Here is a 288,358-nt window from a genome sequence, read left to right as displayed (position 1 = left end):
GGAAGAGGAAAGCAAATGGCAGGGAGATATAAATAGTGATTTTTTAACTCTCTCAATGAAGGAGAGTTTCAGCAACTTTCTCTGACAGTCTGGTCTCATGTCATTCCTGAGAGGGACCACACAGAGCCCAAACCAGGAGAGAACCATCCCATGCAATTGTAGCAGCTGGAGATTAAGATATCACTGTGGCTGAAGAATGGACCAGGATTCTTGTCAAGGTTAGTCACTGGGCTCGGTGTTCTCTGAAGATACACAGTGCTGGATTGTGACTTCACATATAAAAAAGAAAGAAGCCACCAAAAATGCTTCGACAGGAGGTATTTTCCATAGGCAGAACTAAAACAAACAAACAAACAAACATGGAAATTCTCTTTTCTTGGATGAAAGTCTATAACCCAGGATTTCTATGTAAATAAGATGCTTGTTGTTTTTTTTTTTAAGACAGTGCAAAATGTTTATTCTTTTCCTTATCTTTCCTTTCTTCCTGTCCACTTTTCTCCTTTGCCATCACAGAAAAAGAGGGCAAAAGGAAAGCTGACAATAAAGCCTGTATCCTCCAGGTCTCTGAAGTGAGTACAATCCTCTTTGTAGGAAATTTTTTGAACAAAGGGCTGTGAGCAGCTCCACATCTTGTGTTGAACTCTCTCCCTCTGTGGTTCTGGTGTTTTCAGGGAAATACATTTGCCCCTCAAGTGCCTCAATTATTAATCCAGGTATATAATCAGAGCTGAATAGAGCCGCTGTGTGAAGCGTGACTGTTCTCTTATATGACGGGGAATATTCACAAAGAATATAGAGAAAGCATGACCTTCATGTTCCTGTCCTGATTCAGTTCACTGAAGGTGAATTGATCAGCACGAGACCTTTGCCGTGACAGGTGAGTTGTTACAGAAGGTTTTTATTCCCCCTGCTTTCCCATTTTATTTCATGAAAAATACATCAGTTATAAAATGTCTGGAATAGATTCTGAGCTACATATGGGAGTGGATTGCTTGCCAGTGCCGGATGCTACCGTAACATGTACGTCACCATGCCTTTCTCAGTTGGTGATTAGTAGTTTGCAAAGTTTGGGTGAGCATGGAGTGATTTTACCAGACATGAGTGAGATGCTCTGTAAAAGCAGTCGTATGGTGTTTGAGGTTTGTCTTTCTATCTGGCTCTACATTCAAATACACCTCCTCCCAAGCTGTTGTTTCCTACTCTGCACATAAAACTTCCATCCACTTAGCTTGAATTTTGGTTTTTGCTAGGAAGGGCCTTACAGACATGAGATGTGTTTGCCCAGAGAGGGCAGGCAGATAACCTCAGTCGTAGAGTTACATTTTTCAGTGTTAGCTTTCTGGGTTTGCCCTTTTAAGATATGACAGTTGTACATAAGTGGAAGTAATTTAGCCCTGGAGGGGTGAAATTCTTTTTTAAGCTCTTCATGTAATCTTAGTTTGTTATTGCAAAACGATCTCTAACCAGGAGCAACTGGGTCGAATCTGATGCTGAATTATAAATAACCAGAAATCCTGGGGCAGAATTCTGCAGTGCTGGAGTGGTTGCCAGATGCAATTGGTGTCAGATGTATGTCTAACTTGAATTTTGCCTGTATTTCACCTACAGGTATCACAGACAGGAGGGCAGCTGGGGAGGTGTTCTGCAGACTGTCCTGCAAGGGGAGGGTCACGTATACCAGGATATCGGTGTAGATGATCAGATGTGGTGGTACCCTACAAAACTAGTGACTGTAAAAGTAGAAAGCAGAAAACAGCCTCTGACTAGAAGAGGTAAAAGACTGGAACTGGAAAGAGAGAAGTGCAGTGATTGCCTCTGGCTGTTCAGCAGCTCGAAAACCCTGAGAATTGATTCAGCTCTGCAGACACTTTAAATACAAACTTACTCCCTCTCCAGTAAATCCTTCTGTTTTATGGCTTGCATGAGGAGCTGAGACCATCTTTCTGCATACCAGCATGAGGTCACTACAGACAGCTAAATACTGCAGTATGTGCACAGTTCAATGGGAGCATCATGACTGCAAAATGATGCAAGAGAACTTTTATACCAGGGAAGTGGTGAGATCTGTTCAGTTATCCAGAGCTAGGTCATCAGAAGCTATTGAAAGGCAGGACTGGGAATACCAACCCACCTGTCTTCTTCCACTCCATCTGGGGGATGGACTGGGTTGTGTGAGGGTACAGAATGTGTGGACAGGTGCTATAGACCAGATCTTCATCATATATGCATACATATCTCTTATCAACCATCATAGAAAGAACAGTTTTTCCTGTAAAGGTGAAGCTGGAGCCTATGTTGTAAGAGTTGGTGGAAAAAAAGGAAGTTGCAATGTTCTGGTTCCTTTGGATAGGGCAACTTCTGATGAAAACATGATTCAGCCTAGTTTTGTTTTGTGGGCAGCTGAAGCAGATTTTATCTATCTAGCAATGTGAAGAAATATCTTGTTCTTTGTCAGGAAAGGCATATTTCCAGCCAGATAGCTGGAGCTACCTTTAAATTATTTGATTGAGTAGTTTAGCAGCATCGAAGAGTTTAACATGGGCTAAAAAGTGACAAATCAAACAAGATCAACAAATTCCTTAAAACAGGCCATGTAAGAGTAATTCTTTTGTGCTAATCTTATTGACCAAATGGAATGCCTCCCCTGCACAGGAGACTCTGTCTTCACAGCTGAGTATGTTAGAGGACAAGGCCAGGTGGCCAGTGCGTATGAAACAGAGAGAGGGAAGACAGTCATTTTCCAGAGATTGTGCAGAGGTCACTTTAGTCACAAAGACCATACTCTTTGTGCATCATCACAACTTTTAAATTGAATGTCTTTAGGTAAAATGAGTCTAGAAAGACTACAGCAGATGAAGAAAGTTTTGGGGAACCAGCTAGAGACGGTTATGTGTCTATGGGTTCAAACAGATTTCTACATGGGCCTTGCTGCACCTCATTTCTAGCACTCGTTCCTTTTTTTTTTTTTTTAAGTATTAATCTCATGTCTAGCTCAAACCTGAGCTAAACAGAAGTGAATGGAACACCAGCATGCTTTTTTTTTCTGCTATGCCATCAGATGTAAGCGACTGACTGATTTCAGTGGCACAAGGATAGGAAAAGGAGAGATGATGCATTCAGTGCTTGCAGCAGTGCAGCCCCAGGGCCTTGTGAGCCCAAGGGTCTTACACTAGGCAGCCATCAAGTGACACACCACTGCAAATGCATGTCCCTCTCCTCCTTCCCACCCCTCCACCCCATACAATTACCCAGAGTGTAACCAGATATGGGCAGACACACATCATGTAGCCAGGTACAGCTCATAAGCAGTTCGCTAAAGAGCCGGCTGGAATCAGGGAGGGAACTGCTGTGGGTGTATTGTTCCAATCCCATCATTTCCCAAAACACTGAATGAAATAACTTGTTTATAATGATGCGTGACATCACAGAAATGCTACACTGCAGAACTTGAGAAACAGCTTTGAACCCTACGACCTTCTTTCAAGTGAGAAAGTCTCTAGGGAGGCATTCAGGAAGCCCTATCCTTCTTCTAGTTCTCCAGAAGAAAATAACTTTTTTCCAGAATTAAAAAATAGGTGGACCACTTCCACTTGCCACATTGGAATGTGGTGGATTTCTTTTTCCAGAGAGCTGCCTACTCTAGCTTAAAGCTGAAGTAACCTCTCTTGCCACAAAGTGACAGGAGTTAGAAACCAACCAAACAGATTTTTGGCACAAAAGGCACGCACCTGTCCAGCACCTGTCCAGGCACTTGAACTTCTCCTACAATAAGCCACAGGAAGAAAAGAATCCATCAGTGTCACACATCTTCATGCTGCATACTTATTTTCTCCATTCACCTTTACATATCCTGCTTAAAAGCAACTGATTCACAGCTGTGCTTTTGATACACTCTTTCTCTGCCACAATACCACAGCACAAATTCCTTTGTGCTAAATTGCAACCAATCCCATCTTAATCTGATGATGCCCTAGCATCAAATAGGTATAGCATATATAGCATAGGTATGCTACCTATTTGAATGTCATGTGTTTCTAAGCAGTAGGAAGTGTTTACTAACTAGTTATATCTTGTGTTTTCCCATTTTACAAGGTACAAAAGCAATCTGAAGTTGAGAAGAAAAAAAAAAGCCAAAACAGATGAGAAGCTCTACTTAAGAGAAGTAATGCAGTGTACCTTTTACCCCATCTTCCCCTTTGGCAGCCTCTTCTTCCAAAGAAAGGAATAAAGTTTCCAGCATCAGTGTGGATGACATGTCTGCAGGACTAACAAGTCTCAGGACTGGGCCCTGCTGATGACTTAAGCTGCTCTGCATACAAAACACCATGCCTGGAAATTAAAAGCCTTGCTCTGCTGGCCCAAAAAGGGAAGATTTTTTAGAGGCTTGCTAAAAACAACCTTCAATCAGCTGTACAAACGTAGACAATGTTGTCTTTAGTATCCCAGATGGTCCCAGATGTTGGCATAAGCAATTACAATGACATTCATTTCTTTGCGTGCGACTTACCACACATAACCCGTGTGAGACCAATTTTTCAGCTGCCTGCTGATGAGAAGCGAAATGCACTCAGAGAAAAGCTGTTGTTGAGGCCCATAGGATCCCAAATTCTGTGGTAAAAGTCACAGTAGGGAGGATTAGCCGTATGATCACTTCCGGCTACTATCTAATTTTATCTGTGTATTACTGATACCAAACGTCATTCTTTATATCATGACAACCTTTCAACAAATAGGTCTAAAAATAAAAAGCAAGAGCTTGGAGTTGGCACGAACTGTGCGACATGGACTCTAATTTGTATAGCAGGAACTATAATCACTCTGAGACGTGCCCAAGCCCTCGGGCATCCCACGGGATTTCAGTCACTTGTTTACAAGGTGTTTTGATTTGCAGCTGTTTGGCTACTGTGGCATTTCAAGAGGGGGCGGTTTGAAAGGATGTTGTTGCTCTGGAGGTCGGGATTGGGAAACGGGTATTGAAAAATCACACAAGAAAACAGGCGAGCGCCGTCTTTGTTCTTCCCCCTTCACATGTGAATGACGTCAGTGCTGGAGAAAGGAGCTCCAGGAACAGATTCACCAGTGCACTGATGAGAACAAGCAGGGAACAGGTACAGCTCTGAACACGGAGCCATGCCCTGACCTACCACGTACCAGTGCCCCATATCTGACTTGGGGGAACTGAGCTCTCAGGGTGAGAAGGGAAACATGCAAGCCCATTGTTTTTTTAGCTTTTCAGTTTGCAAGTTTGCCAGCAAATACTGTGATACTGTGACACGGACACCTCTAAGAACTGGGCTAAAAGCCATTGCCAGCTCACTTCAAACCAGCCACAAACAGGTCAGCAGCTGAAATGGATTTGGTCGCTGGCTTAAAGTGATTTAGCAATCAGACAGCTCTTTCCACCATTCCTGCTCTCCTGACCCGGACAGTTCCTCTTTCAGAGCTGCATTAAGCTAATGCCCACTTTCTTCTGGGCCTTCTTAGGATAATGGATTCACATATGCAGAAAGAATGTAAAAATCCATTTGTTGTCTGGGATGAGTGATTTGCCTGTGTTTGTTTAGCAGCACGGACAGCAAGATGCCTGCTAGGTTGTAACTAGCTGAGGAAAAGAAAGCAAGGAGGAGGAGAAAATAGCTTGGCTGTTTTACAACTATGCTCGCCGAGCTGTACGCATTTTTTGGCTTAGTTAGCTGTTTGCCTGTTTTTTGTGGGTAACCAGGAAGGACTGGTGGAGCTTTTCCCAGGCTCTACAGTGTTGTTCTCGTTTCCAGCATTTGGTTTTTACGTGCATTAGTTGACGGTAACTCATATAAAAATACAGTACCAATATAGGACATTTACTTTGCAAACATTCAGCCTGCTGCCCCTCTCTCCTCTGCTCTGACATTTTCCTGTGATGACTTACTTGAAGTGCCACGCACACAAGAGAAGCATCACTCCTGCTGGCCCTGGATATCAGTCCTTGCCTGTCCTATGTGTGACAGCAACCTGACTATACTTTCTTGGCAAAGAGCAGCAACCTCTTCAGCTCCTGATAGTAGCAGAGGATTTGCCCTAGAATGTAAAGCATAAAAATGGGAAAGAAAATCAGTTAGCCTATAACACAACCAACTGTTGTTCTAGCTGGGGAAAAAAAAAAATAAATAAATAAAAAAATGCTGTGTTTGATTCTGAGTGACACTGATCGGTTTGGCACCAGCAGCTTCTCCACTGGAGACATGAGTGACTTCTCTTTAAGCAAGCGTCAAAATGATCTAGGCTGGCATTACAGTTCATCACACTTCTTGCTTTCTGTAGGCAAAGTTGAAGGAAAGATTTGCATTTTCCTTGCACATGCCATCAAAGATCCTCACATACATGACTTAACCTAGCCAAAACAGGAAATTTGTAACAGAGCTGGGGTCAGAAATCCTGACTCTCTCCTTTCCTCCAGCCAGCACACCTCTTCCCCAGGGTTAGCAAAGACTGCTGCCATCAGGGATGTGCTACTCTGTCACCCTCTCCCATACGTACCCACCTTAGGCTCCCTGTTTTTCACCCATAGCTATGGGAAAGTGCAGAAGCGGCTGCTAGAAAGGAAGATGGAGATTGCTGAAGTCTATTCTAATCCACGGTGTCTATATTTATGCAGCCCTTGTCACAGCAGAGCAGGGAAAATGTCACTGGAACAGTTTTATTTTTGCCAGCAGGCAAGAGGTTTAGAGAGAGGCGGTGCAACCTCTATTTGATGATGTGTTTGTACAAATGTTTAACTTGCTATTTCTCTTAAAAATCATCTTTAATGTTGATTTACATTCCTGGCAGAGAAGTCAGGAGGTTGGCAATTCCGCTGCACTTCAGTCTGTGCTACCAGAGGCACTCACGCACAGAGCAGTGCCTCACAGCACTCACGTTTTACCATCGAACGTCTGCAAGTTCTCACTCTGATATTCACGGGCAGATGAGCTGACTACTCCATTTCTATTTGGAAGGCCAGGCAGTAAGGATCGAAATGTTGCACCATTAAGAGATGCACGTGGAACTGCTCGATTGGAAACAATGGACGTGGGTGACACCGCTTTCCTTGCTATGCCACCCCGCTCCACGGGCCGAGCCGCTCGTTCTCCTGCCACGCAGCGTCAAGTTAACCACACGCCATCGTACCTTCCACGCCGTTTTCCACCTGAGCACGTCAGGCTGACATTTTTACCGCCCTGCTCATTGCTGCGTGTCCGAGGACTCGAATTCTCTGTCAGCAGCCCGAGCGGCGGGAAGAGGAGAAGGAGCGGCCAGCCCCACGCGCCCCGCACCAGGGAACAACTCCTTCGTCGGCAGCCCGTCCTCGCGCCACTCATAAGGGCGCGACCACCCTCCTCACTGCCCCTCCGGCCTCCCCGCCCGGCACTTTCGTGCAGCGTCATTCCGGTGCCCACGGGGCAGCCCCCACCCGCCGGGCCGCGCTCGCACGCCCGCCCCGCCGGCACACAACGGCCGCGCCCCCTCCCCCGCGGCCCGGAAGCACTTCCGCCAGCCCGGCCGGAAGTGGTGGGGGCAGGGCTCGGCGGCGGCCGCGCGGCGGCGACGTTATGTTCCTCACGGCGGCGGCTCGTGAGTGGCGCGCGGCGGGGAGTGGTGGAGGGCGAGGGCTGGGGCGGGCCGCGCCGCGGCGCGCGCCGGCAAGGCGCAGCTCGGATCCGAGCACAGGCTGTCAGCGTCGCGACCTTCCCTTCGGTCCCGGACCCGAGCCGCTCGGCCGGTCCCGCAGCGGGACTGCGGCTCCCAGCGGGCCGTTGTGCCGCCCACTCCCAGCGTGCCCCGCGCGGCCGCCTGCCGGGCCGCGATGGAGGCGCGAGGCCGGGCGTGCCGTCTGGCGGAAGGCCGTAAGGCTGGATGCCGCGTCACGCGGTGGTACGGTGGTGAAAGAGAGCGGGCGGCTGGAAGTAGGCAGCTCGTGTACTCGTTTTACTCCTGCGACAGTAAATCTCTTGGCACGCTCTCTCTGGGGCTATCAGGGCACCAGGCAGTGGACAGCTCTGATCTCTGTGTGTTGCATTTAAAGGAGATGAGATTAAATGATATGTGGTTTCTTTTTCTTCCCCCTGCTCCTTCGTGCTGCAAAATAACAGTGGCCAAGAGCAAATCTAAGTAAGTGACATTTTATTTACCATCCGATATTTCCTGCTACCACTCTCTATCAAGTGACTTAGCAAAATATTGCACCCGTTTATAATCTTCTAATGCATGTGAGAGAATTGCAGACCCCGACTCTAGCTGTGCCCTTTCTGCCCTTCAGCATGTGTGCCTTTCTCACAGGTGAGTACAGAGTGCTGTGAAAAAAGCCACTTAGTTTCCAAAATTGCAGCAGAGGTAGGTTTTGTTCTATGGGCCATCCCTGAGCTGAGCACCCAGAGTGCCCTGTGCAGGGGATCCTCACCTCCATAATGCTTTATGGAGAAGCTATAAATCATCACATAGCCTTCCCCTTTTTGACCTTTCACGCTTTTTCAGCTGAGGACAAGCTGAAGTGCAGCGCAGATCTTCATGTTTGTATGCTAGACTCGAGGCGGTGCTTTGAGCCTCTCCCAGGCTGGATGCGGAAGGTTTCCCCACTGTACTGCATTCGTATGTTGGCTTGTGAGCAGTGGACAGGGCAGTCAGCGCTGTGGGCAGCCTGGTCTAGTAGTAGGCGACCCTGCACATAGCAGGGGGGTTGAAACTAGATGATCATTGTGGTCCTTTTCAACCCAGGCCATTCTATAATTTGCTCTGTAGTTCTGCTGAGGGGAGATGTTGGTGGGTTCTGGGAGAGCTTTAACCGCAGCCCTCTGGCTTGTACAGAAAGCTGATGTGTTAGAGGGGAAGGAATATATACTTCTCTGCACACGGCTGGTTTACACTGTAGGTGTAAGGAGACAGGAGCACATGGAGAAAATGACTTGCATTCCTACTTACCAGGAATTTAGCTCAACAAACCAAGGGTTTAAACAGAACCAATTTGTAGCAATACGTTCTTGCCTTAATCTCTGAAGCTGCATTCTGTACAAGTATTCAGTATTGCACAGACTGAAAAATTATAACGTTAATTTTTTTTTTTAAGGATCAGCCTCAAAAAGATCCACTTGTTATGTTCAGAGAGATTCTTCTGTTACAGAATTTCTGTGCACTTGTCCATCTTTGAAACTAAGGATTTCTACATATGCATGTGATAGGAAAGATTGCAGTTTGACACCTTTCTACACAGAAATGAACACAGCAAAGCAGAGTGTTTCCTTGAGATGAAAAATAATATCAGTAGTGTAGTGATTTGTTTGCCTCATTCTTTGTGTGGTCTTGCATACACATAAGGAACATCTTGTCTCCTTACAGTACTTCTACATCCATGCTCCCTGTTTTTATCTGTGCATCCTGGTGGCATTCCGCTGTTCTTTTCTCCTGTGCTCCTGGTCACATTTCTTCTTTGGGCAGTAAGTCTTATGAAATGAGGTGTATTGTTCAGAAAGGACTTGGCCTCAACTGTGTGGTGCAAAAGAGTTTCAACACGTGGTCATCCTGATACCACTGATTCTCCCAGAAAGGGGAAACTCTGCACACAGGCTTTGAGGAAGTGGGTGAAGAAGAAGGGAAGGAGGCTGTGTGGTTATTGGGGTACACATCATAGCTTTGGTGGTGTGCAGGAGAGGGCATTCACTGGGGATAGTCCCTAGGCGATGCTCAGTCAGTTGATGTAAGGGAATCCACAGTTTTCTGTTTGTTTTTAAATCCCAGTAAATTAGATTGCAAACATGGAAAGAGGTAGCTGAGGAGAGGACAGCGGTCAGAGCTGTGCAAGTGAGGAAGGATGGGTGTCTCTCCAGAGTTAATTTTGACAAAACATTTGGTACTGGAAGCAGAAAGATCCAGAAAAGTGAACTGAGTGCCCGTGCACAGAGCTGTATTCATCCCTTTACTGCAGTGGAAGATGAAGACATAATTTACAGACAGGTTAAAGGCTTTGGCCTTCCTTTTGAAATGCAGAAGATGCCCTCTGTTTCTGGGAAGTCTTGGAAGGCTGCCAGGGTGAGGGCCTGGGGCTGCTTTCTCAGCCCCCTTTGCCCTGCTGCCAGGGGCTGCCAGCCCACTCCGTGCACACAGAGACTTTCTGTAGGGAAAAGGGCTCCTGGTGGCTGAGCTGACGTCAAGTCCTGCTCCTTGGGAGAGAGATGCAGGGTGCCAGGGGGCTCTGCTTCTCCTTTTTGTGTGCCTCTTGTTCCATTCTATCTCCTTGGTTCCTCTCTGCATGTGGAAGTGATAGTTTGAGGTACTGTGTTATCCACAATTTATCATCATCCTTCCTTTCTTGCCATTATCATTTAAGATGCAGTGACTCAACTGTATGTTTATTATTATTTTTTTTTCTTTTCTGTTTTTTTCTTCTCTTCTTTCCCCTCACTCCTTACCCTGTTTGATGGAAGAGCTACTTCACTCTGATCAGAACTACCCAGGAGTTCTATAATTAAACTTGATGGTTGAATTTCAGGTTTGTGGGCTGGTGGATTTTTTTTTTCTGTTACAATAAGGTTAGCATATGGTTTTAAAGCTCCCATCCAAAATATCCATGAAGTTGGAATGAAATATCTTAATGTGCCAGGTTGCTTATCCAAAGAGTATTGTCATGACAGTGCCGTGAGAGACCGTGGGGGGACCCCTGCTGTGTGCTGTGTATTGACATAGAGATACCCCTGTGACTTCAGGTACATCCTGGTGAGGATGAAAAGTGCAGCAGAGACTGGCTACTGTTTCAACGTCAGGAGGCTCCGATTGCAGGAGAAGCTGGTGCTGCTGAGATACGATCCCATTGGTAAGGACCTGGGGTAGCGGTCAGCCTGCTTTCTATTAACGGCTCTGGCTGTCTGGGGTGAAAGGTTTGACTGTAGCAGGATTTTTCCAATCTAAGCAGAATGTGTCATAACACGTTTGATGTTCACATGACTGTACAGTTGCTGTTCTTCGTGACATTCCAGTGGGCAGTAAACGTTATTCTCATTTTACAGACTGTGGCACTGAAACAAAGTCATGACTTGTCCAGCACATCAGAGTCTTTGACAGCCATGCCACATGTCAGTGGCAAAACCGAGTGACGCAGGAGTTGTTTCATTTTGTTTCTTTGTGTGGTTTGCTAGGCAGTTACCTCTAGCATGCAGCATGCTTCAATAGAAATGTTCTGTTCAGCTGCCCTGGGTACTCCAGACAATAAATGTTGGCCATCACTTCCAAATTAGACTTTTTCTTTTAAAGAGATAAGCGCAAGTTCTTCCTCCTCCACGAATGATACCACTCTCCAGATGATGATTTGTGGGTTCTTTTATGTTGCTCTGGTCCTTGTAGATTCTTCCAGTTTAAGTAGCTGATTTGGCAGGGCTTAGAACACTCCCAAGAAGCCTTTCACTCACCAGGTTTTTGAAAGGTGGCAGAGCTCAAGCTTCTAGGGGAGCAAGCGGTCTGCAGCTAACGTTAAAATGATTAATTTGGGCAAACGCAGAAAGTAAACCAGACAGGGCTACAAATGGCATGGGAAAGTTGATGCAAAAAAGTCTGGAATAAACAACGTATTGAGCTTTTCTAAGTAAATGACGTAATTATGGCTGGTAGTTATGTGGTTCAGGCTTATTATTATTATTTTTTTTACATAATTTTACATTTCTGTTGGACGATGGACCTTGTCATGCCCAGATCTAACAGTCCAGGAGCTTAATGGCGAGTGAGAGAAACTAAGGGGGAAGCAGTATGCACTCATCCAAGTACCTGTGCTGATGGAGTTTGTGGCTTTCCTGAATTTCATACCCAGGGAGGATAAGAGATTGCAGGGGCTATTCCTTGAATAAGAAAACTTCAAATTAGCATTCTCTTTCCTACTTCTGAACTATGTGCAAAATGAACCTCCAGAAACTTTGCAACTTGCAGAACTGTGGGAAGATTGGAGAGCTCAGGCAAAGTAGTGCTTGTTTAGCAGAACGTGTAGTACGTTGCTGAAGGAAGAAATTGGAAGTAATTAAGAAAAAAAGCTCTGCTCTTTGTAGTCTGTAGTAGAGAACAAGTGAGAAATTGATGTGAGAAAGTGCTTGCATGTGTGAAGGGAAGCAAATTGGAGTCTAGATAGCAACTCACATCAGGAATATGTTAGGAAGCATTTTCACTTGGCATGCATTATCACCTTATGTTTTGTTCTTCTCAGGAACCCGGGACCTCCACAGAACGAAGCTTTTAGTGAAGTAGTGGCGGTAGTGCCCAAGTTTCACTACCTCATAAGTGCAACAACAGAATGCGTTGCTAAGTTGGAGTATTTCTTAAAGCGAAACTTTTAGGCGGAAGAAGTGATTCTGTTACTGGGTGGATTGTCCTTGCATTGCTTTCAAAGGCATGAATAGAATGAAGTGTAATCAGAGCAGCGGTGCTTTTCAAATGGCATTGAAGAGCTTTGTTTGGATTCTCTTTTAGTCGTGCATCCACTGTGCTTAATGTGTAGCCGAACGGACTTTGCTAAGGTCCACATCAGGTGTTGGAGGCAGGCTCCCATTCGCTTGTCAGTCGATGTGTGAGCATGACTAAATGCTGCTTGTCAGCTGTAGTTATTTGGGCTCTGAAGCCGGAGAGTAGTAGAAAGCAGTAAAGAACCTATTTTTGTCCCTGCATCAAACAGCTGTGACTCAGAATAGTCACACAGAGCAGCTGCTGAATGTTTTCACCCGCTGAAATCCCAATACTTATTTTCACAGAGGTAGAACCGACCTCTTGGGAGCTAAAAATGACACGCAGTAAAGCAAAAGCACTACTAAACCTCATCAAGAGTTGATTAACAGCAGCACTGTGCCAGTGACAGTTCATTTAAGCAGGGAAGCCGGCCAGGAGAAAGGGATGTAGGCCTGTTGAGTTGGATCTTAACACTTCAGTGTTCTTAATAGATTCTTTTTTTCTCTGTAGCAAAACAACGTGTCCTCTTCACAGAGAAGAGAAAGATCCGCTCTCTCTGAACAATGACTGGACTTGATTTATGCAGGAGGAGAGGATGGTTCGGGGGGAGGACAGGGTGAATGCTGATTCAGAAATCCTGCAGCATGGGCTGAAAAGAGAGGAAATGAACTGGGATCACCGTCTCCTGTGATTTGAAGGCCATTGTGAAGAAAACAATGTAGAGAGAGAAAATTATTAATGTCTGAACATAGATCATCACAGTAACATTTATTTATCTTTTGAGTTATTTTTACAGTACTCAATTAAAAAAAAATAAATGGCAGATCCCATTGTCTGTGTTTTCCATTGTGAAAGAGGCTGTAGTCTTCAAAGGAACTATTGTTTTTAAAGGCAATAAAAATTAACATTTTCCACAGCGGGAATTCAATGGTAGGATTGCAAGTTTTTCTAACCTACCAGCCACAGATTGAACAGTAGTGACCACGAAGTGGCATTCCTAGGAGGAGCAGCATTGCAGCGGCTTCTTCCTAGGTTAGGAAGCAGCAGTGGGCAGCAGGTGGGATAAGATGCTTTTGGATAAGCTGTGACCACGGCTCATAGGGCAGTATTATTCCAAGTCAGGTAAGTAGGCTAGGGCTTTAACTTGGGGCTTTTGTCAAGCATGAAGAAAGTAGCTTATCACATCAGTCCTCTGGTTTGTTCTCTGGCAGATTTTGTTGGGAGGGTTTCCTCCTTTAGCTGTCTCATGCAGGCTTTACAGCAGTATGGCTACAGATGTGTATCAGAGTTGGGCTCGGTAGCATTGTCAGCCCCCCTCCACTGTGAGGGACCCAATACATGCTGCAGCTCCCATCCAAGGCACGTAGGAAGGCGTGTAAGAGCTCAGTACCCAGAGCTGTGCAATGAGCTGCAGGATGGGGAGGAGCTGACCCCTGGGTGAGCCGAGTGCTGATGAACACTGACCTCAGTGCTTGCAACTGAGAACTGAAGTCACAATTTCAAAGCTTCATTTCCTGGCATCACATATCAGAAGGCCTGATTAAAATCAAGTCAAAATGTAGCAGGAGCGCAGAACCCTCCTGATGCATTGCTGTGAGCTTTGTATGCATTCCACGTAGCACAGTAGGTTGGATGGGATGGCAGTAGCCCAGGGGTGATGTGTGGGGCTGGACAGACCGCCTGTGCTGTGTTGGGAAGATAACCATCCCAGCCCCATCTTTACTATTGCAGAACAGGAACTAATAGGATTTCTCAAATAAGCAAAGAGACTTTCCTGGTCTTTCCAGTCAGCGGAGGGGAACGTCTGTGCAGTCAGGAGAATAATGCTGTCTGGGATAAGATAAAATCAGTACACTGAGCTAGACAATATCAATTAGAAAAGGTCCTGAGGCAAGTCCTTCCTGTAAGGATATGAAGATTGTGTCCCTGATGCCTGGACACTCACTGATGCAATGTAGTTAGACTTCCTGACCATTTCCTCCATGGGCAGCTCAGGATAGTAAGCCAGATAGAAGGCCAGTGCTCCCACAAAACTGTCTCCAGCTCCCTAGAATAAAACAATAAACAACTTTAAGTGTGCTCACACAGGGAAACAATTCATACACATTTACTGGAAAGACAACAGTTGTAACACTGACTGCAGGAGTCAGGAAATCATACAAGAGTTGAGTTCAATTCACTTTTCTATGCATAGGAAATGCTGCAATTCTAAACTAATACCACACTCCAAACCCAACGCTTTTATTGAGGTACGTGCTCTGATACGGTTTAGAGAAAAGAAAGGCAAGTGTGCTACAGCTCAGCAAAAGTGCTGCTATAAACACTGCTTTTGAAACTTCCTGTTGTTGGAATGTTGATTCTGATTTCTCAACCTGAATGTTTCATTAAAGCTATTTTTTTCTTATTTAACTTCTGTTCTTCATAAAGCGCAGTGGTAGAAGAGACAGAAAAAAGGGAAAAAAAAAAACAACCACGTGGCTTGTGGTGTCTGTAAATTTCCTAGCTGCAGAACGATACAGTTTGATGCCTCCAGACTTTAGCTGCTTTTCATTAAGAAGCTCCCACTGGCAAAGGTCTGTGCTGTGTCTTATTGTGTAAACCAATCTTATTCCTGGGGTGCGCTTTGCCACCTGTGCTGAGTCACCTTGGGCTCTGGCAGCTCTTCAGCTGCCTGTCCCCAGGCCTTTGTTGGGAGCTGCTGCTAGTTCTGCTCTGACCAACGGGGAATGACAACTGTTTGCCTCCCCAATGCTTTTTAACAATAATTCTTGTTTTGTTCTGTAGTGTTTTGAACAACTGGCAAGATGAATCACTTCTAACTTCATTTGCACATGTCGTTGAGTGTCCCTCCCTCCTCCTAAAGCACACCCTTCCATCCCCCAAAACTGGCCTGATTTCTGAGGCCACATTGATAACAGCTCTTGGTGGCGTGAAGCTGCTCTCAGGTGTCTTTGCTTAAATCATACTGTTATCTCAGCAAAGCGTTGTTGCACTGTACACGCTGGTGCTATCATCTTATTTGAGGACCAGCATAAGGATTGTCTCCCCTGGGGGTTTGCTGCTGCAGTTCTAATAAATCCTTCTAAGGACACAGAGGGCTGCCAGAGTCATGGGATGAGAGCAGAGGGCCTGGAAAAAGGCAGTTAAGACAGCTGAGCAAAACTTCTAACTGGAAATTACAGATAGGAAGTAATTTTCCAATTTTCATTTCTAGTGGTTCTCACTATTAAGCTCATACTTACCATAGAATCGGCTGCACGTAATATGGTTCTCCACAAACAACACCATTTCCACAGCAATCTGTTAGAAGCAGCTGATGGGGCAGAGCAGCACGGCAGTTGCAGGGGAGCCCTGACGTAGGTGAGCACAGGTACGGGTTGCCCACGCCTGTGCCATGCCGCTCTCTGCTTGCCCGTGCCTGTGCACCAGTTGTTTGTGCTGTTCCAGCCAGGAAACTCCCTGCTTAACGCCCTCCCGGCCTGAATTCTGCCCTCGCCTTTGCAGTGGGGCACAAAGCAGGGTGTCTCCTGGCAAACGGCACCTTGGTAACTGCAGCGTGCAGCTGTGGCAGCAGCTGTTTCAACAGTTCTGTATTGCTGAACAGACCGGGGGCCAGGGAGGGTTTTTATCAAGGTCTGCGAGGCCTTTGTCTCAGCCCTGCTTCCCACAGCGCTCCCACAATGCCAGGTGGAGCAGTAACAGGTGACTGCTAGTTAAGCATTGCCAGTATCTTTTGTCTGATACATAATACAGAAATCTCTGGCCCATCCCAGAATTTATAATCTAATCAGCACATGATTAATTATTAAAGCTATTTTGGCACCTCTGTTGCAGACAGAAGTAATATTTCTACAAGCAGATCTGTTGTGCTGCAGTGCTCGCAGGAAGCCCTTGTCATTGTTACGTGAAATATTTCTCATACAGTCGATCACTTCGTAATGTAAGTGGCCAGGTATTATTTTAATGAGGAGCACTCAGTGTATCTGGTATCAAATGGCATAAACTCTACGTGGCAGTGGCACAGGATGGAGCATTGTCTTTCTGATCATTATTATTAGTGGAGGTAACAAAATACCAGCCTCAAAAAAAGAATAATTGCAAGAATAATGATTTTGAAAATGACCAGTAAGATGCATTTATTCTGCCCACCGACAAAATACAAACACGGGATCTGTAATGTTTTACATTCCTCAGTATTTGTATTCCAGGATCCCTAATACATTGCAGACTTTGAGATAATCCTCATATCCTTGAGTGCCCGGAGTCAGTTCATTCCATTATTATAAAAATATAACTGACTTGACCTTTTTGTAAAGCAGGGGATGCCAGTTTGCATGTAATAAAATAAATAACTAGATCATAAAATCAGGCTGATACTGTGTGCCCTGTTCTAAAATGCAAATGCTATGGTCTCCACTAAGTGCTACGGTTTTGCAGCAGTGTTTAAAACCTATTTATATTCTAAGCCACACGTCTGGAAGGCCCTTGTTTTCCTGTGTGTCTGGAAAAGGGCATTTTTGTTTATCACAATCCGGCACTGACTGAGATTCTGTGCCTCTAGAGAAGAGAAAACCCACGAGAATACTTCTATTTATACCTTAGCTTTTGTTAGCCCTGATTTGTCAGAAGCTGGTTCACAACTTTAGTGTAACTATTTTTATACGATGCTGCCCTGAGAAGCTTTTTATAAAAATTGCTTTGTAAGTGGAAACTATATTGTTCAACAGTATTTCCAGCAAGTAAAGCATTTTTCAATCAGTCGTGCCCAGAATAATAGGATGCATTTCACTTCTACAATAAGATGACTCGTTCACCAGAAATATTTGGAGGCCGAGGTGCAATAGCTGCAGTTCCCAGTGTTGCCACAGTTGCACTGCCTTTGTGCAGGATGACCTTGTGATCACCCCTCGCCCTCCTGCCCTGTCCTCTTGGGGAAGAGTAATGGCAGCAATGCAGGAATCGTCACGACTGTTGGCTCCTGAAGCCCTGACCTTGTTCCTGAGCCTCAGAAAACCTTCCTCGGATGGTTTTCAAGAAGTCACAGTCAGGTACGCCCTGCATATATGCCATCACTTCACTGAATTTAAGACATTGTAAGAATACACTGCCAAATCCTAAAAGGGACAGTGTGTTGTACGGCAAAACAACAGATCCGTTAGGCTTGCCTGTAACTCAAAACTCTTCATTCAGTGAATAAATCAACAGCAAAGGCTATAAAAAACTGCACTCTAACATAGGATCAACTATCTGGCTTGTAACGAAGCTTATGGTTTCCTAGGAGCATTCACAGCAGTGCACAAACCAATGCAGCCCAAGCATTACACCGATTTAGTGCAGCCTAACTACACAACCATACAGAGATGCCCAGCTCTGTTGAAGGCCTTGGAGAATTCCTGTCTTATTTATATCACTCTGCAACACCGCAACACTGGATTATGCTGTGAGTGTTACCCTTCTGTGTCACATTTGCTCAGCACTCCTTAAGGGGTGCACCACTGCCTGCCCTGCAGCCGAATGACAGACGTAACACAAAGATACCATCAGGAAAGGCTCACACGTCTCTAAAACTTAAAGAATTTGAAAATTGCAAAGAGCTTTTCCACTAACACAGTTATTCCTCTATCTATGCATGGAGTTTTGAGCTGGAACAAAAAGATAAAAAGTCCTTAAAATGGAACGACTACATTTTGCAATTAAAAAACAACAACAACAAATGAGCTTGAAACAAACAGCAGGGCTCCCCTTTTTAGATCTTCTGCTGTAGTGGTGCAGATTGAGCTCAGCAAAGCTGCATGTGTTGAAGTGAAAGGAGAAGTATGAGGAGAAGCAGACTGTGCCTCAGACTTGTAGGGTCTGGATCCACGACCGTGTTACTGTGCTTAATCTGTGTGCTGGTAACTGAGCATTTCTGCAGTCTTGTCAGGAAGACGAGATTGAATGTTACGCTGAGCCAAAGAAAAAGACAGCAAGCCAATCCCTGGCAGAGCTGCTGGCCCCTTCCTCTCTTCCTGCCCTCCCAAATGTACACTGACACCAGCTGATGTGGCCTGTGCCCTCTCCCGACCATGTCATGGGGAATGGCTGTGCCACCCCTCACTGTACCGCACTTCCCATTAGCTGTGTGCAGAACGGCTGCGATCAGCCACTGCTTCGAAGTCACAGGAGGTGTGAGCTAACACATTTTAACTGGCATTCATTGTAGGTTGACAGTGCACTCTTAATTCCAGTGATTCAGCCTGCAGTTTCAAAGCAGGCCTAAAAGCCAAGCCACATTTTTGCTGTTGCTGAAAGTCTCTGTCTCCGCTCATGTTTTTATCCTTGCCTACATCAGACGTAGCCTCGGTGCAGCCAGGCAGTGAGGCAGGCCATTCCCCCCTACTTTGTTGTGAACTGGGCCAGCCAGCGCTGACAGGGAAGCATTAGTTTGCACCCAGCCCCACAAGCCGCCACACTACCACATTACAGCCAATGCAAAGGAGAAAGAGGTGAGAAACACTCTCAGCAGCCGCCTGATCTTGGATCAGCTCACGCCAACTGTGAAACCTCACCCTCGGTCAACACAAAGCAATTCATTAACTCAGTTGTGTATCCAAGTCCCAGAGCTCCAGCTCCCCGTCTAAGCAGGGAAAGCTTTCTGGCCCACTCCCTGCTGTACCCTGTGGGCTCAGACTGAGCAGTGAGGAACGACCCTTCTGTATCATTTCCAGACTCTGTTCTGGGAAGCTGTGGGAAGGAGCAATTTCTGCCTTTCTTGCATTTATATTGCATTGTACTTGCATGGCCATTGCACAGAGAAAATTTCTCCCTCACTTACTCAAGCTGAGCAGTGGCAGCAGGCCATCCAGTCCTTCACATGCCTTCAGACCTTTGAGGTGACTGAACGGCACCCACTGGAGGCTATCAGTTGGGAAATATCAAAACCAAAGCACGCCACACAGTGCTCCACATCAGCTGTCAGGAATTTTTACCCACTTCCTGACAGATTTCCTGATGGTTCATTAACAGTGATTAATCAGCCTGACCGTTAACCCCCTGCATTCCTGAGAGATTAATCTTGATGCAAGGCCTCCTGCATATATTTTCTTTCCTTTCTGTTACATCCTACATTTACTTACTCGCTGTTGCTAAAAAGATCAGAGACAAGCATTACAGATGCATGAATTCCTCTGGAAATTTATCTGGTCTGTGGTGAGTGTTGGATATAAAACATCCAACGTTCACAACTCTGCGGTTTTTAATTTATTTGTCATCTAAAAAGCAGAGCTGAAAGTATCTAGAGATCTAGTAGTATCAGACAGTCCTGCTCAGCATGTTCAGAGGCCTTGTACAGCATCTGTTCTGAAGGTCAGCTCAATGGCTTGCATTTCTCATGACAGAAAATGAACTGAAGTTAAGATCAAGATTTTAGGGACACCCGCCTGGACACACCTGTGGGCTGAACTCTAAGGTCTGGATCTTGTATGGGCTGCAATGGGAGTCTCATGATCCTTAGAAAATGAGTCACGGTTTGGGAACCCCAAAACTGAGGTGTATAGAATTACTAAGCAGACCTGCTCAAGTTGCCCAAAGCTCTGCTAGGTGCTCAGACAGGATCGGAACAGAGCAGCTCCTGCCTCACAGAGAAGTACTGCAAGGTATCCCAGCACATCACTTAGCACTGGGAAGAAAATTATTCTGTGTCACACGCTACCTCCAGAAAGCCAACAAAGTATTCGCCCGCAGGGAGCACTCTGTTTTCTGAATGATCAAAACAATTCAGTGTGATGATGCTCATATAAACTCCTTTCAGCTCCGGATAGCATTAATGGGAGGTGACAAATTCCATTGCAACCAAATGGAGTAAGCACACCGAGGCAGGAACCCACGCACTCTCATGACAACAACAGCTCTGTGTTGCAGACCCTGTGAGATTCCCATCAACCAAACAACTCACCACTACTATCATTCCAGCACCTGAGTGATACAGATATTTTGGTAAGGAATGTTTTCAATTTAGAATACGTTTCGGTGTAAATTTTCATTTTAAACTTCCATTAGCTTTTTGCCTTGGTACCTGGTTCTTCCTTGTTCTCACAGTTGAGCAACGATCTGTGACCTCCTTTCATTTGAACTAAAAGTTTATACCTAACAGAGAAACTCAAAAACAGCAGAGGAAATACTCCAGAAGTGTGTTTTTTTTCTTTTTCTCGAGTACATATAGGAAACTTATGACATATAAAACACACTATTGGAAAACTCTTATTACACTTCAGCTCAATCCAAATCTCTCCAGCGGCACTGTTGCAGAGAACAGCTTATATACCAAGATGTGTCAACACCAGGGATGCACGCAGACATTGCTGCTAACGGAGACAAACCATTACTTTCAGCTGAACATGCTACAGGAGCTGCAGATACTTTTCCCAGAGTTTGAGCTTGGATGGAATCAAAAAGTTGTGGTAGAAGCTCAGCACTAAATATAGCAGCTTCTCAGGATGAAGGTTGACTTGTACTCCTCAGACTGGTTTATCAAGCCCCAACAACACACAGCTACTCTCCTACCCTAATCACAAGCTCCACGTTTATCACTTCCTTGAGAAGTACTTCACTCCCTTCGTTATTCATGTCACACTCGGGCCAACTTGCAATTTGTCCCTAACAAAGCACAAACTTGGGTGTTAATTCACAAATTTAATGTAATGAACAAATGAAATTAGAGCCCGAGCCCTGCCCAGAATACATTCTGATAGTACGCTGCAAATACTGGCAGTGGGTTTCCCCACTGAGCTCCCCAGCCAGGAGAGAATTGGCCAAATTGTGTGCAGCTGTGTTACCCAGTGTCACGTCAGGGGCTGACCTAGCTCCAGGACCCCACCATCTAGCAGCCAGGTCAGAGGGGGAAACCTTGCAGGGCAATTTCACTAGCCACATGAGCTTTTTCTTCTCTCAAACTGTGAGAAATGCCAAAATACTCTTAGTGATCCCATGTAATCTGATGAGATGTAGTCAGAATGACAAAACTGCCATCTCGCCTGGAATTGATCAAAAAAACATTCTTTTTTTGCACGAAAGCTCCATATGCTCGAATGCCTCTTTCAAAACCACAGTATCTAGCCTTTGTTGGCTGGCCACTGCTCCCGCCTACCTCTGAACTACATATCCTGGAAAAAAAACCAAACCCAAAACTTGAGGAGTTTTTTTGTCTGAGCTCACTCTAGCATTGTCCTCTTGCCAGCTCCCCGCATTTTTTTCTGACTGCGCTTGCCTCAGCTTTTTGAAGAGTGCTGTAGTTGCACCTCCTCTATGGAAGTTAGCAAGATGTGACCTACAAGCCAGAACTGCTTGCTCCAGAACTTTGTTCCCTTTACAGACCCACTCCACTGTCCTTCACATATGGGGCAAACGTATAGAGAAAAAGAGCTCCCTGCTCACTCACGGCCTTCAGCACTGTGTTCCCTGTAAAATGTTGTGGGTTTTTTTTTTTCCCCCAGGAAACACTAACTGCTTAATGAATTTGGCAATGGGATTGTAGGTACCAGTAATGTGGCACAAACTTCCAGAGACCTTCTTATCTTTTTCCCTGTATTTTGTATCTATTTATACTTTCAAACTAATAGAAATGATAAACCTTAAAGCCTCTTGGGCAGCTGGCAAACACTGTTGCCAGACCTTGAGAATATGCTTTTTTACAGCTGAGTTTGTTCTAGAAGAGCTTATTTTATATCTAGATGTCTACCTGCACACGTAGAAGTACAAAACAAAGCCCCGGAGAAAGTGACAAAAACATGCTCAACTGAAAACTGCTGATTAAACACACTGCCATAGATTATCGCCATCGCTCACCAAAGCTTTATGTTTTTAGCTCCCTTCCATTTGTCTGGTTGAAGCTATAAAAGAATTCTGTCCATGGGACGGGCTACAAAGGATTGATTCCTTTACTCCTGATAAGAAGTAAGCGCGGCATTTTCTGTGGTTAGAATGAGCAAAAGCAAGAAGCATGATTTCCCCATTACTCTCATTTCTCTGTTCTTGTTCTTTTGAAAACCTAATTATGCAATATCACCAATCCAACGCAAACCTTTCTGGTTTGTGTAGTGACCAAAATTACCAGAGAAAACTCTGTTGGGGAAATCAGGTCTTAGTTCAGTATCGCCATTACTGCAATTGGCATTTCTTGGTAATTAAGTAGAACCAAGTGGAGCAGGGTTTGCCTTCCCTTTCACCACACTCAGAACCGATTTGAACACATTGAGAAGACAAGGAGGTTATTTTCTACAACAGCCAGGGTGACACCTGGTTCTGCAGAGACCAGCTTTAGAGAAGAAAAGGAGACGTGACATTTGTAAGCTAACCATAAATGCAAAAGGTAAAAAATGACAAGTAGTTTAGCTAAGAATATGCAGCACTGTTACACAGTGGATCACATTTTCAACTTCCTACGGCACAGGCCAGAAAAAGATACTTGGGAAGGTGACACTCTGGATGTGCCAGAAGCGCCAGCTTCCAGTGGCTATTTTTAACTGTGGGAATTTAATTAGAAAGGATGGCTGCTCACAGTTGGTCTTCCTTCCTCTCAGTTCTTTACGCAAATCAGACATCCCAGTTAAGTGCCATTACAAGTAACTCTATCTTGTATGTTGGTGTTGGTGGCATAAAATCTCAACTCAAGGGTGAGCTATGTGTCTAGGACCAAATTTTCCTGAGGACATCCTCTTGGTGGAGAGGCTGTGTTGGTTTCACCGTAAAGACAAGAGGAATGGTGCAAATCAAGAAAAGGGATGTGGCACATTCTGCTGCAATGATTCTGATTTGTGTTGCAAGCCATAGTTAGCCCAAGAGAAGAAATAAAAGAGTCATTTCCTAATTTATTCTCAACCTGTATAAATTATACCATCGTTTCAATTTACAAAAGCAGCCAAGAAGTGAGATGGCAAAAAAAAAAAATATTCAGAAGATATTCTGAAAATATTCAGAAATATCAAGATATTTCTGAACTCAGCTTCCCCAAACCTCATCAGCATGTAATCTCAGGCCCAAAGGTCTATGCTGTACGTTTCTTGCATTCTGGCTCCATAATAAAACACTTGGCTTGATGCATAACAGCTGTCAGTATCTCTCCCTCTTTCTGTCCAGACTTGGGTTAACCTCCCAACTAGAGTATTTCTCAGTATGACAATAGTGCAGCCTCAGCACCTGTCATCGTAGCACATTGCTACAATCCTCTTGCAGCCCCTTCAAGAAGCATCCAATGCAAAGCAACTATCGCATACTTTCTCATTCATGTGGATGTCTATGATGATAACCCAGTTCTAAAAGAGCATCAGTTGACACCCTGACAACATTCTGTCTCCAGTACTAATTTCCTTTAAAGAGAAGCACAGACGGTTTTATCAAGGGAAGCAGGTTTGCCTGCCACAGACAAACAGTCCCTGTCTGCTTTTGTTCCTCATCTGCAAAACAGAGGACAGAATTGTACTTGGCCTGATGCTGCATGTACAGAAGTAGTAAGCAATGTAAAGTGTTTAGCAACTTTATGTATATGTAGACACGTATACTGAACAAATCAGTAGGATGCAATGGTACAAAATGTGATGACATTATACTGATGGTGTGTTCCTTGGCTGCAAAACCAAATAATTTTTAGTGTCACTACAGTAACTGAGACAGAAATTCAGTTTTATATGAAGTTTTTGCTGCCTGGCACTCTGCAATCTTAGAAAACTTAATATTGGTTTTAATCTTCTCTTCTAGTCTACATTTTCATTAAGTAATCCCCTTGTAATTCAAAGCAATTTTGTGGCAAATGCTAATACTGCTTTGGGCCCACTTCTCCCTGTCAGCTGTATCTCTGTTAAATTATGCATTTCCATCTGGAAAGAAACTGCACAGGACTGTAGGCTCTCATCCACTTAGAGTCAGGAATGGAGAGGGATTTAATTAGATGCTCCGTGGTTGAGAAAAGGACTAGAGCAAAGCCTGGGTGGTCTGTGGAATCTTCCACTGGAAAACAAGGCTGCAAATTGTTAAGGTACAAGCCTGCTTCTGTTTGCTCGTTATGTTTACAATGTTTGTACTTACCGATTAACATAAACAGTTACTAAGCAGATAAACAGTGTTTCCTCCCATGACAATGTTGTGTAGAAGTTCAGAGAGTAGCAATACATGCCTGTGCTTCATTTTTGGCCACGTAACCCCAACCCTCTACCTAACTTGAAGCAGAACAATTTTAGCCAGCGCTTCAAATCTGACATTGGTAACATTTTCATCTCTATTCTTCCTATCTGTAAAGTGAAGATAATAGAGCCTTCTTTTCTCAAAAGGGAAAGAGGGAGCATCCAACTTGCAAAAGCAATAGCTCTCCACCTCTCATTTGGCAGCCAATGCAAATGGAGGCATCAGTGCAATCTCTCTTGTCCCCCATTGCCTACACACACACACACCACTGACCAAGTCTGCAAAAACTGAAGTGTGTTGAGAAGGCCTGAATCAGGAGCAGAAAATTGTGATGAGCCAAGCAACTCCCATCTACACTTAACTGTGAGTCAACTCAAATGTAGTGATTTCAGTCATGTGCCCTTTCACAGTTCAGCTGAACTTTACAACATAATAGATGCAGCTTTAAATAGATTTACAGTGCAGATTGCTGATTGGAGTGTCTGGCAAATTAATTTATTCTTCATGGTTTTTCTGGTTCAAAATTCAATGGATTCCATATTTGTAAAAGAGAGAATGCAGAAAGTGGGCTATGACTGAAACTAAACTTATTTATTAACCTATTTTGGTTGCACGTTAGAGAAAGGAAGCTATTGTGCTGTTGGTTTGCGGGATGCTAATGGGCACTCTGGGTATAATTACTCTGTGTTGGTGTGTGAATAAACCCCACTGATATATGAGTTGTCTGCCCAATAGTAACTTTTTCACTTTCCTTGAAAGAGAAGATAGAGAGGGAAAAAAAAAAAAAAAAAAAAAAAAGGAAAGAGAAAAAGAAAAAGAAAGAAAAATACAAAGGAAATGGAGAATGCAGAGGAAAGGGGTGAAAAAGAAGAAAAAACTAGGCAAAGAGAAAAGAAAAAGGGATAAGAAAAAGAAGAAAAAAGAGAAAAAGAAGAAAGAAAAAAAAGGGAAAAGGAAAAACAGAGAAAAGGAAAAAAAAGAGTTAAAGAAAAAAGAAAAAGGAAAAAGAAGGAAAGAGCTTGCCCTTGGTAGCCATTTTACTCCTTTGTACTGTATCTTTGGATAGGAAGAGGTTAAACACCAACAACATTTTTCTCTTCTTAGCAAGTTACAGAACTGTGCATCAGACACATCGTCTGCCAAATGCTTCACTTACTACCAGCTGCATTTTTACTTTGTTGAGAGATAACTGAAATAAAATCACTGTTCTCTGTGCAAACGGCATGCTAAATAATGTATGGCTACAAGATTATTAAATAGCAAAGGCATTTGATAATATTAGAGTCAACCACAAGTCCCACTTCTGCTGATGCACAGAATTTTGAGTAATTAGTCATTGCACGGAGTGTTGTATTTATATCCCCTTGAGCCTCAGACGTTAGGCCACAAAGTCAGGAGACAAAGAATTGCTGTTATTAGGAGGACTGTTTTGGATTTATTTATATTCTAAGGCTTTACTTCAGTGTCCACTTCACTCCCTGGGCTCAGGCTTCCTCCAAACCAGAAGATACAGTTAAGTCAGAGAATTTTAGTGTAAACCATATTTTGACAGACAAGACCTCTCAACTTCAAGCAAAAGAACTTCAATGAGTTTGTAATGCCCCCAGAGCAGCACAACTGGCCTGAGGTTATATGACAAGCCTGGGAAAAGGCCTCCTAGATTCTGTCCTGATCTCAAACAGACTTCTCATGGTTTATATGCAACACATTAATAGAAGCTCCAATTTATGGATAGATAAATCGGGATACAAAGAGGACAAGTAACTCTTCCAAGGATTTACAGCAAGTCTTTGGCAGAGACCCGCAAATCTTACTCAGTCCTTTGTTTAAATCAGTAAACCACACTGCCTTCTTTAGACCGCAATTACTGCACAGGCCTGAATACTGTGACATATCTAAAATTATATAGCTATGCACTTGGACGAGGCTTTTTTAAAATAAAGATTGTATGACACCCTCAGAGCTGAACACAAAGCTGCTCAGTGAGCGCTCTGCTGCCTAAAGACAGCCTTCTAAATCCCCTCCCATCATAAAAGAGCTAGATTTAATATACTGTAAGAGAGAAACTTAATAGGATTTGAACATAAAACTTCTGACAAATTCATATGGTAGCAACGAGCCTTCCTTTTGGAGAACTGACATGAAAAAATAATAGTAACTTTTATGATTATGACAAATAGTGTGTATCATCCAACTCTGAGAACGCCGCGCAGACTACGCAGAATGAATTATACACTGTCAAATTTCAGGCATAACTGAGTCGATTAAATTTGAATTTTAGCATGTCTCAGAACTGTGCTGCTTCTTTATAAGCATGTCATCACAACCGGTGGTGACACGCTTATCGTATGGTGACACACAAGAAAGGCATACTTATTGTACGGTGACTTACATTTCCTCAGCTTTCTGCAGTAGGTTGTGCACTCTCTTTACCTGGAAGGCACAGCTAGACAGGGTAGATGCTAGTAGTACAAGAAATCTAATGATTGTGCCTAGAAAAACCTTGAAATTAAACCACTCAAGTTCTTAATGAGATTTAAAAGAGGTAGCAGGGACTTGTGATTACTGGGGCACCACAGAGATTCCAAATTTTCGTCTAAATATTGTGTGCTCAAGTGTCTCCATCTGCCTTTGCAGAGAACACATCCATCCCCAAGCCAGACATACAGATTCATTATCTTCTGATTCTAAGCTTGCAGATGCAGGACCTTTGTGCACACACCTGCCCGTGGAAACCTAAAGGTCAAGCAGAAGCTGAACATCTTATGCACATCAGCTACACTGTGTTTTTAAAATACTGGATGGGGTGGAAATTATGTTACCCAAACTGATGCAAGCGTGTATGGATGTTATTCAGCATCTTGATTCAAACTGGGGTCTGGAGCAAACCACAGGTTACAAAAAGTAGCCCTGGAGTGCTCCCCTCCCCAGAGTGACCTCAGGGCTGCAGCCTGGAAATCGGGATTTGTGGTAGGGCAGCTCTTACTTGCACAGAGAGTGCTCCATTTTCCACTAAAGCCTCACACAGGAGAGATTCAGCCTGCCCAGAGAATTGCCCTAGGCCTCTGGGCTGCCTTGCCTGTGGAGGAGACCTGGCATGGCCAACCCTCCCAAGGCACCAGAGCCCAGGGCTCCAACGTAACCCAAATGACCCTCTCAAGCTCAGACTCCAAAGCCTGGGGTTCCTAGGAGTCCTGATGGCCTCCACCATGCCCACTTGCAGATGCCAGGCCTCTGCTCCTCCAGTGAGTGGTGGCAGCAACCACTGAGGCTCGGCTCTGTCCCTGGCTGCTGCTTGATGCTGTCGGCTCGGTGAGATCCCATAATGCTTTTTGAAAATGGAACTAATCTGACTGCTGGCCAAATTCCAGCTTTGGGTAATTACATTCTTCTGACAAATTTTTCTTGGCAGTTTCAACAGAATATAATTAGTAAATGTAAATAGATGTAAACAGTGCTGTAAATTACGCTTTGTGTGATTGTCAGAAGCTGAGGGGGATAGCAGGGGTGAAGGTGCAGAAAGAGCAGAGCACCGTTCTCCAGCATGCACGATGTGGCGGCCATCCCTGTCAGCAGGTGGGCATGCCTCTGCCACGACAGTGCGTGCGTGGCAGCAGCAGATGTCACAACCCGGGTTCACTGTGTGGCTCATCATACAGATCACCGGCTTTACCTCAAGTACCATTTTGACCTGACAGTGTTCGGTCATGTCCCACAGCTGTGCTCACAAGCAGCTGCTGTGCTCCACCTCAGCTGCGCTTCTGCTCCAGCAGCAGGCGAATGGCTTCCAAAGACACACACACGCAACTGCAGAACACGTGTACATCAAAGTATCGATTGCTATGAAATGCTTATCAAATGTGTCAGTGGCTTGTGCAACCTTCTGCCACTGAGGAACTGTCATATGAATGGAATTACATAACTAACTCTCAAACCTATTTCAATGCACCTAATTTCAGGTAAAGTAGAAATAGCTTCTACCAAAAATAAAGGCATATTTTTAACTACATGTAGCTAAGTAGCTATAACAGCAGCTATATAGAGTAATGAAAAGAGATTACAACGTGTATTTTAGTTTTCTTCTGTTATCTATATATTATTACGTATTGTGTATCAAATGTCAAAATAGCTAGCAGAAGCCAGCAAAGTGAAGGGAAAGTTTATTTTTTTAACAAAACCTTATTGCATTATTTAGCTATAATAGGAGAAACAGATGTTACAGCTTTACAATACTGTGTCTTGCAAAACTTCCTTCTAAATGACTATTCGTGCTCTACATGTTTTGGACTGTGCATGGAGAGCTCTGCTAACAGTTATGGGAAGCATCGCATACATTAGTAAAACCCACATTAAGATAATTAGTGCTAAAAAGAATCAACAAGCTTTTTTTTTTTCTTTTTCTTTATAGTATTGATTTAGTGTGGGTGAGAAATGCCAGATTTTCAGTCTTGAAGATTCATGTTCCACCACAGAGCAGGAGATGGAGCCAGCTTTTCTCAGTGTTCTGCCAATAAACTCTCTGATTAACCATCTCACGAGCTAGGCAGGAGATTCAGGCTTTACCGTCTTTGACCCTTAGTCTCTCTAACACACCTAGAGAATAGGGGACACACTGCCTGGGACAAGGAACTCTAATCTTATATCTCTGTGGCTGTACCTACCCTAACATTTTCTCAGCAGCAATTTTCAATATTGTTGACAGTGAAAATGATCAGGAGGCAGTACTGAAGCTGCACTGTTGCAGAGGTGACTCGGGCAGAGATCTATGGGGAAACTTTTTACAGCAGAGGAGGGCTTTGTGCCTCATTTTGTAACTTATGTATATCCTCTAAACTGCAAACTCCATTCTAATACATAAGGGCTCTGTAACCTTTAAAAATCCAATGAAGGGTATCACTGAAATCTTTGTCTGATGGCAACTTTACCTTCTGCAGATCCAAGCAATGCCAATACACAGACGTTATCAAATGTGATTGGATTACAGCAGCTTAAAAAAATTACAGCCCAGTCCCTCAAAACTTTGCTTACTGCTAAATTGTAGGCTTAGAGCATGTGCATGAACAGCTCTGACTACACTGTGGATGGGCATTTCTTGCTAAACCACCACAACTTGAGTTTATTCTCTTGGGAAAGGAGCCACTGTAGCTATGCATATGAGAAGAGTAACATGTCTTATTAGAACTTTCAGTATTTCTTTTAGTTGCAGAGGTAGGCAGGTTAGTTGAGGATGATATTATTTTGTTTGAGGTTTAGAAGGGTTGCTTTAAAACCACTTGCTTTCAGGCAAAGTGATAATCAGTCTAAGCAGTATAAGACTGTTATAGTGGAAGGCCAACACATCTTTTTTTCATTCAATCTGCAAGAATAAACTGAGCACAGCTGTTTTACTGAAAACAACCCACTGGTATTTAAGCAGATTAACAAAATTAACTGTGAAAATCCTCTGCTATAGGAAAGCCAATAACCTGTTGGCCACAAGGAGGCAGGGCAAGGATTCAGTAAACTCAAGTAATTGCTTTTATGTAAAAGAAAGAAAAAAGAAAAAAGAAAAAAAAAAAAGAGTGTTAAATTAGTTCAGTCATGAAACTCTGAACTGCTAGGGAAGATAAAAAGCACTTTCCAGTCAGTGTGTGGTTTCAGGATTGCTGTTTTAGACCAACAGCAGCAAATATCTTAAGATATTAAACAATAGCTTATGTGGCAGCAATTTTCTGCTTCTTTTGAAGGAGCACATCACACATGTTTTTTCTTCATCACTTCTGTGTGATGTGCACTAGAAAAGAAGGCTCACATGCTGAGCTTTGATAGCAAGGGTGGATTTACCAAAAGAGAGCAAGAAGCCATACAGTCAAGTTCTCAACATTTTGTTCCAAAGCTAATAAATCCTGCTTCTTAGCAAGCATCGAGGCAGGCCTGGGAGCTCTATCTTTCATTCCAGCACTTCTAATTCTGGACTAAAAGTAGGCAGGTAGGCGTCTGTGTACCTTATCAGGTACCTTACACACAGTACAGTACAGGGACATTTCCTCTATTTAGAACTGTAGGGCATTCCAAAATGAACACTAACTCAAGTTCAAACTTCTAAATGACAAAAGGGGCAAAAGGCGACACAGCATTCATGTATCGAAAAGAATTAAATTTAACAGTGAAACAAAACCTTCCGCAGTATTAACATATAACACTCCAGATCTATCAGCGATGTTCAGTTTCATATGTGACTGTACTGCAAGCTCTGCCACTGTGTGCTACTGAGCTAGGTAATTTCAGCCCCTGTGCCTCTGTTCTCTCATCTTTTAAACAGTTGCTTTTCTTCTTTGTGAAGCAGTATGAGGTCCACGGATAAAAAACATGCTAAGAGAACTAGTTATTATTAATGCAATTCAGATATGGAATGCACCAGATGGTAAAATCTCCAGGATTTTAATGAACTATTGTAACAGAACATATGTAATATGACGTTATTGTAAGAGGCATTTAAATGTATAGTTAGTACATACAACGTGACCTGCTCTGCTCTCTGTAACTCCACTGGAATTATTTTGGATTTATGTCAGATAATACTAGGAACACAAAATAGCCCCATATGTGCAATGTGGTAAGGTTTTCATAGCAATGCAATCTTAACTATTGCCTTTCCTGTTTTTAGTTTTTGCCTAATGGCAAAGAATAAGCTATTATTCATTAGCTAGCATCATAAAACAGTTAATTGTGAAGCAGCAAGAACTTTTCCTTCTTATTAACTATATTCTGTAAAGATTATGTCTTTGATACACCTTATGCTACATTTGGACAGCAACTCATGCTTGTGTCAAAAGAGCCAAACATTCAGTTTCAGGTTGTTAGGGCAGTAATATCTCCTTTTTCCCGCAGCACTGGAGTTCTGGACGTTATGGATAACACACGTAGGGAAGTGTGAACTGCAGCTCAAGCCACTGGCATGGCACATTATAGTCAGAGGCAGGTACTGACTTCAGTACAGGGAAACATGGAGATACTCTCATGCATAATAATTCTAGCATATCTACAATACAGACTATAAAACTGAAGTGAACTGACATTTAATATACGAGAGTCTGGAAGCAAGCTATCAATTTCACATCATAAATTAACCTTTGTACTCGTGCCCGAAGATTTGGCTGATTACTCATTGCCATCCCTTAGTGCTTAAGCAGTCTTTTCCAAAGCAAGACAGTTAAACCACAAAAACGTACCGTAGTGTCCACAGCCCTGACCTTCTCAGCAGGAACGTGCTTTGGAATGGGTTCTTCTACTGATATCATCATGCAGCCTTCTGCTCCAAGAGTAACAATTACGAGCTTACACCCTCTTTCTAACAGCATGCGTCCCACCTTTTCAGCATCTTCAAGGTTGCCAACTGGGATGCCCGTTAAAATTTCCGCCTGGAAAATAACCCACGCAAATGAAAATCATAATCTGATAGCATTCAGTTTTGGACAGCAGTTGCTTTTGAAAACAGTACTTAATATCATTTTAGAAATGTGTCTTATGAGATGATCATGAAACCACTTCCTACGCTGATATTCAGCTATGTCATGCTCCTTGTTTGAAATCAGCATGTACTTCAGGCACAGAAGATTAGTAGAGAGCAGCCTAGGCAGAGACACAGGAAGCATGGGTTCTGTTCCAGCTTCTACAATTTGCCTCCCATGCAACCTTTACCAAAATCACATTTCTCCTGCATGCCCTGGTTTCTTCATTCTGAAACGGACACAATGACACAGTCTTGGTAAAAGCATTTTGCTGTCTAATGTGAAAATGCTACACGGCAGCTCAGTCACTACTCTTGGGGGATATTTATCACTATACAAGAAACCTTTTACAGTTCTCAGGGTTCAGCTAGTGAGAAATTTCTTCAAGGAAAAAAAACCAAAAACACAAAAGTGCTCAACTGGTAAACTTGACCACTGCGTTTACTTTAATGTGTATTTTTAGATAAGAATACCTAAAAGTCATCTGAAGCTCACTTTGGGCAAAGGCCCATCACAAGATGATTATATATTTGAGTTATGGACATGTCCATAGTCCTCTGCCAGGGAGAGACTCTTTTGTGTTGGCTCTGTACAAACAGAGATAAACTTCTCTTCTAACAGATGGTGACCCTAAGTCAACTTCTCCCGGTTGGCTCTTAAAATTAATCTCTTCTAGTTCCATGCACCTAAAAGCAAAATTCCCCAAAAATCTGCAGTGAAGACTTCAGAACTAAACATCCTTTTCTTCACTTCATACATTTTCCTGATGGCATCTCATTTGCCATGTACTTTTTTTGGCAAATGATCCGTGACAAGAGTTGGACAGGAAGAAAAGGAAAATACAGTATGTTTTAACTGAAACAGTCTAGCAAGCAGTATTCCTCCTGCCTACTAGAGTATGACTTATTTGTAGATAAACTGGCACACTGTATACTGTTGTCTTTACTATATATTGTCTCGCTTGTCTGAGAAGAGGGAAGTCGTACTTTATCTTGAACTACAAGACTGCTGCTTCCTGAATAACGCAGTCTGAAGCAGTTTCAAATAACCATCTATTAACTGGACATAACTTTCATGGTCTTGGGGCTTGTTTTCAGTAGAAAACTTACTTTGGAACCTTTTCACCAGCTATGAATCCTAACTTCTACCACATGGACAACTCAGCTTCCTGGGAAACAGCTGCTGAAATATTTCAAACTACCTTTCTCTGCATTACAGAAACTTGAAATCAGCACGCATATTTCTTGCCGAAACAGAATATACAACACAGTGGTTGAACAACTGCTCCAGAAGTACAGGCATGCTTGTCCTGCAGAGGGAGGCAGGGCAGACAGCTGGGGACAGGAACTACTACAGCCATCCCCAAGCAAGCCGCCCCCAGTTGTGACTCAGAGGCCTCACAGCTTGCCACTGTCATTTCCTGTGTTTCAGCCTGACCCAGAACAGAGAAGTCACCCTTAGGCTCCGAAGGGCCAGTATATGCCAACGCACTGCCTTAGGGTTTGTATTATCATGAACAGAGTACCTACTGGTTTTAATTTTGGAACTGACAGGATCTAGTCCTGCAGTCCCTACTGAGACAAACGCACAGATGTTTTCAGGAGCTGTTAACTTGATAACTACAAGGCAGGAGTCAGTGTGGCAAGACTCGGTGGGTATAACATGTATACACAATTTAAAACTTTTTTTTTTTTAAGCCACATTGATCCCAGACAAAAATAAAGTAAGGTTTAGATTATAAGGTAGCAAATAATTCTACTCAGTTTTTCTTTGGCAAGTCACCACACTGATGAAAATTTTCTTGCAGCAGAAACTATTTAGACAAATTAGATGTATTTAAGTTTTTTAAAGGGTATAAAAGTATTTTCAAATACGAGAATTTGTTTCAAAAATACCCAACCAAGTATTTTGAATACATTGTCATGCAAGGTTTGCAAGGAATCAGTACACCAATAATGGCTTTGGAGTGACTAGGGACATATAATAAATAGTATTAAAATACATATAGTCTATTCTGATAACCAAGAGACTGAATTGTCTGTGTCTCTTACTGAACTTGGAGATCTCAGGAGCAGGAACTGTGTGTTCCCATATTCATAATACTTAACACAAGAACAAAAATGGATTACCAAAATGCACACACTACTCCTTGAATTAAACTGACTAAAGGAATTTATAACGTACTTCAATGATGTGCAGTAATTCCAAACGTTCAACATGTTGTAAAGTCTCAAGGAAGAAAATGGATGTGGTTATGGAAAAGAAACAGTGTAACTTTGGCTTGTTTACCTGGAGTTTACACTTCTTTAAGCTTATGAGAAAGATAAATATTTAAATATAATATTCTTCCTAGTGAGACATATATTGTGTAACGTACCCCTTTTTGTGATAGCTGTGCCCCAAGCCAACAGGATTTTTTTGTATGGGTTGTGAAAAGTTATTTGGGGACTGATAATGTGACAGGTTTTGCAGAAACCTTTCTTCTTGCCTTCATACTGCTTACACCAATAAACACATTTATTTTGAACCAAAGTCTGTATAAAAGTAGATCTTCAGTTGCTTGCAACCATTATCATCTAACTCATCTATAGCAGGATTGTAAAACTAAAACACTCTGGAACAAGCTGGAAGAACCATAAAAGCAGCAGAAGCCAGACAGATTTTGTGCCAATAATTAGAGATTGCTGTAAATGTCAACTGATGTTAAATACTATGGTTAGATTTTAAGTTCCTCCCTTCAGTAGAATCTTATTTAAAAAAAAAAGAAGAAAAAAAAAAAAGGCAAAACAAAACAAACTACAGTGCAACTGAAGGAAAAAACTAATATTTAGGTAAAGGAAAAAATTAAATAACAATACTAAATGTCCACTTCACAGTGGACATTTGCCATAGTACTGTACAGAAGAGCAGCAAATAAATAAATTTATTTTCCTGTGCTGGTCTCATGAAGCTCCTCACTTAGATGGCCTAACTAAAGCTAGAGGACATTCCACAAACCTGCTGTCAGGAAGAAAAAAAAAGACATATAATTAAACTACAGAGAATTTTCTATATTTTGTTTACAAAAGTAGAAGAAAAATTTATCTGAAGCTTTTAACTGATACAAAGGTTCTTGGCAATACTCCTCATTATTCTCTGTTAATTATTCTTGTCTCTTTAGACTGTGGAGTCTAGTTGCAGTACGCTGACACAAATCAGCACTGATACAGAAAAAAATGGTCCTGCTTTGCTTTTCACTCCTGTCCACATGGCCCATTCTTTTGTGCAAGCACAGCTATTTGTGTGGCCAGGAAATAAGCTGGATTGAAAAGCAGATCTGTGCTAAAATTAAGCCCAAACTAAAATAAGATAAAGTGAAACAATTAACTCCTTTCAACATCAGTACTAGTTTGCACTGGCTAAAAGTGATAAAGAAACCATGATGTAGATCTTTGCCAAGCGTTTCTAGCAGTGGTGCATGCGGGGCACTCCATGGCTTACACAGCCTCTTTCAGGGAAAAGTGCTGGATCCTCTTGCCTGGCATTTGTGAGACCAAATCTTCAGGACAATCTAGTCTTGAGATCCCTGGCAGAAGTAAGACACTGACATACTACACAAGCCCAGTGGGAGGCCAGCAAAACAGGTAGGGACCAGAGCGTAGGACATACAAGCAGTGGCTGGGAGAAGCAGCTCTGTTCAGCCTCAAAAACCTAAGGCTAGGAAGAGATCTAATTGCTGGCTACAACGATTTAATGTGTGTATAATAGAGAAGAGAGAACCACTGTTCTTGGAGCTGCACAAGAATAGGGCTAGACTCAACTGGCACAAGCTGGAACATGGAAAATTCCAGCATTAGGAAAAACTTTTTCACTACCAGAGTGATGCAGCGCTTGAGCAGGTATCCGAAACAGGGCACAAGCTCCCCATCCTCAGAGATTCAAAACTCGAAAGGAGAAACCCTGAGTGATCTGACCGAAGCTAGCACTTCTTCACCAGGACTGAGATCTCCAGTTGTTCCTACTGAGTCTCCAGCTTGTTCCTACTCAACAAATGGAAACTGATTAGATGACAAAAAATGTGAACTCTTCAGTGAGAAGTCCATCTTTTGCTTTAGTATCCACGAAACACCTAGCACAAGGCAACAAATCTTTTGCCAGGAACAGAAATCATCATAATAAGCAAACTACTAGGCTTAAGGCTAACTTATCTAAAATTACATATGACAATTTAAAATACTTTTAATGTTAAGTATTTGTATACAGTAAGCCAGTTGGCTACAAACTTGGCTGTATCTTTGATTTCTAAGATTTCTTTGAGAATGACAGAAAAAGAACTTGATCTTGTTAATTCTAACACATGATGAGTCCCAAAGAAGTAGTGAGAGACATTTTTGGTATATATACAATTGCAAGATCAGGCCATAAGCCAAGCTAATTCCAGTTGTTTCAAATTATAAAACTTTTATATACATACATGAAGAAATACTTATGCTAGAATAATTAAAAACTGATTGAAATGAATTGGCTTGAAGCTATTCTCTCCTCTCCCAAAAGTAACATCTTTCATTTTAGACTAAATATGGGAAATTTCATAGTTTCCAGCAACAGATAAAATAGACAAAGTTGGAATTTAAATTAAAATATACTGTGAATTTCCAGCAACTTCTATGTAAGAAGAAATAGTAGCTCTCCTTTACTTACAACAGGAAAGGCAAATTCCTGAGACTATCTCTATTATTAACCAGTCTATATTAATAAGCAAGATCTCAGATGTCCTGCTCTAAGACTTCAGATACAGTTGTATAAGCTTGATATTCTCTGAATCTTGTAAAAGCCATTGCTGTCTACTGATTTTGGACATACTAACAAGAATTCCCATTATTAATATTTCCTTCAAAAATATTTCAACCTCAACTAATAGACAATAGCTCAAAGGAAGCAAAATGATAGTATCTATTATTTTGTAATATTTTTATACATCTTGCAGCTTTCTTTAAGAAAATTAGCAATGAATTTATATTTAGATGTACTTTTTCTACCATCAAAACCCTTAAGTATGCTGTCAGCATTTAATTAAACATTTGCTAGGCCCTTCTTACTTAGATCAGGAGTCTGATATCCATTTTACATTAGGAAGAAAGCAGTTCCCAGTGTTGCATTAAAAATAGCCTGACATGCTAAATCATTTGCTGCAACCATTTAGGAGTTTTCCTTCTCCTGAAGGGCTCTTCAGTATTCTCTGAGCAGAGAAGCAGCTGTTCTTCAAAATGTTTAGGACCAAATTCAAATTGCTGACATGCAATATATTTTGGTTCCTAACCTGCAGGGCTCTGTAATTGCACGCACACACTAAACAAGAAAAACAACACATGAACTCTATTGACATTGTGGTTGTGCCTAGGGCCATACTACAGTAAGGAAAAAAAAATGGAAAGAAAAAAAAAAAGGTAAGCATTCCAAAGAACTCTTCTTGTATAGGGTTGTTTCTTTTTCAACATTTATAGCAGACTGAGAAGAACAACCATTGGTTTTCACTTAGATGACATTGGATACATTTATTTTTCATTAGAAGAATTAAGGGAATGGAGAACTAGCACATTCCTGCACAAACCTCAGGGATTAGGCTGTGCTGCATCTGGGAATTAACAAACTAGTCTCAACAAGCTTGATCTTTCTGGGAAAAGATAAAACTGAACTACAGGCTAAGCAAAGAAAGAACTGATAACCTTGCAAGATTTGTTCTGAGTTTTTTTCTTCATGAACCACATAAAAAGAAAGCAATGTCAGACATTAAAAAAATATTATTGCAACAAGCAAGAGTGAAAAGAACAGCTTGTGAAGAGCCTTCTAGACAAACTAATGGTAGATAATTCACTGATAGTATAATTTTGTTTGCTTCCCTGTAGCACATAAATCCATAAGAACAAGCTGTGCTGTTATATCAGATACTGCATGTGATTTCATTAAATCCTAAAGCAGTTAATGAAGAATAGAGTACAAAGTGTGATGCATTTGATACTTACACATTTGGGACTCAAAACCCCAAGATTGTATAAAACTGTAGCTGACATTTTAAAATTTTTATTCTGTGACAAAGGTATCACAGATCAAAGCTGCTGACCAGTGTGGAAGTAAACAATAGAGATTTCTGACTCAGTAATAATTCAGCTAATCACAAGGACTATTCCCTTTTACTCATCTCTAGCAAAACAAACGCTCCACACCATCTGTGAAATGTCTTAGGCTCGATGGCTAGCTCTCTGCTCCACAGCTAGCACAGTTCTGTTACAAATATATTCACATGACATCCACAAAGTACAGGACTTAATAACATAAAGCTGTTTTTTGATGAAGAATAAAGATTAAAATGTTTAGGTAAAATTATATAATAAATACCTGTAAATTTAAATTCATAAGAAAGCCAAACCAAGTAACAATTAAAATCAGTGAAAATTTAATCCTGTCTTAGCATATGTGTCTGTGTTAAAAAGAATGTTTTAGAACCAGCTGACCTGCATAGCTCTAAAGAGTTCATCTTTAAACCTGAGACAGTTTGTTGAGAGCTATTAAAGGGCTTACTAATGATAAGGCAGAAATAAAATACTAGTTTTCAAGTAGTACTTAGAAATGCTGAATAACAAAAGATCTGCAAAAGAGGTAAGCCTGGAACATACATGGGGTTTTGGTTAGAAGAAAATTATTTGAGGCTCAGAAATACCAAAGAGGAGCGGCAACGGAGCTGGAACCAAACATCTCAAGAAAGCAGATCTAAGCAGCACATTCAATAAATGTGGCCACAGAGGATTCAAAACAAAACAACCACCAAACCTATAAAATAAGAATGGACACAGCGGGTTAGAGCAAAGATCCATCTCATTCGATTCCTTTTTTCTGGCTATGAGGACTACCTGATACTGAGGGAAAGAAGAAAAGAAAGCTGTGAAACCTTTCCCCAGTATGTATTCTGGACCATCAAAGTGGAAGGTAATTCCCAATTTAAGAAGTTAAAGGAAATGCAGATGGATGAACGGAGAAAACCATCATTATTTTTAAGATTAGCAGATTTAACTCATTGCTTTTAAATGGCATGTAGAGATGTGACCGGTAACCTTTATTTGGATATGTGAACATTTATTTCTATATTAAACTTCTCAAATGCATACATTACAGTGATCTGAAATCAAAGAAAGTAATGAAATAAACAGAAAACAGATGGCACATGAATATATAACAATTACTAAAAGAAAAAAAAGATCTTTCGATTTTGGGATATAAGAAAAACAAGTGCTTCATTGCTTCATTTTTCCTTTTTTCTCAGCAAAAAGAAAGGAAAAATGGCAATAATTCATCCTTGAACATCAACTCAATAACAAACCAGACATGGAGAGGATGAAGTAAAATATAATTGATTATTAAAAAGATGGTAACGTAATTCATTTCATTGCAAAATATGAGGAGGTTATTGCTAAAAGCAATTATTTATATGCAGTTCTGTGTTCTCAGAATATGCTGTAGGAGTCCCACAACTCAATCTGTTCTCCCATGATACGGCTGGCAGGAACTTTCATAGGTCTACCATACCCATAAATTCAGAAGAGAGAAGCCTTTCAAACAGCACTGAATTCATTTACCTGACTGCATGAAGTGATCCCAGCCATCTTCAAACGGTAATCACTTTTTAAAAGAAAATAGCAGAAAAGAATGCAAACTGTACCCCCAGCTCCATGGGTGGGTACAAAGGTGGATGAGTGAGCAGGGATCTATTGTAATTATGCACCTGTATTTCTAGTTCTCCCAATAGAGTAATTTTCTTTTCTCCATGTGGTGGTAATAATAATATGCTCTAGCTCCAGCAAGTAAAACTTCTCAAAGAATGTTTCTTTCAAGACTGTCCTCTAGCAATAATAAAGGGAAAACTTTAACATGTGTGCTGCAAAGAGCAACAAGAGAAAAGTCAGGAACAGACAAGTAATGAAAACCAAAGTTTTTGTGTCTAACACATGGGGGATAAGTTTTCTCAAGGGGGAAAAAAAAAAAAAGTTAGCTAGTGACATGATGAAAAAAAAGCAAACAGTGAATGACATGTATTAAATTGATGGGAGAATATGGATGTTCTCAGCCCAAAATGCATGCTGTAGCCCATTTAACCAGTCCAGGGGCATGGTTCAGGCATAAAAGAGTTTCCTGAAAGCATGAAGAAAACAATATGGGTGTCCCAAATGAAAACAAATACTCTGTCTTATCATTCTCACTGTCACATATAACTGAATGCTGATGGCTCTGATAACCACAAATTATACTGCTTCCAACTATACTGGAAGCTTTGCCTACCAGAATCTGGAGGGGCCACAGCATCTCCCACCTTGAAAGAAATGTTTGGCTCATTCCTGAGTACTGTGGTGTATCCGAAATGGAGACGTGTATTGGAACATTTCAGAATAAAATTCCAATGTCAGCTTGGATTAATTAGAACCTTGAATGCTTGAAGACTCATGAACTGAGGACTTCTGATAAAGTTTGTAAAAGGTCTTCACAGAAATTTCAAAAGAGGGTAACTGAGCCTTATTTTGGCAGACACAGTCATCAGACAAAAAAAAAATCATATAGAAAACAGGGCAATGCTTTTAGCCCTCCCCTCTCCTCTGTACCCACAGGTACCATGTTCGTTGCAGAAATCCTGTTTGCTGCAGATCACTATAACTATGATCAGGGCATGGTTTCTATCTGCTATGTTGCTTCTCACACATTCCTGTTTATATAAAGAGAGAGTGAAGAGAAGGAACACAGAATGCTTTATGTTAATAAATAAGAAATTAAAACCAAGGCTTTGTGAGATGCGCTTAATTTGTCTCTTGTGACAAAAATAATTTGCTTGGGGAGAAATAAAATGCTTGAATTAGAAAAGAGCGGGAAAGATGGAAAGAAAAAGAGAAAACGCACAGTTGAAGGGCCAGAGAAACAGACTCACTGCAAACAGATCTGACAGGAAGAGGCATATGAAGCTGCTATTTACCATCAAGTGCAGCATGCATGCATCACCTCCTGGCAAGCGAGTTTAAAACTGTCAGAACGCTACGGCTAGCGCATTGCTGCTAATCATATCAAGGGACCGCAGAACGAGGACAAGGATCTATTTTAATATTTACCACTCAGTACTAGCATCTTAGTGTCCTTTTATGGATTTGTTTTACTCATCTACTTGTAAGGGAGGCTGGATACAACTTTCCTGCTGGAAACAATTAATTTAATTTTGAATGTAATTGAAATGAATTCTAGAATATTCCTCTTTACTCATTAAGTCAGGGATTAAACCTGTTACCTCCAGAAATCCTATGGAGGAGGAACACAGCTTAGTTTTTCTGCTCCCCATGCTGCATTTCTGAGAACAGAATCCCCCTTAAGCTTTACTGGTGAAGACTTCTTTAGCATCCTATACGATCATTACCTCAGTTTCATTGCAGCAGAAGATGTCAGAATGGGTATAAAATTCTGGATCTAGGTCAGCAAGGGCTGGAGCAGGGTTAAACAAGGTTTTTACTGAAAAAAAAAATGGAAAAAAGTCTAAACCTCTAGTATTTTAGATTAACACAACACCTGGAATATCATTGTGGTTAATACCTTCCAAGATTGCATTCACAGCCCCCAGTGTTTAGCATTAAATGCAAATGACTCTCATTTTCTATGTCTTCATTTTATAGAACTGCTAGAAGTTTTATTATATTAAAATTCCCATCTAATTAATGTTCAGTCACATAATAGGAACATGACAGACAAGTAACAGGAAAAAAAAGCAACAAATTATTAATTAAAAAAAAAAACAGCACAGGAAAAGTCTTAAGCAAATACAAATTGTTTAACTGATGGTTCTTCTTAGAGGATTTTAACAGGTTTTACAAGAACCTATTTAGTTCTAGATTTTTTTCTATGTTGTTATCTGCATTCTATACATGAAGAGACAGGGATATAGACTAATGAAGGACGTGTCCAGACAGGGATTTAAATGTGGTTTTGAATGTGTTACCTAACTTGTTCAAACTGCCACACTGTAAAACTCTAGTGTAGACAAAGCACTGTATATTTTTAATATGTTATCTGGCAGAGCTAAAACCTTAGCTAAGGTATGGTAGAATATGTTAGTTAACCTAATCCGAAACTGTAGCCTAAGGCTCTGTGTAACAGTAGAAAAGGTTTGTCATGAGGACAGAGTGTAAGTGACTTCACTGTTAATACAGGAAGTCCTCAGAGTTAGTTTCTCATTTTGCCAATGTTATGTTGAATGCTGCTGTCTTTTAACTACACGGCCATCGCTTTTATGTAAAGTGCACTCTCTTACTTGAGAAATATTGCAAGTGATCAAATCTTCCAATTTAGATGCCTGTATTTTCAGCCCTATATGTTTATTTAGACTCTAAGCTATAGTACACGGACACCCAGAACACTTCTGAATCCCACTTAGCTCCCTAAAGAGAAAGATCCTCAAAGCTTTCCGAAATCTCAGCTCCAACAAGTTTAGAGGATACTCATTTTGATTAATACTTCAGAAAGTTGCCTGTGACTTTATCATGTCTATTTGTCTCGTTAAAAATAATCTTATTAAAAGCACAAAGGCATTTACTCAGAAGTCAGAAAACGTCAGAATTAGGATTTCCAGTAAAATCTTCATTTGGCTCCCTTACATTATTACAATACAGTATGTATTATAATAAACTCTTTAATTATATGATCACATACCACTGAAAAACAGCATGTGAACACTTAATTAAAGACTGCAACCTAATATATATGCAGAAAAGAGACAAATTAAGCTTTCATAGGCAAACTTAACTCTTACACTTCCTATTTTCTGAATTGCCACCCTAATTAAGTTTTTTTTATTTAAAAAAAATAAATATTTAAGGTATACATTCATAACCAAAACAAACAAACAAAAAACTCCAACAAACAGTACATACTGAAAAACAAACTCAGTCCTATAGTATTATAATGACATATACAATGGTCATGAACAGCACTAGAAGTGTTCCAGCTTGGGCTTTAAGTAATGCAGACTCATCATGAACAGGTTGGAATATGTTGGTATTATGTAGTTCACTCCCATGTTTAATATTTGCTGAGCACTGGGGAGATGGAAGAACCTTAAGATTGTCTTTCAATCTGTGAAAAACAGGACTTGTGTTCCCCTTAGGAACACCAGATTATTTTCTGCCCAATCTCTGCCTTTCCATTTGCCAAGACCCATTCTCCTAACATACTCTCCATTCTTAATAGTATGAATATAGAAGAGACAAAGCTGGGTTGGAATGGCGGGGGGGGAAGCATAGATTTCAGACATGGGAAGCATAAAAGGAATTAATTTTTTGAGATGTCAGAGGAAGAAGGAAGAGAACTGAAAGGAGAACCTCTATTTCCTTGGCCTCCAAGAAATCAATATCAGTGTAAAAGAAGCTGCTTAGGATCAGAGTCAGGAATGACTCTGAAAGTCTGTGTTGAAGGTAGTTACCTTCCAAAAGCAGGTAACACAGTAAAAATTAGGCAGATTTTCATACTGTAAAGTCTTATCTTTAAATGAAATCTCCCTTGGTATCAAGTCTTTACTAAGTTTTGAGGTAGCCAGTCTACACCTTTTAAAGGCACGTAGACTGGATGGCAGTTTTCCATGGCCTAGTTTCTGAAGCCACTGTCTTGGCAGAATTCTACAAATAATTTAACCACGAATAAACAGCTTGTATGAAAAACTGCAACCCATGATTAAAAAGTTGAAGCACTTGATCTACTTGAAAGTGACATACAACCTTAATAGCTGAAGCTGCTTCCAGACCTGGCTAATGCCATTCTTCCTTACAGTGTTAACAGGCTGGAGTTATCTGTCTTTATATAGAGTTATCTGTCATTTATAGAGCTTGGCATTACAGGAGCCTGAAAACCGCTTTACAGACTTTGGTGCACGATAATATTTTGCCCATAAATGAAGTGGTTCTCCTCTTGGAAGCAGCATGTGGCCATTACAACCTAACATTTTCCAATCAGATTTCCACTGCAATTTATACCCACTTAGGTTATTCACAACCCCTCCCTTCCTTCCTTCTTGACTTTCCTTCACCCTGAGATTGTCTTCAACAATCAGTGCTACAATTACAGGATGTCAGAACACAAGATGTCTCCTTCTCTAACAAATCTGTGTCATGTGCACTCAACAGAAGCAAAGGGGTTTTCCATGAGCATCCATATTCTTTTTCCATCTTAATGGTTATTTCGTTTCAGTAAGAATGAAGAAAAACAGGCAAAAAAAAACAACCTTGAAGCTGTGGTTTGAGACATCTGGATATGCATCTGTTCAACAAAAATACTGCACATCCTAACACACATTACTGCATTATACATGAGCGTATAGCAGGCTAAAAAAAAAAAAAGAAAATTGCATTAACAATTTAGAATTGGCTAAGGATGGATTTTTACAATGCTACAAACTCAGCTGTTTATTTAAATTTGACTGCATCACGACACGTGAACATGTGTAGCCAGTTGCTTTATAGCAGAAGCAACCCAAACTCTGCTGACACAAGACCTGCACAATGACAGCAGACTGACAGCACAGAACTAGTGCTGGCCCACAGTTACCACAATCTCTCCTCAATATGTTGTGTTCTCTGCAGTTGCTAAATGCCTGCATGCCTGTTGTGTGTATCAGGTTTGGATTTTCTGACATGGGCTGGTATCCTGCCATAAGGAAGTGACAAAAAAATAAAGCAACTTTACTAGAACTATGTGCAGACTTAGAAGAAGACAAAATAAGTCATTGATATTGGTTCATGAACCAATTATATTCCATTAGCCACTAGATTAACAATGTTATCAATTTTCATAAAAATTTAAAACTAAAACATAGCAAGTTCTGTTGCCCCCTCCTTATGCAGACTGTAAGCATCCCAGGTGCTAGTTACTCAGTTAAGTGAAGTTTAAATTTTTTTTTTTAATTTGCATTTCAAATAGAAGCAAAAAAAAATTCTTCTGTGTGCACAGAGTATAGTTCGTACAGTTTAGGACTATTACCGATATTACTACCAAAGAAAATCTCTCTCGGGCTTGCATGTAACATAGCCACTTGAATCAGCACAAAATATGTGAAAAGGATGCATGAAGTTCTCCTACATCTGAAGAAGAACTTCTCCAAAAGAGTGGTCAGGTGCTGGAGTGCCCAGGGAGGTGGTGGAGTCACTTGTGGTGGTGTTCAGGAAATGTTTAGATGTTGTACTAAGGGACATAGCTTAATGGAAAATAGTGGTGATAGGTGGATGGTTGGACTGGTTGGTCTTGGAGGTCTTTTCCAACCTATGGTTCTGACTCTATGATGCCTTCACTAGTGCATGAACAACAGAAATGACAACAGCTGCACAGCAGTGCTCAGTGCTGCAGGGTGACTGAGGAGCAAAGAAGCCCAAGGTGCTATGATCTACTGGAGCAAGTCTGGACCCAGCTGCAGGGATCCAGTTAGTTCTGATCCCAGTTCCTTCTGCGACCAGCTGCACAGCTGACCATTTGAGCTGATCCCTCATAGTCTATCCACAGTCTTGATAAATGAGAACAACATAAGTTTAATACAATATAGATGCTTCACTTGCATAATTATTTACTTAGCGTTGTACAAATACTGTGGTAATTGTGCTTGAGTAACTGAAGGAATTACAGACACTTAAAGAACAAAAGCATCATGTTGGTAGTGAAACCCCATCTTGTTCAAGCAAAATGCCAGCTTTTATCCAGGTATATTTTACACTGAAGGAACAAGGGCCTACATTTAAAAGAACAGCACAGTAACAATTACTAATAATTTCACAGACCATAGACCATGACTATCTATCCAACGGCAGCATGCCAACTCACACTCTAAGAATCTTTGTTAAAAAGAAAAAGCTCTTTTTTTAAAATTTTAAAATTAGGGATATTAACTTCCATGCAGAAAAACCACAGTCATACTTATTGCTTTGCTACAAGAACAAGGGCATAAGTCTGTTTTTGAGGTTATTTCATTCACTTTGTTGTGTGCAGAACTCAACTGACTTGCATTCTTTATGCTTGTTCTGCACTGGCACAAGACCAGAGTCAGGCCCATAGTTCCTGACCTAATGACATTACAGTGTCTTTAGTCACAGCATGAAAATCAGAGAAAAAGCAGTACCAGCCATATATGGGATTAGAAGGGTAGAGACTGATTTGCCATTCAAGTTAAATGTAGCAAAATTTAAAAACTGAATTCGGTTTTCACTAGCGTAGCATGAATTTGTTGGTCATTGTTTCAGTTCTAAATAATACTGGTATGACAGAAAAGACCACATGATCTTCACTTTGAAAGCACAATAAAGAATAGTTTTCATGCAACACGAGCGAAGGACACAGAAAGGCTTATGCTAAATTACCTCCACTAGCACGTGCCATTTTCAGCGCTTCAAGAGAAACAGCAGGGGTTATTTCTAGCTGGCAGACAACCACTTTGGCTTTACAGATGATATCAGAAGCTCTCTTCAGGTCTTCAGAATTTAAAAGCAGATTGGCTCCTGGAACTATGACAATAACATTCTGTCCTAAAGAGAAGATATAATATTTTTTGCGTTAACTTTTTGCAATAAAGTATGTAAAACAGTCCTTTGCTTTTCTACAATACCTTTTAGATGATGATTTCAGTTTTCTTTCAAAAAACCCTAGAAACAATTTAATACTTGTGGCATTTTCAAATATCCAATTATATCAGAAGATAATCAAAACAATTGAAGGATTAACAAATACAATACAATGCAACAAATGCAGCATATATCTCTTCAGGAAAGTCATGAATGAACTTTCCCCACTCTAATTTCAGTATTTCTAATGAACCGTAAAGAAGCACTATACTAGTCACACTGAAGATATGGAACATACACCAAGACTGATATGTGTCTTTTCCTAAATTACTGCAATAGTATTTGAAGACAAAAGCATCACGATCAATCTTCCCGTGAGCAGGTAACAGGATATTTCACAAAGCAATGAAAATTATGTGCGTCCAAATTATGTGTTTCAGAAATGCAGACTTTCTCTGTCTATTCGTGAAGCTTCAAGTTAGAGCCCCTAAACAATATGAAAACCAGAATCAGCATGTTACAAAAAAACTGAGATAATGCTTGTGGCTGAAGAAACCCTTAGAAGTAAGTAAGAAAAGTGGATAACAGACCTTTCTGAACTTGAAGCTGGCTGGTTGAATGCTCTAAGCAAAGCTTTACACACAGCAGTATCTCAAAGCACTCTAAGATCCTTTTCAGTCTTGTCGTTTGTTTTACAGTTAGGTGAAGAGGTTCATTTACGTAGGTTCCAAATAGGTTTTTGTTTTTCTCCAGACGTGCAAGTTGCCCTCTTTTATTGCAGTTTCTTTGTTTCTTTTTTAATCTCTGTTACAACACCTAGAGACCTTCAGGCATGGGTGCCTTCAAATTAAAATTTATTATTAATCACTCAGGTATTAAATTCAATAAGTCAGTTGCTCCTTGATTTACAGGCTCAGCCCGCCCCCGCTGAAGGTTCCTTTAAGGACTGCCAATCATTAAAGGATACCAATTCTGTGATGAACTGAATTACTCTGTAAATAAATATTTATGTTTTTAAGTACATTATTTTTCTTGAATAAGACTTCAAAGTCCTTTGAATAAGAAACGTGCAAAGCTTGTCTCCCTAAATGTGCTCTGAAAAGAAAGCAGGACAATGGAAAGAATAATATAATGATCTCAGAGGGAGGGGCCCAAGCTTTCCAAAGCAATTCTGCTGTCAATGGTTTGGTACAGAACAGCTGCATTTGAAAAGCAAAACCTCAGCATTTAAAGCCAACGCCCTGCTTTTCAACAGACAATGATGGGCATCTCCGATTAAAAAACAGAAAGAAAAAAATCTTCTGCAACAAGCAAATGCTATCAAAGATATCTGAAACCTGCAAAGGAGACTTTCAAAGGCAAAAAGCAACTATTTTGCCAAGCATATATGCTGAAAGTTTATGTAATAAAGCAGTAAATAGATAAATAAATAAACCACAACGAATTGGTAGAACAAAATATATTTCATTTCTGCCTTGACTCCATGCTACATAGAATCTGAGACTCTATCTACATGTCTTGCTGCATTATCTTGCTAAACTATTTAGCTGTACTGACATGTATATTATTATTAGTCTTTAGAGCTAATGGCCCAAGGCGATAAGGAAGGCTGTTTGCTTAAACTTATATGTGCAAATTCAAGATAGACCATGCTGCATTGGATTACATTCAGAAGCTTTTCTTTGTAACAACAAAAGGCCAGAGACTCAAAGTCTGCTTTAAAGCAAGCAAACCATACCTGCCAGAGAAATGAAGTACCTACTGCGCTGTAACAGACTTGACTGGCTTAAACTCAAGCTGTAAATAAAAAGCCACATTCTGTTCTTAGCTATGCATACCACACTGACTGTGAATGACAACAGTCACCAGAAATTTATACCAGTGTGCATGAAAGCAGAATCTCGACCCGTGTATTAACAACTAATACCAGAATTCTGTATTACCAGCACCCATCTTGTTGGAAGCAACTATTTCTTGCCAGGGAAATCAGATGGGAAATCAGCACCAGGGACAACAGAGTTAAAGACAGATGGTAAACAGGGGACGGATTCATCTTGTCCAACATTAACAAATTTCAAGTTTTCCAAAACATTCTACATTCTAGAGAATTCTAAGAAAACTAATTTCTAAGGATTAGTTTTCTAGGTTCCTTCAACAAGGAGGTAAGTATTTTCAGATGTTTTTCAGTCTTCCGTTTCTTAGATAGCCTTTTGAGGTGAACATAAACTATCTGAAAAATGTCTGTGTTCAACTGTAGATGAAGCTTTAAAACATTCACATAACTTAGAAACAACTCCAGTGAGGTGAAAATGTTGCCCATACTAAGAATGACAGAAAGATATTCACTGTGTTAAAGCTAATTCTAAAATATTAGTGCATAAACTAAAAGTTCATCGTTTTTTTGTAGGGAGCATCTATAGAATTGTAAGTTTTGCAGATGTCAGCTAAAATAAAGGCCACATTCACAGCTCTTGAAAACTAGAATAGCTAAATAAAGCTGATAAACTTACGGAAGCTTACACCAGATGGGGATTAAGTCCAATCAATACTTTAAACAGCACATGTATGTATATGTAAATACTGTTCTTGGCTGGCCTTCTAACCCTGCTGCTGTTCCTTCTTAGAAGGCTAGATAACTCCAACTATATTTTTCTTCCAAGTATCCTTTTATACATGCCACCAGATGAGAACTCTCAGTGGAGAGCAGTAAACACCACAGTGCAATAATCCTCACTTTACTGTTAATACAGGATGAAGAGGCTAAAAGTCATCAGTAGTGCTTAGAACTCATTCAAGATCTCAAAGAATACAGTTTAAACAATAGGTACAGAACTTCTGAATATTAGTTAATTGGGAAAAAAGAACATGTTTGTGACCAGAAAATAATGTTACAAGGAAAATATTTGCTGCTAAATCACACAATTCATGACTACAAGGGCATGTTTTGGGTGTGTCATAGTACAATAATTTCTGTGGAGTGACTTGGTAGAAGCACTGAACAGTTTTCTATGTAGAACATTCACGTTTATGATGAATGTCAATACATAGAAATTCGATAAAAATTCAGTGACATTTATTTACAATCCTGAAGGTTCAAAACAAAGTTTTCTCTTTGGAAAGTACAATTCAATCAAGTTGGCATATGTATTCTAAGTTTGCTGTGTTTATTGAGCCCAATTGAAACGTATATTTTGAATGTTTTTATACAACCAGTGCTTCAGTATTGAAAGTACATTTACTTACAAATATTGCATATTCACTGTTGATGAATGATTAATATCCTCATCAAGTCAGTGTAAAGCCTATCTCAAGTGAGGGTTATCTCACAGTATTCTCTATAGGTGAATTTAGTTTTAGCTTGCAATAATCAAGAGCACTTAAATCATGACCTGCCAATCTCTGTTGTCCCCTCAAGTGAATATTTGCCATGAATATGAAAGTTGTCAGATTGGTTCAAGCTACTGGTCCAGTCAGAGCAGCTTAATGGCAGCATCAAGTCAGTACCAGATATGGATAAAGCTGCAATAAGCTTTAGACATAATTAAGTAAAAGAAATTATTCATAGAGTTTTTTTCCTTCTCTACATGTATACATAATGGTCCAGTACATCTCATAATTTTATGGAGTTCTTACGACTCAGTAAAACACCATTAGCAGAAGGTGTGGTTAAGTGATAGCTAGTGGAAAGAAAGCAAGCTGAAAGAAGAAGCTGCAGTTCAGTGGTACAACGCACCTCAAAGAAAACATGTTAAGAAAAGTGGCTTGAGGTACCAATTTTTCTCCTTGAGAGTGGAAGTACAGATTAGAAGTACACAGAGTCCCAGAGTTGAAGATTGTGTTTGATCTAAACCTATCTGAAAAGGAAGTCATATAAAAGAAAGAACTTGACAGGAACACCAGGTTCCAGAAAAAAAGTGCTGTACAGATTTTTGAGACCAGCCCAGAGTGAATCTTTTACAGCATCTCTGGGTTGTACATTATCCAGCACTACCATAAACTTGTTAAACATCTCCCCGCCATTTTGAATTAAAGCAGGATTTAACCTTTCTTTCACTGAAATGACACTGTATTGTCTCCAAATATAATGCATTTTTGAGAATATAAAATGCACTTGATAATTTTCCATTTTTTAATTATTTTGCCAATTAAAATAATGGTTGAGTTATATCTGTGTAACTCAGCAAAAATCTTCCCAGAAATTCAGCAGCAGCGCTGGACAGACAGACACAAGTAATACAAGGGAATCTCTACTTCAGAACCTCCTCTGATTCTGGTTTCATTGGTTTTCTTTTCCTCCATCATAGTATGCTCTCTCTATTTGAGAATCTCTCCCACTTCCTCCTGTGATATTACACTGTTGATTGCAGTTGGTATTTTCTGTGTCACTACTTTGTAAAGAACTGGTAAGATGCAGGTGAGGCACACAAAAATACAGCAATTAAAACATCATGATTTAAAGCAGTATCTATGTTTTCTATTTGCTTCTCATTATCTTAACACAAACCAAGGCCCCCTGTCCCCCCTACACACCACCAAATGCTTCCCATTTACATATAATTTGAGCTTGCAGAAACTTTCACATGGGTCTGCACTGACTGCTGTGATGTCTCAGCTACGCCAGCTCAACTACTGTGGTAAAGCATGCATGTGTAGACAAGCCCTTTAAAAAGTGCGGTAAAACCTGTTTAGGTCAAATCAGCCAGGTTTCTACAAGAAAAGAAGTGTCTCTTGCAACAGCAAGCACATAAGTACTGCTATTTTATTACAATTTACTCAATTCAGGCGCCAGATGGTTTTAGACAGAAGCAACAACCAGAACCATTACCAATTCTGTGCATCTGTTTGCTTTACAGCACAGTTTTGACCAGGTTTGTAACTAGATTTTAAATTAAATCTGAGGCCAGTGGTAACTTAATTTAGGATTTTTTGTAGTTTCTGAAAGAAACAAACTACATCACATTATGCATTATTCTGTTCACTGTGAGAACCACAAGACTATCAGAGATCGTTCACACTAACACTTAAGGTTAACCATGTGACACTGAACAATCAGTTTCCCTTTCCTAATGCTTGTACAGGTTTTAAATCCACAAGGTGCTTTTGTTTCTTATCCTTCAGAAATTAATTTCTACTTTTTCCAATCTCAGCCATGGTTACCTTAGCTGGCCATACATATTTAAGAAATACTTAGATTGCTTCTTATGCAGTCATTCTGGATAACAGACCTAGAGCCAATTATGCACAAAGCTGTGAGGCCTGGGAATATGCCCTACTGGATTCTCACTGTCTCACCCATTTACAGTGCTTGCAGTAGTGACTGCATGCAGCAAAAGAAAGAATGCTTAAGATCTGTGACAATTTACCTGCTAATCCAAATCAAGAGAAGGTAGGTATCCAGTTTATTCAGTGTATTAGAGCTACCTTATTCCTGAATTAGAGCTGTCATGCATTTGATTAATCTTTCTTAGGCAAAATTAAACTCACATCTCCAACGAGTTTGCTTAATTTTCCTGAATGTTCCTGTGTAGACTTGCCTTTAGTCCCCATTCCTTCCCAGGTTTGCTCCTGGAGCAAATAGCCACGTTTCCTTCACCCTCTTGAGCTGTAGCCCAGTGTACCATCAAGCTACATAGGAACTTGTTAAGTTGATGTGTCAGCTAAGCTGCGGTACCTGTTCAAGTGAAGGCTATTAGTGCACCAAAAGTGAATTAATTCAGTCACACTTAATCTGTTATGTTTGCATAAACATTATTTATCCTGTGCTCTAAAGTTTTATCTAGACTCAAGTGCTTTTCCTAAGAGTTCTCAGTCACAGTTTGCTTGAAGAAAAAATAAAGTTTTCAGAAGATAGTTTAGCAGACTTGAAGAGGAATATGAAAACATAACCCTTCTCTCCTTCTTCCCCTGCAACATGAGAGCAAAGGAAAACTAACATGGGGAAAAACAGATTTGCTATTTAATCGTGTATTCAACACTGCAGATGCAGCCTGGGATCAAGAATTGCAGTAATATTACAAGAATAGCGTAAATATTTCTACTAATACTAAGGACAATTATATTTTCTGATTCAGAGCATAATGATTCATTCAGTGTACTCAGGAGGCAAACTTCTCTCACGGCAGAAGTGCTAAGCAAGTCATAGAGGAAAAGGAAAGCTTTAACCTCATTCTGATGCACTTTCTCCTGTGAACAATGTGAAAATGGATAGATCAGCTGGCTGGTTGAATTATGGCCATCGCATTGAAAGTATAGGAGTCTGATTCTGATGCTGTTAGGCATCTCATTCTACAAATTTGCAATAATGTATGAATAAGACCATGAAAAAGATGAAAGATGTAAAAAACTAATTCCACAGTTAAAAATGACAAGTCAAAGATGGTATTTTTTGAGGCAGTAGAGACATAATGAAGAAGACAACTCTGAGTAGAAATAATGTACCTTCACTGTTGACAATTATTGAAGCAGTTCCAGTAACAGCATCTGCAGTCTGACCTACAAATGCTAAGAAAGGGAAAAGTTACAGCATGCATTAGTTCAATACATCACTTTCAACCAATAGCATGTGATTCAGTTTAATTGAATTAAATCTAAAACGAACTCATAACCTCCAGCAATTTAAAAATGCTAATTACTCTTTCATGTGCAACAATGCCAGAGAAGCTAACAAAAACAAAAAGTGTTAATTTACACCCACAAAACAGAAATGTGAGTCCAACATTCTTTAATTTGGCTACATCCCGGCTTTAAAGAAAGCATGTTATTTATACAGCTTTCTCAGGCACTCTCTACTCCTACATGGAAGTATTTATTTTATCCAGTAGAACAATAGTCAAGGCTGGAGAAACCAAAGATATTAAAATAACACAGCATTTAATTCCCCATACATTTGCATTTTCAAGAGAAACATTAACACGTAGTATGAAGGCAGCATGAGGCTATATGTTTCCTCTTGGCATTATTATTCAGATATCTAGAAGTTAAGCTGGCAGCACTGTCTGTTATAAAGATTGTTCAATATTTACTACTGTAAGAGCAGGTTTTCAGACGTCAGATAATTTGTCAAATATTAACCAGTGAGCCGAAAGTTTCAACGATAATGGATTGTGTTAGGTAAAACCCAACACCTAACATCTGGTGTGGATGCCCCATTCCTGGAGGCGTTCAAGGCCAGGTTGGACAGGGCTCTGGGCAGCCCAGTCTACTATTAAATAATGAGGTTGCTGGCCTTGCCTCCTTGGTGGCAGGGGGTTGGAGATTCATGATCCTTGAGGTCTCTTCCAACCCTGCTCATTTTGTGATTCTGTGATTCTGTGAACACTATAGTAAAACACCTGTCAAAGAAGTTCATTTTCTTTCCCTAAAAAGTGTATGTATGAAAAATACACTATTGTATTTGAGGTAAATTCTGATGACCTTTTGTTTAAGAAGCTCCGTTGTTTTAACATTTTAGAACATGGACCTGAGGCTGCTCAAGGGCTGGATTCTTTCTCAAGCAGTGCTCTTTCTGGAAAATTTAAATACCTGTTCAAATTTGAACAAGGCCGAAAAAAAAACCCATAACATCATGCTTATGCAGATCTGCTAAAGTACTGGAATTACTCGCCTTGAGGGATCCCTTATCTAGCTCAGTTACATGGGTCAGAGCAGAACTTTTCTTGCAATTATAGTTTCTTTTACCATGAGCTAGGTTTGCACATTAGAATTAAAAAGCAAAGACCTTGTGTCTTCTGTGCTCCTTGTGCAGAAAGTATGCTGCATGAGGAAGCAGTTAACTGGTCAGTTCAAATGCAGAAGAGCTAGCATTGGAGGGAGAGAGCCACACATCAGTAAAGATCTAAATGGTCTGAGCAGTACTGGTAGCTGGTTGGTTGTGCAGACAGAAAGAGTGGGGAAGTTGGGAAACAGACTGGAACTGAAAAGAAAAGGGGTAAGGTGGTATATTAAGAAGTAGAAGAGCGTTAAAAAAAAAAGTCATATGACAAGGATCTAAGATATGAAGTGGACAGAAGCAGAGTTGCAGCAAGGGTCCAGTAGCCATTATCCTTACGTATATAATTACAGGGATGGGCTAGATGTGGATTAAACTGGGATGAAAAGCAAGTCATGGGACTGACATACGATAGTCCTGTGTGAAAACGTCTGTGTACGCTGAATCATCCTTGCCTCCAAATCTTGGAATGCAAGCTGGGATCCAAGACTCAATCATTTAAATCAGAAAAGAAGAGATGTAAGGTTGGCTGTGGAATATACATTTTGATTAAGTGTTATGCATTATAATAGGGTATTTTTACGTGATCAAAGACTTTATTCATAAGGTAGGCTTGCTTTGGATTGATTTATAACTAACAGACATTGGTTTTATGGTATCTTTGCCTGGTTGCTTGTGTAAGTTGGAAGATATGCAAAGAATAAACTTCTGTATATATTTGTGAAATATTTAGATGCTATACTGATAAGCATAATAAAGGAGCCCACAAAATACTAATAATTCTCCCTTTAAAGTGAGACTTGAATAATGCAATAAATGAAACTTGATGCTGCATATTAAACAGAATAAACAGAATACTGAATTGCCACTCGGTGACTTAATCTGTCCACTCTGTCCACACTGAAAGAGACGAGGGGCTTTAAACAAACTGTGATCATGTAGTTAAGCAGCACACAGTAATACATTTACACAAGAGAGAGAATTAAAGTTCCAAAGGTGCAAAGATAATAGTATATTGTGAATGCTCAACTCTCCCTTTTACTGAAAGTCTTTCACTGTTGCTTTTTGTGTACAGATGTATTAATAAACAGCGGCCCATTTTAAAGAAATGAAATGCACTGAGTTGACAAATGCATTTCTATTTTTTTTCCTTCTCTCCCAACATGAAATAGAGAAAGGATAATCAAACTGGATTTTTCCGTTTCTCATCAGGCGTTATCGCTATCAATGCCAGCCTAAACATATGCATAACAGTAAGTTATCTTCAAGTGACTTTTACTGATGCAATCATCTGAGACTTAGAGGTAATAACATTACATTTTATTTTTAGTGGAACAGCTGACATCAGAAGTCCACCCATAATCATTCATTCCTCCCATTTGTGTCAAAATAACTATTTGGCGTTCTGAATGGTAAGACATACCCAATAAGGCAATTAAATTTGAAAAACAACAACAACAAAAAAAAACAAACAAAAAAACACACACATTTGATATTAATTTTTAAAGCTTAGAAATAATTAAAAAGGCTTCTTTAAAGTAAAAGTTTACCTGTAGAAACACCGTTCTTCTTCAAATTTGCAACATAATCATTGCCAAAGGAATCTTTCCCAACCTGTACAAAACAAAAAAAGATTGGTTATCACATAGGCAGCAGAATGCTCTAATGCAATTTGAATAGAATATTTTCTATTTTGCAGCACTTTGTCTTATTTTTGGAATAGCATCCTGCAGATCTGTCCTTCTCTATTACACCCCTCCTCTACCCATGTCTCTGTTTTCAAGTTTCATTCTCATACAACCACTGTGTTCCCTTGAAAATGATACTGTCTGGAAGTGTTCTGAATCTTGTAGTCCTGGACCATTAGTTGGTTTTTAATTGACAACATTAGTAGCAACTTCAGTGTTCTTCTTAAGTGCAGTTCATATTTGAATTTTCTACGTAGAGTTTTCTTAGTGGAAAAATATCAGTGATTATGATCTAGAAAGTGACTATAAACATGGCATTTCTGATTTCTATAATTTCTCAGTACTGGATGAATTGTTTATGAATTCAACATGTTTGTTTTATCCAGCACCGCCAGACCCAGATGAGATGAGTTAGAGAATCAAGCTATACTCTGATGTTTTTCTAAAAGCAAGTTAAAAACCTTGTAATTTCAGTTGCACTAATCCTTTGAGATGAACAGATTTCTGCTTTCTGTTTAGTCGGAGTAATAAACATTTGTTTTGGTTACATTACACAAGCTGAAAAAAAGAAGATGAGGTATATGGAGGAAAAAATAGTCTAACTTAATGTCAAAAATAGTGTTTAGAATATAAAGCCAACATGGTTTTTAGTTCACCAATTTTAGCCTGTATGTCTTCAGCACTCACAGTTCATGCTCCTACTTCCAAGAGCAAGTTGTATATCTGAGCAGTATCAATGACTGACCAATGATATCAGAAGTATTGTTTCCAGAGAAAGAAAGTCATATTTCAGATAAGAAACCAAATGAATATCCTGGTCATCGTCCATAGATGAAGAGTCCCTGACTAATGATCCGTCTTCCCATAGAACAGCACTAATAGCTAAAGCTGTCTCTGAGTTACTACAAAGTACAAAGCAGCTGCCTCTGATGCCTGCTTAGAAATTTGTCTAAATAGATAAAAATATGAATTCTGTCTATTAATAAGCTCTGAGAAGGCTTGAGTACTAACAGTGATCAAATCCTACAAAAATCAAATCCTGCAATTTGGAATTCTAAAATTTGTAGAGTCACGGATGAGTGATTCTTCCCCTCACTTATTCTCTTGCATAACCATGTTTTGAAACACACTTTCATTTCTGACATCTTCTATAAGGGATTTTTATAAAGCATGATTAGAGTAGGTCCCAGTCTTTTACTAAAAGAGGACAGCAATGTAGATCAGAACAGTGTAATCAGATGAAATGCTTCTCTAGGAAAGGGGAAAAAAACAGTAACAATGAAAAGAACAAAACCAACATTTTCTTTAGTCACTGTGTTATTCATTGTTTGCATATTAGAATATTTCTGACTAGAATAATTCTGCATATTAGAATATCTCTGACTACTCCCAGTTTGCCAGACAGGCATGCATCTTCTGACTGCTTTTGCTGGATGACTGTGGCCACCTGCAATTCAAGCATAAGTTGTGCTCACCTTTGTAGCCTAATGGCTGGACTATGGAAATGCATTCCACCTGATGGATCTTTTCCCTCCCTATCTGCCACAGAGCTTCTACAACAAATCTCAGGATTTGCTCAGTTATTTCAGCAATGAAGTATTTCGTAACTATTTCCCGAAAGCTCAACTGAAACCAACTTCCTTCAGCTCTGGGACCTACATAACTGAAAGGCAGGCACCCCTTATTGTTCAACTGTCACAACAACTGAGATCAGCCATGGCACTTTTGCTCACAGCAACAGATCTCAGAACTAGAGGGAAGCCCTTGGAGAAGTTCTTTTAACGTCCTTTTCCTCTGGAAACTTTTTTCCATGTTAGTTCATCAGCATCCAACCCTGTTAATCCCTATGCGTTTGAAGGGCTTATCTTTCCATTCAGACTTTACCTCCGAGGAAGATAGAGTACTGGGAATCAGACTCATTTTAGATTAAAGGCATTCTTACTGACCATGTCAAATTATGTAACATTGTTTTCAACATTTTTTGTTTTTGCTCTAACTCTGCCAGACAGACTACTGGATAAACAGAAAACTAAATGTCTTACTCTGTTGACCACAGAACGTTATATGTGCTGAAGCAGCATTTCTTCTTTCTTGAGTTCTTAGCAATAGCAGTTAGACATGCATTATGGTCTCATGGTTTGCACATTAGCATGAGTGGAATTACATCAGTATTTTTCAACCTGGGTTCTCCTTGCTTACTATGTTTCCCATATGCAGCTAGGAGAGCTGGCTGGCATCATAATAGCTGAAAGAATCAAACTCATCTGTACCTGAAAATTAATTCCAACAAAAACGTATACTTCTCGACCATTTTTTCAATCTATTCTACATAAACATTTTTAGAGAGTGCTTACTCTCTCTGTTGCTTTGAGAATGGTTTTAAAGAAAAGTATGGTGTTAACAGAAAACACAAAAACAATTGAGATAACCATCATAATCTGGTCTGTGTCTTTCATATATCTAAGTTCTTACAATTAAGTGAGCATTCAAGCACTTTCTCCTCAGTTTGGCTTACAGATCACCTAAAGAGATCACTACATAATGTGGTAGTCCAGCACTTTCTGAGTAAGAACGAAATGCAGCTGAGGATTAAGAAGAATTTAGCATATGCGTTATCAGGCTATGATACAAATGTCCAGTGACAACCACCCCAAATTGTTTGTCAGAAGTAAAACAGGACTTTTTTCAGCACATACAATGTCTTTCAGATAAACCTTCTTCCATGTTCTTAATCTAGGCTGCTTTGGCAGATTTTTTGGTAATGACTGCCATGATGGTGACTTTGGACCCTCTCAAGACTGTCGTGCATTTTCCAGTACTGCAAAGGCGTTCTTATATGAACACAAGCAATTCACTTATTCTCTTAGATCCTCTAGTTCCCTGATAGCAATCTTGTATGCTTCTCTGAACCATTGTCTTTCTTGTCTTTCGAAGCTGCATCTGTTCCATCAATATGTTGTTTTACTGTACCAAGCAAACTGAAGAAGGCAGTTTAAAGATCAATACTATGATAGATATTGATAACCCAGAGTAACAGCACTCAGTTCCACTGATTCTTAGGCAGGAGGTGGAATAATGTTTGCATTTCCACTAGTCAAACTTGGTATTTGGATTTAAAACTAAAATCAACAGCATTCTGTGCTACATATACCTCCGAAAGAAAGAAAGAAAGAAAGAAAGAAAGAAAGGAAGGAAGGAAGGAAGGAAGGAAGGAAGGAAGGAAGGAAGGAAGGAAGGAAGGAAGGAAGGAAGGAAGGAAGGAAGGAAGGAAGGAAGGAAGGAAGGAAGGAAGGAAGGAAGGAAGGAAGGAAGGAAGGAAGAGAGAAAGAGAGAAAGAGAGAAAGAGAGAAAGAGAGAAAAAGAGAGAAAGAGAGGAAAGAGAGAAAGAGAGGAAAGAGAGAAAGAGAGAAAGAGAGAAAGAGAGAAAAGAGAGAAAGAGAGAAAGAAAGAAAGAAAGAAAGAAAGAAAGAAAGGAAGAAAGGAAGAAAGAAAGAAAGAAAAGAAAGAAAGAAAGAAAGAAAGAAAGAAAGAAAGAAAGAAAGAAAGAAAGAAAGAAAGAAAGAAAGAAAGAAAGAAAGAAAGAAAGAAAGAAAGAAAGAAAGAAAGAAAGAAAGAAAGAAAGAAAGAAAGAAAGAAAGAAAGAAAGAAAGAAAGAAAGAAAAATAGGTTTTACTGAAATGGCATAAATATGATTTTGGAAAGTAACTAGAAATTACTAAATTTTATTAGGAATGCAAATGGTTCCAGGAACACGTATTCACTGAACATAGCTTAGACCATTAAAAAATAAAACAAAATTCACACTTTCAGTGAAAAAAAAACCTCTTTAACATTTAGCAGGAAATGTTAGCAGAGAATCATTGCCAATTCATCTTGTGCTAGAATCTGATCACTGCTGAATGCAAAGATGATCAAATACTTTAAATATTAAAAAAGTACAAACATTCTCAGTATAAATTTAAAAACAACAACAACAACAAAAAAAACCAACAAAACAAACCCAACCAACAAATCAAACGAAAAACAGTACTACAGAACAACTAGAGATAATGACCCACAGAAGTGCTTGAAGGTATAATTCAGATTTATAGTTATCAATCTTTCACCTAAATATAAGGTTGATAAGTAGTGAGAAAGGTTTCCCCGAGATGTCTTTGGTACTCCATAAAAAACCCCTAGCAGCTGATGATCCAACAAACTCAGCATCCTCTCCCCACTATGGCAATAACAAAGTGCATCCAGGCCATCTGAAGCTTCATCTGCAGATAGTATGGGTTAGACAATAAGGCTACAAAGAGACAAAATTCAATATTATTCTTAATAACGACCACTCAAAACCAATAACATTTAATGGCAAAAATAAAAGGACTGCAAAATATAGTGTCTGCCAGGCAGAATCAGTCCAATGGTCTATTTATATTCCTTCCTGAATTTGTTACTATTTTACCAGTGTTTGTTTTTTATAATCAACTACAAAGTAGCTGGTTGACTGCAGTATCTAGCACCTGAATGTCATCATTGAAGCCCTGACAGTTCTAACAACAGGGAGCATAAGGACCAAGTTTACTTGAATTTTGAACATCTCTAATTTTCCTTAATTCTTCCTTTTGTGGTACATCAATTTAAATTTTGCAATCTTTATTTATGTGCAATTTCTGCCAGATCTCTAGCCAACTACTCTTTGGTTCTGGCAGCATTTTTAGAACAGCCTCCTGATCATATTTCATACTTAAATTTATAGCTGAAATAAGGAGAAGAAGAGAGAATTAGAGAGGGATTAAAAAAAGAAAAAAAAGAAAATAGCAACAACAACAAAAAAGCTCTTTTTTGTTAGACAACCAAAGGTTTTCTGGAATTTGCATGAACATTTTGTTCAGTTGCAATCCAAGAGCAAGTCAGCGCTTACCTTGCAGATCAGAGAGGTCCTGGCCCCAAGTCGAGCAGACTGGACACATTGATTGGCCCCTTTCCCACCAAAACCAATGAAAAACTTCTGTCCAAGGATAGTTTCTCCAGCTCTTGGCAATCTCGTGGTAAAGCTATTCCAATTTAAAGCAATATTTACATACATTAATGACTGAAAATAGCAACCATCTTCAAAATAAGAGTTACATTCTTACAATTTTAAACGGTCCAACAGCCACTCAATATGAACATCAAAGACTAGAAAGTCCTTTTAGGGTCTCTATTCCACAAACCGCCAGTTTATGTTTATTCCTTATATGCCACTCAGTCAAGCTGCTCATTTATTACTTTTACTTTACTTAGTTTATTACTTAAACTTAAACTTAATTTATTACTTAGGATTGCATTTCTGTTGTTTCTGTTTCATGTTTCGACCAGAAAAAGAAGCAGTTGATGCCTGACTGGGATTCCCCAGTCTTAATTCAATACAGATACATAATAAATCTATAGGTCTTACTGTTCATGTTGTTTTACTGCAACATTCAGCTCACCTTTACACACTGTTCATTTAACTTCATTACATCTAATTATATACTCTTGAACCACCCTAAGTAATTTTTCACTTTGTTGATGTTCACACCCCTGAAAATTGTAGATCATTATCAAAGCTTTCCTCCCTTCTGCTGTCACTCAGCAGTGACTACTCTCCCTTTTAAATCAAACCCTACAACTCCTCAACATTTTGTTGCTTTTGAACTGACTCCAATTACACTGACATCTTTCTGAGGATGGGTGCCCAGACAGAGGAGCACTAATACAAGTGGAGACCCATTGGGGATGTATTCAAGACAGTTCAGTTTAGTTTCCATTTTGAACAAAAAAACAACAAAGTAGAATCGCAATGTTGTTAATGCCACCAGACATTTTGCTACCTCCAGAAAAAGTTGAAAGAAAGAAAACACTCCCCCAAGACAACGGGGGAGAAGTTCTCTGAATGCAAAGCTACACTTGCCGCTTACTTTTCCCACTTCAATTAGAAATACAGAACTCAAAGCTGTGTTTACGACACTCAGATTACCCAAATTTCTGCCTACTCAAGCCATGCATCCCAGGGATACATTTTAAAAATGTAATTCCTACTATCTCCTAAGCTACAAACAAGCTCACAACAAGTGTAGAACAAAGGCCTTCTGCAAGGTAATTCAACCTGTTCAGCCCACATGCAGGTAGCCTGAACCGGCTGCCAAAAGTCTGAAGGAAAGAAAGAGTCCATGGGCAAAGGGGAGTTTGCAGGAATGCAGAGGAATCTGTCCTAATAAGCAAGATTCACTTCACCTCTGTTTGTCATTTTCTAACATTTTGCCAGTAAATCTTACAACAGCTTTAAAATTGCCAGCTCTCCAATTCAGAAAAAGGTGACATACTTCTACGCTAGTAAGTCACTACTGATTGCTGCCTGAAAAGGACATGAGGGATGCATTCATGTTACTCTCAACTTTATACAGCAAATTTTAGGGCACCTTAGTGTTTACAAAACCTTAGTGAAGTTAATGCCAGAACACAGCCATACCAAATGAAAGTTTTCAAGAAAAAGCAAGCACTTTCTTCTTATTAACTTTCAGTTTTCAACATCCATAGGTCCAATGTTAAGGATCACAATGAAAATGAAATCTAAACTAGTGAAGCTACGTAAGTCTTTAACTCCCACAAGATTTCTGCTCTGAGGCAGCTGTTATGGGTCTGTCCCTCAGCAGTAGTTACAGTTTCTGAAGATATGCAGTTGGGATGCAAACACCAATTAGGGATGTTTGCTAACACAGCACCCCAAGTTTCTGTGTGAGGGTAAGGTACCCATTCAGCAGGTTTTCTTGTATGGAGGACCAGAAAGAAACCCCAGAAAGACTCACAAGTACAGCTACTGGCACTTACTTTGTTTCCAGGCACGTAAAACCGGGGTAGCATTCTGTTCGGAAACGTTTAAGGCATTTTAACTAAAAATGTAATGGTGATTTACAATTATAAGTACCTTGTATATATGGAAGGGGTTGGTAAATTAAAGCAGTTTCCCACAGCAGCCTCTGGCAGGCTGTTTACAACAAAGAGTAACTAACATTTGAGGGAACAAAGTGTAATGATAGTAGTAATGAGCAAGGTATATTAATAGTAACATCTATAATTTATTGCTATTTTCTCTATTTTATGTGTCACTGGAAGCCAAAATAGTGATGTGGACTGGAGAATGAAGGTCACAAAACTCAGACAAGGAAGCTCCTGTTTGGTCACTGTCGGGCTTCTGCATGCATACTTCCAGAATTATGTGTCACTCAGCAAAGAATAGATGTTATGCTCAGCCTTGGTAAGCAATAGTAATAGCAGCTCTTGTACAGCTCATTTCTTTGACAGATCTCACTACACTTTAAAAAGCAGAACAACATTGTTATTCCTGTTTTGTGGGTGTGAAACTTAGGCAAGTCATTTTGCCTTTTTGTTCCTTGGGTCAGTCAAGAAGCCACTAGCAAAACCAAAAGCAGAGATGAACTCAATCCTCTAGCACACACAGTCTCCTGATTTCAATTCTACACTGAGAAATCGGTATCAGGTCTCAGTTCATGTTCCTTCCTTAGGGTGTTTTAGGAGATTACAGCTCGTTCTAAACAGAATTTGTTTCTTCAAAAACCTCATGTATTTTTAGAGAAAGATGAACAATTGTGACATCCCAGCAGGCATCTGCTAACGCTGCTGCTTTGAGATCACATGTATTTGTGAGAAGCACGTTCACCCATACATATTCTAGTCAACAGTGGCTAGACCACGACTTGATTCTTCTCGCAGTTATGTTGGCATCAGCATGCAACTCCAATGAAAGCAGCATAATTACACTGGTGAAAAAACAGGCTCGGTGAGGTGAGGATCTGTGCATCAGTGTTTCAAGTAGGACAGCAAAACAACTGCCTGTGGGAATCAAACAGCTTGTTGAAGACGGGAAGATGACCTTTTTTATTGCTTTGATGAAAAGGCACAAGGCAAAGGGCAAAGGATCAAGTTGGAACAGTGATTTGTAATTAGCCAATTTTAAAAATAGGCTAACAGCCTAGGTAAGAACATGCAGCGAGTTCCTGTAGCTCGCTGTAAACAAAAAAAGCCACCCTCATTGCATTTCAGGCACAATCACCAGTCGTTTCAGAACAGTTCTACACTCCAGAAGCCTATTTTTATCTTCTATATTAAAACAAATTCAAAGTACTGATCTATATACATAGCCTGAAAGTTTCACTTTCACTGACATAGGTATTTAAGATTTTTTTTCCCCCAAATGCAACACTTTCCTCTTATCATTTAATTCTGCAACTGCACTAACTTTCAGTTCAGATCAGACTACTTTAATAAGCATTTCAGGCTTCTGTTATGAGCAGGCAGTGATGACTAATTTGTATAAGGAACCCTATAAATTCTTGGCTTATTGATGGTGCCACAAAGAATACTCAGAATGGCCTAAAAATGATGAAACAGTCAATGTTACTCCAAAACTAGGCTACATAAGTTAATTAGAAAAACTGTCACACTGGTTTTCAGAATTGTTACATAAAGTGTTTTGTAAAGCTATTTACAACTTTGGCATAATTTGAAAACACTGACATGAAAAAAGTAGTTTAAGTTGCTAACTAACAGACTGCTCTTAGCTTACGTGTCAAATTCTCCACAGCTTTGAGAGGATAAATGGTGTAAAGGATATTGATCTCACGTCTTATGAGCAACCAGAAACTGAACGCGAAATCCCCCAAGACCTATTAGATGGGGAAAAAAAAAACTATAGAATATATTTTGCAAATCGTGCACAGTAATATAGATCATGGAGGAACTTTCAGACTAAAACATCCTGAAATGCTTTGGGCTACAAATAAAGGGATATAATCACTCAAAATGTCAACAGTTTTAACAAAACAATATTTAAACATAAGAAACACACAGCAGCATTACCCACAGTTTTTTGTGGGAAATGAAGATTCTTACATCCAGCTATGCTTCAGAGGTTTGGCGTAAACAGAAGTACACAAATAACAATTTCACCACTGCATTAACTTTGATCCTTTATCTAGTGTGTGCCACAAGTTCTGTTAAAGGCTAGAGCTGGTTAGCACTTGTGTTTTTAGACAGATATCCCTTAGGACTGGTGGCACTGGGAAAAGAACAGAACCTTCCACTACCTCAGTAATGCACTGAACCAGAGGTGAAATGCAACTAACTGAGTTATGAATGCCACTTTCCACAGTAGTCTGGTTTTCTTGAACAGTTCCCATCTAGCAGCGACTAGATCACAATCAGAAATATCGTGTCTGAAGGAAGGAGGAAGGGAAAGGGAACAATGCACATAAGCAGCATTTGCATAAACTAATCTTGAAATTAATCATGGTTTGCTTCCGATTCCTGATGCCTAACCGGTGTCTGTTTGGTGCTTTCAACATGCAAAAATATTACAAAGGTACACTACTACTGTCAGCTTCACCTGATACAGAAGCATTTTCCCAAAGTTCACTGTGCATTCATTGTGCCGGGCTGGATGTGGCTCTGGGCAGCCTGGCCTACTGGTTGGCGACCCTGCACATAGCAGGGGGGTTGAAACTAGATGATCATTGCAGTCCTTTCCAAAACAGGCCATTCTATGATTCTCTGATTCTCTGATTACCCTTATTGCTTACAGAGTTCACTAACGCCAAATGTTTTGTGTTTTTTCCACAGGTCGTTTTAATTAGCATCAGCAAACTGACCCATGCTGGTGTCCAGCAGGCAGGGTGGGCCAGATCATGTTGCCAGGACTGAGGAGGGGGTGAGTGAGGGAGCAGCTCTCTGTGAGCCTTCCCTGTGGCCATACATGCATGCTGCCCTGTGCCACTGATACTGCCCTGTCTGCTGAAGACGTGGGATGCTTCGCAACCAGGGCTTTGGTCATAGTACAACATACTTGGTTCTGTACGAACGTTGAAGAAAATCATAAAGTCTCAGATTATTTCTGGGAAACAACGTGGTTTTAGCATGCATGAGAAAAAGAAAAGAAAAAAAAAACCAAGATGTATGTCAATGTTTTTCTTTTGAAGAAAGAGAAAAGAAAAACAATATTCTCATCAGGCAGTTCAGAGGGGAAGAGAATTTGTATGTTAGATTAGATATCACGTTATCTAAGAGGACTGTCATTTACATAGTATCTAAAGAATATTTAAACACCTTTTTTTTCTCCTGAAGAACAGTGAAGATAATCAAGGGTATGAAAAAAGTAGCAGAAATGATGCATTTAAAGGTATTTTAATGAACAGGAATATAATGTAAAGGCTTAGAATTTAGCTTTGATTCTGCTCTCTTTGAATCCCTGAATAAAACTGGCTCTTTTTCCCCTCCTGGGAATTCCCTGAAATGGGGAAAATCCCTGGGAGATTAGAGTAGGTGTAGCTAGCCACTGTCTAGTACATACAATTTACTGGGCTTTCATGCTCCTCAGAGCCGAACAAATACAAAGGAAAGAACAGCTCTTGCCTCTAACTAGGAATATTAGTACATCATTGTGGTGAAAAAGTCTCAGACCTCTTTTGGATCTGGCGTAACATTTTGGTTTAGCCTCAGTCTCTTTTGTCTCACTTAATTTTTAAAGATTTGAACATGTACTATGGGAAAGTATCCATAATATGGAGACAAAAAGACCACAATTCTTTTCAAAATCTGATGTTCTTGACTCCTTCTTGCTTTCATCCCTTTTAATAATCCACTAAAGCATCTTATTGGAAGGTAGAAAACTTTCAGAATTATGAAGAGATTACCTCAGGAATGCAGTTAACTACAGCTTGGTTTAAATATTGGGCTATTCAGTTCTAGGTTTTAGTCTCACTTCAGATCTCTAAACTGAAAAAAATTAGAGACAATTGGAAATAATAGAAAATACTCCATGTATTCTTCCAACTATTTCCCTGAATATGACAAGTCTTTCTTTAAAAAAGTTCACTTTTCATACTACTCATAAAATTGGCTACCATTTCTTGGATGGTCTGGGTTCTCTCACTAGGACACATAACAGTGTAATAACAGTATCCAAACTGGTACCTGGCAAAATAATTGATGGCTAAAGAACAATCATTTCACAGGACAGTGCTGCAGTACAGTGGCAGTGTGAGATATAAAAACTTTACCCCATCTTACATTCTGAAGATCTTGCTAAAACTTGCTTGATTTTACATAATCTACAATCTGTCACCATGACACAAATGATGAGTTAGTGCAGAGCAGCAGGAATCTTTCCATCCAGTTTTGTGATCAAAGAAACACATGCATTTTATCAAATACATACATATATATTTTCTAAAGGCAGATTATTTCGTAGATCTCATTACTGAATGGGTCAACAGTTGAACTGACACAATGGTGAACATCTCTGGCAAGTGAAAAATTTAAAGGAATGGCTGAGACTACAGGAGGGCCACAAAAGTGGTACCTTCTTATATGAGCTTTACTTCTTCCAAAATAATATTGTGCAATCACAAACTCAGCTTAAAAAGACCAAAACAAACAACATATAGAAGGAGAATGGATGTACATAGCCCTCCAATCTCCTCCAGGATTTTAATGAATGTTTCTGCTGACCCTCTGTACAGGGGTAAATTTTGCCCTACTAGATCTTAAAAGATGGAACAAAGAAGGCACTCAGATGAATATCCTGCAGCTGTTACAGTAGCACGCTGTAGTGCACGTCACTGAAATGACATCATCAAGAGATCAGAGTTCCTAAATTATACTGGAGAGCTGAAAGTTTCAGAACAAAGGAAAAAGCTTTTCCTGGAACAGTAAGCCTTTCCTCACATCTCTAGCAGTTAACTTTCAGGGAAAAGGTGGGCACAACACCGGCGATGTAATTCCGAACTGGACGCTCAAAAGAGATTAAAAAATTGCATGAATCTAACCTGAGATATTTAAGCCTCAGCAAACGTTCCATCACTTTTACAAAACATCTGTTTTGTATTTTAAAAAGATTGTGGAAATTTTCAAAATTACTACTCTCTAACTATTATTTCCCTCCCACGTTGTTCTTCATTGATACCTCTCTATTACTTTATTTTTGGAACTGCAGTTACATAATTATTTTCAAGGCAATATGATGATGATGTTAGAATAGACTGTTTCCAAAACGTGCTGTTCTTACCTAGCACTGCAGAAGCCTTCCTGCAGTTCCTGTGCTGAACAGAACACTGTAACTTCATAAAATACCAGGCTTAAAGCAGAAACCAAACAGAAAAAAATCCCACAAAACAAAATAACCTTTGCAACCCAAGCAAAGAGTGATCTTTACATGTCTCTGAATGATAAAGAAGACATATGTGGCCTAGATAGGTCACAGGGTCCTAGTTCTTGTCAGCATAATTTCTTATACAATGGTAAATCAACAAAGTAATCCATGCTTCTGTTTCACTCTCATGCAGAAAAAAATATCAGCTGCTGATCTCCCTAAAGTCCTCTCCTCTGTTTATTCTCCTTCCTCCTGTGCCACCCTCCACATTATTTATGGGCATTTTGTACACAAGCACATTTGCTTTATGAACTACAATACTAAAAGCAGCATCATAGATGTGTTTTCACTACATAGTTATCAAGATGAAGTGGTGCAGTCTAAATACTATTTGTGCTCCCCAGTAAAAAGTTGCTCTAAAAGCTTGTGGCCAAGACAATAATTTTGATAAAGTTTTTCAATAAATTTTTAAATACAGTGTTTCCTTCAGAATCCACATGGGTCACAATGAAAAATGTAAGCAAAAATTTAGTTTACATACACTTAGGCAATTTATCAATAAATGTAGCCAACATATTTAAATACACCAAAATCCTTCAGTAGCTAAGTTTCTGCTTTGAAGCTAGCTTACCCTTGATTCACCAATAAACAAAGCTATACTTTAAATTCCTTCTCATCATAAAGGTGTCTACTAGAGTCTTCTATTACAGCAACATTAAAGCTTGTGTGGCAAAGACAAGAATTGGCAGTGTACAGAGGGTGCTTGCCTTTGTCATGGTTAACTCAGTCACGGCAGGTAGGAATCTCCTCTGCATTTACCTTTTTCACAATTTAAGTTTTCTGAGGAAAAGTAAATCTCTAAATATCAGAAAGATGTGAATATCAGAAAGTGAGGCACTGAAATAGATTGCCCAGAAAGAGGTGGCGGATGTTCCATCTGTGGAGACATTCAAGGTCAGACAGCACAGGACTCTGAGCGCCCTGAAGTAGCTGTAGGTGTCCTTGATCACTGCAGGGAATTGGATTAGATGACCCTTAAAGGTCCCTTCCAACTCAAACTATTCTATGATTCCATGTAAATCTGCATAACCCTGGCTTGCAATACCTGCCAACAGACAACTCTCATGTCTCCAGTAATGCCCACGATTTAACGAGCAACAAGGAATGAAAACTGACAGATTATCTGCTCATTTTCACTGCCTCTATATGGTGTGCTGCTGAGCCCCAGCAAAACCACCAACTGCTTTTCCCAGCAGGTCATTCTTTACTTAGTTCTATCTGGCTAAAAACCCAACAGATTGAATAATAGTAGGATGTTCCCAATAAATAATACTAACGGGATCAGGGAATTAGAAGGAAGGAGGTATGCTCATTCTCATTACAGATGAGAACATGAGAAATGCTTGTTTTTCCAAACAAGTAATGAATTTGATTTGTCTTTCATATTCCTTCCCATCTTTTATTTTCAGCAATGACCAACGCACTTTCTTTTTGCTGTGTATACTATCAAGTTTTACACATTTTAAATAAACAGGGAACTGAGAAGATAGGAAGTATGGGAAATGATGGAGGCAGTAAATTAGCAAAAGGGAATTCTGATTCTTTGGAAGCAAAAGTTATTTATGGAAAGATGAGGGGCAGAAAAAAGAGCAGTACAGCAAACAAGTGCATTGCAGAGAGATAGCAACAAGAGGTGGAGATAAGCAAGGGAAAATCATAATGGTTCAGGGATGACATGCTACTGATCTAGTAGAGGGAAATAAAAGGAGAGAAAACGGAGTGAAGTCAGAAATGGAAAGAAGAAATAATAAAACCCATAAAGGAGTGCAGAACTGATATATTTGGGGACATTACCACCTTCTTATTTTATAATTACGTGTCGGAAGGATCACCATGTTCTGCACCTACTTAGGCACCACACTGGTAAAAAACCTTTATGTATTTTCTTCAGGCTCAATGTATACGTTGCTAGGCTTGGAGGGAACCAGGAATGTCAGCATCAAATAATTTACTGGAGCTTGATATAAGAGCTAACAACTGGAGCCTTATAAAACAAGCACCGAAACCTTACTAGTGAACTCCTATGGAAAGAACAGCTCAGACAGCTCCTCTAGGCAACATCATATATATGCCTGCCTAGAGTGTTTTTACACAAATTTGTTACCATCGACTGTACGATCTTTATTGCAGCTTTTGATTTGTGCCAGCAGCTCTTTACTGTCAGGAGTACTAAAATTTACCCAAAGATATTTATGTCTAGAAATACATCTAGGAAAACAGTTATTTCCATTAATGGTACAGCCAGAAAGTAATTCATTAACAAGACAGAACATAACTATTCATCATATCACTCTGAGGCTCATTGTGGGGCGGAGGGATGGGGGGAAAAGAAAATACAAGAGTATCAGTGTTGAGTGTTAAAATGTAATGCTTAACAGTTGTATGTATTGTGACAAATATTTTCTAAGGAATTTCTTTAGAAAATTTCCTTTTTGATTCAGTATTCTTGTATGGCAAAGATCTCCAAGCTAGAAGGACAAGATAGGTTATTTTAAATTGTCAAAAATAATTTCCAATAAGAACAGGGAAAGTAACAACAACAACAACAAAACCTGTGGAATTTATATGGTAAAAGTATTCAGTGGGGCAAGAAAATTTAGATACATTAATAATCCAATGTAATATTCTATCTCCATCACTAGCATAGAGCAGGAGCCATAGGAATACCCTGAAGTACTGATGACAGCAATGCCCAGTGGATCACTGGTTTGGATTCTAATTATTTGCAACTGTACAGTACCCAGGAATTCTACAAAAAGCAAAAGATGACAGTTGTGAAATCTGTGAAGGGGGGTGTTATAATGTGAAGCAATGGCCATATGCTATTGTGAATTGCTGAGGCAAAATTACATCTTTCTGTAGCAGAAATTAACACAAATGCTTCACTCCCGATGTTCTTATTGGAAAAATGGTAACTAAGCTTTTATTCCAACAGCCTCCTTCCCTGATCATAATGTTATTAGTTTTTGACTTCTCACTTTCTTCAGAGATATCACTCTGGGTTTTCCAGTGGCAGATGAAGACACTCAGGTGGCTGCTCTAACATCAGCTGGCTGTATGCTCACTAAAAGCTGAGGCATATCAGTCTCAAAAAGACTGCACACAAGAGTTGTGTCTTTTTTTATTCCATTCCAGCCTGGCATTGCCTGGTTCTGTCTCCACGAACTTCAGTGAGAGAAGAAGCTCTTTTGTATTGCAGCAACTAAGGTGGGAATAATTTCAGGAAGAACTTTTTCAAATACTAGACACTCAGTGAAAATGGACACACGCAAGTCTTTTATGTAATTGGGCTCAGCATTTTGAGATTTTCTTCTAACGCTCTGTCCCAGACTACTTAAGTAGAGATTTTAAGAGAGTTCAGTTCTCTTATGTGGGAAAGCAGGCGGGATGAAAAGTGCACAGGAGTCACATATTTCTGTAATTAAAATACATAACCATAACATGGCCACAAATTTTGGCTCATGTTGCAATATCTAGGCTGATGACCTCCGTTCTCTGTCAACCTTTTTCCTCTCTCTCTATTCTTGCTTAGAAAATTCTACCTTCTTGACTTAAAAATTCTGAAGTATTTAAGTGATGAAACGAGTAAAGCTATTAACCTACCACGTGCATCTTCTAGCGTAAGCAGCTGTTATAACAGTGGACACTACACTGTAAATGATTGAACTTTCCTTCGCCATCAGTGTTGAAACTGGCCTCGGCTGTCACCAGACAATGAGAAACCACATACATACTCAGGAAGGTTCAACAAAGAGATTCAGCTACCGATAGCTGGCAAAGAAGGCACCCATTAAAAAGATGAGAAGACTGATAGGCACACTGCTTTACTTTTGTGGGTAGTGTCTAATAGTTTACTGACCTCGAAAGGGAAAAAATGCCAGTCTCGTGAGACTGTAAACTTGTGGTGCTGTGAATCAAAGCAGGGAGTAGCGCTGAACAACACAGAACAAGGAGCACCGTGGTGCTTCAGATGAGTGCTCTTTGCACGGCAAGAACACAAGATGGAGTAGCTGACTTTCTTCTCCCACTTGGAAAATACACCCCAAAAACTTATCACCTGCTAGGATCAAAATGTTTCTGGATTCATTTACTCCATTACCCAAGTGAACTCTCTAGAGAATTAAGCAATAGTTTCCTTGCCTCATATGGACTAAACCTAAAAGCTTGGTAAACACTAGTTTTATCTCACAAACCATAATTTTTAATTGCTAACACACATAGGAAGGGCATAATCCTCCACTGATGATATCATAGTCTACTGCCATGGAAATGACTGCAGTACCATAAACACAGGTTTAAGATGACCTCATTTTAGTAGGAAAGAGGGAAATTTCAGTGGAATGTGAATGACATTGGGAGTAAGCACACAAAGATACTTTATAGTAAAAAACCTCTCTTGCTTGTCATTTGAAATATGGAAGATGAAGGCAACAGCTAAAAGAGTGGCTGAACAGTGCAGGAGTTCTGCTGTCCAAGCTGTATTACTGCCTCTGAATTGCTGAATACAGAGAGCCCTCTGAACTCACGTCAGGGTTCCTCTCCATAAACTCACTGCTCCAGACAGGAGTGAAATCCCTGCCCTGACAGGCTCACAGTTTAACCACATGAGCATGAACAAAGTAGGGCTATGAGAATACAGGGCAGGATCACAGAACAACATTGTAGCTGGAACGCTTCCTAGAATGAGTAAGTGCTTCAGAAGTGGGAGGAAGAGAACCATACAGTCTCTTGAAGCACACAAAATAACATGAAGTCAGAGGCAAATTCAGAAGTACAATCTCAATGTGGCAAGTGCTAAGCATCTTGGCATCGGCTCAGGAAAATACATATATTTAACCTTCAGCTCTGAAGTAATCTGAGAGGCGTCAAACAACTTAAAGATTGGAAGTTGAATTTTGTGTGTAAGCTTTGTGTTGCTGAGAGCTAGGAATGCTGAGAGCAGTGTAGGACCCTAAGATGAAATGAGAAAAGTTTGGGCTGAGAACAGGGAGTGGAGAAATGCAACAGGCGATAATGATCTCACTTAAGTAGAACCTTTCATCTTAAAGGATCTCAAAGCAATTTACAAACTTAAACAGACCAGACACTGCAGCTGGTAGGAACAGAAGCAGACATCTGGGAACTCATTCATGGGAAGGAGGAGGTAATAGAGGACTTACTGGGTGCTGTATCTTCCAAAGTGCTGTTGCTGGGAGAAGACAGCAAGACTAGAACAGAGCTTTTTCCTAAGCCTCGCCAAGCAGCCATGTGAGAAAACTGCAGAAAACAAGCAGGCAGCTCTGCCTGAGCTGGCAGAAAGAGAAGCAGAAAAACAGGGGCTCTCTGGACAGCTGGGGAGCTGTAGCTGTTAGGATTGTAGTTCCCCTGCCTTTTTTCTCAGCCTCAGCTCTACAGCTTCTTCACACTTTCTGCTATAAAACCTCATGCCTATCATTTTGCCCTTTCAAAACCTTCCTCCAGTTTCTCTCCACCTTTTCTCTATCTTTCTACAAAGCCAAATCCCTTCACTTTTGGTCCCAGAACTCCAAAATCTTTTCCAAGTGCACAGTAGGGCAAGCAATGCTACTTTTTGATTCTGGGAAGACAAAGAAGTTACTTCAAATATGGCATTTATGTAGTACAGGCCTGACTATAGTACTGTAACAAGCATTCTTTAGCTCAAAAGCACTACTAAATACATATTATTAAACTGAGCTAGGTAAATCTAAAAATTAAGAATCATATTAGATATTGTTGAAATGAAGTTACTTCTGGAAGGAAAGACATCACCTAATTACAGTACACAGTAGATTAGTATAAAAAATAAAGACACCAAATCAAAGGGCAGAAGATTTCAATTAAATGGAATCCAGAAAGCAACTCTTTTATTCCATTAAGATTAAAAAAAAAACTTTAATTTAAACAATGTAGTTTAACATCTGTATTTCCCAAGACTTTTGAAACTTACATGTTTCCAATAAAGAAGGGAGAAAAAGAGTTTTCATGGATAAGAACCAAAGACAAGTGTATAGCAGGTGTTCTAAGATGTCCAGCTCAAGCAGGACCCACAGCATCCTCTGCTACACAAACAACAGTTTGTTTCAGAAAGTGCCAGCTGGGATCAATGGTACCCTGTCTCCTCCTCATGTTTTATAAACTTGGTTGCAAATGCAGCTCTTGTAATACATTAAAAGGAGTCATTGGTGGCCTCAGCTTAGATATCCTGTGTTTTTAAGTAAAATCCAGCCAGCCATTTCCCCACCTTCTCTTCTTCAATATTTTATACTTTTTTTTTTTTTTTCTTTTTTTCTTTTTTTTTCTAGAAGAGCTTTGATGGAAGCTCTTCAGGAGTGGAATGTAATTCCCAATAGTTCTAATACAGTAAAACATTAAACTGTGATGCATCCTGAAATAAACACTCCTATCTCAGGGGGCAGAGACAATTTCACATCAGTTTGCAGCATTGGAAAGCCTCCTCTGATTTGAATGAGCTTTGCGTCAGTCAGGTCTTACATCAAATAAGCAGAGTCTGAGCTATTTTGGATACTCGAAACTATATTTGTATAGAACAACTTTATTCCTTTAGTCTGTTATTGAGAATTTCACCAACCTGATTTTTACTGTCAATTTTTTTTTTTTTTTCCCCCCAGGATGCAGCTTTCTTCTTGTAAGGCAAGAGAAGTCAGAGGGGATTTGTTCTAAACCATATTTGAGGTCTTCTATAATCAGGGCAGAACAACAAAGCACAGAGCCTGCAGATCTTACATTTACTATATATCCAAAACTTTGCTAGGTCAGAGAAGAAGACGAGGCTCTGAAATCAAGCCCAGATTTTTCACTATTACATAAAGCAAACAATTCACAGATGACACATTCTCTCATGCCTCGATGCCTTTCTCTGGATCCAAAAGATTAATTTCCTCAACTGGACTAAGCTTGTATTCCTTCACAGTTGTGCTTTCCCATGCTGCTGGCAACAGCAGATTGACTAGAATGAGGAGTGGCTGCTGCAGGGGAAGCATTACAGATAAAAACAAAAACACAAACGGAATGGGTTTGAGGGATTCTAGAACACTTTTCTCTGCTGCTAGGAGAAGCTGAAGAGCAGAAAAAAATATAATGAAAGAACAGTAACTCTGAAACTTGGTGACTGCATGCATGAGAAATGGTGGCAATGAGAACACGTGAAAGACCTGGAAACAAAGCAAAGTTTTATGTGAGACTTTCCCTGCTACCTCAAAAGAAACATAAGAAAATTCCTTTTCATATCCCTGCAAAAAAGAAAAAGGCTGAAATTAGCGATCCAAGTATTGCACTTTAAAAAAGTGCATACACTGCTTAAGATTATGGATTTCCAACGAGACAGTGAGTCATTTACTGCAGCACTTCAGCAGACAGTAGCCACCAGGAAAAGCTTAAGAGAGAGAGAAGGAATCTCATTCACCAACGGAGGTAACTTTGCCATTATGCAAAAGCAGGGACTGTGCTCTGTTAATGAAGGTGATTTGACACACCCATCAGACTCCTCTGGATGTTGATTCCAGATATGCATTTGTCACTACTGTCCATTCTGGCAACACACTACTTTGTAGGTCAGTGCTTCCTCCACCAAGTCTTCTTTTAGTGAATGCCTTTAATTGGTTTGCTTGTTGCAATGACAATGGTTACAAGAGGGGGCCTGAAGCCCTACTTTCTAGTTCTGTTCCCTAGAGGAAATAAGCAATCTGAGAGAAGGATTAAGATCCACTGAAAAACTAAGACTTCAAATTTTGAACATCCTAAAAAACATCATTTTCCAGCATTTGGGCTGTCGTCTCATTCTCTTGAATTCAAGCGAAAAACTGTTGCTATTGTGACTATCTAAAGACTTTTTCCATCTTACATTTTGTTCCTTGCTTTTGCTGTTTTCAATTCCCATGCCAAAGTTTCTCCTGTTTATTCTAATTGTTTTAGTGTGTCTGACTCTCATTGGTTTATATGTTTAGTCTTGTCCTGATTTAGTATGAATTAAAACACTGCCACGATCAGACTGCAAATATGAGTCAGAACAGAAACTATTTAAATAATACTATGGATGGTACCCATCTGGCTTGATATCTAGATCATATAGAATAATGCTGTTTTTGTTTTCTGCTACTGTTGCCTGGAATTGCCGATGAAGTGTTGATTGTGATTGTGACCACAAGTATGTTTTGTTCCTGGTCCTGTTAAGCCAAAAGAGTGTGGTTTACTGCATGTATGTACGTGAGGTTGTTTTGATTATACTAAATTCACTTTAAAAAACCCACATTTTGCCACTGCAGCGCTACAGGACAATAAGAAAAGAATTTCCAATGAGAACAGTATTTTAAAAGCAAACCACTGGGCTCCTTCTCTTTAAAAGAATCTTAAGGGACGCTACCCTTTCTTCTGAATTTGATTATTTCTCAAAATTACATGTGAATACTGTTTTCAACTGAAGGCCTCCTTTCCTTCTCTTCTCATTCATTATGTAAGACTTAGCAAATTTCACATTGCATATTTCACACAGAGGTTATGCTTCTTTAAATCACTTGTTTACTGTGTTGAATAAAAACATTATATGGCAACTTCTTTTATTTGGTGAATCTGGTTACCATATGTTCAATGGTAGCTTCAGGCATATCATTTGGATTTTCAGTACCTTGTCTCTGAAGACCTAGGAATGCTTACCACTAAATACTTGCCACCCTCATTTTCTAGTTTTCCAGAAAGAGGGTGAAGACTGTATTCTGGAGGGCCAATGTTGCACCCTGTCAGTGCCTCTGGCAAAGCCTCAATGAGTACGCCTCTATTCTAGGAAAGACAGGCTTCAGTTCTAAGCAGTGAATAAGACTATCGACCACAATGTGCCCAAAGACGTGCCTGACCTCATAGTGCACGACCCTCATAGTTTATTCAGACTCTTCAAATGGGTGATAGACAGGCATGTAACACGTGAGCACTGCTCTCCGTGTCTTTTCCAAACTAAAACAGCAGCATAAATGACAGACAAGTGGATGAAAACCTGACGTTCTTCTGTTCCTGCTGAAATGAACCCATACTATATATGGCTCCCCCTACATTGCAGACATAAAGACAGTTAAGAGAGACTCCTAGCATGAATTCCAACCTGGTAGTTTTTTAATAAAGTTTGCTTATCGTTCCCTGTTTCGCAGCTTTGCTCCTCACTTAGAGGCATCCCAGCCCACAGTCCCATGCTTTCAGGTAATCTGACCAGGATTTTTAACGCTGGCTACATCCAGACTCTGTCTACCCAGAGATTTCAGTCTGATTAAACATTTGCCAGCTAAATTTAAACCCATTCTTTTTCCTGGTTTGTGAAGTGCCTGAAATCCTATGCTAATAACAAAGAATGAAGCTATCCATTCTTTTTCAGTTGAGTCAAATCAGCTTATCACTAATAAAAAGCCCTTCACTGCTCCTTAAAGCAGAGGCTAATAATGGTGAGTCAGATACATTCTTGTGATAGCAGTTGTTCAGTTAAGAAACCCTCTCAGCTGACTGAAAAGCGAAATAGCTTTTTTACAACGACTTAATCTCACTGTAACAGCATCTATGGCTGTAACCAATGGTTTAATGGTTCAGTGCCCTGTTAATAAGGTTTCAAACAAGTGACTGTATTTTCATCACACCAAACTTGAAGCCAAAAAGCATGGGAGCTTTCTGGGTGTTGCTTTTTTGTTTGTTTGTTTGTTTGTTTGCTTTGCTTTGTTTTTGTTTAACTGTCAAGAAAGCACCCAAACCCATGGCTGGCAGTAGTGCTTAAGCTGGCAAAGTTTTGATTATTTTTGTTTCCACATTTTAGAGAGACAGAAGAAGAACTTTCTGAGAATAAAGGGCCATGTTTTGTGTTTCAATATAATGTCACAAGCTCAGATCCACATAATGTCAAGATCAGTTCTACAATATCTTACTCTGACCTCCAAGATAACTATTCTTCCTGGTAAACTGCAGTGTATTCTGCAAATCATATAAAGCATTAATTTTTTTCTGATACAAGTTCTATGATTATTTAAGAGTTTTTGCAAGGCAGGCCTATGCTTACACTGCACTTAATCCTCAGCATAATCTTCTATTCATGTATTCTGCTCTTTCTTGCCCCACAGGCGTCAATGTAGCTGCCTCTTGATTCAGATTGAGGAACTGTGTTTTTAACTGCAGAATTCCCAGCAGGATGTGTTGATGCAGTCCAGACACACACACTTTCAAATCCTATTTTAACCAACTCTGCATACATAGTTTAAAGCCAGATGTGTTTAATATAGTGCAAATAAAGGACTGATTTGCAAGTGTACTGGGGCCAACAAGGTCAGGCAGTTTGAATTAGTATTTTCATCATCATCAACTCCTGCAATTTCATTTGAATTCTCCTGATATTTAGTATTTGTTATAAAGTCGGGCTGTGGGAACCAAGAGCTTTCATGAATCTGTCTGCTTTAACTTTTATTAGAAGCTTGGAAACCTTACCTATGTACAAAAAGAAAGAAGGAAAAACACAATGAAGCCCAAGCACCTAATTCCAAACCCCAAATGCCCAAAGGATGAATCAAAAAGAAGGAAGACATTCCTTTAAAAAAGGATTTCATAGTTTGAAAACCCACTCTGTGGTGCAGAGGAGATAGATTTTGTCAGGGCTCCTTACTTCCACTTCCCGACCTCTATGGATACGCATAGCTCAGGGCCTTCTCTCTCTGTCAGATAACAGTGGGCCGCAGCAGTGGGCTTCGTTCTACTTTTTCACAGGCCTAATTTCAGTTTCTTTACAACATCAAGCTCTCATTCTTGCTTTTCCGGCAGAAATGAGCTGCTTTGAGCTGAGAACGCGTTTCCAGCCGATCGGATTTATTTACCTTTCTCAAATCGTTTCTGTGCTGATAACGAGTATCGGAGCACACGATTTCCCGGGCATATCGCTCCAGCCAGGGCGCCGCCGGGCACCCGAGCACAGCCGAAACCGCAAGCCCAAGTCTCCCTTCCCCCTCACGGCGGAGGCGGCTGACCGAGGCCCGTCTCCCCGCTCCTTGAGGCTCCCAGCAAAGGGGCTGACCCTGACGGGCCCGGCAGCTCGGCGCGGCGGCCCGAGCTCCCTCTGCGCCACGGGCTCCGTGCCGCCGCGCCAGGTACTAACCTGACCAGGTCGGTCATACACGATCCCACCACCGCCACCTCGGCGGCCATGGCGCTGGGGACGGGGCGGACAAACCGGCTCCGAGGCCCGGACCCTGGACCCTGAACCCAGCCTCCGAGCCGGGCCGCGCCGCGGCTTCGCCCGTTGCCACGGCGACGGGCGGGTGAGAGGGGGGGCCTCGGCCGGTAGGGGCGCCCCTGGCGAACGCCTGTCGGGACGCAGCTCTCTTCGCTCCTGCCCGCCCCCGTCCCGCCAGCTAATTCCGCGCCGCTCCGGCTGCGGCCTCCCCGCGGCCCCTCACCTCCCCGGCTCTACCCCCACGCTGCGCGGAGACAAAATCCGCCCAGGCGCTGCGGCCGCCGCCAGCTCTCAGGCCCGCGAAGCCCCCTGCGGCCCTGGGAGCCGCGGCGGCGGCGGGGCGCGGAGGCGCGCACGTCGCGCGGCGGGGCGGGAGCGCGCACGCCGGGCGCGGGCGGACGGGACGGGCGCGTGGCCGCGGCCGTTGCTAAGGGGCCGCGCTTCGGCCGCCGTAGGTATGGCGGGGCCGGGGCCGGGGCTCGAGCGAAGGCCCGGGAGGGGCGGGCGGGAGGGCGCCAGCGCCCCTGCTGGCTCCGGTGGGGGGCGGTGGGAGGCCTGGGTTCTGTTCCCGCCTCCTCCTCCTCCGGCCCCGGGAGGCGGCGCGGGGCCGGGATCGGCACCAGCACATCCCGGGGCGGAGGGCCGGGCTCTTCGGTCGGCCCCGCCCGCCGCCCCGGGGCCGGCACGTGGCTGCTGGAGCCCCGGGAACGGCGCCGAGGGCCCGACTCCGGCAGGGGGGGAGCGGGACGGGGCCGAGGAGCGACGCCGAGGAGCGACGCCGGGCGTCCCCGCCCAGTGCGGGCAGAGCTGGGCGGCGGGGCGGGCGCAGGAGGCTCCCGTGCGCTTTGGTCTCATCCGCAGCGCCTCTGTGCGTCGCTGAACCCGTGCTGAATGTTTGGCTCGGTGGTGGGGACGCTCGTTTCCGTGTGCTCGTTGCGGAGCTTGCCTTCGACTGACCTGAACTCGTGGCTGCTGAGTCTGAAAGGGTCCCGCTGCTCGTTTTGTACTTCTCCCAGATAGGGAGGGAAACTGCCTCTTGGGTTATTTATTTGTTGGTGTTTAATTCCCATGGGTTAATTTGGTTTGTGCTCTGTTCCCAGCATTGCCGGGCCACTAAGCTGGGGAAAAGATGATGTCTGTGGGAACTGAAAGTTATGGAAATGGTATGGTTGTGTTACTGTTTGTAAATCCCTTTGTTTACGGATCCCTTTGTTTACAAAATAAATCAGTGAGTGTAACCAATAGGAGCCTTTAAGTGTTGTGCGATAGCTGGCTTGAGATGTAGAAGGTATTGTGGGTCTTAAAGAAGCGATGCAATAAAGCCAGGAGCAGTGCCTTGTGCTGACACTACCTGCGTACTCCACTAGTGGAAAGGTAAAGAACACCCTGTCATTCGCTTTAGAAAGCGTCTGTTTCACCTTTGGTCACCACATGCATCTCCACGCGTCACAGTTCTACCCTCATACCTGAGTTCCCTGGAAGGATGTCATATAATCAGAACTAATGTTGAGGTCTCTGTATATGAAGTGATAGGATGGCCTCTATTTCAGCATGCTTTTCGTGCTTCAAGAAGGCCTTACCATCATCAGCCCTGCTGCCTGAAGTTACTCTCCCTGCAGTAGAATAAAACATGATGGAATAAAACGTGCCCAGAGTTAGCCACTCTTGTGCAATATCTGTCATTCTAGTTTAAACTAATTTTTTTTAGCTGTTCAAGCTCAGTCGTTGGTCTTTGCATTGATGTAGGCTAACTCTGAGTTTGTTTTCTCAGTGTTTCTGGGTGAGTTGGCAAGGGGTTTTAAGAGAGCTCCAACCAAAGGGAGGGAGTGTCCTGAGTGGCCATAAATGTCTGCCAGGCAAGTGTAAGTGGCTGCCCATCATCAGTTATGCTATATTGTGTGTGTAAGGAGAGCAAGTTATATATTAGTGTATGGATATTCAGTCTCGAGCTTCTATAGCTGCCGTGAAGTGCAGGAAACTGTATTAATTACAATTTGTAGGAAATCCCTGGGTATTTTTGATCACCCAAAAATGCCTGGCCTTTGTTTTACCCCAAGTTGCTATGATAAGTTCTCTTGAAGACTCATTCACACTGCTTCCATGTGAATGGCTTTCCTAAGAACAAAACACGTAGCTCAAATGATTAATGATGCTACCTTCTGGAAGGAATTATCAGTTTGCAGAAGATCCGTTAGTTGCCAACTGAAGGTTGTAAGCTGAGTGCTAGGAAAAACAGAGAAATGTTGTGAATACAGCAGTCCGTGTGTGTTGTTATTTGTGAATGTAGATGAATAATAAAGAGTCTGTAATGGCCAGAGTTAAGTTATGGGGCCTTCTGCCCAAATTTGCAGTGGTGATTTTATATTACTCTGAGTCACTTGTGGCCCTATTTTGTAAAACTCTGAAATTCAGTTAATTTTCAGGTAGAACTGTAAACATACCAAGAATATGAGTAAATATATATTTAGCATTTAGATAGGTCGCTTGCCTTTCTTTCTTCCACTTCTGCCACAGCCTGGTTTTGCCCACAGTATAGGCTTTCAGCATGAGACTATTTTAAATTACAAACAAGATCAGCTCCTGCATTTAGTCTAGAAAGCAGCAAGTGTGCTTATAGTGGCCTCACTGTTGTAGCGTAAGGTTGTGCAATTGCAAGTGCTTCTGAAGAAGCTGTGCTTGAAGTTTGTGTATAACAGTTTCACAACGTGTTTTGTGCCTTTCAGAGCATGGCACTGATAGGAAAGTCTTTGAAGGAAGCACAAAATGCTCTGTCTAGCTCTTAGTGAAGTGTTGTGAATGTAATACTGATGATGGTTATGCTTGTAGTTGTATTACAAATTACAAACGAAAATATGTAGAGAGAGCAATCCCATTGCAATCAGTACTGTAAGTCTAGTTGATGTCAATAGAAGCAGAACAAATGTGGCTTGTCAATTACAGCCTCTAGGGGAATGCTTACAAGAACAGCTAGGCTGTGAATGGTCAGAAGGACCTTCCGTTTGATTTATCTTTCTCATAGGGATAGGATCTTAATTAAAGGAGCCTAGGATTAAAGATTCTTTGTATTGAGTTTGAATTGAATAAACGGGTTTCTTTGATCATTGCAGAGGTAGGAGAAAAAAGTTAACTTTGTACTCTTCAATTCCTGATCGCTAGAGCGCTAAGCTTATTTTTCCTTTGATGTTGGCATAGTATATGTGAATTTACACCAAATAAGTAGGATATTTTAAAATTGTTTTTCTCCCTTACTGTTCCTGTACAGCTAAAGACAGAAGGAAGAGAGAACGCTACGATGTCTCCTGAAGTTGCCTTGAACAGAATTTCTCCTGCTCTTTCACCGTTCATTTCGAGTGTGGTGAGAAATGGAAAAGTAGGCCTGGATGCTACTAATTGTTTACGAATTACAGACCTGAAATCTGGGTAAGTGTTTGAGTTCCTTGTTTAGAAAGAATGCCCAACCCCTCAATGACAGTTCAGATGTCTTTTCAGAACTGATCTTTTACTATGTCAGTGTGTACTTAAGCATTTTCAGTATATCTGAAACTGAAATGCTGTCTAGATTGTTTTTCTGTCTTATTAGCATTTTGTACTTTGCGGGATTTAATTTGTCACGTTGTTGGCGATAATATTCTTGCTGACACACTTTCATTGGTGCCACTGGTTTTCAGCAGTTAGATTGTTTTAAACACATTTTCCAGCTGTTTATCACTTGCTTACTTAATCTTTTCTATAATTTCAAAAGTGGAAGATAAATGTACAAGACCTTACTGTAGTAACAAATATGCTAAATAAGAAAGAAAAGCACTTCTTCTTTATCTAACCTTCTTCAAGATTAGTACATTAAATAGCTGTAGGCTGCAGTGTTTGAAATAGGCCAAGCTACTATTTCTGTTTTTAACTCTACAAGGATGCGTGGTGGTTTTCAGCTGCTGGTAAAGTTTGGGATCCACATGTACAAAGGGAACTCTGATGTGTAACCTCTGTGAATAATACGTGGGGGGTGTGAACTGCTAAAAGTAGAGTTTACTTTGGATGTTGCCAGATGGGAAACTCTCAGAGTAGCTGATAAAGAATTCTGAAGATGAGAGGATATCAGAATAGTTGTACATCTAACCACATTCCTGACTCAGGTACTTCTTTGAGACTGGAGTAGAGACTCTGAAATTATTTTGGCGTAGGGTGCTGAAATCAGTTTGCATCACTTTGATGCAGACTCTGCTGGTTTGATTTGAATGATAGTGTAGCCCAATAAGTTTTGAGAACTACCACGAAAATTCTTTAAAATTTAGTTCTCCTGAAAACTGTTTCATGTCCTTCTGTAGTCTGCTTTGTTATGACTTCTTGGACAGTTTAGGAGTTGCTTTTCCTGTAGATACAATGCCTTTTCATCAAAGTCTGATTTCTATGGTTAGCTTGAAAAGAGTCATCCTCTGTGACACTGCCGTCTTTCTTGGAGGTCTAAGAAGCTGTAACTTTGTGGTGTTTGCCTTAGTGTTTAGGATTGCAGATTAAATGATGCAGGCTGAGCAGTTACTTACCTGCAACTGTTGCTTCATTGTAGCCCTTTCTTTTTCTTGAACTAGTCTCCTAGGAAGGCTAAGGTAGTATCTGTCTTGCCTTCGCTTTTCTGAAAAGGGATAGAAAAAAAAAGAGAAAACACAGGTGTGGTCTGGTGATGAAGGTGTCAGCTTATTGGGAGGTTGATAAGAATTTTGCTCAGTGCCCACAGTGCTTATGCTGCTTGCCTTTAGAATAGATCAAAATAATTCAACACAATGTTTTTTTAGCTAACTCTTTTCAGAGGTATTTTAGTATCTGTTTTTAGCCTGTAGTCTTACTGAGATTATCTTGAGTTTACTGTGATATGTCTTAAATGTTTTCCAAGAGTTTATTCTTTAACTTAAAAAATGGAAAACTTACTCCTAACTGTGCCTGTTTTCCAACCTAGTGATTCAAATTCTATACTGTTTGCATTGAATGTAGAGTACAGAACATAAATGCAGTGACCAAGAGAGATTGAAATTTGCCTCTGGGTGCTGCCTCTTAAGGAAAAGTTTGTAGGGCTCTGAGAATCCAAAAAATAGATTGGAAGGCATTGGTCTACTCTGTACTCCTGTCCTGACTTAATGCTCTTATTCAACCCTTCTACTTTCTTTAAACTTTGAAATAAAAGCAAAATGACAGTGCTCAGGAAGTAGAAGTCAGGGACGGATCTAGGTAATAACTGTATGAAATACAAGGACATAGAGATTGAACAGGGAGAAGGAAAACAAGGATAGCAGTTAAGTTAATAAGTTAATAATGGGGATGAGGTACAGGATATTAATTGCAGAACTCCCTTCAGTTTCAGTATTGCTGAATCAGGCTTTAAATTTAAAAAGCAGAAATGTATCTGAGGAAGAGGTACTAGATTAAGTGTCTGAAATCAAATAAAAAGCTATTTTTTATTTGAAATGAATGTGACCATGAGCAGAAACTTTTGAATGAGTTCATTGACATATGGAAGGAACTCAAAACATGTCTTGCCATAGGCTAGCTTGAATTTGTTACAGAACATGTTTTATGTCTTATGAATTAACTGTTGTGTTGTGTGAAAGATTTTTGAGACAAAAAAATGATTTTTTTTTTTTTAACCTTTAAGGTGTTAAAATCTGTAACGTAATCTTTTCAGTAGATATTAACTTAGAAGACAAAGACTTCTGGAAGCTTGTGAGTGCCTTGATGCTGACAAGGGGATCAAGGCAAGGAACTGCATGGCTGCTTCACTGTCACACACCACAGTGTTACTCTGGTAGAAAAATAGTGGTTAATGCAGTATTCTGGTTGCCTAACCAACCAGTGCTTTGTGTTATGTAACAAAATTTACAGATGCAAGATGCATCCATTCTCAATTCATAGGTTTTAGAAACTGGAGCAGCAGATCATAGGGAATTATAGAAATGTGTTGGATGTGGTAGCATCTCCAACACCTTGCCTGTTCATAACTTCGGTTTCTTAGTTCTCAATTTGAATATGGAAGGAATTGCACTTTTCTTTAACTAGTGCAAGATCAAGTACCAGGTTTGTAGCCTGTTGTGTCATTTGATTTTGGTTTGTATATGTCAAGTATTATATAAGTCTTTAACTGTTTGAAAAATCAATCCACATGTCAGATGTTTTTAGTGAAGAGCTTATTTTGCGCTTGCTCTATCTTATTGCTAAGACTACCTAATTTTGTTATAAAACTGTATTAAAGTGCTGATGTTGGTTTAAAAGTATGAAGTATGATATGTTTATTTGCTTTACTTGCAAGTGTGGAAGGGAAATAGATCACAGAAAGGAATCCTATTGTTTTGCAGTCTTTGAGTATGTAAATGTTTTATAATAACATGTTACAGTTCGACGTCTGTGTGTTTTACAAACTTAATAGGCAGTACTAGTCTCATCAGACACATACATTTACATCTATGAGTAGGGCCTTCAGGTCAAGATCTATTCATAGGAATTATACGGCTGCTGCTGATGCAGAGTGAGTGAAGAGTTGTGAGAACTATTTAACTGTGCTCAGCAGAACGACTTGGTAGGACAGAAAGGAACTTTTTAGTGGAAACAGTAATGAGAACTTAAGTGATGCACAGTTACCCAAAGTCGAATTTTATCAAGTCTACAGAATGTTATCATCTTGGTAAAGGAGCTCCCTAGTTAACTAAAATAGAAGCTTAGTGTTAGATCACATCTGAAATACGGCACCTTTAGCAGCATTGATTCTGATGATAAGGAAACCCTGGCAGGCATCTCTGTTGCATCAATAAAAGATATTCCTGGGGATGTCAGAATGGATCAAAGCATTTAACTCTTGCATAGGATATTACCTTGTTCTAGACTCAAAGAAAATAATGCTGCCAGTTGAGTCAATGCCATATACTACATCATTCAGTTAATCTACAATGGTGTCTCTTTGAAATAATGACCCATCTTAATTAGATATTAAAATCTCTTCATAACCATCTTAAATTATGGCTAAGACATTTTTCTTTGTGTTTATACATACATACATTAACCATGGGAAATATGTTGAATAGGGAAAAGCGATTATTAAGTAATTTAGAAACAGAAGAAATTTTCCTATATAAAGGCTGTGTAATTATTGTGTATGTAGAATCCAGTTATTTAAGAGCCAACTGCTTTTCCTATGGCTTGTTAGAATGGTGTGAGACACATGTGTGTTGGTCATAGTCTTTGAGAACATGTTTCCATACAGCAGTTCGTGGGGGTGTCTGTGATAGAGCCTCAAATTATGTTGCAAGCTTATTCTTACTCAGGACTTTATTTTTTAAATTACTTCGTGTTGCACCAGTTGGAATTTTAAAATGAATACAATAACTGAAAGTTCTAGATACTAAGAGTCTATTTTTGTAGATACGTGTTCACAACAAAGTTATGTAACTTTGTAACTTTCATACTTGTTTGGTTATACTTAATTGTTCCATATTTATGATGAAATTAATTGTGGAATTTTTACGTAACTGAATTGTAGTAAACCATGTTGGTAGTTTGTTCCTTGCATCTGTCTGAAACTGTATGAGGAGCGATTAAAAAGACATAGTACTACTAGGAGCAGATTTCAACTTGCAGGTTCACTATCAAGCCGTAATAAAGACATTTGTAATTTCCTAGTGAATAATGATTATTTAATTTTTGTGTTATCAAGTGGACTGCAATAAGCTTTTGGCATTTCCGTTTCTTTTGGGCATTTCCCTTTTCAAAGTAAATATGCATTTTATGTGAGTATTTTATGAAATGTTAACTGTGAAATACTGTAGCAGTTATTTTAAGTTTTCTCTTTATCTTTGCCTTTGATTATTCTAAACCGAAAGATTGTACTTCCATTAAAGGAAGGAAATTTTTATTCCGTCATTCCCATTTATTTCTGTAGCTTGTTTTTTTCTTTTCTTTTTTTTTTTTTTTTTTTTTTACATGACTCTTGAATGCAATTACTATGAAACACTGTTAGTGTACATAGTTTCTACTTGTTGTGAGTAAAACATATACTTGAAGGAATTTGGTGGTTTGACAGACTTGAGTGGTGGGTCCATGCAAACAACTTGTGGTTCAACAAAGTCCTGCTCTTGAGTTGGAGCAATCCCAAGCACAAATACAGACTGGGCAGCAGTGGATTGAGAGCAGCCTTGTAGGACTTGGGGGGCACTGGTGGATGAAGAGCTCAACCAGTGCTGGTATTGTGCGCTTGCAGCCTTGAAAGCCAACTGTACCCTGAGCTTATCAGAAGAGAGGTAGCCAGCAGGGTGAGGTGGGTGGTTGTTCCCTCTGCTCTGCCCTTCTGCGTCCTTACTGGGAATACTGTGTCTAGACCAGGAGCCCCCAGCACAAGAGAGCTGTTGGAGCAGGTCCAGAGGAGGGCCACAAAGGTGATCAGAAGGCTGGAGCACCTCTTTTATGGACAAAGGTTGAGGGAGTTGAGCTTGTTTAGTTTGGAGAAGGTTCCAGGGAGTCCTCTTTGCAACCATCCAGTACTTGAGGAGAGCTTATAAACAGGAGGAGGACCAACTTTTTACGTGGTTTGATGGTGATAGGACAAGGGGGTATGATTTTAATCTGAAAAAAAAAAGGAGATTTAGGTCAGATTTTAGGTTTTAAGTAGAAATTCTTCATTCAGAAAGTGATGATGTGCTGGAACAGGCTGCCCAGAGAAGTTGTGTGAGTACCCCATGGTACCATGAGGTGTTTGAAGCCAGGTTGAATGGGGTTTTGGGCAACCTGATGTAGAGGAAGGTGACTTTATCCATGACAGGGTGTTGGAACAATGATCTTTAAGGTCCCTTCCAACCCAAACTATTTTGTGCTTCTGGGAAAGGTATGCCCTTTGCATCCTTTACTGTTACATTGGTTAAGTCATAAACTATTACCTTTTCCATGGAGTATGTTGTTTCATTTTCATTTCTGATAACAAATGCATTTTTTTCACTGCAGGAAATTTTATTACTAGTAGTTTGTTGTCACTCTCAAGCTAAATTGAATGGGCTGAAGCTCTGAAGTACAAGGCAAGGGATCTGTGAATTTTTCTGCACTGGTTCAAAAGATTGATTGTTTCCAGGATTGCTTTCTTCTGGATGTTGAAAGAAAAAAGGAAAACATCTTAGTTTAATTTTCAGTTTAGTGCATACGTTTCCTGATGGTTTGGCAAATAATCTCCAAATATGCTAGCATTTTAAACACTGATTTTAAATAGAGTGCTTGAAGTTGTTCAGGGAAAAGAAAGCATTTGCCAATTTTGAGCATGTATTTTTTCTAAGGGCTGTTCAGTTCAGATACTGCACAGTATGTATTCGCTTGGTATTAGGCTGGGGCAGTGAGTGATTTCCTTATCTGACCGCGTGAAAACTGGATGTTGTTTCTGCCAGTTTTGTGCTTCAGTAACAGTGAGAAGAAACTCTTTGGAACAAGTGCCAACTATGGAACAAATGGCTTTTAATTTCTTTTTGCTTCTGCTGAGTGGAGAAGAATATATTCTTGCATAGCTGGTTGGTAAATTCTTCCAGCCTTACATATGGAGTTATGCTTTGTATGTGCCTGACTCTTATATGCATAGACTTACACGTGACATAACATTAAAAAAACAGACAAACATTTCTAATAAAGCTGAAGGTTATGGCTTTGTTTTTATTCCACTTGCTGCCATCTTTCTGGTAAGATGAGGGGCTTCAATAGCATAGAAGATCATCAGAGACTCCCAATGGACCAAAGCGCAGCAGTGTTTAAAATTTGATTCCGCCACATTCATATTACAGCAAACAGAAATTAATGGAAATCCATCTGTAAACTATTTCTATGGGTCAGTAGAAGTAAATAAAGCAAACCACTAATTTTTGTAAACATAATCTACGCGCTATTCTATGATTATACAGTTGTTCTCTTTCTATGTGGGAAATCAAATCCTTTAGAGACCTTTTCTTGTAACGCATTGATCATTATGTAAGCCAGCATAAAATTTTTCTAAGAGAAGCTTCATTGTGATAGGAGTCTCTCTTATTGGCACTTTGGCTGACATCTCCCTGTTGCTTCACTTTTAAGTGCAGCCTTATAAGCGCCTTGGGATCTGTGAAGTGTCAGTCATGGTGCTTTTTTTCCTGACAGAACTCTTGACAGTTCAGGTAACTCTGTCCAGCACTGAATTGGCAGTGTTGGTACAATCTCTCAGATTCAACTTGAAAGAGAATAATCACACCAATGCAAATTTTGCTTATTTTACTCTTCTTCTTGAGATATTTAGCTAGGGCGTTTACCTGACACTACGTTGCGTGGTGTAGATGTACCCTAAAGCAGCTAGTGTCTAACTGGAAGTGAGCATCTTAAAAGAATACTTAGAGCTATAATATCAGTGAACAGTTTCTTTTTTGCTCTTGAAATTGTTATGTTTATTAACATTATTAAATTCAGTCTAAGGTAACAGTTAACCTTCTCTGTAATCCATACAAAAGAAAAAATATATAAAAAGGGAGCCTTTCCTGTGAGAAGGGAATTGATATGAGTGACTGAAACCACTCAGGTCACATTATTTCTTCTTTGTAATATGTAGCTTATGGGTGAAAGAACAAAATTAGATCATTAGGATTGGGTGTTTTTGTCATCGTAAAATAAAAGAATCCCAGTGAAATTGAATTAATTAAGGGTATTGCAGAATTTCTTTACAGAGAGGATGTAAGAAAAAAAAAATCTTCATTTATATGAACTTCTAGAACAAGTATATTTTCTTTTTTTTAAAAAAAAGTGTGTTCCTATGAATCCATGCAATAATATGAATAATATGAAAAATATGATAATACCAATTCATATTGGATTCTGTATATGCAATTTGAAGTTACCCTGCTGAATGTTGGTGCTGCTGAAAGTAATGGAGTTATGAACAAGAAATGATCTTTCGTGTCTGAAGAACTGAATTCTTGATTGCTATATTAACATAAATTTCTTTCTTCTCAGAGTTTGTAAGATAAGCAAATTAAATTGTTAGAGATCTGTGACCAGAAAGCTATAATATGCAATTAGATGAAAGCTTTGGAAGAAAATGTGAGAAGAAAGGATATAGGACCATGGAACCCTATTAATGGTTGGTTGGGTCATGAAAGGGGGAAACATATAGACATGAACAATACTCTTAGTCTTGTTGCCATTTTGTTACAGCTTCCAATAACTAAGCTGTCCTGTGATGTGATTAGGTTTATAATAGCTTACCTTTTGAGACTTGCTGAATGAATATGCTTTCTGTGAACACTCAGGATCTGAAACTCCAGGTGGTAGATGATAATTTCATACTTGGCAAAGAATCATTTTCTGTGAGTAACCTAAATGTTAAAACGTACCTTGTATTTTTTTTTTTTTTTTTAAATTTTTAATTTTGTTGCTTTCTTCAGAAATTTACGTTAGTGAGCAGTAGAAATTTTTAGGTTCTAACTGATTGGATAGTAACATGTAATCAAATGACTATTGTGGAAATACCAAAGAAGAGTTTGTGTTTCACGAGAGGGAAGGAAGATGAAGTAAAAAGGTGCATCTTCAACACTTTCATACTCTTCTTTAGAACTTTCTTTGTGAATTCCAAGAATTTGGGATTCAGCTGGTCTTACAGAACAGTATGGTAAAGTACTTTAAATTAGTGTCTTTTTCTTTCCTGAATTTGTGACAGAAGTGTAGTTCACAATGCTTGTGATTTCAGTGGTTTATTACAAAGTATAGGCCACTGTCTTATGCACTGCTAGTGTTTTCCTATTGCAATTTACTCGAGTCTCTTAGTTTTTCAATGGCTCCTTCATTAAGTTTTCTGTTTTCTGTTTCTGTTTAATTCTTCTATGTGTAGCTTTTGAGGGGAATTATAGGCAATTACTGGAGTATAAATGATCTTGCTTACAAAAGTCATCCGTTTGGCTATAAAAGCTGTTTCTAAAGCATGTTTCTAAAGAACGTTTTGTTGGCAACATTCCTTTGTCGCTTTTTAATTATTTTTCTCAATTTGTACCATAATTGGCTCCTGACAATAATGAGCTCCAACCCTAAACTGCAGGGATTTTATGAACGCAGATTCTGAGATAGTCTGCTCTTTGGAGCTTTTCTCTCAGGAGCCTACTTTACACATAGATTACACATGATGCTGGTTATCGACTCTGTCTTCATATTATTATTATTTTTGTTGTTGTTATTTTTGGGGTGGCGCTTTTCTACCTATACTGTGACTGAAACAAAAGCTCTTCTAAAACAGCTTTCTGAGGCAAAATGAGTGGGGAATTTGTCACCCTAGAGGAGTCGCAATCACGTGGGATTTCTGCAAACCCTCATTTAATGCAGACGTTCTCTGAGATGATTTCAAAGTCTACGTAGGTGCACTTATTTATCTTCCTTCCCTCTCTATGGCTTCCTTGTAGAGGATGGGTTATGTGTGTGCAGAGATGGCTGTATTTTAGGAGATTGCAGGGTATCTACAACAAGACTGTGGCAGATGTGAAAGGTTTGAAGTTCTAGAAGCAGGCTCAAAGCTTTCCGCACCTTGCAACATCTGTTTTGGCAAACTCCTACTTGTGTTAAATAAATCTACGTTTACTTTTGAGCTATAGCTGCTGTAATTTGTTTTAATAATTACAATAGTCATTAGATACTTTTCTGCACTGTTTCTACTGAAAATAGGTTGCTGGCAGCTGATTTAGTTTTAAATAGTTCTTTGAAACTTAGTTGTTAAGAAATAGGCTTCTGCCCATGGGTACAGTGTGTTTTCTAGGTATGTTTTCTGCCTAGTGTCCTTCTCTTTTCTAAAAGTTCTAATTAGTATGGTCCTGTTTATACAAAAAAATACGAATATATGCATGTTTGTGTGTATATAAATAAATATATATATATGAATATGTGAAAATCAGCAGTTAGAATAGACGAAAGAAGTTCCCAGTTGATAACTACTTGGATTGAAATGCCATTCCAGTTACAGCACATCACCCATACTAGTAAGATTTAAAATAAACATTGTAACTTACATTGTAGTACCAAGAGTAGGCTTTGTGCACAGTTTAATTTTATACTAAAATTAAAGCAAACCAGGTAGGGTAGAGATGAGTCTTAAAAAAACAGTAGGTCTAACTACTAGAAAGCCTCTTGAAATAATTAAGATTTAGCTGATTTAAATATTTTTAAGTGCAGTAGCAATCACTGTAAACGTAACTGAGTTTTTGTTTCTCAAAAGCAGAGGTGCGTACTTTGTCTTTTAAGCAGAAGTCCCTCTGTATCATACTGTGTAATATGCTTGTCTGTATAAAAAAGGGAGATTGAAGATGAACATCGGTGGATTAGAATTCAAATTTCACGTAATGAATCTGTTCGTTTTTAGCAGCAGCTGCTCTGTACTCTTCTTGCAGGACCCTGGGAACCTGCAAAGCTTTGTGGGCTGTGTGTGGCAGGGAGTCGCAGTACAATTCAGGTTTTCTCTGTCCGTGTCAGCTTTCTAAAAGATGATTTTCACCGGTTTTCTGTTTCTTCAGCCCTTCTGAAAAAACAACCCTGTCACCCGCTGCTGGCCTTTCTTTCACTCTCCTCCTCCCATCTAATTATTCTTCATGGCTCTGTAGATGACTTATCCATCTGTTGTGAATTCTGCAATTAATTCTTAATTAAATGGGATGAAATATTGTCTTCAAGAAGCACTTGAGCAGATTCCCATCTACAAAGATAGAGAAGAAAAAAAAAAAAAAAAAAAAAAGAATCTTAAGGCTTCCACAAAGGGTATTCTGTATAAATTTGAGTGTTTTTTCTTAGCAAATGCCAGATTAAAAGCTTTAGGTAGACTTCAGTGTTCACTGCCTCTGGGAAAAAAATGAAAAAAAAAACCAATTCTTTCTGCATTTACAGGAGACACGTGTGGCCACGCTCCAGAATTCCTTTGCTCCCGCTGTAGCCCTTGTTAGTTCACATGTTATCAGGAACTCTGGAGCTCACAAAATTGTCAGAAAATTTCTGTTGATGGTAGTTGGCTTGTATATCAGAGTGCTAGTTTTCTGTTCACACTGCTGGCTCCGTACTGAAGGTGGCTGATTCTTGATACTGCAGCCAGAAACTATAGTTTTATTAGGAACAATGAGTATGGATTGCCCATCTTTATCTCTGAGCTAAATTTGACTCTTGCTGATGAAATTTTTGGCCTCTGAACCCCCTAACTAAATTGTATTTATTACTGATGTCAAACTCATTTTCTAATTTAGTCTCTTGTATCGTGGGAGGGTCTTGGCCCCCTTTTCCCCTAAGAGTGTCTTTCTTTGCCATATACTGAAACAATTAGAATCTTATAGTAGATATGTTAGAGTCAGGAATGTTTGGAAATACAGCCAGTGCTCAGAACCTCCTTAGTTATGTTGAGCATGTGTGTGTTTTTTACCAATGTTTGCCATCATCGTATCTACAATGCCTGTGAAGCACTAATACCAAAAGCCCTGTGAACAACAGGAGCTATTTGTTAACCAAAAAGTTCTGATCTTCAAGGACGGCATCTGTAGCAACCTCAGCATCACTGAGATTAAATTTTTTGCATCTCTGACAATTCCATTTAGGCAGACTCAACATCAAGTTCCCCTTCCAAGTCGCTTACATTTTAAAATTTTTGTTTGCTATTGCACAGTGAAATTAATTGATGATTTGTCTTCAGATAGCAAAAGCATAAAAGCTGTAGAGAAAGAAGACTTGAGTCATTTAGCACTTTGCATAACTTTTTGTCAGGAAATTTGATAGTTATCCAATGAGTGTGAGTATTGGTTCGTACATCTTTTTACCATTAAAAGAAAAAAAGGGTATTTCTTTGGTAGACCTATTGTACTCACGCAGGTTTTCTGAGTGCTATGGAATTACATGATTCTAAGAAGCAGATTTCTAGGAATTGTTTAAGAAGTGAGTTTCAGACTGGAGTATAATATTTTGGTGTAAAAAGAGATGTTTATTTTCTTTTATTTTTTTTAACAGAATAACTGCTTATCTCCGGACTTTAAGGGCTAAAGTGTGAACAGCTGAGCTTTCGTTTAGCTGTGACATAGCACAGAACATACCTTTGGAGAAGATTTTACTAGGGCCGAGGAAGGCTTTTAAATGATAGTTGTAGAAGAGTACTAATACCTGGGGCTGTCAGAATTGTACTTATCATCATGGCTTTGAACCTGTGAAGTATCAGAGTGGCCTAGATAGAAAGGGATCAATTGCTTTTAGCTTGAAAAAAAAAAAAAGCAGGAGTTGTAAGTAGTCATTACAAATGTATTCGTGTAAGATAAAATCTTGATATTAAGCTCAACTAGAAGTGCCTTTCTACATGTTTTTGAAGTACTCTGTGAAGAAGACGTTTGTATCACAACTCTGAGCATCAGAACATTAATTACTGCTGTGCTTCAAAGCTTTCCTTTGTAAAACATTGAGTATTTAGATGAAGTTATGCAAATGAGTGTAATGTTTTCCATGAATAGGTAGCACATCTGTTCATCATGAGATGAAGTCAGCTTCTGAGATTAGTTTTTAATACTAGATATTATTATTCTACCTGTCAGTTCCCTGTGATGACGAGAAAAGTAATCTTTAAAAGACCTTGTCACACATCATTCTCCTTCAGCTTCACTTTGGTGTGTGGACGATGCTAAATAAAAGGATTGAAAGACATAAAATCTTGCATTTCAGAAAGAGTGGATACCACAATTCTGGGTCAGGTAATCACATGAGATTCTGTGTTTTAAGAAAATTCGAGTAAGAGAAGATGCCCATAACCTAGGTGTTATTTGTGCCTTTCTACAGAAAAATAACACATAGGCTGCTAGTCGTACCAAAATTTTGATTTGCCTTGGGAGTTTTGTTCTTTTACTGTTTCTGTTAAAAAGTTGCTGCCTCTTTTCATATGGAGGTATTTACCATTTTTACTTGATTGCTTGGCCTGTTGTAGTTTCTGAAGTCTCTTGTGCAGCCTAGCCAAAGAGTGTAATTTGGAAACAACAACTGAAAAAATTGTGAATACTGTCATTTTCCATCAATTGCAGACCAGTAAAATTTAAAACATCTCTGCTGGAATATGATAATCTAGGAAAAAGACTTAGTATTGCTTTTAGGGACATTTGCCATTAAATCAAGCTTTTATTTTAATGTTTAAGAATATTGCACTTTCTGTAAGTATTTCCAAATGGCCGTTTGTGCTAAAAGAAAGGATTGTAGGGTATTTATAGGATCAGAAATTTTTGTGTCTGTTGAAAACCTAATGACAGTGTTATTGTGATGGTATTTTGAAAAACGTGCCTGAAACTGTGACCTGTGGTACTTTGACAGCAACTTCCATTAAATATTAACTGGTGTTGCAGATGTATTTTAGAACTTGCAAGTTATGTTTTTTCCTTTGTGTTACTTTTTTTTAATGCTTCCTAGAACTGACCTTATGAGATGTGAGCCTTAGGAATGACTTGAAAGTCGATAATAATCCTGTCGTTGTAGCTGTTAAATCCATTGCAGCCATTCAAATACTTAAACAGTGGGCACTCTTGTTTTTCTATTCTAATAAAATGCATCTTTGAAAGAGCGATGTTTTCTTATTTGTATTGCGCTGCATCTCCAGTCTTACATGTTCTCAGACAGACACTGATGTTGTTCCCAGTGAGGGCAGTGGTGCGTACTGTTCTTGCTAAGCCCTACTTAATACTTAAAAAGCAGTAGCATAAAATGTGAAGTCAATATTTTTCAGCTCTGGTGCTGTTATTCAGCATACTGTTATATTTCACATTGGCATCATTTGCAAGTTTAATAAAAACCACCTCTTTTCCATCAACCAAGTTTTTCACTGAGAGGCTAAATAATATTATACTAAAAGAAAATCCACTCATTGCATTTGTGAAGCAAGATGTGCACTGTCTTTTATGAAACATGCCTTCCAGTCAGCTCTGCACAGATCTGATAGTAGCTGTATCTGAATTACGTTCTGTAGATTGTTTTGCAGAGTGCTCTCACATGACACTACAAAAACCTTTCTAAAGTGAAGACAGAACAACTGTTGCTTTGCCAAGGCTGCTATCTACTTTCTATGATGATGCTAAAATAACACCATGTATTTTGCCAAATCAATGTAGGCAGTGAATTGTACCATGTTAGATGCTGAGTGCACACAAATTTTGATTTCTTTTTTCCTGATATTTTTACGTAAACTTAAGTGAAGTTGATTGATCTGTAGTTCTGTGGCTGCCTCTTTGATGAAGGTGTATGTGAGGACAAATTTATTAACTTATAAATGTAGCTCCTTGAACAGAATCAAACTGAGGCCACTGCACATGTTTTCCTGAATTTGGAAGGGTAAAGAGGGAAAATACTGCACAGATGGAGTCTGGTGGACCTGACTCTCTAAAGCATGGTATCGGTGAGAGGAGAGAATACTCTGTTCACCCTTAGGCCATTGCCATAGTAAGCACAGCTGCAGGAGTTATTATGTTGTATTGTGAGACCAGAACTGTTGTGCTTTCTGGCCTGCTCACTTATTTTTGCTTTGACTGTGTTTATGGCCCAGTAAACATTTCTTTCGTTTCTTTACATTGTCAGTGGTTTGTATTACAGCATTGGATCACTGATGATGTTTCTTTTCACTGCTTAGTCCGGTTCAGCTTTGATCTTCGTGTGGCTTGCAACATGCATAGCTTTTGTGCTAGCACTATGAAAAATTCTCAGTGATCTTAGACTGTGAAGAAGATTGCTGGGCAATCATAATGCCTAAATCTAGAGAGCAATGGGCTGCTAACAGCTTCCAACATTCATGCTTCTGAGGCCTGTCCTGTGGCCGTAGGCCTACAGTGGTGAGAACTCCAGGGACCATTGCCATTCCTGCCTGTGAAATGATTCATGATGCTGTTTCTCCTGGTGCAGACAGGTATTTTGGTTCTTTGTTATGCAAAGATTTTAATACATGACTTACGAGTTACGAAAAGGTTGGTTGTGTCTCACCTAGACAGTAAATAGTTTTTCATTCTTATTATATTCATAAAATGCTCACTCGCTGTGAGACCCAATGGCCATTGCAGTGTTCCAGATTCTCAGGAGATATAAAATGGTGATAGATTGATGAACTGATGTGCTTTACTGTCATAGCCTAGGATACCTGATTCTGAAACCTGCTTACCTGGAGACTTACAAATAACCGTGACATATGTAAAGAATTGTCACCTGGAAAATTTATATGTAATAAATAAATATATAATAATATATATATATAAAGAGAATTTGATGGCTTTGACTGATCAGTGGTTACTATTCTATTAGCATCCTGAAACCAGGACTTTTTAACGTGTATTTTGTGTTTGAATGGAAAGACGGTTGCTGGCACAGATCCTAAATTTTCTCATGATATTGAGAATTACTGCTATGGAGAGAATGGGCCTTCCGTATCCTTCCCACCTTTTTCTTTTTCCCCGGTTTGTAAGGATGAATATTGTATTCAGAAAATCATTATTATGTCAGCCATTGGAATAGTGATGTTAGCATTTGCTGCCATCTGTAACAGCTTAGAACATTCTTCTCTTATCTTCACTTTTAGCTGTACGTCCTTGACACCTGGACCTAGCTGTGATCGGTTTAAGCTGCATATTCCTTATGCTGGAGAAACACTCAAATGTAAGTTCAAAACTATTGTTATTGCATCTTGACCTTTCTTTCAGCAGTGTTTTCTCTATCACATTAAGTTTTTAACTGTCGCTAATTTCACAAATTTCACAATACCTGTTTTTTGTTTTCGTAGAGCTGAAGCTTTAAAAACAATCAACTGTTTTTGAGATCAGTTTACAGCCTTCCGTAATAGACTGACAGATTTGAAAACAAGAATTCTGAAAGCCATGGTTCTAATAAAACATTATGACCAAGACAATCTCATGATTTTAGTCTCATTTGTACGTGCTTTATGCTTTGGCTTTTCTGATTTAGTGTTTTGTTTATATCTGTCATTCTCTTGGAGGATCTGCATATGCTGGCTTATTTGCCCACTTTCCAATTCACCTGTGTTCAAAGTATTAGTTTAAATTTTCATTGTGTTTTTGTTTGATTTTCTTTGTTGTTGATGTTGTTTTAGAAAGTAGGGAATTGTTTTCTGAATGCCTGAGTTGCTGATTATCTGCATAAGAGAAGTCATAAAATTGTGTTGTTTTTCATCTCTAATAACTAAAATATAAGAGAGACAACAAAATACAAGTAAAGTAAAATTTAAAGCTTGACAACTTTAGATTTAGGGCAGCACCAGTGAAACCACTCCACAAGCACTGTGACCAGTTCTGGTCTCACTAGTACTGGAGAGATATGTGCAAATTGGAGTGGGTCCAGCAAAAAATGGTGAGGATGATTGAGGGACTCTTCTATCCATTGTGCAAGGAGAGGGCAAAAGAGCTGGAACTGTGTAGTCTCAAGAAGAGAAGGTTCAGGGCAGATACTATCAATATGATTCTGTGTAATGTTGGTAAGAACCTGATTGGAAGAGGTGAAGAGAAAATAGGGAAGGGGGAACCGTGATTTCCTCAGTGGTGACCACTGAAGGTATCAGAGGAAACGGTCAGAAATTGAAATACAGGAATTTCTATCTGAATGTTAGGAAAAAGCTACTTGTGAGCATGGTTATCAGAAGAACTTGAGCTGGGAGCTTGTGTTGTATATGTGTCTCCATCCTTGGAAATACTCACAACCCAACTGGACCTTAGAAATCCACTGTAGTGGATCTATCTCTGAACAGAGGAGACTGGATAAGACAGTCTCCAGAGGTACGTTCCAACCTGAAGTACTCTTCAGTTCTGTGAAAACATGCTATCTGGAGGGGTAACAGAAAGGTTAAACATTTAAAACACTTATTCCTTTGGTAACATGCATTTGGACTGTTATCACACGTGTGCTGTAGTCATTTTAAATATTAATGTTGTTGAATTCCTTCTCTAGTAGTTTTTCTTCTTGTTGCATAGTGTGCTGGAAGCCCTACTTCTTTATGAATGGAAGTCAATGCGGTTAAATTTTTTGTTTTTAGAAGCACTTTAAAACTTCCATGTGGCACTCACAAAGTTGTATTTCTCAAAAGCTGGTCTGAACATTTGTGTGTGTGTTTTCGAGAGAGCTGGGCTAAGCTCCTAAGTCAGTCTGCCATGAGTATTTCTTCTATTCTTAAAGTATAGTTGTGGTTCTAGAGATGTACTAATTTTTTTCCTAAAAGCAGCATAGTAATTCCTACCTAGCAGGTTTTCTTTAAATGAAAAAGGGGGACTATTTCACCAAATAACAGCCATATTATTTGAAGATACAACTCTACCAAGTGGGATTTTTGTCTATACTTACACAAATAAAAAATATTGGTGTTGGATTGCAGACTTAATCTAATGAATCTTGATGTGTATCACAATGTGTAGTAGATTCTACTTGAGACTTGTTTCAGGACTGCAGTAAAGATACACTAAAAAGCTTCATTGGTTGACACTGCTAAAGAAAATGCTTTCATGTTTTCTGTAGTACTGTAGTAACTTTCTCATGTACAGGGCCCTACTGTTATATTCTGTCAGCCTTAGCTCTTTACTTGGCACTAAGAACAGGCTAAAATTGATCTTGATTCATAATAGAAAATTAGTAGATAAAAATGCACACATGTAAGAACATGAATATATGCACTATACTAATATAGTAAAGGAGTGCAGTTACATGAAATATGATTATGGACTATGCATCAAGTGTCAGTATTTACAAATCAACTTGTTCCCCCAGTTCTTATATTCTGAAAACATGTAAACAATTAAGGAAAACCATAATGCTATTGCATTATAGTTCTCCACCTTCCCTGAAACCAAGCAGCACAATTAGACCATGCTTCGTATTTTAACATCATGACAAACTGAAAGCAGAAAATGGTTTTAACAATTAGTGAGTTCAAGAGATAATCATTCTCCTTGCTTCAGCACTACATGTTTGAAAATGCAATGCGTTGTTCAGTCCCATAGCACGTGGAATAAATAGTGATGCCAGCAAATTCAAGAAAGTTTTAGTAATTCGGAGTTTAGATCAGTAGTGACGGTAGAGGAAGATTGTCATGGTGTGCTACCAAAGATTTGTAGATACTCTGTTGTAGGCTGTTGTGAGATATGTTATCTTTTAAGGGCAGAATATTTTTGTAAAGGAAAGTTGCGAAATCTGCTAGAATAAAAAGATTGACTGAAAATATTCAGAAGCTACAGTGTATGGTCTTCATTATATGGTGCCAAATAAAGACTGAAGTGTGTAGTTCCTCTGTGGTTTCTCTTACATCCTCTTTGCAACAGATCAGTTCTTTGCATATCATCAGTCATAACCGCTGCCACTGTACAAATACGCAAGTATTAATTCCAGTGTGCTGAAAACTGTTGGTAGGCTACTTTAGGGAAGTATAATTGCATAGTCACAGTCCTGGTTTCTAAAACACCAGAAAATGTACATTCAGACAATGCAGTAGCTCTTTCATGCTTGTAGTGTAAAATATTTTTTTTTTTTTGTAGTCCATAACAGCTTTTTTTTTTTTTTTTTTTTTTTAAAGTTTGATAACGTTGAACATCATGTGACTTAAGAATAGCTTGCTGGTAATTTTAATACATTTTCTTGAGATTCATAGAGTCTTGGAATATCCTGAGTTGGAATGGACCCATGAGGATCACCGAGTTCGGCTGCTGAGTTTGCATAGGGCAACTGTTAGCTAATAAATCATTTTTTTCAGATGTCACTTTCACCTTACTTCTGCATTTATCCTGAACTGCTGGAATGTTTTACTGAGCAGTTACTAAGCTCCAGTCAGGAGTAAGAGTTTGGGGACAGTTATATCCTGGAGAGAATATGTCAGTGATGGAGATAAATTAGGTTGTTAAATTAGTCTTCCGTCACACTTCAAAAATTTTCAAATTATACTTTCAGAGAAACATTGTTGCTTCATTTTCTTCTGTAAGGGACACAGTAAGTTTTATTTTCGTGGCCAGAGTGGTTGGAAAATTGAGCTTATTTTTGCTAGATTGTCAATTAAAATTGAAGACAGCCGTATTAATTTTTTAATGAAGTCATCTAAGACTCAATGAACTTAAGGCAGCAGCACCGCTTTTCTTCTATATTTGAATTTTTTCAATGTTCTTAATAGGATTTTTATTTCCAAGAAGGCAAAGTATCCATGATGCTCTATAATGAGTACAAGACCTAATATGAAATTGAATCTGTATTCCAAAATGCACTCTGAATGGTATGCAGGCATATCCTTTATTGCTAACTGTACGGTAGTATCTGATGAATAAAGAGGAATATTTGCATATTTTGAGGTGGAGTGTTTTGTAATTCTTGCAGATGGATTGATCTTCCTGTGGTTAAAAATCAAGGCAGATGTCATAGCAGAGATTCTCAAGCAAACTTACAAGCTCTAATAATCTTTACCTATTCTTAATTAAAATGCATCATTAAGAGTGACTCGCTTGGTCACTGTGATTTTGTTCCAAAGAACCTTGGCATCTCTTGGTCATGGTTTTAATTTTGCACTCAAGCTTCCTCTGTTTTCCCCCACCCCCCTCCTCTTATGCACTTCATATTTTCTTTTTCAGGCACTGATCCTCCTTCTCTCTCTCTGTCCTTGAGTGCTGTCATCTGGAATTTAACGGTGATTAAACAATGTGTTGCCCTTGTGATGCTACTGCTCTCTGTGGCCTCTTGAACTATAGTATTTTCATCTTTCATTTGATTTTCACTCTTTTTATATGAGTGGATCGCGGCTTTGGGTTCTGCTGCCCCCACTTTGTTTGGTTTCCTTCATCCTGAGGAGTATTTCTTTTGTGTCATTTGAAGCTTAGCTTTTCTTTCTCTTTCCTTTTTTTTTTTTTTCACATCTGATTTCTGTTTCTCCAATTCTTATTCATTTTAGTTATGGGCCTTAGATTGCGAAGTCACCATTCTGTTGCCTCACTCGCTAGTCCAAAGTACCCCTCATAATATGCTGTATAGAATTTTACCTGGTTTTCTTCCTTAGATAGAAGTACTTCAGGAAGTTTATCTAGTCTTCCTGTGGCTTTCTGCTTTAAAGAAGTAATAAGAGGCAAAGGAAATAAAAAACAGAGAGAAATACCTAACCTTCTCATTGCCCTTTTAAAAACTGCTTTGCTAATTTATTTGCTAAGTACTGTTTATCATGCCAGTAAAAACAAACAAACAAAGATAAAAATTATCTTACAATTAATTTTAAGATTCATGATTTGCATAGCCAGGTTGCTGCAGTTTGTCAGTCTTCTGTGCAGCATCAGCTCATTTTACACAGGTTGTGGTTTAGCTGGAGCTCTTACAGGAAAAACTTTTTGGTTCCTGTAATTCAGATTATGCTTTGGTGATATCATTATTTCCATAGTAAGTATCTTTTTGTTGGGTCATCTGAAGTACCTCCCCTGAAGTACCTCCCAAAGATTCTTACTGGCAATATGTTTGGCAGGAATAATGAATATTGTTCTTTTGGTAATCTGCTAATGTTACTAATAGGAAGCATGGATAGATAATGTAATCTTTTTTTTTCTTTTCATATTTATTTTCTCTTAGACTACAAAGTTTTAAATATTTTCTCCTTTTAAGCAATCACTTTCAGGTCTAGCTTTTTCTTTACTATTATTGAAACTTTTCCTTATGTATTGGACTTCGACCGAGCAGGTAATTGACAACATTTTTTTTGCAGGTGAAATCTTTGAAGTGTGTTTCTCATCATGAAAAGTGACCTTACAAGTATAGATGTATAAATGTGCACCTCCAGGGGTTTTGAAGGCTTGGGTTTGTCCCTCATATTTGTGTTAATGTAGTGCCTACCTACTTTACTCCTTTCTCCTGTTTGAGTTCCAGTTATTGATAATTTCTGCAGTCCTTTTTGTTTGAATGTATTTGTTCTTCATTTCCACTTTTCCTTTTTTTCAGCTTCTCAGTATCTCTGTTTCTTACAATTTCTCCAGTGTTGTCTTTAATTTCTACCAGTATTTAATCTCTTTGTGTATTATTCGTTGTTCTTTTTTGTCCTCTTCATTTCTTGTACCAGCGTTTTGAGGAGAGTGGTTGCCCAGCTACATAAATGCAAGTAGCTAAGATTGTTCTGCTGTCTTGTTGTTCAGCCTGGGATCCTGTTCCTTTATGTCATATTGACAGATTTGCCCATGCTCAGGTCTTTATGGCACAGCAGTGTTTCCCTTTCTGTATGTTGACCTACACTTTTTTTTTTGTTAGCTGAAGTTAAAGAAATAAACACACCAACAACCCTCTGCCAACTCCCACCACCTGAAGAACCAAATAACTATCTTGTAAATCCTTCCTGTATCTTTTTTCTTGCAGTGTCTTTATTGAACAAGCAAGATGTGATTCAGTTGCCTAACTAGAGGTGTTCTAAAGCTGCCTGAGTTGCCCTAGGGTATCTTGCTTGGCCTTTTCAGCTGCTGCCCCAAAGGGCACTGATCTCTCTGAAAAACATTGTCATATCTGCCATGTCTTAGGTGCCCTAAGGCACCTCAGATGGCATTAAACACTTGAATCATGCTATTGGATCGCTCCTTAGCAACTTAGCATGTGTGGAGTAGCTACAGTTTTCTTCTAGAGTGTCAGAGATACAGGGAAATAAGTTTTTTTGTTTGTTTTCATATGATCAAATACTTTGAAGAGATGTTACTGAATTTTTAACACTGATTCCTGTGTCTTTCTTCATTTTGTACCTTGATTCACATGTGAATTCAGAAATTAATTTTAAAAGCATCACGGCTTCTTGCTGTCAGATGTTGTCTCTAAGCTTCAGGAATATTTCTGACTTTTCACTAAACAGCCTGTAAGAAATTTAAGCTAAACTTGGTTTTCTGTAATAGGATTATACTTTCAGGGTCAAGTGTGCAGGAGTCCCACAGTACTCCCAAACACCATTTGAGGTAGCTGCCCTCTCATCTGGGCAGAACTGTTTCAACAAATCATTTTAAGAGGAGCTGCTGAGGTAAAATTATCTTGCTGTACTTGACAGTAGAATAGCTTGGCAGCGTCAGCACCACAGCAGAAATAGAATTACTCCTGTATGTTCTTGCAGTAGTAGTTCTGTGTTTACTGAAGTTGAATTGTCATTTCAGGAGCTATTTCTCTTTCTGTCAAACAATAAGTGGTTCTAGAGGTGATGTGTTGCTATATTTGACTTAAAGAGCAAAAAATATTTAGAGTGGAATCCAGTGATGAGTCAGCAGGTCTGCCTTTGTTCATTTAAATCCTTTCAAACTGCCGATTGCACTGTCTTGGTCACTGATGGCAATGAAATAACCTGTTCCTCTTCTACCTAAAGACAATTGCCAAGGGTCTGCTTTAGGGAAGGATTTGCTTGTAGAAGGGACTGATCAGTGTTCCTGTGTGATATTTGTGTAGACACTGAAGGAGCTAGGTTAGCATTCTGTATACATGTATGATGACATTTTTCTTGCTGTCTTTTTGATGTTTCATAAAAGACAGTTTCTTTATTTTCCCCAAACTGTATGTAGGCTTGGTCTCATGTTTCAGCATTGTTCTGTATTCCATATGAATGCATTCTGCGGTGAAGTTGAACTTGCATTTGTTCTTTTTTGTTGTTGTTGATTGCATTTTTTTTTGTTGTTGTTGAAAGCCAAATGGATTGAGGGTATGGATTACATTCAGATCAGTCTTATTCCAGGCTGCAGTGAACACACACTTGTTTTACATGTTTTGTGCTCAGATTTTTCGAAACCCAAGAATTTCTGAAGGATATAGATAACATTTCAGAAGTAAAGCTTATGAGGTTTTGGGTCAGTAACTGGTAGGTTGTTCCTACTTTTGTTGTCTTGAGGTGAATTTGGATGTTAATGCTGTGGCACTCTGTATAACATCTTTCAGTACTACTAAATTTATAGTACAGTTAGAAAAAAAGATCACAAGAGGTGAAGTTGTCAGAAGAAAACTGTACATAAGGCCAGTGGAGAGCAACTATATAAGCACCTAAAACATCTCTTAATTTCTAACCCCTTTTTTAGACTTACTATGCATTTTGGCTGAATAGATAAGAGAAGAAGAACAGTATGTGTGTATGTACAAGAAAAGAAATGATAGATTTAAGTATTAATATTTCCATCTTTTCATCTGTTAGGAGCATATTAGCTTTTCCTTTGAAATCCTGTGAAGTATTTCAAAATTGAATGCTTCTTGCCTAGGGAGAAAAAAAAAAAATGAAGTGATATTTTTTGATAGTGAGAAGCAAAAGGATATATAAAGCACCCTTTTTCTTGTAATTTATCTTTGGCTTCATGGCTTTAACTATATTGAATTAATGTTAAGTTCTGTAGCACTATTTAATTGGAAATATAATTTTATTATAGTTATCTTTGCCCAGTGTATCTATAAAAATATGATAACTTGTCTGAGTATGAAGGTTTTGCCTACACTGTTCTTAAACTGGAGTGGTCATGGACACGTTTTGTCTATTAATGGCAAATAGAATTGAAACTTATGAGGAAGTACATACATAAGTTGGGGATGTAAGGAAGGGGTATTTATTTAATTAGGCGAGGTGGGGGGACGATGCAGGGGTATATTGGTTTCTGGTGTTCTTATTTTCAAAACTGTAGTGGTAGCCATTCTCAAACCGAGTGCAGTAATTTTGCAAATGACTTTATTGGCCTGGAAGTAGTTGCTTAGAAGGGAATGTTTTTATTAAGCCGACTGGGAGATAGTGTTCAATATTTTGATTCGCTTCACATTTTGTGAACTCACTACACAGTATAGTGTTAACATTTATGTAAAGTAACATCAGATTTGCTGTTGAGTTGGCCATTGTGATTGCAGCTTATATTCAATCTCGCTTTTCAGACCAATCACAATATAAAGTTCTTTAAAAATTTTTCTCTAATCAAATATGGAGACGTTATATAAAAATTAAGTTAATATAAAATAAAGTTAATATATAAAATAAGTTAATTTGGTTATTTTTTATCTTAAGCTTTTTGTAATATTTAGATAGTTGGAGTTCAGCTCTTGGCAAGATGAACTGTAGCTTTGTGTACTCAGTTTAAAATAACACATTTATGTTGTTATGAAAATGAAAATGAAATGAAAATGAATGACCAATGAAAAACCAAACAACTAGCAAGTCAACATGGAAAGAATGTGTTAAATGAGTTACTTAGCATCACATAAGTATGTCAAGACAAAAACAGAGATACACTCCTTTCCTTCAGAGTAGCATTAGGATAAGTAAAAGGACAACTTTTTTCTTTATGGTGAGTTCTGAGTTATTTGCACTACAGCTCTTAATCTGTGAAGATTGAGAGGTGTTAAGATTCTGTCTCCTTCAACATATGGCTCCAAGTATTGTCCGTTCTGTATGTGGAGATTGATTGTAAGGAGCTATGCAGGTTTGTTTTGGTTTTTTTTCCATTACGGTGAATATGAAGGGTTGACTTAAGGTGGCGTACGAAAATCCAGTGTAGTCAGTAATTTTTCAGAATTATATATTGTTGTCTTACAATTTAGGCAGTCTAGCAATTATTTTCTCTTCATACACACGTATTTCCTGTTACTATTTTATGTTGTTTCCTCTAGGATTAGTGCGTATTTTGTTCTTTCTTAAAATGAAATAATACTTTTATGTTAATTGTATTTGGTATATTAACTGGGGAACCTCTACTCTTTCCTGCACCTTGTACTTATATGTGATTCTGATGTTTGTGAATGTAGGAGCGCATACAGGAGAAACACACACCACACTATACCGGATCACATGATCAGCAAGTTCATATTTTGGAGTGATGCTGTGAAGCATACCTAGACAGGATTGGCCACTGGCTTCTTGATCATGAGCTCTCACTCTGCAGATTAACCTCTATACTTCCAGCATAGATTAACCTTGCTTCCAGCTAGAGCCAAGATATATTTACAAGAATATTAGCAGTTAAAGCTGTCATATTGAGTGTCTTGAGGTGGTAATATTGCTTATCAGGCAATATGTCTGTAAGCCTCGTTAATCCAATGCTTTTCTCTAGTTCTGTATTCCTAATTGTTGGGAAAAAATAGCAAAACAATGGCTTAACTTTCTATGGACAGAACTGTTTGTAAGACGTACCACACTGTTTTTACCTTGCTGTGTAGGTTTTGAAGAAGTTACCACGTAGTGGGTATTGACTTTCTTTTAGTGCCTGCTCACTATGATACCTCGTGAATCTTCTTTATGCAATAGCTTGGTGGTTTTGTTTCATGTCGTCTTCAACAGGAAAGAGTGATTCAGAGGTAGAGAAGTAAAGCTAGATACAGCTTTTCTTGGATTGTCAGATTTTTCATAAGCTCACATGCAGATGACTTCACTTCCTCTTGACCTATTGGAACTCTGAAGCATGCTTACTAATGAAATAATACAACCTACTTTCTTTTTCAATTATGATGTCAGTAATTAATTGTATATTTTGTGACACCAGCAAGATGGGAACTCAGTGGCAAGCTGTGATGATTTAGATTTTTAGTTAATTTTAGTCTCTCAGTTTAAATCACAGAATCACAGAATGGATAATACATTTTTCTTGGCAAGAATTTTGATAATGTTAGTGATCTCTATTGGCCTGCTTATTCTTCTTCCAAAGAGTTGGGATGGAGAGGAAAAGAAGGAATAGGAGCTACTATGCTTTAAAGGCTCCAGTATTTTCAAAATAATAATCTTGATAGTTTGCATCTAAGCTTTGCTTAACGTGCAAAACACAGCAATCTAAATGTGGTACTTCTAAAAAAAAAAAACTTCTATAACGTTGTGTTTTTAGGCTACCTCAGTAGTCCTTGAATTACGGTTTGAGATATGAAGCAATAATATATTGCGTGTTTCACTGCTTGCAGAGAAGGAAGAAGCAATGCTTCAGGAATTTGATTTAATTCCCCAAAGCATCTGATGCTTGTCTTGTCATGTAAATTTTTGTTAAAATCACGAAGATCAGTACATAAAATATTCAGTATAGCTATCAAATCTTATGTAATGTGTATCCTATGTACAATATCTTATTTTTAAACACATACGTAAAGATGTAAACCATGTTTTCATTTTCTGCTTTTCAGGGGATATAATATTCAATGCTCACTATCCTGACCTGCCACCAGATTTTATCTTTGGAGAGGATGCTGAATTTTTGCCAGATCCTTCTGCCTTGCATGTAAGTACTTTAGTATGAGGCCCTCATACCATACAAATAAATTTGGCTTTTTTAGAATAGCTTCAGCAACGAGAATTTGCTAACAATGCAGAATAAAGGAAAAAAAACCTTTTTATCTCATTGTCAAAAGAGTATAAAGAAGTTGTCTTCTAATGTGATTTAAAGTTGAGTCCATAAATGTGATTTTATTTTTTTAAATATTTTAGTCAAGACAAGATGAATAGTTGAGTAGCTATTGGCAATAATTTGGAATAGTTATTTGTAGTTATTTGCATAACTATTCAAGGTTTCTTTAAAAAGATACATATTTAATATCTGACCATCTTAAAAGATCTCTTTCAGCAAGAAGGATTGTATCTTTTAAAAGCATTTACTTGCAGAAAAAGTAGCATAATGTATAGTGTTGTCAATTATTTTATTTTTTTCCCCTCAAGTAAGGTAAAACCAGGTTAATAATTGTTGCAACCACAGTATCAAGGAAAGAGCTTATCTTCACACACAGAATAGGTAGGGCTACCATTTTGACCCCACTTGGGTCAAAAATCAACTCAATTAGAAAGTATTTCTATAGTCTTGTTACTACAGAAGAAAAAGCATCACGATATGAAACCAAATGGTACTGTTCAATATTCAAAAATAGCCTAAACTGGTAAAGCTTTATTTGAAGGAGCCAGCATTGATTATGCATATAAAATACTTCTGCTCAGAGGTTAGTAGTAGTTGTTAAAGGGATGTTAAGGTATTTTTGGTTCCTGAGGTATGTTTCATCCTTACTCTGCTGCCTTTACAGTCCTGCAGCCCTGTGTTTTGGCTCAGCAATGTTCTTTGTCAATAGGGTTTGGGTATATTTTTTTCCTGTAGATGTCCAATATCTCTTGTTGGTGGAAATGGTGGAAAGTTAGTGGTTCCATCAGAGAAGTATGCCTCTGCTGTGGAGCTCCATTGTAATTCCTGTTCAGTGACCAACGCAGCAGGTTATCATCTCATTTCTCTTTTTTTCTTAATTTTCATCTTTTACTGGAAATTTGACCCAAAAAAAGCAACAGTTGGAACTTCAAATATATTTGGTGTGATTTTGTTCAACAGTTGGAAAAAGCAGGCTGTATATGTGGGATACATGGCATCATATGATGCAGACATACACCTGGGAAGCACCTTTCTCCTAGTGTAGAGCCATGCCAGCGTAGAGGCTTTTTGAATAGTACTCTGCTGTACCTCTCTTGTGCTTACCTCCAGCACAGCAAGGCAGTTGTATCAGGTATGGGAGCTCCCCAAAGCAAGTTTCCTGAGGCTCTTCTGTACTGTTCAGTGCTGGGGGACAAGGTATCCGGGTGGAGCAGCCCCACTGTAGTGGTTGCACAGCTGAACATTGTCCTTTATGTGTGACATAACAGTTGCATTTTTTGTTTTTGTCTTTATTCATTTCACATTAAATTATGCTGGGAAATTATATAATCTTAAAAGAATTAGCATTAATAATTGTTTTTAGCATACCTAGCTGAAATTTTGTAAGGTGAATGTCAAGGTGAATGTCTTATTTCTTTGCTTCACCTGGTCATTTCCCTGTGAAACTTGCAAACTCTTTTGGGAAGGAACCGTGACACTGTTGAATAGCTATTCTGTTAGGCTTCTTTTAGGAAAGCTTTTACTTCGTATGCCAATTCTAGAATTGTTTTCACAATCTTTAATTTACTAGTTCTCTTATTTTTCCCTTTTTGTTTTACTGTTTCACAGTACTATAGTGTCTTGGGAAGTATTCATAGCAACAGCAGTTTCTGCAGTTGTTGTTAGTGGAGGAGGAGCATTTTTTTTAATGTGCTGGAAAAACTGAAATGAACAACAAAGAACAAATGAGATCTTAAATGCTGAAAGAGAATTTGGGGCATCTAACAGAAGTATTGTTTGGAGGGAAAAGTTTGCCAAGTGTGATGTGGTGTCTTATTTCTCATGTGAAGAGAAGTTGCTTGTAATACTCATCCACTGAGAAGCCCATAAGAATAAAAACATCCTTCGTTTTCTTTCTTTCTTACACGGTTGGTTAATGGGGCATCATTTGGGTGCATTGCTTTTCTTCTGCCTAAACATGGAACATACTTCCCACTCCCTGCATTCCAAAACAGCTTGAAGAGCCATTTGCTCCTTGATGCAAAAGATATTAATTAGCCTATTTTAAAATTAAAAAGAAAAGAAAAATAAATTGGCAGCCCAGCAGTTTTTCTGTGGTCATTATGCCTTGCTGTAACATTCACTATGTTAATGTAATCTTTTTTTGATAAGATACTTGGTCATTCTCCTCCAGTCCCTCCTGATGCTATCAGAGCAAGTTGTCCCCACTTTGCAGCTATGGTGTACCTTTGCTTTGGCATTTGCCTTTTAATGTTCAACATAGTTTGCAGACTTGTTTTCTCCAGAATGTTACGTTAACAGTAACTTGTTCATTATGCTAGGCATTTTAATAACTCCCTTTTCTCCACATGTCTCAGACCTATTTAATGAAGATGATTTTAATTGGATTCTAATGTATTAGGGGAATTTTTTGTAGTTAGTGGAAAGGTATGTTAACATGTTAAGCAAAAACAGATTAGCATGTTGATCATAATTCAATATCTAAATCTTAAGCAACCTACAAATCCTTTTGATGCAACTGTTCCTGGATATCAAAACAGAATCTACAATTCACAAAGGCATGTAGATAGTATTAAATGAGGGATAAGTCCACAGTCTGTAAGTAAAGAGTGCATGCAGTGGAATATGTGGGAATTCTGACGTTGTGCCTTCCTGCAGTGCTCTCATCTGCCTGAATGTCTTGTTTGTCAAGCAAAAGTCATCACATGTTCCATGGCTTGAGTCAGGCTTTATGTTCAACTTGAAACAAGAACCAGGTACTCTAGATTCCTCAAGCTTATGTGGCTATGTTAGAGGTTGTCAGGAGGCTTCCCTAATGAAACCTGAATCACATCAGTCTCTCCTGCAGTTTCCATAGCCGTAGGCAGACCTTCAAGTTACATTTTCATCTATATGCTGTAACAGGTGTTCAGTTAAGCAGCTGTTAGTCAGACAGCTAACGAGATTCAAGAAGTCCTGCATTTTAAAAGGTAGATGCTGTATGTGAAGATGTCTTTTTTTTTTTTTTTTTTTTTTTTTTTCTTTCAGGAAATACCTAAATAGTTGGGCTTGTATTTTAGCAATGAAATGATGTATTGAGTACTTGTTATATACAGATCTAATCAGTTCCTTTGTTAAATTGGTATTAAAATCAAGTCAACGTGCCTTTTGAAACTCTGCTTTCTTTCTGTATTTCACAGAAATAATAAAATCACTTCATTTTGAAACTCAGGCTGAGTCTCAGAAGTTATCCTATGGTTGTAGGCTATAATTTGTGTATATTCTGGGTTCCTAGAATGATGCAGAGATTGGTATTATAGTCAAGGGATTACTATTCCTTTGATTTTGGTTTGTCATACTGTTTCAATTATAATAAGAGCTAAATTGTTTAGGTTGATGATGCTATGCACAATTTAGGCATTATTAGAAATAAACATTTATTTTTCCTTTTTATTAAAAATATCCTCAGCTATAGCATGTGCTTGATACTTGTGTGTATAGTATGCATAAATAAAATCAGCTTCTCAGAATGTAAATAGAAAAGTTCTTCCCTGCTCTAGTGTTTATGCATTTTGGATGACAAGTATTAAAAATGTATTTTAAAAACAACCTATGATTCACTCTGTTCTGATTAAAAATTCAGTTGGCACAAAACAAGATTAGTGATTGTGTACGGATGAGATTAATTTGGAGCTCATTACAATGACGCCAGTTTGAGTAACAAGAATTGTTTGTTATGTTAGCCTAGTTGATTGTTAATGTGAGCCAGTTAATAACTGAAGTGCGTATGCAAAATGTTAACCCCATTTTTCCAATAATTTTTAAGTATATTCTGTTTGGCAAAGAGGATACAATAGCAGTGTGTGCAAGCTAGTGGTTTGTTTAAGGGCTTGTAGTTTTTTTTTGTTTGTTTGTTTGTTTTAGCATCCTACTTCAGCCAATCACCCCAGAAAGATTCTGCCCACTCAGTGCTATTGAAAAGACTTCTTTAGCTGGTGATGGAGGCAAGAGGACATGAGTATTTCCTGAAGCCCAGCAAGTGCTCAGTGTGTCCTTGCAGTCTACTATATGTGGGAATACGTATGTTGCATTCACGTGGGAGAGTGTTGCCATCACAGTAATGCAGAGAATGGACCACTGCTGTTCTGATCCCAGAACAAAGAGCTAGAAATAGTTTGCCCTTGTCAAATTGCTAATACTAGGTACAGATTTCATTCATGCAGCTAATTTTGCTGCTAGATCATATTAAATGTTACGTGATGTGTCTTGTATAGAGCAATTTTTATTTTAAGCACTTGTATTTGGATTATTAGCCTCTGTAGTATTTATCGTATGACTGTATGACAAATGTCATAAAGGCTGTATTGCTTCTGTGACTGTGTTCAAAATGTTAATCATTGTTACTGTCATCATCTTGAGAGAGCATGTAATAGGTAGTGAAATAGTTCCTTTAAATATCCCCCCTTTCTTTAATTGTTCTTCATCCACCATCAGGTGCATAAGGCAGATGTTTAACAGCATCAGTTGTCCCTATGCTCACAGCTGTTAAAAAAACCCAATGCTTGTATTAGCTCATGCCATCTAAACTACTTTGTTCTAAAAAGCCTTGCTGTTGTGTTGTTGGCAGAGGAGCAGATGCTTATTACATGTTTAATATTGTAAGTCCCCTCTGTAAGGGCAAATGAGCACTGGTAGTTTCAGGATATGGCTGTACAATTAGGTCTGGGAGGTTATTGGATTTGTCAGGGAGATGTGTCAGTAAGTTTGAACTTTTCCAGTATTACCACCTCTTTTGTTGCTTGTATTTGGGATGTTAGCAGAGGATTCCGTTCTTGGATCACTAACCTACCACTCTTGCACTAAAAGCCTTAAATTAGCTTGTTTTGAATTTGATTGTAGAGAATTTAAGTGTAACAGAATGCAGGATTGCATGTTCTGTATTTTAAAATAAACTGTAAATATTTATGGTGCTGCGAGGACTTAGTAACCTTGTATAATTCTCTGTCATTTTCTACTTGTGTAAAATCACTGTATCTATTTACCTTACTTTTTCTGAAATTACAGCATTTCTTTGCACAGCTTATGAAAATTCAGTCCAAAAGCGTAAGCAGAAGAGAATATGCTATTTCCAGAAGTTCTGCTTGAGTTATTTGTAACATCTTAGCTGTTTTTTGCTTTTTTTTCCTCCTAGTCAAAACCTCCATAGATTGAACAAATTCATATGTTTGGATCCTATGTATTTAACTTTTGGAAGGAAAATATTTGATAAGTCAGGTAGTTTTTCCTCCCTTTCTTAAAACTTGCCAATATACTCTTGCAAAATTAATTCCATTACTTCTCACTGAAGGACTTGGTAAGGTAAGGAAACATTTCCTTTTTTTTTTTTTTTCTTTTTTCTTTTTTTTTGGCACATTCTTCTTTGCTTGATAATGCCACTTGTCCCTAGAATGAGGAAAATCTAGAATATTAGCTCTTAAAAAAAATAGTGCTTTTCTGTCTGGGAAATACTAGTTTAAGAGAATACTAGGAGTGTGCATGGCTCGTTTGACTGAGGGATGGCAAACTGGGAGAAAATGTTTTTCTGCCAAGTTAGCTTTTATACGTATGGTGAGAAATATAATTGTTCTCCATCAGCAAAATGGGGAGAAACACTTAATGGCTTTCTAGTCATACTGTTTTTCAGAAAGAATAGTGATTTTTCTTCTATCATATAAGTTTGACCGTCTTTTCCACAACTGTTCAGTTACATGAGGAGGAAGCTTGGACCAGAATAATAAAGCATTTAAATTTTAATTTAAATAAATGATATATTTAAATAAATGCTTGTATTTATTTTAAAGATATGTAGATTTGGCTTAGACTTGAACTCAGAATATTGGCCTCTTTTGTCTCTGGATTTTTTTTTTTTAATTCATTTTAGTTAAGATAGTCTCATTTGTGAAATGGGGCAATATGGCTAAGCATGCTCATGTAGTTGCATAAATATAATATATCTGCTTTACAGGAAATAAAGATCTTGCTAATGGTAAGAGTATTACAATAAATCCTAGTTTATCTCAGTGATTTTCAGGTCATTGTTTGTTTAAAACAACAGTACAAAGCTGATGTCCAAAGCTGGATGTATGAAAGCAGAATGTCTTTTATTTGAATGTTTGAAAGTGGAATAATAATTCTGATATGGTAATTTTTTAATAGCAACTGTGAAACTGATAAAATCAATGTCATTACATCTTTTTTTTTGTTGTTATTTCATGTAATTGAAGTGTAAACATACTTGACTTGAACAATGTCAGTAAAATTTGGAAGGAAAAAAAGTCGTTAATAGAGAAGCTGGCAAAAATTAAAGGATTCTGGCCCTGGTGTGTAATGTTACTGGCACAATATACTCCATTTCCTCACAAGAACTCCAGAATATAAGAAATGTCTTGGCTTGAAGGCAACAGCTTGTTAGCTTTCTAGAAACACACTTACAAGGTTTTCTTTTTTTTTTTTTTTTCAAAAGAAAAAAAGAAAAATCAAATCTAGCACAATCTTCCTGAATTGAGAACACATCTAAATTCAATGTGATATGCCTGTTGAATTCAAGTTGTTGAGCCATGAAAACAGATTTTTCTGGAGAGACAGTCAGCCAGTGCTTAGAAATATGCAAGCAGAACAAACTTTTAAATTATCTGATTATAGAAAGTCATTGATAAATAAACATTCTGTCTGATAATGCTGTTTTAGATTTGATTAAGTTCTAGGCCATGAGTTCGGTTAAAACTTACAGTTGTTGGTGATTTTTTTTTTTTGTGTGTGTGTGTGTGTGTGTGTGTGTGTTTGTTTGTTTTAAATCAATGGGAATAGTTTAAGCTTGGGAGCCTGCAGATTCTTTCCTTCAGAAGATATTGCTGAGGCAAAGGAATGTCCTTGCATAGAGACGAGACCTCTATTAATTTTCCCACACAGAGGAGGGCTCAAGCTAAGTTTTGTCAGCTTTTTGCTGGTCTAAGTTTCTGCATACGTTTGTTTCAAAATCTCTCTGCTTTACTCACTGTGCACATGCTTGTGTGCCTGTGTTTCTTCCCTATCTTCCATCTCAGATCCTCAGCATACACATATACTTCAATTATCTTTAAAATAAATAAATAAATACAGAAGTATATTTCCAATGTGGTTAACATATTGTTTGTGGTATTATAGTTCTTATGATTTTACATGATTTTTTTTTTTTCCATTTATCTGTCTTTCTGGAGGTGTAGCTTTCACTTGCATAAAGGAACTGAGCATTTTTCTTATACTGCTTTTTGAGAAGATATTACTGATTTGCTTTAATTTGTCCAGTGTAGTAGGAAAAGAAGTGGTACTCGGTGTTTTTCTGAGGGATTGTATTTTCAAAAATCATACATGTTCTCTTGTAGTGCAAATGTGGAAGTAAAATTCAAATACAGCGAGCTGGCTTAGCCACTGAAACCCACAATATGATGGATCGATTTTGATTTATGGGATTTTCAGAGGGAGGAAAATGGTTAGAAGGAAACTTTTCTATATGCCACCCAAAAGTAAAAGCTGAAGGGATATCAGTGGACTCAGCCAAAAATATAATCAGTGAAGTTTCTACCTCCCTGCTGTAGCTAAAATTACTGGTTTTGACAGGAAGGAAAAAGCCCAAGGACTGATAAGAATGAAAAACCAGCTGTTAAATAGTGACTCTTGAGGTAAAGCATTAAATACTGAGCCAGTGATCTGTTCTCTAGTACACTGGGAATCTGAGAAGTTTGGGCCTATTCATGCTGCCATCCATACATGACAAGCAGGTCTGTAGGTAAAAGATATGAATGCACGTGTTTTTTTTAAATTCATTTTTTCTTGTTCTTCTATTTGCTGTGCTGGTTAGACATGCTCACTTCTAGTAACAGATTCCCAAGGTGAAAAAAGGCTGTGTGCTCACTTGGTTTAGGTAATGATTAGTGCATTGGATTTCCTATCCCAGGATCTGTGTGTTGAGGGAACTAAGAAATTCCTTCTCAGAACAAGTAGGGGTACGTGGTGGGAGATCTGAAAAGGGACAGGTTCTATTCTGATCTACTAGCAAAGTAGGACAAGAAACATCTTACATGCCTAATCTTTAGAAGAGTAATTAGATAATTTTGTTCTCTCTCTCCTGTGATGGTAGGAAGTAGTAACTTTTGAGCATCTGATGATCTGTGGGAGAAGCCGCCAGGCTTTTTCAGGAAGAGTACACAACTAAAAATGCTCTTCTGGGCTCAGAGTTGCAATTCCTACATCTCCAGAGCAACCTTAAAATACATAGATCAGCTATCTCAGTTGCTCCCACAGCAAGTTGTAGGAATAATATGTGGCAACCTTTAGAACTTTTGTGCTCTCCTGTTCCTGGTGAATGATGCCTGAGAGCAAGTGGTGGATTTATTCTCAGTGGATGCGGAAGACTGTTCCGTGTGTCCAATTTACTGGGTTTTATTTTGGAATTGAATTGGGTGTGTAATTTCTAATCCACAATCACGCTGTCTAACCAATGGGAAAAATGATAGAAAAAAATTTTGGTATACAAAATGTAGGATGCTTTTGCAAAATCAAAATTAATTCTTAATGTTCTACTCACATTGTTCACTTGGTCTGTACTTTCATGCTAATTCAAGGCCTTTGGGTATTTGAAATTCTGGCTAAGCATTTATAGACTAGCATAGTTTGTGCATCCAGTTTTTATAGCCTCTCACTTAAAAGAAAATACTGGCTATCCCAAGTTTTGCATAATGCAAAAAGTGTGGTTGTACGCAGAAGCTAGAACATAAATGGTCTGTAATTTCTTTGATAGTACTTACCATGACAGAAGTGCTCCCGAGTTGAATTCTTTTCATGAAATGTTAAATCTTTGATGTTTACTTATGCCCAAAAGCGATCATTTCAGACATGTTACTCCAGAAAGTTGTACCAGTGGTGATTTGTAAAAGGAGGATAAGAAGAACGTGTGAAAATAAGATGACAAGAAGATGGTGTGTAGGTTTACAGTGACTGATTTGAAGCTGCAGACTGTAGGATGTTTAAGTGCTGGCTTCTAAGAAGCCGAAGCCTTTAAAGTTGTTGTAACACTCCAGCCCTGCAAATACTGTGAAAATTATCTGTTGATAGGAAGATGTGAGCATATGGCAGATAATTATCCTGTGCCTTTTTCTGTGAGCAGTTTCGCCATGGTAGTCCATGAAAACTGTAGCAGAGCAGAAACTGAAACCTGATTTCCCAGTTTCTAGTCTAATACTGTAACCACTGGACCCACATCTCTTCTGTAATTACATGCAGTTTGAGTACTGGTATCACAGTGTGGTCTTTCTCATTTCAGGTAAAAACTTACATGAGTACTTCTTTTAAGCCACTGTAGGATATAAGATGTATGTGTGCAGCGTTCAGATAAAAACAACATGGAAATCTGTACTTAGATTATTTTTTATGATAATTCTGCATTGGAGATGCTGTAGAAATGTGCTACCAATCTTATGGGCCTGGGAGGTTTTGTTTACTGACATTTTCTCGTGAATCTTAATTTCTTGCTTAGAAATATAAAAGTACACTAACTTAAAATAAGATCTTGCTGTTGTTTCCTGTAGTATAGCCAGGAAAAACAGTTACAATCTGTCTTCTTTAAAATCACATTCCTGGAAGAAATTCTGGCAACCTGGATTTTTAAACACATTTCAAAGAAAAACAATTTCAGATCAATTAGAAATTGTTAGCATATTTTCATTTTGATAATGTAGAATTACAGTGTTCTGCAGACATTGCCTGAAGTTATGAAATAAGCAGTAACCTGTACAGAGGCTATGAATTAGCTGCTTTTTGAGCAATGGTTGCTTTATGTTTTGTTTTTTTTTTTTAAAAAAAAAAAAAAAAAAAAGAAAGGATGGGAGGGAATAGATAATCACTGATACTGAGTAGTTTGCAAAAGTTCTTGATTTGGTTTTTGGAAGGATACAGGAAAGACTGCAATGCACAAAATGTTCCAGAACAAAACTCGCATGTGTTTTCTTTGCCAAAAGTTGAATATTGTGGCTGCTTTGAAAAGCTAATTTTTGCATCGCTTTCCTAGAAGGGATGAGAAGCTGTTTTGTAGGTTTTCACTTGTCTCACCTCTAAGAAGATGTCATTAAAAGTGGTATGGTCTGGCTGCAAGTTTTCTTTGTCTCTTTTTGAAATCCAGTAGGTATCGCTATTTATTTAAATTAATTGCTGTTGAAATGGCTTAAATTTCATTCTCTGTGGGTGACCTTGTATTTTCTTCACTTTGCCTTTTTATACACAATTTAAGTAAATTGATTTTCTCAACACTTTGGTCTTATCTGATAATCTAGAAACCTTTATCAAACTGCTTACTTTTTATGCAGTCAGCTTCTGTCAGGAGATGGGAGTAAGAGTGAGACAATTTGAAGGTGGACTTTGTTCCCCAACAAAATCTGTGGGATTTTCCTCCTAGTAAAATATATTCTGTTCAGTGAGCTTGTTTAAATTAAGATCTAATGAATCTTCAGAACAGATCTCCTGAATCTCTTTGGGTTTTGCTAATGTAGACATTGATAAATGAATGCCTCATCTTTTGTTAGTCTCAAAATATAGTAACTGAATATTTCCATTTATATGGTAGTACAATGCATGTGAGGTTGAGAGCAAAGGCAGTGCATGTGCACGTTATTAGAATCATTCTGAAGTCTAAATATCTAATTTCGTAAAAGACCTCTTCCTGCAGACTTTAGTCTGCTAATGAAGAAAGTTAGCAACTGCAGCGGAAGCTTCTGTGACAATAGAATATTGACTTCCTTATGGAGAGTTGCTGGTGGACAGATGGCAGTTAGTGCCACCTTCACCATGAGCACAGCTACCTGGTGAAGTTTCTGGGATCTGTTCTCTGTCATATGGAAGGTGGAACACACATACTTTTCCTGTGGAACAGCTTAGTCCTACTATTTAGAATTAATTCTCTAATTGGAAGAATGGGGATTAGCCAGCCATCACAGCTAACGTTGCCAGGTTTCTGTCTCCACAGAAAATGCATAGTTGTTTTCTCACGCTACTGACCTGCTAGTGAACTAAACTATTTAAGATGAGGTAACAATTCAGCTTTGTAGAAAATGAAAGTTACGTGAGTTTCATTATGGCAATAGGAAGGCTGATTAAAAAGGTATAAATTAAAATTCAAATTGTGGAATTGCATCTAGTTGTGGAGGTTATAGGCAGAAGCATGAGCAGTGCCTAAACAGAAGAGAATTGTTTAACTGAGACTCCATCCATGGACTCAGCAAATAAGAGACAAATTCTTCCATGATGAGCAGAGAAAATGGTACTAACATTAAAATGGTTGTAACCATTCCAAGACGTGCATTTAAGCCTTTATGGGCATGAATGCAGAACTAGTTGTGGATGCACAGTTGGAGTTGATTCATAGTTGTATACTTACTGTTTTACGGTGGGCTGCAAATTTGCACTGCAGAGTTCCTTTAAAAATATCTCTTGGCAAACGGGACAGGGAATTGGATCCAAGTCTGGATTTCTTTTATTTTAAATGCATTACTGATTGTTCTGTAAAATTTGATTAGTTCTCTGGAAAGTCTGCAGAAATCTCATTTCAAATTAGAAAAGATGTATTGAATGAAATATCTAAGTTAGGATACTGTCAGTACTCCTGTCAGTGTGCTCACTTTTTGGATATAACATTCATTTTTATTGCAATTTGATAGCTGTCTCTTTAAAAAATTCTTTCCCTCTTTTTTTTTCCTTTCTTTTATTTTTAGCTTATTTGAATACATACATTTTTGTCAGAGACAAAATTAAAGGTCCTGGTAAGTAAGACAGAAGGCGATTTAGGCAGAAGCTATGGAAAGCAACATGTATTCTGCCATGTACATATTTGCTGGGTATTTCTTTAATTGGGTTTTTCATACCTGCCAGGCTTCTGCAGTCTGGCTGTAGCAAATGTGTGTTTCAATGTTTCCAGGATTTTTCTGAAGTGTAACAACTAAACTTCTTAATTTTGTGTATGTATACATCCTTAGCACAAATTTTATGCAATTTTTTGTGAGAGAACTTCGAGCCATGGAACACAGAAACAGTGGAAGCTCGTTTTGTTGTTCTTGTGCTTTAAGTACTTTAAAATATTGTTTTGTACAAAAACGGCGTTGGCCAGGGTTGGAAAACAGGCAAAAAGCAGAAAATGAAGGAAGCAGGCTGCTGCTCCTTTTTTTTTTTTTCTTCTTCTTTTCTGAAGTCTTTAGTTTAAGATATTACTTAAAACAACTTCCAAAGGCTACTTGTGTAAGCAATACTACACTGCTGAATAAAATATTGTTTAGAACATTTTTAAAGAAAGAGGTCAATTTACTGTTGCAAGAGCACATTGAATTAAGTGACAGATCTTTGCATGTTCTCAGGAGATTCATTACAGTGCTGAAACCGTAGTGATTAGGACATTCTACAAAGGATCAACTTGACGAATATCAAATTCTGCTTCTGTTATATTTCTGTCTGTGCTATAGATAGCTGCTTTCTTTGTCTCTGACTTCAAAAATAAAGGAAGATTAAAGAAAGTACTATTTGAAGCTGTGGAAGAACAATACAGCATGTATTTGGGACATGATGTTGAAATTGAGTTATAGTAAAATGGCTTAAAAAATACTTTCAGGTGAAAGAGCAGTGCTTAGGACAAATGCCACTTCAAATTAGGTAAAAAGATTTCATATTTAAGTCATATTCAAAAGAGTTTTGGTTTAAAATTTATAAATTCAGATTTGAAAAGAACATTTCTAAAAAGTTTTTTTTTAAAAAAAAAAAAAAAAAAAAGACCAGAAAAGTAATGGCCAATAGGCAGTTCGAGAGTACCTTAATAATATAATTCTAAAGTTAAAAAATAACGTGTATTTAAATCAGAACTTGTTAGAGAAAATTTGTGTATTTTCTCTGTATTTACTGTTGCATTGAGAATGGATTGGAATTGACATGCGTACTTGGTGGATTGTTAGTTAGGTTTTCCTCAGGTGATCTGTTCTTAGAACCAATTCATACTTAGTTTGACTCCATGGTTGCTGAACAAAGGGCATTTAGTAAAGATCCTAGAGGCACATAATTCATTTTAATTCCTTCAACTGTAAAGCGTCAGCGCTGTTTTGATGCAGCGTTCTTGAACTCTTTGAAGAAAGCAATACTTCAGTTCCATGTAGGACAAATAACAATGGATTTCCTCTTTACTCTTTTTTTGTTCTGTAGTGCAATATTATTTAAAAAACAAAAGGTACAGTTGCATTTAGGTCGGTTATTAAGATATTGTTGGTCATTTCCTTTGACAGAACATTTCTATTGTGTTCTAGCAATGTCATTAAGAGGAAAGGTTATTCTCACTTGTCTGGCTGATATCAATACATACTGGCATATTACATCCTCTGGCTTTCTGGAAATGCTTTATTTGAGCAGGAGCTTGGGAACAGGAAATTTAAGGTTATACACATCTAGTTTTAGACTGTATGATACAAAATGTGTTTCCTAGAAGACACTATCTACCTTAGAGATTTTCTCTAGTGTTTTTTTAGAATTGAGTAAATTTAAATGGTTGGGAATAAATTTTTTTTTCAAGCTGCAGATGGAAGAAAGGGTAGAACAAGGCTTTCAGTCACTCATTGGTATGGATGTGAGAAGCTTACAGGAGCCTTATTGCTATCTCACTGTATGAGAACTGTTGAGTCATGGCCTGAACCACTGATTGAGCAGCTGGGGAAAGGACCCAGTCAGCCCTGGGAGCACAGGTGAAGGCAATTCAAGTGCGTGACCAGAAGGGGTGGAGCCTGGCTGCACCTCTTCTAGACCTCATTTAAGGGCTGACTGCCAGTGAGGAAGGATCTCTTTCATGAGTTCTCTTCTTGGTGGAGCTTTCCCTTGTGAACCTAGACTCTTCTGCTATGAGTGAGCAATCTTCTTCCCTTCCTTTGTAGCACCTTTTTTTTTTTTTTTTTTTTTTTTTTTTTTTTTTTTTTAATAGCGTAATCACACCTTTGTTGTAATACCTTTCCCTTTGTATTGGTCTGTCTGATTGCTACACTCACACATTTACCAATTACCTTGGTCTGTAATATATGTTTTGAGTTATGGTGATGCTGATATTTGCATTCTATAGTATCCTTTCTGTCTAGGAGGGAAAGGATAGTACTCTTTTGTAGAGTTGTGTCTTATAAGTGATGATGCTGAAAGTAAGAAAGCCATTTTGATAGCATCTTAATATATTTGTGACTTCAGAGAGAAACAAATATGAAGTTGTGGAAAGAGAGAAAGGAAATTTTGTCATCATGTGCAAATAATGAAGTCCATACAAAACTATGCCAAAGGGTTACACTCAAGTTAACAGAAATAAGAGTAGTTATAAGCCTTTTGAAATTAAATGGCAGCATCGTCAGTTGTTAGGTTAAAAGTAGTTTCTGTTGTAGAGTTGAAGGTGCAGAGTGAAAAGTATCAGAAGGTAGAACTTGTAACTTTCTTCTTGGCTCAGAAGAGTCTTTGCTTGAAAGATTCTCTGTTTCAATTTGTCTTTTTGTAAAATAAATAACTGCACATAAAATTGCAGAGGAACTGGGATTGGAAAAAGCCTGCTCAGACAGAGTTGAATAAGGTGGTTGTCCAGGACTGCTTCCAGTTTGGTTTTGAGTATACCCAAGGCTCAACAAGCTCTTTGGGCAGCCTGTTCCTCTTGTATTTATCAAGTCTGATTATAATATTACATAAAATATTAATAGCTTTTATATTTTTGGGGATGTGTTATGCTCACAGCTGACCAAAGGCTGCATGACTGTTAATGTGCCCTGAGCTTATATCAAGACCCATTGAGGACATAAGTACAAAGCATATGGCAGTCTGGAGTTACCCTGTGGTTTTTATGTCGGAACTGTCTTATTGTTCTGTTGGCATGGAGTGAAGAATGAGCTTTCATTTGACATTAACACATACCCATTCTCGGTCAATCAGAAGCAGGCACATACACTGATGGTGTTAGATATCGCTAATAACGCAAAACCTATCCACTTAAAACTTATTTTGCAGAGAAGACTGGTCTAAGTGAGTTTGGAGTGGATACACTGAGAGGCTGTGACTGTTCTGCTTACACAGTTGCTTTCAAATGTATTAATATTTATTTCTTTTACTTGTGTTTCTTGATATATAGTCAACTTGTAATAAATTTGCCAGGCAGATGGAAGAGATTTCTGTATGGATGTCATTTGTGTTAAGGGAATGAATCAAGGCAGTGAAGAGACTGTCCCGGTGAAGCAGGGCATAAAGTTGAGTCAGTTTGCCATGTCACTGTCAATACAATTTGAGTAATTAGTTTCCATTGTTAGTGTCATCTTGGCATAGTCACTTGGCTGTTTTTTGAGTTAGATACTGTTCAGGGTTATACTTAATCTTATCATCGTACATTCCATATCAGTTTTCAGTTTTTTTAATTCAGACTTTTCAAGTCCCCAGATTGGGCAGTGTAATTCTGGGGAAGAATGGAATGGTCATTTGAGCGTATCTATGCCTAGTAGCAGCTCCATTGTCTGTTTTTTGGTAGGTCACTATATGGGCTCTTATTTCACATTAAGGCATGCTTTTGCTTTTCAAACTGTTTTCCTTCCAAAGCATGATATAACCCTTCCATTTATTATGAAGATTTAATGTTAAGCTTTGACACCAAACTTCCAAATGTGTATTTACCTCTGATTTCGGTATGGAGGGGGAAATTCTTGTCCTATTGCTGGAAATGAATTCAGTCTCTGTTCTTTTAAAATTCAACAGAATTTGGCTTCTTGGAATCCTTCAAATCCTGAATGCCTCCTGCTTGTTGTGAAAGAGCTCGTGCAGCAGTATCATCAATTTCAGTGCAGCCGATTACGTGAGAGCTCACGTCTCATGTTTGAGTATCAGACTTTACTTGAAGAGCCCCAGTATGGAGAAAATATGGAAATCTATGCTGGCAAAAAAAATAACTGGGTAAGCTATTAAGAATTGCTGCTACAATGCTCTTTGTGATCCTTTAATTTTAGTAAATGACATTTCTTGGTTTAGAAAACCAGGTTGTTTGTGTGCATCTCCTTGCTTTATTTCCAATGAACACAACTTATTTCACTCAGCTGCCTTTCCTGTACTCTCTGTTTTGTCCTTTTCAATCATTCCATTACCTTGCTTGAACTAAATTTTGAGGTGAGCAATTCTTTTTTCAACCTAGTGTTAGTTCATCTGATTTGGGGATGAAGTGATAAACTTTTGAAAAGCCTGTGATATTTACAGGGCACAATATGTGGAACTTAAACATCTGTGAAGATTTTAGAGGCAGAATAACTGCACTGGTATGACACCCTGCTCAGGCAAATCAGCTCCGCTTAGAACTAGAATGTATTACTGTGTTTCCACGTTGAGGTTGAGCAGATTTAATTGGTAGTTGCCGTTGCCTGTATCGTACCGCAGCTTATCAGAGATAAGATGAGTTGTTCCAGGAACCTAAATAGGTGAGGGGAAAAAAAAAAAAAGACTGATTTCCTGCAGGATCGGAGGAGGTGACATGGGCTAGAGGCGGTGACTTTGTGGAACCATGTCTTCGCATGGCACTCAGGCATAAAACTGGCTCATCTATTTCCTGAAATTGCATCCTTTACTTGGGCAATGTGCCATGCCATCTCCACCTTCTAAGTGGAGATTATTGACAATGTAGACATATGGGTTGGTGTGCAAGTTAACTACCTATTTATTTGTTAACTCTGCTGTGTTCCCCATTAATAGTGTTTTTATCACTGGAATTTTGGAGTAAGTTATATCAGAAAATACGTAATAGTGCTTATGCTGGACACATACCCATCTTACTTTCAGTAGTAGTGTAATCCTGATGCATACTATTCTTGAGGAGCAATATCTGACGAAATAGATGTAGTCCGGAAATGAAATTCCAGCACTTGTTTTATCACAGACTAGAATTCACCTTTGTCACTTTCACTGTCCTTAAGTAACAGATGACATGAGGATTTACAGCTCACTCATTGTACTAATTTTACTTGGCATTATTCTTATCAGAGAATTTCAGATCTCTGTTTCTAAATCAGTATGTTTTTTCTTAAGTTTTATTTTCTGTAGCTGGCATCACAAGCAACTCGCCACATCTGTAAACATCATCAGACAGTTTTACTGAAGTGCTTTCTGTACCATACTCAGATTTTATTGTCACTTTTGGCAGCTGCCAAAGTTGTAGTGAAGACTGTAGAAAACTTTTTGTTTTTCTCCTTCTGGAAGAACTGTCTGCTGAAGTCTTTGGATTCTTTCCCCAGTCCTTTGTGACTTTGAAATGTTATCTTAATTTGGCATTGAAATGTTGTCTAAACTTAAAATATTCAAATAAAATAAATCTCAAAGACATTTTGAGGCAAATTCTTTCAATTATTTCAAAGCTATGTAAAGTTTCTGTAGCATGTGCTTTGTTTTCAAAGTTTGTATTCTCTATCAAGAAGATCTCAAAGGTCTCATTTGAAAAATCTGTAAACATGTTACCTGTATTATGGAGGCTTCTTTGTGAGTGTCTTGAAACACAAAACTATGAAACTCATCTTTGTTCCCCTTCATATCCTTTACAATTCTCTTGTTAGTATTGACAATTGGTGCAATACCAGCATTTCTCAGAATCGAGAGGTAACTAACTGTGTGTTACTTCCTTTGCCTAGAACTCATGAAAACTCTTGTTGTTGCTGTCTCTAATGAACTGGTGCTGGTTCAACAGACTTGCGAAATAATCATCTATGAATGCACATTGCATAGTGTTATGAATGTAATTATCTTACGTGCATGAATTAATAAGTAGACATTTTTTTTAAAAAGGAGGCCTGAGTTGTTGTGGCCCAAATTGGAACAGAAATTTGCTTGTGTACGTCTAGTTTCCTGAAGTGACCTCCAAGACCTATGACAGAGACAAACTGCTATTTAGTGTGGTGGCTTCATGTTGGCAGAGTTCCATCTGATACAGATGCTCATTAACTACCTGAATCTAATCTCTCTGTGTTATGGCCAGAAGTACGTCTGACTTCACCGTATGCCTGTCAGCAGCTGGCAAGGTTTGGGTAGTTGAGCAATTTGGGCAGGGGCTGCTCGCTGTGAGTCCAGAACCTCTCTGGGAGTACTACATTGCAACACAATCTTAATTGAATGACATAAAAGATCTGGCCTGCAAGCTCTGATGTACTTTTATGCCATGAAGCAGCTGATGTTTTGATCAAAGGCCATTTATTTGTTCAGCGTTCACTCACAGTTCATCAGACTTAGTCTTTAACCAGAAATCACTTTCTAGATTTTTCTGGCAAACGTTGTATGACATCTGCTTTGGAAATGAGGTCCAGACAAGAATTGCTGTCTATAATATCAGTTTTGGTCTGATAAAATACCAAGTGCCCCAACTGATGCCAAAACAGTCTTTGTGCTGCTTGCACAAGAAGTCATTTACTTCTATACGTTGTTGCTGCTGCTCCATTTTATAGAAGGACTACTTTTGTTGTTTCAGGTATATCCCAGGCTTCTGCCTGCCTGAAGACACAGCTGTGTCTGCAATAAAGATGATTCTGTTTAAATGTAGAAATGTATTTACATTTAAACTTCTAATGACAATTGTAATATAAAATTTAGCTACAGAAAACTATTTTTGGGGAATAGTGAAGTAGTATGTATGTATATTACTGTGGCAGAATAAATATTGAATATTCACACAGCTTTGATTTGTCCCCTTGCCTCTTAAAATGAGGTATTATATTTAAGAAATTGGATGTCATTGTACAAATAAATAGAAAATATATGCAAAAATAAGATAGTGTTAGAACTGAAAAAAGGAACTTTTCTCATGATTCTGGGCTGAGTTGTAAAAAATAAATGTTTAATGCTTTTTGCACAGCTAAGTCAATGTAATTAACAAATATAGCTGCTGTATGTATATCCTGTATGTATGCTTTCCTGAATTCCAGAGTAAGGATGGCAAAAAATTAAGGCAGAGAAAATCAGACATTTGTTTTTTCAAAAAGAGCCAACTTCACTGCTTGATAACCAGGTGGACAAAGTCTGGTTTTAAGGAAGTGTATGAAACAGAAAGGAAATCCTTTCCATTTCCTTTGCATACACTTTATGCAAAAAAACCTTCAATGTGCAGGGGACGCTTGGCAGATTTTCAGTAAACAGTTGTCTAGGTGTTAAGAACCACGTATCTCTGAAAAGAAATGACAGAAAGCGTTCTAGCTCATTGTTTTGTTTTGTTTTTTTTTCTATGTTTGTTGAGGTCTCTTCTGATCCATTCTTACCTTACTCAAGTCTTCTGTTACATCAATCTGTGATGTTTGTGAAGATGCATGTATTTTGTCTCTCAAAACTTTGTCATTTCCTTTCAGTCCTTTTGCAGGTGTCACTGAACCAGAAATGAGACCAGACAAGGCAAATCTTTGTTCAGAGCCTAAGTGTAGTCAGATTTTTGTCATGTACATTGTTGCATTCCGACTAATTGTTAGCATATTGGCAATGATGTTTTATGGTCTTAGAGTGTTTTTGTAATGCCTGTGGAATCTGTAAATTTTCTTTTCATCTTCAGTAATTTCATTGAGAAATGTTGTTTTAAACCTCAACCCTTCTGTTTGGTATGAGCTCTTACGTGTTTTCTGGTTAATATGCCATTCTCAGAATGTTTACTTTGTAGCTCTTTGGACACTTGCTCTCATTAGTCTTACGGTTTTTCCACAGACTGGTGAATTTTCAGCTCGCTTCCTCTTGAAGTTGCCTGTAGATTTCAGCAATATTCCTACGTATCTTCTCAAGGTAAAATGAATGCTTAAGTTGACAGTATTTGTTGGGAGAATATGAATTATTGAAATGTTCTTAGTTACTATTTTGACGTTACTGCCCTCCTCCTCTTCAAGAAGTTGAAAATGCAATTTCTAAACCTAGTTGGATTATATTTTGGAAATACGGCATTAAATATACTGTTGTTTGGCATTCTGCTTTACCAAATAATAAACATATTTGTCACTCTGATGGACACTGTGGAAGATTGTGTGGAATACCAATATTATCTGGAATTTTTGGTGAACAATCAAATTGCACCAGTAATGTTGATGGTAAAAGCAGACAAATAAACTCAATATGCCACTTCTTAACAGGGATTGAAAACAAATACCACAAAATCTGAATGTATTGGTGTTTACTTCATTCAGTTACAAAAAACACTGAAGTGAAAAGACACTTCAATTCTAACAAGGGTTTAGGACAGCGAAATTTTGGTGCGTGTTAGAAAGGAGAGTATTTCTCTATTTGCTAGCAAAGGGAAAAAAGAATTGTGACAAACTACTAACATGGAATAATTTGAAATGAGTGGTTTTCACAGCAGGCGGACATCGCTCTTTCAAGCAGTTACAGTGGAAGCTCATCATAAGGTCAATGTTATTATATGAAGACAAAACAGTGAGAGATCTATTATTAACGTTAGAATGAAGTGCCAGAACAAGATTTGAGTCTGCTGATGTTAGGAGCAGAGATCTTTCTTTAAACTGCATGTCTGACTCCTCAACTTTTTACTTTTAAATTTTTGGAAAGCAAAACAGCTTCCTAATGTTTAGCAGCTAATGCATTGAGAAGAAAATGTTAGTGTAGATCCTGTTAGCTCCTCTTCATCTTTTTGTTACTAGTCTCCAGCTATTGTTAGCTCACAGTTGCAAGCGTGAATCTTTAGTGATTCTCCAAATAATATATCTTGAGCTAAAAACCATGAAAATAAAAACAGATAAAACTGTAATCTAGCTGAAATTCTGTAGTGTAAGAGCAGTACCCTGTGATCTCTAACTTTTGCAGAATACACACTGAGTAATACCTGTTCCTGATTTTACTCAAAAGCCTCCAAATATTTTCAGTTCCTTGCTTTGTTCATCATAGCAACACTGGCAGCTTCTGTTGTTTATCAGAGCCTTCTCTACTCACTGGATGGGTGGACAGTCAGGTGTAAGAGGATTGGGAAGGCCTTGCATTTAGAAGGATGCAGTAACATGTATTTATGATTGGCTTCTGAAAGGCTCTGTGGAAAAAAGGAGGCTGTCAAAGGCTAACACGAACTGTACTGTCTGCTCCTTATTGAGCACTGGAGTGCCATGTTTTCCAGGATCATTTTAAAACTGATGAAGAATTTCAGGATGTGTACAGCCAGTGTATTCCCTAGCTTCATTCACTTAGCTTGCTATGCCTCAGTTTAGCTTCGGAGGAAATGAAGCAATCTGGGGCTGTAAGGTGCGGTGTGAATTACTGAAGTGTTATCGTGTAGGAATTCTGTGATAGAAGTAGGTTTTGTTTCTTAAGGAGTAGCATTTTAATATGTGTTAATTCACCGTTTCTTACCTTACCCACCTGCCCCTTAATGGTTGTTGCCACTTGCTTTAAGCAAGGTTGAGTTTTTTTTTGTGAATCTTCCACCTCTGCTCCCTAGGGTGTTATTCACCCCGAGTACTGAGTGATTCAGTAGTCTGAAGTAAAATGTGTTTGTTTGTATGTGTTTATAGACTGTGTGATGTGAAAACATATGCACCAGAGGTAGCAGAATCAAAGTTTTCCCAGTCTACCTTTATTTTGACCTTTCTAAAATCTTAATGTCTTAGTGTTGCAGTTTTATTAAGTGAATGTGTTTTTGTATGTAATATCCTGTTTGTTTGTTGTTGTTCTTTTGAAATAACAGATTCTTTTTGATGGGTAATATGATGAAATCTTTAGGTTTCTTAGACTTCTAATTTGCAAACTAACCGATTAACTGTCTGTGTTAGATGAGAAATGTTTAGTCTGGATGAATAGCCACAGGAGAAGAAATGCAGTTTTATTTCAGTAGTGTTTGTTGACAGCAAAGAAGGGTTTGACTCAGGCTCTGACATTGATTATGACAAACTGCACTCAGTAGCAGGCATGGATCTACAACAGATCCCTATTGCCTTTAATGCCCTGTATTCTGACATTATTAGCTGTATCAATGTCATCTCATATGGCAGCAATATAAATGTAGATAGTTGAGATAGTTAAGCTCCAAGTAGTCCAAATTTGAAAAGTTATTTTTAAAAAATGTATTTTCTCTCAAGCTATACATGTCCACCTTTCTATTTTTATTTTTACTTTCTTTTAATGAGATTTTTGATATAAACAGATTTGTAGCTTTTGTAATATAATCAGAATTCATTTGCTACGCAGCTGCTGGTTATGTTGGCACCAGTGCTGCTTGCAAAATTATGGTGCATGGTAGAGCATCCATTGATGCAGAGGAAGCAATTGTCAATGTATTATCCTGAAAGGTGGAAGAGCAGTCAGTAACTGAAGGCTGTTAGTGCATTAATGTCAGAACTAAATGCTGTTTCAATCATGTTCTAGTCTACAACCAGTCTTATAATCTGCAGTACCTTCTCTGTAATGATTTATGCAGTTCAAATCCATGTTATACTTTCTCTGCCATGAGTTCTTTTTTTAATATTTAATTAATGCTACTTGTATTAAAATCTGGTAACCATTATTCTTGCCTCATTAATCCTAGTAACCCATTGATTTGCAATGCTCCTGTGAAGTATTTGTCAATTTCATTAGGTAATCACATGAGAAATATGACTTTAAAGCTTTATATAATAAGATAAAATTCAAGTTTGAATAAGCTGTTAGAATGCTCTGTAGCTTTACAGAATCTTTGCAACTCTTGAAAATACACTCCTCATTCTTTAGATCTTCCTCTATCAGTTTTGTACTGTCGGTGGTGAGAATATTTGTCTTACCTTATGATAAATAAAAATTTTATTTTTAGTTTAGTTGTTAGCATTTGAAAAGCTGATTTACCAGGTTATTTTAATTTCTTTTTTCTGCATTATATTTAAATTTCAGTTAAAATGTGCACATTTTCTATGAAAAGTAGCTGAGTCCATGAAGAACAAGAGTGATTAAGAGAGCAGCACGGAGTACAGCATCTTCCTTTGAATTCTTAAATTCTACTCAGTGTTCTTCAGATAGAATTTATTAGGAAGCAAAATGGCAGTTTAGTAATGGCTGTGGCAGATAAATCTCTATTCATACGTTTTCTTGGCATACCCTTAATGCAGGAAACAAAAATAACATACTTCATTATCCATGCTGACCAATCAATTAGCAAGGAATGTTAGTTTACAGTGTAAATGCGTATCTGGGCAAAGACTCATTTTCATGTTGTTTTTCCACTTTACAAAATTATACCTTCATACAAGATTTAAATGCAGACCTTTGTATTGACTTTTTCTTACATAAATCTGTTTGACATAAATTAAAATTGTAAGCATCAAACTACAGAGTCAAGCTGGTGGCTCAAACTACTGCATGGTTCATTACTGAGCAGCCTTTTATCAAGGTTCTCTTGTTTGAATTTGGCTCTCCTTCAGGAAAATATTTACTTCCTATCTGTTTACTCATATTTTCCCTTTCCATTCTTTGAAGTGAGATTTTTTGATCAGCACTCATTTTGACTGAAATTCTTTTCTTTGGCTGCAAATTTTGTCATAGTAATGGTGAAAGGAACTCTTCACTGTTTGTTTAGTTTCATAGTTTTGATCAGTAACAGAGACTTGCGTTATCGTAGTGATAAGGCATTAAACATCACTAGCTTAGTAATTTCCTAACTGTTGTGAATTATGTGACTGTAACGTGGTTGCTGAAAATGAGTGGACTTCCAAGCACGTTGCCGGTTATGCGCTAGAAAACAGGACGTTTAGGTATTTTTATTATTTTGTTTTTGAGGTTTTAATTTAATAGTAAATGCCCTAATTACCAACTCCTCCTTACATATGATTTTTAATGTATTGATTTTCTTCCTATTTTTATGTACATGGTGTTGTGCCCTGATGAATAGCCAATATCTGAACCAATTCAGCCATGATGCTGCAGCCAGTAACCTTCCAATAATGGCTTATTATTCAAGTGTAAAGGGAATGCACAGAGTGAACATAATTTCTTTTTTTTCTTTTTGTAGAAGGCTTTATTCTAATACCAAACTTTTTTTTTCTGAAGAGATTTTTTGTGATGACCACTGTATTCATTGCATATCTTTCAGAACTGAAACAAGTAACAAACATTGTCTAGACACATTGCCAGGGGCAAAATAGTTGTGTATAAGCCTGTCAATGGAAAAGGTTTATCCTCAAGTTCAAACTGAAAGATAAGAACGTATTTGTTTTTCCTTATTGTGATTTCATCATTTAGTAAGTCTGTTTAAGACTTCAGTGCAACCTCTGTGTATCATGTAGACCAAATTCCAGATGCTGGAGAAGTCTGTAATACAAGCATATGTTTGAGAAATCAGCTGGAGTAGACAACAAACAAAAGTACAATATGCAGGATTAGAGGAAACTTTTTCTGGACAGGTTTGTTTGTTTTTGCTATTTTGATTTAGCAATTGATTGTGGTTTAGACTTGACAGCATTTAACCTGTATGTTACATTGCTGCAAATAACAAAACACAAGTGTATTTGTGTACAATGTAGTAACCATGCTGTTTAACCCAATTTTTTTAACTAAAAAAAAATATTAGCTTATATTGTAGACTTTCTTTCAAACTTAATTTGATTTTTGTTGCAAGCTGGCTTACTGAAATCTGATGTTTAGTGTCACAAAGTCAATGGCAAGGAATTAGTCTCCGGATTCTGACTTCAACTTTTTACACTGCCCTCTTTCACCCTGAGCTGCCTCTCAAAATAGCATCAAACATTATGCAGTGAATACTATCAGCATACCTTGCCTTAATGTAGGTGATGGACCTGTATGTCTTCTGAAGCTTGTCATGTCTGTGGAGCCAGCTGTCATTTTACCTGCTTTACAAATAAGGAAACTGACAGGTGGATAAGACTTGTGGGTAACCCTGAGGTAGGGTGTAGTTCTCATACTTCACAATACTTTGACCATGCTTTCCATAGTGGCTTTAAGCTGGTACACAGATTGCTAATAATCTTTTACTACTTAAACCTAGGTGACAGAATCATAAATTTAACTTCCAAAATTGCTTTCCTGATCTTAGGACATAGCGTAAGCATTCTGAGTGAATACAGGAGTTTTACTAGGAGGTGTCAGTATGCTATACAGTAGAATACTTATTACTTATAAATTACTTAAACTGAATATCGAAACATCAAAGATTGTTTAGATTTCTTCTGTTAATAATTTAAAGGCCAACTTTATAGCATATGATTATAATGAGCCATTGAGATTTTAGATTAGAAGTAGGTCTGTGCAAGTTAGTACTGGCAATGTTTGAAACAGAGCAGTTTGTAGTAGCTGAAGCCAGTAAATCATACAATCTAGACGCCATGAAAATGAATGTAACCTGTGTGTGGAAGGCATTTATCAAGTAGAGAGATCGTTGATGCTTGCCTCTAAGAATCCATCCTTGTAGTCCGCTCCCAAAAATCTGCACTTTTGCTGCCCACTTTTTTCACCAAAAAGTACTAAATAGAGTGCCTTCAAGGAAGTGTTTGCTTTCCTCTGTATCAGTGTACTACAGATTCCATGCAGAGGGGCTTATGTAGTGTGTGAGATAAAAAATATTGTAATTAAAACAAAACAAACAAACCAGTATTGCAATAATTTTTAAAAATTATCCAGGTCATGGAGTGTTTCAGGCAGTTTAAGAAGCTATAACATCAGAAGAAGTGATTTACTGGTGATAAAGTATTTTTAACTGTTTGCTTTTCCATAATAGCTTGAAAACATCCAATGTTTTAGTTTTAAAGGCTTTTTTTATGCATTTATAGGGATGTTTCAGAGTTCGCTGTTGGTAAAACTGTGAAGTCTTACTTATTCTATTGTATAAAACCATTAAGCTACTTTTATTACTGCAGTCCAGTTATTAACCTTACTTTGCTGAGTAGTTCAGTCCCCTTTGCTTTGACACAGAGTCTATTGGTTCTGATGCTGTAGAGGTAACATGTTACTGCTATGATCCAGAGGAGCTTCAGGTACACTTACAGAAATTGCTTTTTACTGAAGTCATCCTTTAGTGATTTTATTCTAATAGATATCTGCTGCTCCAAAATCAAGGGAACCGAAACCCTCTGAAGGTATACTTTCTGATCAGAACAGAATTTGACTTTCATATAAATGGTTCATTTTCCTTTGTTTTCTTTGTGCTACCATCAACTTTTTCACATCAGTGGGATTTGTTTGCAGGTTATTTAAACCACACTAAAACTTATTAGTGTCAGAAACACCTTCATCTCCATATGCTGGAAGCCAAAAGCAATTTAAAAAACCTTTTTCTATAATTTATTGGCAGATTTTACTAATAAGATCTGTCAACTGGAACAGCTCACTCTGCACAGCTGATGATTTTTATAGTTTATGATCTTAATGTGAATCACAATCTGCAATCAACTGTATTTCTGATGACAGTTATATTTAAACGTTTTATTTTTATAATGTGATAGTAAAGAACCACCATATCCAGTGTTAAATCTCATGTAAATCATATGAATTCCTAGTTTTTCCCTAACACAGTGAAGTATTAATTTGACATTAGTAAAAAAAGGATGGAATTTTGTTTTGCTTTTTTTTTTTTTTAAGAAAAAAAATGAAAGTTGAATAAAAGCAAGTTTAAAAAAAATCAGCTTCTGAAGTTCATATACCTTTTTTGTGTACAGTGGGAAAGTTTATAATATGTTATTTTGCATGACTTGGTTCAGGTTTACTGCCTTGTTAGGGCTTGTAATTTATACTATTGCTTTACATTAGCATTGTATGTATTGCATAGAAAGAATGGAATTCAGTACCCATAAAAATAATTGCGGATTGTTACATAATGGTGGTGCTTGTTTCATATGTCACGGTCCACCCATACTATGCAAAACAGGCAAACACCATGGTCTTAAGCTGGAAAGAGAAGTGAGATTTTTTTTCCTTTAGTTCCCAGTTGCCATTTCTTTTTGAGAGGGATAGTATTAAGAAATTGTGTATGATATGAGCATAGCAATAATAGAAGACATTAACCAGCAGATCACATTTTAGTAGTGCGTAAGGCACGATGGTGTCAGATGTTAGTGTTGAGCCCACAGTTTCTTTCTTTCTGCCTTCCTCGGACTTCTGATCAGGGCTTCTATCCTATGGAAGCTCATATTTTGAGGTTTTTAAAGTCAATTTACATACTTACAAAAGTTCCACTGCTGCACTAATTATTATTACTGGCTCTCAGGTTACTAAGTTATGCCTGTGTTCTTAAAGAATAGCAGTAAGATGATTGTATGCATGTATGATGATTTCATATGATGCTTAGTAGTTCTTGGTTTGGATTTTGTAATTTATAGTGGTAACTTTTTTCTGTTAAATGCACCAACTGCAGCAATGTCTATCAGTCTGTGTTTTTGTTGTTGTTTACTGTGTATCAGAAATAACTGTAGCTCACTGTATTTACTCTTCTCCCTTTTATTCAATTTCATAGCTTTAAAGTTTTAAGCCAAAAATATTGAAGTTTTACCGTTGAGTCAAAAGCTCTCAACAGTATATGTTCTGAGATTGAGTGATCCGTCACGTTTATTGTTCAGTTGATGCAGAAGATGTCACTGATTATTGTATTATGAAAAGTAAAAGAAAATTGAGCAGGTTGTTGTGCCATTTTCTATCCATGTTAAGAACACACAGATGTTCTCCACTAATTGCTAATTAATGTGTTTTATGTCTCTCTCAAGCTTCACATTTCTACAGTAACTTCTGTATAAGAAAGAAGTTGCTTTTTTTTAATATAAGATACATACAGCTATTTTCCGGTTTATGAGGTAACTTCAGATTAGGAAAGCTAAAGGAAAAGCTGCCTTGCCCAGCAGCATCTTGGTGAGACAATAAAAGGAAGATTAATAAAACTCAGACCTGTTGATTGTCTAGTTCTTTGTTTCAGTAATATAAGTTTTCATGCTAGAACTTGTTCTTTTTATGTGCCGGGACCTGTAATGATTGCAAGCAGCATGTCCATGGCAGAAATGTGGCAGTGGGGAAGAAGACTAATTTGCCTTCGCTATGTGCAATTAAGTGCACTCCTTAGGTGGTAACAGGTTACCATGACATCAGAGTTCAGGCAAAAAAGATGTGCGTGAATTAAATGTTGGTTTTCAGTTACACAGTGAACTGTCTGGAGAGCAGATAAAATATTTAAATATCTCCACTTAATATTGGTAGGAAGTACTTCTGCTAAAGGAAAATAGTGAATGGAAAATAGTGAATGCATATCCCTCCAGCTGTTGTCTTTCTTTGTCATTTTCATTATTTGCTTATTTGCATTAGCGTGGGTAATACATTACTGAAATATGTGCATTTTTATAAGAATAAATTTTTAATTATTTGGAAATATTGCAAATATTCTGTGTTTTACTGGATCTAGAAAAATATTAGACAAATGTGACTAATGTGTTGACTAAGACTGATGACTGACTGATGATATGTAAATATTCAGGTACTCATTTGCAAGAACCCCCAGGACAATGTGTTTGGTTAACACAGAATAAACAAACTTACTCCAAATTATTTTCACTGTTTAGCATTTATAGTGCACCTTAGACTCTCTATCTCGTTTTACCTTGATTCATTGCTTTTTGTAAGCAATAAATCTTACTTAATTTCCATCTTACTATTGTAAATTGTTAGATTAGCTGTCCTGTATTATGCATCAGTTACCATTTTGACACTCATAAGTATTGTCTCTTTTTATGTACGTAGCCTAGATGAAAATAGTAACTGAATATACCACAAATGATTATTTTATGTATCGTCACAGTAATCGTGAAATATGGGAGAGGAGGAAACCACTTTTTTTTTTTTTTTTTTTTGACTGAAGCACAGAGGCACTGGGTGCATGCAGATTTACTGTGGAATCCTGACCCATGAGTAGAACTTGTCCAAGGCCTTAACCAGAAGGACTTTCTTCCTCTCCTGACTCTTTTTTATAAACATAGCAATTCATCACAATTAAAATGAGGAATCTTTCAGGTCCAGTGCATTTGTTTGCATCCAAAAAATGAACTAATTCTGCCAGCAAGCAAAATTGTATGACTTCAGAATCGTCTGTGGTTATTCTCACAGGCCATTTTACTGCTGATACGGATTTTTAATTTGTCATCCATTGAAATTCTCTACAGTACGTTAATGATCTTGAGTCTCTTAAGTTCCTGTTGATTTTAGTTCTTGTGGACACCTCTTAACATTTGGACAGTAGCTTAAAAGATGTTACATTGACTCATTTAATTTGCTTTTCCCATTGCAAAATTATATGTTGCTTTTTTCTTTTTCTACCAAACCTGTATAATTAAAACAACAAAAGGCCCTAGAATTAAAAAATTAGGACTCAGAATTTTACCAGTTAGTCTAAGCAATCAAAAGCGTGAAGTTTTTATTTCTGAAAGGAGTGAGATGCTTCCTGAGTGCCACTGACTTGAATGAGAATGAACTAGTGCGCATTATTAGGCTCTTGTTAATATGTTGTCGAGTTTGATTGAATGGTGGAGTGTAGATCTTGCAATGCTCAGAACGTGTAAAATATCTTTCTTCTGGAGTTCACAAAGAACAACAGTGTTCTGTATTACAGAAAAACATTTTAACTGTTTTTCTGATTAAAAAGAAGGAAAAAAATTGAAAAAGAAAACAAAAGACACAGAGCAAGAAGTAGAGTACTTGAAATTTGACTGACGGTCTGATAGCCCTTTCTGAGCGAGAAAGAATTAAGAGAAAATCTTAATTTTATATTCTCTACACTACAATTTTCATCTTTCTTTGCAAATGGAATGTTTGTTTCATAGATAGAATGTAGTTCTGTTTGTCCATTTTGTTCTATGCATAGCAAGTATTTTGACAGTGTATGTAAAATGCTTTTAAAATAGTTCTGTGTAATTAACTTTGACTACATAAGAGCTAATGAATAGAAGTCTTTATCTTGTATTAAGAGTTCATTTTAGAATAGTAACTCAAACTGCTCTTGCAAATTTCAATTTCATTTTTTGTGTTTAAAATATGAAACCACATTTAATGACTGGCAAGTAAATAGATGGATATTCAATAATAAAGAATGCAAGACTTATTTAGAGCAAGCAATGTACCTTGGAGAACAAAGACGAATGAAGAGGATTTGTGTCATTTGTTTGGTAGGCCTAAAGGGCTATGGTGCTAATAATATCAAACCCTAAAACTGCATGATTTGTGAGCTTTCCTAAAACAAAAGTGATGTTGGAATTAAATTACCAGAGGGATTCTTCTGATTGCAGTAGCAAATATTCCATGATAAGAATTGAATTCGTAATAAACAAGAGTGGCATTTTAGGATTGTGTTTTTGCAGCATCAGTTTGACTTTATGGCAGCAGCTTAAGATATTATTCTTTTTATTTGCAGCATGTTGCTAGTTCCTTCTTGAAAAGATGTGTGATCAGACTGCAGCCCAGTTTATAGGCCTTCAGGCAATGGTATTATCAGATTTGAGAGACCATGCCTGTTAAGGCCATGTAGAGGCATATATTATTTGTCTGACTCATATAGGCCAGTATTGCAGTCTGAGAATTAGTTTTCCTTCACTACTTTATTTATAAGGCTTCTGCAAGTAGCTGAATAACTTTTACCTAGAAAAACGGTGTAGATGGCCTTACACTAGCAATACAGAAATGTTCAGTGGTGTGACTGTAAAAAAGTGTTGATAAAATGCTCCATTCCTTAATTAAAAAAGAATAAAACTAAAAAGGTAATATAATAGAACTGAGAATCATAGGAAGCCTAGTAAGAAAAAATGTGCTTATAAACTTGAAAAATGCCAATCTTGTAGATTTGGAGAGTTGTATTTCTGGGAAACTTGAAGCAAGCTCTGTAAACAGGAAGTAGAAAAAGAAAAATTGCTCTACAGTTCAACAAGATAAAAGGTGAGCATGTGCTTAGTAGGACTACTCATATGGAGCAAGGCGATGTGTGCAGTTTTCTGACAAACACAGATGTGTGTGTCAAGATTTTAAGTAAAGAGCCTGTTTGTGAGCAGGAAAAATAGTGAAGCTTCATTACGTACAAGGTTAATCCCTTGACTCTACTCTTTGCACTGTGCCGTCATGGTGCTCCTGTGGCCGTTTATCAAGTGAGATGATGGAAAGTGCTTTTAGCTGAGAGGACCACTGGTTGCCAACATGTACAGCAAGCTGCATTCACCTGTCTGAGTATTTGGCCAAATGGCCAGATACTGTCACCTCTACCTGACTGCTGATCTTCATGGAGCCTGTGAACTCCCTAGATCTGTAAAATGGGACAGAGACAGGGCTTGGGAGCTTGCACTGGTCGGTTATACGCTGGATCTAAAACCAAATTACAAGGGGGAAAAAAAAAGCAGATCAGAACATTATGAAGTTTGGTGACACTGAACTGTTTTTCATGATCTAAAAAACTTTGTTTAGGTGGAATGAATGCCCAAGCAGGATATTTACACTTAATTAGCACTGAGAAAATTGGTTGAATTTGTTTGTAAACTCTTTCTTGCAAACTATGTCTCTGTCAGCTTTCTTTCATTCACTTTGAGAATGCCTGTGTAAGGGATTATACTTCTCAAGTCACATGGCTGGGCAAGATCATCTCTGGTAATTCAAAATGCAGTTCCTGTTTCCTTCCGTATGACTTGTTCATCACTGTTACCATGATGGAAATTGTTCTCTCTTCACATAAGCTAAGAATCAATAATTTGTTTTCAGTATGAAGACAGCTTAATGGTTCCTTTTGATACGGAAAAGCTATTTTGGGGTGGACAGGAAAGGCAAGAGTCTGAATTTGTAAGGAAAAATGAATAATCTGTATGTTATTATAGTTAGGTGCAATTTTGGAAGGCACTATCAATTAAGATATTTACAGCTATACAAAATACACTAGAGTGCTTTCTGAGTCACCGAGAATGGTGACAAATCTTACCTGTTCATCTTCATGTTCTAATTTAAGATTCTTTGCAAAATGTGTTGCGAGATTCCGGTTAAAATTCTGGCAGTTTAGCACGTGTAAACTTTTGAAAACACTAGTTTGACACTTCTACAGCGTTCTCTTCACGTATTTACATGCTGGTTCTGTGCATTCCAATTGTTGCAAAACTATTACATGGAGAATTAAATACAGGAGAATTCCCATTTTGTTGTTTTTAAATAAATGATTTTTTTCAGGACTTTTTATACAACCATTAGTTGTAAATCAGTTTCTAACATGCTGAAAGCATGAAATGTAAGGCAAATAATGGATCAATGCTTACTGAGAAAAGAATGTTTGAAGATTGAAAATATCTCAACAGTGTCGTGTTAAGTAACTGTCTGCTAACGTATTAGTTCCATGACTTTAATGGACTCTTTCCCTGATTAATCAATGACCTTATTCTCTTAAGCATATCTGTCAGGACTTGTCTTCCTAACAAATCTTTAAGCCTGGAGCATGTAAGGTTTCATCCTCATCTTCAAACTGTGTTAAGTCAAAAAAAAACCAACAAACCACGTTGTGGTAATGTGGGCATCGCTTGTCCAAGAACATTAAGAACCTTGGTCACGATCTTTTTAGCCATAAAAGATGCATGTTATGCTTTCTTGTTTTGTGTAAGTTGGAAGGGAGTGAAAAAAAATACAGAAGGAATTTTGATTACAGAGAAGTATTTCCCTCCAAATAGTACACGAAGGAATAGTGTGTCTGAAAAAAGATTTTCTTGGCAGGGGAAGCACTGCTAGGAACTACATGCTGTTGCTGATAAATGTTTTAGCTGAAGGTGAATAATATATTTTAAATTCAGAATTGGCAAACTGCAGAAACATGATAACATTAATTTTTGACAGCTACTTTCTTTTTTCTACCTGTTTGTGTTAATCTTTCTGTGGGCGCCATCCCTGATAGTTGCTTGTAAGTTTCCTTTACCTGGGGATTATTTCCAATGACAAGTGGTTGGAAGCTTACCTGTGAGGTGAAAAAAGTAAATTTGCATTTACTTTGAACTTTGCATTGTGTGCTTGCTGGAATCTGCAGAAGAGAGTTATTCAGAGTAGATCCACACTGATAATATACAGATGTGTATAGGCAGCAAAATACTTTTTAATGCTTTTGAGAACAACATGAATTTTTCTAGACATTGATATTATTTATGGTGGGAACGGACACGTTTTGTTTTAAGAAATTGTGTCATCATTAAAAAAGAAAGTTCAGGACCAAATAACCACTTCTGGTTTTCCATTCACCTTCTAGGCATTCACCTTCTAGGATTGCATTTCAAATTTATCAGTATTAACAATATTTTCCTTACCCTCAAGTGAAACTCGCGATGTAGAATTTCACATCAATATGTTTTATTATTACATTTTAAAATTTCTTTCTATAGAACATTACAGATAGTATATCCATGCCAGTTATTTGGAGGTATTACACACTGAAAAGGCAAGTGGGCAACTTTCTAGTAAGCGCATTTGTGTGTGTAATACGTGCTTGAAGTTTCAGAGCAGTGAAAAGACTCAGAAGAGTGCTTGTCCCATTTTCAGAAACAGGCTGGAGAATGACGACAAAGTTTACTTATTTCAGCTGTATTTTGCTATAGTGTGCTTTGTAGGAGCTTAGTATGTTACAAATAAAAGATTTAAAATTCAGATTTTGATCGATCAAATGTCTACAAAGAAATATATGAATAAGTATAAAGTAAGGAATATGTATTGCCATGTAAATTTTAGATTGATATGGCTTGAGTGAATATACTTTTTCAGTTTTTATTCCACAAATTCATTGAACAGTAATACAGTTAATTGAATGTGTGCATTATTTTTTTGTCAGTAATAATAATCAGGTTATCTTTATTTGGAGACAAGGAAGCCCTGACAAAATCATCCATGTTTAAAAAATACCCGATTTTTAGATTTAAGCTGATGTTTTGTCTGGAGTGATTAGCAAGGAAGTACATTACAGTTGCTCAAATGTTCTTCCCCGATTTGCAAAGATATTCATTATACTTCATGTTGCAGTGAAGAATTGGCTAGTAGATTCATTTCCCTGTGTTTGTGCTAGAAAAAAAGAGGTTTCTGGTCCTGGGAAGCAATCAAGGCAAGAAATATTAATACTCCTGTTATGAAATCAGTTGCATGCAATTTCTTAAAACCATGTAATTCGGATACCTTTCTAGAAAGACCGTTCTAATAGCTCACTTTGTGGAGTTCTGGCCAGTTCAAGATCTGGCTGAGATCTCTAGGATAGTTGTATTCTGTGCTCATTGAAGTCAACGGGTGTATGATCAGAGAACTATATTCATAAACATAGATTTTCAAACCATCTGAAGTATGAAGGTTAATTATATGGCATTACATAGAAAGGCTTCTTTGTGTTATGTGCTTGTTCTGTGTTTCAGAGGGATAAATATATACAAAAATTGAGGGTGTGTGAAGGCAGCAAAACCAGTTCAGACAGGTAAAAGCATTTGAAGTGGTGTCTTTTTCACCTTTAATAGTTTACAGTTTTTTTCTCAGTACTGCTGCATCAATATTATGAATCTTATTTTCAAGGGTACATTACTCCTATATAAGATGAGATTTGACTCACGAGAGGAATTACTACTTTATTCTTTCAGTTTCAAAATATATATATATATATTTTACTATCATTGAAAGCTTTTTGATACTGGAAATGTTTCTGAAACTTGAAATTTTGTCATGGGTTTATTTATTTATCTTGTGAAACAGTAATTAAAAGGAATAATATAAATACTCTTTTATACAGGGGTGCAGAACTTTGCACTTGAAATCTAAAAGCTGAAAAATACTGACTTGCACCTGGTAACACTCCTATCCTTAGTAACATGTATTAATATCCCCATTTTGGAATTGGGGAATTGGTTTATGATGTTCTTCTAGAGTCATACAGTATCAGAACAAAATAGATTTCGGTATTTACCGGTTTCAAGCCATGGAGTATCAGATACAATAATTACTTTATCTGCTTATTTTTCTTGTGGCTGTCGACCTACATTTAGTATGTTACTTATTAATAGGTGAGTACAGGCTGTTCTGTGTACTAGTCTTTGTCCATTTAAGTATTTGTTTATCATGGTTGAACTTTACACAATTTAAAGAGCTGTCATTCAGTACATGCTTTTAAATATTTAAGTAATGTCTTTTGATGCAGCAGTGTTGGAAGGAGGGAGGAAATGAGTATTTTTAATCATTTCACACTGAAAAGACTTGAAAGACTTCTTTTAGACTTCGATTTTAGTCCAGAGATACCTTGAAAATACAGCTTAGGCCATTTTAAGCATATTTGGAATTGCTGCCATCAACTTTAAGTATGTGTGAATTTAAACTTACAAACATTTTGTCTGATAGACACTCTGGAAATGCTTTCTATATTGCTTTTCTTAAAAAATAATTTAATGTCAGTCTAATATGTCAAAATGAAGCAGAAGATTGGGGAAATAATACTATCATCTATCCACACGAGCAATGTCATGCATCAAATTCACATTACATTAAAACAAAGTAGACTTCCAGTGGTGAGACTTAAATATCTTTATTTTTTTGCCCTTACTGGCGAGTATGCATTCAGGCCTTTACATGCAAATGGCAACTCAAGCTGTTGTGGTGTCAGGTTGATCAAATCAAACCTTCATTTCAGAAGGTTTGGTTCTTTCTGTCTTCTTCTTAGCTATGTTACGACTGATCCAGCACTCCTTGAAAGAAACAATTATAAATATTATGATACCAGCTATCCAGTATATAAGTGATGGTATTGTCTGTGCTGAGTTGCCAGGTCCCAGCATGTAGGTTGTTCAGAACCAGCTCTGGCAAGATGGCAAAAAGTCATGATTACCTGTGCATCTGCCCAGGTTTTTCAGCACAGAGCTCAAAGCTCAGCACCAGGAGTAGACTACTGTGTGCTACAGTGTTTCTTGCCCTTCTTAACACAGCAGCTTACATCTGCAGCGACACCTACTAAGGGCCTACTACATCAGTGGTAGTCATCAGTAGTACATCAGAATTTCCTTATATGAGGTTTGATTACTTAATCTGTTTGAGAGGAAAGCATGGTAAATGAGGCATCTTGTTTTTCAGGAGTAGTATTGGTTGGGACAGTTCTTGCTGCCTTGTTTGTGCTTTCAGTATTCTTTGCAACATTTTGGGACCTTCTGCATGCATGTAAAAGCTCTACGTTGTGCAAGACTTGTCTTCTAATTGTATACCGGGAACTTAAATGAAGAGTTCTCTTTCAAATAGCAAATCTGTAGGTCCCAAAGTAGATAGATCGATTTTACTTATGACTACCTTATCATTGCTGGTAATGGGCAGAAGTTTATCATCTTTCTTGGTGAATGTCTATTGTTAATTAATGGGGGTAACTTACTTTTCTCACTATTACAGCTGGGTAGCCTCAGACCACATTATCATGAAGGTCCCAAGTGATGAAATGTGGAAGATACTAGAGTTTTTGTGCTTAAATAAATAAATAAGGATTTGATACAATATTTTGGCAGACAAATTTTTTTGGTGTTTCAAAATATATGAAGTGCAATCATTGATAACGTTGATAACATAGGTGAAATTGAAGAGCTTAATATGCTTTATTGGCAATAGCTACTAGCAATAGATGTTGTCAAAGTAGGCAAGTATCTACTGAATTACTTTGTTAGAATAGTGTTCTACATCAGTTCTGCAGGTGAGGATTGTAACATCCAAAGTTTGCTTAGTTACTTCATTAGGTAGGAATTAATGTAAAGATATGCTAACTGTCAGAGGCTTATAAAAAGATATTCAAGTCCAGCGTAGTGAACAGACACCGTGTATCTACATTGCATGAAGGTGCAGTAGTTACTGGAACTATGTTCGTGTCAATATCTCTATAAAGTTCAGGTTTTTTATTCAGCTGCTTAAGTTCTCTAATAACAGCCAAGAAAAAGGATATTCTAATAGACATCATATTAACAATATTATTACTTTGTAAGGTTAAAGAACGTTGTGTAGGTCAGTGGGAATGTGTGTTTCTCTAAGAATAAATTTTTATTTATCTGAAAGAGTTGATCATAAGCATCACAGAATATGCTAAAAATATTTGTCGGAGACTTTCTTAACAGTCAGGGTATTGTCACCTATCTCCTATCATAAAAGTATGTTGCGGTTCCATTCATTGTCTTGATAACACATTTTTGCTATGTTTATTTCATGAAAATATAAAAACAAGAATGCACTCACTGTTTATTTCATAGAAAATTCATGCCTGATGCCTAGAAATGAATTTCTGTAGCATGAAGATTCAAGAATGTATTGCCTCTTATTGGCCTCAATCTCATCTCACACAGTTTCAGTGATCTTCACAGGAAACGCACTTCTGTATTCTAACCAATTAGTCCACCAGTGTTTTTAGTATAATCAAGTTATCAGATGATGAAGTACAGACATTTATGGAAAGGTTATCTTTTCAGATAATAAGTGAAAATGAAGTGTTTTTAAGAATTGAAGAAAGGGCTGCATTATTCAGATTAGCAGACATTGCACAAAAATACTTCTATTTGAATTAAAAAAAAAATGTTTTTTACTCTGAAAAGTATTTCAAGTGAAGCATTTTGCTGCGGTCTGATAGTGAATATTTGAAGTGGGTAGGTGTTCACCAACTGACATAGGCTGTGGAAGATAGTTTTCAGTAGCATTCATCTCAGTTTTCTTCAACACGCAATAAGAGAAGGCATCACCTGCTTAATTCAAGAATGCATTATAGAGTGATGAAAATTAGCATGTATCTGTGTCCATTATATCTTTTATTTTTCCTTTCTCTAATAGCTCTCCCTTGTATTTCTAAACACAATTAAAATCAACAAGACATAGTCTGAATTCTGCTTTGCTTCTCCTCCCCACATGATGACTGCAATGTTTACAGACTTTGAACCCTAACAGTTCAGACTTACCTCTGTTCTGTTTTTAACCTTCCTTTAAATCAAGGCAGCATTTTGTTGTAAACTGTTTTCATTGTATCTCAGAAACTAAATGAATGACTTTTTCTGAGGAACTATACAAACAGCAGTCATTTCACCATCTGTCTTAAATCTCCACTTTTTAGGCTTTCTGAACATTAAGAACAGCTGATCTTGGAACTTGCTTCATGTACCCCTACTAGTCAGCCATCTATCTGCCTGTACAACAACATGCAGGCTTTCATCTTTCCTTCTCAGGCATGGCTTTTCAATCAGAAATAACAACCTCTACGAGTAATAGAGTATTGCTGACAACTCTCTGTACATACTTGCACAAAGGAATTCTTTATAAATTTTCATGCCAAGAGTTTACCTTCAATATTTCAGAATTTCAGATAAATTAGATTTTTCATTTCTTTCATTTTAGCTTGGTTTCCTAAGGAAATGAGGCATTAAGTAATTATATTGTCTGATGATGTCAGTTATGACCTTCCCTTTTCTCAAATAACTTTAAATACATTGACTAACCTTATCTGAAAGGCATTCAGAGTTAGATAATTAAGCCTTTTTGGGGAGAGATACCAAGAATAGCACTGCCACTTAAAACTGCAAATAAAAATCAATTGTTTAATGTACTTAGTTGGGTTGCATGCCAGTCATGTGTGTTTATGTTCAGTGCAGTCAAGAAAAAGTGAAAGTGAAAAATTCGATTGCCCAATGTGTGTCATTAAGAGCATAAGAAAGAAGTGGATTTTCTTCACAACTAATGTAGGGGTAAAAGGACACACATGGAAAAAAATACTTTTTGCTTTCTGCAAAACTGAAAAAGAAAATAAAATTGAAGTCCTTGGCTATACATTGAATGCATCATCATAATGGAATTAAGCAATGCTGAAAAATCTAAACAGTTTGTGGTTTGTGAAGAGGCCATCTGTGAAGATATCTTAGTAGAAAGAATCTTTGGATTCCATCAGCTGATAGACTGATTCAAAGCTTAATGTATTAAAATAACAGCTCATTTGCCAAAAGCTTGTGCAACTTCTGGTGCTTTTTGTGAAAGCTTTTTGAAGAGGTCTTCTCTTTACATGACCCTGTGCTATTGTCCAACCATCTACAGAATACACAAACTCCAACGAAGTGTTTTTGTGGTCAGGAACGGAACAAGTCAATGCCCCCTTCATCAGTTGCTGTTTAGAAATTATACTGGATTTTTTATGTATAGTGATTAAAATCTGAGACATAAAATGTCTATTATGTGAATTGCACATAAAGACAACAGCATACTTTCTAATTTTTTTTTTTTCTAGTACCAAATCCTGACTGCAGCAGAGCTGAGGTAATATAGGTCACAGATCTGGCTCCATCCTGTATGATGTTAGGGAAACAACCCAAGTGTGTGTTGTTACAGTAGGTGATGTTAATAGGAAAAAAAACTTGCTTGAGTGCATCCTGCCAACATATATATGTACCCACAGACAGTGGTCTTCATTAGCAGTGTATCAGAAAGGATTAGCTTACAGAAACATGCATGTCTTACATGGTCAGATTTTTCTGAAATCTAAGTATTGAGATGTTTTGTGAAACACTGTCACTTGGCAAAGTGTATAAGGAATCAAGCTGCACATTTCTCTGCTATCTAGTGGACTGCTTCAGTGTACCTAACATTTTAAGTGAAAATTTACTATTTAACAGAGGCTTTAAAACACTGCATCATGTCTTAAGACCATGCCTTCTACTCAAACTTGTTGGTTCTGATGCTGTCCATAAGACCTGAGTTATGGTTAAGTGGATTCTTGTACTTATGTGTATTTGGAATAAATTGTTTGGAAACTATTTGAAATAGTTTTTTAAATTATTTCTTAGTGCCAAGGTTGAGAATCTTTTTTTTTTTTTTTTTTTTTTTCACTTCCTTGTTGGTTCATTTCTATATCCTAGACTTTCTTGGTAGAATATTTTCTTCCTTTTATTTTCAGTCCTCTAACCTGTAGGTTTGTGTTAAAAGATACAGAATTCACTACTATTTGTATTTGCCTTGAACTAAAACTATTACAGCTGTCATCTGTGCAGTAAATCTTCATTCTCTACTATTCTGCTAAATAATGTAAAGCAGTTCTTCTCAATACCATCTCTTATCTCAGATAAACTTTTCATTTGTGTAGAACAGTAAAACTTTAGGGGTGTTACTGTACCACGTATACCAGTGTGTTCCGGAGTGAAACTGACTTGAGAAAGAGTGGTCTTCAGTTAGTTCCTTTTCGTGTTCCAAGATAACTTGTGAGTGCTGCAGAAATGAGTTAATTACAGTACAAAGCCAACATAAGGAAAAAAAAATTGGGATGTTTGGTTTTGTCTCTGGACTTTCCAGATATCTTTATGCATCTGCCTTCCAGATAGTAAAGACTTTATAAAAGAGACTGCTTGTCTTTTAACAATAGACCATCAAACATGTGGTTGCCACAATACCAGTTATTATAGTGTAACTAATAATTATAGTAATCTTGCAAAGATTAAAGTTTTAATATAACGCATCTTGGAAGCCACTTTCATAGATACGAAAATACCTGTAGAGAACATTTCTTAATTTGAGAGCACACTGTCCTTGATTAATGGAGCATGGCTTAATCTGCTCTCAGAATGAATGAAGTAAAAGTTTTTTTTTTTTTGGAGAGGAATATAGACAAATGTAAGTAGATGTTGAATAGTTCCAGTGGGGGGAAAAAAAAAGTAGATCTGTTTTATATATATTAAAAACAGACCAACAACCACTTACTGTTAGCACGTATGTTTGGACACAGCGTAGCCTTAAGACAAACTGCTGTCAAATGAGTGCAGTTATTCTGGGTGAATCTGAGTCAGTTACTGCAGTAGCTAGCTCATAACTAAAGTTTACCTTTTAAAAGAACCTTCAGATACACCACAGGAATATCTGAAGAGCTTACAGTAAATTTGTACAAAGATGAAGATTAATACATTGGCATATCTTCTCTTGAAACATAATCTTTGAACACATTCAGTCATGGGCCGCTTCACCATGAGTTGATGACATTTCTTGATTTACTTGAAGTTAGTCTAGACAATGCTGTAGGTTTTATTGTAGCAGCTATCTATACTTCTGAAAGAAGTACTCAGGAGAACTGGAGAGTCCTTTTCCAGTGTGTGCAGCTCAGTGGAGCTGCGCTTGGATTATAAAATTAAACCAGTCTGAGTTAAGATTAGATTTACAAATCTAACCTTTGTTTTCTTGGATTTATGTTCTTCAGTGATGCTAGAATAGCAATTAAATTTATCTGATTTAGAAGATGAGATATAGACACTGAATAACTATAAATTTATGATGGAATTTGAAGTAATGAATGAAATTGATTTTACAAATATAAATGAAAATGCAGATAGACTTATTCTGAAGAAATCTACTGTATTATAATTGTCCCTTAAACAGATATCCTCTTTATCCTGCATTGGTGGTGATGAATGCACTGGTGGGGCAGAAATGAGAGAATATCTGGTGATGGAATCTCCAGATGAGATGATAACTGATGTTATCGGAGCCTATTCCATGTTTGCAGATTCTGTGTTATTTGGGGTTCCTGCATCCTTCCCTAATCCTTGGCATCAGTATCTTCTGTCTGCAGCCAGCTGTTGGAAAGATCCAGCCATTTCACATCTGAAGGATCTCGGTCAATGCTGCTGTGCACCTCAGTATTATACTAGCTGATTGGCACCTGTGTCCCACTGAATGTTAGGGCTCACTGTGTGAAACTGCTGTGATCCTGTGCCAGTTGTTTACAAAGACATTAGTGTAAAATCTGTGAGTGTAGATCAGAATGTGACTTCTATTATATATAAAACAGAATAATCCTGTAGTTTTTTTCTCATATTGTATACCTGATTTACATTTGTGCGTAGATGTGAACCTTGAAAGACTGATATTGTAGAACTTTTTGTCTAAGACAACTATTATCACTCATTCCAGCATCTGTATTTTTACCTGTAGCAGGATCTACCATCACACAAATGCAAGAAAATGAGCTGTTTCTCTTCTTACCAAAAGATTTCTTTTCCACAACTGGTTTTTGCAAACAACTGGTTTTTGCAAGATACTGTTTGACATTAGTGTATTTATGCTCTTGTGTACTCAATTACACTATGAACATTGCTTGCTGAAGTAATGAATGTAAATAGGGCTCATGGAGACAGGATGCTCCAACTTGCACATTTTTTGTACGAAGCAGAAAAAGCATCACCACCCCCTCATCCCACTGTTTTCAGATCCCAGAGGAATAAGAGTAATATGCAGACAAAGGGGTAATAGAATTCTGTTGAAAAGAATTACAAATATTGTACATTTGAAATAAGAATGCATAATAAATAGCTTTCTAATCAAAAGTGCTGTAGACTTCAATACAAAGCATTACTGTTATTTTCAAGAACCAACAACTGACAAAACTTAATACTTGCATTTGCATCTCCTTTTAAGAGAAAATATTTCATATTTTTAAATCAGGTCAGCAGTACGAAGCTGCAACGGTGAAAGAGCATTGAGCAACCGTAACTTTGCTTGCTTTTACCTTACACTTTGATTATTCACTTTTTCATCTGTGAAATCTTTCTTGGTACTTCCTGGTTCACTGAAGACATGTCTCAGAATATGGCTTTACACTGGCATTTCTGTTGTGACCCATGTAATCTATAGTATTTCTGATTTTACAGAGCAATAGTCACTGAACCAGGAGCACATAAGAATATGTGGAGATGAAGAAAAAGCTTTTATTAAAAAGTTGGATTGATTTTTAAAAATATATATATTCTTAGCCTGACCTTCAACCACATCACGATTACAGAAATGCCAGATTCCCTCTAAATTAATTGAAATCATGTACTGATCCATTAATGTTTGTTTTGTCGATTTACATTTCAAAAATACAAATATCTGTATATACGAATATCCACAGTATAGAAAATGTAAACTTGAAAATTTGACAGGTGACTCGACAGGAAAATTATTTTCTTTCCGACTGTATTAATTGTCTGTTCATATTCTAGCTAAGTGTGTGGACCTTTATTAGCAGATCTTGTTTTCCAGTGCGACATGAGGTAACTGCTCTTTCATTTCTGCAAGGACATTACCATTTTTAAACAGATTGGAAATCAGTAGTATAAGGAAGAATGTGAATATTGTTTTCTGAGTAAACTGTATTTCAGTCATCTCAAGACTTGAGCTGGAGAGATTCGAATCTCAGTGAAATCCTAGTAGAAGATTCCAAGTTGTACAAATACGCAAATATTTATAACTGAGTTTAAAAACATGGGGCTTACATTTAAAAATCGGTCCTAACTACATGTTGCAGAAACAGCCTGATGGCTTTGAGGGATCTGTAAAGCGACAAACCATGCAGCAGTGACCTTCCACATAAGTCATCTAAATGCGTAGTATTTCATGGTTTTTTTTGTATCTATTTGCTTGTTTGTTAAGAACATTTGAAGTTTGTTTTTTTGCATTTAGAAATATTGCAAATCTGCTTTACTTTTAAATATTGTTGTTTCAAGTAATTAGTTCTAATTATATATACGTGAAAGATGTCTTGTTTTATGGTGTTTGAATGTGGGGGTCCTACAGGGTGACTATAGATCTACATTTTTTATTCCTAATGTGGTTCTTCCAAGTTTTAAAGGTGTGAAAAACAGATAACAATGCAGAGAGAGGTGTGAAAGAAACGTCTTGTAGTGTATGCTGTTAGCAAGGAAACACTGTGGCATGTGGCAAGGCAGTACAGATAGAGTCTAACAGTGCTGGGATTAGTTGTATAAGTACATAAATTTCAAATCTTCAATATTGATCGTGTCAGATGAGAAATTTAAGTAGAGGACATCAAAAGCAGCAAAGAAAATGAGTCCTCCCTAAAATGCAAACACGGAAGCAAATGTAAAGCATACGACTGAAATTAGCATTTGCTCAGTTTGCTAGTCAAACCCCAAATGAACAAAGTAAATCTTTTCCTCTCTCTTGCTGCTTTGCTGTCCTTAAATGATTCTTGGTTTAGGAGACTGGTGTTATTAGTCCGAGTATTAATTTTAATTCTACTTATCCTTTATTTGCTCTTTATCCATGACTTCCTAACTGAACAAGACTTTTTAAGGCACTCGAGAGCATGTTTTCCATACAGATAACTTTAAATTAAAAAAAAAGAAAAGTCAGTCATTGTTTACAACAAACTTTAAACAGTCATTTATCTCAGATACGTGCTTATAAGAAAATATTTACATTATCGGTCTTGTGGTTTCAAATAGATTCTCACACAGATGCTCAGATTGTGCTGTCCTTTATTTTGCCAGTAGCAGCACTGATGCCAGCAGAGCAGTGTATTGGTATGTTTGTTGGCAGGGGAAAGAACGTCTTCATTGTGGAGAAGAGTTTATGTAACGTTTTTTTATTAAGAGAAAAAGTTTTTTTGACAAGACAACATGGTCTTGGTGTAAGTGGGTGTCATAGCTGTTCGCCGATTAAGAAGAGACAGGATGATCCATGTAAAAAACTAAGTTTTGAAATCTCTTGGCACTTTGTGCAGCCCATTATTTATGGGATGAAGTTCTGTAAGACCGAGTGCCAGGTCCTGCATTTTGGCCATGACAACCTCAGGCAACACTAGAGGTTTGAGGTAGAGTGTCTGGAAGACTGTGCAGAGGAAAAGGAGCAGTCGGTCAGTGCTTGGCTGAAATGAGCCAGCAGTGTACCCAGGTGGCCAAGAAGGCCAATGATGTCCTGACTTGTATCCAAAATAGTCCAACCAGCAGAAGCAGGGGGGTGATTGTCTCCAGTGCTATGATGAGTACCATGTTTTGAGCCCCTCACTACAAGAAAGACATCGAGGCTCTGGAGTGTATCCAGAGAAGGGAAGTGAAACTGTGAAGGGTCTGGAGCATGAGTCTTATGGGGGACAGCTGAGGGAACTGGGATTGTTCAGTCTGGAGAAGAGGAGCCTCAGAGGAGATTTTATTGCTCTCTACAACTACTTGAAAGGAGGTTGTGACAAGGCGGGGTCAGCCTCTTCCCCCACGTAAGTAGCGATGGGACTAGAGAGAATGGTCTCAAGTTGTGCCAGGGGAGGTTCAAGTTGGATATTAGGAAAAATTTTTCTCTGAAAGAGTGGTCAGGTGCAAGAATGGGTTGCCTAGGGAGGTGGTGGAGTCACCATGCCTGTAGGTGTTCAAAAGAACTTTAGATGTTGTACTAAGGGACATGTTTTAATGGGGAAATATTGGTGGTAGATGGACAGTTGGACTTTGAGGTCTTTTCCAACCTTGGTGATTCTACAATTCTACGATTATCTGTTTAGCTGATAATGGCAGAGACATGTCATTGCTTTGCTTCAGGTCTTAGGAAACTTGATGGTGCTATTTGAACCTGTATTCTGCCTACAAAACTTCATTGGAGTAATAGGGTGATCTTCCAGGTTAGCGTTCATTTTTAATGGTAAAAGCATATTGTTATATTAAAAATTATCCATTGTGCTTGTAAATTTGAAGCAAACAAAACCAAAATTAAGAGATTAAGTCCCTCTGAAGTGTTGAATAAATTTAAGTCCTAGGAAACAAAAGCAGGATTTATGAATGTAGGAAAAAGAAAAACCAGCAGTCTAGATTCCTAATATTGTTTCTCCCTGTTCTGTGTCATTTTTATTCTTTTTGTGCACATTTCTAGCTATGCAAATATTGGGGTTTTAGTCTTATTTTAATACAAATGTGATATCTGATAGTAGAGCTGGTAGAGCTATTGTACTTGTATTTAGGTTTGAGTGAATGAATTGAAGTTTAAGATCATTAGCATCCTACTTGTCAGCCTCTTTTTAAAAATTATAAAGTATCTGCTATTCTGGTGTCATTAAAACGTAGTTAATAAATACAGTTCAGTCAACATGTGGGAATGATCCTCTTCCTTGAGTGTCTGGTATAAAAATTAATATTTAGAAGCATTTTTGCTCACCTGAAATCAGTTTTATTAACACACCAGAAAGGCTACCCCAATATTAATTTTAGACTGGGCTGCACATAGGATATATATTCTAATTTTGAATTCAACACTTAACAAAGTGTTTTCTTGACCTTCAAAGGTATCTACCTTGTTTTCTGAGACTTTGTTTTTCAGACCAAAGCAAACAGTATTGCTGTGATGAATGTGTCACCACAACTTTTCATGTTGTCAGAATAAATTAAATTTTATTCACCTAAATGGCATGAATGTTGAAAGTTGTGAATACTCACATGTATTTTTATGGACAAGGACATCATTCTTTCTGTTTAACCTTTTTGCTTTTTCCTAAGCTTTTCCTAACAGCATTCTTTACCATACTCTGGCAGCAACTTATATTGAGTAGTGGTAAATTGCTATAACAGTAATAAAATTGTCTAGGCAAAACACATCTCAGTTCTTGTCTTAGAGAAGTGCAAAGCATTTCTATATAAAAGTCTGAAAGCAAATGAGAAAACAACCAGTGAACACAAATAAGCAAATAAAAAAACCCAAATACTTGTTACTCATACTTTCAGAAAAAAATTAACATTTTTGATGCCCAATGGTGTAATTAAATGTCTTGCCCAGTGCTTAGAAGATACATAATCATTTGATTTTATTTTAATGAAAAAGTCCAGTGCACTGTCCTAAAATTCTCTATCAGATTCTTCAAAGTTCTTCCCAGACTATGATTTACAAGTTTCTTTTAAAATAGGAACTACTGTGCTTAAACCATTTCTTTGCCCTGACTGAGTTAGGCAAAAGTTTTGTTGTCGTACTCTGGGAGAAGGAGTGTTTTTAGAACATTTCAGTACTGTGGGCAGTGCATACAAGGTGACTGCCTTTGTTTTAATTCAAGATCCTATTTAAAGAATAAGCAATCCTTGATCAGACCTGGTGGATTTCCTGGAAGATAGTAAAAAGAATTTCCTGGTATAATTACATATTCTCCCTAGAGTGAAGCAGATTTCTTAGTCTATTTTGCCACTTCATGTTCCTTAGCCTATGTTCCCCTACCATGTTTTCTCATTTTAAAAACAAACACTAAATATAGAAGAAGGATTGGAGAACATGTAACTACTTGTATCAAAGCTGGCTAGTGAAGTTACTACGCTATAAGAGTTGCTTGTACTTTACTTGATGGTTATTTTTCGTATTACTGCATGCTGTCATTTGGAACAAAAACGCCAGGCATTGCTTACCAATACAATGCAAGTAGCCCGTTGGTACTGATACAGCAAACAAAAGTATGTATTCTCTTCTCTGATGCAATTCATATTTCAGTTTCAAAAGCAAGTTCTTTTGTTCCTTTCTCAGTTGTTAGTAAGCGTGATTCTGTAATAGGTATTTATCACAAAATATCACATGTTAAGTTCAGCCATGAGGTGAATTAGCATTCTGATTGTTATTCTTCTGCATTTCTCCTCTGGAAACCTTTTTCATCAGAAAGAATCCCAGTATATGAATTGCATGCTCCATGAAGCTGACTAGTGTGGTATGGCTGAGAATGTGTGTGCTAAGACTTCAAGTTGTCATAAGCTGGTTGTAGATAGTAGCATCAGCAGCTACTCACTCCTCTATGTTCTCAGTTGTATTCTGCCTCTCGGTTCCACCTTTCCCCCGCTCCTTCTTCACATCTTGCAGGTTGTAAATTGAGAGTATCCTTTGCTTTTGTTATTGCAAACAATCTCATCCCATCAGAATCATACTGCAAAGACAGTTATTCAGCACTTGTCAGAACTAAAGGCCAGAAACCTCCCGGAAGAGATTGGAGTGATGAACTGGGGACTTCTGAAGTGGATTTGGCCTATCCCATATAGATTGGATGTTAGCTAGCTTATCTGCCCCAGAGGCTTCTGCAACACCAGCCAATTGTGGCCTCTCTTAGCCCAGAGGATCTTGCAGTGGGTTGGACATATGCTTTTCATTTCCAGAGGTCCAAACATAGCATCCTTACCAGAAGCCCTGCACCCTTACTTTGTTTCCCACCAATTCCCATACCCCAAATTGCTTGTCGTTCCCAAAGCACACCAGTACTCTCTTCCCATACAGCCTTTCCAATCCCTTCCACCAAATTTGATGTTTCTTTTCTTTATTCTTTCTTTAGAGTTAACCTGACTTTTATACCTTAGTCCACTGCATGCTTTTGTCCGTTCATTTCATAGCCTCCACCTCTCAAGTGTTCCACTTGAACTAAAAAGCAAGTCCTGGCGCTGCCCAGGTTGTTCCATGCCAGTGATAAAAATACTTCTTGAAAGAATATTCTAATAAAAGGAAGAAAGGAGATTTTTTCTCTTGATAACTAAAAAAAGGTAATAACTTATTTTCCAGAATCTGCATCTTTAAGCTCTAATGTACAACTTGGTTAGACTCCAGGCACAAGAGGAAATGGGTTATAGCAGTTGTGACTGTGTGGAGCAGATGTTTTGGTTGGACTGGCTATCAACCATCTGACTCATAATAAATTGTCAGTTCCAGTAAATTCCCAGTTTTCAATTACAGTAGGTAGGATATAAGAAAACAATGCCCTTTAGATGATATGCTTAAAGTGTATTTGATGATTATCATACACAAATCATACTAACTTCCTGAAAATGTGAAGCATTTTGCAAACAGAGCAACTATAAGTGTTATAGTATGCTTTAATGTAAATGTAGCTTGATATGAATGACATTTAACAAATAGTTGTTTAGACAGTGGTGATACAGTTAAGAATAGAATATTTAAGTCTTGAGACTTCTCTGAGTCTTGCAATACCTGAAGTCTTTTCCTGAAGTTCCTTGAGGAAAAAAGGAATTCTAAAATCACCTGTAACTTTCAATTTCATCTGTCCTGTGTTGTATTTGTATTTTCATGTATCCTTTTGTCCTTTTGTGTAAAAAGTACATGTTTAATGAGCATTTCATCTGCACTGGCTAAGTTGACAAAGAGTAAATTTGAATGAAATATCATGAGTTTTCTCATTACGCTTACCTTGTGGAAAACAAAAACCCTCTTCCTTCCCCTCAGTCCCCCCTCCACCACACAAACACACACACACACACACACACACACACACACACAAAAAAAAAAAAAAAAAAAGAAAACCTGAGCTAAAATATGAGTTGAAAATGTGCAGTTTTTTTTTCTTTCTCACCACATTGCTTTACTATGTACATTTGCAGTTCCAGGGCACTATGGAACTTTTAGTTAAAAAGATCAGCTATGCAAGTTTTGTATAAACACAGGAAAACACTTGTAGTTCTTGAGATAGAAAGCTATTTGTTTTTAATGTTTGTTTTGTACACACTTTTTTCATGTTTGATTTGTATAGGTGCTTTCTGTAATGAGGGGAAGATTATTTTTTGAAATAGAAACATGTAATAACAGGATGACAGAAAGACACTAAGAAAACTCATGTTGGATCTTTTATATTATAGTGTGCCAGAGATTTTTATTAGCAATCATAAGACTGTTTTGGAAAATCTAATATGCGTGCATTATCACAAGCTTAGCTAATGATCTCAGATGATTTTTTAGAAACGTTCAATTTTCAAACCTCAAAATTCCTGTGGTCCAGATGTATCCTTCATTATGTGTAAGATCAGTTTAATAATATCTTACATAAAGTCTTAGGTAGAAAAAGTTCTGTGAGTATGAACTAGCTTTCTAACATGGCAGTTCTAACGTTGGATGCTAATTTTTGTGTGAAATTGCCATTCTTAGATCTTAGAAAATCGAATTTTTGTAAATGTAGAATTGTGTTAATAAAATCCTTCAGCAGTAAGTGGTGTGTGTCAAATACAAGTACGAATCATGAAAATCACCTTGGCTATTTTAATTTAAAAAATGTGTTGTGATTGGAGTTCAACAGCCCCTTTTGTTTCCTAAAAGGGAATAGTCTTGAAGAAGCAATTGAAGTTACTCCTTCTCTTGACACCAACTGAAAAGAAAAAAAAGAGAGGTGATTTTGTTTTGCTGCTTTGTTTAAAAGTTGCCTGCTTTTTGAGAGAAATAGACATACTGAAATGGGAAAAGGGAAGACAAGACATTGCCAGTCAGAATTTGATAAGGAGTGTATAAACAGCCTTTGCCTTTGGACCCCTTGATGAAAGAGAAGGATATCAGCCCCTGTGCTGGAAAAATGTCATTGCCTACTTCTACAGACATGCATCATTTCACCTGGTCATTAACAAGCTTGTAGAAATGACCAGAAGAGATATCATTGAAGGAGTTAAGCTGTGGCTGGCGCAGGCAACATCAAAAAGGTCTGTTAATTGAAGTCTCTCTACAGTTTATCTGTAGGACATGTGTTTTTGGTTTAGTTTTATAAATGACACCAGACATACTATGGATGAATGCAGTTCTACCAAGCAGATCCTTGCATAAATAAAAGGAGCAAAGTCTGAAAGAAATAATCACTATCGTGCAAATACAAACAGACTTCAAAATAAATCTGTGGCCGTCTGAGCAACCAGGTTGAGCAACTCCTTAGTGTTACTGCATCACGTCTTTTTAAAACCTATGGGAATGCTGCCTGTTTTGTGGTGGGTTTTTTTGTTTCTTTGTTTCTTTGTTTGTTTTTAAGCTACAATTTTAACTTTGCAGGTTTGCAGGCAAAAAACATACATCTACTTGAAAAGAGGTAGTTAGAGATGAATGTTGATTTCTTTATTCAGACTTGCATTGGACAGTAGCTATATGAATGTAATGTGGTGATGTGCTGGCAACGGTAGTTGTATTTTGTGTATTAGTTTTATAAATGAAAAATATTACATCTGAGCTTATTGCTCTTAATGCACACATCAACTTATTGTATCTCAACGTGCCAAGATGTTACATTTATTTATGTACTTTTTTGCTTTTCTTCTGTGAGTCTTTGTATTAAAGTAGTTATTAATGAGTGCATGAATACATTGTAATAATACTGTAAGTGGTAATGGATGTTGTAGTGATTTTTTTTTTCTCATTTTGCTTTTCTTTGATCAGTAAGCACCTGAGTGATATTCTAGAAGCTGATCATATGCATGATAGCAAAGTATTTGTGCACCAAATTAAGCATTAAGTAGATTTAGTTTTGTGAAAAGCATGTAGATTCTCCTCTCTTCTAATAAGTGTTTTGACAAGAATTACAAAAAAAAAAGAATGTGGTCTTGAGAGAGCTACATGCGTACACAGGTATGTATTATATATACTTGTCATTTCTTGTGGAATGCCTCTTACAATAAAATATTTTAAATAATTAGCATGACTGTTTAGTTTATATTAATAGTTCTTTTCATTTTATTGACAATTAGCAAGTTAATTGTGAAAATTCAATTGATGCCATACTTGGCTACAGCAGTGAAACCCTGTCTGTAATGTATGATGGTACCCCATCATGAAAACGATTTATTGTCATCCTTGATACTGATATGGAGGGTTATCCTGCAACTGCAGCTTAAAGCAGTGTTTCATTCCCAACCTGACTGTGCCTGTAGCCATTTTATAGGCATTCTTAGGAGTGCACTTTTCTTCCAGCTATTAAAGTTGAGCAGTACACCATAGCAGAATTTAAGAAAACACTTCCAGATCTGTCTCATTTTTATGCAATACAATTAGGGTGTTTTTTTGTGTTGTTTTTTTTTTTTTTAAGACCTACTCTTCCCTTCAGCTTATCACTAAATTTCTTGGCATGTTGTGTTCTGCACGTAGTAGGTAACATGCAGCAAGTCTCTCTGGACGTTAACAGTTCCAGTCCTGCCAAAGCTTCACATGGCATGAGATTTTCTTCCTGAAACCACTCAGCAGTCAGTTTTTTCCCCCAGTTTGGGCAGGATCTTCAAACAATGTCTTAAGTGGTTTGCATGTTCCTTCCTCCCAGCTGCGTGTAAGGCAGACCACACCAGGGCACGCTGCACCATGTTGATCCTGTGCTGAGTGCAGATCTGCTGGGTTATCTGTTTCCTCTCATAGTTTTCCAAAGCGGATAAAAACAAATGCATCTTGGCAAGTTGCTATGTACATATGCACAAACATGTTAAGGGACTTCTGTTTGTGTGCAGCAAGTAGCACCGTATTACTTGTGCTAGGTGAAGATGCTGGTACTGCTAATTCACGGTTCTAACACAAAGTTGGGAGCTCAAATGCAGTTGTATTCAGCAGATATTCAGCTATCTGGGCTGTATGTGATTCATGAGTTGGAGAGATATCAGGTCTTATCCAGAAACAAAATTTGTTCTACTTGATCCGAAAATTGTGCCTGATTGTTCTTATGCAAAGAGAGCCTTAACTGTGAATGTGTTTATATTGACTGTCCTAATACTTAGTGTATTTTATTTATTTATTTATTTATTTATTTATTTATTTATTTATTTGCAATACTCTTTATTATGCATGCAGCCTTCTGAAAGTAATGCAGGGATTCAATCTATGGGAAGTTCAAGGACAGTAACTTCTAGACACAAGTTCCTAACTGCAAAAAAATTCTTCAAAACAAAGGAGTTGAGTACAGCAGAAAATATGCACCATGCACTTCGTTGAAAAATAACAAATGTGAAGTCTGTTGTCCTAATCCTATGCTACTGTAACATAAAATTCCTTGGTATTTGTGTCTGATGTTAATACTGAACTGAGAATTCTTAACAGTGAAATCTGCATGTTTACTTAAATATGTTTTTCTGCCATCTGAAGAAGAGCTACATTACTGTATACTTGTTAAGTAATAAGTAATTTTATTTTGGTACTTGGAACTAAGCACTACAGAATATCTTTCAAGTACTAATACAATAAGAAATTTTCAACCTATTTTTCAGCAGTCACACTTTAAAGCATCTCTTAAATAAATTGGTACTTGACTGACTCATTATCTGTAAGCTTACAAGTATTCATTCTGTTGTTTGTATCTTTCTTATTTTTATGTACAGGATGTGAATGAAGATCCTGGAGAAGATGTTGCACTTCTCTCTGTTAGTTTTGAGGATGCAGAAGCTACTCAGGTTTTTCCTAAGCTGTATCTCTCTCCACGCATTGAACAGTAAGTGCGACAGTTTGTTCTGAAATGTTTTTTTGTTTCATCTTTGAACTATTCGTACTTTCCCTGAGAAATGTTGGCTAGCTGACATGGTCATATTTCTTTAAACTGCTTAAAGTCATAATGTTTACTATAAGTCTGTGCGTGGTGGAGAAATGACAGATCTTCTTGCTTGTTTTATATCTGACGGGATCACATATGGATGAAGAAATCATTGGCCGCATGTAGTACCATTTTAATCCATGAGTATCATACTGAGTTTTCCTGTAGCATATTTTGAGTGTCTCCTATGGTACAACACACTGGTACCTTTTTTGTGGAGTAATGTTTAATTATTTTTTCATTGAGGGATAAGGAATACATATAAATACACATATGTGTATGGGTAAGTTCTCTGACTGTATGTAACTCCTTTGTTTAAAGAGCTGTAGAAGGCCGAGGGCTTTTTAAACTGCGTTTTATGAATTTGCATCTTTACAAGGTTACTTTTTTCCAGGAGAATATCTGAATATTTAATTTTAAGGTTGTTGGACAATGCAGTTGACAAACACCATTGCTGAAAAACTCCTAAAATGGAAGGAAGTCAGTCCATTTTCATTAATTTGCTCTTCAGATTCTGGAATTAAGAATGCCTTAGTGCTCCTCCTATTTCAGTGCACTGTCTGCTTCAAAAAAAGTAACAATATTAGACTTCTCAAGTATTCACCAGTCAGGGTAATTTAACACAATTTCAGTAATGTTTTGTTTTTCTGGTCAATACTGCAGTGACTTTCCTTTGAACTGGTAGAGAAGTTGAGGTTTCACTCAGCAGGGCATTGGTCTGGATAAGATGGTGGGTGCCATTTAAAAAAACAAATTCAATATTTGATTTAGATAAAGACAAAAGATTTCCTACTTTTTTTATTTAAGAAAATGTATATTACATGCACACCTGTTCATATACATGCATGTGAATAAGATGCTTAGCAACCTTTCAATTTTTATATTTGTGTCAATTCACTACCTTTTATCAAAAGTTGAGAGCATAATTGTACTCAAACATGTAGTTATCCATCAATGTTCCAAAGGATTCTTTTCTCAACTGCTGCTAATGGCAAATGAGCTGTCACTGGTTTCTGTTGTGTTTTCAGCTCTAGTCACATGTTGACTATTAACTGTGTTTTAGGCCACCCAGGTATATGTAAATGACCTTAGTGCTAATTAATGTATTGCTGATTTTTTCCATTTTCCAGTAGTGTCATTAGAAAGATTTTAACCTCTTGAGTAGCAGAGCAGAGTAGCAATACAAAAGTGCACTTTGCTTTCCATAAAATATTGTATTTTGTTTCAGTGCGCTGAAGAACATCTGATTTTAATTGTGCTATGTACAGCAGTATAACAGAATGATTTTTGGATGGTGTTAATACGTACCTGATATGTCTGACATATTTATTGCTTTATAATTTAGATCTTACAAAGTCACTTTAAAATCATGCCAGTGTTACCTGTAGTTTCATGCCATGCCTTCTTACGGTATCTGTATATCAATCTTGGAGATACTGCACCCAGAAAGCATGGCTCTGTTTCAGTCTGTCTTTGTTTAAAAATGTTCATCATGGTGTCTGGACATTGGTAAGCTGTAGTTTACCTAAGAGCTGAGAGGGAATGAGATTGATTACCTATGATTCACGTTCACTATGTTAGTTTTCAAAGTAACCTAATGCGGTGTTAATGTAATCAGCTTTTACTGTTTCATGGCATAATGTAATGTAATTCCAGTGAAGGAGATTTGCTTGATTGTGAGCTGCTGCACTTTCCTGTATTATACCAGTTACTTTTTGTTCTGTGAAAAAATGCATAGGTATGTTTTCAGTGTTTGTTCAATTGAGCTATAATAACAAAGAGACATTTGTCTTTTGCTCTTTCCCAAACCAATCTCTGTTCTGTTTAGCAGAGGCTGACAGTCCAGATATTTAACTTTCCAATGTTTGGGAACTGAAGCAACAATGCGTACTTCTTTATACTTTTTGCCAAAAGTACAAAAAGCCTCAAAGGGCCCTGAGGATTAATTTTAATGACTTGAGGCCATGGCATTTTACATTTGAATTGTGTTCTGCTTATGAAAGTTCTTCCCCGCTGCTAACAATAATTGCATCTACAAGCACCATGTAAGCAAATTACTGGTGTATTTTTTTTATGCATCAGATTTTGAGGTAGAATAATTAGTAGTCGACAGTTCCACCCATAACCTTCCCAAGTATTAAATAAAACAGGAAAAATACCAAATTCCCACAATTATTTTGTTTATACTAATTCTGTTCACCTTAGGAAGAACAAGCAAACAGGAATAGCATTGTCTTGATGTATAAAAAAACATTTGCAAACAAAAATGCTTCAACTTTGGAGAGAAATAAGAATGAACTGTCTGTGTAAAGTGAGTTATCTCCAGCTTTCCCAAGAGATTTCATTGCTTTTGTGATCCACCATATAAGTATGTGTTGCTACGTTGCATTTTCTAAAAATGACACTTACCCACAGATCTTGTCAGCAAATTTGGACCCTAGCAATATGAATATAGTGTTTTTGTTTTGAAGTGTTATTGTAAAGCACATTTGATCTATTTTTAGGTGAATGGTAAACATAGTACTGGTAAGACTGATTGCTCATTGCCAGAGACTCTCAAAGAGATTTGTGAAATCAGGGAAATACCCATTTTTTATGGTTTGGAGATAAGATGCTAGATTTGAAAAAGGTTGTCTTTTAGTGGGAGATAAAAATGCAGTGCAAAGGTATTGTTGCTTGTACAGGTGTCGATGTTGGTATTCCATTGACTTCATTGCAAGGAGTGTTAAGCCCAGGTCTTACAATTGAAAAACAAGCAAACGAAAAACCCTCAAAACCAGCTCGTAGGGTTGGGAAGCCTGTTGTTTTGTAAACATCTCAACAACAGTTAAACATAACTGTGCGTGATTTAATTCTTTCATTAAAACGTCTGCATTTAAAAGCACTCCTTTAAATACCAATCATTTAAAACATGTTATCCGCAATTTCTTGTCAATATATCCTTCCTTTGAAATCAATCATTTATAAATGTTTTCTATTTTCTTTAACAATTCTTATTCTTCATTACATTGCATCAGTAGACAGACACAGAGCTAATAACAGTTGCTTTTAATTATTTTTAAAGGTAGATTCAGTCAGAGTGACACATGGGATACTGATTATACGTTACAGTTATATATAATATATGTAAATACAACCAGAAAGAAAAAAAAAAACAAAACAAAAACAAGCAAGCAGCAGCACTTCCATAGTATCATAATAACAAGTTCCTGCACGCTTTTGGAGAAAATGATATGCTGGTAAACCTCACAGACAGGCCACCCAGCTTGAGAGGATGGTGCTTGTCAGCATCCATTTGTGCGTAGCTAGTCCTCCTTCCTGCTCTGAGAGCAGAGGTGGTCACAGGATGCTCCTCATCCCCAACTTTCAGCTGTTCTGCTTTGGGGAAATGTTCAGAGTTGAGCAGCATCAGTACCCAAAGTTCCCCACGTGCTGATCCATTTGACCTCTTCCCCCTGCTAGGTTAGGAAAACAGGTATTCTGAGGCTTTGCCTGCACTGTTGTGCACACTCCTCTGCATAGTGAGGAACTGCTGGACTAATTACCTTTTATGTCTCTGCCTTATTTCTATGCATTATTCATAAAGTCTCTTGCTATAACACTTTTTGCTTGCTCAAATTATCTTTCTCAGTGGTAGAAGACTAGGTATCCCTATGGATAGGAAACTTATGATTAAAAATCTGTTATATCTTTGTTTTTCATCTGCTTAAAGTCACCAGAATCTAAATCCAGGAAATGGGAAAGAGTCTGAACAGCTAATTTCTATATTAAATTGTTTGTCAGTGTGCTACACATTAATGTGGATCAGAAGTTATATTTTTTCATGATAAAAACCAAATTTTATGTCTTTTTTTAATCTTCATGGGTAGTCCATGTTAATAAAGAAATAAATAAAGCGGGTTTATCTTGGTTCACGTTTTAAGAAAAAAGAAATAAGAGTAGAAACACTGCTGCTCAGTAGATTCTTCGTTCCCTAGATTCACAGAAATAATCCTGTAATAAACACTGTTGTCCTGGAGGGCTTTTCTATGATAAATACATGGATGTGAATATGCTAAGAAAACCAGCTGTCAGTAGAACTTGTTTTGCCTTAGTGGATCAGGCTCCATGCTTTAGGGACTGAAGTGGTCATTTTTTACGAGTCTGGGAGCTGTGCCAGAGTGTTCTTCGTGACTGAGGATGGAATTTGAAGTTCGGCAACTGTGCTTAACCTTCTCGTATGGACAAGGAAAAATAACAAGAAGCTAGTCTGAACTTTTAGACTTTGAATGTTTCTATCTGTTTTTCCCCAATGAAAAAAAGGTCTGAAGAGAGAGAAAATAAACTATGTGCATTTGCTTTGAGGTATTATTTCCCATCTCTTAACTATCCCTTCTGTTGTGGTTGCTGGGAGCTGAAAGACGAAAGTATTCTCCATTTATAGCATGTGGTGGATTTGTCTCTTGCTGCATTTGAGATGCCAAGTTGCAGGGGCACTGTGAAGGGCTTCACCTCATGCTGGTGTGCCATACTGGTGATTGCATGTCACTGGTCAAAGCCTACTGTCTTACAGTAAGTGGAAGTATACTGTCTCTACATAATTGGTTGTATTAATGCCTTTTTATCTGTCTGTAGAAGATAGAAGCAAGGTCTTCTGTTTGACAAGTTAAAACTTCCAAACGCACGATTTATTCTTCCAAAATCATGATTTCTTTGCAACTGTTAGCAGAGAACCAATGCAGTCCATGACTTCTTCAAATCCCAGAGCATCTTTGCAGACAAAGGAAGCTGGAGTTGTTATTGATTTTGCAGGGCCCTATCTTCCAGTAAGCCCAGTTTGGTCATGCCTTTCCTCACAGGGCCTGGCCAATGAATTGGTAAAATCTCTTGACTGCTACCTTTGCCGTATACCCATCAGTCCAGTCTTCTTAAACTGTAGCCTTCTGATGGCAGAGTCTCCTTTGTTCATAGTTCTATCTCATCTAATTTGTAATATGACAGCAGTGGTATTGCAATTGTCCTGATGGGGTTCTGATTAGAGAGACTTCTGCAGATTTGTGTCTTTCCTGGGGTTTTGTTAGCTTACTCTTTGTAATCTGACAGATGTGTATTTTTACATGTTGCAATACTTATTTTACATCTCGAAGGATTTTTTGTAAAGCAGAAAAATATACATGGAAAATTGAGAGAAATTTCAAAAGAAAAACAGGTTTTAAGGCAACCTTCTCTGATTCCCTTTTGTCTACGTATTTCTGACTAGAGTGGAAGGTTCTTCAAAAATTTGAATAAAAGCATTTCTTCCTTCAGATACAAAATCTTTCCACTGAGTTGTTGCATTTTTTCACCAGTATGCATATAGTTTATTTCGTTTATATAGTTTATATAGTTTATTTTAGGATACCCTAATTAAGCATACAGGCCCTTGCTGTGAGTATAACATGTTTCATTGTAATAATCCCTGTCAACACAGTCATTCTGAAGCACCGTCATAAAACTGCACTCTTCTAAAATATTCTCAACCTTTTTTCTGTGGTATCACTCTGCTTGTAGGTGTTTTTATCTCCTACAAGAGTGATAACAGAGGGGGGACAAAGGAAACAAAGTAATGTTTCTTTTGGACATTACGCAGTACTATTCATAAAGTTGTTCCTGGATCTTTACTGCTGCTCATATCATCAGATGAATCCTTGTACATTGAGGTTGTCAGAAGCATTTTTAATTGGTCAGAATCACAGAATTGTAAGGGCTGGAAGAGACTTCCAGAGATCATCAAGTCCAATGGAGGGCAAAGCAGGCCCCCTAGGCAGGCTGCACAGGTAGACATCCAGGCAGGTCTTGAATATTTCCAGAAAAGATCTAATTTTAGCAATGAGATTGGGAATTACTATTGTCTCAGTTACTAGCTGGAACGGTATTTAATACATCTGAAATCTGACCTTGTATTTGCAGTTGGAATTTTTCTGTTAATTGTTTTCTAGAAGTTGTTTGGATTATGTGTCCTTTACTTTGATACTGAGAATCATTCTGTTTTCACAAAGGCATTATTTATTTATTGATACATCAAGTATTTTTGGCTTTACTGTGGCATACGCTGAGGGGTATTTCACTGCCATTCTGACATCCTTGGTGCATAGTACTTAAGTGCCTTTCTCAGCTATTTTCCCAGCACATTAGAGCATGCATAGCAGATTTCATCATTGTTTCCTGAGATGTTTTTATAGGGGAAAGGAAGCCTGCTGAGCAGAGTATATCCATGTTTGTACTAAAATATGTTTGCTGCAGATGACAGTTTTTTGGTTTTTTTCTTACGTAGAAATTATTAGGAATGTTTTGTTTCTTAACGTACAGTCTTTTATTCTGCAGAACTATAAGGGCTAGCTCTGGAGCCAGTGTGAATTCCCTGAAGTGACTGCTGTAAAATTAGTTAGGCTGACCAGAGAGATTTGAAAGAAGTCATTTCTTTTTACTCCAAATTGCAAATATAGCGGTAATAGAGTGAGCAAAGGTTTGTTAACTGGGGTTAAATGCTACCCTAAAAAATACCTTAGCAGGTGTTTCTTCAAAGTGCAATGGAAAAATTAAGTCCTACAGAATTGTAGAATCTATATGTGAGGAAACTTAACTCTGAGTTTGTCTAGGTCAGTTACAGCTGAATGGAGTCTGTGAATTGAGGTTTCCACAAACTGAGACTCCTGGCAATTTATCCTTAAATGTAATCACATGAGTAGGTTACAGAGGATTTTTCTTGAAGCTCAAAGTTGAGGTTTTGTTGGTCAACGGTATCAGTTCTAACTGCATATTAATTACCAAAACTGAGAAATGGTAGCCACAGTGAGTTAATTAGAATTTGCCTTGGCAGCAAATGCTGTGATTAGAGAAAGGTACTTTTACTCAACCATTTCCTCGACACAGGTTTCCTAGAGTATTCTTTGAAACTGCTATTGTTGCCATGTGTATATTTTTCCCAGTTCTTGTAATTCAGAAGCCACTGGTACAGAATATGACATTATCTTGTTACAAAATCTGCTTTACTGAAGTGGATTTTTGCATGTTTGGGATATGTGGCTTACTTTCTGAATGTGGTGACTCAGTCATTTGTTTTCAGAGAACTTCACTGTAATTGCAAGCTGCTGCACATTATGGTATTCTATCTTCAGACTTTTCCTATTTTATTATTTAAAACATTTAATAAAAAGTTAGCTACTTTTAGTGCTTCCTTCCAGATGCTAATGTTCAGTAAGTGCAAACCCCTGAACACTCATAACTGAAAAATTAAGGATTTTCAAACCAACTGCTAAAACGCGTGAAACACAGAATTAAAATAAGCCAAGGCCAAGCACGTCAGTTTTCATTGCTGTTGTGGTATTTTTCTTTCCCTGGCTTGTGTGCTGCCTTTTCAGTGGGTACCTTGGGTGATGTTGGAAGTGTGGTACAAGGAGGACATGGAGTAGCTGCAGTGCAAGGAAACTGGGGAAGGAGGGACCAGTGGGGAGGAGACAAGGTGTTCTAGAAGAACATTAAAGGTGGCTGGGTTGTTTTAACTTGCAGTTAAGAAAGAGTCTTTCTAAGCATAGTAGTGATGGGGGATTCCTTTGGTTTATAACCAAGAAAAGTTTTCTTTGTGAAATTAACAATCGTTTATACAGATCACAAACTCAGAAGGAGTGTCTAGCTAATAATGCATATAATGTATTTGAGCTCATATGTACAACAGAGAGGTCATTATCATTATACCTTTTTGGAGCAAAAGTGATAGTTAATGGAAATTACTGTCACCCAGAAAGTTAAAGGCAGAGTCAGTAACAGAACACAAGTCTCTTGTTTCATGGTTCACAACTTCCTACATTGGACTCTTTTTGATCTATCTAATCCTTCTATCCTGCAAGCTTGGCTAGATTGAAAACACGTATTTCAGTGTACGTAGCTGAGAAGGGCGTTTAGACACCTCTGAGAAGCAGTTTTCACAACCTTTGTATTTTCTCCTGTTCTATTCCCATTTCTCAAACACTGTTTTTCCATGCAGTTAGCATCTCACATGTTATGCTTCCTCATTCTCTTAAGTCACACTTCAGCCTAAAGCTAGAATCCTACCACTTCCATCCAGTTATTTTCATCTAAACTTCTCCACTCCACAGCAGTACTAAGTACCACCTCGATTTTTATTGCTTTTCACCTCCCACTTTTCTGTCCATAATCTGTGACTTTTTAATCTTGAAGTCTTCTTTAAATTAGTTCCTACTTAATTATCTGTCATAGTAAGACACTACTTCCACGGAATAAATTGTGGTTGATTTTTGCATCATGACCATTGGGTTTCATTTTTCCAAATTATTGTCAAGAATGTGATTCATCATTTTGCTGATGTCAGTTAAGGCTACAGTATGTCCTATTACTACTGCTACTAGGATCTCGTGTGGATCTTAGTTGAAGTCCTGTTTGCTTTTTGCTCTTGCATATTGGACTTACACTGGAAGTATGTATAAAAAGCATATTCCCACCTGTGAAACTTGGTGTTGAATAATCTGTTCCTTTATAGCAGATCGCCCTTCAGAGATATTGAGAACTTTTTCCTAAGAGGTTACTTTTGGGTAATTCCCAAAAATGAGGTTTTGATGAATTTGAAACTAAAACACATCCTGAACTTTCTTTAAATAAGAGTGCAGATTGTACACAACTTAGAGAAGCTTTTATTTGAATGGAATAGAGTTTGTGTTTTGTAGTTGCGCTTTTCGAAAAACTTGTAAAGTGATTTGTGCAGAAAATGGAGACAGCTAAAAAGAAAACTGTACAGAGCAGGGCTTCACGTGACTTCTGTACATTTTATCTTCCTTTACAACCAACACTTCTTGGGAACAGGCTGGGCCTCATTAATCTGCAGCTTGGAAGAAACACAGAGGTAGTTAGAGGTTACGTCCAGGGAGTTGCATATTATTCAGGGAAAAAAATAATGTACCTGTGGTCATCTTCTGTATGGAAAAATGAGTGTTACTGCTCCCAACTGTGTTTCACTGTCTGTCAGTGAATTCTTTGGCTATCATCAAGTTGCCACAGGCTTTGACTAAATTGTGGTACTTGTCTCTGCACCCTCATCAAATTTAAAGCTGGTATCAGGACGAGACCTGGATGTACAAAGTGCCACTTCGCACCTTGATTTTCACTGGGAGAAACCCTGATCACTTGGACAGGGAGCAGTTTATGTACTCCCCCAGGCCTTTGATCTGGGTGATTAAGAGCCAAACTCCTGTATGCTGGGAGGCACACCTGGGCATGTTTGTTTGTTTGTTTTGTTCTTGTTGTTGGGAGGAGGAGGTTGGTGCAGTCACTGAGGTATCTATCTACCTAGTTCTGGAAAATACTTTCTTTGTGGCAGTTATCAACCATGTCGTGGAGTAACCGTGTTTTGATGCCCTTCCATTTCAGTGGGTTAATAAGCCACTTTAGTCCTTCACTACTTCTGCAAATTGTGTAGCCACTGTGTTAATGGAAAAAGTCTGGAATATGTTATGTATATTTTAGAAAACATACGTGTGTGTCAGTGGAGTGTTGTAGGATTTTGTTTCAGATCTCATGTGTGATATTTGATATGTGTGTGTATTATGTGTCAAACCTTCTGCAGAGAAAGGCAAATTAAATTTTGGCAGGAATTGAATCTTCAGTGTATGAAAATGTAGTTTATTTTTTTGTTGGATATTAAAGCTAAATTCTCACAGCTTGTTTCTGGTCAGTGGCCACTGACAGTACGTGAGGAAAGAAGCCATTTAACAATTTCAGTGAACAGAACTCTGTCAATACCAAAGTTGCATGCACCATAGCACTGTGGAAAAACCTGTACAAATAGAGCGAAACAATTCTGCTTGCAGATATTTGCTGTTTAAGCCAATAAAAGAGCTGTGCTCTTCTGTGTGGTTAGTGATGTCAAGCTCTACTTGCTGGAGGCAGCTGTGCTACAGCAATGCTTTTCTGACCTTAAATAGCCTATATGCTGGATAATGCAAGCACACAAATATAAATACAGGGCACATAAGGACATAAGGAGGCCAGAAGAGCCATGAGGCCCCTTCCCTCCTCTGAATTAGTCAGTGTCTTCCTCAGTATTATTTTCTTCTGGGATTTGTCCAAGATATTTACAAAACCATTTATACTAATTGTTCCCTTGTGTTCCCTCAGTACTGTTTATTCCATATGTTAAGTACTGCATGAAAGGCAATTCTGCTTTTTACTGTGGCTGCTGTTCTCTCTCCTTTCCTTTCTTTGTTTTTGCATTTGATAATAACCCAAACAGCTGTGTTACATTTGTCTGTCTTGGAAGGTTGCATACCTCAGTAGCAGCCCATTGCTCCTCTTCACCTCTCCTTTCTAGAGAAAATAGTGCTCTGCTGATATAACTTGAGGAGGTAATTCCTTTAGGCCATATTTTTGGTTGGCTTCCCAGATATTTTTTGTTTTTCTTATACTCCATAATGTTAAAATGATTAGATGGCATGTATGTGTATTTACACAGTGATCATATTAACTTGTTCCATTGCTAAAAAGACAGTCTGTATTTCGTTTGTAGTTGTAATGAAAATTTTAACTTGATTCCAACCGCCTCAAATCCTTTTGTTTTTTGTTTTATGCTCTGTTTTTGTTCACATACTTACTATTTAAATTTCCCTCACTAGCTGCTGCTCTTTTTTAAATTTCCTAAGTTCTGTCTTTGTATTCTGTTTTCTCTTTTGGCCATTTCTCTTTCACTTTGCACAGATCTCTGAAAATGTTTTTATTATTTTTAAGCAGTGAGCCTCTATCTCTTTGCATATCTGGTAGAACTTTTTCCTGCTGTTGGCATAGAAACTGCAAGGAGAGGTGAGTGATGAGCATACATCAGGACAAAGGAAGTCTTATCTAAAGTTTAGGCACTCTTTGATCAGTAAAAATCCAACAACCCTTTTAATTGTGTGATAGGCAGAATCAGAGCATGATCACAACAATCTTTTTGCACTGTCTTAAATTTCAGTGCCTTTGTTCTCTCTTTATTTTATAACAGTCTAACATTATTTTACAACACTTAAAAACGTGTATTTTACTTTTTTTTTTCCGACATTGTTTCTTTTCAAAATGAACTCTGACTCATCCAGTCCAACTTCCTGCTTGGCATGGGATTATTGCCAGCGCTAGGTCAGGTTTTGTATAGCTCGGCCTTTGTCTAGCCAAGTCTTGGACACTTCCCGCAGAGGATATCCCACAGCCTCTCTGAGGAACCATCCTGCTGCTTGCCTGCCCTCCTTAGAGGAGACCTTCCTTTGGAGGTCCGGTCTCAGAATCCCAAGGTTTCACTTGGCCCAGTCGTGGCGCTTGTAAAGATCCCTCTGGACTGAAGCTGTGCTGCTTGTCTTCCCAGTGTCATACAATGTTGTAACACTATGCCATTTACCAGGATGTTATCATAGAACAGCCTCTTTTCACTTCATCCACGAGCTACCATTCTTTAATTCCAGCTCCAGATGAAGAGTCAAGTCCACGTGCCTCCTTCATAAATTTTGGTTTCTTTAGTTAGTCTCAACATGCTTCTCCATGCTGATTGTGGCAATGTAATTGGCCTTGCTGAGTACTTTGTGTCCAATGGAGTGCACTTAAAATGCTAGGAAAAAGAAGTTTCTTCATTATACTAATGCTATGAAAGTCTAGCGTTCTATTTTTGTTTCTCTCCCAACCTGTTCAGCGTATTTTATTTAATAGTTTAATGGTAGAGTCTAGATGCAACCACCCATGTTACATCAGACTCTGCAATTGAAATGTTGTTTACTTTTCACCAAGGCAACTCCCTGTTTTTTGTTAATTAACATCTAACAAGGTCCTACAGCCGACTCCCTTTAAAGTCAAGAATGTAGGGGTGTTTAGAATTTATAGGCATACAGTGTTGAGGCCTTGTAGAAGCAATGTGTTCTATGTAACTCGCCCATTAAAGGAGATGGTTTCAAAACGATTTGCTGTTTTGGTTTTGTTTCATTCTAATATATCTTTATGCTGTTTTGGTTTTGTTTCATTCTAATATATCTTTATTTTCTGATACTCTTCTTGTTTTATGTTGGACAATTTACATTTGTACTGCATGTACATAGCCCTGTAATACCTGGTGTCATTACATGATTCTCTTAAACAATAGCATGAAAACAAGATGACTTGTGGAAAAGTCTTTTACAACAGTAATCTGTTGCAGTTCTTTTGGGAGTAAAGGAGAACTTGCATGTTTAAAATAGTCAAATTGGCAGCTGTGGGTAGTATTTGAATTTTAAATATTCTTTCTTTTTAAAATTATTTCTAACAAGACATGCCTCAAATGTCTCAGTTACAACCAGAATATCAGAGATTTTTTGTTAGATCTTTACATGTTTTTGACTTAAAATTATTCAAGTAGTGTACTATACACACCATTTTCTTAGTGCTGTTCTACTGACAAAATGTTTTCCAGTCATTTACTGTTGTTTGTTTGTTTGTTTTTGATCTGCAGATCTGTAAAGTTTTGCACAGATTTTAATATGTTTATACTAGTATCCTTCTGGGATAACTGATTACCAAATATCATCATTATCTGTGAATATATCAATGTGTTTCCGAAAGAGCTGATTACTAGGAAACTAGAACCCAGTAGAGACTCCCTTAGATTACTGTCAGTCTGCACCAAATAAAATGAAATTAGAATTAGAAATGGATTAGTCTCTTTCTTTTATGATCAAATGTTGTCTTCCTGCTTAGTGATGGTCCTTAATTGCTGCCCTGTATATATGGACTGTCTTGAGGCTATACGCATTTGTGTGCACTGACACATGATACAGGTTTCTGTAGCATCTTCACTGTAGTTATTCAAGCAGCATTATCTAAAGAGAATGAAATAAAATATTCAGTACATACATAAGTATGTCTTCCACCATGAAAAAGATACTTGTAATGGTTGAGTGTATTTTTGAGCCTTGATCCCTGCCAGAATATGTCAGTAATGTAAAGATAGTGCAATTGGCAATCTGGTTATAATTGTATGTTAAGGCAAGCAGAAAAGCCTTTTCTTTTACTTCAATGGTAAAAATCTGTAAAAATACTGGATTCTATTCTAAGAACAAATAGTAGGTAAATAGTGTTCCATCCAAAATATGTCAATTACTGACTATTATGTTTGTTTTTGTGGATTTTTGAAAATGCTTTTATTGTAGGAGGACATCTTGGCAGAGCTTCACATATGTGGTTAACTGATTGCTGAGCCACAAGTAAATAATACTGTACAGTTAAGCATTTCTTCCTGCATCACCAATTTCTATTCTCTTGGGCAACAGGAGTTCAAATCTGGGCAAAGATGACAGGCATAAACCTGTCTGATTGGATTAATAACATAGAAACTGTTGCTACCCTCCAAAGGAATATTTTAAAGTTGGTCTTGTGGTAAGTTTCTCAACACAGATTTTGATTTTATTAGACCAGCAAATAAATAGGTGAATAACTTAAGAATCCTAAAGGACAAAAGGAGAGAATCTGTTTCCTGTTTTCAGGCTAGGCAGAATGGAATTCTACTAAAGGAGGTCAGAAGAGATGTGTGGAAACCTAATAGGCAGTAGTAATTCAGAGATGGCTTCCAGTGTGTTGTTTCGGAGAGTTCTTTTTAAATGCTGTATCATCTGTGCTTGTGTGGCATTTAGAGTCTCCCAGAATGCCTTTTTCTGAAATAAGAAATAATTAGTTTGAGGAAGTGTGCATTTTCCAATTGCTGTGTTCACACCTGTGAGAAAATAGAGCTGTGAAATTGAATTGTTTTGCTTGTCAGTTGGATATTATTATAAGGAAAAATTATTTATTTATTTTTACATTTTTTTAATCATAAATTTGGTATTGCATATGGAAACTTATAGCTTGTTGTGCGTTGCTAGGAGAAATGACCTGGAATTGTCCCTTTATCATAACCTTGCAAAAGTAGCTATTTAATGTAGTAGCGTCTCTATTGTGGATTGTACCATTAAGCTGAACACAATTATCTAAAATTAAGTTTATTTTTCTGTGCCTTCATAGTTGTCTAGGAGTGACAATAATAGGTAACACTTGAGAGGACAGAGTTACTTTCCGGGAAGTCATGGGGAGCATATACTGAGCATTTGGGAAAAACAGTTCTTAAATTAAGATGATGTTATTCAAGATTTTAGCTTATTGGTACCTACAAAATAGTATGAATTCAACTTGACTTCAGAATGTTAAAGTGGGCCTTTATGGGTTCAATTTGAAAATTTTCTTATGCAATTCGAGACCTAAATCTTTGGGAAGAAAAAATGCAAATATCTTTTGAAAATGAAATGTGTGGAGAGTCTTGGTATTGTACCTGTATTTCCTGTATTAGAATACCAGTCCCACAAACTGATTTTTGGAACATCACAGCTCTGTCCATCTTAACTGCTGCTTTATGTTGAGAGTATCCAACAGAACTGAAGTATAGTCTTTAATTGAATTATCTGCTAGAGGAGAAACTTGTTTCAGTATGTTGATGCTAATATGGTATTGAAGAAGAAGGAAAAAATACCAACTAATGCAAAGGTACTTTTTGTTTTTACAAAATTAAAAATGAAAATAAAATTATATTTAATGAGTATGTTTTTAATATGCAGATGCTTCCATAATTCTTTCCGTGCCAGTGGTGACCTTTTCTTTCCTTCCTTGCCTCTCCTCCATTTTTCTCCCTTGCACACATCAAATTCTCAAAGCTGCTGCTTTGGAGATGCTTTTTTAAATCTCTTATCTTCTCTGTCACTTTATTCAAGTAGCATAATTCCCTCATTTTGCCAGACCTTGATGAATAATCTCTTCCTGTTTCCTTTAATTAATATAAATTTATTTTTTAATACTGAGTTCTTTTTTTATTCCCCCTCTACTCATTCTTTTGTAGCTCTCTCCTGAGAAAGAAGTTTGAAGCAGTTGTTACGTAAACCAAAAGAGAGCAAGTTTGTCACGTAAAGACCAAAGTGTCCTCCTTATTCCCACAGCTATACACTGAATTTGAAGTCACTAACTTGGCACTCAATCTCTGCATTTCAGATATTTTTTCAGGTATGATCAACCTGAAAGATGAAAACTGTGTGTTCTCCTCAAACAATTTTATCTTTCATGCTCTGAAAATATTTAAGGTATCAATCATATTAGAATCTTAGTGATATTCCAGATCAGTTTTTAACAGTTACAGGCCACTGGTCTGGCTAACTTTAATACAGTGTTATGTTAGCTACAAGGAATAACCTAAATCTTATTATGCTGTACTTAAAAACTTTATGGGTGTATATAACCATGACCTTCAGCCTCTTCAGTGATATTATTGCAATCACTAATCTAACAGAAAGCTGCCTGGTCAGGTCTGTTAGAATGGCAGTGCAAATTATTATTTCCTTTGAGTTTGAGAAGTTGTGTAGCTCAGGTGCTTCAAGCAGGCTAAATAGTTTTTCAGACAACTTGCTTGTCAGAAAAGAATGAGGTAGCTCCATTCTTCTCTGCCACTTCTACTTTTGTTCCTTGAACCTTTCAGCATGTAATTTCATGATAAATGCAAGTGTTAGGTGTCTTGGATAATTAACCCCCTTCCTTCTGACTTTAACAACTTTATGTTTACAATAAAGACGAGCCTTAAGGTTGATATTACCCTGAAGTGCTTTTTTCCGTGATATATTTTTAATGAGGTTGTTCGTGCTTAAATATGCAACCTATATTCTTCCATGGTAGGAAATCTCTTTAAGTTACTGTTGGGGCTTTTGCTGTCTCTTAAAAGGCAACATTCATTCCCCAAATTTTTGTATTTGAGGATGGCAGGAAGTTGAGAAGAAAGGGAAGGCTGGGAAAATGACTGATGAAGGACTGTGATCTGATTATAACATAGCAGAGAAACTCAATGGCGGATGGGAATTCAGTTAATTCCAGTTATACAGATCTTCAGTGCTATAATTCAGATAAGTCTTGTCTGAACACCCAATGAAGTAGCTGAGGAATGACTTCGACTGTAGCTACTGAACTTACCTCTCATGCTCAGAGAGGATTTCTTTGTGTTTTTATCCTCGGTTTGGGTGGCTTATATTGACTTTTGTTATGGCTCTCCTTAGGGAAAATTGTTCCATTGTCCGTGAATTTCAATATTGAAGGGTGCTAACTTAGAAAACTTAAATAAGTCTTTCTAGTTGTATTCTAAGTATTGTTAATAAAAGTGCCTCAAGTAGCAACTCAGGTTTGCATTGTAGCAATCCCGAAGAACAAACAAAAGAGAAGAATGTTGCCTCAGGTAAAATGATTGTATTTGTCTCCCTCCTGCTTTCCCCACCTCCCAGAGATGTTAGGCAGAGCTAGCTGTATCTTTTATTACCCACATCTCTGCCACATACTGTGGTGGTTTGAAAACAAACAGCACTTAGACAGAGTCAAGCACAGCATTGGCTAATTACAAAATGGGTTCATGTAAGAGGCTTTTCGCAGTGATGTTTGTAATTGATCTGCTTATCACAACTGTGATGCTGCCTGTGAATTAGCATTCGCTGCTGTAACCCTAAATTTCCACCATGCTTGGGGGTATAATTGGCTTGCCCTCCCCTCCCCTGCTCTCAGAGCTGACTGTACCTGTGCAGAATGTGATCATCATGTAGCAATAGTGGTAGCCCAGACTGGGGAGCAGCTCCAGTCTGTAACATTGCATGGGATCTGGCTCTTGGAGTGTCTGGGGCCAAGTGTGTCCTTATTTGACTCCACCTACTATGAGAAACTCGATGTACTCTGTTTCCCAAAGTAAATAGTGTTTTGGGTTTGGTTGTTTTGTTTATACTGTTTCATCCCCACAGAGGAATGGATAAAGCAACTTTGTAACCTTGATTCTCAGGTTACTTCCTCTCTTTCCCTCCTCACCGTAACTGTTAGTGTGTCAAATTCTTTTTCAAACAGGGACGTGCCATCCAAACCATGGTGGTATGTGAAATGTGATGTTAGGCAACTGCTTATATTGTTAGGGGGATTGCATTTTAAGCTGGGGTGGGGAGACTAGCACAGTGCATTTTGCAGAGCTATGCATTTTTTTTTAAATGTCAGCGTGATCCCTGGCACATCACTTGTACTTGTAGGGAAGGGCAGGGTCCTACACCTTCAGATAGTGTGCTTTTTCAGGTGTTCCACCCAGCCTGCGTTCAAGTCAGACAAGTCAGGTCATCTTTCACAGTTCTTGAGCTGTTGTGTTGTTTTTTCTTTGTTTTAAATGAGATCCAGATCATCCAATCTGGGCAAGAGGATCTTTGAAGATACAATACCTTTCAATTTGCTGATGACAAGGTTAGTTGTTTTACAGTTTTCTGTGGGAAAGCAGGAGAACTTTAGTTACAATTTTAACTAAATATTAATGTGATGCCCAAATAGAAAATCACGTGCACATACAGAATTCTCAGCCTAGTAAGCTGCAAGTAAAGTTGATAGCGAACTCCATAGAAACACTGCTGTCTTATGTGATACTTTGCCTTAATACTTTTCCAGCCCTCAGCCATTTGTGGCCTGAGTACTTTATCTGGTTCATGTATGCTCAGTAATCCTGAATGAATTTCTCTTCCACAGGCTTGTCCAGTCTACCTTTTGTACACATTGCAACACTGAGTTCCACAGCTCCAATACATATTGTGTGGAGAACTTCCTTCTTTGTGTTTTGAATCCAGCTCCTAATAAGCATGATTTATTGCTGACCCATACTTGTATTGCAAGAAACAGTTAACTAGTCAGTGCTCACTCACATTTTCCCCATTGCTCCGAACTTCATACATCAGTCATGTTCCTGCTTTTGTTTTTTGTTTACCAGACTGCGGTGTCCTACTCTAAGCTGTTCCTTACTTGAAAACTATTCCATACCTTTGTTAATTTTTTCTCTTCTCTTTTTTTTTTTTTTTTTTTTTTTTTTTTGGTTTGTTTGTTTTTGTATTTTATTTTTTATGGAGGTGAGACTGAAACTATTCCAGAACACAGGTTCTGGCAGAACACAGGTTGTTTAAGGCCTTAAACAGGCTCTTCACCTCATTTTCTTATTTTTTTCTTATCTCTTTCTTCTTAATTCCCAAATTACTTCTTTGTGTTGTCCTTTTAGTGCTTGCTAAGCTGACATTTAAATTGAACTGTCAGTCATAATCCAGAAATCAGCTGAATGTTCAGCTTAGAGTCTGTCACTTTATATTTCCAGTTAGGATTGTGTTTCCATGTGCATCATTTTGTATTATCATTGTGTGTTAAATCTCACATTTCTTGCTATCATCCACTTAACTCTGCTTCAAAGTCCTTTCATTATTCTTCATGGCTGAAACTTATCTTCACTGACCTAAATATCTTGTGGAGGGCTACAAAGATGATAAAGGGCCTGGAGCATCTCTCTTATCTGGAAAGACTGAGTAACCTGGGTCTGTTTAGCCTGGGGAAAAGAAGACTGGGAGGGGACCTGATTAATGTTTATAAATATCTAAAGGGAGGTGGGAGGCAAATAGAGGAGGCTGCTCTTCTTGGTGGTGCATGGCAATAGGAGAAGGAGCAATGGCCTAAAACTCAAACATGAGAAGTTCCATTCAGATACACAGAAGAACTTATTTACAGTAGGGATGACAGAGAACTTGGGAACATGTTGCCCAGAGGGGTTGTGGAGTCTCCTTCTAATGAAATACTCAGTACGTGTCTGGATACCTCCCTGTGTGACCTATTGTAGGATTCCTGCTTTAGCAGGGGGTTGGACTCCATGGTCTTGAGGTCCCTTCCAACCCCTACAATTCTGTGATTCTCTGAAATAACATATCACATATCATGAGCTCTTCTGCTGATTGGATCATTTATTAGTATTCTGAATAACTTAAAGTCGCTACTGAACTCCCCAGCTGGTCTAACGCTGTTGCTGGAGCATCTCATTCAAACAGACTTCCTAGTGACTCTTTGAAAGACCCGCACTAAGTTTGTGAGGTAGGACTACCACTTAGTGAAAATGAATTAATACGCCCTTTATATACCGCGTATGCCCAAACATACCAAGTGCAGGGTTCTGGAATAGGGCTGTTGCTCAGAACTCAGGGAGACCTTCACTGGAGCAAAACCATTTTGGGAAGACATTTGTTGGGAGGTTGTGCAGCCTGTCTTTGAAAATTGCCTCCTCCTACTATAGGGTAGCACAGTACTGTCCCTGTTCCCTTGTGTGTGAACCACCTTCCAACTGGAACTCTGAATTCATCAGTAGGTAAAATTAGCAAGATCTGGATCCAGAAGGAGCTGTTCCAGAAGGAGCTGAAAGTGAAGTTCAGAGAAATGTTCCTGTTTTTCCTGTTGTCAGAGCTTTGGTTCATAGGGCAAGCTGTGTGAGCACAGAAAAGTCTTACTAGAGTCTTGAGACTGATGCACATGCACCAAAGAATGATTTTTACCCTCAGCAAAGACCTATTTGCCAGGCTCTGTTTCCTTTATATATTGGCTTAGATTGGCATGTTTTGACCTCCTTGAAAGAGGAGCAGCCTCCTTTAACGTGGCGATGCAAAACCGTGGTGGAGATTGCACACACAGGTGGCTCTCTGGTTACTGATTGTTAATGTCAAATTCCTAAAGAGTTCTTCCACGCCGTACCCATCATCAGTGCAGCAGAGAACACAATGCTGAAGATGACTGCTGTTGACCCTTTCAAGGAATAACCTGGCTTTTGAGCCTCCCTGTGAGAATTTAAAGTGAGGTTTAACAATAAAACCCAAACTCCTTAAGTTGTAGAACTGCAATCAAGAGCATTCTGTGTACTCGTCAATGTGGAGACAGTTTACAATCCAGGGAATTATTCTGACAATCCAAATAAGTGTAAACAGCAGGATTTCTGCTCTGTGCTGAAGAGATTCTTGTCCTGTGAGTGATAACCATCCTTGCATAACGGGCAACTGTTTTACAGTAGATAGGTAGCAAACTGAATGATGAGTAGCTTTTAAAAGAAAATCTTGCTAGACAGAAATTTCCAACAGCAGATCTGTTTGTTTTTTTTTTCCTTGTCAGCATATCAGATCAGGAAAATCTGCTCAGAGTTTTCTGAAAACTCATATGGTGGAGAAAACAAGAGCTGCAAGGACATTTGCCAATATTTCTTTCTTTGTACAGTGTTTTTTTATATCGCATTGGGATTGGGTAATTCATAAGGAGAGCTGGTTTCTGCAAAAACTGGACCCTTCTGTGAGACGTGTTTTGTTTTGTTTTTCTACATTCAAACTGGATAATCTGAACAGTACAAAAAGCTACTCTAAGTTAACAATCAATGTTAAAACTTCCACGTATTCTGCTGTATCCACGCAAACATAGGCAAGTTCCATACCACCTTATGGTATTTTGATCATTCTTGTCCCTTGTTGAATCACTTGTCTTCTTTTCCCACCCATTGAGCAAGATTAATGAACTTACTGTGAAATTTCCTAAAATTTCTGGAGCTTTTTCTCTATTACAAGCTCCCTGCTCAAAGAAAAAAAAAAGACAAGTGGGCTGATGGACACTTTTAAATTTTACAGTGTAGGTATGCCCAAGAAGAGATTAAAATATACACAATGCGTCCCAAAGTGTACTATAAAGACTAATAGAGTCCTGCTTTAAATCTCTGGAAAAAATTGGTCATATGTCTAAATTTAGACTAAAAAGAGTTTGTCAGAGATTTTCAGTGGTATTAAGCAACTCCTGCTTTCCAGTAAAGCTGGAAGCTGGGAGAACTAAGAACCTTTGAAATTTGCTGCAGTTGGAAATTGCCTAATCTTTTCCATTATAAATGTTTTCTTTTGTTTCTTTTATTTAGAAATGCTTCTGAGGTTTTCCATATGTGATAACTTCTTGAAATGAATACTGTTTTTCAAGCTTCCTTAGGACTAATGTATTTATCTCACTGGTGGAAATTTCCCTTCATCAGAGGTATCAATGTGTTTTTTCTCTGTTCCTGTGTAGAGTTATACTCTCCTCTGGCATTTCGGGTTTAACAAACTTTTTTGAGAATGATTATTTGAGTATGCACCTGTGTGCTCTCCTTGTAAAGACAGTTACTGATGTTATATTAGCAGTCTTGAGGCTAAGAAGCTCTTACAGCAGTGATTTTGACAAATGATTTACCTAGCAAAATGAAGTTTCTTACGGTTGTCCTTATTCAAGAGTGTCTGAAGAACAACTGTTAATCTGTCTGAATTGTGTATGCAGTGTCAGTTGAGCCAGTTGCTATTTTTCACTTTTTTATGGTGAGCTCAGCCAAGGACTTCAACAGGATTGTAATTCTTCCTTAAATAAGTTCTGTGATGGAAAGCCATGGTAGATTTTGAATCAGATTTAGTAAGTATTCTTTCCATAGAATGATCTATGTTGTGTATGCGTACATGTTTCTCTTGTTTCTACCCTATGAACTTTTTGAGCCTACTGGCCCATTTCAAAGGAATATGGGAGGAGGATGGGAGACTCAAAAATATGAAGGTCTTACAATTTCATAAATACAAGTTAAAGGAGGTAATTTCTGTTACTGCCACCTAAAGGACAGGCTGAATCTTCTATGCAACTGTGTTTTATAAACTGAGAATCAAGATGGGAGAAATAAATCATGAACATTCTTCTAATCCCAGAAAGTGCTTCAGTCAGAATTCATGCTCTGTTAAATGCCAGAAACAAACCTCTCTTCTGTCAAGATTTGTGTCTTCAGTGTATTTTCTTATGTCTTATAAGTCATGAACACTGCTTGAAGCTTTTTTGTTGGCAAAGACATGTAGAACGTCTTTCCTGTGGGTTTTTTTGATGTTTAATAAGGAGTAAACTCATTTTGTGGCTTTAACACAACTCAGGTACAAAATCAATCCTATGCGGTATAGTAGTTCATTGGATACTAAATTTTGTTAGCTGTGCCTTTCTGTGAGCTTCCTTATTACTTTTGCTGTTTGTGATTTGTTATTATTTAGGTTGACTAGTAGGTATTCAGAAATAAAATACAGGGACTCCATATCTGGAATATTATAGCAGTCCTTTAGACGCATAAAACTCATGCACTAAAAGGCAGTAATTCATGTAATATTTTTTTGTTTTGTTTTGTTTTTCAATGTGGAAATGGTTAATTTAAAGTGGTTCCAAAATCTTGTAGTTCTAAGCCAGGTTTTATTTAAACTCTAGATAGATAAGAATTTGTCTGAGTTAAAGAGGATCAACTGTATCTTTCCCTTACAAAACAAATGATTTATTTATTTTTTTAATCCTATAGCCAATTCTTAATCTAAAGTGAAATTGGTCATCTGTAGTAGCTTGGAACTGCATCTTCACTCTGACCTCAGGGTAAGATGGAAAGTCTGAAGGAAGGAGATTATTAAGATTATGCTCGACTTCAACCTCTGCAGTTTTTAAGGAAAGCAAAAGCTCAACAGCAGCTGAAGAAGCACTAACTATAGTAGCAGCTATTAAAGGCAAGGCCCACAGGCATTTGGAAGAAAAAAGCCAGATGAACAGAGGCTATACAGGAAGATTTAGGTTTAAATTCGGAACTGTGTTTTGCTGTCCTTGTAGGGTCAGTTTGCTATGTTGTTTTTTTTAATCCAGCTTTGCAGCACACCTAAAATCTTCATAAGCTAACACATTCATTATCATTCACTTAAAAACATCCAATGATGGCCTGTATGTTGAAGACAGGAAACAGAAGAAAGGCAAGGAGCCTGTGATTTCTGAGAACTTCATTCTTTGCAACAAAATAATAACCTAAGCATGTAGACACCCCAAATCAGCTATTTCTGCCCCGGGGTTTGCAGACAAACTAGAATTCTAAAATACTATTTATAGGTTTAAATAATACTGAGGGACGCATTTTTTACATTCTTCTGTCAATTCAAAAATAACCTTTGTGAGCGACAAATCTTCACTGTAAAAAGATGTAGTTGTCTACGTTCAAAATCATAAGCCTCTATAATTACAGATGAATGGCGTACGCTGCGTGCAGTGGCTTCTCCACACTTTAAAAGTGAGGAAATGTGTAACCTGTCATAGCAACTTGTACCAAAGAGATTTTGTGGACACTCTGGTAGGAGGAAGGATTCTGGATAAACTGATATGACCCAGTAGCAAACCTTACCTTGAAAGATACTGAGAACCTGCTAGAATAATTCTTGCAGTGCTCAACTTTTGAAGCAGGTGTGAGTTCTACTTTGCAGTTACTAGTGTAGAACAGTATTTATTCCCTGACATAAACTGTACCATGGATTGTATAGGGATGGATTTGCAGCAGTCTCTGCATTGTGTATGAATGATAATATACATTGTTAAAACGTTTCACAGCCTTGAGGGAGAAAGGTGTTTCAGAGAGCAACGCGGTACTACTCTGATTTTATATTTAAATAATCTTCTGGTCATCCATGTTTTTCTGGCAATCACTTTTCTGGTAATAAAAGTATGAGGTGCTGAGAGCTGTAAAATATTTTTCATTTTGTGAGTTCCATGCAGAGGTCGTGGGTTTTTGTTGGTTTTTTTTTTGTTTGTTTTTTCCCTTTCCTAGAATGGTCTCTCTAAGTCCAAGACCTCTATGTATTTTTCTGTTCTACAAAGACTGGGAAAGAATGCCTGAGGCTATTTCTCTTAATTTACTCCAGAAACTGTTGGCAAAATAGGAATAAAGCACAGAATTTGTGGCTTCCAGTACAGTGTATATAGTGACTTGTTTTTAAAGTGGAAGATCATAAACTTTAGGCACGTACACCTGAAGAAGAGATGGAAGAGAAAATAATCAAATATAATAGGAACATTCTCCATATGCTATTGTAGCTGCTTTGGTGGCTATAGTAAGGTATCAAATGGCATAACACAGCTTTGAAAGAGCTCTTCATGAAAGCTGGAGGTTGCCAGTCGTCATGTCATTCAGTGACAGGGATAGAGGTGGTGAGCAAAATCAAACTGTTTAGTGGCATGATTTCTTTCCTACATTAAAGACTTGAAATGAATAAAACTTCTTTGAACAAATAAAAATGCAGAATTCACAAACGTGCATGGATAACACATAAGATTCCAACGCTGTGTTAAAATTTATTGCTGACAGAAACACCCAAATGCAGTTAAAACATAAGCATTCTCAGCCAAAATTCTGATTTAATAATGGTTTTGGTTTCATATCTTTTATGGTGGGGGAAAGGTTGCTAAATTATCTGTTTGAAGCAAGAAGGAATTATGCTATGTTTCATTTAACTCAATGAAAAGCTAATATTTTGAGCAGACAATACACTAGTTTTAAAAAGACATCATAGTCTTCATCAGATTGAGTGAGTGATTATCAGACTAGCATCTAGACGCCTCCGTGAAATAATATTAGCATTACATTGTTATGTGTCAAAAAGTTGGAGCGAGTGAAACATGAAGGTAATGGGATCTGTTATATAATTTATTTTGAAAAATAAATCTCTGTTACCAGTGCTAGATCTTTTACTTGGAAATAAGCTGCCATTGACAGAAAGGTTTCATTGAAGTAATTTTTGTCTCTTGTGAGTTTTTCATTTAGCTCGTAGAATGTGCCTCATTCAATAGCTTATTTTACCTTCTTTAGTTGTTTTAGAGCGTATTCACAAGAGTTTTGGTTTTACAGTGACATCAGCTGATGTGTTCAGTACCAGATATGAAAATTACTTTGTTTTTGATCTTTGAAAAGGGAAAAAGGGGGAAGAATTAGATAGGAAAGGAAGCAGAAATTGTGTTCTAATTTTTTTCTCAGGATGAGGGAAAAGGATAACTATGTTTGTGCTATTTTGTGCTGTAATCTATTCCATTTCCATTGAAAAATTATTTGACTAATGGTTAACGCAGTATAACAATGTTTGATTTGAACTATTTTATAAATATACATAGGACTTCAGAGCTTTAAAAAAATAATAATTAAAACAGTAAGCTATTCTAGATGTAGAATCCTAAAATCTTCCTTCTTATTAAAAGAACGATTGTGAATGATTTTAAATCGATGATATTTTCTGAAAAATTCATTCTTCTACTAAAAAGGCTAGGGTTTTTTTTTTCAAAGCATCCTGTATTTAATCATAAATCTGTCTTTAAGACACAGATTAGACTGCTTCATTATCTAAGTAATCAGCACTCAAGCCCTTATACATTTGTGTAATGTTAATGAAACCCTTGAAAGATATTAAGGTATACTAATGTAAAGTTGGAATTTTTGTCTTTCAGTAACTATGTAAATATTTCCAGTTTCTAAGGGAAAGAGAGAGTATGCATTAAAGGAAGTTTATGGGATGCAAGTGTATACATCAGCCTCAGGGTTGATTTATGTATATGTGTACACTATATGAACTCATAATCTATACTAGTAAGAACGGAATCTTTGTGAAAAGTATTTTCATTCCAGCCTTTGATTTGCAGTATGTACATTAATTGAGTTGCTCCATGAACGGAAGAGAGACATTAGTGAAAACAAAAAACTCGACATTCACCCTTTGACCACGGGAAGCTCTAAGTTGCAGATGGTAGTTTACAGTTCGACTGTGAATGCGGTCCCTACTTTGATTTTAATGCAACAAAGTTGCATGTTTTTGTTTTCCGCCTTTTTTGTTTTCGAAGTAGATCCACATCTATCTTGTTGCATAAGGAACTCTTGTTACACCTGATGTGAACTAGAGTTTAAAACTACAGACATCCGCTACTGACAATTATTCCCAGTCTGCCCACCTAGCAGAGGCTGTCTTTGCATTATGTAATGCATAGTCCTGCTTCCCCCTGTTTGGAAGAGAGTAAGTTGCAATGAATATTGAACTATTTATGTTCATGGGAGCAAAATACACTTATACAAATGCCTGTGGTAAAAATTCTGAAAGGGGTTGTAAAAACAATCCAAGCAGATTCACATCATCTTGTTAAATGAATAAGGGTTTAACATGGTTCTTGTTAGTTTGTTAAACCACAGTACTGTGTTTACATGAAAAACTTATGTTCTCTTGCCTTGCGTCCACATGTGAACATATTTGGCTTACATAAAACCTGAATTCTCTAGGCCTCTTGGAGAATGTAGCTGGAGCACCAGACCAGACCTGTAGCATTCCACATCATTTGTGAACATAAGATAAAGCCAATTTCGAGATCTGAGCAAGAATGCCCCTTAATCATGCTGCGTACACATGGAAATCAGCGTCAGAAGCCAGATGTATGAAAGAAAAACACTTTTCCCCTCTAACTTTCTGCCTCCCTCAGGCATTCTTAGAGATGACCCAAATGCTCAACTTCATATCCAGAGGTTTTCCAGCATGTTGCTCTCATTTCATTTCTGAGAATTTTCTGCAAGATTTCCTATCTTTTCATTAATTTGCCTTTCTTGTTCTTCATCAAAGCTAATCAAATGTGATGCTGATGATGCAAGGGACAGGACGTTGCTTACACTAAATGCTTCTGCAGGTTGAATTGATTCGTAAGCTTTGTTAATATGTTTAAGTTAACATAGCACTAGCGTAGCAGACAGGCAGAAAAACAAATCTCTATTATAGTAGAGAGGCAGAAAAACAGCATGTTTACAAAATGATCGTGTCCCTGAAAGCGTTAGGCATTAAGCAATATCTGGAAAAGATTAACAATAAGAGATAATTACTGTAATTTGATAAGTAGATTAGGGAACATAAAATAAGGAGCAGCATAAGCAAGTACAGTCACAAAACATAGAAAGGCTGCGAGTTAGAGAAAATGAATATTCTTCAGAAATAGGTGAGATAAGTTGGTAAGAAAGGAAATAGAGTGGTATACTTTGGACTCATTTTTCTGCTTCATGATGAAGACACAGATGGTTAGATGGTCTCTGTATAAGTACTGGAAAAGCATTTGCCTATGGGCGGTCATAATGCAGTGAAACATAATACATGTGCTCAGTGATACTAAATGCAGGCTCACAAATTGATGAATGATAGTTAACGTAGGGCGTGTGTTCATAAATGTAACTGATACCCGTCTTAAAATATTTTTATCATTTGTTTTATGAGTAGATGGAAGATTCACACGTTTGTGGTAAATATTCTGTTCAATGGGATTGTTTGGGTGATCACTAAAGCAGAGCGAATTATCAAACAGCAGATCAGTATCTTCAACAATGACAAGCATTGTGTAACATACCACCCATGTTTCAGTGCAGAGGAATTTCCAGTGATCCTCATCATAAATAAATCTTCAATCCTTTCATTAATTTACTGAGTCCTACTGTTCCAGCCGAGAGCACTGCTCACTGCATACCAGTACTCTGGTCTTTTTTTTCCCTGTTTGTGCAAAAGTTTACAGTTCCCAGTGATCTTCTTGCTACGTGTAAGCCACTTTTAGTTCTTTTGAGATAGGAGTTCAAAACATTTTTTCCCTTGAAGATTCAACGTGCAGTATTTTTTTAAATTGCTACCAAGAAGGCCCTCAGTATATTCACAGTTAAAGTGGTCTATAAATATCTGCAGAAAGGGATATTTAAAAGTGTACTACTAAAGAAAAATTAATTCAGAAATAAATTTTCAGATTAGACTCATTTTTCATTCATAGTCCATGTTAAGGAGAAATAGTGGAGCATTTTGAATAGTATCTATGTATCATTTCAAATCGGTGCAGGATGAAAAATTATTGTAACTGGGTTAAAATCTACCTTTTCAGCCGAAATCTTCTTCTACCTTAGTGTGGCACATTTCCAGCCTTTTTCACACTTGTTCTTCCTGAGACCCCAGCTGAACACAGTCACAGTAGGTTCAGCCAGAGTCTTTCTCCTGCTGTATTGAATCATTCTTTCAACCTTTGCTTGCTGCTTTTCTAACCTTTTTTTTTCTTTTTTCTTTTTTTTTTTTTTTTTTTTTCTCTGTAGGACTGCACAGTGTTCTCTTTATATTCTTATCTGCCAAGGTTCTTATCTTATCTGTGTTTTTTTTGTTCAGTGAGTGATATTTGCTGCTGCTTCGTTTGTCTGTTTTCTTCCAACAACTTCTTCAACTTTTTCTGAGAGTTTTATTCTTTTTTTTTTTTTTAATTTGTGTGGGGGGAGATGCATCAGCTGTTTGCATTTAATTCTCTGTACAAATTTTTCTTCATTTTTTACTAAAATTTCTATTAGTTTGCTGCCAAGATTCCTTTAAGAAATACACCAAATGCTCAAGAAATAAATAATATTCCCCCATTATAAACACTGAAATCTCCTTACTGCAGCCTGTGCTCCTCCTTCTGTGTCATTCGGTTCCTGCTGCTTAGTTCCTCATTGTTCTGTGCAAGGCCAGACTGTGCACGTCCCATGGGACAGGAACCAGACCTTCCTGTTCAAACCGTGAGCCTTCCAGCAACTTTTTCAGGTGTTCTTACAACTGTTTTCCTTAAATAATGCCATACTGATGGAAATTAATATTAGTTACTGATGGAAATTAGTGTTGGTAACTAATGCTTTCTACAAACACAACAAAAAGCCCTGTTTGAGAGCCTAAGTGCCTTTTAATTCGTTTCTTACGTTAGTTGTTATGAATATCTGATTGTTATGTGTAACCTTTCCAAAACCAAGCTGCTCTGAGTGACTAAGCATGTTAAATTCGTAATGCACCTTGCTGGGACTTTTTGCACAAAAGCTGAGGGGGGCATTAGTGTCGTAAGTTTCAACACAAAAGCAGCATTTGTCAGAATTTGTGAGAGCGGAAAAGCACACTCTTGTTATAGTCTGGGGAACTGCTCACATTCTCTTTTTCAGAATATGTTCATTCTGTATTATGAAAAATAATTTCAGGTATTAAGCACAAGGGGTTTTTTTGATACTTTTAATCAGTTTTAAATACACTGCTTTTATTCTTGTCCCTATGTATTGTCAGCATGGATTTTTATATTGGACGTAGCTTTACAGATGGGTGTTAAATTAACCTGTTTTTTAAACTACTGCTGATACTGAAGCCTTTCTTGTAATTTCTTTTGCATTCACTTGGTCTTTTCCTGCAGTTTGTGTTTGGAGGTACAGTTTGTATGTAAACAATGAATGAAAATTTCATTGAACCCAGACTTCATGCTGTTCATGTAAATATTTTGTTGGTATAGCCACCTAGAGTCAAATGAAAAAATGCATTAGAAAAAACTACTTTTTTGATGATTCTACCTACAGCAGAATGCCACACAAAGTAGTATTCATTAGCAGTTGCAGATGACAGCTTTTATACTACTCAGTGGAGATTATGAAACCTTAATGTACTTTAGTGCATGCATCTTATCATTATTGGTGGGCAAACAGAACAGTTGCAGTTACTTGCTAGAGCGTACAAGGTCAGCAGAAGTGCGAGTAGAGCTTGGAATGAGTTCCTTGCAGTCTTCTGCACAGTCTGTGAAGCTAAAATTACTTTTTTGCAGTGATTATTTCATGGTTTTTTCCAGTCACAAGTAAGGAGGAGCTCAGAAATATTTACTCTGAACTTTTAGTGGGTCATGGAGAGAAAGATGGTATTATCCTTTTGGCTCTAATGGTCAGACTTGTGGCCATGTCGATCAAGGCTGTAGGTCTATTTGTGATCGTTGTTTTGGTTCTTTTTGCTCTCAATAACATCGGTACCTCAGATTGTATCTTTTAGGTAGAAACATACATTTCCAATTGCATCTAAGCTGATTTAGAAATAATTGTAAGTAAAACGTTCCTGTATTCCTGTAAAAATAGTGGTATTTTAGGTCAGCACATCGTGGCTCTAAAATAGAATGGGAATTTTTTGGGGGGATGCACTTTACCTTGTAGTAGATTTGACTACAAAGGCTGATAAGCAATATGTTAATTATGTTTGCTTTACGCTGAGTGTTACCAGAAAGAGGAGAAAGCACTGTCACAAGCCTAGAGTGACTGATTTCTCAGTAATAGGAGTAATGTTCAGTTAGTTTATTAGCTCTGTGTTGCTGAAGGAAGCATTATTCCACAGCTCTTGCAAAGCAGCACATTGTTAATGTGATAGGGAGGATTTGATGGTCGAGCAAGTCTGAAGAATGGTAAACTTACAGTGAATCTGGGATCATGATTCTTCAGGCTTTTGTGGTCACGTGCTTTTATTTGATGTGGTTCCTTGCATCTCCTGTGCCAAGTGGTGTAATGCACTAAAATGATGAAACTGCAAAAGAAAAGAAGAAAAAAAAAAAAAAGTGAACTATTTACTTTAGCAACAAAGGAGAAAGAGAACAGGGAAAGAGATCAAAGCCTACAACATGAGTGTCTTAAAACAGGAAAAAAGAGCAAAAAGAAGGGAATTTCTTTCCACATGCTTCAGGCTATTCTCACTTATGCCCACCAAGAGTAATAAACATTTGTGTAGGTCTGAAACATGGTTCAGTTTTAAAATAAGGCAGGTGAAACCTTACAGACTTAACAAGGGTGTATGCTGGTAAAAGAAAGGGCTGTCCTTAGGGTCTAAAGTCTACTTTCCATCTCTAGTAAGTAGATATAATGTGTTTTAACATTAGCTGCACTGAGAGAAAAGCTCTTTGTTATTTTAGACAATCTAAAATGTCTTTCTATGCAGAGGCAAGTTTTTTGTGTATATATGTTTTCAAAGCTAGTCAAGTCTTCAATTGTATGGTTCACAGCCATTGAAATAATAAATTCACATTGTAGAGAGGAATAATTCTTGTTAAAATGCTGGACCTCCTTTACAAATTGATGGGTATTACTTTTTCCTCGTTTAGATTAAAAAGTCATTGTGCAGGGTATCTTCTCAGAGCCTGAGAAATTTCCTTAGGTATCCTTTTGATGGTGATACTTCTTTCAAAGAAAAGCTTGTGGAGCTTTGGAGGTGGGGAAGATAAAAGCCATTAGGGCAAAATATATGGAGAGTATGACGTATATGGGTGCTTGTCTGCAGTGTGTTAGTGAATAGCTTACAGACTGTGATACTGGTATTCTTGCAGAGCCCTACAAGACATGGGGAATGGTCTGCAATAAGTCTCGTTTTCAGACTCATTTCAAAACGTCCCAGTGATGCAGAGAAACACTTGCATGCATTTTTCTGCTCCAAGCAAAGGGCCAGCAGAATGGATTACAGAGGGAAAGGGAGGTGAAGAAAAGGACTTCAGGGAAGCTTTACAGGCTCAAGAGAGCATAGGAGAAGTTGTAAGGAAGGGAGTGGGTTAGGAAAGGGACTAGGATCATCTTCCAACATGCCTTTAATGCTGCTTTGCCTAGCAAAGTTTGCAACTTGAAAGCACTCCTCGTCTTCCCCAGTAAAGTGATCTTTGTAAGGAAGGAGAACTAATTGGTTAGCTAGATACTCTGGGAAAACAACAGTCACTTCTGTAAACCTCTGAAATAATGCTGTCTTTTTTCAAGATTAGTTCTTGAGAAATACAGTTTAATGTAATTACAAGCTATCGAGAGATGGGAAAGGTTTTTTTTTATTTTAAATGTGGGCTTGAATAAATAGATCCATTGAGAGACAGACAGAGCGAGTCACTTGGAATGCACCAGTCAACAGCAGAAATGTAAACATACTCCAGCTATGCTGTCTGCACTTGTACTTCAGTGTGTCACAGAACAAAACTACTATTAATGTAGGCTGACTGCTGCTCTTGTTGAATTCATTATGGAGTCCATCACAAAATCTGGTTTGATTTGCCAAAAGTGATCGGAATATTGGAATCCCATTGCATGTGACACTGTAGAAACACAAGAAAGCATGAACTTGCTGCAACAGAGACTCTGATCTATCTTAAAAACAGATGTAAGAAGTTGGTTTGCAGAGCTGAGCAGGTTCAGTGTAACAGCAAATGAATAAAATGATGAGGCCAACAGATCTTAGTCTCTGCCTTCCAACGTGTTCATGCATTCTTATCTCATAGATAGGTGGATCTGCATCTGCCACGTATTTATCTTCATCCAGTACCAGTCCTAATAAAACAGCATCCACTTAGACAGTTGTTTCATAATGATAATAGGGTACAGAAAGTCACTATCAGGATCTTTTAGAATTCTAGTTATTATAAAGTAGCAGTCTATTGGAAAGAAAAAAAACCAACATAATTCTGATTGGCTGTTCTGAAACTAGACTTACTCCAGCAGCTGTAGGGGAGCAAAATGTGTTAATTTGTCTGTTTAAAAGCAGTTTGTTTGTCATAATTCTTGATAGTTTTTTTCCCATCTTCTTGACAAGATGAATGTTATGAAACCTGATGCTGTAATTCTATAGTTGTGGGGTTTTTTTTTCTGAGTATAAAAATTGTGTTGTATTTGTGAGGAATGTACAACAATTATACCAAGAGGGAAGCTTAGATACAAACAAAACTGTGTAAAATTTGTCTAAGAGGCTTTGCTATCTGAAAGGTAGTTCTGAACTGCAGGAATCTTCAGCTTGCACTGGTGGGATCTCCAGGCAAAGAATTTCCTAGATTCTACCAGACTTCAAACAGCATTTTTTTTTCTTATATTCTTTCTTTTAACTAGGCTTTGCGGGATATTAGAAAACATTAGATACCATCCACCCCTACTCTGTGACCTCATGACACCCCATCTGGAGTACTGCATCCAGATCTGGGGCCCCCAGCACAAGAAAGACATAGAGCTGTTGGAGTCGGACCAGAGGAGGGCCAGGAAGATAATCAGAGGGCTCTCCTGTAAAGACAGACTGAGGGAGCTGGCCTTATTGAGCCTGGAGAAGAGAAGGCTCTGGGGAGACCTTATTGCAGCCTTCAAGTACATAAGAGAGCTTATAACAGGAGGGAGGTTGACACATGTTCTGATAGAGATAGGTCAAAGGGGAATGGCTTTAAACTGAAAGAGGGAAGGTTTAGATTAGATGTTGGGAGGAAATTCGTTACTGAGAGAGTGTTGAGACGCTGGCATAGGTTGCCCAGAGAAGCTGTGATGCCCCATCCCTGCAGGTGTCAAGGCCAGTTTGGATGGGGCTCTGGGCAGCCTGAGCTGGTGAGGGGCAGCCCCTGCCCATCCATGGCAGGGAGGTTGGAACTATATGAGCTTTAAAGTCCCTTCCAACCCAAGCCATTCTGTGAAATTCACTTTCCTCATTTTTCCTTTTTTTCCTTTTTATGTATTTCCTTACACTTTTTATGTGGGTTTTTTTTGTTTGTTTGTTTGTTTTTTTTAAATTTTATTTTATTTTGACGTGAAATCATTTCTGTCTTCAATTGCAGGTTTATTATCGGGTCAAAGGAAGGATAGCCTGTTGCTGTGTTTCATGCTTAAAATGTGCTGAGAGTGTGGCCCTTTGGCATGGCAGAGACATAGAATGGCATGGTCAAATCCTACTCTGGGCAATAGTTTTCTTTTGTATTATTGAATGTTTATAGAAAGTTTTGAAATTTTTGGAGGCAAGATCATGTGCAAATGCAATATTTTATTAAAATATTTAATAAGTAAAGTGTCTGACCCAAAAGAAGGAACAAAGATGTCTGTCCGCTCTTACTTCTATAAGAAGTAAGTTACTTCTACCTGTAATTATTTCTACAGAACATAAATTACATTTTGCACTGCTTTATTCTGTTTTCAGAGGATAATTACACTAGAAATTCCAACCTTCTTTCTCTCTCTCAAAAGCCAGTCAGTCTGTATATATATATATTTATATACATATAAAATGAATTGACTACTTTCAGAATATGAGTATAGCTAAAATGGGAAGCCCTTAACCATAAACCATGGTAATTCACTCTGAAAGATGTATTCAAAGCTGGTAATAAAGGATTGGAAATTTATTTCTGTTGAAATCTGATAGCAATTACTCCTAATTTCATACCTGCTATTGTAATGAAGGGAGGAGCCTGTAATTTCTTCTGCAGTCATCTGAGTATTTCTAATGGAATCTTGGTTCGGAGCGGGAACATGGACTTGTTTACAAATGAGGCAAGGCAGGATGCAAAATGGACAGTACTGTTTGCTCTATTTATGAGATTGGAGTCTTTTATGAACTCAATTCTAACGTCTTAAAGTAAGGTTCACAGCCCATTGGTCAGGAGGGACAAGTCTTTCATTCTCCAATATTAAAAACTGATGAACCCAGGATGCTTTTAGTGTCCTAAGAGCAAATAAGTGTTTCAGAAGTGTTACAACTTATTAATAATCTAATAGTCATGCTTTGGTGTTTTGTTTTTACATTAACATGTAACAAAATTACATTCCCCTGTGTATATTTCCAATAAGTGGATAGCAGTAAGGAAACTGAATTTAAAAATAATAATAATAATGATTAAAAGCATAACTTCTGCTAGAAAAGTGGGTTATTTTGTTTTTCTTTTTTATGTAGCTGTAGTGTACTCAAGGCTTTTCTTTCATGTCTACATATGCAAAACCCAGACCTGCGGAACTGTTCCATGTGGTGAGCAGTCTGCTGAACCCAGACTGTTTTGCCTGAGTAGCAGATTTCCATATACCTCATTGCAAGTTTGTTTTTTTATTTATTTAGGCTCTGTTCCTTCAAAGGGGTGTATGACTGCAGACCTTTGTACCTGGCAAAGTGATACGTTATCGAGTATGAGGAAAATACAAGGGCAGGTCCCACTGGAGAGCAAGAGCCTTGTTTTGCAGAGAAGATCCTTGTTTGCAGGCAGTTTAATCTTTCATGGTAGCAGCATGTAAACAAGAGGCCACAAAGTAATTTAGGTTTTTAATTGTACCCAACAAGATTCTGGATGTTTAGTACATGCTGTAAGCCACGGTGCGTAATGGAAATTCATATCTGTTTTGATTGGTAAGAGGCTCTAAGAAAACCTTAGGTCAAAACGGCTGAAAGAGAGTAGTGTGGACTGTAGCTGGTTGTTGCTTATACAACCTGATTTAAATTAAAAGTGCTAGATCTTTCCACACTGAAAGAGTTTATATCCCCATCAACAGCAGCAGCTTTTGGAGATTACTTGGGCTAACCCCTTTCTCCAAGCAAGGCCAGTTGTTTGGCTGATTTTTGAACACCTTGAAAATAGAGAGTCCCCAGGCCTTATGGACCCCTCTTCTACTCTTTAGTTATTTCCTAACAGCTAACCAGAGCTTCCTTTGTGATAGCATATCTCCACTGCATTTCATGCTATCACTTTGTATTTCTGAGAGGATTATTTCTCAATCTTCTCTTTCTTTTTCCATTAGATACTTGAAGGCATCAATATGTCTTCAATATCAGTATGCCTCCAGTAACAATAGGCCTTCAACTCTCCTCTCAGATACCCTCTCTCCCTCAACCTTCTTGTAAGACTGAGGAAGCCCATTTCTTTCAGCCTCTCCTCATACATCACAGAATCACAGAATCACATACAATCTTTCTTGGCTGCCACTAGATTTGGTCTAGTAGGTAACCTTTCGTAATGGGAGGACCAAAATTGGAATGAGTGGCACAGCTGACATTTGCATTTGGCCATTTATTTCTCTTCAGTCTACATTATTGCACTTAAGCTTAGCTACTTTGACTGAAGGTGGATTTTTGAGTAATTCAATCAAAATCCTCTTATCCATATATGGGAAGGTATCTCAACTGTGCATCTGATTGAAGAGGCTGAGAAATTGTAATGAAAAATATTTCCTGAGAGCATGCTTTATGTTAGTGATATTCTTGATTGAAGAATTACAGTGAATAGGTGGTATCACTCAATACTTCTTGTATCATTGCAAAACAAAGTAGATTTTCCACATTATGCCCTCCTGCCTTTAAGTTTGGAGCAAGAGGCCACTGTAGCAATAACCTCAAAGTCTCAGGGATTGTATATGTGATGTACTTTTAAACTAATTTCTCTTTGTAGTGCGCTTGGAGGATCATCTGCCCTTCACATCCCAGCCTTTCCGGGTGGAGGTTGTCTAATCGACTATGTACCCCAAGTATGCCAGTTACTAACAAACAAGGTAAGTTACTGAAGATAACTCAATTTTCCTTTCCCTGATATAGCGTACTGTACAGCAGTAACACACTGCAGTATTTCCTGGGATCATTTTCCTTCTGCTAGGCAGTAGGGCATGTTTGAGGTGATCCATACAATGAATAACTTCTTGGTAAGAGTTGAGTACCTAAGCAGTGCACTGAATATAATGAATCTTTTAGGTGAATGATCCTAGTGTGGATTTTTTTACTGTGAAATGCTACAGTTCAAAATGTAATGTTATTGTATCATAGAATACTGTATTGTATATCATTTTGCTAGTGAATATGAATGGTTTGCAAATTATTTTTCTAGTCAGAAGATAGCAAAGTGTTCATATCATAATCATTGTATATCCTGAGTGCTCGAGGGAGGATTTGATGATTTTTCCTCTCATCCAAAAGAGCAGAATCAGCTGCCTACTTGGATATTTATGCAGTAATAGCTGTTTAAGGTTGCATAGACTGAAAAGGTTGTGTTCTGGGTAGTGTGCTGTTTAAACAAAAAAGAGAGAGTACAATATTTTGAAAGCTTCTCCATTGTTTAAGTGTATTTTTCAATACAAAGCCTAGGGGTCAAATCTAGGAATCTTCCTATTACATATTTCCTATTTGTATCTCTATATGGTTTTTACCCTTGTCCAAATGAGGAAAATAATTTTATCTTTTAGAAAAAGTTCGTCAAACTATGTTTCCATAATTAGATTGGAATCTATCTTCACAGTTGTTTTTGTTGTGGTTTTCTGTTAAAATTATTTTTCTTGCTTTTGACCATCTGCATATGCACAGGACTGTTTTTATCCTTTTTTAAACAAAGTCTCTTAAACAAACTTATCATATGTTTTCTTTTTCCCCAAATAGCATTTCAGATCCCACACAAAACCTTCAAAATAATTTCAATTTTTTTATAAAACAAAATAAATCTTGATTTACAAATAGAATAGTTTAAGAGGTACAAGACAGTACAATCATTGCTGAGAGCTAAGAGTTTGTCAAAAACTTTAGGAAAGCATTTGCTGGTCAAGGAATTCTAATATTACTATAGCCAATAAAAATATGCTTCCTATTCTTTTCATGTTTGATAAAGAAAAAAAGATTTGGAATTACTATTTTTTATTCTGGAAGGCAAAGGACATGAGGAGTCATGTACTGTATCATACTGTAACTACCCAAAGTAACCAGATGCTCTTTCAGCCTGGCAGCATTGGCACTGTTTCTGTTATGGGTCAAACCCTATTCACAGTATTCTGCTAAATAATCTCATTCAAATCAATAAGAAAACATCTATGATGCAAGGGGGATTTTGCCTTAAGTCTTCCAATTTTAGGATTGTTGGATTTTGCTTGTGTCAGGATGGAAGTCTTTCAAAACATAGAATGCCTCAGTAATTGATACTCTCCATTGAGTAGATGGCTCACTGGGTCAGCATTAAACCACAGAGAAAGTGTAAAGTTGAGAAGATTTTGTTGGAGGTGCAGTTTTCTGAAAACATGCAAGATCCTTTGTTAAATTATATAGATATAGATATAGTTATAGATATATTTTACAACCCAAATTTGATTTTGACTCTTAGCCAGCCATCACATCAGGTAATTACATTTTGCCTATCACCAGCCCCTTCTTAAACTTCAGCAAGGCATGCTTGTGCATTTTTTTTTTCACTCCTTACTTTGCTTACTGAAACAGCTCTTCAGTACATTGTGAAATATTGAGTTTTACTTAGAAGTGAGTGAAGAGATGTCTTTACAAGATTTTTGCTATGCTGGAATCCACTACTTGTTTTAAAAGCATTTTAGGTTTCTTTGATAAAATCATGCAAGCTAACTGTGGGATTCAGATTCAGAACCCTCTAAGTCTTCCTTAACAAGGGATATATGACAGATTAACTTTTGTTTGTTTTTATAGCTTCTCTTTTTTTTTTTTTTTTTTTTTTTTGAGGTACAATATGTTATTCAGGGATACCATAAGAGGAGAGAGTATATCGCAGCCTTCCTGAGTCACTTTGGAACGTAAGTTTTTTTCATGCATTATTTTGTGCAGCATGGGGAAAGTGTTATTTTATTCACATGGTCTTTGGTTCTGTTGCCAATATCCGGATGAAGTCTGGTCATTCCCACAGAATAATGGATGGAAAATCTCTCTATGGAATGAGGTTCCAATGAAGTGTCACTCCTGTGTGAGTTGCTGATCTGATTTTACTGTGAAAACAGCTGATTGTGAGAAAAGGACATAAGGAGTGTGCTTGCTGATAAATAAAGAACTGGAGAGAGTCTTTCAATAATAGGCAGTGACTGAAGTGGGACAACATAAAAGTGGGGTATGGTTCCAAGCCTTCCAGGAGCCAGAAACCACTGCTTGACATAAAGTCGTGACTGGAGACCAGCTGCTCCCCCATGAAGCAATACTGGGACTCGTGAGAGAAAGATTTTTTCAGTCATGAATTCCTGCAGTTCAAAGGTCCCATGGCCGAGCACAATTAGACTTTACATTCACAAAGCATCTAATATGGGGTGCTGTGGAGCTGTGAAAGGTAGACATCTCAGTTTTCTACCCAAATTCTGACTTGAGCAAGAGTCCAGGAGCTGATGAGACAGCTAGTACCTGATCAGCAATGCTTTGCCTCCCTGGGAGAAGGGAGCTTATGCTTCTGTGTGGCAATTTAAAAAAATTACATGAATGTTAGGGAGCCCTTCAAATTCCCAGTCTCTCAAGTGATAGGAAGTTTGCCTACTAACTGTTTGTTAGTAGGCAACCAAATTTTGTACAGCTATAAGATAGATAACAGTAATTTGAATTTGATATGCGAGTAGACACAGATGAAGACTTAATCTGTGTGAAAAATGATTTTTTGTCTTCTGAGAATTATTTGATCCAAACTACAGAACAGAAATGAACCAGATACATTTGTGATTTTATTTCACTCATGAGGTGCTTCAGTAGTCTGATTCTACTTCAGACTTTTAGAAAATACCTTCCTCTGCTGGCTGACTTTTAATGTCTACTGAACAAGCATTATGTATTTATTTTTTAATATTGTTATGCTGTGACTTTTGTGTATATAAGCTCTTTCTATTTTTCAGATTTAAACCCTTCTCAGCCTGCACAGTTTCAATTTTACCATGTCCATTAACTTAATTTTAATAAATTTTTGTAAACTGATAACACGCAGGAAACCTGAATATGTACAGTTACTGCCAATTTAGTACTACAGATGCATTAAAAGGTCTAATTTCATTTCAGAATATATATTTTATGTATTGGATATAACCTTTCTTTGGATAAGAAACTCCAGGGCCACAGCTTAAATTTAGTTAGAGGATTGTAATTGTTAATAAAGTAAGCATTGGAACCTTCTGAACAAATAAAAAAAGCACCAAACACTGTATTCCTAGATTTACGTGTTTCTCGTTCAATGTTAGGATGGATGCTGGCTAAAAATTGTATTAATGTTTTGTTTTTCTTGATAGTGGTGTAGTGGAATATGATGCAGAAGGCTTCACAAAGCTTACTCTGTTGCTGATGTGGAAAGATTTTTGCTTCCTTGTTCACAGTGAGTAACTCTTTGCCTCGGGCACAAGTGTCTATCCTCTTGAAGTTACAAGTTCAAAAGGGAAAAAGTACAATTACAGGAAACAATTTAAAAGTTTTAGCTATTTTTGTCCAGGACTTAATGTATTTTTTTTAATATGTCCATGACGTTTTGAAAACACAAAATCCCACTCATACTTGGAGGAGAGATGATCCACACTGATGGAGTGTGCTGCTTACTTTACAGAACACCAAAAGTTTTTCTGGTAACTTGACTTGAGATTGAGTTCCCATTTGTAACCCCTCTTATCAAAAGTGTCAATAATGAGGAACAATACTGTGCCTAAGCTGGGGATACCTAAAATCTTATGTAACTGTCAGGAATCAATTAAATTATTATGATAATAATGACAATTCAGTGTAGGGAAAATAAAAGAAAAATAACACAATGCTGTGTTTAAAAGGCAAACTTTTTTTCATGGAATGAAATTATTCCAGGCAAAATGCCTAACAGTTTTCTGCAGCGTGTAGCTGAATTCTTCATCATTTGAGATCTTTAGATCAAAATGGAATCGCTTTCAAAAAGATGTTTTAACTGAAATTGATAGTAATTGCTTTGTTTAGGAATTAGTAAGTATGGCCCCGTTACTGTCATGTTAAACAGAAGTAATTACGAGGTCGAATTCATGGATATTAAAGATATTTTGGTGCAAGGAAATTCAGTCATCCTTGATCTTTTCATTAATACACTTCTTGTCTTTTTCAAATGATTATAATGTAGTCTGGGCAGCTGCAACATTGGTGTTTGTTAACACTTTAGCTTTGCAATATTTCAGATTACATTGTGTTTGCTTGTGAGCTAGATTTTCACATGGAAACTATTGTGTCTAAAAGAAATCTGAATTTCTCCTAGATTTTTTAAAGCAAGAAGGGAGGATTGTCATTCTACAGATAAATCCTTCTGCTTGTATTATGTTTGAGATCATTAAAATAGATCTCAGTTATCCCTTTCTCTTTATCACCTGAGATTTCTAGGCATTACATAATTCTGTTCAGAAGTAGTCTAGAAAGGGCATTCTTGAAATTAAAACATGTCTATCATATTCATACTATATATACATAGGGGAAAACACAAAATAAATCTGAGGTAGTTGGAGAAATTGTCCTTATTGCATCTGTATTTAATTTTCAACTACATGCTGTCACGGCCAGTTGTATTCTCTGAGATGCTTCTTCTTTATGTACAACTTCATGAAGATTTTCTGCCCTTCTTAGACGCTACTCGTCCTGTTGGTGCTAACAAGTGCTGTGGATTTGATCTTTGCCTTGGGCTAATATAACTAAATGTTGAAGCAGTTATATTTCAGGGGAATCAAAATTCAAATTTCTTTTAAATAACAGAGTAAGTTTTGACTGTGAAGTAATATTCAGAGTGCTCAATTTAACTGACTTGAAAGCTACAATTATAACTGAATAGCTTATCACTATGTATTAACCCTGTGGCCTTAGAAATCATACAGTGGCTTAGCTGTGTAAGCTATTGCATCACTCACTTGCTGAACAATCCGCTGCAAAAACATTTATGTTCCATGTACTGAAGGATATTGCAATGAAAAGCCTGAAACCTGCACTTCATTTCCTGAGTGAAGTAATGTAGACTTTCATCTCTTAACCACTGACATAACTATGTATATTATGGTTGAATATTTAGCAAGCGTCTAATAAAATGTCTGGGAGAGATAACTGTAAGATGACAACTGTTCTACTTTATGTATTTGCTACAGTATGTGGACAAAGCATTCAGAGAAAAATAAATAGGTCAGTGTACAGCAAGAACCGTGGCAAATCGAAAGAAAGAAACCATAGTAAATTTTACTGGCACTTTAGTTTTGGCTAAAGTTTTAGGTTTTGCTAAGGTTGTGAGATGCATAAAGCCTAAAATGAGTTGTGTTTCCTTTGAAAGATAAATACGGATTTTTCAGAAATAACTTAGTTTGCTGCTTTTTGCAATTGCTTTCATTCAAAGTTGCAAACTTGTTTGTAACTAGGAAAGTAAAATACAGTTGAAATTATACAGAGTACTGTTGATGAGCAAACTTAAAGAAAGGGAGGAGAGAAGCTGGAAAGATAACTCTGGAGTAAAAAAGCTCAGTAATCTTAAAATAATTTCACTTGCTAAAAACCACAGATTTGTGCAGTAATTTGAGAATGGGTATCAAAGTCCATGCCTTAAAACACAGAACTGTCTAATTGCCAACTTAATCATTGGATTTATTTAGCTGCCTAAGTTGTTACATTAGATCAAAGGGCAGTGAAAGGAGCAGTTGTTTTAGTGGTTCACTTCTGAGAATTGATTAAGTGCTTTCAAATATGTGACAGAAGAAATGAATGTTCAGAGAAGTTCATGCATGGACACAGGAAAGGAAATCATTAATCAGGCTTAATGCTTTTGATATTGATACCTGTTTTGAGGAAGGCTCAGAATGAAGCTTTGTAAGTTAATATCAATACACTGCTGATTTCTTTCTCTAGTTTTTTCTAAATCAGCTATGATTTGTTTCTAGAGATGGATGTTTCTTAAGCATATTCCAGCATACATTCAGTGTGTATATACCATATGTAAATACAAATTACATCTGTGCATAATTAAGAGATCTTATTGCTATGGGCACAAGAGTAGGACTCTAAACCAATTTGTATATAGGCTTTTCAGAGATTAATTTTGATCTTACAAGTTTTTTAGGTTGTCAGCACAAAAGAGTTGAACAGAAGTTGGAACAATTGCGATAGCAAATGAAACGCTGTCTTAGTGGTTATTTGTTTAAGATGTCTTGAAAAAGATGAGTGTTAAACTAAATAGTTCTTGTTTTGTTGAACAGTATGTTTGGGGTTGAGAATGCTGGCAGCTGTCAGTGTTGGTATCTAAAGTTTGTGTGTGATCTCAGACTGAGTTGAAGTTGGTAGGAACACTTGCTGCCACTGATCTTAGCTAGCTTCAAAGGATTAGAGCTTCTGTGCTGGGTAGTACCAGTGACCTGGCAGGTCCACAGCGCTGGTCAAATGAAAGATGGAAGTTTAATTAAGAAGCTTTCATGGCGTGGTAGTACCAACTGAAGTATAATTTTGTACACCTTTTTAGCTCTCTGTGCTGTTCTCCACTGACCTTTACCAGGATTCATCAGAAATGGCAACATCAGCAAGCATAAGGCGTAGAGCATTCACTGGATTATGGGAGGTTGTACCTGTATCAGGCTGCAAACAAATATCCTATTCTGGGTTCATTATTTTGGCAGAAGCCATCAATGCCAGCTTCTGATGCATTCCCGTTTGGATGTTACCGTCTGCAGACGTTTGTCAGCAAAGCAATTTGTGCCAGTGCTGTTGAGCACAAAATGTGTTCAGCTTATGTGGTTTGGATGGTCTGAGCTAAATAATTAGGGTTTCCTCACGTAAACCTCCTTTGGATTTGGATTAGCACATCTGTCCACAGCATCAGAAAGTAAGCAGAAATCAGCTTCAGAAGTAAAGACAAAGAGTTTTGGTAGCCATTGTTGTCAGATCAAGCTTGAGTGAGGGAGAAGTAAATGGCAAGGAGCATTAGGAGCTGAGAAGGCAAGTTTACAGTACTGTGGAAAGAAAGTACAATTTATTCCAGTAGTGCTCAATGAAAGAGGAGCATATTCCTCCTCACTGTAAGTAAAACTGCGTTGAAGAAGTAACTCATTCTGTTAGTTCTCTTTCCAAGCAGCAATAGCTCCGTAGGCTTCAGGTGCTGTTTTAATCACTCCGCTGAATTTAGATAAGTGATAATTTTTGAAGCAGCTGTTGTTCGTAGTTTTAAGATGCTTTGGCCCTGTAAATGAGATTGTCCCACTCTTGGAAAGTCAACAGAACAGAGTTTCATGTGCCCCTTTGTTTATTACCCAGCAGCTGTTGAAATAAGTTAGATTTTGTGGTGGAAAATGACTGGTAAGGAGGTTTGGTAGTCTTAAATGGAAGATGTTTCCTGGATTAAGGTGTTGCTGACCACTTACTGTTTGCTGTTAGGGTTTAGGAAAGCTTATGTGACAAGGCAAAAGTTTTTTCTTTCATCTAAGATCTTTCTGGCTGTTCTTCTTTTTGAAACTGCTTCTGTAGATTCTTACTTAAAAAATCACATTCCTATCACTATTCCAGAGTAACTGAGATAAGAAGGCTTAAGAAATACTTGTTTATCTGAGCAATTTGGAATCTAGAACCTCAGACTGTTTCTTGTAAACATTCCTGCAGATATTTCATTAAAACTTTACGATCAAAACTAGAGGCAGATAGAGTCCTCTGGTTATGTAGGACTTAGAGGTCTTGTTAACTGTAAATGTAAATATAATAACACTAATGTTAACTGTGAAAGTAGCTAGTGTTTGCTGTTTTGATACAGTGTTTAATGCAGTTGGAATACGTCTTACTGGCTCCTGTGTGCTGCTCAGGGTATGAATAATCATTTGACCCAGTTTGATAGTTCTGGGGATTTTTTTTTCCAGTTTTATATCATGTAAGACTTGTTCGCATAGCTTTGGAACTAAAAAGAGGATAATCTTTGAGTTACTCCTCTTCACCAATATCAGTGCCTGGCAGTGAGCACAAGTAACACATAAAATTCCAAGAAAAGTAATCCTTGGAGGAAATAAAGATCGCATTGGCTCTACTTCTTCATGGAGGTTAGTCTGACTGTGAAAGAGAAGTCTCTTCAAGAGAAGCTATGGGAAAATAAACTGTTGTATGCCCCAGCTGTTTTCTGAGAAAGGGCTGTTAAGGAGAGATGTGATAAGGGCTAACTGTTGAGTAGAATATTTACACTGAATAGCTTCTGTGTGTAATTGAGGTGTTTTGTTTTACTATACAGTGCTTTTGTTGTATTATTCTCGCTGTTCCATAGATGAAAAAATGACTGTGAAAACCTAGGGAGAAGAAAAAAAGAGTGAACGTGTCAAATAAGAAATGGAAGAACAGAGTGATACACAATAGTTTCAGGAGAGCGAAGTGGCTCAATAAAGATGTCAAGCATAACAAAGTAAATGTTTCAAGAGTCCATCCAGTATGTGAAATTCAGTACTGATCAAAAAAGCCCAAAGCCTGCCAAAATTGCATGTGGATGTCATTTCATTCTGAAATGAGAAACTGGAGATTAACGAAATCCCAGTTATGTAAAACTGCCCGGAAGAAGTCAAAAGCCATTTCCAGTCTTATGCTTGGGAGTAATTTTTTGACTATTCAATAAATGTCTCTCATGAGACCATTTTTTCCTCTGAATCCCAGAACATTTAGTCACCAGCATGTATTTCTTTGAATCTGGTGAATAAAGCATTCTGTGATGTTAACAGTGCAGTGAGGTATATATCGCTGAAGTGAATTCAATGGAAGTTGCAGATCCATTGGAGGGCTGTGGATTGGACAGTATGATGGGAAAGTAGCCTGAGTTCTGCGCTTAACTAGGCACAGTCAAGAACTAATTCCAGAACTGCGCTGCAGCATTTGGTAATTTACCTTTTGCTGATCATTTTTATTTTGCTTTTTTTTTTCTTCTAAGGGATGCTACCAACTAGATTTAGTTTGAAATCCTATTGAAAGCTGATAATTTCATTTTTGTTGTTAAGAGTAATCTCCATGCTCCTTTGATTCCATCTTGGGAATTTACTTTTACATGTGCTAAATGACATCCTTGTATTTAGATGTTCATAATGGTGGCAAGTAAACTTGAAAACAGATGTGTTCTTTCCCTCTTATTCTGTTTTTCTGTGTTCATTTTGTAATCACTGTAAAGTAGATTTAGGTTCGTATTTCCATTCTGTTAAAAAAGTGGAGTGGTCACAGGACAATTCATAAAAGTTGGTAAGACAGCAGCAGACGAGAAATAACTTGTGTGAAATAGCAAAGTATTTTTAAGCCACTTTGGATTGTATCTTTAATTTCTGAGAAATGCATATATTTGACATAACCTCTTAACTGGCAGTGTACTGCTGTAGACATATTTTTCCTGGAATTACAACCACTCTAACAAATCTCTAAGAAAGAGATTTTATAAAAACTTCTTTCTTAATTGCACTGCTCTAAAAAGTGAAATACTGCTTTTCTTGTCTAATAGTCCTATCTAGAGCACTAGTACATGTCTAAGTTTGTGGCAGCCAACTAATAAAGTCTTACAAGAGATGCCTGAGATAGGGAGGTCATATAATCCTATTTCATACGCTCAATTTTGGAAAAAAAGGAATTAAGTCACAAAAAGTTGTTGACAGAGCTGGGTCTTGAGTACAGATCTTGGTACTTTTTCTTACTCCTAGTCTGTGTCTTGTTTCTATGCTTTCTAGTGTTGTCTCGCATAGCATTCACAGATGAAGATTTTCCTTAAGGTGTGAATTGGGTGAAAGGGGTGAATTCACATGAAAGGGGTGAGACACAGCAAGCTGAAAGGTGCTCATGATAGCAAGCAGAAAACCAATAGAGAGGATCAGCATATCCTAGGTGCATAGGGATCTTCCCTGGGTTCAACAGTAGACAGTACTGTCAGAAAAAAATAAACAAGGTGAGACCACGGAATTATTAAAGATATAAAATTCCTAGAATTAAGACACAGTTCAGCGAGGATTTACCCTGACTCGCAGGATAGCCTTGCTGATCACAAATGAAAATGAAATAAATCAGTTTCCTTTCAAATCCCAGGCAACATTATAAACAGGGAAAAAAAATTACCTTCAAATCTTGTAAGAGTCAAAATGTCAGTGGGAAAAGCTGATGTTTTTAAACAGCTGCTTTTCAGCTCCTTGAGAAGTCTTCATGTCCAGTTGGAAAGTAATGTAGAATTTCTTAGCATTTAGCAGTGCAACTCTACTGTGAAAGCAGAGAAGTTTTCACATTTTCTCCAACAGTAGCATGCTATGGTCATCAGCCTGGAACAGGAGGAAAAAGGGCCAAGGAAGGCACAGATTGTAGTTGCTAACAGAGTAAAAAGCAACTGTATTTAAAATATGATATTTATGCAATTCACATAGAGAAGAGGCAGCTTTTAGTAGCATCAATTTCATCACCACTTGGAGAAGTTACTATAGAAACTGTTACAGAAGAAACAATAAAAGGAAATAAAAACGGAAGGGGAGGAATGAAGATCTTTGAGAATTTGAAATAAAAATGAAGTGAAATGGATGTCACTAGCTGAAGCTAGTGAGGTAAAAATAAAAAGCCTTTGTTTTAATTAAAATAATCATGGTTACAGGAATTAGAGAGGGAAAAGATCTGTGAGGCCAGTGTCGTTTCTTTGACCTTAGTATAGGATTGTGAGATATTCCATGGGATATTTTTGGTGGGTAGCCCAGTCTTGCTGTAAAAATCCAGGAATATGATTCAGTTGGGTTGAGAGATGACACTCAAAGTTACATTGCTTTTTCATGATCTAAATATGTAAGTGAAAACTGCTTGAAGGATCTCTTGCTTTGATCTGTGACTTAGTTCCTCTGTAAGACTAAACAGAGCATTCGATGGTCTTGTCTGCAGCACATTGTAGCTTAAGGGATTTAAACAACTGGCAGTCATGTGTTTGGTTTCTTTTTAGATACTGTTTTTGAATGAAGTGTGGAGTGTTTAAAAAACAGCTACTGTTTATTACAGAGATATGGATTACTTTTACAAATGTATCATCTGTCTATATCAAAAGAAAGTAGAAAAAGTAGTAATTACAAAAAAATCTGCTTGCCATTGGGGCCTCATCTGTATTGTAGTTCTCATTGCCACGAGAGATGCAGCAAACACGAGACAGTCCTCTTTAGTTAAGAGGTTAAATTTTTATTTAGAAAAATTAAATGATACATTTACTCCAGCCTCATAGAAATCCACAAAATAAATCCACTCTCTATAACATGTCAGAAGTGTTTAATCCATCAGAAGTTACTGTCTCCATTATTCTGAAAGATTCAAGGGCTATCTAAGAGCATTGAAGTTAAAAATAATCATTTCTGTGTTTTGGACTCTGAAAGTGTTCATTTCTATTAAAGGTGTCATATTATTATATATCATTAGGGGATGGGACATACTCTTGGTGTATTTCCTAAAAAGAATCACCAATTCTTATTTCAAATCTAGCCCAAACTGAATAGAACTGAAAGTCTTTCCTGTCCAATTTAAAGAAAGAAAGAAGAAGAAAAAAAAAGAAAAGAAAAGAAAAACAATTATTTTATGCATTCCCTAATGTCACAATGAGCATCACCAAAGTTACTACCAGCACTTTATAGTAACGATCTTGTGTGATAGAGCTAACTCATTAAAACAGTTCTAAAGAAAAGATTCCTCAGCATTTTCCCCCCTTTTTTAACCAGGCTGAATTCTTCCTTATAACTGTCTAACAACAGTATCTTCTAAGCATCTCATTGTGATCCTAACTTCCTTCCAATTCTTGAATACTGTGCTGTCTGACACAGGACAGATTTTGTGGAGTTATGAGGATCGATCATTATACAAATGCTGTTAACTGGGCTGGCTTCTCAGAGAGCTGTATTGTTGCCAGATCCATTTCCCAGTACAAATCAAGGAACTGTGAATGTTATGTACTCAATGAAATTGTCATAATCCCCAGTGTTGCCCTTTTTCCATTACCAAAAACAACAGTCGCATTCCAGTATTTATCTTTTGTTGCTTACTGCAGTGCATTCAGTTAATATATAACTGATGCAGTTTAAGAAAAAAAAACACATTGTCATCTCTCTTTTTTCCTAATGCTTGCATATTTTGAAGCATTTTGCATAGAAGTAATCTGTTACACAAGTGTTCAGTTTGCTGATGATACGGATATTTCACATAGCAATGGCAGACTTAATTGTTTTCAAAACAATTAAACAGCTGTGATATCAACCACACCCCAAGTGCCATAAGTGTCTCAGCTGAAATTCCATAACAGCTTTTCATTTTACATTTGGAATTTTGAGAGGTTGATTTCAAAAGAGCATCTTCCTGCAAAGAACCTGCTTTTCTCCAGCGAGGATGTCACAGCCCTAATCTCTTTAACAAAACGCAACTTGCATGACTCCGCTCTGTTGACCTAAAATTCCACACTCATTGCATTGATATGTTATTTGTCATCCTTACTCCCATTCTTGCAAGACTCTGTCATTGGACACCAGAACAGGATAGCTGTGGTATTTTGTAATTCTCTGTGTATTTTAAGCCAAATTGAGCCTTTTGGTTTTTGCCAGTAGAATGTAGGCTAAAGACCTTCAGCACAAAAGTATCGAGGAAACATTCACTAGGCAAAACCGCCTTACAGAGATTTGTGCTATGCCACTGCAGTCCCCAAAATGCTTGTCGCTCACTGAACCTATTCAGATTGTTCTGTAGTTACAGTGACCAATATGATTCCCATAAGGCTTTCTGCACTGGAATTTCTCTGTAAAAAAAAGTAATTTCTCTTGAAGTTAGATGAAAATTTTTCTCCCACCATACAGGCTGTCTGGATCAGCTTTCCCATGGGAGAAGCCATGTCAGAAAATGTACCAGAGAAAATGTTTTTAAAATATGTGGTTTTAAAATTATGTGGTAAAGAGCATTATGTAACGTGGTATCTGTGTTACCATTGTAGATTCATGTGACTCTTGTCCACTTTAAAACATCCTGAAAACTGGAGAGGTCTGAGTTCGAGGAACCTTGTGGTTTGAGGCAATTCCTTCAGATCCCCAAGTTCTTCCTCCCAGCATTATGGGCTGAGCTGCAAGGAAATGTCCAAGCTAGCTGTAGCAGAGAGGATGTGAAATTCAGTGAACCAAAAAAAGAACAAGAGAAATGATGATGAATATGTACTAAGAAGAGACAGTTCTGGAGCCTGGGATATGTATTTCCTGTTTCCGTGAATGATTTCATCAGAAATACTTGAATGCAGAGGCAGTCTCTAGCCTAGTTGGATGATAAGCAAGGAGTGAGTCAGGGAACTTCAGGAAGAAAACGAATAGTATCAGGCTACGATTGTGCAGTGTTCTCTGGAGGTTTGGTTCTAGCACATCTTTCCTGTGCTCTTCTTTTTTCTGGTCACATCATTCAGAACTTTTTACATGTCCGTGGTTTTTGCATGTAGTGGTTTATTCTGATACTCAAATTCAGAAAGAGCTGCATTTGACTGTGTAGAATATTATTGTCACTAGGTTTCAGAAGAGTTGGGCCCCACGTTCTGGCTCTCAGCAGTCAATAGGCAGACCAACCATCCTGTCTTTGTTCCTTTATCACCTATCTGGACTCGTTAAATAGCCTCACTGCTCATGAAGGTGCTGTGAAGAAATTTTGTTAATATTTTACATAACTGTCATCATATCTTACAGTGATTAGATGGTCACATGAGGAGAAAAGTACATATTTAATCAGAGCAAGGCTTCACTGTTACGCAGTTTATAAATGCAGGAGGGTAAAACCTGTCAGGGAAGATGGAAGAGAATTGTGTCTCATTGGTGAATTCTGGCCAGCCGAGGAGCAGAATTTGAATGAATGCTTTGTTATCCTCTATTTGAAGGTTGCCTCATAAAGCAAATCTAAATTGAATTAAGTATACACAGGCAGTGAAGTGTTGTAGAAGTAGAAAGCTCCGGATCAGCCAACATTTATGATGTGAAACAAATTACAGGTGCAATAAACTGCAGCACATTCAAGCAGCCAGAAGGTTAATGAGATAACCACTATAACATCATCTAAATATTAAAACAGTACGTCATGTTCAGTCAGCAAATGTTGACTTCTGTGAAAACAGACTTCTGGATTTACCCATTGTCTTACAAAGGTTTGATAAACTGCTTCTCTAGAGGAGGAAAACATTACGTGGAAAAATTTCTGTAGACGTTGCCATCTAAATACTTCAAAATGTTTGTATGGTTAGCATGCACTTCAAGCATGGGATTGTTTTTCCTTCTGTTCTCCCCAGTACATAAAGAGAGGGAGGGGAGCACTGTGGTAAAGCTGCCTTTCTTTTTTCCTGAACATTTTTACTTCAGGAACCCCACAGCAGCACTGCAGTGCGCTTTTGCCAAGACATCCCTTCCAAATTTCATGTGTCGTTTAAAAAGCTGTAAAATGAGATGCTGAAAACATTACTTTAGAATTAGTAAGTCTGCCTTAATTGACTCTGTAGTTGTTGACATAAGCTTAGCTTACCAAACTTGGAAACCTGTTCCAGATTTCAATATGATTACTCTTTAAGATCATGAACAATTAAACCTTACTGCTTCATTGTTCTTTAGTCATTCATGCATTGGGATTTTGGCTTGAAGATAACTGTGTTTTGAGTGTATGTATGCATTAAATTTTAAGACAAGAAAAGCAAATTTCTCTCAGTTCTCAGTAGTTTCTCCTGCTTCAAAAAGAGAGCAACTTCAACTATTTATAAACTGTAATTAAGTTTCTTTACAACATGACTCATTCTCAACAAGCAAATCCTTGTTCTTTTGCTTTCTTATGAACTGTGTGGGAAAATTAGAGTTCAATCACTGAAGAATTTACTCAATGCTTAATTACCCCAAACAGCCCTCCAAGTTCTGCCTCATGTAGAGCTTTCATAAAGATGTGATTTTCCCTGCAATGTGGATCTCTAAAAGTTGACTTTTAAAAAATAGTCTGTAAATTTTTACAAAGAAGAAAGCAGTATTTTGCTGTAGTATTGCCTTCTTTCTCAGTCTGCTTGTTCCTTTGATCTCTTCTCATGTTAATAATGCGATGCTTAGGAAAGCTAAAGTAAGAAATCATTATGATTAAATTACTTAGAGCATGAAACTGAATTAGAAAGCTTTACTTTCCTGAATGAGCTAATGGTTTAAATTTTCCAAAGGAAATGTTTCTATTTCTGTGAGAGAAGGGGTAAATGGGACTTCCTCTGACATAATTTTCACTTTAAAACTGAGTTTGGCAGCAAGATTTTTACCTTCATAACCAAATATTAATGCTTAACTGCACGACTTGTGTAAGCTTGCTAGCTGTAGTGACTCACTTACGTAGATGAAGTTATTTTTAGAGAGATAATTTGCAATGTTTAGAAGAGAGAAAAAGAGAGAGAGAGTCCTACTAAGAGCTCGATCCCTCATTATAGTTTACAGAGCTCGTGAACCCAGCATCTAAGCAAAAGATGACTAAGCAAAGGGTCTATTGGTACTTTCAGGAATTTACAGACATGAGTCATCTGCTTATTTTCTGCAGATATATCACCAGGATACTTTGTGAGTCAGCTGTTATTTGGAAATAGTACTTGTGTTCAACATGAATACATTTTTGTAGTTCTTAAGTAACTGCCATGTCAAACCAAAGCATGTTTTTATAGTTTTTGTCACTTGGGTGTGGATTTACAAAAGTAGTGTGTTGTTTTTAACTGTGATGCGTTTTTCAGGATGAAATCTAAAGGCTGTGTGAGATGTAACTCTGATCACTCTCTCCTTTGCCATGTTAAGTATCACATGGAGACAGGTTTTATTTTGTATTAGTGCATAGGTTTGGAGCCAGATTGTATGCATGACCAAATTAAAAGAAACATTTACATTATCAGCGTGTGCCACCTCGTAAAGATGTCATTGCAACTATGAGCAGAATTTCACCTTTCATCTTCAGAGCACCTTACTAGTGTTGATTGTTAGTGGCATTTGCTTATTTTTTACATGTACTATAGCAACACTAAATCCAAGCATTTTGTACACTTGCAATGTCAGTGGTCTTGCATCCACCATGCCGGAATTAAGCTCTTGCCTTTATTTCCTACTGCTGAAATAATAGCTGGTTACCTTGACATACGTATAGTACTTTACAACTCAAGGCTATTTCCTGTTTACTTGTCTCTTAGGTGTGGTTGCGTTCCAAAATTAGGGGCAGGGTTGTTTTTTTTTTTTTTTTACTTTGGTTGGACTCAGCTCACACCTTGTATTAAAGAACTACTTGGGGCAGAAAAAATGGGTGTTTGACAATTTTAGGTGAATAGCAGTGGAAGCAGTCAAATCAAAGGCAGATCAAATTGTTCAAAACTCTGCTTGCAGTCCACTTTAATACTGCTATTAGCATGATGTGGGATGTGAAGTTTTAATTCTAAATTGATTATATGATCATAGAATCATTAGGGTTGGAAAAGACCACTATGATCATCTAGTCCAACCATCAACCCACTGTCCAACTGTTGACCCATCACATCAATTCATGTAACTGTTTATAATGTGAATGATTCCTGGAAATTCCTATACAGCTTTCGGTTAATAGAAGAAGAAATTCTTTTCTTCCATATTTTGGTGGTACCTTTGTTGGATTTATACTCATTTATAAGAATGAAAAGCTTCTAATAAATGGAATTTTCTCTGTTATGGTAGCAATGTCTTGATTATGCATTTAAACAGTGTTTCTAGTGCTAGATGCTTTCTCTGAAGTGCAAACCTTCTATTTTAACTATCAGGTACAAAAATGCTGCTGTTTGCACCCTTTAGATAGACAAAGGTTTTCTAAGGAAAGGTAACAAAGTCAGAAATTCTCAAGTAAAAAAAGTTAAATGGAAGGACTAAATTATCCTTTGTGTGTGCTACTAAACATGATTATTCTTTTCACACAGTGACAAAACACAAGCATATGGAGTGGTTTTCCTTTGAGGAGTTGGTGCTTGAGAAGGAAAAGGTGCACTAGAGGGACAGAGTTGAAACAGTGAGAGCTGAAGGAGTATATTTGTCGTGTTAAAGCAGAGAGCTTTGCCTCCTATTCCTTTCTGTGGTGAAGTCCTTGAGATTCTGAGACACGCACTTCCCATCTGTGAGGGGAGGAGAGAGCTTGCTTACTGGTAGACAGCCTCAATATGCCACTGTTTTTCAGGGATATTACTGAATAATCATGTTACAAAGAGGAATTTGACAGAGCAATCTTGGAGCCTAACCTTTATTACATCAGTGATCTGCCCTTAAATTAGCAGAACTCTGCCCGTGTCATTACTGTTTAAATATCTGCTGGAAGCTGCTATGTGAGCTGAGTCACCGGGGCTTGGGGAGTTGTCACGTGTAGCTCAGGCACCGGGTCACAAACAGTGTGATCGTAAGTGATTTGTTTTATTTTCAGTCTGCAGCTGGAATATCACATCCAGTTTCGTGTACTTCGTTACTGTGAACTCATTTACTTGTAGGGCTTGGGGAGTAACTTAAGGGAAAGGGAGCTGTGGTTTGGCTGATGCGCATCCAAATATTCAGACGTGGTTAGAAAAAATGAAGGAACTAGCAGGATGATAGAGGGGAACTTAAAAGAAGGAAATCTTTCTTACGCTGATCTCAGTCCATGAACAGTGATCTCAAAGGAAGTGCTAGAATCTCTGTTCCATGAAGCATTTTGAAAGTAGAAAATGATGAATTACCGAGTGCACTGGAGGGGAGATCCTGTGCTGCCTGTGAGTTCAGGCCTGTCATGTTCCTTTTTCTTTCTTAAAATTCTGTTTGTAGTGATTCTGCTCTTTGTTTTGGTTCCTATTTTGGCTATTGCAGCCTTTTTAGTAACTTGGGTTTTTTTTCCTTCTCTTTAAGAACTACAAAGTGACAAATAGACCAAACATGGAAACCAAGTTTGTTTGAATGAATTAAAATCTTACTAATTTATTTCACTTATTGCGGTGCCAAATAGGAAAAACATCTGAAAATTTACATGGAACTGCTGCACAATTGGAGTATTTTTTCAACTTGGTGATTTCCAGAATTGCAGTTTGGAGGATAACAGAGAGTATAGTCATAGCTACTTTCTAAATGAAGTCTACAACTTTAAAAATACACATTTACCTGTTAATTTTTGTGTTAGATTAGAATGCAAATGTACAGGAGTGTTGATAATTCCACATTTCTAAAGCCTTCTGAAATTAAATGTAGACCAAAAAAATCTTAAGATAAATGCAGCAATGAAAAAGCTAAGCTAAAAAATAGTTTCAGACCATGTTATTAAACTGCTGCAGACCATTTTATTGTTCTGCCAGAGGAAGAGGATCATGAGGCGGTGATAAGCAAAGGGAACTAAAAGGTTCTGATTTTTATTTTTAGTGAGGTATTTTTGGTATTAATGACTTTGCAGTGTGTTTTTGGTTTTGTGGGGTTTTTTTGTCTAACAGATGACTGAACATTGAGGTCTGTTTTAACTCATGACTGAATCTTTCTGCATCCTTTGTCAAATCATTTAACCACTTGAAGTCTCAGGCAGATAATTAACATAGAAATGCACTGGCTAACCAATTTTAAACTATATTTTATGTGAAAATGTATCGGTAAACAATATAAGGAAATCATAATTTATAAGAATTACAGAAGTGTATGTTTGAAGCAGTAATCACTTTGTCCTTTTCTATCACCTGTCATCTGCATTCCCTGTAAAAGAAAAACAACAGAAGAGTAACACAATGTATATATTTTTATGACCCTCTTTTATTTTTTTAATTCCAGTTGACCTACCCCTGTACTTTCCTCGAGACCAGCCAACCCTAACCTTTCAGTCCGTCTACCACTTCACTAACAGTGGGCAGCTGTACTCCCAGGCCCAGAAGAACTACCCGTACAGCCCACGCTGGGATGGCAACGAAATGGCCAAGAGAGCAAAGTAAGTCAGCTTGCTGTTTTGTTACATGGTCTTCTGGTGATGGAAATTTCACAGGTGTAACTGTATGTTTCCATCATTCTGCAAGCTAAAGCTGTTTTTGTTCTATAGTATAGTTTTTTGTTTTATAGTATAGTTTTGTTCCTAGTATTCCCCTATATGAGTCCAGACAGATACCTTATTAATCATGCTTATAACACGAGTGCCAGAGGACTGATCAAAACAAGATTCTTCTGCTAGGCACTATAGAGACACAGAGTAGTGACAATCTCTGCTCCAAAGAGCTTCCAATCCAAATAGACAAGATAGCCCGCAGCAGGAGTAATCTGCATGATAGCAGTCAGTCAAGGTAGTGCCTTGTGTTGGTGTATGGGGGGACCCTGGAGGGGGAGCATGTGAGATGGAAAGAGGGAGGAAGAAAAACCTGAAAGATGTGCTCTTATAAAAAGGCACAGAAGGAGATAGAGCAAACCAGTAATCCAGCATAGTAGACAGTCCTGCCAGAACTTGAGAAAGTTATCTGAAAGTCTGAAGACTTTTTTTTTGTTTCTTTGTTTTTACTTTTCTGCTTTCCATCTGCAGTTTTTTGACAGGCCATAATTTCAGCACGGGTAAATCCCACTTTGGTGCTAATATCCCGTGTAGTTTAAGGTGACAGGGCAGCGTCTCCAGAGTGATTGTGTTTTAAGGATAAGTTTGTGTGGGCAGCAGTGCTCCTTTTGCATGCTATGTGTTATTTCTGTCTTCTGAAGAAGCTGAAGAGATTTCACCTGGATGGAGCAGTGGTGGCCTTACTGCTGAATTTAGGGTTTACAAAACAAAAAAATAAAACAACAGCAACAAATTTAAGCAGGCTGATCATCAGTTGTCAGCACAGAAGTCCTCAAAGTGTATAAATAATAAGGCATATCGGAGTTAATGTTTCGACTGACAATCAGAAGATTAAATTAAATTAGTAAAGATGCATCAATAAGAGTCAAATGAAAATAGTTCAAGCTGAGTAAATCAGATGAATGGCATGGTCAGAGACTGATTGTAATTTGGAAATGATGGAAGCAAATAACAAATGACTGAAGCATTTGCAGATTTTGTAATTTTAATTGTGTGGAGAACATCAAGTGACATTTGATTTTGGATTTTGATGCATTGCAGTAGAAATTTTTTAGTTTGATAGTAATTGATTTTAATACCATATTGTCAAGGAGAACCATTTCTTGATCAAGTGTGATTTGTTTTTGTGGACTTACTGTTTCTTCCTTTTTTTTTTTTTTTTGCCTAGCAGAACATTATGTGTATTTTGTTTTGAAGGAAAAGAAACAGTAACTGGAAGCATCAGTGTGGCTTGTTTTTATACTGCAGAAATGCTTGATTGTATAGTCAAAAAAATGCACTTATTTTGCATCTGGAAGCTTACAAGTATCTATGTTCTGTCTGCTAAGTGCATTCATTTATGAGTGGGTGTGTACAAATGGACTTCTCTGCCCTGCACTTGAAATTTAGAAGCACTATAACAGTACTTTTAGAAGCACTAAATGTGTACACTTACTATCACATGTACATTTTTTGAGGTTATTCGCTCTTACGTTTGAGCCTTTCCATTTAAGCTTTGTACTGGGTACATAATATGAGAAAGATGATGAGAAGCGGGGGAAGAAAGCATGCTGCAGTGTCTGAAATAACCATCACTGAGCTGCAAAGAGACGGAGAAGCTGCTCTAGTTAAAAGCGCTTTGCTTGCAGGAACAGCTAGTGAATCCTGAGCAAGTACCAGAAATAAAACTACAGCAGGAAAACTATGATGTTATAATGCGTGCTAGCATATTTTAAGAAATATTTTTAACACAATTTAGTACTTATGTAAATATTGTCTAAAATATTTTCTGGGGCTTCTTAGAATAGATAAGCGTGTTTCATCACAAACAAAGATTTTTTCATTCTACTTTATTTTTGTCATAGCTACGTTACAGACTGAGTATAAGGGAATATATGTAGGTGTATATGGGAATGTGTTCTAATTAAACATATAGTTCAAACACCAACTCAATTCATCCCCAGTAAAAAAAAGGATATATGACGCAGCCTCCTAAGGCTCAGCTGAAGTAAATTTAGCCCTGGATAAATCAAGGAAAACTTTTTTGCTTTTAAGTGCTGTCTGTTCATTAGGTTTTCCTTAGTATGTAGTCTTTCCCTCTTAGCTGAATGGCTACTCAAGTGCTTGGCATCCTTTGAGACAAAATAACTGTTTATCTTTCTGGCCCTACTGTTCTAGGGACACAGGACCTTCCACTTGATGTTCCAGAGTCTGACCAAATTCTCCACCCTTATTCTCAGTCACTTGAGTGGTCATTTTACACTGTTTTCCTCACTGCAGCCTAAGATGCTGTTAAGTTTTTGCTTGCTCTTGCAGCTGTGTTCATTAGCTGTCCAGTCATGTTCTGAGGCGTGTAGACCACATTGCTTTGTAGGGTGTAGAAGCACCACCAATCTCACAGAGATTTCCACATCCTTGGTTGGCAAACCCTGCCTCTGATTTCAGCAGCTGCAGGCAGCCTGCTTATTCATGGGCAGAGCTGTCAGAAGCTCATGCCAAAGGGACATTGATTCTGTGCCCAGCCTTCTCCCAGTTGTTTTTTTCCAACAGGTGAGCCCATCCAATTCCTTCAACTCAGGGGCTAAACTTGAAAGTCTTGGTATCCTTGCTTATCTTCATGGCCTCCGAGCAGATGCAGGCATCTCTTTTGAAGTTAGCACTTAACCCTTTGCTGTAGCCCTGAGACAATCAGTAGTAATTACAAGTAAGGGCAAAATTATTACCCTAAAAAGTATACATACTGATGTAGACTGTATGCATTCTCAGACACATAGCACCTAAATCTAAAAGGCAAATTCTCAAGTCAGAAAATCAGTTTAGCAGAATCTTTTTTTATTCTCATAGAATCGTAGAAAAAGTGCTCATCTTCATTCAGACATAATTGGACCAATTTTTGCTTGTCTGATAAATTTCACGTGATTGAGTTTCTCTGGCTCTTAGGCAGTTTTTAGGCCTAAGAGGCACCTGGCTCCTTTGAGGCTCCTGGCTTAGATTTCTCACCAAGAGATAGTGTTTGATGATTGAAGCTTGCTATTGTCTATGCCAAGGGATTGCCCTCTGGCTTGATTTAATTCTAAGAAACGAATCACGTCCCGGTTAAATAATGTGATTGCAAATGCCTCCTGATTTCTCATTTCTCAACTGAACACTAAAATTTAACCTGTTTCTCCAGCTAGAAACAGCAAAACCAAAAATACTAAGATTCTCTGATAGGCTGCCAAGATACCATTTCCTCCCAGTTCCCATCTCAGGCTCTGCCACTTATAGGTCATTTGTTTATATGGCTGTGGCCTCCTGCGTAAGCAGCTTCTCCAAAAGATTTTGTCCTAAAATACAATGGCAAGCCTAAGAAAATACAGTAAATTATGGAAAGTTAGCAGCCTTGTTTGTGGTGTACGTGTGAAGTAAAACATCTCTGTGCGGTTTCCATGGGAAAGCTCTCTTGTTTTTTGCTTAAATAGGCATTCAAGTGCACATAAATGGAGCCTTTAAAAAGCATGCAGACTCGAAGCCTGGGATTTTATGAAGGAATACTGTAAATAAAGCCTGTTTGTTTATACAAATTAAGTTCAGTTCCTAAGATGCACTCTGGCCCAATTTCTGTCCGACCTAGTTCTGCTCTGTAGACCCAGGTTACAGTTCAGGGAGAGCAAGTTAGGACTCAGTTTATTCTTTTATCCTACATAATTCCACCTACACGTCATTAAAAATAGCAAGAGGTGGAAAACAGTAATGTGGTATCACAATAAGCAGTCATTCTCAGGGTTCAGATTCTTTTTCTCAGCTTGGCTGACAAAATTGTTTTCTGAATGACATCATTGTCGCTGGCCATTCATTGGTGTTCTCGGCTTGCGATGTTAAATCTGCATATCACTCAATGCTCTGCAAGGGTAAAAGCTTGAAAGGGCTTAAGTACTCTCAAATGTATGTTGGCTGTTGCTCTGCCATAAGGTCAAGCACAATTTAAGTCTATATGCAGATGCATCTTGCACAAGCTTTCCATGCATCGTCGGCACTGCTGCAGCTCCAGTTCATGCTCAGCACAGCCACGCTATGATCACTGAGTGTCAAGCTGGGGCACTGGGCCGTAGCATTTTCATCCCAATCAGTAGCTTTTCCTTGAATATCATAACATGAGAAGATGTGTGTCATGTGAAGATGCTAGTAGCTATTTGGCTGAGATGTGTTTGCTTTAAGCATTAACGTTCCCTTGTATGGAGAGGAAGTATATCTTTTTAGTCTAATAAAAGAATATTTGAATACAGGAGACAATTTAGGGGCCTAAGGGCCCATCCTCATGTAGTTGCTTAGACAAACTCAGTTGTAATATGTCAAAGGTTTGCTGTTGCATTCAGTATATTTTGAGTGCCCTAGTATTTTTTTTTTAAGTGACATTCACTTGTTTTTTAACTCATCCATTTTTAACTGAAAATTCTTCCCCATTTTAGACGGAATATCAGTGGACACATCTTGCATTCTGTTAAAGTAACAGGTTTATCTTTCCTTTGAAAGAATTGTTCTCTACCTACAGTGACTTGGATCTCACTGTATGAAGTTTACATGTAAACATGGCATCATTTTTGTAATCTCTGCTTGATAGCTATAATTAAGGTAGTAAATCATTTGTTATTATTCATTTTGTATTTCAGTATTTTCCTTGCTTATTTGTAAACATAATACATTTTATTTGCATGTATTACATGATTGCTTCGTGCACATTAGGGATCTTTAAAGAGTGGATTTCAGAAAATAAACTTGCTGGCATCCATGTATGCTCTGCGCAGAAAGCTTTTTGCTTGTCTTTGGCTCTGTTGCACTTTACCTTAAACTTAAAATAAATCTTAGGGGAAAAAAAAAAAAAAAAAAAGAGGAGGAAAAGGAAGCACAACACATAGGGGACCTATCCTTCACTGTGCTTTTGTTTGTGTTTTCATGTCTGAATCATGAGGATTCTCTTCAGATGAGAGCAATGGGGTGTAAACTAAAAGGTTGGAAGCTGAGCTGGGTCACTTGTTTAAATTTTTTTGTTTTCAATATTTGTTTTTTTGTTGTCTTGTATTAAAAATGTACAAAAGTGATTTCCTTGCCTGAAATCCAGCAGGGTAGACATTTTATTGCCTCAGGTGTACTCTTTTTCAGAATGCAATAGGACCAATATGGTGTGACAGCCGTAGCAAGAAGAGATGTGTTGACCCAGCCATGTGAAGTTTACAGAGAAGTTAATTTGATTTTATAGACCATTAAATCAAAAGTCTTATTTTCTGTGGCAGTGTCAGCTGATCAGAATTATAAATGAAAAGCATGAAGGCAAATGGAGCAGATTGTATTATGTTAAAATACTTAATGGTTGCACTGTTCCTTGTAACACATTCTGAGTTGATTTACCAGCAAACCTTAATAGTGGTGCGATTTTGGTTGCAAGATATAAAGGACAAATAATAATTAATAGAGCATTTAATTAGAATTTTTCCAGGATATTATTTTATTTTTACATTTTCGTCTGCGTACTCTGCATTGTACAGCGCATGCACACGATAGTCACACTTATTGAGTCATATTTTTCATGTACTTTTCTTTAAATGTCTCCTTGGATAATTAAGTCTGAGTCTTAAGATATGGTATGTTAGTTTCTGACAGGTGCCTGCCAGGGATCTTCAGTGCTGTCATGCATTATGTGGATTTCAGCCAAGACAGAGAAGGGCCTGGGTGTTTGTTTCTGGTCACTTCTCATTAGAGCTTTGACTGTGGGAAAAGAAAAACAATGATTTGAAGATGAAGAGTATAGCTACTATAGGGAGTGCATAGAAACAAAATAGGTTAGACAACTAATTTTTCTGTTTTCATATAAATGTTATGTGTATGCGGATATGAACTGTACGTACTTATGCTTTGATACATGTTAGGATTCTCTTGCGTGTTGAAAATTGCACAGAATAGATTGGAGGAGTTTGCTCAGCAACTTGCTGAAAGACAAATTCTAGAATTTAATGTACGTGGTTTGTAGATAACAAGGGTTGAGTGCTGCTCTAGAAATACTGTGTGTGATAAACTAACTGATTTATCTTTTTTAGAGAGCTTCTTCATGTATTTATCAAAGCTGCTAGATCTGTGTTAGATCCAGGAATTATATTTAGAACCTGATACCAAAAATGCCCTCCTTCAGAGAAAAGAATAGAAAGAAATGCATCATTCTGAAAGGAGAGGCTTAATAGCCCAGATAAGTACTGTTACTTCATCAATTGCAAAGTAAATAGCTACTTAAAATAATAGCTGAACTTTATTCTCTTTTGAGTAGTATTTGTAGTTGCTCTGCTATTGCTAAACACAAAGAACGTTCATACTAAGCTGAACTCAGCATACAGTTAACCTAGGACCATGTTTCTGTCAATAGCCAGTAGAAGATGCTTGTGGAAGTGCATGGAAAAGTGTGTAGTGATATTTTCCTCATATATTCTAGCATATTTAAGGATTTCTACATCCAGAGTTGGTATACCTCTTTTTCATAACCTCACTTCATTTTTCTTCTGTTTGTCTGTAAGTTTTTTGAACCCAAGTAAATTGTTAACATCACAGATTTCACAGAATTACAGGGGCTGGAAGGGAAGAGGTCAAGAGGTCATGGAATCCAAGCCCCTGGTGAAACAGATACCCTATGATAGATCACATAGGCAGGCATGCAGACAGATCTTGAACTTCTCCATAAAAGGAGACTCCGCAGCCTCTCTGGGCAACCTGTTCCAGTGCTCTGTCACCCTTACCATAAAGAAGTTCTTCCACAGAACTTCCTAAGTCCAAGCTTTAGGCCATTGCTCCTCCTATTGCTATGCACCACCGAGAAGAGCCTGGTTTCACCCATTTGCCTCCCACCTCCCTTGAGATATTTATAAACATTTATCAGATCCCCTCTCAGTCTTCTTTTCCCCAGGCTGAACAGACCCAGGTTACTCAGCCATTCCTTGTATGGGAGATGCTCCAGGCTCTTCATCATCTTGGAACAATTCAGTGGCAAGGGATTGCACAGATCAGCAAGATTTTCTGTGAAGAAACAGTTCCATCAACTTCTTGCATTCCTACCTCCTGGTAGGTCTGGTTGTTACTCCCTAACGCTTGTATCTAAAAAGGGAGCAAAAAAATTAATCCCTGTTGATCTCCCCAATAAATCATGATCTCATGAGCCTTTTCACACCTCAGATGTCACAGGTTCTCCTACTCTGCTCACTCTTTCCTTCTACAGAAAGAAAACTGCCTACATTTCTGATTACCTTCATAATCCTTATGCTTTTCTATTTATTATAGTCTTTCTGTGATAGCGGACTGCACATTAATCACAGCATGTTCATCATGTATTTGTATGGAGACGTGTTCATGTTGTCTGGTTTGCTATCTGTTCTATTTGCTTTCCTTTGTACTGTGCTTATGCTGGTGTTTCAACACCGAGATCACTGTTACCTGCACTTCAAAGCCCTTGTTCTGTGTGTATGTAAAATTAGGAGTTTTTTCCTTGCATATCTGCCTGTTGGTACTGACATTTTGCCTGATACTTTACAGTCTAGTCTCCCATTACAGTATGAACTATTTGCAGCTTCTCATAACGGATTGTCATTTTTCTTCCTCTGACTGAATTGTTACCATTAGCAAACTTTGCCATCTTCTTCTGCTCATTTTTGCAGATTGTGTAGGAATACGTTGAGCAATAGAGGTCAAAACACCTACTTTTAGCAGTTCTCAGGTGGCTTCACCCGAATACTACTCATCATTCATCCCTATCTCTTTTCTTACTTATCTTGACTTGCTATTTATCAGCTCCTGGATCTTTTCTCCTGCTCTGGTAATTCAGTTTTTTAAACACTACTGAAAAGCTTTTCTCAAATACCTGTTGAAAAGCCAGGCACTGTACGTCATTGGGATCTTTTTTGTCCACGTGTTTTTCATGCCTTTAGAAGATAAGTGATCTGTGAAGCATGAGTTAAACTCCTACCCAATATGCCATATTTATTCAATTCCACTAAGTCTAGGCTTTTTATAATTTTATAGTTTCTTAAAATAGTTCCTACCAATTTGTAAGGCACAGACATGACATTTACTAGTCCACAGCTCCCCTTAACTCAGACCTTTTTTTTAATTGACATCACACTTCTCCAGTACCAAGCTGTTTTAAGCAGGAGGTTATAAGTTATTTGAGCATTTAACTTTCTCACACTTGAGTTTCTTCAGAACACTTGGGTGTGAATATCATCTGTGCCTGCTGATTTGCGGGTGTGTGTGTTTTGTTGATTTGTTCTTTACCTTTTTGGCTGTCATTTCTGCATGAGTCAAACCTTTCAGTATGTCCCTTATAAAGAACTATTCTGGTGTAGCAGTCTTTTTGAGCACCTTCATGGTGAACTTGGATGCAAAAAGTTTCATTTATTCTTTGTGGCTTCATTTCTTCTGAGCATTCTTGTTATTTTTTGAATGGCTTTTGTACTGCTTGACAAGTTTTTATTTGGAGGGGGTCAGCTCGTTTGTCCTTCACTCACATTCAATTTTTCTCTGCATTATTCTGCTTTACACAAAAGTGTAAAGTGTGGAGTTGTGGAGTTTGTTGCTGTTTTCCCCATTTGGAAGGATCTGTGACCATTGGAGAACTGTATCTTGCTTCCAATAGGCAAGTACATATCTTACAAACCGAGAAGGGAAGAGAAATAGCTTCTTTAACATTTCTTATAATCACAGCTGTATGGCATCATGCTTTCCTTCTGACTGAGTTGTCTTTATGAATATCCAGGAAGGGTTCTCTCATGTTCAGTATGTTGCCTTCGGCCCCCTTTGATAAGCAATCTAGCAAAGCAGAGAGGATGGCATGATGAAATCACTACTTTCACCTGCTAGCAAACTTTGGTTTTGGGGATGCTTGTTGTCAGACTTGTTACAGGTGGATCTGTGGTGTAACCTTTCATCTCTGCCTCTGAAGTACAAGTAAGGGATTCAATAATTTCTTAAGGATCACTCAGGTTATATTATTATTTCTGTGATCTCCTCTCTTCTTGAATCGATGTTTGTCATCTTGCCTTGCAAGCCTCACTCCTGAGCATGGTGTTGCCCAGGTTTTTCTGTTCTCTACTACTTCCCATATTGTTTCTGCTTTTCCCCTCCATTTAATCTCATTCTTCATCTGCCCCTTATACTTAGAAGAGCTTCTTAGTTCCATCTGGCCTTCAAATCTGCTAAATAATTTAGTAAAAAATAGTCTGCATCAGTATAGTTCAGTGTGCACTTGCATAACCTATATAGGAGGAAATAGGAAGAGTCTTAAGTAAATGATATCTCTTTAAGAAGTTAACCTTTACCTGGAGTGGAAAAATAAGGCTGTGGCACTTCAGCAAACAGGAAAAATAGAGCAGGCTGTCACACAGTGACTGGAAATTTCTCATGAATTAGTACTGTATTTCAAGACTATATGAAACTGATTTTTTCCGTGATGTCCTTGGAATATCATTCTCATGATCCACGGACAAGGAAGTGGGGTGGCTGTGCTGTGACAGAAAGATTCCAGTGCTCCTGTCTCCACAGATGCTCAGTATCCCGAGCACTGAGTTGGCCCTGAGGGAAGTTCAGAAAGCAGAAGCACAGTCGCTATGATCTAAGACCACAAGCCTTCATCTGACTGAAGCAAGTCTATTTATGTACATCGTGGAGAAGGTGAAGGGAAGTGTTCATCTCTTGAACTGTCGTGCAGAAGGCACTGATAAAACTATTTTAGAGTTTCTTTTTGCTGTGTCTACTTTGGGACACTTCGAGCCGCTCTGTCTGTTGGGTATTTCTGTGCACTGTGCTTGTGTAAATTCACATACATCTGTATCAGAAACCTGCAAGAGAATAAAACTCAAACTCTTGATTTCCATATGATTAAAAACAGCCTGCGTGTTTAGATACTGAAATCAGCTGATCGTCTCCAGTAGCTTTAATTTCCTTCTCTAATTGTCAGGAAAGGTCCAAGCCTTTGGGAACGTGGATATTCTTGGAACCAAAGTTATCTTTTGCAAAGTGGCAGCCCTGCTTGTGCTGTTTCTCTACATAAAACATTAATTGCCAGTCTGCATAATGATCTGCAGTCCTGGCTCCACAGCAGTTCCCTCAAATTCCCTTCCTTTACATATTTGCCTTCAGTCAGGTTGTTATATTTATGGCTGCCTTGTTATTTGAACAGATTGTCAACATTTGTTTTCCTTTATGCTGTTAGGCAGCAAAGTTGTTGTATTTCTATTAGCGGAGCTACACTGAGTTCTTGACTTTATTTATAAAATCAATATCATAATCTTTTGGAACAGAGATACAAGTGGAATGTAGGACCATTTATTTTTTTTATCTCTTTTTGCTTCATAAGGAGTAAAGCCACCTGTTATTTCTGTAATCAGCAAACCATTGAAAAATATGTCTAAATATAACTATTTCCTGCACCTTTCTATGCAATTTGAATTAAAAATGACAATAACTCCAACAAGAAGTCCTGAAGGAGAAAGGTTTTGCTAGTAAAACACAGAAAACAGCGTTCTGGAGTGAAGTTTAATGTTTAAATTTCACATACATACTTAGTTTCACTAGTTCTACTACATCCATTTCCTGTTATGTTTTCAGTTGCGTGTTTTGTTTTCAATTTTGCAGACAATTTTCTGTCATGTATTTTTGCAGCCCACACTGAAGGCAGCAATGTTTCTTAGAAACCCGTGTTCTGACAGATTTTGTTGCTTGGCCCACTGTGGACCTGCAACTGTATTGGTTCTTGATTACTGTCCTATCCCTCAAACTAAATGCAGTTGGTGTTTTTGTGTAGATTGGCAGGTAAAAGTGGTCATAGACATTTACTCAAGTCTTTGCAGGAAAATTAGTGCAAAAGAAAGTAGGCTGGGAGCAAAAGCAGAAAGATAGGAGCACAAGGAGAGGAAGAGAGATTATTTGATGATTTTTCTTGGCACCCAGGAAAAAATTGCTAGCGGCATAATGGCATTGTGCACTGAATCTTTGTGAGTTTAGCCAATTACAGTAGCAGTAATTTAAGAGCTATTGTTTTGCTGTTGTATAAACACTTGAGTTGTTTGCTTGGCATTGCCAATTTTGGAGATGCATAAAGTGAAGAACTGTAGGCATTGTTTCACACAAAAGCAACATCTTTGCTATAGATAAAGCTTCCAAGTAAGGAAATTATAAACCACAACCTGAAGAACGCAGCTTCGAGAAGCTTGGTTCAGAAACATGAAGACAGGCCTTGTATCGTTACGTACATTTGAAGTGATAAAGAAGTCCTGGAAGGTATCTTTATTGTTCTACAGTTGTGCTTGGAAAAGTGATGATTTTCATATTCAAATGACAGTTTAGGATTTCGGTTGCTTTCTGGATGTCTGGTGCATGCCATGGGCCTGGCTTTTGCTAGTTTTTGCTAGTTACTGAGCCTTTGCCACATGGAAAGTGTCTGTTTTGTGGGCCTGCCTGTTAGAGTGTGGTTCCAACTACATAACCAAAAAGTATTGTGCTGGGAAGTATTTTCCACTGAAATCGTTTTAGCATCTTGGATCTGCAGGATCAGCTCATTTGTTCTAACAGCAGTTTTCTTCTAATAACTGTCATAACGTGTCCAGCACAGAATTAATCATCTATTACTCTATCATCAGAAGAAGGCAAGCACACTGAGTTATGCTGATCTGTTCTGAGTGCTTGTGTGTCTTTACCCCTGTGAGGATTGCTGTGTAAATGCCCGTGAATAAAGAGACAACATAACATGGTTCGCCCAATTAAAATGTGTTTTTAATGCATCGTATGCAGTAAAAATAGCAAAGATGCCTCACATCTGAGTTTGAAAGGAAAAAAATCTATGCTGTTATGAGGCCTATTAGAAGATTGGTCTTGCAGAAGATTTCAGCGCTGTTTTTCAGTCATTGTTTAATGAAAGCCATAGAGAGGCAGGAGAAGTGTAACCACTCATGTAAAGTTAAGGATGTAATGAGCACTCGTCTGAAATATGACCTAAATTCCACTAGTGAAATTAGAGTAGCAATTTATTAATTTAAGTTCCTTTTGTTAATTAGTACTGATGGTGTTGAATTGGATAGCTGCTGACAAATGGAATTTAGAAAGAGAGCATTTAAAAAAGAGAAAAAAAGTATGAGCAGCTTTGGCTGTTATCTGTTATAAACAGGACACCAAATTCTACCATTCGGAGAGTTGTGGTAAACGTATTCTACATGGGAGATTAATGAATAGAGGCTCCATGAAACAAACCAGCTGGCTGTGCCTGTGTAGTCACGGGAGGACAAATCCTGGTGTCTGGCACCCAGAAAGGATTGTTGTAGGTGTTCAGTATTTTCAAAACAAGTTTTCATTGTGTCAGAACAAGTTGCAACAGGAATATAAGAACACAAAGGCACGCTACATATGTATTTGTACTCCATGCAAACACTTTGTACTTCAAAAAGTGAATAATCAGGTGACGTTGATAAAGCCTGGAGAAATTCTTTTATAATTCTAATACGGCTGTGCTGTTGAAATAATTTATATAATAAGATTTTATTGCAAAGTGTCAGCATAATAATACTAGTCTGGGAGGAATAGGTCAAAGACATCATTGAGCCTCAGGCTGTCCCTTACTCTGACCTACGCCCATCTTAGTTCCTGTTTTCACCTAATTCAGTTGGAAGAGGGTACAGCGATGCTGTTCTAACTAATTTATGGAGATCACTTCTCTTTGGAAGGGATTTATTTTCTGTCAGGTTTCTGTGGCTTTGAAGAAACTTGTAGATGTCTTGCAGCAGTTCCTCTACAGTGCAGGAGGAAAGAAATATGAGATGCAAAATTATGCAAATCATAAAGCTGCATCTCCTCTAAAAGAAATGGGCAGTAGCTGAGGTAATTGCCTGGGAGTCTAAGCTATCTAAGTATCTAATACAGCTGAAAGGGGTGTAATTTAGTCCTCTCCTCAGTCCCAGGACAAGTAATTGCTTTTGTAGAATATCCTAACATAAACTCACTGTTAATCTTCCCAGCTAAAGGAGACCACAGAGCAGCGCTGAGGAGAAAGGTGTCCTTGCCACAGATCCAATTCCAGAATACCCAAAAGGGTTGTGTACAGCTCTTCCAAGGTCCACATGACTACAAAGTACATGCCCCTAATTAGACATATTAGCTTGAAAAGTTTACTCTTAAAACCAATAATGGAAACCCACCCCCCGCTCCCAGTACAACAACTTGAGGCAGCCTTCTGCTGAGAGGTAATGCAATACATACAGATGGTATGGTGAGAGAAAGTAATAGCAGGCCACGTATCTTTGTGAAAAGATTTTCAATCAGAGGCTTTCAGTTTCAAGTGAAGAATGTACAAGGGCAGAATACACTGTGCTGATGGTAGTCAGCACTGCTGTACACCTGAGTCTAATTGATATGGACAGTTGAGATTGCTTCCTTCCCTCATACCTTCTTTTCCTCAAATCATTTCTTAATGGAAAAGACACTTGAAGCTCTCACATCCTGAGCTGAAACATGTAAGATGCATGAGTGCAAGTACTGCTAGCATGGATGAATTTGCGACCACGTTGCTGGAAAACTTAGCACAGTTTAAAAAGGAGGAGTTTAAGAGGCGTCTATTTTGTGAATGACTTAGGAAGATGATTCATCACCCCATGATGAACATCCTTGTCCCAGACACAAAAAGCAGAAATCTCAGTGGTATGGCATTTTGTATGCTTTTTTTTTTTTTTTTCTTCACAGTTTGAATCTGTGTTCTACTCAGAATTTCCCACTTGGAGGTATTAAAAGAAACACCTAGGTGACTCTATTGCCATTATTACGTAACAGTCAGTAATAACAGCACTGTTGACTGTAACACCAGTAAGGCAAAGACAATAGCAGAAGGAAACAAGTGCATTCCAGTGGCAGAATGCTTTCACTATAAAACTATGTGAGGTGTTTGGTGGGAGATCACAGCTGCATAGCTTCAAATCTTTGAGGAAGATTGTAGCACAGGACTCTGAAGACAAAGTGCTCAGTGAAGGCTTTCTTCCAACAAATCTTTTAAAATTCACTATTAAATTACTCTGAGAAAACAATGCTGTTAGAATGAAAATTTCACAAAAGCATTGTAAATTCTGAGTCAAGTATGTCTTAAGCACTGCAAGCCCATGCTCGTAGATTTAGACATGTGTCAATCTACATGGGCTTCTGGAGACCTTGTTTGTGTTTTATATCACTAGAAAACATGTAAACAACAAGTGAGCCAATTCTACCTTCTTTTAGATACTTACCATTCACAATAGCCAGACTTTCTTTTTACTGGATAATAAGGTGAAGGAAAGGTAAGTGCTTTACTCTCAACAGATGTCCTTGAGCACAGCACCTGAAATTCAATGTACTATATCAAGTGTATATAGTTGTTAAGTACAGCAAAATTTGTTGTCTTCTGGAGTGCTGAAGAAAAATTTCCATAGAAAGCCCATAATTTACTACCTTGAACTTGGCAAATGTCCATTTGAGGGAACAAAAACAAATAGACAAAAAACAATGGATTCTTACACTGAGACGCTCAACAAAGAGTTAGACATGTGCCTGTAGGAGTATGAAGATTGACACACACTCTAGGCTTAAAAGAAAGCAACTCTTTAAACACTGCTTAAGCTAAGATCTAAACCATTATGAGAGCGATGCAGAGCCATTGTACTCAACACTCACATATAGAATATCCGTGTACTTGGTGCAAACCAGTTTCTGCGTACTTGAAGGAATGTTTTATGCAGTTGTTCTTAGCTTGGTGTAAGGTCACTGTGACACAGACCCACTGAGAACATGGTGGAGCAAAGGAAGAGAGAGAAAGAACTCAGTGTTTCCCATAAAGGAGAAAAAGCATTGATGAAAAGCTGATTGCTGCCAAATGGGACAGCGTAGGAAAACCACAGGACAAGGAGCAAAGCTTGTTTTCTCCATCTTCAGTGTCATTCAGTAGGTACCCAAATTACTGAATCGTATTTAATTGCTGTTGTCTACAGATGATGAAGTTAGGAAGTAGATGTAAAAATAGCAATTTTGAAAACCTTCAGAGATATTTGAAAGTATCGCACAGCATCATGTCTGATACAAAAAAATAATGAGATTGGTGTGTGGATTCCTGTGATGTGGCACAGAAGAAAGTCATTGAGGGTGTAAATTGATGTGAATATGTTTATGTGAATAAGATACGAGGCATGAATCTTTTCCTAAGTTCATGTTTGCACTGAGTTTCTCTGTGCCTGTATGCACAAGATAAAAGTTGTGTTTTTTAGCATCTGGAAGCTTAAATGTTAAGGGAAGGAATAGTAGTCCATGTGAAAGAGGCCCTTGCCATCCGGTCTGTTATTGTCCTTTAGGAAAAAGTCTTGTATTTTTAAAAAGTAATTTCATGTGATCTATTGTAAAATAATATGTCCCCATCAGGGTCCTGTCCCCATGGAAATGTGTGCACACTTTGACCTCAGCAACAGTTGGTTAGTAAATGAAACTTGGCCATTGTCAGCCAGTAAGAGGTGTTTGTTCTCTTCCTACTTACCAGTAGTTTCTGTAGTTCACAAAAAATGTAATCAAATAAAAATATTTTAGTATAACGTTTTGTCCCAAACTTAAGATGAAAAGAAACAGCCCTTAAAAAAATGTTGCTTTAAAAATACAAAGAAAATGCAGCTGAAGTGTCAGTATAATGTACCTGCTAGCAGTGGCACAATGCCGGCTGGAAGCAGAAATATCAGTGACTTATCCCATCATTCTTGCCATGGACTGGGTCCTTTGAAGAGATTACTTCTGCTAAGATGTTTATATTTCTGACTCCTTACACACATGGCCTTGTCTGTGTAACTAGATGCATCATCTGTGATGTGCTGTACCACAGATAAGCAGGTTAATATCAAACTGACGGAATGTTTAGGCTTTTAGTTCCACAACCAGGACGTCTCTTCTCAGCTCAACCCAAACCGGAGCACCTCATTCTTTTCCTTCTTATTCTGATGAAATGTCAGCATTTCCACCAAAAGGCACTCTGCTGGGCAAAACTGTTGTTTTCCATTGAAAAAGCCCCACAATTTGAAAATGTCCTATGAACCCTCATAGCAAGTAATGTCCCTGCTGCCTGTTCCACTCCCTCAAGCATACTCAAAATAAGCCTTGTTAATTTTATATGCTAACATTTGCTATTCCCTCCCTATATGTAACCATTACGGACATCGAAGCAGTTTAACCTACCTTCTACTTCCCCTTCTTTGCTCTTCAGCTGATTAAAAACACTGCAGCTAATGTAATTCTATCAATTATGTTGTACTTTTGGACCTCTTTGCAAGGTCTTCTTTTTCCTTTGTGTCTGTGATGAACCAGAGTTACCCAAAGCTTTTTTACAAAACCTGTGATGTGTCTGTAACATGGAGAAGGGCAGTGGAGGAATGTGTCCTGGCTAAACATTTGCTGTTACACTTATTTCAGTCTGGGAGAGATCACAAAAAATAAGGACAAACTCGACCGTGTGCTTTAAAGTACAGAAAGAAAAAAATAGACATTTACAAATTATGAAGTACTGAAGTAATTTTTGCAGTATATATAACATCTCTGAGAAGCTCATATGAACTGCCAGTGAAATAACATTCTCCTTGACGTAGTACGTTTGATGGGAATATAAGGAGGTGTTTGATTTAGTATTGCACCAAAGGGCACAGGCTTTACCGCAGGAAGCAGCAGACAGAAAGGATAGTGGTGTAGATAATGATGGTGTGGGAGGCTGTATGTGATATTCATGTTTGGAATGTATCTAGGAGAAAGGTGATTGAAATATAACATGGTAAATGTGGTGTTAACGCAAAGCACTGAAATGCTATAAAGGATATGTTTCAGAAAAGAAATAAAAGGTAGGAAAAATACTGCTTCTTTCCATTTAATGATTAAGAATTTTTACAGTTTAGGAAAATGTAAGAGGGAAATTTTAAGTAACGTTTACCAAGTCAGTGAGAAGAGCTCGTGCTTGGAAAAAGAGGCTGCAAAGAAGCTATCAAAGGGGAAGGAAGAAGCTACTTAAAATAAGCAAGCGGAAGAAATGTAGTTAAGTGTTAGGACAGATAGTGCAAGGAGAAATAAAAGGATGATAGAGCCTGTGGTTAAAACGTGCGAGCGATGCTACTTGAGCTGGCAACATGATGAAGTGTTGATCAGACCGTACAGAGGCTATGTATTTTGTGTATTGTCAAATGTATTTTGTAAAAACACAGATAGAGAATTTGCCTTCAACTCCTAAAATCGAATTATTAATGTACCTCTTTAGCTGGTTTATGTACGCATGTGCCAGTACAAACAGCCAATTTCATGGGCATAATTTATGAGGGCCACTTTCTGAACTTTGATTCAATAAATCAAAGCATGTTGTATAAATACCCAGAACAATCTGTGTATGCTATAAAATGTGTGTACTGGTTGCCTCTCATTTCTTTTCCATTCCTGGCCTCGACTCCTCAGGCCAGAAATGCTCCTACTTTATACTGCTCTCTTAACCTTTGCACGGCGTCTCCTGTGTGTTTACAGCTTTTGTACAAAAGCTGACTGTAGCTATTTTTTTTTAATAATTAATTTGCCAGGCACAGCATTGCAAAGAGAGGGAAGTGCTCTCTTTTGTGATCTTGCTACATTTTCAGATGTGAGGAGGCATTATTGATGTTCAGTGATTGCCAAACCTTCGACACAAATCATAAAATACAGATCATGATTGACAGTGAAGACATTCAGCATATGTTTACCTCAGGAGGTATATAAGCAGCAAATCTAGTAACGCAATGAATGTGGCTGCAGCCGTTCTCAGGTTAGATTGTTCATTTTTGGTGATAAAAACGGGAGCAGGTTCTTCTTGCATAGAAATTACGAAGATCAGTGACACAAACAAAACAAAGCGAAGAAGTAGAGAAAGTTCAGTGAGGAAAGTAGCAGGCAAAAAGCAAAGAAAGCATGATGAAGCAGTTTCTAATGTAACTTGCAAAGTAAAGGGTGTCTTGGGAGGTCACGTGGTATGTTCAGTACACAGCTGAGTATTTTGGTGGGAATAAACTCAAAGGTACAATTCAAACTCAGTTTGGATACTTTGGGTCAGCTCATTTTACGATATACGAGTCACTCAGCTCTTTGTAAAGAAGGTATGCTGAGATCCAAAATACACAGTGCACATCTTAATTTGCAGAATAATGTTTGATGAATGGAATTACAGTTCATCCAGAGTGTTAGTGTTTATTCTCTGTATCTTATATCAATAACGACTCTGCATTGCGTCAAGGGTTCTGCAGAGGGACAAAGAGCTTATCTTCTCCATACATTCCCGTGATTTTGCAGCTTGTTGCTTTGGCTGACTTTGGACCTTTGTTGCCATATGTGAAGTTTTCTTTAACGCAGAAAATAACATTGATATCCAAGAAATATGGTGAATGTCAACTGTATCAAAAATCTGTGATATGAAATGCTGCAGGCCATGGTATAATGACACTTTTGACTCTCCGAAATGTTTCTCTCTTCTACAACCATTCAGAGGTATATTTGGCAGTGCATAAAAGGGTTTATTTCTGGAATTTTGCTCTGGACGAAGTGTGGACACTGGATCAGGCCATTCTGGCAGTTACGAGGCGCTGATGTTGACCACATTAAGAGTTGTGGCAACTTGTTAGTGCTAAGGCCACTGAAAAAAGAAGTACTGCTGGATCTCGAAAGATGAAGTGTGTGTGTCTACAGCATACTAAAATATTGCAAGAAAAGCAGTACCCATTTATGAGATAACAATGGGCTGAACACAATAACTTTATGCTTGTCTTTGTTAAAACCTTGGCTGCATACATATACCACATACTCCTTCCTAATCTTGAACTTTCTTTTTTTTTTCTTTCACCAGGGCCTATTTCAAAACATTTGTCCCTCAGTTCCAGGAGGCTGCATTTGCTAATGGAAAGCTTTAGGTAACCTTGGGCATTGAGATGATACTGGACAGATTCTTCCATCTACGCATGTCAGCACTCAAGTATTCCTGGAAATGGGCTGGACTGGCTTGATACTTTCTAGCCTCCTCAATAGTTTTGATAGCTTTGTGTTTTGCCTGATTTATGAAACAATGACCTCAGCTAGCACGCTCAAAAGTTTTACATTCATTGACTCCTTTGCCTCTGCCTCCGCCGTTCCTTTGTGTATCTACTGGATTAAATTTAAAAGTATGTGTTTCGATGTGGTAACGTTTTCTTGTGCCAACAACGTCCTGTATGTTACGCCTTGTTTGCTTACCTTCAGATGGTGTTAGTTGGATTTTTTTTTTCTACCGGAATATTGTGAAATTTGTCCATTTAGTTAACATTTCCAGCTTATCCTAAGAAAATATAGTACTGCCGTACATACCAGAAATGCCTAATGGACTGTACAGTGCCATATTCTGCCTTGGCTGTTTGCATCTCACTGTGGTAATTATTCTCACAGGTATGGATATGAGTTGCGCAGTTCAATTCTCAGTGCCTTTCAAGTGGGTCTGATGTTAGTATGGCAGGGTCTTGGAAGGTTTTTTTATGTTTCAGTTGAAAGCTCATCTTATATTAAATGCTGTGCTTTTATGCTTTGTTTTTAATTCCAGTTGCACACTTTCAGTGTTTTTCTAATGAACTCCCTTTGCTTTTATGAAAAAGTTCTAGTGCTCCAGTACAAATGCTCAAAGAGCTCATTCTATCAATCTGTATAACAAAATAATGCTCTTCCAAAGACCTGTAATTTTTCCAAGTAAGATAAATACTGCTAAGAAGCAAACTTTCAACAGATGAATGAAATACGTCTTGGAAAGTAACTGATGAAATAATGTAGGGTTATAAGTATTTAGCTTAATGCCTAATGTCAGTGTTTTCTCAGAAATAATTTTAAGTGTATATAACTGGAAGCATTACCTCCCTAATTCTGAAATGCCAAATACAAAATTCCACCTATTCATCCTTTCTTTCGTGCTTGTGTCAGGCGCACCAGTGAGGACTAGCAGTCACTGTGCCACTTCCCAAATTAATCTGCAAATAGACATGGGGGCTTTCCAGTAAGGAATGAAATTAACAGTCTGTGTTGCTTGTAAATGGCGCATGGAAAAATGTGCCCTACTTCTGCTAAATATAAGGAACCAAATGAATGACATGTGGATGATACAGTGGCACTGAAGAACATTCAATTTCAAATTGGTCACCTTATCACCACTCATATAATGGAATCCAATTAATTGATTGGCAGTGTTCCTCCTACCCTTTCTACAACTTGTTGTTTTATATTAAAATGAGCGTGTTCCAGTGGAATGTCCACCTAGGGGGCGTAGATGGGTTCTGAGCGGTGAAGTTAATAATTTAAAATTATGCAAATAAGTCGCCTCTAGAAACTACAGGTATTTTTAGCTATTTTATAGGCAAAACTGTAGTTTAATACTGAAGTTCTTGGCTGGAAGTTAAGCTGTGAACAAAATCAGAGGCGTTACTGCAAAGGGGGACGTGTTCTGTCCTGCGAGCCATCTCCATGTGACTTGCTGCATTATCTGAGGGCTGTAAACAGCTCCAAAGGTCTGAGTGGAATTCTCCCTGTGGAGGCATTGCATTAGGCTTTTGCATGCAAACCAAGACCTAGAGCAGATGTGGATGGCAGTGGTTTTATGTGTCGAGCAAAACTGTAACTGAACAGCCTTAAATGACTGAAAATAGACTTTGTTTGATGTTTGTTGGGACAATCTCAGATCTGTATTTCTTCAGGTAAAAATCAAAGTCTCACACCTACTCGGGAATAAGCTAACTCTTATGAATGGGAAGGGAGGAGGGTGGCTAGTGAAAAGCATTTGTTCTCACAACATTCAAAATCCCATCAATCCCAAAAACCATCTCTGGTACATTCAAGGAAAAAAAAAAAGCATCCTTGAGTTGAATCTGTAGATCCCAGGCACCTGACATTTTATAGCGCTGTATTTGATTCTGTGTCACGCTGAGCAGCCCATAAACACGGTGTTTGCTCGATACATCGAATTTCTGAGGGGCTCAGGTACTTTTAAAATCTTTTCAGAGCTTACCATGATGCTTTCAAAGGCCAGCAATTGCAACGTGTTTCAGAAGTTCTGCTCTTCAGAAGTGACGCACATTTTCAACCAAAAATGCTGCCTTCATCCCAGCCTCAGAATTCTGGACAGAGGACTGCTTTCTTACTGAGGTCTACATGTTCTACAAACCGTGTAAGGGAGGACTTTGAAGACGGAAAAAGCCTCAATCAACAATTCTTTATGTTACTCCATAACGCCGTACCAACTTTTCACTAACATGCATGGAAATGAGCCAGTGCTTTCAGTTTAATTTTACCTCATCCTACAACTGGTAGTGTTTGGCAAAAAAAAGGTTAAGTAGAAGAGTTGAGAGACTGAAGTGTTTCTGTGTGAGATAAAGCCTGCACATCTGTCAGTTTTCAGGTTAGAATAAAGGCATTTTCTTTGCACTTGATGAACTTGTTCTTTATTTCCAAGTCATCCTGCACACTTCGATGCACGTGGTGGTTTATGGAGCTCTTCTGGTGGTCTCAGAGAACTGTTCTGTGGGGATTAGCATTACAGGTGGGGCATCAGTAGGAAAGACATGGAAATGGGTGAGCTCTTCTGTCTGGAAGGAAGATTATGTGTAAGTACTAAATCAGAAACGAGAGCTGAATTGAATAACTATATCAGATAAAAAATATATTGGAGCAATTTAAGTTAGCCACAGGAGGTGCAATCTAATAGGTCAGAGTTAACTATGCTACCTCCTGTTTTATGATAATATCTATTATGGACAGCTGAGAAAGCACTAGACTTCCAGCTCTTGCTTTTCTGTTTTGTGAAAAACGCAGTTAAAAGGTGCTAGTTCATGTGATTTATGACAGCAACAAACAGGAGGAAAATGGCAGCGTTACAAACATGTTGAAGAGCCTCAGTTCTACTCTGTCATGATTTTAACTGAGAGAATGTAATAAGCCTGTATGTACTGTTCCCCATCAGTGCATGATTCTCTGAAATTCAAGTCCTTGAAATTCAGACTTAAGAGTCGAGACTTTGTTCATCTGCATGCATAACATTGTGCTAGAAGTAATACCCAACCTTACAGAAGCAAAGTTAGATTATTTTGTGAACTTGCTGAAAAGACTGGACAAGCAGCTGGAAGAATAAATAAAAGTTAACTGTATTTTGTGTAGTTCAGCCTTTATTGATCTTTCTGCTATGCTGGCTATTGCTGTGTTCATCACTGTGCTTGATTTGCAGAATCAGAAACATTTTCAGCATCACTGGTGTCCTTAAACATCCTTCTATTCATACATGGAGTAGACTTTACTCCATTTTTGCGAGAAAAAATCATTGCTAGAATGAGCAGGAATCTCCTATGCGTTGTTAGAGCCTTGCTAGGCATGTTTTTCTGCCCATGTTCTTGCTCGCATCTTGTGTGGCACACAGGGCAACCACCATCTTTGGTGAATCAGGCAGGAGAGAGAAGTCTGCCCTGAAGAGCAGTACCTGAAGTCCTCCTCCTGGTGATGTCACACGGAGACTTCTGAGGCAGGTCTGGAGAATAGCTGTGGTTGGTCCCTTCCCAGCAGTGCCCTTGCTCCAAGGTTGCGATCCAGCACCAAGTGTGAGATGCATGGAGATGAACGGGCAGCACTGCATCAAGTCCTCTACCTAATTTCTTGCCTTTCCAGCTCAGTGAGAAAGGCGTGCTGCAGGAGGACAGCAAGCTTTGGACGCAGCTTCTGACCACGACTGCTAATTACAGGCTGCTGTCCTTTCCTTATGAAGCAAATGAAATCTGTGACAACACAGACGGCTGGTGAACTCTCTTCCTTTAAATTACTTACCTCTTTGCAACTCCTATATTGTAATGCTCATTAAACCTGAAGGTAACGTCTTACATGTTCCTGAAAATCCCTTACATCATCTCCTTTGCAGTCTTCATCTCCAGGTGCCTGTGATGTGCTGGGGCACTCCTGTTTGATCCTCACCATTGCTGCTATTTCTAGCAAGTCGGAGGCCAATACTTAGACACAGCAAGCTGCTGTAGGCTGGTGTCATGTGGACCCACCTTAAAAGTGGAATGATATGCTGAAAAAGCCATCAGTCTTACTGTACAGAGTGTTTTTATTTATTACACTATTCTCCACAGCAGAATAACTGAGAGAAAATAACTCCTTTGTTTTCCAGAACAGAGCGGGCAATCACGCTAACAGCTCTGTATACATTTTTATGCACCACATTTCAGTTGAATTCACTTGTTAGCACCAGCGGGGGGAAAGTGTATTTCGTAGGAAACCTGCACCTAAATAAACCATTGATCGGGTTCTATCTTTTCCTGTTTGTACTTTGGAACAATAGATTCTGTCCCTTTGGGTAAAACCAGTAAAAGTCCGAACAATGCACATCAACAGGAGAGGTTTTTTATGATTTTTTCCACTGACTTCTGTTGATTCAGAGAGTAATTTCAAACTTTGCGCCAGAGGAAAGCAAACAGAACAGGGATCAGCCCTGTGCCAGTCGTTGTAATTAGGTGTGAGATAAAAGGCAAGCAGCCTCATCTATGGTACAACTCTTTGAGTTCATAGAATCACAGGATGGCCTGGGTTGAAAAGGACCACAGTGATCATCTAGTTTCAACCTCCCTGCTGTGTGCAGGGTCACCAACCACCAGACCGGGCTGCCCAGAGCCATATCCAGCCTGGCCTTGAATGCCTCCAGGGACGGGGCATCTACAACCTCCTTGGGCAACCTGTTCAGTGCGTCACCACCCTCTGTGAAAAACTTCCTCCTAATATCTAACCTAAAACTCCCCTGTCTCAGTTTAAAACCATTCCCCCTTGTCCCATCATTACCTACCCTTGTAAAAAGCCATTCAGGAGTTCTTGCAGAATAATATTTTGAAGCTGTTGGCTTGAAAATTGCATGGCACGTCAGTGACTTAGGGGCTGCTTTTCCTATTCTGTTTCACGGCTTGTGTTTAAAAGCGTGATCCTTGGTTCCAAGGCACTGCACAAACACCATTTTGTTAAAGTGGTGGTTACCAAGCAAAGGGCGGGGGGGACTGGGATCAGCCGCTGCAAATAGGCCTTAAATCATCGAGAAATCAACAGAGGAAGCGGGGTTTGGCGGCTGCCCTGCCGCTTGCTGAGTCTACAATATGGGCCTTCAAATGTGTCCCTAGTGCAAATTAGAAAAAATAAAAACGGGAGGCTTTTCTTGCGGTAATAAAGAATAAATGCAATATTAAACAACAGGAAGTAAAACGAGCGCTTAATTGTGGGCATGAAAAGCAAGCTACACACCAGCGGCCTGGCGTTGTTTGTTCCCGCAGTTCCCTGCATCTCTCTCATCGCCGGAGAGGGTGAAGGATTAAAGCTTCGTGCTACAGCTGCCTGTGGTGAAAATTGCTCCCTGGGTTGCAGTGTGTTTTCATCGAACACGATGCTTTTTCTGTCCCCCGTGATGGCAACTCCATACCAGTGCAAAGCAAATCTTGGGCTATCGGGTGTTCCTACCACCTTTCCAAGCCCTGGGTTTGGGTGGAGCGAGCGCTTTGTGAGCTGTCAGCCAGACAGCAATCAGGGCGCATTTTGTTGCCTCAGTGTTTATTCAAAATGATTCAAGCTGATTATAATTTTACATCACATTTCCTTTATCCCACTGTCCCTTACAGCAAAAGATTTTTGTAGTACTTGTTAAGAAATCGGAGCCGTCGAGGTTCTTTGTGTCTTCCAAACGGAGCTGAGTGCTGGTGTCGTGGCGGCAGCTCCAGGTTGGAGCCGTCTGTTTACTCTCTGAACTGCACAGTCAGCAGCAGCGCATCGCATACCCCACCCAGCAAGCCCTCCTCCAGCATGTTCTGACAGGATGGAAGCCGGCAGTGGCACAAGCCCCGACCTTTCATTGCTGCTCCCTGGACTGCCATCCAAACACTCGCTGCCTGTTCTGTGGCTGAACACTGTGCGGTCTCCCGTGAGGCCCCCAGCTGCCTATGGTGGGTGCTGCCTGCAGCAGACCCCACACTCAGCTGCCTGCTCTGCTGGGGCTGGAGCCGTTCCTGCAACCGGCTGAGAACTGTGCCAGAGGAGAATCTTGCCCTGAAGCTGGAGCAGGGTATTTTTTATGGTGCCTTGATAGGGAAAGGCAGCTGTGAAATCTAGCTGCAGCTCACAAAGCAGCCCTGCCAGCTAGCGATGGTTCCTTGTGTGTTTTGGCCAGCCGGGCCTACACTGTGCTCCGCTGCCTTGGTTCTCATTGATAAGACCCTCACTCTCTTTTTTCTCCAGGCTGACCACTCCATGGTTCTCAGCCTTTCCTCAGAAGGGAGATGCTCCCGGCTCCTCTTCGTCTTTGTGGCCCTAACCCTATTATGAGAAAGGGAAAGATGGAATCTTAAAACAGCTTAGATTGGATTGAATATCATCTAGTTCCGACTCCCCCTTCATGGGAGCCACCAGCTCAGGCTGCTCAGGGCTCCACCCAACGTGGTCTTGAGTGCCTCCAGGGATGGGTCATCCACAACCTCTCTAAACAGCCTCACCGGCTTCCAAGTAAAAGCTTTCTTCCTAGCATCTAACCATAATCTCCCCTCTTTTTGTTTAAAGAAAATATTTAAAACAAAATGTTACAAATCTGTGTGACAGAAACACCTCCTTTTTTCAGTCCCATGGTTTGCCTCAACAGTTGTTTCGACATCTCTTCCTGCTGAAAATAATCCCGTAGAATGCTGCACTTCCTAAGCTTGCTGCACTGCCCTCTCCATCCCAAGTGCAGCAGCAATAGGTCCCGGCGCCGCCGCTTCCCCAGGGCTGTGGACGTGAGCTCTGGCAGCCACCAGTGCAGCCAGAAACAGGGTGACATTCTATGCTCTCAGCAAAAAGAGGTGAGTTTGGGTGAACGGGTTCACGCTGCGAGAGCTGGACTCCTCTCCAGAGCACCAGAAGCATTTGTAGCAAAGAAGAAATAACAGCTCCTGTCTAATGGGGTCAGAGAGCTTAATTTCCACACCATGGTGGCTGTGTAATTATACACTGGGCCGTAGCATGTCTACTTCTAATAGTGCCCTGGACTCCTGTGAGTGACTCAGCTGCTGCTGGAGGCTGGTTATGGGCACGCTGCGTGAAAAGCCCGCAGCCGGGTCCTGCCGCCTCACTGCCTGTGGATGGGCATTCAGCGCTGAGGCGGACTGCTCTCTGCAGAGCTGGGTGCACTGCTCGCGGCGAGGAGGCTGTTCAGAGCAAGACCACATGTGGATGCCTGGTTCTAAGGCTTGATACGGTCCTGGCAGAAGGGTCCGCATATTGACTATCCCATGCAGAGTGTTAGTTATTCTCCCACTCCAGAGGTGCTATGGAAGTGGTTGGAGAAGCAGCTCCTATACTGGAAGGCAGCACAGAAGAAATTCTGAGAGTGCTCTGGAGGCTAACAGCATCACCCCAAGCGTTTCTTCTACAGACCTGATCTCTGCTAACGACTATTGCTATTAGAGCATTTACAGGAACTCAGTAACAGAGGTATCATCGTGCTAGATGCACAGGCTGTGAGGAACTGCAAGGAGCTGCTGACATGGATTTGCAGGGATTTTCATGGCTTCTTCCTTCAGGCTCTGTCAAGTTATGTTTATAGGGAAGTCTTGTCAAAAATCCTTCCAAAATTAGCACCGTCACAGGCAAAAAGCTCCAGGATACGCAGCCTGAAGGAAGAGAGCATTCCCACCACAGCGTTAGGGAATCTCCTCAGGGCTTTCTGAGACAGCAGTAGGCAAAGCCGTTGCAGTCCTGATCTAGTGCTGGAGATGATCCTGCTTCCATCAAAAGGCTGGACTGCATGACCTGCAGACATACCTCTCAGGCAATGTTTTATGTGATTTTATTAATTTTTTTAAAACCTGAGATACGGATCTAAGCACAAGCTGATATTATCTACTTTTAAAGCTGGTTTGAAGACGATGGCAAATGGAAAAGGAAACAAAATAAAGAGAACAAAATAGTGAGATTTTAGAAGTTCACTGTTTGTAATCATTTCCAGATCTCAGAAGTGCAAAGACATAAATTCACCACTTATTCAGTCACTTGTCTGCAGTGTTAATTGGGACCACTACAAAAATATGGCTGCTGTCAGTACAATACGGTGCCTGAGCTGGTTCTTAGCGAACTAGCTTGAGCACTTAACTGCTACAGTCATATTGCATCATCCCTTCATTTCTAACTTTATGAGACATACCTTAGTGCTGCCTTGAAACAAAGCCATGTCTGGATTTCAAAGTAAGCTGGAGCCTCCACTCTGTGTACATACAAGCTGCTTCTGCAGCAAGGGTCTCAGCGTGAAAACCCATCCAATGAGCACTGAATTCCCATGGTTGGGGTGCTTTAGACTGCTTAAAGAGCAGGAAAGGGTTAAAAGTGAGTGCAGCAAACTGCTTGGTGGCCCCAACCCAGGCCCTCAGAATCAGTAGCCCCCACACACGCTCACCTGAGGGGCCTGGTTGCAGGGAAGCTGACGTCTCACATCTCACATCTTGCTATAGAAAAATAAGGATTGTTTTGAGGTTTCTCTTTGCTCCTGGTCCTGCCACTCAAGATTAAATCTTGCAGACAAAACAAGCTGTTCGGGAGGCAGACCAAGAATGCCTTTACAGTGAAGAAAAATATAAACACTCAGCCAACTATGATTAACTATTGAATGCAAAACACTCCCTGGCTTTTGTTTATTTGTAGACTGCAGAGAAATCTCCCAAACGCTGCCATGCTTTCAGTATGAAAACACTCCAGCCTTCACAACCCACTGCTGCTGGGCGAAGGAAAGGATTTTGTCCATTTTGCTGTGAGCTGTTTCTTGAGGGCCTTTTCTTTTCACCAATGTGTTGTTTGTTTGGTTTTGCAAAAGCACTATACCCAGTTTCCTTCCATTGTGCACAGTCCCCTTCCGGCTGCTCACACCTGAGTGGGGCTGTGGTTCTGCTGGACACAGAGGGGCTGAGGGAGCCTGGTGCTTTCTCGATAGCATCCAGATGAGCACAGAGAGAAGCTGTCAGTAAGAAAGGCCTCAGATGTGCTCACTAGAAATTGCCCATTGCTGGCAGGTGAGCGAGGTCATCCCTAAACTTGGAGGTGGCTGCTGGCATGATGGCATGCAAAGAGCCCAAGCCCTTTGCCGAGCGCTCTCTGTGTGCACTTTCTGTTATCAAAGTCATTGTATGAGTTTTGCAGCCAAATTTAGATTTTAAGGACAAGAGGAAAAGCAGCCAGAAAGAGAAGGGGCAGTGGCTGTGCCTCTGTCGGCTGAGAGCAATAGCGCTGAGTGTGGTGAAAGTCTGCCGTCCTGGGAGGCTGACTGCAAAACAGGGCTCGTAAATGTGGAGTGAGTATTTATAGGAAGCTTCTTCTAGTTTTATAATCCAGTGTAAACCAAGTGTGGGGCAGCTGGGAGGCTGAACATGTGAAGGCGAAGCTGTGCCCACATTGCTCCACCATGCACACTGTTGTGTCCATGATACGAGTGGCCATGAAGTGCCATTTTGCCCCGTGTTTCAGCACTGATCACTGAATGGCTGTAGGCTGGAGCACAAGCTCTGCCTCACACCGCTGGTGGGAGACTACAGTGCTGTTGGGCTTCAGCACTTCATGAGATGAAACCACACAGTGGGAAGGCGTAGTGGCAGATTAGAGAAGAGCAGCCGATGAGGCCTAGCCCAAAGAGGCCCTTATCTGGGAGTCAGCTGATGTCTGTGAAATGTACGCCATGCTCAGTTGTTTCAGTGCAGGCCGCTGTAATATGGCTTTTTCCTCAAGCTTAGACAGGAATGCCTTTCAGAGCAGTTACTTCAGGTGTGGTCAGAGCACATCGGTATGCCCAGATGTATCAACTTGTTTTGTTTTGTTGTTTCCAGGTTTTTTGTTGAAGGACTACTTTGCTTATTACACTTCACTGACAGTAAGTGTAAAGTCGCTTCTGTCTGCTCCTTGAAGTTGCAGGGAACAGACCCCAACATTAACTCTTGTGTCATTCTGCCGCAGTACTCATAACAACAAAACACGACCAAAACCACGCTGCAGCAGTTTCTGTAAGTGTAAACAGCAAAACCGATAACATCTAATCGGTCTCCCTGCCAAGTCGAGGCAGCAAGAAGTTCTGGCTTTATAACATTAAAAAGGCTTTGTAGTTGCGTAGCACTTTTCATCCGAGGACATCAAAGTGTGCTGCAGGCACTAGCTCATCAGGTTTCCCCACGCCCCGTCAGGTAGCCCTGGCCGCTCTGCAGGAGAGGCAGCAGGCAGGATGCGGCGGTGCAGGCTGGCCCGGCCTTGCCCAGCCCCAGCCTTGTGTGGTGAGGCCAGACCGAAGGTCCTGCCCCTCCGCGGGCCCTGCTCACTGAGGTTATGCTAGGGCTTGGGGCACAGGTCCCTTCTCAGCCCCGCGGGTCAGGGCCATCTCCCCAAGGAGATTGCCACACGCAAGTGGTGGCCATGGACAGCCCAGTGCCAGCAGGAACAGCGGGCATCTCCGGGCTGTGGGAGGAGAATCTTGGATGCATGTCTCGGGTAAGGGGTCTGTGCACCCAAGGGCTTTTCCTCCTACACTGAGAAATTTCCCAGTGCTGCAGCTCACGTGTGCCTGGGAAGAGAGGGAGAAGTCAGCTGTGCCCTGCTTGAGAGGCATAGCCACCTTCACAAGAGAAGGAAGGCGGGGAACATTTGCATGCTGGCACGCTGGCTTCCTGCTGGAGCTGCAAGGTATGCCAGTGTCTGAGGAAACGGTCTGAAAGCTCTTTGATCAGCAAAGGGAATAATAATTAAAAAAAAAAAAAAAAAAAAGATTTAATATAGGTCAAATTAACATAGATTCCATTGGTTAAGTAGGGGAAACCTTAAAATAGATGTCCCTTAAGAAGAAAAAAAAAAAAAACAACTATCAAATTGAGGCCAGATGAGCCTTGTCCAACTGAGAGGCACAAAATGGTCTGTCCAGCACGTTGTGGTTATTTTGTTATAACCATGCATTATACTGATATGCCTACGTAATTGTGTGCAGGGAGAACAGGAATAGCATGTAATATAAAATTGCCAGACAACACCAGCAACCATGAAATAAAGGATATTTGTGGTATTCCAGAATCTGCAGGTTTTTTCCTTATATGATACAGCAGTAATTCCCTTCCTTGGGAGGGGAGTAAGATTAATTTTTCCAGATTTGACCCCATAACTTCAAGAAGCGGAATGTGTCCTAGAAGGCTACCTCGTTTCATTCACTGTCCTTGGGTCCTTAATGTTTAATCTACTAAAGGCTGTTGCTAAATGAAAAATGTCAGAAGAAAACATAATATCTGGTTTCAGTTCTCCTTGATCTCACCAATTTTTTTGATCTCTTAACTGAAGTGAAATGTGGAAATTCCTGTAAAAGCTGTGCAACTATTAGAGAAAGAAAGAAAGAAAGAAAGAAAAGAAACCGACCTAGTGAATTGTTGGCCAAGGCAGGGTCACCAGGCCTCAGTTCAAACAGCATTTAAGCACTTGCTTAACTTATTAATTGAAGTCAATGGGATTTCAAGCACTTTGCTGAAATAGGAGGTTTTGTGGACAACAGTTGTGCCAGTACATTTGTAATGCAAAAATCAAGCCAGGCCAGGTTTATTTTGGCTCAGGGTTTCTTTGTGGTGGTGATTGACAAATCCACAGAATTGGACCAATACCAGAGAGGTGATGACTGTAAGAGAAGTGATGACAAGAAATAATAAATTTTGAACTAGCAAACACTTTAGCTTGGGCAGGCTGAAAACCTCTACATAAGGGAACAAAGAGGTCCATTTATGCTGATAAATGCACTCTTTTCAGGAAGACCTCCCGTTCATCAGCAACTAATATGCTGGGGCAGCTAAAATCTTGAAGTAAATCCTTTTGTAAGTGGTATAACTGCACTGAAGCTTTGGAAATGGGCAGGTTTACATCACTTGATAGCCTTGTCATATAATCTTATAACCACTTTTAAAAAGATTCATTTCCTGGAGAAAAAAAAAATCATGCCTTAGCATTGCAGGCAGTAGGACAGAGCTTAGCATGGTAATGCATTTCGTGCCTGTTGCTGGAGATTGTCCAAACACACCCCACTAACCAATAAATCACTGCCTAATTGAAAAGATTCCAGAAACTGGTTACGACATTGAGGATGGAACCAGTACAAGGAATCCGACAGCAGTGTCCGCACGTAGGGTGTGGTTCTCCCAGCCTGCCCCCACTTGCCCTGCTCCCTCCTCTTCCTCCTTCGGACGCTCCTCACCGCCCAATCCCCCTGCACTGTCCTCTGCACTCTCTGGAGCTATCTGCTCTCACGAGGATTGAGCTAACTCACTAACCTAGCCAAAAAAAAAAAAAAAAAAAAGAAAAAGAAAGATTAAAAAAAAAAACATTTTAAGGTTGAGTTAGATTTTTCCCATATTATGGGGTTGACTCAGCTTGCATTGCCATCAGCTAAGTACCGGAGCGATGCAAGTGGCAAGAACATATCTTGGGAAGCCCTATCCTGCAGTAGGATCACAGCAGTTCCAGCTGTAGCCACTTCATGTCACCCCATCCCAGCCCCGCTGTGGCAATTTCTACTTTTCTGACACAGGACAATGCGGACAAGTTATTGCCGGTACATCAAAGAGTTGGAAAAAATTAATCAACGGCACCTCCGAGCTATTAGGCATAGAACGTAGCTAGATAAAATCATAAATATGAAATCCTGCAAAGATGTTGCACAACGGGTATTGAGGCAAAGCTCATAAAACTCTTCTTCGTGGCATCCGAGCCTTTTTCCTTCCATGGGAGACTTCGTTTTCTAAAAGTGATTTCTGTACAGTAAGCTCACAACTGGGCAGCAGTGGGAAGGGCCCCAGCCCATGTGATGTCAGGATAAATATGTGGGAAGCCAATGCAGCACAAATTCTGGCCAGAGGAATGTCTAGTGCCGAGTGGCGTAGAAGCGGGCCTGGCTCCACAGACCACCTCCGGTGCCAGCCCACGGCCAGACCTGAGCTCTGGGCCCAAGGGTGGCATGGAGGCACTGCAGCCTTCCTGCTGCTTCCAGCATCGCCTGTCCTCCTCCTGGGGACATGTCACACTGGTCTCCCCTCTGGTGCAGGAGCACTAATCCTGCAGGTCAGTGCAGGATTTTAGCACCCGAGTGTGTAGAAAAATTGAAAGACCTTCGCATTAGACCGTGCAAGTTGTTGCAAGCAGTCAAGAGAAGATTTAGAGATAAAGATAATAAAAAACACTGTGTTCCCTTGTCCAAAAGCCCATAAATCAAGACTTTGGCTCTCCAGTACAGAAATGCTCTTGGACATAATTGGAAACAGACAGTGCTGATCTGAAACACTTCCCAGAGCTGGGCTGCTGATGGCCTGGGGACCTTCCCCGGGCTTCCCATCCCCATCCCGGCATTTGTAGGGACTGGGAGGGGACAGCCTGTCCCAGCAGCCATTAAGGGACTGGCCAGGACAGCGGAGTTCAGCCAGGCCCACCGGGCCTCATCCCACCCAGTCACTGCAGCGGAGGATCCTCTGTAGTGAAGAAGAGTCGACTGCTCAGTTTCTTCTCTGGTTAGTGTTCGTCCCTCAGAGCTCTATCTCTGGTGGCTAAGGTGTCAAATGTGGTCTGAGCTCAGAGGCCACACAGCTGCCTAAAAGGTATTTACCGGAAAGTTGTGCTGGCATAAGATAAATTGTGAATTTAAAACAGTAACAGGCCTTATAGGGGTGTTTGTTTGTTTAGCTGCTATTGCTTTGGAAAGTGCCTAACTCAGACTATAGAGCTACTTTTATCCTGAGCCATCCAGAAGGAGACCATAATGATATAGTTATATATCAGTAATAAACAGTTCCTCTGCCATGGACAGAGAAACTAGCACAGTGATGCACTGGTGCCAAGCCAGATCAAGGCAACAAAATTTATAGCAGCTATATCCGCTTGAGGTATATTTTACGGCTCCCCTTCACATTCTCTGATATCTCTGAATCTGACAATATTTGTATATTCATTCCCACAACATTCCTGTAGGTAAGGAATTTGCAAACAAGGAGCCCAATCCTGGAGCCTCTCCATGAAGTGCGGAGCAGGATTTGGAAGTGGGGAAACTTCAGAGTCTCTTCAGCAGTTACAGATACATGTGGGAAAATTAACCAAATAACGTGATGTAAATGGTTGGGCTACCTACAGGGTAACTCCTCTGGGCTGGGCTAAGCGAGAGTTCAGACTAGCTGATGACAGTGAGTTTTTATCACTGTAAAGTATACCTCAACTTGCAACCTAAGCAGTCCTGACCTGAAATGTCCTGATGCAGAATGTTTGGAGGGAAAGGAAAATGAAAGCACTCTAAGCCTTGAAGTTGATAGTAGTAAAGTGAAATAACAAGCAAGGTTGTAAAACCACAGGTTTGCTCACTCTGATTTTAGAATATTCCTTAAGTTCTGAACTTGATTCCATGAAACCTGGTTTATCATCCATTAGTTTCAGAAACAATTGATCTTGTAGAAGAACATTAGAAGAGCTTTATATGGGATATGGGCTGAATGAGACGACATTCTGTTGTTCAGAAAGCTTTCACAAAGATATAGAAAGTTCATACTTTCATGCCATTTATATCCGTATTTGGTTTCGTGAAATCAATCTTTTTGCACCCTAAAATGAAAATAATTCTGTTCTGTCCTTCAAATGCTGTGACCTTCAAGGGGAAGGAGCCCCTGAGCAGAGCCCAGCAGACAGGGCTGGATCACAGGCTGAGTGCTTGCCCACAGGTTTGCTACTGGGGTCTGCGCTGGAAATTGCTCTTCTATGGCTGGTTGGATGGCTCTTGGGCAAGCATGGCCCCAGTTTTCCATCCTGCTCAATAATAATTATTCATAGTTGCCTTGGGGGTAGGGGGGAGGTGAGTTTAATTAATACTTCTGGAGTCCTTTGAGATGCTTGGATGAAAGGCAGTGTTGATAGACAAAATATTTTCACCGTGACTATCCAATGAGTGTCCTCTGCACTTCCTCCGCAGCAGAAAGGGTTAATTAGAGCCAGAGGAGCCTGCCAGCCACAGCAGCTCAGGATCATGCTGGGTCATGGAGCCCATCCCCGGATGAGGGGAACTCCTTCCACGCTCATACCTCAGCATTAGGAGATAATGTACTTGCGTCACACAGGGCTGTGTCGCAATCATTTCCTTTTCCCCGCGTTTCCCATCTCCCCTGCCTGGATGTGTTTTGTAAAGCTGTGGATCTGTGCTGTGGCTGGTGGGGACTGCGAGGCCTGTGGCTGGAAGTCCCTGGTCCCCTGGGGAAGCACTTTTCATTCATAGATAAAAAGCTCTCTATACAAAACCAAGATACTAGCACACTGTGACCCGCAGGTGAGGGAGGTCTCCAGCGAGCACAGCACTGCTGAGCTTGCCGGCAGGAAACCAGCTGCGTTTCCTGAGCAGGTCCGGAGCACCGCAGTTTGCATGGGGGGGAAGACACCGATGAGCAAACCCTGCATTCAGCATGTGCAACATGGCCTCTTTGTATAAACATTAGGAAAGTTCAGCCCACACTTGGGGACCCCTTCTTCAGACTTTTGGGTTGGAAATTAGCACTGATGACTTTAGCTAAGTGGAGCTTGGTGATGATTTTGTTTTCTGAATGCTAGGGTTTTACCATCAAAATTGTGAGTCAAAGGTCACAGCACGTTTTGCGTGCTTTACCCTTCTCCACATCACAGCAGCTAAGGGTACCCAGCTGGGGCTCACTCAACACCACATCAGCCCACAAAGATTAAGCACATCCAGCATATGAGTAAAACCTTGTGCCCTGAGTTTCCACAGCTTTGTGCTTGTAGCTTTCAGCTCAGCACAAGGACAAAAGCTGTTAGAACCTGCTGTCCTCAGCAGAAGGGGCAAGAAGAGCACTCCAGGGAGTGTCGCTGCATTGGGCACCCACACGCCTGCAGCCTGTCTGTCTGGTGACAGGAACACTGCCTGTGTAGGGAGGTGGCAGCAAGCAAGTTTCCACTGGCCGTTGTATTTATTTACCTCCCCTGTGTGCTTTTTAGCCAGATGGGGAGGTCTGCTTTGCCAGCTTCCTCTCTCAGCTCTAACACACACCGTGTGTCCGGTGTGGTCAGCCTGCCTGTGGCTCGCCTCACAGCTCTCTTCTCACAGAGTGAGTCCCTGGGCTTTGCCGTACTGTTTTTTGCTGTGACAAAAAACACAGACAAAGCATGGGGATCTGCTTGGCAGCCCTAATCCTTGTGTCATCTTTCCTTGCAGGGAACTCACTCTCCCAGCTGAGCATCGCTACACCTCCAAGAGCTCTCCAAAACTCTAGAACAACAAGGCAGAAACGGGCAAACCCAATGCTCAGAGCTCTGCATGCTTTCTGTCCGGCCTTCACTCAGGAAAAATCCCCATCAAAATCAATAACTCGTTCTCCTGGGTAGGAAATACTGAAATCTGACTCACAGGATTTTATACCATACTTTCAGATGCCTCTGTGTGCTGAAAGACAGCATCTCATGCCGCAGCTATCTGCCCTTTGAAGCAGCCTGAAGAAGGAGCGTGAGGGTTTCTTAGAACATTAAAAGTAGTAGTGAAAGTCACAGGGCTTTTTTCCTTTATACAATTGAAGCTGAATATGAGCAATAAACCTCCTGATTTCTCTGGGGGAGGAGATGTGACGTCTTGAGGTAAACCACACATCCCGTAACTACCACTGTGTCGTTTGTAAGAGCTGCCTCTCCACAGAAGTGGCAGAACTGCTTTTCAGCAAAAGTCACCAAATTTTCAAGGGGAACGATTCCAGTCAGAGAAAGACCGGGCAGCAGAAAGGAAGAAAATTCAACCACAATAAAGCTGCCATTGAACCTGAAAGGAAAAAGACGTCAGCAGCCCAGGCAGGGGCTCTCCTTTTCCTGGTACCTAGTGAGCTATAATTATGTGGAAAGAAGCCGTGGGTTGGACTATTACTTACACACTAACTTTTGTAAACCAGAGCCATGACGTCAAGAAGGAAGAGCCCCCTTCTCTCCAGGGCTTGTTGGGACCTGGGAATTTGGGACGGTACCTCAGAGGGTGTCACAGGATGTCCCGAATCACCTGTACTCCTACGTGATGCTTCTCATGAAATGGGAGCCGGGGCAGTGCTGAAGTTAGGATTTCGTTGGGCAAGGACACTGCATCCCTTTGGAGGGACTTTCCTCCAGAGGAAGGGTACAGAGGTAGACAGAGATCTTCAGCTTCAGGAGAGGGAGGAAGTTCAGAAGGATGTGGGCAGAAACGGTCTAGGTGCTATGGGAGCAGAGCTCCAGCACAGCCACTGGGAGAGACCTACATGGGATTGAAAATCCAAGGGAAGTATAAGATTGAGCTCCCAGGCTGCTCAGAGACCCATGGAGGAGAGCTGAAGGGAAAGCCGGCACTGTGAGCTGCAGGCAAAAACTGAGGGAGCCTTGCTGTTGAGTCTGCACCTGGTAGAGTTTGGGGTGAGCAGTGATCTCGTGGAAACGCCAAATCCCTCTGAGGTGCAAGGTCTGGCCCCTCAGTGGGTATGGGAAGGAAGGGCCAGAGCCAGCAGGATGGAAACGGCAGCCCTGAGGAGAATCCGTGGCCCAGACGTGGGGCTGCTCCAGGCCTCCTCGTCAAACTGTGACGAGGTGGCCAACCAGAGTCTAATGCAGGGACAGACACTGGCAGAGCTTCTCAAGCCCATGCTAGGTCATGCTCCACCCCTCATCTGTTTAAACAAACATTAGCAGAAGAGCGAGGTGGCCAAGGAATGACTATAGGCAAGGTCTGAGGTGTGCATCTGGTCTCTCTCCAAGTCTGTGACCGAAATAGAAGGCTAAATATATCTGCAGTTGAGGACTGAGGTGTGCTGTCCAAATTAAATAAGGATATACAACCCAGGAATGGCACGGGGAGTACTGGGTTAGGCCTCATGCTCACAGGCAGGTCTGTGCTGTAGCAGCACCTATGGCTTTTTGGAGCTGCTGCGGCAGCATCTCCCTAATTCTCCCTTCAGCTCTATGAATTTTGGCCCCTCACTCTGCCTTCCAACAATCATTCTTAAAGCAAGCTGGGGGAAAAATGAGAACAATTGTGCATCTAGATGCAAATCCCATTCTTCTTCTCACTACCTTCCTGGTAGAGAAGCATCACAACCGTCCTTCAGGTCTATAGGCCAGGAGGAATGTCTTTTGGGCATCCCAGCACTGACTGCATTCTCCTGGCACTGGAGGCAAAGCCCACCTCTGCCCATGCTCCACAGAAGGTTTGAAAGCTCCTTTCAGTACAGCAGGACCTGGAGGAACTGGCAGGATTGCCGTGGCTGGCACGAGGGCCCTTCTGCACCTTCTGGAGCTGCAGCCACCAGGCCTTTTTTGCAGCAGAATGTCCCCACGGCCAGCCAAGTCACCAATGGTGCCCACAGTGTTGATGTGTGTGCTCCTGAGCTCCCCAGCACGCAGGGATGTTAGGTGGCTGAACCTACTTGTGCTTTTTTAAGGGTTCTGGCAAACGTTCAAGAACAAAAGCTAAGACAGCCAGTTCTCATTTGTGGGCACGTCCCTACATTTCAATGTGGCAAACCTTGTGATTTAGCAAGTGAGAGCCTTCTGCCCCAGGGCTGTTAAAAGCTTTTTTATTATTATTGTTATTAAAAAAATAAAAATAAAAAGAAGAAAACAAACCTGTCAAGACTTCCAAGAAAACACAAGCAAGACTCGAACCAGATTTCTGAATATGCCCACATGTAGGGAAAACTGCAGGCCAAGAGCTTGGTCCTTTGAAAGCTGCTGGGGGCTTTTTGTTTGTTTTTTTTTTTTTGACATGTTTGTGCTTATGAAGAAAGGAAGAAGGATTGCTAGAGGCTTTTGCTGCCATTGTGAATAACGTTTAGTTCTGATACCATTTCATGCTTTTCTCTCAAAAGTGAGTACCATGCTGTCTGAAGTGGAACACGTTGGCTCATAGGACACCACTCATCAGTGGAAAAGGACAGATTTAGAAAACCCATTCATAACAGTTTCCACAGCGGCGGGCCATGGAGGTGCTGAGTGGCAGGGTGAGCCTGAAGGGCGATGCACCCAGCCGTCCCCACATGAGGGAGGCAGCAGGGCTCTGCAGGCCTGTGTGGTCACGAGCCCACTCATGTCACGAGTGGCACTGTCCTTATGTGGCAGGAGAGTGACCAGCCACTTCTCTGAGGCTCTAGGGCTTTTTGTCCTTTGGCACACTTTGTCCACTTTTTGGCACTCAGGACATCTGCCTGTCTCCTTTCTGCAGCTGCCACGTCCTCCCTACTCCCATCCCCAGTATCGTGGTTGTTGCTTTTCCCAACCTGCACCAGTGTCAGTGCTGGAGCGGGGGCACTTCAATGGGGCTGGGCTGGGTATGGAGGAGACGTCAGGTATTTATTCCTGTGCAGACAGCAGCAGGGGACACCTCTTCACTTGGACCTCACCACTCTAGCTGGTAGGGAGCCTGCCCCTGGAGACCTGGCTGTGTGGGTCAAGCTGGGCACCTCAAGTGAGAAAAACAGCATGGGTACGATTCTCCTTAATCCATACACACGGTGATGTCAGCAGCAGAGATCTGTGGCACGCCACCCCGCTGCCAAGCTGATACCCAGAAAGCCACGGAGCAATCTTCCTCTTTGTTTTACAAATAGGTACAGCCTTTTGAAGCAGTAACATATTTATTGCAAGAATGAAAGACAAAAACCAGAAGTCTTTGCCAAGAGCAAGTGAAATGGGCATGCCTTTCAAACAGCTACCACAGGACCGATTACCTTTCCAAGTAATTAAACATTGTGAAAGGTTATTAACGTGCTGATAATAGACAGCTTTGCAAACTGCCAGCACAGCACGATCTAGCAGAAGGCACTCAGCAGAGAGATGGAGCCCTCACTCCCTGGGGGGCTTGGCAGAGCCCCAGCACCCCGAGAGCTGCATGTAACTCAGCTGGGCCTGGCTGGATGCAGCCACTCCAGACCCACGTCTGAACAGTGGCAGGGATCTCCCTTGCTGGCAGAGAAGGGAAAGGTGGTCCGTGGGCATCCTCCCAGTGTTCCCCCAGGCAAAGTAGCAGGTGTCTGCCAAAGCCTGGGCCTGCCCATACAGGTTACCAACTATAGTTGCTCTTCAAACCAACTTGCATCCACAAACATCTCTTGCTGTGAATCCTCTAGCTTTTTAGTGTGTGTTATTAAGCCTGCTTTGAAAGTGGGCTAAGCTGTAGGGTGGGTTTGTGGCAACCACACAGGTGGGGATATATGTGGTGATGCAGATAGGGATGCAAGTAAGGATGCAGGATGCAGGAAGGAATGCAGGTGGGGATGCAGGCAGGGGTGTAAGATGCAGGCGAGGATATAGGCAGTGGTGTAAGATGCAGGCAGGGATGCAGGATGCAGGCAGGATGCAGCTGGGGATGCAGGATGCAGGCAGGGGTGCAAGCAGGATGCAGTCGGGATGCAGGCGGGGATGTGGAATGCAGGCAGGATGCAGGCAGGATGCAGGTGGGATGTGGGATGCAGGCAGGAATGCAGGACACAGGGAGGATGCAAGCAGGAATGCAGGCAGGATGCAAGCAGGAATGTAGGATGCAGGCACGATGCAGGCAGGCATGTGGGATGCAGGCAGGACGCAGGTGGGATGCAGGGTGCAGGCGGGATGCAGGATGGAAGGAGGATGCGGGCAGGACGCAGGCAGAACAGAGCCAGTGCCTTCAGAGAGTGCTGCGGCTGCTGGGCCAAGGAGGAATTGAGGGAAAGGAAGAGGCAACAAGAGTGTTTTGTCTGGATCAGCTCCTCGGCAGGGGGAAGGTGCGTGGGTAAACAGTGGTGCCACTAACTCCAGCACGGAGCTGCCTGACAGAGACAGCTCTTGTCCAGAGCAGCCACCTCCTGGCCATCCCCTCAGACCACAGACGGAACAGCTCTGCTCTCCGCGTTTCCATACATAGCACCGAGGGGAAGAAGGCGACGGCAAAAGCGCGGGTTGTGGTGGAAAGATGGAATAACATCCTGGGCGAGAGCATCCTCGGAACTCAGCTGCCTGGCATCGGGCGCGCTCAGGATGTTTTGCTACGCTCGATGTTGTTCGTGTCATACTCTGCATTACATTAAAAGAACTTTGCATGTGGGTCGGGTGCACCCCCAGCTTCCAGGTCACCCCCTGCTCCCAGAACGCCAGGAGCCGGGCGGGAGGTCACTATGGGATGCGTTTACAACGGGGCATCTGAGGAGTGTGACAGTCTCCACCTCCCGCTCCGAAGCGTGCGGCGGGGTGAAAGCTACCGGAGTGCCATCAGAGCAACAGCAAACTGGGGAGCTCACACGTTCCCGCCGTCACTCTCACAGAGGGCCCCGGGGCCGCTCTCCGTTTGCCCGGGGTTGGGGCAGGGACGGGCTGGGCAGCGGACAAGCCCTCGCTTGTTCCGTTGGGTGCGGGGAGCGCCGTTGCACAACGGAATTCATTTTTTACATTTTTAGGGGATGCTGCAAGGCGGCGGCGGAACCCGCGGGTTGCCGAGCACCCGGTGCCGGTGGGCCCGCGGCGTTGGAGGGCGCTGCCCCTTTAAATCGCGGCGACGCGGAGCAGGGAATCCCTCTCGCGGCGCGTCATCCGCGGCAAGGAAACCCGCGCTGGCGTAGTGCGACGCAAATGCCCATTTTTGGAACGTGCGACAGTGGACGGCACCAAGAGGCTCCGGCTGGGCGGGGGAGGGGGGGAGAGATTAACGGGAACCTACCGGCAGCCGGCGGGCGCGAGCTGGGGGCGAGCGAGGGCAGAACGCGGGACGCGCGGGCCGCCGGCGGCAGCTCGGAGCGGCACGGAGCCGGGGCGGAGCGCGGGGAGCGCCGCCCGCCGCCCGTCCCCACCCGCGGGGACAGGTGGGCGGTTCCGGGCCGGGGGGGCGGGGCGGTAGCGCCGCGGGTTTGACGTGTGCGGGTGCACATGGTGCGGCGGCGGCGGCGGCGCGGGGCCGGATAAACGGCGCGTGGGGCCGGGCGCTGCCAGTGCCCTGAGTCACGGCGGGCACCGCGCTGGAGCGGCATCCGCGGCTCTGAGTCACCGCGCGCGGGAGCGGCGCTTTTAGCGAGGGGCGTTCGGGGGCGGGAGCCGCTCCGCCCGCAGCCCCAGGGCCGGGGCCGCGCCGCCGGCGGGGCGAGTTCGGGCGGCGCGGAGAGAGAGGACGCAGCGCACGGGGCTGCGCCCGCCTGAGCCCCGCTCGGCTCCCGGCAGCGCTCCGCCGCCCGCTCTCCCCGTAGATTTTTTTTTTTTTTTTTTGTCGGCTTTCTGTTTTTTTTCTTTTTCCTTTTTCTTTTTTTCTTCCCCCGTCTTCTTCTCCCGCTGCGGACTCTCCCCCTGCTGCGGGAGGCGCGAGGCAGAGCCCGAGAGGTCGGCACGGAGCAGGGGGCGGGGAGACGACGAGGGAGCGGCGGCCGCGGCGCGGGAAGGCGGGGACGCGGCTCCCCCGGGCCGGCCTCGGACCATGTACCAGGACTATCCCGGGAGCTTCGACACCTCCTCCAGAGGCAGCAGCGGCTCCCCGGGACACCCCGAGCCCTACTCCGCCGGCGCAGCCCAGCAGGTAGGGCAGGCTCTGCCCCCTCTCTTTCGGGCGAGGTGGGCGCAAGCGAACGCGACTCTGAGGCTGGAGCTGCGCGATCGCATCCCTGCGGTTGGGACCCGCGTGGGTATGGGGGGACCGCGCTCGGAGCTCCCGTCGGGGCAGCGCCCCTCGGCAGCGCGGCGGTCCCCGTCTGTCCCCCTTCTCTCTGCCGAGCGGCTCTCCGAGCGGTCCCGCGACGCTCCGGGCCGTCACCCCTACGGAGCACACGCGCGGCCCGACTCTTATCCCCGCGGCCCCCCAGCGCTCTCTCTCCCCGTCCTGCTGCCCCGGCTCCATGCTCCGGCTCCGGGCGGTGCGGGGCTGCGCGCTTCCGTCGGGGCCGCTCCGATCGGCGACTGCGGGGCTCGGGCGGTGAGCGGGACGGCGGGGACGGGAGCGGCTTCCTCGAAGCCGGGCCCAAAGGGCGCGACGTTCCATAGCCCGTCTTTCCATTTTCTTAAGAAAACGTTCAAAAATAGGTTCTTTGCCTATGTAGCCCCAATCCACCACTTCGGTGGAAGACGTTACACAACCGGGGCAGTTATACAAACCGAGGTTATTTCATAACTTGTTTACATCGTCCCGCCTCTCCCCACTCTTTGGCGTTTTCAGAGTTGCGCTCCCCCCTTTCTCCCAGTACTGTTCTTTCTCGGGTGGGTCTGCGCGAAAGGTCTGGCGGCGGGAGCGCCTTGCCGCCTCCCATCGAGAAGCCGTAGGATCGTTATGAAGGGGGAAAAAAAAAAAGAAAAGCAAAACCGAAAAAACAACAAAACGAAAAAGTCTGCTCTTAAACTTTGCCAACCGTACCAGCCCGTGACATTCCTCACATTAAAGAAGTTTTACCAGAAATGACGCCGCGGTTCCCGGCTGCCTTCGAACGCATCTCGCGGGTGCCCTCTGCGGGCCGCGCAGCGCCGAGCGCGGACGTCTCCGTGTCCGGGAGCGGGATCAGGCGCTCCTCCTGACAGCGGCCCAATGCGGCCCCTCCGCTCCCTCCTCCGGCACGTGTCCCGCCCTCGGCACTCGCCCGCAGAGTCGGGGAGTCTCCGGCTGTGCCCGGAGTTCGGGCTGGCCTAGGGGCTGCTAACTCTGCTTCTCTCCGTTTCTCTCCTTTTCCTTCATGTGCTCTGGCGGAGTCCGTCCCCGTGTGTGTGTGTGTGTGTGCCACGGCACAGCCCGGTCTCTGAAGTGGCGGACACGGGCTCAATAAGGAACTTGGCAGGAGCAGAAGGGTTTTCTCGCAGAACGCAGGCGATATCTCGAGGCATCTTTCCCTTGGTCCCTGCAGATGTTGTAGATTAGGATCGCATGCGAGCGCTGCCTTCCCCCAGGAATGGGGCTGTTCTGCTGATTCCGGGTTGGGCAGATCTGCAGGGCTTTATCGCCACAGAAAATATGCATTGCAGAAATTTTTTCTTCAGCGTTTTTCTTTTTTTTTTTTTTTTCTTCCTAAAGCAAGGGAAGACGTACCAGTCACATGCTTGAGTGGAAACTGTGTCTCTGGGCCAAAACTTTGATGCTTTTTAATTATTTTTCCCATACAGCACAGCACTGGAACATTTTTTCTTTCAAGTTGCGTGCCGTGCTCTATTCCCCCCATCGCTGCCTTGCCATGTGGTACACACAGCCCCTAATGGGAATAATTAGTATGCTCTCAGACTGGGCTACTTCTCTCTGATATCCCAGCACTGCATCCAGTCCTCCGAGGAGGCGTTCAGTGTGGGACAACCATTGGGACCTTTTATTTGTTAGAGGGTTTGGGCCTGTGCTCTGTATTGGGTAACTGAGCATTAGTGAAGACCCTCTGGGTGGATTTTTGGGAAGGTATTTTGATGTGTATTTTCCTTATCTCTCTGTTTCCGAGCTGGGCATGCCCTGCAGCATGTCGCTCCCAGCAGGGCCAGGGCCTCCTCGGGGCCGGCTCTGGTGAGGCAGAGCCAGGGCCAGGCTCAGCTCTTTGTGCTCCTAACAACACTCCTCCTCGCTCCTTGTTCTGCGTGTGTAATGATACCTGCATCCGCGTGTTGCTTGGGTCGGGTGGAGAGCAGGAGCAGAGTGCGTGCTGTGCGTGCGGCCCTGCGGTTTGGCTGTCGCCCAATCTGTCCGTGTAGATAAGGAGAGCTGAGAGCTGGTGGAGGAGTGCCCCTGGGAGCAGGAGCAGTGTGTGAAGAGGTGGGCAGGCACACGGGCACGGCTGTGGTGAGCTGTCCTGGCGGGATGGCTTGGTTATGCAGGCAAGGCCTGGCCGTGTCGGAAGCACACCATAGGGAAAATCCAGCAGCAGCCCTGGTACCCTTATCTAAAGGCTCAGCAGTGTGCCTCCTGTTTAAGTATCTGGGAAAAATATTGCTTCTGGAGAGTACATAATGTGGGCTTGGGGGAATTCTTAAGATATTTTGAGGGATGAAAAAGGAAACCGGTGGCAGTAATGGGGCATGGCACAGACAGGCTGTAGCCAGCATGGCCTCATGCTTTGGCCCGAAAGCGAGCAGGGAGATGTGGCTGAGCTGAGCACCTTCCTTTGCTGTCCAGGAAACCTGTGCTGGGGGTGCAGGAACCTTCTGCTTGAAATAAAGGGATGTTTGCCAGTGGCTCCTATGACATTCAGATGATGACAGTCACTTGATTAGTAACTTGGGGCTGACTTGTGTCAGATGTTTGTATCTTACATGGCTGATTTGGTGATGGGTCTGACTCTCCTGGGCTCTGATGGGAGTCTGTAGCAGGTCAGTGGGTGGAGGCTACAGTGGTGTGGCACCACCACAAAGATCCTTTCCTCTGGAACACAAATGCTGTCTTTGCATAGCAAAGCACCAAAAAATCTCAATGTATTGTGCAGCCATATCTTCTAGTATCCCTATAAAGAAGGCGGGATGCTTCTTTCTCTCTGTTTTGGTGCAGGAAGGCTGGTGGTGGCACAGGTGGGTAAAGGTCGTGGAGGAAGGCACGCGTGGAACTGGCAGCAGAACTTGCATCTCTTGATGCCAGCACCTGTAGTTTAACTTGTCTTGCACTTTGTGCCTACTGTGAAGTTCAGATCTCTTCATAATGATGTGATGGCTGTGGAATCACTGAGCCGTCCTCTTGTGGGCAGTGTGGTCACAGTCTACACTGGGCAGAGTATAAAGAAGGGGATTTTCCTCAGTAAATTCTTCTGAGGTGTTTACAGTGCTCAGCTCTGGTCCTCCGTTAGCAGAGCTCATGAGGATGGCATTTACTGATGTGTGTGGTGCACTTTGTGTCGGGCCCCAGCTGCAGGTGAACTTCAGAGGTTCTGGTGCAGCTTCTGCCAAGTCTCAGTGCCATCCTGTCAGCATTGTTCCCCCACTCCATTCACCAGATGCACTCCTGCCTTCTCTCGTCCTTTCTAGTTAGACTTAGGGCTATCCAAAGCTATAAAGTGGCATTTATCTGTGTTCGAACTGGATCTTCTGGTCTGCAGGCTTTGGCAGCTGGGTGTCTTCTGGATAAATCTGGCCCAGAGTGCTGTTGCTATCAGAATGTGGAACACTATTTGCAGTAGCCTTGCTTTAACAAAGCATTTGGGCATGGTGCTTGACTAGGCACACCCTGAAAAGGAAACCTGTGAAGTGCTGTCCCTTATCTAGGACACTTACCTGGGCTGAGGTCAGGCTGATGCAAGGGCTCTCCCGTCCCTAGGAGGCTGCTGTCCTGACCAGAGAGCAGGTGTTTTTCACAGGACCATTTAAATGCTGCAAGCTGCGGGTCCTATGAGCCCCTGCCCTCAGCAGTGGGTTCGGAGGCAGCTGGAGCAAGGCGTGCCTGTCTGTAAGGCCCAGACTCACCATTGAAAGTCTCCTGATGGGAGCTCTTCATAGACAAAAGCATTCCTCCTCCCCTGCTTCCCCCTCCGGGGACAAGCAATTGTTTTCCTGGCAGTTTAGTGCCAGCATATTATCCAGATGGATTTACCTCTGTCTGAAATAAGGTGTATGTGTATTTTTGAGATCATTACCTACTGCCTTGGTTTTTACTGCTGCCTTGTTTTGTCTAGACAGTGCAGAGAGCTGCAGGGAACTTGTCCGATCTCAAACCTAAGAACTGTTTTATAGGCTGCTATTAAAATACATATCCTTGCATGTAACCATCCTGGGGCCGGGCTTCTCACACTGTGTGCGGCAAGCATAGAACCTCTGAGCAAGAGGTGAGCTGCTGTTCTCTCCATACCCAGCTTCGTGCAGACCAAGCAAGGATTTTGGGGGAATCCTTTGGTAGGAGGCTTTGCTCTGTTTAGTAATGGCACTTCAGAGCCCAAGTTTCTCTTCCTTTTCTTTGGATTGAGTGAAGTGTTCTTCTAGAAACTCCTTAAATTCCCCTTTTGCTCTGTGTTGGAAAGACCTGAGGAGGTGGGGAACAAGGATAGGGCTGGGTGAGGGCATGGCTGCTGCGAGAGAAAGTTCACAAGCCAAACATTTGGCGCTGGGCAGACCAGGATGCAGCAGGGGCCAGGGCCAGCAGTGCTGTGTTTACTTTGGGCACTGCTCTGGTCCTTGCTGGGGCCACTCCTTGGGTCTTATGTGTAGCTTCTGAGGATGTGTCGTGTTCTGCTTTCACTGACAATTTATTCTCTCTCCCTCCCTGCCTTTCCTCCTAGAAATTTCGAGTAGATATGCCAGGATCAGGCAGCGCTTTTATCCCCACGATCAACGCCATCACAACCAGCCAAGACCTGCAGTGGATGGTGCAGCCCACCGTCATCACCTCCATGTCCAGCCCATACTCTCGCTCACACCCATACAGCCACCCGCTGCCACCGCTGTCCTCAGTGGCCGGACACACAGCCCTACAGCGACCGGGTGTGATCAAAACCATCGGCACCACAGTGGGACGGAGACGAAGGGATGAGCAGGTAACCGTGTAGGGAGGAGGATGCAAGGCAGTCGATGGCGCGGGTATAGATTTCCCCTATACAAAGGGAATCTCCCACTGCCCTCTCATAGTGTCACCCCTGGGGTCCCCCCATGGGGACAGCAGAGGTCTGCCCCACGCTCTGTACCTCCGCTGGTGTTTCTCAAGATGATGCATAGTGTGAGCTGCACAGTGCTTTTCTTGCTGCTTCCTCAGTGTGTGACACGATTCAGCCGATCTCCATCACAGGCCTTGTGACACCAGGCTGCGTTGCGGCTGGGTTTCAGGAGCAGGTGAAACTCTCAAGTTGAGCCTTGGGTTTCGGTCTGAGTGTTTCTGCTGCTCCAGGCAGAAGGAAACCCCTGAGCAACCGGAGCTTCACATAGGTAATTCACAGAACTGATGCCTAGATTACATCAGTGGGTGTTTTCTGTTGGCTCTGTGACCACCTGTGCTGCTCCAGTCTCACTTTGGGTGATACAGGTGCCAGCCAGTTTCATGCAGGAAGGAACATCTCCCCAGAACACATCCAGTCTCACAGAGAACCTTCGGGATGCTATGATCTACACCCCTGACCCTCACCCTGACCTCTTCACAGCAACAAGATGGGTATCCTCCAGGTGCTGCCATCCTGGTGGCATTCTCATAGTGGGGTGGGGAAGCTGGTCCCTCTTCTGCCCATGCCTTTGTAAAGCCAGTCTGAAATATCTGAAACTCCCCAAATCGCTCTCAAGCAGCAGTTCTGTGGGTTGCCACAGAGAAATGTAACAGGATGTGCTGTGCGCCCTCAGTGTATGAGCACACTGCTGCGTGAGGCCTGTTCCCAATAAGATGCAGCAGCCCTGCTGTTATTTCTGCATCATCTGCTTGGATTCACACTCCCAATTATTTTCTGTGATGTGGATCTCTAAAGGACCCAATTGGGATCTGAAAGGCTCACTGCAGGCCTGTGTGTGCTGGGCAGAATAGGTGCTGTCCCTTCAGCCAGGCTCAGCCACCTACCATCCCAGCATACAGGGCTGGTTCCAGTGCTGGGGGAAGCTCTCATGAGAACCAGGGGAATAATTAGCAGAGACTAATTTGTTTGACAAATGCTGCCTCTGTGTTCACAAATTGGCCGTGAAGAGATCACCATATTCTCTGGTTTATTTGTTGTTCAGAGTTATTTGCAGAAGGATGCCTGCCAAGCAGTTCCTGGCCTGTGGCTTGTTTGCAGGCTATTTGCTATGGGTCAGATTCAGATCCAAGTCCCTTTGATTAGACACGTGCTATGGCAGGACCCAGACTGTGTGCAGTGACTCTTTGGCTCAGGTTTCCACTGCTGGTGCTTGCCTTTTTGTAAAATGTTGTGTAACGTTGTAGGAAAAGAGCCTGTCTTGATGAATGGTTCTGCCAATGACTGCATGCATGGGGTTTGGACAAGCGACAGCTATAGTTCATGAGTGCAGCAGGGACACCGAGAGTGCCAAAGCAAACTGCTTGTAAACAAATTTAGTGCAGCTTACAGAATATGCCATCTGAGACCCATTATAATGTAAAGCAGGCTCAGATTCACCTCTTCAGCCCCATCTATGAGATTGTTTTAAAAAAATGTAACTTCTGAGATAGATAACTTAAAAATGACTGAAGGCCTTGAGAAGACTCATTTTGGTCCCAGTGTCTTTCAGTGAGATCTGAGCTCCTGAAAACCCCACACAGAGACCTGGAATCATCCCTGAGTTCATGTGCATGTCTGATGCTTTGCCTTATGGATACAATTGCACAAATATACTTTATCCTGCATACCTACAGGCTGCAAATGGAGCGGTCAGACCATGCTGGGTGCTCCTGCTGGGGCTTCTTATGGGGCTGAGGGTACCAAAACCCACAGAGGGAGGTGCTCCTGTCCCAGGACAGAGCGCCGTTATCTACTGGTAGAGGAGCTCTCAGGCCCAAAGTCTTTGTCCCGGAGTCCCAACTAGCAGCAGAAGTGCCTCTGTCCCTTAGCGTGTGCTCAGATGTGCACTGCCTGCTGGTGAAATTGTTGCCACCATGCAGCAGAGTCTGAAAAAAGCAGAACAGAGAGAGGGGAATGCCCAGTGGCTGAAGTAAACTCCCTGAAACTGTGGAGATCAAAATTAGGGAAATGAACGAAACCAAAACAAACCAAAATGAGGTTAGAATAAAACTAATGCAAAAATGAAAAGGCAGCAGGAAGATAATCTTGTTTGCAATTTTGACATCTATGAAAATACTGAAACTGAAAGCTTCTATGAGAAGAGGGTTTTCTTTTTTTATTTTATTTATTTACTTTTTTTACCAACAAGCACCCTGCAGAGCACTCATCTTGGTTTTCGGCTCAGTCATAGCAATGCCAGAGTAAGGTCAGCCCTGAGCAGAGCAGGACGTGGCGTGGGTGCCTCTGGTTGCCACTGCTGAGGTTTATAAGAGCTCATCTCAAATCCCCAAAGCTAGGCCTGACCTCACCAGATCCTGCGGGCTCCTGCTCACTTCCTCTGGTGTTGCAAGAGTGTAACTCTATGGGTTTCTACGGAATCACTCCTGACTTATATCAGTGAGGATGTCAGCTGGCCTCAGGAAGCCCTTGGTATCACTGGAGCCTTGCCTGCTGATGTGAAAAGCAGTCTGTTATCACGCCGAGTGCTTGAAAATCTGAGGTCGGATTTTGGGGTGGTATAAATAATTGTTGCTTCACAGACATCGTGAGAGCTCTGCTGATCTCCCTCTCTCCCCAAACCCCATCCCCGACCTTCAAGTTAACAACTATTTTTGTGTGGGAAGCAGCAGATATTTTCTTTCAAGAAAGAGGCGCTTACAACATCACACTCTGGTTTTGCTTAATGTACCACCCAAGTTGTGAAACAATCAGAGCATCTTTTATCTGTTTGGCCTTGTTGCAGATTCACTGTCCTCTTACACAATCTCCCCCCACTGCTCCCCACTCTGCCTTCTCCTCACCCTTGTGCTAAGACCTGGTGCTAGCAGAGATACTGGGTGCTTTCATCTTCTGCTGACATCAGTGGAGAGGGGGAGTGCTGAGCATCCTGCTGGATCAGGCCTTTTTTTCTTTGTGTTGCGGTTAAATCTTCACAAACTTCAAGGAATGCCTTGCTCAGATCTGATTGTGGGTTTTCTTGGCACTTGCCCATAGCTGTCGCCCGAGGAAGAAGAGAAGCGAAGGATCCGGAGAGAGAGGAACAAGCTGGCAGCTGCTAAATGTCGTAACAGGCGCCGAGAGCTAACAGAGAAACTCCAGGCGGTACGTGCTCTGCATGCATTTCTCCCTCCTTGTTGCCTGCCCTTTGGACCAGCTTGCAGGATATTGCTCTCTCTCTCTACCAACCTATCTAGGGAAGATGCTGTAAAATGCATTCTGCCTTCCCCTTCCAGGACTGCCCAGTGGCATTGCTCTTGTGTCAGCAGTGGTGAGGGCTCTTCTCACTGGCTGCCCAAAACATCCTAGGGGATCTCTTCCCATACAGCCTGCTGACCAACATGTATCTCCCTATTCCAGGTCTCTTTCTGTAAGTGGAAATAAATGTGCTGTGTGCTTCAGGTGAAACCTTTGAAAGCACACAAGACTCTAGTATCACCTGAAAACAGGAGAAAGTGAAGCAATGTTATATGTGCTTCTCTAAGCTACATCCTTTAGACTAACCTGTCTCTGGTGGGCGTAACTGATGGGTGTAACTCAAGGGGAGTAATGCAAAGATGTATGGTTTGGTGCCATAGGGGAATAATTAAGTTAAAGAACGTAGGGATGAGTGCAAGAACTGTGGGGTGGATAAGACACTGGCTGAAGTGTAGACAAGAATGGGTTGCATTAACAGAGTCTGTAGAGATTCCAGCGCTCCTCTTCAAGAAGCAGCCTGGGCTTGGTTCTGTTCGAGCTTGTTGAGAATCACAGCTGTGAAAGCACATCAGTGAAATGTGCTGCTGACTCAAATCTGGGAGGTATTCTCAGTGCAGGGGAAGCTGGACAGCCTATAGGAAGAATTTAAGGATTCTCATGACTAAACTAATATAAGTGAGAGGAGTACAAACTAGGAGGACATATCCTGACGAATTGAGGGTGAGTACTTTTGCAAGCTCCTCACACAGGAAAATACTAATTGCTCACAGATTGACTATGAGCCATCAGTGTTACACGATCGTGGGAAAGGTAAATGGAGTAATCCTGGGATGCATCAAGGGATAATACAGTGGAGATGAAAGTGTTAATCTTTTGCACAAGTCACAGGAGGGCCTCATCTGGAGTATGAGATACTGAAAGAAAATGAAAACAGTTGAGAGATAGCTTTATACTATCTGCATCTAGGAAATGAAAAGAACATGATTTAACCTTAATACAAAACTCAATGGTAGAGGATCTGAGTCCTCTCAGCTAAGTTGTCTCTCAAGTAGGTAGCAAGGGAGAATAGGTGTTTAAGCCACAGAACAAGACAAGAATTGTAGAAACCATCCATGAAATAACAAAGGTGAGCTCATGAGAAGACCATTTGTATCCCCTAGATTGGTGAAGTCTGGAAATAGCCTTCAGGTAGACACAGGAAGTGCAAAATGCTGAACTAGCAGATACCTCGTGACTTGCTTGAAGAGGCTGGGGTGTATCTGCCCACGCCAGCTGGGAGCTGGACTTGATGGCCATGTTCTAGGTCAGGAGCAGTGCCAGAACTTCAGATGCTTACTTGTTCCGTTTTTGCCTGCAGGAAACTGAGGTGCTGGAGGAGGAAAAGTCAGTGCTTCAAAAAGAGATTGCTGAGCTCCAGAAGGAGAAGGAGAAACTAGAATTCATGCTGGTTGCTCACAGCCCTGTGTGTAAAATCAGCCCTGAGGAACGTCGGAGCCCACCAACCAGCAGCCTCCAGAGCGTTCGGACTGGAGCAAGTGGAGCAGTGGTGGTGAAGCAGGAGCCTGTGGAGGAAGAGATCCCATCTTCCTCTTTGGTCCTTGACAAAGCTCAGAGGTCTGTCATTAAGCCCATCAGCATTGCTGGAGGTTATTACGGGGAGGAGGCACTCAACACTCCCATCGTGGTGACCTCAACACCAGCCATCACTCCTGGTTCCTCCAACTTGGTGTTCACCTACCCCAACGTCTTGGATCAGGAGTCTCCTCTCTCCCCGTCCGAGTCCTGCTCCAAAGCTCACCGGAGGAGCAGCAGCAGTGGTGACCAGTCCTCGGATTCCTTGAACTCTCCCACCTTGCTGGCATTGTAATCCCCTGAGGCCCCCCATTGCCAGTGTGTTACATCCCCCCGCCCAGCTCCATGGGGAGACCTCTCCATGGGATTAGAGACAGGCACAGGATCGTTCAAGCACAAGGGCAGCAAGAACAAGAATGGGGAAATGCTGCAGCTCCAGGAAAGAAAGCGAGGACCAACGCCAGCTCCCTGGAGGCAGGAAATGGCAAGGGTGGGACTGATGCACCAGGACTGATTGGAGAGGGCAGTGTCTCCTCTGTAGGGTCTGCCAATGGAAGTCTCGTCTCGGCACCATAGTGGACTTGGGGAGCACTCCTGGCCAGGACTGAAAGCGAGCTGCAGACAGTTGCTAGCCATCCCTTTCCTTTGTGAATTGATCTGATCGGTTATGCTCTGTGCTTAGATCTTTCTGGTTAGTTACCTTACAACTTCTTCTTTCCCCCTATCTCTCTCTGCCTATCATTTCCAATGTTGTCGATCCTATGACATTTCATCCAGTTGATCTGTACTCTAAAGTCTTGTTAGGATCTTTCTTGGGACAGGCTGTGGGAAACACGCACGGTTGCCTAGCTGGGAAGGGGATGCCTGGTGAGGGGGGGACCAAGAGGAGCTAAAGGGCTCAGTGGCAAGGGCAGAGCTCATTATCTGTGACACAGACACCATAAACGGAGAGAACAGGAGGCTCACGTGGAGGACTTTTTTTTTCTTAACGAGTAGATATTCTTATCCCCTTGGGCTCCTCAAAAGCCAAGTTAGCATCTCAGGGCCGAAGTGGCATCAGAAAAGCTGCTGAGTTGGCACTTAGCAGTGTTTTTGGCAGGATTTTAGCCACAGTTTGGTAATACCAAATCTGCTGCTGGACTTGTTTAGTTCTCCTGGGCTGCCCGTTCTCTAGGGAGTATTGCATCTTCCTTCCCATCAGGGCCCCTGACTCAGATGCTGGTATCTTCCTGTTAGTAAAGTTGTCCCCTCTCCTTGGTAATATTTGCAGAACATACTACCAAAAGAGGTAGTGCTGTGGAGACTGGCAGTGGTTAGGAGGGTGAAGGGATTTTGTTGTGCCCTTGATGACTCTCCTTGTTGGGAAACACGGCGGCATGCTTCCACACAGTTGATACACGCTGGTGGAGTTTACTCAGAGCTTCTCAGTTTCCAAGGCTGGAGGAAGGCAGGAGTCCAGCCTCTAGCACAGCACAGGCCTTGAGGCACTCCTGACCAGGCAGCAGTGGTGTAGCTGAAGTTCTAATAACATCTGGTGTGACAAGTTGATATTGGAGAAAAATCAGTTATCATTTTTTGCACCTCGGTCTCTGGCTTCTGTTGCTTTTTTGTATTTGGAGTGTAGTTGATCTGGTTTTGCTGGGGTTGACTGGCCTAAAGACCAAAAGCAAATTAGAGGGCTCTTCCACCAGCATTGGGTCACTTTCTTCTCCAGCGTGTGGGCTTGGCTTCTAGTACTAAGTGCTCACAGAGGGTACAAGTGCTGAAGTTCACTTCTGAGAACGGTAATGTGTGAAACTATTCCTGCTTGGAGCCAAGCTCAGTTCCCGTAGGTGTCAAGGCACTGATGAACCATGAACTTGTGCACGTGAGGATAGCTCTGCTTGCCAGTTAAGCTGCTTAAGGGATAGCTCTTTAGTCCAGCCTGTTGAAGCTGTGATGGCAGCTATTTTTATTGTGAGATTTTCTTCATTATTATTGTCTTTAAATTGGTGGAAAGTTGGGAATTTCTTGGTCAGGCTAGACCTGGAGAAATAAAAATGCAATGACAGGGTCAGTGCTGTGAGATGCTGAACTGCTGCAGCTCTTGCCAACTCTACTGGGAATTAATAGGGCCCAGTCTTGTGCAGGCAGACCTTTGCTCAGGTGGTCTGGATTCCCTCAAACTCTGGTCACTGCCTATTCCTTTAATCATTTCAAAGGGACACTATTTGGCTGTTTTTTGTTTGTTTTGTTTTAATTATTATTATTATTATTATTTTAAAACCGAGTTATTTGCAAGAACTGCCAGCAATAGAAAGATGATTGATCTTTCTCCTTTGTAAAACTGATTCAATAATACAGGATTTTCCTTTGTTGCTTAAACATTTCCATTGTTACTCTAGTGCTAGAAGTTTCAAATTGAGCTCTTTCAATAACCAAAGTTGATAAAGGAATTCTCCCCTCACATGATCATCAAAACTTTTTTGTAATAAAGTAGAGGCTTTATGAAAAAATCCTTAGGTGTGGCCTTCCTTGTACTCTATCCCCACATCTGCCAGCCTACAAATGCCATCCTAGCAACTAGAGATGTTTGTTATCACATTTGACATAGTCCTTCTCTGATGGCCCCAGATTGGTCTCTACAAGTTACCTGAGTGATTTGTTTTTTGTTTGTTTATTTGTTTTTCCCTAAATTGACAGTTCTTATGTCAGGGACGCGCCACTCATCCATACCTGCTCCCCATCCCCATGGGAGAGGCATGTATCCCAAGAAAGTCAGTGACTCCTACCTTAGCTTTTGCTCCCTGAATTGTTTCTGGAAGGAGCTGCAACTGGCTCATGCCCACTGCATGTTGACCTGTCATTGATCTTCTCACTAGTAGGATAGGAACATCCCCCTTTCTGTCCTGTGATACTGGTGGGGAGCAATTTGAAACTGCCCTGAAAAGACAATCACTTTCTGCTACTTGAAAGAGCCCTGAATACCTTGTGCCTGCCTGTTCTCTCCCTCAAACCTCTGAGAGGATGTCTGTGTTGGGCTCGCTGGTCTTCTGCCTTTTGTATTTAGTGGATCAGCATTACCTTTGTTTAGTTGCTCGCAGACAGGTACAGCTTGAAGTCTCCTGCTGTTTTGGTCTGGCCCTCAGTAATTCTTCACAGGTTTACTGGTGTGCTTTTGGGAATTGAGTGTCTTCCCCACTCCACAAACTGTATTTGCCTTGAGTACCTTCCCCAGAGATTCCTAAACGTACAATGTCTCCATGTTCTTCTGCCCGTAGTGGGGATGTTGGGTCAGTTTCTGAGCAGAAGTTGTGGAAGTTGATAGAAAAAGGCCTTGGGAATTTCAGCTGGTATTGAAGTGACCCCCTAGTGACTGGCCCAGTGAAACATCCAGCAACATCTGAAGTTAATCAGTGCCCAACTAGGAGTGGCAGTAGCAGCTGCTTGAAGGAGACGCTTGGCTTCCAGGTGATGTTCAGCATTCCAGTTTTGCCCTCGTTCTTCCTTCCTCCCTCCCTGGTTGTGGCACTGCCTTCATCCATTCCTTTCTCTTAGGTGTGGAGATGGGTTAGTCTCAAACTGCTTGTGGTGTGATGGTATTTGGGACCAACCTGCTGGGGACAGTAGCTCTCTGTTGTGTTTTTTATAATTATTATTTAAATGATCTATTTAGTTCATCTGAACCTTTAATTTTGCTGCTTACTGTATGTAGGATCCACCTGGCCTTTATCCTAAATGAAAAGCAAACAAAAACAAACCTAAGACACCTCTCTCCTCCCTGGTATCTTATTATTTATTGGCAGGCAGCCGTTCCGTGCCTGCTCCAGCAGATCTGCCCGCCATTAATTTAACATCCTCACAACTTGCATTCCTGGTGTTTGGTTGTTGCTTTTCTGCTCTTTGTTTTGATTTTTTTTTTTTCCTTTCATTCCAAGAAAGACTTCTGAAATGTAAGAAATCTTATTGTTATGACACTTAGAAGTTCATTTTCATTAGGAAGGCCAAGTCAAACATTTTAAGAGGTGAGGGGAACAATCTACATTTTATTTCTTATTTATTTATCATGTTTACATCTTTTTTTTTTTCTTGTTCAAGACTTGGATATAATAAAGAAAGCATTAAAAATATTCCAATTTTCTTCTTTTTTTAGGGTTTTTTTTTTTTTTTTTTTTTTTTTTTTTTTGATTCTTTAAATAAAAGATTCTGGGCTTCACTGTCTGTATTAAATGTAAAAAAAAAAAGAAAAAAAAAAAAAGAAAAAAAAAGTGTTTCTAAAGATGCATTATCATTCCTCTGTGAACAGTAGGTGGAGTTGAGGAGAAATCTCAGAATACAAGATAATAATAAAGTTCCATACTGTTTTACTTAATTGTTCCCCTCCTATCCTGTATGATTAAAGGGTTATTCCACTTTCTTGTTTGTGGTTACTTGATATTAAAACCATATTAAAATGTGTAGAAAATAAGTATCCAATTGTTTTTGCTCAGTGAGAGGATAAAATGTTGTATATATCTTGATATACTGTGTAGTTCAAAGTAACATCAATAAGGGATAGTGCATCTTTATTAGAGCGATAAGTTACTAGTGTCACTAAAGTCTACTTTAAGATCCTCAGACATAAAAAGGGATTCTGGTTCCACATCCCTGGGGAAATGGAAAGCATCGGTAGCATTTTGCTGCTGCAGAGTGGGTGTCAGAGATGGAATTGAGCCTCAGCAATTAGTATGCGACCATGAGGGTTGTTGAAGGTTTGGGGGCACCATCATCTTTTTTTCCTCAAAAGTTTTAGCTCATGGGTTTTGTTTTGTTTTGTTTTGTCTGCAGTGGAATAGTTTCTGCCAAGGAGGTTCTTAAAGGTGACTACTGAATTGGAACCCTTCTTTGCTCGTTGTGATCTTGGTATCATTCTTGCAGTCCTGGAGAATCTCAGCTCTGAGGTGTTCTCTCTGGTGCTGTCTCTTCTCTGTTCTTGTTACTTTACTGTAATACAGGCCTACAGTATTTGCACTAAAACAAAAAGCTTGTTAGAGAAAGCTTGCTGCTATGGAAGAAAGAACATATTAAAATGGTTTTGCTTTTAAAATTTTAACTGAGTAGTATTTTGTAGAATAAAATCAATTTAGACTGAAAAGAAAAATGACTTTTCTTTTTTCCTCTGCACTCCCTCCCCCATTCTCCTTTCTTTCCTTCCTGTTCTTGGTGTGATGGTTCCCCCCCCTTCTCCTTTGGTGCTCAGTTGTAATGATTGGCTGTATTGTTGACTATGCTGCTGAGAGTTATGACACTTGTAAATTTTGTTTTAATGACATTGTGGACACTTTTGTATAGCAAGAGCTAACTGGAGTTCTTCTCTCTCTGTTAATTGAAGTCATTAAAAAGCTCCCTTTGCCATGAACAATTAAAAGCTCGCATGTTCCTTCGATATGAACAAATGGGTACAGCATTGCCAGGTGCCTGGCTGTAGTACATTTCAGTGCTTCTTTCATTAGAGCAGCTGCAATCTAGACAGCTGTTAGCAGCAACAATGGTAAATTGGGCAGAGGCTAGCAGAGCAGACCACCTGGGCTAAAAGGCAAATAATGCATTAATCCTTTCTTCTTTGCTTCAAAAAGAAAGGAATAGAGCCAGAAAATGCATGCTGAGGTAACCTTATTATTTTATTTTTTAATCCATTGCTTCAGCCAGAAAGACTCAAAGCTTCTGCTCTGAAAGCTTGGGGTGGGGTAGACACCATGGCTGCTTCACTGGCAGAGAGAAGGAGGTTAATACAGGATTGTCTTGCTCACCTGGGAAAAGCTGCAGTCTGGAGCGGAGGAAACCCAGACACTGCAGGTTAGGAGTGGAGGATGTCATATTCAAGTAAAAATACTGTGGTGGGGAGGAGATGTTGGGTGAGTCATTGTTAGCCAACATGGCGTCGGGCCAAGCTGCTCGTTACTCATGGATTTCCTTAGGAGTAATGTCTGCTTTGGCTTCCTGCTGGTCCCTGTCCTCTCTCTTTTTTCACTCTGTGTTCTCACAGTGCCATAGGGGAAGGTGATGAGAGATGTCGGTGCAAGTTATGTGGCTTGTATATGGAAATATTTGTGAAGTCATGGGGAATGCTGAAGGTATCAGTCACCAGAATGGGGAATACGTGCACATGCCTGCGTGAAGTGAGCTCAGCAGTCAGGAATCCGTGTTGCAGGAAAGCTGACATGAAGTTGTAGGACAGCACAGGCTGTAGAGCCGGAGACAACTTTGGGGTGCCCCATGGTGCTGAGGATGCAGAAGGTGAGGAAAAGCCTCTGGGAGGCTTCTTCCAAATTTACTTATCCTGGTGGAGCTGAAGGAAAAGTAGTTATTCTTTGGGGGTGAAGGGGTGGCAATCATAAGGAAATTTGCTGAAGGACCCATCTTTTAATATCTGTCTCCACAGAGCCTCAGGCGTAGCGGAGTCCCCATTTGATCTCCTACTACATGCAAGCTTTCTTGAAGGGGAATGCCTGAAGCAATTCCTGCCTCACCAAGGGCTTTGCCATTACACTGGTGCATATGGGCCAGCCCCAAGGTCTGTCAAACCGGCTCCTCTGGCAGCAATCCCTGCTCACTTCCCAAAATGACAAGCAGAAGGATACATCCTTGCCTGCCTCCTGCCACCCTGAAGTGCTCCCTAAGGTCCTGGTAGCTGGCAGTGACCTTCCAAAGGGGTTAATGTTGTTTGTCTGCAAATGCTATTTGCAAGACTAGGCCTCCTACCTGATTTCTTCCCAGCACCAACTGGTTGCAACGATCTTTTGTCATCATTAGCTTACAGATGCTGGAATGTCCACACCAGGTGCCGTAATTTGGTTTTGAAGGATGAAATTACACAACCAAGCAAACCATTTTCCTCCGGTCTTCTAGCTGGGGGAGGCTGAATTCTATCACACTGACACGGAAGTTGTGTTTTTCCCAACATCCTCATCTTCTTTTATTTAGATCTTTGCTCCATGTAGGGAATTCCCCCTCGTTTGGAAACAGGCTCATCCCCCCCCACCCTGCAGTGCCCAGATCTTGTTGTGCAAGTGAGGGACCTGGGTGTTATTGTGGGACAGACAGCTGTTTGCTCCCTGGCGGAACTGTGCTGGACAGGAGGGTGCCTGTTCCTTCTGCAAAGAAAGGACATAGAAACCATCTGTTACAATGCTTGTATCATGATGAGTTGATGGCCCGATAGCGTATTTACTGTGTACATGCATTAAGAGGTGATCCCAACTCCCTTTTGCCTGTTCCTTCCCCCTTGCACAAGACTTGTCCCTGAATTTTCCTCACAGTCTCATTTCTGAGTGAAGTATCAAGAAAAAAGGTTAATCTCTGGAAAGCATGGGAGGGCAGCCTGATCTTAAAGGTTCAGAGGTTTCTTTCTATACACACCTGGTGTAGTTAAGCTTGTGCTCTCTGCTGCTCCTCAGTGGAGGAGAGACCCAACCAGAGCTTTTATGGCAAGAACAAACCCAGAGGAGTGACCTGAATGTATCAAACCAGAGGTGGCAATATGACGTCAGATGAGGGGGTTTTGATGGTGGTTTGTTTTTTGTTTTTCCTTCTTTAACTTGGTCTAGAATCTGTAGGAGCAGTTACAGGAATACTGCAGAAATTTTGCAGCCAGTGGAAAGAATAAGCATGTGCTAAACTTTAAGCAAGCTTAATGGCAAGTAGAACTGGAGTGGGAGTGTGGGGGAAAGGAGAGCATCCAGAATGCTGGTTTGAAGTGATGTTTCCACTGTCATGTGGGAAGGATGTGACAGAGGAAAACTGTGACACGGGTATTGCATCAGATACACTGAAGTGGAACAAATGATGCATTTTTGAAAAGGAAAAAAAAAACCCGACTTATGTTTCTACTGATGTCTGTGACCTGATCCTCTTGAAGGATCTTCATGTTGTCATAACAAGTTCTTGAGTTCCACTGCAACAGTGCTGGGTTTTTTGCTGTGCCTCATGTGGCACTAGTGAGGCCCTACTCAGCAGTGTTTAGCCACTGTTAGCATAAGAAGCAATACAAATAGATTATAACCTTGGGTGGAAGTTGTTGGCATGCTCTTGTAAGACTGAAGTTTAGAAGGAAATTTTTCACATGAGTTCCAGGGCAATGAGATCCAGAACACGTCAGAAAGATTTTCCTTGCAGAAGAGAGGGCAAGGCAGGGAGGAAAGGCTTTGGGACAAGAAAGCTTGGGGAGGGTCTCACAGATGTGTGTGAGTACCTGATGGGGGGAGGGAGCAAAGAAGACAAAGTCAGATTCCCCCTAGGAGTACTGATGGTCACAAATCTCTACAAAGAAATGAAAAGAGCTTTTCCACTGTGAAGGTAGTCCAACACTGGCACAGATCTTCCAGAGATGTCGTGGAATCTCAACCCTTGGAGGTATTCGAAGCCTGAATGAAAACGACTGAGCAACTTGCTGAGCAGAGGGTAGACTAGGCATAGACAATCTCCAGCACTGTGTGTCTGCTTTTGACCCCACGTAGTCCAGAAGTAGTATATTGCAGGCATATTTCTTCCTTCTTTGCATCACTATCACATATGAACAGTAGAATTCCTCTGTACTAAATATCAGCTTTTTTGATGCTGGCTATGTGAGGTCAAACAGATAAGAACTAGGCTGGGAGGAAGATATCATGGCAGACAAGAATGTAAACTGTTCAGCATACCACAGTGTGAGTCTCAGATTTCTCTTAGTTTGCATGCTCCATTCCACAGATGAGTGTGGGGGAAGACAGGGAGACAGGCCTTACATGGCTGTGATCTACAGCTTGCATCCCACAAATGACTGTTCAGCTCTGTAAGTTCATAGGCAGTGCCAGTAACCGCTGCCTGTTTGCCTTTTGCAGGCTTTCCTACTGTTTTTCTTCTCTCGGGAAAAGTTGTTCTTTGAGTTTCCTGGGAAGGTAAACATGGATCTATAGCTAGTGAGCCTAGGTGAGTGCACGGGTCAGTTAGAATCTGTCAGTGTGCGTGCTACTCCTGGTCCCCTCACCTTCTTTCTGTAACCCTAACTGGAGTCCCAGCGATCAGACACACTGGTGGTGGTTATAAATGTGAGCATCCATGGCAGGGGACAATATTTGTTTTGGGCAGAGGGAGGAAATAAATCAGTGCTTTTCCCTTGAGGAGCTCAAGTCATTCAAGTGTTGGATGCTCTAACATGGACTGAAAGTGCATTCACTGAATTCATATTTAGCCTGCTTATGTCGTATTACTACTCTGAAATGCAACAGGAAAACTGTTTATCTCATGTTAACAGCACTAGAACCAGACACCAGCCTGGGGGCTTAAAAGAGAAGATATAAGCCAAAGACCCCCAGATGTCTCCAGTAACCTAGGGGGAAAGGTGAGCTCGTGGTCCCTCCATGCTTTGGATCGCCCTGCCACCCATCCAGACACAGCCCTGCTTTGACTTTCAAAGCCAGGTCTCATGAGCATCAGCCATGGGCAACAAGAGCAGGAGCCAATCACTACAGCCTTTATTCTGGGCTTGTGAGAACTTAGATGGCTGCAATGCTCTGCTCCTCCCTACCTGTTACAGGTCACGGGGGTTATGAGAGACGTTAGCTGCCTGTTGTAGCCTTGATTTGAATGTTGTGTTTATATGCCATGAGGATTGTGATTAAATCTCTACTCTGAGCAATGTTCTGAGGCCATACTGGTATCTAATTACCTTCTGCATTTCTGGCAACTGAGGAAATGGAGATCTGTCTGTGACACTGTCTGTGGAGTGAAGGAGGGAATAGGAAAGGAGAGTGACACCTTCAGAACTTCAGCTTCAGGTGCTTCTCCTGACCTTGTGTCAGCTCTGGTCAGCACCTGCAGCTGAGATGGGTGCTCATCCTGCCCTAGTGCTCTTCCTCTCTGCTCCTGTCATGCTGATTTGAGAGGAGGTTTGCTGCAGAAAAGGTTGCCTCAGGCCAGACCTTCCACAGCAGCTGCAGGGATGCAGGTTGCGCTGTGGTGGCATGAAGGCAAAGGGGCTGTGCAGTAAAGGTGTGGGCAACGCACAGCCCCAGAGATGCACTTTGACTGTAGGGGATCTGTGACTAGATGGATTTGCTTGTCCTGGGGGGCTGAGATCCCAGGGAATTCTTTTCAGAGTATGCTTGAGTGCCATACTGTTGCTGCGCAACTGTTTTTCGGTTGGCAGGAACCCTTGATTTCCCTGTGCAGCTGCTGCCCTTGCTCCAAGAGGCACCCTCCTGGTGGTGGGGAGGGAGGAGAACCATTTCCACCATGGGGCAATGTGGAGGGCTGAATCGCGTGACCCAGTGCCATGGGGGAAGAAAGTCATTACTAATCCCTACTGAGGCCTGGCTCTGCCTGCCCAGCAGGATCAATGGCGCCACCTTGGCCCCCATTATGTTGACTCTGAATTAGTGAGGAACGCCAAGGAGCTGTGAGGAGGGCTCCTCCCAGTGTGGATAACGCTGCCAGTCTGAGACAGGCAGGTCTCCCTTTCCTCCTCTCACATTTTGGAAGAGGTGGCAAAGCACTTGGCTGCACTGGGGCAGGCCCAGACCCCCAGGATGTTGGGCAGAGACCTTGCTGGGACGCGCACCAGGCTCCCCAGCCAAAGAGCATGGGGCGTGCATGAGAGCCCTCCTGCTGGGGCCAGCCAGCTCTGCTGGCAGGTAGAGGCAGGGGTGGGTCTTGGAGCCATTGCCAAACAGTGGGCTGGCCCGACGAAGGGGCCAGGGCGATGAGGGGTGGAAGTGCCATTGCTCTCCTGGCCCCCATCTCCATGCCTTGTTGCAGGGTCTGGCCTTCACAAAAAGGTCTCAATAAGCATCTCGACAAGCACTCCACTGTCCATCTCCTCACTGCATTGTGGAACAATGAGAGCAGGCTTTAAAGCAAGACTACCATTTAAGGAGTTCCTCAGCTGAGTGAACCTCAGCTGACCTCAGAGCATCGAGTTTCCAGAGCAGCCACAGCATTTCGGTTGAAAGCACAGCTCCCAAAACTCTCCTCACACCTCCAGAGTGGGGCCACAGCGATGGGCAGCAAATGGCTGCTGGCAGAAGCCAACACAGCACTGAGTTAGCGACTCCAGGCCACGGCCAGGCCCCATCTGAGGAAGGAGGCTGCTGTGCAGCAGGACCAGCCTGCATGAGGAACAACTTTTAGCAGGCTCCCAGCCCCCAGAACCACTGGGTGCTGCAAGTTGGGACGCAGGAGCGTCGCCCCAGCGGTGCAGTGTTTATCGAGGTGAAAAGCATTAACAACATGCACTCTGCTCCTCCTGTTGTTTCAACAAGATCAAGGTGTGTACAGCAGAGCCTGTGTGTGTGTATACATGTGCGTGCACACGCACTTGTGGCGGCTGGCGCGGGGTGCTGTGAGGCGCAGACGTTTTTCCAGGCAGGCTGCAGTCAATACCGACAAATACAGGAATGGGTCTTGTCTTGCCTGCAGTGGTTGGGCACTTTCCTCCCTGCTGTGATAGCCCTGGGCAGCTCTCAGGAGGGCTGCTGGTCCCAGTGGAACGTGGTCCAGTCTCTGCTGTGCTGCCAGATGGGTGCTTCCCCCCTACTCAGCATGCTGCACAGGACAGAGGTTCTGTGCAAAAAAATAATAGAAGAAGGGGGAAAAAAAAATAGTATGTGAGATCATATAATTAAAGATGGTATCAGAATGTCTAATTAGGATGACTGAGAGAACTTGGCTGGGAGACGCAGCCAAGAGCTGAGTTCGTGTGTTTGCCAGTCCAAAGCTCCTTAACAGTAATTAATCCTTAAATGTCCAATTGTTCAGAGTTCAAGGAAACACCTCCTACTACTGTACTTTGTGTTCCTGTTAAGCAAGGAGACACAGCAGGGCGTGTGCCCTTATTCTGTAAGAGCGACACGCCTAGGGGTGTTGTTAGGAACTAGACCGAAGGTTGAGTATAATTATTAACTACCTAAGAGTTCCCAGCATTGCACAATTACCCAGTCCGCCTTGCAGCTGTGCGTTTGCCCGATTATTATTTTTTTTTTTTTTTCAAAGATAGATGCTGAGCTTTAGTGATGCATATGTACAAATCGTAGCGAGGTGCCATCTGCTCCCTTTCCAATGCAATGAAGTTCGCACCACTGAGGCAGGAGGCAGTAATAAAGGGGCCAGGGGAAGGACATGGTGATATGTATGCGCTGTATATGCAGCTTTTCACTGAAATTCAACAGGCCCGATTTACATCAGTTTGTATATTTGACCCAGAGATTTTTCTTCCATTGTTTTGATGCTCTCAGTGAGTTGCATTAACATAAATGCCCTGGTTATTTACTCTCGTGGCGTTCTTCATTCTGTTTGCATTTTTGAGGGTTGATTTTGTTGTTGTTGTTTTCCCTTTCTTTGTTGACAGTAGGAGGGGGAAAATGCTGAAGGAAAGAGACACAGGTTTGAAGCAGGAGGTGAATGAAGCTGCTTGTCCTGCTACCAGCAGTAGTCACTGGGTGAGCAGGAGGGCTGCTGCCGGCTCTGCAGAGCTGTCGGTGTCAGCAGTGGCATCACACGTTGCTGGCAGACAGGAGGGAGTCATGTTTCATTTCCTCAGATGCAGCATCATCTTTTAAGTTGCCTTTCTGCGTTTTTACCCTCTCCTTTTTTTAATTCACCCTCCCTGGCGGGTGTGGCAAAGGTCTGACCGGCCAAAGTCACTTCTGCAGGGGATCATTAACTGGGGCGTCAGCCAAGGCCGCGCAGTGTTTATAAAACTCAGACAATTAAATGCCGTCGCAGCCCTGAAAGGCTATAATTGGAAAGCAGTATGTGACAACGTCCACCATGAGGGACTGGCACTGAGGCGGGTCGGGCTGCGCCATCCCGACGCTGTTTGCCCAGCGCAGGTGGCGGGAGGCCAGCCGGGCCACACCAGGCTAACGCCCAGGCGGGATGGTCCCTGCCCTGCCAAGCTGACATGCTACTTGCTCAGAAACGAAGGCAGGGGAGGGAAGCAGGGGGGAGAAGGGACGGGAGTTTGGCTGAGGTATGTCAGCTGGGTGCAGGCCTCTGGCAGTGTGGGTCTCTGTGAGCCCAGCCCACCACCTCAAGCTTTGGAAATGGTCATTTGTTTGGCCCTGGGCCACGAGCAAGTCTTGGGGTAAGGGCCAGCAAGGACTGGGGTGGTTGGACCTCCCTGGCTGCAGAGGGAACCAGGAGCAGAAGCCACGGACAAGGAAGGCTTTCAGCGGGAGACCCTCAGCAGTGGCCACGCCACTGGCTGCTTCTGGTGTCTCACTCCTTTGCTGGTGCTGTGCCTGTGCTATGTGGCATGAGCCCTTGGGACTCTCTGTCCTCTGGGTTTATACAGTGCTCCTGCCTCCACTCTTGGCCTGTTCTGGGGCACCCTGGTGCCAAATGCAATTGCAGCATGACCCCTGCTGTGGATCAACTGGCCCTTCAGATCAGTGTCAGGCAGCTGTTGCTGTGCTTTCTGAGCAGATCCTCATCCGTGATGTCCCACGAGTGGGGAGGATGTGGAGTAGTACCAGGCTGGGAGCAACATAGCCCTGCTCCATGCTCTGCAACTGACTCACTGCTGCACTCTGAGCACATCCCTTCACCTTTTTGTGACTCAGAGTTTTCATCTATCAATTAGGGATTTATGAGGTTTAATTAAGGCCTGTGAAGTCCTTTAAGATCCTCGCTTGAAAGATGCTGTGCAGGCATAAAGCGTTGTATGCAGTGAAGAAAACAAGAGAAATTAAATGCTCCAGACAAGAAAGAAGAAAGGGCAGGTTTCCCACTGCTTGGTCTCCCAATTACATTCTCTGTCTTTGGATGGCAACCTTACTTTAACCTGTGGACAAACGAACTTGTTCACCCCTTCTTGCAGCAGACAGGCGATGACGTGCAGCAGCGCCTTAGTCATTAGTTAGCCCTCAGTCATCTTTCCAGAAGTATGAGCAACTGGGGAAGGGGGAAGGGAGCGAGGGCGGGTGAGGAGTATGAATTCCAGAGAAAAGGGAAGTATCAGCAAGCAAGCTAGGATGTGCAAAGGTCTTTATCGCTGCTGCTGAGATCTAGCTCTGCATAGTAACTAGCAGGAATAGATCTCATCTATCCCTAGAGGTACGTGCCCTGGAGCAGGGAAGAGCTGATGAGTTGCAGCAGAGAGGAAGCAGGAATATTCTTATGCAAGGCATCTATTTCAGTGTCAGAGAGGTGGTAGACTCTTTAAAGGAGCCTCAGGAAAGCATTTGAATCTAGCTGGAGTGAACAATCATTTTATCTATGTGTGTATTTTAAAGCTAAGGGCTCATTTGCAGAAGTTGCTAAATATATGCTTTGTTTGAAGCTCACACTTAAATTTAAGCATGTTTTTAAGGTCTTGGCTGAATGGGGACATGCCCAAATTTGTTGAGGTGCTTGATGGAAACCAGGTCTGAGTAGAAAGAGTGTGATAGCAGCTGTGAGTCTACGAGGACTGCAAAAGTCCTCAGGAGCTGCAGAAAGCAGCAATACATGTACAGCCTTGCCGTGCTATTCATAAGGTCAGTTTGACCTGGGGGTGGAATGGGCAAAAAGGAAGTTGCATCTCCAATCTCTATTTTCTCCTTTGCTTGCTGTACAAACAACCCTGTGGAAGCTGGCTCCAGTAGGTGTGGTCTGTATGCACTGGGTGTGCCACTTTGTTGTGTTAAAAGGACCATTCCTCCTCTTAAAGCAAGTTTCCAGCTTGTCACCATCACATCAAGACTCATGACCCCTCCCATCCCCCACCTGTGTGCCTTCTCTCTTATGTAAGAAGAGATGCCTATTGGGATGAAACCCTGACAGGCACCTAGCTTAGTGTCTTATCTTTGCTCCACTGATTTTGTCCCCTCTCTGTGTCATCTGAGTTGCTAGGTAAAAGAGACCCACGTTAACTGCCATTTACTAGAACAGCTTCCTGTGTTGGGAAAGGCTGTCCTCTTTCTCAGCCCCCTCTTGGAAATGCTCAATCCAGCTGTCCACGTGATTTCAGATTCCTTCTGGGCTGGTTGGTCTACTCTATTTTTTTCAAAGTGCAGTACTCCACATTTGGTGCAACGTTTAGCATTGGTGAGCACTCTTTGGGATAAAGCATAACAGTGACCTTCGGTGACATACTTATGACTCCATTACCATATCCTGCATCATTTACTTATTAATTTATTTTGCAAGAGCAGTATACCATCAACTCATATGTATTACATGATCCACTCTCAGACACTTTTGTGCAGTGCTGCTGCTTAATCCATTTTTCCTTAGTCGTTAATTTCTCCTTCCCAATCACAGTGCTTTGTTGTGTTTTTATTGAATTTTATCCAGTTGATTCTGAGCGGCTTTTGCAATTTATTGAGATCACTTGAAATAATAACGTGCAGATTAATTGTTCAGAAAATCCTATGCACAGGCCCATGCCTGCACCCATAGCTGTTTCCAGAGCCCAGCCTTCCTGTCTCAACAACAAAGGCCTCTAGCGTTTGATGACATTCTTGCAATATTCAGCTGAAATGTCAGGATGAAGCCTGGCAAAGCTGTGAATTTTGGAAGGCTCGTTCAATGAAAACAGGGAATAAGAGCATCTGTTCAGCTGGCAGTGGCTTTTGGTCTCTGATCATCGGTTTGGTTTGAATCAGTGATATTTTTTGTGTTATTACTGGTTTTTAAAGCACACGGTCCCTGGAAATATACAAGCTTGAAATTGGCTTCCTACTGTAAGGGCAGACACAGAACTATGTCTATCACACCAGTGGACAGCAGTGGCTTCCCAGTTCTGGGCTTCTTCTTCTGAGGGCCTGAACTACAGCTCCACTGCCAGAAGAGTTTTTTCCCCATTCCCAGCCGAAGGGGCTGCTTACGTCCTGTTTTCAGAAGAGAAAATATAGGAACTTGGTGTCCTCTGGTGGTAACTGAGAGAGTCACAATTGGCAAAAGGAAGTGAAACCCTTCAAATGCAAATCAGGCAGAGCACTGATATTCCTTTCCACCCTGCACTGTAAACATTTCTATGCCTGTCTGCCATCTATTTTTTTTTTTTTTTCTATATGGAGACACCCTACCTATTGACTTTGCACCTGGGTAGCCACTCCTTGTTTGAGAGCATTGAGGGCTGTATGTTTTTGGGTGTAATATAGATCTGGTAGTGTTTGCTCATTGCTTGACTGTGATTTCTTTGCCATCCAAAAGGAAATTTAGCTACTTCAAGGCCCTCTGCACAGTCAGTGGAGGTCTTTCTGCTTGCCTTTGCATGGTCCCTAAGAAAAATAGCTGTTTCTGGTTCCAAAGATCTTTTAATCCAATTCTCTACAGGTGCTGAAGCTATTACCCCCAGGCTTGCCCAGATGCTATATCACTCTCTGAGTGAAAAAAATGGCAGACAAGAAGACACAAAGCACGTGGACAGACCATGTTTGGATCTTTTTTAGCCACAGAACAGGTGAGAGCAGCTCATAACGTTGCATAGATGGTGACTACTATGGTGGGAGGATGTGTTTGCTACAACTTGTGGTGTGTAAAGTACGTCAAGGGAGCAGGCTGAGCCTGTAGCTCCAGGTGCCTCTGTTGAATATGGACAAAAAGACAATCATTCCATGGACCTCAGAGTTCAAAGGTCTGTGTTTGGTGCAGCTGCAGCCAGAAGGGTTAGAAAGTCTCATTGATGATGAGGAAAAGCAACATTACACCCTTTCCCTTCACCACCTCTTGGTAGCCTTCTCTTTTTCAAGGGCAGCACAGGCATTAATGATTCAAAAGGAATATAGTATAGCTGAGGCAGGTTCTCTGAGGTCAAAAGGATATATTTCTGACCTGTAGAGACAGGCTGAGAAACTTCTACACGGGAGCCAGGTAAACAGGAGGGTTTTGGGGTATGAGGACATAGACTAGTGAGCCTGGAATGCAACGGGACCTAGATGGTCTTGACCCTACAGAGTCTATGCACCATACCCTCCTGTGGGAAGAGCTCTGGATAGCAATGGACTGTCGAGAGCTTCCCACCCTGCTGCAACAATTTCCAGCTCTGACTGGAAACAGAGCCCCTTTGTGGTGTGAATACAAACAGCAAGACTCTGGCACTGCTGTGGGAATTTTATAACTTAATAGAAGAGAATGGGAGAAAGGGAGTACTGGTGCCTCTATTTTACAGAGAATCTCAGAGCTTTGAGACTTGGGCTTAGATTCACGTTTATTTAGGTGTGTGATTCCCATGCACATCTTTGATTATTAGGTACTTGTGATCTGAGAATAAATAGACCCATCCTGAGACTCACAGAAAGAAAATCTACATTTTCTGGTCTCAGCTATAAAATGCCATTACAGTGCATATTGGAGGTAGGCAGGCTACATCTCTTTGCTGTCTTCCCACTGGCACTGCCCTCTAAAGGCTGTGCTGGTGTTGTCTGACTCTTCAGGGCTCTTCAGGAATCAGCATTATCTCCTCCTGGCCTGATAATTGAGGGGCCAGATGCAGATGAGGTCATGGGAGGTATCTGGTCATCTTGCAGCCTACAGACTAAACAAATCCTCACACTACTGTAAAACGAGCAAGAAGTCTTTTGCAGAGGATATCCAAATCTCGAGTTGTGCTGTTCAGAGCTGTTGGCCAAAGCAGGGCTTCAGCTGGCCAGCAGAAGGGCAGGGACCAGCTGAGGGATCCTCCTTATCTTCATGGCCCAGAGGATGATTTTAGCCAATGGCTCACTCAACCCAGAATCCCCCAGATCTGAATGTTAGTTTTCAGTCATGTTATTGTTAATTATTAATATAAAATTGGAGGCCCAGATGCTGCTAGTAAAGGTGTTAAGGAGCAGTTCCATCTTCCAGAGCAAAGGCACTCCATTTTTGTTGTGACAGATGAAGGGTGTGAGGTACCGTGCCAACTCTGCTGTCTGCAGAGGGGGGCTGAGGTGGCACCAGCTCTATGGAGATGTGCTTTGGCTTTTCCTTTCATGTCAGTGGCTAACGGACTTGTGCCAAGCAATCAGACAGTCGCTGTGGGAGGTTGTCACCCCTGCAGGCATAAGAATTAAATTCTGAGTTTCGTTCACTTGCGAGGCCTGAGGTTTCATTGCAATACTGCTGCCTTGAGCTACCGCTGAGCATTTGCAGGTGGCCCCCGCTTTGTAGCTTATCCAAAACATGGGCATAACCTCCATGGTGATCTCGCTTATTTACCTATTGGCAGCTCGAGTTTCTATAGCAGCTTTGCCAATCCCAAATATCCTGGTGAAGGGTCGGTAGCCTGACCATATGCAGAGCGGCGCTTTCCAGCTCTTGCCTGAAGTGGCTCGCTAAACCTTTGGTTTCCTCTTTTCCGTTTCCATTTGCACTTTCTCCAGCAGGTGGTAGCAGCCTCCTTTAAATCGTGCAGCGCTCCCGCTTGCTGCTGTGGGATCCCTGCCCTGAGCCCCATGTCCTTGTTGCTCTGGCCCTCATCTCATCCCCTGATCTCTTCTGTAGAGGAAGAGCTGCTGTTCAGGTCCACGGTATGCTCTACGTTAACCAGCAATGTGATCTGCAGCAAGAGAAGGCATAACACCATGAGGAAATGTACAGTGACTCAATGTATGATTTATTTGTACACGTTTCACACCACTGCAATGTTCTACCCGTCCTGGACTGGATTTAATGAATGGGACCATTCAGGGACATGCTTGCTAAAACAAACAAATAAATAAATAATCAAGACCTTGGCTAGGCAGCAGGATTAGCTGAAATATTGATGAGTCACAGAATGAATCTTCAAATGAAATTGGGAGTCATTCTATTTTCTATTTCAACAAGTCCTCTGCTATGCTGTTACAATACAGTAGTTCTGTGGGCACAATTGCATTACTGTCTGATATATAGCCTCTGCCTGTTAGCAGCTGAAGAAACAACTTCCCTAACAAACAGTAAAATGTTGTACTTGTGGTGGCAAACATTTTGGGTTTAATTATGAATGGTTGAGTGTTGTGATGGTGTTTTTTTTAGTTGTTGTTGTTGTTGTTTTTTTTTCTTTTAATGTGCAGCTATACATTCATTATTTGTATTTTTAAAAGCTGGTCCTATAGCTTATATTGTCATTATCAAAGTTTCTGATTTTTAGTATCTTGTATGATTAAAAGAATTGCAGGAAAAAGTTCATTTAAGTGAGCAGATAAGGCAAAACTTACAGGCAAGGTAAAGAAATTCATTGGCTTTCCCAGCTATAGCTCCTATGCCAGGTACAAGAGGTAAGGCAGTAATACATTATTCTATTTCCATCATGTCAACTAAGTTACAGTTGGACACTGGAATAGGCTGCCTGGGGAGGTGGTGGAGTCAAAGTCCCTGGAGGTGTTCAAGGGACGTGTAAATACGGCAACAAGGAACATGGTTTAATGCACAATATTGGTGGTAGGTGGATATTTGAAATGGCTGCAGCTCTGTGGAGTACTCCCAAATGCTGTCAGCTGTGGCTTGGCTCATGGGCTGGAGCTCCCCACACTTTCTGCAGGGTATGGCTATGCCCTCGCAGCAGTGCAAAGGATTTGGTTTATCTCTGACACCTCCCATAACTGTGAGAAAATTTCTCTTCTCTCCTCTGCCAGCTTCTTTGATCGTTGTTGCCACCTGCTATTTGCTATTCAATCTAGGAGCTATTTTGATGCTTTGGTGGTGGGAAGAACTCTTTACAGAGGACTTATAAGCCTCAAAGTTAGTACTGTTCTCCTTCTGGAGCTCATCACAGAGTCTAAAGGCTAAATTCTTCTTCGGTTTATTGCAAATGTATGAAGTAATGTTACCTCCTTTCCCTTTTCCACCTTTTACTTGATGTATGGTAAAAAGAGAGTCTCTCTAAGATTCTAAACATTTCCAGTTCACTGGGGAGACTGTTTCTCAGACTTACTGATAAAGAGAACTTTCTGTTGAGGAGTGAAGCTACCACAAACCCTTGTACTTAATGACAAAGACCACTGAGTGTAACTCTTACACCTACACAATCTATGCTGACTCACATACCATAATGACCTTGACCAGCCCCACCTGGGGCTTCATCAACCCTACCAGTGGCCCCAGGAACCCTATTTCAACCCAGCCCAGGGATCTACTGGTCTCTGTGCTGATCTGACAGAGCAAAAACTTTGAGTTTTTCGTTACTTACTGTGGGGAAAAGAAGTTAGTGTCAAAACACATTTCAGGTTGTGAGACTCCTAAGTGGAACAAGCTCCCTTCTTTCAAAGTTGCTGCTGT

General features: G+C 39.8%; 4 protein-coding genes across 4 annotated transcripts; 3 read left to right on the top strand and 1 right to left on the bottom strand.

The window, feature by feature from the left end:
• The first annotated feature begins 7,544 nt into the window (after positions 1–7,544).
• Positions 7,545–13,205, top strand: MRPL33 (mitochondrial ribosomal protein L33). The gene is made up of 4 exons (XM_079532555.1): positions 7,545–7,590; positions 8,109–8,127; positions 10,713–10,819; positions 12,940–13,205. Exons 1-4 carry the CDS (start codon positions 7,569–7,571, stop codon positions 12,987–12,989), a joined length of 198 nt encoding a protein of 65 aa, XP_079388681.1. The 5' UTR covers positions 7,545–7,568; the 3' UTR covers positions 12,990–13,205.
• Positions 13,206–14,302: 1,097 nt separating this feature from the next.
• Positions 14,303–79,469, bottom strand: RBKS (ribokinase; the record flags this gene model as incomplete). The annotated part of the gene is made up of 8 exons (XM_079550823.1): positions 14,303–14,476; positions 31,794–31,982; positions 41,497–41,588; positions 46,466–46,630; positions 53,105–53,167; positions 55,925–55,988; positions 60,969–61,101; positions 79,420–79,469. The coding sequence occupies 8 exons, from the start codon at positions 79,467–79,469 to the stop codon at positions 14,303–14,305; spliced, it is 930 nt and encodes a 309-aa protein (XP_079406949.1).
• Positions 79,470–82,789: 3,320 nt separating this feature from the next.
• Positions 82,790–235,732, top strand: BABAM2 (BRISC and BRCA1 A complex member 2; the record flags this gene model as incomplete). Its single annotated transcript, XM_079550028.1, has 11 exons — positions 82,790–82,917; positions 98,057–98,133; positions 108,577–108,671; positions 124,575–124,769; positions 128,532–128,606; positions 161,603–161,712; positions 197,473–197,572; positions 199,524–199,594; positions 201,053–201,135; positions 216,533–216,686; positions 235,669–235,732. 11 exons carry the CDS (start codon positions 82,790–82,792, stop codon positions 235,730–235,732), a joined length of 1,152 nt encoding a protein of 383 aa, XP_079406154.1.
• Positions 235,733–258,288: 22,556 nt separating this feature from the next.
• FOSL2 (FOS like 2, AP-1 transcription factor subunit) lies at positions 258,289–268,496 on the top strand (the record flags this gene model as incomplete). The annotated part of the gene is made up of 4 exons (XM_079550584.1): positions 258,289–258,387; positions 263,024–263,278; positions 266,429–266,536; positions 267,987–268,496. 4 exons carry the CDS (start codon positions 258,289–258,291, stop codon positions 268,494–268,496), a joined length of 972 nt encoding a protein of 323 aa, XP_079406710.1.
• Between the last annotated feature and the right edge of the window lie 19,862 nt (positions 268,497–288,358).

Source organism: Tetrao urogallus, assembly GCF_951394365.1.
Source record: "Tetrao urogallus genome assembly, chromosome: 2".
In the NCBI taxonomy this organism is placed as follows: Eukaryota; Metazoa; Chordata; class Aves; order Galliformes; family Phasianidae; genus Tetrao; species Tetrao urogallus.
Note: the sequence above shows the minus strand (reverse complement) of the source record. Positions and strands in the feature narration are given on the sequence as shown.

Excerpts from the sequence above, each read along its gene's own strand:
- MRPL33 (XM_079532555.1), top strand. The coding sequence starts at position 7,569 with ATGTTCCTCACGGCGGCGGCTC. Across the intron at positions 10,820-12,939 it reads GCTGAGATACGATCCCATTG|CAAAACAACGTGTCCTCTTC; the intron begins GTAAGGACCTGG and ends TTTTCTCTGTAG.